Here is a 221,419-nt window from a genome sequence, read left to right as displayed (position 1 = left end):
ACCTGGCTTTCAAGCCTACAAACAAAATGGCAAAGGAGGTGGTTACTAGATAGAGGGCAGACCTGCTGATGGCAACAAAGGCTGGCTGGAACCCGGACAGGAAGGCGGGGAGAGTGAAGACTACTCCAGGCATCGCAAGTCCCAGACGATCTGTTTCCCAGAGGACGCTCTCGTTGACCCAGAAATTATCTGTACAACATACGGCCCGCAGACTAATTGTCATAATGATGAGCCTGAGTTTCTTTAAAAAGATAAATTAATCCAGAATATTCTATAAAAGACTAGGAAAAATACATTTTTTTAGGATTTTCATCCAAAATAGTTGGAGTAGAAGTTGTGGGTGACCCATGTTTTAACAGTAACTGAAATGAAACTTGGCTTCATAATTTTAGATTGTGTGAAAAAAGTTTAGAAAAAAAGAATTTAAGTATTTTTGTTACTTCATTCTACAAATGCATTTTTAAAATATTTTTATAATTTCTAAAATCAAATAGCTTTGGTATGAGTGTCAGCTTACCTAAATGAAGACATGTTGAATGGAATACCGTCTCCGCTGGCTTTATGCAGAGTCAGTGTTTGAACAGTCCTGCTCAGGTAGCTGTGCTCTGCTTTCAATGAGTTCTGTTTCATTTTGAGTTTCCCTGCGCTGGGCGCTAAGCTTTGTTTTTGAAGAGAGAATTTGCAGGGGGAGAAGATGAGTGACCTCATTGTGCACATGGGAAGACAACTAACATCTGGTTAGTGCTTACTACGTGCTGGGTTTTTTATGTCTTATCTCATGTAACCTCATCACATCTCATGTTAGAGATTATCTATAGAAAGCTAAGTTACCCAACATCCCACAGCAAATAAGAGTCCAACTCGAGCCGGCCTGACTCCCAGTACCTCTCCTTCCCCTTCACCACCCTGACGACCTGGGTCCTCGTGCCTCCTTATGACTCTGGAATGCTGGGAGAGGGGTAATTCTCAAGCCATTTTAAGCAATAACTATTTCAGCAGAACCAGTTTAAAGAACTTTAAGCAGGGAGGTGACCTGGAGTTGAACTGTGAGTGGAAAACTTGCTCAGTCAGTACTAGATTTCAAACAAGGACCTGGAATCCTTTAGATCGGAGACCAGGGCTACAGGCTCCCCCAGACGTCTCCTGGCAACTGTGGCCTGCAGTGGGGATAATGATAATACGTTGGCCAAGGGCACTCTGCAGGCCCCTGTGTCCACATCCCTCCTGACCATTGAAACGGTATGGAGGAATGTGTCCTAAAATAAGGCACTTGAGCTGCTGCTTTAGAGTAACAATCAACATACACTTGGGGCCCTTTCACACACCCAGTGGTCCTAGGAGGGGGGCAGGACAGACGTTACCATCCCTCCTTTATAAATGAGGATACGGGCTGAGGCAGTACAAGTATTAAATATCCCCTTTCTACCGCCTCAGTCTTGCCACCTCCCAGTACTAGGTGTCACATGTATGACTTTCTTGCCCCCCCCCCATTACAAAAGTAATATATGTTCATTGTGGAAAGTTTGGAAAATGCAGAAAATAATAATTCACCCCAAATCCCACCACTCTGAGATAAATACTGTTAATGTTTTAGTGTATTTCTGTCCTGTATTTTTTCTATGCATATATAATTTATTTTACTACAAGATTGGGATCATGCTGTATTTACAGATTTGTATCCTGCTTTCTTCTTTAACATTGTGAGCCTCTTCCCATGTCAATAAATATTCTTCAAAAATTAATGGCTATTTGATACTCCATTATATGAATTATGGTAAACACTGCTAATTGCCTACCCAATATTCTTCTTGCTTACTGACAGGAGACATCATGACCTACATCTCCCACTCAAAACAGGTGCCTGCTGCCTTTCTGGGAGGCAGCATGAGCCTTGTCAGCGCTGAAGAGCAACAGGAACTAGGAATGGCACTAGGAGGAGGAGACTGGCTCTGCCATACAGCACCAGTCTTGCAGAAGCCTCGGCAGCACAAATCATGATACAGTTAGATTAAATGCCTGGATAATTCTATAGTTTTTGTCAAGGAGAGGCATTTGAAAATAGCAAGAGATCCGGATGACTTTAAATAAAGTCTGCATGTGAAGAAAAAAATGATGTCAATCATGTTTACCGCCTCGTAGTCCAGTTATTGGCATGAATTTTCTTGGAGATGTTCTTCCCTGCAATTCCAGGAGTGGAGTGTGGTACATAAGGATGGGGAGAGACGTGTTATTCTTTCAAGAAAAGCAAGGTGTTGCCTGTCAGAACTATTGGGTGAACACAATATGAAGAAGGAACAAATGAATGGGGTTCTAGGAACAAATATGGGTGAGGGAGGGAGACATTTTTAATAACTGCCATAAGTGAGACGATTCAAGGAGCAGGAGGGTTTCTAGAGAGGACTTAGGAGAGTGTGATTCCGATGCACTATGCTGAACCCCTGCACCAGTCTTCAAGAAGCCCAGAGCAGCCTTTCTTAAAGGGCAAGGGGTGGGGAGATGATTAAGCCTCAGTGCCCTAAATCATGCAATGTATATAGTGAATCAACTTCTCTCCTGTGCATCTAGAATAGTGTTAGTTATGCAGCATCCGCGGGGGAGAGAAAACAGTCACTTCAGTCATTTTCTGAGTTCTGTGGTTCAGACAAATACTAGTTGAGAAAAGCCTGTCCTAAAGAAAAGATCAAGATTATTCTCCAAGGCTTCTGGAGTCAGATTTATGTTTTCTTTTAATGCAGCACAGTGGAGATCCTGGGCCATAGTCTCCAGCTATATTCAGGTCTCACTGACCTTCACCTTTTCTCCATTGAACATAACAGTTACAGCTGTGTACATTTACTGAGCAATTAGATACTGTGCTGAGCACTTTACAGGCACTTTCTAATTTCATCTTCATGACAATCTTATGAAGTACTGTTATAATAATTCCCACTTTTCAGATGAGAAAACTAAGGCCTAAAGATGTTAAGTACTGGGGCCAGCCGGTGGCGCAAGCGGTTAAGTGTGGGCGTTCCACTGCAGCGGCCTGGGTTTCGCTGGTTCGGATCCCAGGCATGCACCGACGCACTGCCTGGCAAGCCGTGCTGTGGCAGCATCCCATATAAAGTGGAGGAAGATGGGCATGGATGTTAGCCCACGGCCAGTCTTCCTCAGCAAAAAGAGGAGGATTGGCATGAATGTTAGCTCAGGGCCGATGTTCCACACACACACACACACACACACACACACACACACACACACACACACAAGATGTTAAGTACTGTGTACAAGCACACAGCCTCTGAGTAGCAAAATTTGAACTCAAGCCTGTCTGATGTCCATGTAAATACATGTCCATGTCTATGTGTTGCTTTTGCAGTTAGAGAAAAACAGTAAAGTCTTATTTATTTGGGAGTAAAAAAGAAGAGACTGAAATGAGAAAAAACAATAGAGAAAATAATTTTTAACACATTTTTCTTGCTCCATTTCCATATCTCTACAATACATAGAATCCCATTCAGGAGCTAGTCTCAAAGCGAGGCCCATACAAGCACGCCAATCCACATCAATTTGTTCAGCAAACATTTATTGAGCATCTACTATGTAGCAGGCACTGCTCAAGGTACTTGGAGATATAAACATGACCAAAAGTTCCTATTCCCAGAGTGCCCACAGTGTGAAAAGTCCATAACTAAAGCCTGCACAAAGCACTACAGGATGCCAGGAAAAGATGTGGCTAACACCGGCCAGGAGGATTGAAGGGGATGAATAACAAAGTCTCATAGATGACAGCTGAGCTGAGCATGAGCTTGCCCTGTATAGGAGAAAGACTGTTCCCACCAAAAGAACTGGCTCAAATGAAAGCTCATGGGCAAAAGGTACATGACATGTTTATAGAACACAAGCAGTTGAGTATGACTGAAACAAAGATATCCTGTCTTATGATGGAACATGTGACTAGCAGCATTTCAGGCAAGGAAAGGACACAACCAGAAAGATCACACTGGTTGCAATACAGAGAATGGGCTGGAGGAGGGACAGACAGTAAGAAAAGAGACCAGATAGAAGGCAGCTGCATCAGTACACATGAGGCTTAAGGGGCCTGGACTGGAGCGGTGGTGGTAGGCATAGAAGAGACAGGATGGATTCCGGAAACACTTAGAAACTGCAATAAACACAACTGGTGTTGGAGAAAGGCAAGAAAGAGCTCATTTAGACTCAGATGAGACTGACTTTGGGGAAAAGGTAATCTAGAACACTGGCTCTCAACCTGTGAACTAAGCAACTTTGGGTTTGGGAGCAGGAGGGTGGAGTTAAGAGTTATTTCAAAGAATCTGCACATTTGTATGGTCACCAAGCATCATTGATACACTGAATAAACAGTGTCTTGGACATGAAGTCTTGTCATATTACACAGGGAGATAAAGGAATTTATAAAATCCTTTTTTCCCAATAAATTATGACTATTATTCAAGCCTATTATTTTGTCTTCAGTTAAAAAAATTTTTGTTTCTTACCTTTTTTTCTTTCCTGCTGTAACAATTCCCTCCTCCACCCCTCTACCTCAAGACAGATGATAAGTTCACTAGGTGAAGTCATGAATTCAGGAAAGAAAAATACACATTAATAGATTTTAAAAAACAGTACCTCATTTTACCCAAAACAAAGACCCTTGAAATTAAAAATTTTACTATGGTTTAATGTCTGATATCTATGTGGTTAAAAGAAAAGAGTTACTATCATAGTATTAAACAAAACAATTTTCATACCAAAAGCACATTAAGCAATGGAAATTAATGAAGTAAATTTCATACTAAAAGTTTATGTGCGCCATACATGGTTACCAACTATTCAACAGTGAAAACAGAAAAAAATAAATAAAAGAATCTACATGGGCCAAAGAATATAGTCATAAAGTACATTTTTAAGGATGTATATGCAGAAGTTAACATTCTAATTGGAGACACTTCTGGTTAAACAAAGCTTTTGTTGTTGTTGTTTTGGGGTTTTTTTGTTTTTTGTTTTTGTTTTGAGGAAGATTGGCCCTGAGCTAACATCTGTTGCCAATCTTCCTCTTTTTCTTTTTTCTCCCCACAGCCCCAGTACATAGTTGTATGTCCTAGATGTAGGTCCTTCTAGTTCTTCTATGTGGCTTGATGAGTGGTGAGTAGGTCTGTGCCCAGGATCTGAACTGGCAAACCCTGGGCCGCTGAACTGGAATGCGCAAACTTAACCACTATGCCACTGGGCGGGCCCCTAAACATTTTGAACACATGCATTTACCTTGACCACCTCCTGAAAACTCATTAAAATGGCAGTGAAAGGATGTTTTTCAGTAAGGCTTAAGCCCAACAGGATATTGAGAAAGGAGATGACAGCAGAAAAGAGCAATCAACAAAATTTTGGAAACTGGAAATTAGATGAGCAAAGGATAATTGACGTAGAAAGAAGACACAAGATATCAAAAAGTTAAAGCCTACAAGAGCAAGGGAATCCAAAGGCAAGATGACACATGCTGGAACCAGCTTATCACGAGAGCTGATTGTAAAATTTCTTAGGAATTTTACAAGCTGGTTGAAACTAACCATTATTAAAAATTAAATTATGTAAACCAATTAAATTATATTAAAAACAAAGGTAATGCTCAAAATTCCTCACTTCCTAATTATTTTACTAGGTTTTATTATCTATGCTCTTGAAGTTATTAGCATCTATTATGTCTGTAAGATGGAAATACTGGTGTACTCCTGCTCATCCCTTCCCAACTCTGTGTTCAGCGACATAATGATGGTAGCTTAAATTCACCTATGGTGGGAGTATTTAAACCATGGGAATGAGCAAACACTACAAATCAGGGCTTTTTTCCCTGGAGTGCCAATATTTATCAGCACATCAGGGTGATATACCCTGTAGAACCCCAGAATGGTTTAGGAATCAGAGATACCACGTACATCTGAGAATAAGGGTAGGGGTGGGGTTTAAAATGGGCACTCAAGTTCCCCTCCCCTACTTGCACCCACACATGCAAGGTAGAATAGACTCCTATTCTACCTCCCCAGTATAAGCCGGGAATTTCCCTTAGAAGTGTTTAATTCAAAAGGTTCTTGACCTAAGGACTCAGGCACAGAAGACGACAGCGGTACCTTACTGAAAACAGGAGGATCAGGTAAAAGACCTTAAATTATTGGACTTTCAGCCTCCTTCCCCTGGTCAACTCCAAGAGCACTGGCAGCTAGAACGCTTCTGGTTGGGAAAACTGGATCAAAAGAAGGATCTAAAGAGGATGAAAGTTAGGGATCTTCCAATGAAATGGCCAAATCCCAGCCCTTTCACGTTCAGTGAAGCCACCATTCATTCATCCTTTCATTCATTCATTCAAAAAATACGCATTGAATACATGCTAATGTGCCAAACACTGCTTCAGGTGCAGTAGAACATTGGTGAACAAAATAAAGACCCTGACCTTATGGCACTTTAATTCTGCTGGATAAAGATAGACAGCAACAAATAAAGACAGCATATTGGTAAATCTAATATAGCATACTATACCTGATGCCACATCAGGTGGCAATAACACCTTTGGAAACTAAAGCAGAGTAAGTAAGGCCCAGGTAGAATTATAAAGGCCGTCAGGGAAGGCCTCTCTGATAAAGCATTATTTGAGCAGAGACCTGAAAGAAGCCAAGTGAACATCTAGGGCATATTCTCTCTAGGCAGAGGGAACAGAAGTGCAAAGGTCTTGAAGCAATAACAAAGCTGGTGTGACTGGGGAACTGCAAGGTCTCCGGTGTGGCTGCAGGGAGACCTGGGGAGAGTAGTAGGAGATGTGATCAGCGAGAGATAATGAGGCCAGATCATCCAGGCCTCGGAGGATACACAATAAGCCCACACAGAGAGCTTGCAGTTAGGTTTTCAGTGTCTCACTCTTAAATATGAAGGGACAGTCAGGGTCAATGGATATTTGGGGAAACCCGCTCACATGAAAAACAGAGACCAAAACAAACAGAAAGGCAGGGAGCCAAAGAAAACTTCTACAAAACTATGATTAATTATAATTATAGACTTCAACTCCATTATCAGAATAGAGCAGATTAAGTAAGCAATAACCAAAAATAAGTAGATCTGGAGCTGAACGATACAATTAAATAAAGTAGAATTAACTGATAAGCAGTAAGCCTGGTAGTTGGACACTTTGTTTTAAAGTATACTTGGGTTACTTGGAAAAATTCAAGACATAGTGGTACTAGACCCAGAGCATAAACATTACAACTATTGTGTGAAATATAACTGGCAGCAAGCCAGCTACAGGAGGGTCAGAAAACTGAAGCCACAGAGTTTCAGGCTTCTTGCACATTCTGTGTTTGTTTCCACTTCGTTTTCCCTTATTTTTTTAATAAGGTTTTGTTTTGTTTTGTTTTGTTTTAAGTTCCTGCCAGTCTTAGCTATATTTAGGGGAACCAAGTGAGGGGAATTTTTTCTAGCTTGCATAAAAATGCTTGTGAGTAGAAAAATCCAGTCACAACACTTCTGACACCAGATTGGGGGAGGGGGTGTCCCCACAACAAGCAGTTCTCTGAGACCAGCTGGGTTCCTTCAGTTCAATTCAATTCTGACACCTGGAGATAGTGTCTGATCCCACAGGCTAAGGGCTCAGTCCCACAAGATTGACTCCTCCAATTCAGATGCCAATCACAGTCCAGGTTGTCACCAGTGCTCCTGATGGAAGGGATGCATAGGGCAAGATATGGGGAAAGGACGCAGAGCTTCCATGCTTCCTGAGCACACCACTCTCCCTGAATCTCCACGTGTTCACCAACCTAGAAGTTCTCCAAACTGTCCTTTTGGGTTTTTATGGAGGCTTCATGACACAGGCATGATTGATTAAATCATTGGCTGTTGGCGATTGATTCAACCGGACACCACCCCCCACCCGCAGAGATGGGGGGCGGGGGGTTGGAACTTTCAGTTCCAACCTTCTAATCACCTGATTGGTCCCCCTGGCAACCAGCCCCCATCTCCAAGTGTTTTCTTAAAAGTCGCCTTGTTAACAAAGACACCTTTATCGCTCTCATCACTTAGGAAATTCCAAGGGTTTTAGGAGCTCTGTGCCAGGAGTGGAAGGAAGACCAAATATATATTTATTATCATTAATCACAACATCACAGCTTGCTTTCATCACCATCATCATCAAGCAAAATGGTAACAGGAGAAACGGAATTGTGAGAACCACGGTGAAGGTAAAACTCAGCAGGACCTTGTTCTAAGTTACTTTAGCAGTAACTCCTTTCCCTGGAAAATCTTCCAGAGTTAAATCGTAGAGATCTTCATTTATATTTTATTAAAGAAGCCCAGCCTTCCTGTTCATTACCCTCCCCATATCGATAGCCTATCATGTTGTACACTGTTGCTTTCTGCAATGCAAAAACAAGATAGGTAGACCCTCAGGAAAGAAGACAGAAGTAAATATTACATGCATTATCTCACTTAATACACCAACAGGTAAGGATTCTTATACCTTTTCACTGATGAGAAAATTAAGGCTCAGAAAGATAAAGTAACTTGTCCACAGTCACAAAGCCAGAACTCTTAGAGCAGGGATTTCGTGCCTTCTATATGACCCCAAAACTATGTTTTACATTACTATACCACACTGTCTTATGAACTGATTTTCAGTTGATTCTTAAGAAACGTGTGCTAAATAATTGCTCTCTTTTACGTATCAGGCAGGCAGGAAGGAAGGAAGGAAAGAAGGGAGGGAGGGGAATTCATCATCAACCAGCCTGCATTTCTCACCTCTAAGTTCTCAGGCATAAGAATAACTAAATGTAATAAGTACTTTGTCTATGATACTAAGGGCTTTGTATGATTAATCTCATTTTAGTCCTCACAACAACCTTATGGCATAGCCACTGTTTTGATTCCTAATTTACAGATGGGAAATGGAGGCCAAAAGTTTAGGTCACTTAACTAGTTAGTAGTAGAGCTAGGCTCAGACGCAGATCAGCAGATCCTAAGCCATGCCCTCTACCCTTCAAAGGCAGCTGTATTCAGCTCTGCAGCCTGATCCAACATGCTTCTGTGCATCTCATCTAAGGAGGCTTTCTGAGCATCCCTGGATGCCACTTCTAGTTTCAAGTCTAAATGTCTTGGAAAACAGTCTAGCCGTCTGTACAGCCCAGATACCCTATTCTGGGTTCCACTTCCTGGTTCAGAATCAGTTTCATCAAACATCTTCATTGGCCATATTATGCCTGCCAGAGACATCCTACACATGAGCTCATGTGCTGCTCCCAGCAACGCTGTGTGGTGGGAGCTTTTCCACCACCACCACCCTCAGTGCACCGACAGGGGGCGCCTGTGGCTGGGAGAGGTGTGTCAACAGAGCTGGGACGTGGCACAGCCAGGATGTGAGCTTGGATCTTTGCATTCCATGTCTGGTTGTTTGTACCACGGAGACAACTGGGTCTCAGCAGTGGATACGCCAGCCATCATTCCAGTTGCATTAGAAAACTTGGTCCTATTTCCTACAGCCCAATCCTGAAGTCCTACTCCCTTCCCCGGAGGCAGAGTCAGGTTCAGATCTGAAGAGGAGGGAACTGCCCAGGAGCGGGCAGCAAGGGGACACCTTCCGGCCATCTGCCCTGAACATGGTGTGTTTCATTCTGTACCTCTAATCGCTCATAATAATCCTAACAATCATCACATCAATATCGTACCTTTAAGATTGCTGAGAGGACACCATTCTCCCACAAGCAACCACTTCTACCCTCTACACACCCCTCTGCCCTCCGCACTCTCGCCCTGCTCCTGGTCAGACCCAGCCATCCAGACACACACAGGGAGCCTCCAGGCAGCCCTCCACCTTGTGTGTCTTCAACAAACAGACTAAGAGTTTCTCCTCCATCAGAGCTGAGAAAAGCACCGTATCTTAAAACCAGACCACAAGCCTCCTAGTCTTAACACCTTGGAGGCCGCCGTTCCCGGCCTGGCAAACTTATTTTCCACGCTCTCCACCATAAGGAGAGGAGGGAGTAGGAGATACCCGTCCCTGTTTTCCTTGGTGTTGATTAGCATAATTTAAAAGGCGAGGGGGAAAAACTGGTTATCTGTGCTACTGCTTTCAAGCTTTGAACTTTTCTGTCCTGTCGGGCTGATTACGGCCAAGTGACCCACATTTAAAAAGCATTTACAATAAAATGGTGCACTTTCTTTTGTACCATCAGCTTCCCTGATGAAAAGCAAAAATGTTTTAAAATTGTCCCTTTTTGTCAGGGTAATGGCTGTGCTATATTTCAGCTCATCCCCCTTGTGGGCACAGAAAGGGCCACATAATAAAGGCACAGCTGTAGACACTATGGCTTGGGGGGTGGGGTGGGGAGAGGGGAGTGGAGGCAAGAAGCAGATTGACTGTGTGTCAACAAATGCATCTGGGAAAAGAGACAGCTCTTAAAGACCTCTGCAACTTAAAAGTCCACGATAAATGATGTTCCTATTTGGAGAGGAAAAAAAAATGGAGGTGAAATTCAATAAAGCCTCACTGAAAAGAGAAGAGTTCCAAAGGCCTTTCTCTGCAGCTAGGCAGCTCCCAAGAGAAATGAGCAAAAGTAGCCATAGGCGAGGGGATGTACAGCCTGGAGAGACAATAAAGACCCATCCAGGCCAACGCGTTACAACGCCAGGCCTGGCAAAGCTGGGATCAAGGGAGCGGCGCCAGGTTGGGGGTGGGGATGATCTGGTTGCAGGAAACGCCTCAGGAAACTCTGACACAGTTCTACTTCAGGGCCCCCTGAGGCCTTGCATTTGAGGAAAAGGCAGAAAAAGCATAAGATGACCCCTCAAGGGAGAGGCTGAGTCATGTTATGATAAAGAAAACATTGCATTGGGGGTCAGGAGAACAGATCCAGTCCCAGCTCTGGCATTGACGAGCTTTGAGAGGGGAGCGTGTCTATGAGGAGTGCCAGCCCTGCCATCTCTGCAGCCCCTGATGGTTTATGAAAACTTTCCTTTCCATCACCTCACTGGAATCTCACAATACCCTGTGAGGCAAGTTTGGATCCTTGGCCCCTAATTTACAGATAAGAAAACTAAGGTTCGAGAAGGTGAAGTGCTTGCCAAGGGTCACACTCTAACAAGTGGAAGAGGCAGGATTCATCTCCAGGAGCGTCTGCTTCTGAAGCTCACGCTCTTCCTTTATGTCCCATCGGCCTTCAGGAGGCAGTTTGCCTGTGTGAATGGGAAGAGAAAATTTCCCCCATGGGGAACCCACAGGGAGAGCCTCCTGGAAGAAGTATCTGAGTTTTCCGGGCACAAGAGCTCCCCAGAGATGATGGTGGGCACCAACTTTAAAGCAAGTTGTATTCATTAGGATGCAAGGAACAGAAGCCTCTGCTCAATCTGGCTTAGATTGGATTAGATTCTTTTTAGATTAGAAGGGAATGTATTATCTCACAAAAACTAGAAGTCCAGCGTGGTTGATTCAGCAGCTCCATGATGTTAAGAGAACATCACTTCACCTCAAAGCTAGTCGCAAGATGGCAGAAGTTTCAGACATAACATCACATCCAGACATGACACTGTATAAGAAGATCATCTTTCCCTGTGGCTCCCTCTTGAGAGTAAGGAAACTTTTCCCAAATCTTTCCAATAGACCTTCTAAAGATTCTTTGGACAGAATTGGGTCACCTGCCCATTTCTGAACCAATCATTATTAAGGAGAGGAGGATTACCCTCAGTTAAATAAAGCCTATACATGGAGCCAGGGCTAAGGGCAGCTTCCCCTGAAGCCCATAGTAAGGAGTGGAAACATGAGAAAAAATAGGATTCTGTTGGAAAGAAAGGATGGAAATGAATTCTGGATAGTAAACCAACAGTGGCCACTAAACTAATAGCATCCACTAAAAAGGAGTAAGAAATATACGGGCTTTAACTACGCACCCACTAGAATGGCTAAAATGAAAAAGATGAAATGTGCCAAAAGATAAAATAAGTTGGCAAGGAAGTGAAGCAACCAGACCTCCCATACATAGCTGATGTAAGTGTAAATGGTACATCCACTTTAATATTTACTAAAGCTGAATATATGTGTACTCTGTGACCCAGCAATTCTGCTCCTTGAACTACACCAGAAGAAATCCCTCCATACGTTCACCATAAGACATGTACTAGAATGTTCATGTATTCATAAGAGCCTAAAGTGGGAAGCCACCCAAATGTCCATCAACAGTAGATAAGGTAAATAACTGTGGTATATTCACACAGCAAGGAGAATAAAAAATCTACACCACATACAACAATACACAAGAATCTTACAAACATACTGTGGAACAAAAGAAGCCAGGGAGTTTATCACCTCACAAAAACTGGAAGTCCAAGGTGGTTGATTCCGCGGTTCCACGATGACAAAAGAGAAGATCCTGTAGTATTATTCCATTTATATAAAATACAAAAACAGGCAACTAATCTATACAGGTAGAAGTCAGTGCAGAAATTACCCTTGGAAGGTTAGTGCCTGGAAGGGAGCGTGAAGAGGGCTGGAGGGGCATCTGCACATTATGAGATAGGTGCTTGCCTGTATGTATATTTTGACATTTTAAAAATCCAGACTCTGGAGTCCTACAAGCTTGGATTTGAACCCTTGATGCATCAGTAACTTGCAGTGTGACTTTGGGCAAGTGACTTCACTTCCTTGAACCTCATTTTTTCATCTCTTATATGGGGATAATTATAATACTTATGCAATAGACACTTTTGTGAGCATGAAATGAGATAATTGCTTAGCACAATACCAGGCATGTAGGAAGTGATCAATAAATAGTATCTATCATTATTATTATTATTATTAACAATACTGACAGTGATACCGGCTCAAGAAAAGGTTGACATAAGGGAAGCCATATTGTAGAAAAGAAAAACTCTATTGTAACTTTGAATGACCTCTGACAAACTAACCCAGCTGGATATGCACCCTCCAGGAGATCTAACTGCTCCTTAGATTTTACGACCCCTGCTTGTGCATGTAACTCCCAGCTGCAATAAGATGATAACTTTGTTTTTTTGAGTTCCTTAGGAATGTGATGACCCCTGGACAGAGAATCTATGCTGAGAGCCATCATCAATGAAAACTGAAAGATCTGGTGTAGCACTCCAGTGCTGGTGTAACACCAGAAGGTCAACATTCCTAACCTCCCCATAACCACCCCCTCCCCTATAACCCAATGGCCTATATAACTGCTATAAGATTTTGTGCCCCCTTAAGATGGTCCTTTTGGACATGAGTCAGCCATCTTCTCTTTTGCTAGCAAGCTGTGATAAAAAGTCCTTTTTCTCCTACCACCTTGCCTCTTGACTATTGGCATGTCTTGCGGCGAGCAGAAGGCCCCACGTTGGGAGGTAACAGCAGTACCTTCTCAGGCGTTGATGGTGTTGGCTCTGAAGAGCCCCAGGGGGCAAGTCAGCAGTTTTAGGGTCATTGGTGACAGGATACTTCACTGCAATGAGCTGGAGCAGGCTAGGAGGAAAACGGCAGAATCCACAGGAGAACCCAGACCAGTGCTTCTCAAACTTTGCTAAACACACAAATGCCCTGGGAACCTGGCTAAAATGTGGATTCCAATTCAGTGCAGCCAGGCGGACCAAGATTCTGCATATCTAACAAAGTCCCAGGTGAAGCCCATGATGCTGGTCTGCAGGCCACACTTTGAGTAAGCAAAGCTCAAAGTCTTGGATAATGCAGGAGTCAGAGGAATTTGAGAGAAATTGGGGGGGGCTAGTTTTTCCATACTTGGTGGAGACAGATGTAGAGATATATAATGTAGTGTAGCTCCTATAATAAGTCCCATCTCCCAGAACACGCACGGTGGCTCTGCTCCCTGATTAAACCCTGACTGCCATACCTGCCACGAGGAAGAGTTTTCTTTTTAAATTGAAAATATGAGACAGGCAAATTGTATAAGAAACAAAAGAAGAAGAAGAAAGGCGATTAGAAACATCAGGAAATAAAAAGCCATGCACACAAGGAAATGTAATCAAAGGCAATAACTGACTCTGCGACGAAGAATAGTTATTGACTTTAAATTTTTAGAATCAACGAATAAAAGTACAGAAGCTTGAGCATCGTTACCCAACAGAATTTAAATGCATCAATCGTGACAATACGAAAATAAAAGTTCAAAAAGTGGAAGTGAGGAGAAAAGAGCTGAACGGAAGGCGGGGGCACTTAAAAACTCATTTTAGGAAGTGATAAGTCAAAAAATACAGATAAAATTCTATCATCGTTTACAGAGTTTACTAGACAGCGGATGGACCTTTGCCTTGTTGCCTATTTATTCCTAGTGTCTGGAATAGTGCCTGGCACAGAGAAAGTGTTCAACGAATACTTGTTAAATGAAAGGAGACCAGAGAATGTGGAAGCCTGGAGGCACCCCTTAGAGATCATCTAGTCCACTCCCCATACTTTACAGATGAGGAAACCGAGGTGCAGAGAGGTATGAGAACTTGCCCAAAGTCACGCCACTGTTTTGTGGCCAAGCCAGGGGTTGAACTTGGATTCTCCAGCTCTCGAGTCCTGCGCCCTTTCCCCCACGCTGCCATCCTCAGTGAGAACCTTCTGCTCGAATCCACTCATAGAATTGAAGAGCCACACCGAGGTTTGGCAGAAGACCCTTCCAGTCTCAAGAGTGCATCCCAGTGCTATCGCTCAGGGCATCTTCATGGCGCCCATGGAGGAGGGCAGCCTTTGAAGCCATGGTGGCTGAACCGCACCAAGGAGCTAAGACCAGTGATGGGAACATCAGTGGGCAGACCCAAGTGCCACTGATCTACCGATCAAAGATAATCACAGCTAATAGTTTAGTGTGTCTTTTCTTTAAAACATATTTTACAGTTGTGATCATATTGTATAAAATTTTATATTTTCTTTTATCATTATAACATGAACAGTTTCCCCTGTGATATTGTACTGTGAAACACCTGGTTTGAGTAACTTACATATTATTGCTGCACATGGCTGTACTGTCCCTAGCTTCGGCATTCCCCCATAGCTGGAGGATTAGGTTGCTTACTACTTATGTTTTTATTATTCAGGCCTTACGATAATAGCATCAGTGAATGGCTCTGTAAGTAAATCTTTGTATCTCTTATCACTCGCTTAGTGTAGTTTCCTAGAGGTGGGATTACTGGACAACAAGGAATAAACATTCTTAAGGCTTTTGTTACAACCAGCCAAACTGCTTCCCAGTAAGTAATCCTACATTTTCTACGCGACAGTTTAGGGCATCAAATTTCTATGTGACTAATTACATCTGAGGCTCTAACAATTTGTTTCATCAAAGAATATTAGTCTTTTTATTCCATGGCCATTTCCTCATGCTGTGTCTCTACATGGTAAATCAGGTCATTAATTCAATCAATTAACATTGAATAAAAGCTCTCTATACGGTATCTGCACTATGTAGTGTATAGTCTATGTCCATATAGTCTATGTACTAGTTCTTAATATACGTGTATTTACATACATTATATTCTTTAATCCAACTAACAACTCTAAGAAATGGTGTAGTTATTTTCCTCCTTTTACAGCTGAGGAAACTAAATACTTAGGGAAGTTGAGTAACTTATCTAAGGTAAGTGGTGGGACTGGAATTCACAGCCAGGTGCACCTGACTCAAAGAGCACTGGCTTTCCACCACTAGCCAACAGTTACTGACCACGTGGGCGGGCCCACGGGCGCTAAGCGCTCAGAGAGGCCTTCAAGGCCCTTCACGAACCCCTCTTTCTGTCTCCCACTATCTGTTTAGCCTGATCTGTCATTATCCGCAGTGTGGGACACGATCCCCTCCCCCAACCATTTATTGAGCAAATACATTTTGAGCGCCTATTGTGTGCCAGGCCCCAGGCATACAGTGGTGAACAAAAAGACACGGTGCTGTCTCCATGGAGTGTGCAGCCCCGTTGTTGGGAGAGAGAGACAAGAAGCAATGAGCAATTGTGTCACCCCAAATTGGAAAAGCACTAGAGAGAGAATCATTGGGTGAGGGGGCAGAAGGAGGACAGAGAAAGGCTGGAATGGGACGGCCTGTCACATGCAGAAGTATGATTTAAGCTGTGAGTTTCAGTCCCTCCCCTCTTGGCCCAAGACTTCCTTTCTTCAAGAAAACTAAGGACCGAGAAGATCTCTTCTAATCTTGAGATTGTTTAAGTTCTAAGACATCTCTGACTAATCCCCCAGGGCTACCCCATGTCTGCAATTTTCAATACTTTCGTTCCAGCTCTATAATTTTAATTTTGGTCTCTGGACCAGTGGCCTGCAAACATTTTCGATTGCAAATACCATCAGTAACAACCTGAGCTGCACATATATGCTTTTTCATTCATGTATTAATTTATACACATAAACTACAGTGTAAATGGACAGCCTAAACTGTGCTGTCCCATATAGTAGTCACCAGTCACAGGTGGCTATTTAAATTTAAATTAATTTAAATTTTAAAAAGTTAAAAATTCAGTTCCTCAGTTGTACAAGCCACATTTCAAGTGCTGATGTAAAACATTTCCATCATCACAAAAGGTTCTATTGGACAGTACTGTTCTACACTTTATACCAAAATAGAAATATTTAAAAGGTAAGATAAAAGATTAAAATAGAAATTCTAATATTTTCTCCCTACACTTCCTGAAGATCATCTAGCACATCCCTGGGAGGCACACACCCACCGCCTTCTTTAGAGATCATGGCTTTAGATGTCCCATGCATATGGTGGATTAAGAAACAAAACAAAAAGGGGCCATCCTGGTGGCGTAGTGGTTAAGTTCGGTGCGCTTTGCTTCAGTGGCCGGGGGTTCACGGGTTCGGATTCTTGGTAGGGACACATACCACTCATCAAACCAAGCTGTTGGGGCAGCCCACATACAAAACAGAGGAAGACTGGCACAGATGTTAGCTCAGGGCCAATCTTCCTCACCAAAACAAACAAAAAAAACTGCCTTCTTAACAAGTATGCCTGAAGTTATATATCCAAGGAAGTGTTGTTCCAATCCTCATATTCTCTACCCCTCTCCTCACCCCCTGTACCCAACATCCAGCCACACTTACCTAATTACCATTCCCTGAACGCCTGATGTGCTCCTTCATACCTGCCCAAGCTACTCTGGAATGACGAATCCCCACTTCTCAGCTTGGTGAACTTGGCTTTCAAAATCCACCTCAAAGTCACTTCCTCTGTGAAGTTTTCCAAGAGCTCCTAGAAAAAAAATTAGTGATTTTTCTCCTTCCATTGTGCTTATTTATTCACTCAACACTTTTTTTATAAAGTAGCTACAATGAGCCAGCGTATGAAGATTGAAATGAATGACTATATGTAAAGAAGTGAAAACAGTGCAGAGCACACTGAAAGCACGGCCTAAGTGTTGGCTATGATGATGATGATGATGATGATGGTGGTGACGATGATGATGATGGTGGTGACGATGATGATGGCAATGATGATAAAGATGCTGCTGGATGTCACAGAGGGAGATGACTAAAACACAATCCATGATTCAAGAAGCCTAGAGCTGCTGAGAAAGGCCCACAAGAAATTAAAGACAGTGCAACAAATACTTTGTAATGAAGCACAGGGCGCTGTGGGATCACCTAGACCATATTGTAATCCAGTTTAGGTTCTGGACAAGGTCAGAAAAGTTCCTCCAAGGAGGGTGTCTTAGTCCATTTGGGCTGCTATAACAAAATACCACAGACTAGCTGGTTTATAAACAACTGAAATGTATTTCTCACAGTTCTGGGGGCTGGAAGTCTGAGATCAGGGTGCCGGGAAGTGCGAGTGAGGGCCCTCTTCCTGGTTGCAGACTTCTCCTTGTATCCTCACCTGGTGGAAGGGGCAAGGAAGCTCTCTCAGGCCTCTTTCCTAAGGGCAATCGTCTCATTTGGGAGAGCTCCACTCTCATGACCTAATCACCTCCCAAAGGCCCTACCTCCTACCACGACCACATTGGGCATTAGGATTTCAACATAGGAATTTTGGGGGAGACACAAACATTCACCCCATAGCAGAGGGGGCATAGAATGGAGCTGTATAAATAAACATAAATACATATTCCAAGAAACTGCCAAGGCTCCCACCTTTCTGGACTACTCTTTGGAAGTCCCTGAGAGCCAGTTTATCCAAGGCTTTAGAGTCAAGCTCTGTTTCTGACCCAAAAGTCCATGGCCCAGCCTGACCACCCATCTGGTCCAGCACACTCAGCCTGTCTAAGTGGCAGTGCCAGGATTGGTATCTAGATCTGACTAGGAAGCTTCCGGAGTGAAGTCTACCCAGGTCCCCAGGAGACTCAACTCTTCTCACAACTTGTAATTACATGATTATATATTTGTGACTATGTGTTTACTGTCTGTCTCCCGAATTGGCTGTCCGCCTTTTGCTCACCACTGCATTCTCAGGGCCCAGCCCTCTGGAAAGGTCCAGGAGAAGTACACTGTTCAGTTTCCCGGGACCAACACGCCCCCTACATAGGCCCCGCCCCTCCATGCAAGCCCCACCCACTCACCACAGGGCCCCAGCCTTCAACACACAGCCCCGCCCACTCCTCAAGAGGCCCCGCCGCTCCCCGGGGTGCCCAGAGTGGAAGCAAGAGTGCCGGTGGCCTGTCAGACAGGAGGGACAGGAGAGCAGCTTCCTGCTTATTGATCGCCCTCGGAAATAGCCCGGGGAGGAAGGCGAGCCCTGACGTCGGAGTTTGCCAGCTTTCTTAACTACAGATGGTCCCGAGTTACGATGGTTCCACTTTAGGATAGTGCGAACGCCGTAAGAATTCAGTAGAAACCGTACTTCGAGTTTTGAATTGGGATCTTTTCCTGAGCTAGTGATATGCCATTGGATACTCTCTGGTGATGCTGGGCGGCGGCAGCGAACCGCAGCTCCCGGCCAGCCACGCCATCAGGAGGGTAAACAGCCGATGCACTTAGCACCATTCTGCACCCATCCAACCATCCTATTTTCACTTTTAGTACAGTATTTCAATAAATTATATGAGATATTCAACGCTTTATTATAAAATAGGCTTTGTGTTAGACGATTTGGCCCAACGGTAGGCTAATGTAAGTGTTCTGAGCATATTGAAGGTAGGCTAGGCTAGGATATGATGCTCGGTAGGTTAGGTGTATTGAATGCACTTTCGACTTAGGATATTTTCAACTCACTATGGGTTTATCAGATGTAACGCCATCCTAAGTTGAGGAAGACTGTACTCAGGTCTTGCTGCTTTCCACATACCTGCCAAGTTTGGTGTGCCCAGGGCCTAGCGAGGAGCACAGAGTGGCCCAGGAGTGGGCGGGGCCTGTGGGCGGGGCCTGAGTGATGGGGCAGGGCCTTGGGCCAGAGTACAGGGTCTGGATGAGGAGAGGGCGGTGCTTGATGGTAGGTGGGCGGGGCCATGGGAGACACGGGGGGGGGGGGGGGGGGGGGCTAGTGTGGTGCTGGCTTGGGCAGGCTCTCCCAGCAGTGCTCTGCCCAGATTCCGTGACAGACTAAGATACTGCTGGGTGAACAGTCCCTGTCTGACCGGTAGCCCCCGCCAACCAATCCATCCTCTACCATATGGACGCTGAGCTTTCAAAAACGTACATTCTAGGGGCCAGCCCCGTGGCTTAGCAGTTAAGTGCGCGCGCTCCGCTGCCACGGCCTGGGGTTCGGATCCCGGGCGTGCACCGACACATCGCTTGTCAAGCCATGCTGTGGCGGCTCCCATATAAAGTGGAGGAAGATGGGCACGGATGTTAGCCCAGGGCCAATCTTCCTCGAGAACAAAGGGGAGGTTTGGCAGATGTTAGCTCAGGACCCATCTTCCTCACAAAAAAAAAAGTACATTGTGACCATTGTAGTGGCTCTTTCTTGCCTTCAGAGTAAAATCTGAATCTTAAATGCAAGATATAAGCACCTTTATTCAGCACTATTTCAAATCAACTCTTATTATCACTTTATAGTATTTTCTAAAAATATTTAAGCATTAAGATACTTTAAAAAGCAACTTCTATAGGGGCCGGCCTGGTGGCGCAAGGGGTTAAGTGCGCGCGCTCCACTGCGGCGGTCCAGGGTTCACAGGGGTTAAGTGCGCGTGCTCCACTGTGGCGGCCCGGGGTTCACACGTTCGGATCCCAGGCACCATCGACGCACCGCTTGTGAAGCCATGCTGTGGCGGCGTCCCATATAAAGTAGAGGAAGATGGGCATGGATGTTAGCCCAGGGCCAGTCTTCCTCAGCAAAAAAAGAGGAGGATTGGCAGATGTTAGCCCAGGGCCGATCTTCCTCACAAAAAAAAAAAAAAGCAACTCCTATATATGTGATGAAATTGCCTAGAACTACATACACACACGTGAGTGTATGTAAAACTGGTGAAATCTGTATAAATTCAGTGAATTGTATCAATATCGATTTCCTGATTGTGATATTGTACTATAGTAATGCAAGATGTTTTATTTCTTACAACTACATGCAAATCTATAGTTGCCTCAAAATAAGTTTTTTTTTTTAAAGCAACTCAGATTGGTTATATAACAGAAAATAGTTTCTATTTTTAAAGCATATTTTTATGTATACCTTGTGTCCCCTGAAAGGTGCTTGAGGGCAAAAATCAGGCCTGGTTAATTTTTGTAATAGTAATAGTAGCCAGTAATTAGGCCAGGGCTTAGTACACAGTACAAATGAATTTCAATGAATTCCCAGGTCACAGTACAGCACCTAACTTAATAAATACACTCGCCAGTGTTAGGCTCTGGGAAGGCAAGGGTCCTTGCCTTCAAGGAGCTGGCAAGAGGACACAGAGGATAAACCCACAAATACAATATCACGTGATCAGTGCAGTAAGGGAGGGAAACAATGGGTTCACTGGGAGCATTCGGAGACGGCTTCCTGGAGGAGATGGAGATATAGCTGATACCTGACAGAGGCAGGCTTACCTTGAACTCAATGAAGATTAAGCTTCTGGGCCCCTTCAAGGCCCTAGCAAAGGGTCACATGATCATATATTTTTGTAAAATTTGAGAAATTAAGGTATTTTAATGGCCATCTATCAGAATCACTGTTTCTTTTCACTCCATCTTTCCTTTATCACACTTCCTTTCCATCAAGTGGCGTTGTCCTGGCTGAGGGCATTTTGGGGTCTTGCTAAGGGATAATTGAGTTGGGAATACTTTGTTTAACTACAATTTGGAAAGATGCTTTGAGAACTTTTAAATAAAACAAGTGATAAATTTCCAGACTCCTGATGTGGATATTTAAGAAGAGTAATTTCTTTTGCATCTTTAAATATATTTATGAAATCCTCTGGAGAAAATTCATATAATAAAAAAAAAATGGCATGTGAAACAAAAAATAAAGATGAGCAATGAAATCAAAGGAAATTATTGTGATATTGAAAAGAATAACAAAATCAATTTCGGATAATACCCCAAAACAGTAATTCCTTGAGAAGTAGAGACACATTTCAAATAGAAATAACAATTAGGCTTTTGGATTAATAATCTAATTAATGAAGAGGAGTGAATCACAGGAATATATTGGGAATAGATTTGAATTTCTTACTGATTTGTTAAGAAATACTGACAATTGTGAAGATAATTTAATCATCTGTTACATACCACCACGAGAACATTAAGGACATGCTGGTTAATGGGCATCATAACTTCAATGAGTATTTAATAGAAGCCACTGTTCAAGAAAACTTTAAAATGCCCTGAAATCTTACAGTTCGTTCATGATGGGAACTTGATATTTCCACAAATTTGACAACAATCTTAAAAAACTTATATGACATTGCTGGCATATGACTTTTGTTGTGGGGTTGAAGTAACTATTTCCAAACTATATAAAAAACAAATTTGGGGGGGCTGGCCCGGTGGTGCAAGTGGTTAAGTGCGCACGCTCCGCTGCGGTGGCCTGGGGTTCACTGGTTCGGATCCCAGGCGCACATCAACGCACTGCTTGGCGAGCCATGCTGTGGCAAAATCCCATATAAAGTGGAGGAAGGTGGGCACAGATGTTAGCCTAGGGCCAGTCTTCCTCAGCAAAAAAAGAGGAGGATTGGCAGATGTTAGCACAGGGCTGATCTCCTCACCAAAAAAAGAAAAAAAAATTTTTTTTGATCAACCACACTAGAAGAGAGTCTGAATTATCTTTCTCGTCTCTCTACAGAAAATATAACCAAATCGTTGTCAATATGAAGGGATGATCAAAGAGTATGCAGCTAAACAATGCAGGAAAATAATTACAATAGAGGACAATCAAGTAACTAAGAAAAAATATTGCACAGTTTTCTGAATTTTATGATGTTTGCAGTACTGGACAACTTTAAAAATTTTGTATTTGTTGGATTCAATGCAATCGCTATCAAAGTCCAATGACATTTTTCACGAAAATAAAACAAAGAATCCTAAAATTTATATGGAAAAACAAATGACCCCGAATAGCTAAAGCAATCCTGAAAAAAAAGAACAAAGCTGGAGGTATCACAATCCCTGATTTCAAAATATACTACAAAGCTATAACAATCAAAATAGCATGGTACTGGCAAAAAAACAGACAAAGATCAATGGAACAGAATTGAGAGCCCAGAAATAAAACCACACATCTATGGACAGATAATTTTTGACAAGGGAGCCAAGAACATAAAATGGAGAAAGGAAAGTCTCTTCAATGAATGGTGTTGGGAAAACTGGACAGCCATATGCAAAAGAATGAAAGTAGACCATTATCTTACAACATATACAAAAATTAACTAAAAATGGATTAAAGCCTTGAATGTAAGGCCTGAAACCATAAAATGTCTAGAAGAAAACATAGGCAGTACGCTCTTCAACATCGGTCTCAGCATATCTTTTTCAATACCATGTCTCACCAGGCAAGGGAAACAAAAGAAAAAATAAACAAATGAGACTACATCATACTAAAAAGCTTCTGCACAGCAAAGAAAACCATCAACAAAATGAAAAGAAAACCTAACAACTAGGAGAAGATATTTGCAAACCATATATCTGATAATGGGTTAATATCCAAAACATATAAAGAACTCATACAGCTCAACAACAAAAAACAAACAACTCAATTAAAAAATGGACAAAGGATCTGAACAGACATTTTTCCAAAGAAGATATACAGATGGCCAACAGGCACATGAAAAGATGTTCAACATCACTAATTATTAGGGAAATGCAAATCAAAACTACAATGAGATATCACCTCATGCCTGTCAGAATGGCTATAATTAACAAGACAAGAAATAACAAGTGTTGGAGAGGATGTGGAGAGAAGGGAACTCTCATACACTGCTGGTGGGAGTGCAAACTGGTGCAGCCACTATAGAAAACAGTATGGAGATTCCTCAAAAAATCAAGGATAGAACTGCCATATGATCCAGCTATTCCACTGCTGGGTATTTATCCAAAGAATATGAAAATACAAATGCAAAAAGATATTTGTACCCCTGTGCTCATTGCAGCATTATTCACAACAGCCAAGATTTGGAAACAACCTAAGTGCCCCAAATGGATGAATGGATAAAGAAGATGTGGTATACATACACAATAGAATATTACTCAGTGGTAAAAAAAAAAAAAAGAAAAAGAGAAAATCTTGCCATTTGCAACAACATGGATGGACTTTGAGGGTATTATGCTATGCAAAATCAGTCAGATGGATAAAGTAAAATATGATCTCTCTCATAAGTGGAAGATAACAACAAGAACAACAAACAAACATATAGATACAGAAATTAGATTGGTGGTTACCAGAAGGGAAGGGGGAAGGGAGGAGGGCGAAAGGAGTAATAGGGCACATATGTACAGTGACAGATGGTACTTAGTCTTTGGATGGTGAACATGATGTGGTCTACACAGAAATCGAAATATAATTATGTGTACCTAAAATTTATATAATGTTATAAACCAACGTTACCTCAATAAAAAAAAATTTGTATTTGTTGTGATTCTTTTCATCCTTCTGATCAAACATTCACTTTCATCCCTACCTTTGTATTCATAATTTTGCATACTTTTATTAGAAAGAGCGATAAGAACTGTCTAAGTATCAGGCCTCACAAACTTGGGCCTGTCTTTATGTCTAACCTAAGGGCATGTGTTGGCCCCTGCTGATCTCTTCCATCCACCAGTCACCTGATCGCAACCACACCGACATACCCAGAGTGTTCCAAGCACCATAACTGCACATGTGTTACCTCCCCTCATCTTCACACAAACCCTTTGAGCTGGGTACTGTCTTTATTCCTACACCAAGGGATTAATGGCAGAGCAGGAATTTGAACCTAGGTAATCAGGTTCCAGCATCCACGCTCTTACCCACGACACTTGATTGCCTCTCAACATTGATCGTATCTGTAACATTTATCAAGAGTTTATGACTAACAGCACTAGAGACATTATACTGGCATTGTCATTGCATCCTCATAACAAACTGGGGAGCCAGGTACTATCACTGTCCCTAATTCACAGACGAGGAAGCTGAGACTTGTCCAAGAGCACACATCCCATCAGCAGAGGGCCTGGGGAAGCCTCAATGAATTGTTTCCCCTCCCTAGGATGTTCCATGTCTGTCTTGCATGCAAAGCTTTACAGGGGCCTTTTCCTTTACCTGCACCAGGACCCTTTCTCCCTACTTCCAACTTGCTCATTTCTGCTTTATTCTAAAGCTCAGTTCGAGCATCAGCTCCTCTAAGAAAGTGTTCTTGTCACTCTCTTCTCACTCTCCAAGGCTGACGTGGGTGCCGTTTTTCCCCTCAGCATCGTGCTCATCTCCATCTGAGCAGTCCCAGTCAGGTGAGGTTGCGAGAGCAGGCTCCCTCACTGGGCCATCTCTGCCTCTTGACTGAAGCGTCATGAAAGACATGGAACAGGTGTTGTGAAACAAACCTCGTTGTTTTAAGGCTCTGAAATTGTGGAAGATGTTTGTTTCTGCAGCATATCCTACCTTATCCTAACTGATACACCCCTAAATTTCTTGAGTGGAAGTGGGGAGAGAGATTCAATCTTTTTCTGGCAGAAAAGATATGAGACACCTAGACTGCTAACAGCCATGCTTCCAGCCCAGTGCAGAAAGCTGACCTGAGAAAAGAGAAGCAGGGATGGGGAGAGGGTGGTGATAAGCAGCGATGCCAAGTCCTGGGTGTCGGTGAGGCCCATCTAGACCTGTTTCCTACCCACACGTGAACCTATAACACCCTGGGCTGTCTCAGGTAGTACTACAAAACATGTTAAACCACCGTGTGACTGAGTTCCAAGAAAAAGCCCTAAAGCCACAGAGAATCAGAACTGGAGTAAACAAACCTCAAAGACCCAATTCTCTGAGAAACGAGTGACCTGGCCACAGTCACTTAAGAGCATTATCAAAAGAATGTAACCGAGAAGCACCCGGAAATCCCGATTTCCAGAGACCCAAGCCACAGCACCGGCTCTGCCTGAAAACCTCATGCTGGGAAGGGAGCTGGTAGAGACTCCGTTTCTAACGGCCTAGTTCAGGGTCTCCTATTATGAGGGTCTCGGCAGAGTGAGTGTGAACAAACCAGAAAGCCATTTTTAAGTTGAAAAAAGGAGCGGCGCGGGGGAGAGCGGTGGAAACGCGGGCTCTGCGTGCCGGGAAGGCAGCCCCAGCCCCCGCGAGGGGGGACACAGGCGAGAAGGAGCTGCGGTGCTGATGCAGATGAGCCCGGGGCGGGGGGCGCGCGCGCGCGCGCGGGAACCGGCCTGCGAGCTCGTGGGTGTGAGCCCTGGAACAGCCACCCTGGGCTTCCAGGCCCTCATTTGAATCTTTAAAAACCTGGAATGAGCTGAGAAAGAGGCATGGGAGAACCCCAGCTCAAAGGACAATCTGCTCAAATCCCAGGCTTTCTGGACTCCTCCGCTTGTAGCTGTGGCAGACACTGTTCCCGGCGCCTGCCCAGTCTCCGCGGCTTCCCTGCGCGCTGCTCCCACCCCGCCCACACTCAGAGCCTTCTCGGTCCCACCTGCGCCCGCCAGCCCCGGTCCCAGCCGAGGTGGGACAGATAGGGATGAAGCGCTGTCACCGCATTTGGCTCTGGAGTGCCACAACGAGGCACCGCAGCGCTGGGCTTTCCAGCACCTTGTTCAAGGCCGGGTGTACTTTGATCCGTTTGCTTGCTTGCTTGTTTATGCCAGTTGAGTGGGTTCTAGCAATGGTTCTTAACCTTTTCCGGGCCACGGATCACTCTAGGAATCCTAAGAGGACGTAGGAACCACGCCCCAGAAAAAGGCACATGTGCACACAATTTGACAAATAGCATCAGGGGAGTTGCAGGCTCCTGAAACGGATCTAAGGACCCCAGGTTAAGAACCCCCAGCCTAGAGGCTGAGGAAATTTAGGTAAAGAAGGCTGGACAGAGGGTCCCAAGACTGTGGCTGAGAGCCGATGTGGTGGAAGGACCAGCGAGATCCAGATTCAAATTCTAGTCCTGGTAATAGCCATGTATGAGAATGTGTGTGTACTGGAAGAGGGGAGGATAACACACATAGAGTCATAAGACATGTCATTAAGTAAAACTTAATGAATTATCATCAAGTGCATGCCTGTGTAACTCCAAGTCAAAAGATTAGAACATTGCCAGCACTCCAGAAACCTCCCCCATACTTCTTTCCAATTGTCAAACATCCCAATTCCAGCCCCTACCCAAGGATGATCACTGATTGTTACTGTAATCATCGCCATGTTTTTCTTTATGATTTTACCATCCCAGTGTGCATCCCTAAACAGAGAGCGCATTACTTTTACTTATTTTTGAACATTGTATAAATGGAAGCCTACAATAGGAATTCTTTTGGGTCTGGCTTCTTTCTTTTAACATTGTGTCTGTAAGATTTATTCTTGCTGTTGCATGTATCTGTGGTGTGTTCATTTCCATTGTCCTGTAGTATTCCTTTCCGTGACTACTATAATTTAGTTATCCCTTCCACAGTTGAGTGGGGCTATTACAAATAACGTTCCTATGAACATTCTTGTACACGTCTCCTGATGGTTTGGGGCTCACTTTTGGAGACTCTACGTCCATGAGTGGAAATGCTGAACCATATGATATGGTTGTTTGCAACAGAGTAGATAACAGCAAATGGTTTTCCAAAGTGGATGTATCCATTTACACTGTCTACAGCAGTGTATACAAGTTCTTGTTGTTCCCATCCTCTCTCTCTCCCTCATCTGTTTTCCAGAGGCTTCTAGTTTTGGTCATTGAGGCACTTGGACCCCATCTCAGTTGAAGCAAAAAGCAGAGTCCTTGGTGGCAGCTCTTGCGCTAAACCCTTTTGCTCCCGACAGCTCCTGTAGGGCCCACAAGGTGGTAAGCTCTGTAACTCGGATCCTGACTAGCATCAGGCCCTTCCTAGCACTGAGAGTGAAAGGGAGAGCCCAGGCTGACCCGCTCATGGAGGAAGTGAGGGCAGGGGAAGGCAAAATGGGCAGACTCAGGAAACTGGACCAGCATTTAGGACATCCGTATCCTCTCTCTGCATGGCCATTAATTAGCTCTGTTCTTGGGCGAACCCCTTAGCCTCTCTGTGCACCTATTTCTTCCTCTGGGGGGAAAATAACACTAATAAATGCCTGCCTACCTCCTAGGTGGGGGCACTTCTGGGCATCACAAAATGATAGGTAAGAAGGGCAGCAGAAAAGAATTTTAAAATTCAAATCACCTTGTGGTTTGTATTACTTCCTGATTTTGCTAATCAGAGTAATATACAAAACCACCCCTTCCCTTTTTTTCCTGCTATCTATAAAAATTCTGTAATTGATATTTTACTTCTTAGTTCTTCAAAAAGCCTAGCCAGAGCCTCTGGGGCTTCAAGCAGGGGAAGAAAGCCGTTCTTGTGAAGAGAGGATAGCATATATTCCTACTCTGGTCAAGTGTTAATACCCGAAGAGAAGTTCGCTTCACCACTCTCAAGTGACAGTTGGAATCCCCTAGTTCCAGCCTGAGGGTTGGGCCCGCAGTGTCACACATTGAGAACTCTTGGGTGATGATAACCCCGTGGGGGCTCTCTAGCAGATGCCACTTTCATCTCAGGAGATGATAGGGGGAGGAAGCTAAATACATTTGACACAGTAAATGCCAGGCACCATGTCTCTTTGGCACATTTGAAACAGGCTTTATTATCCTCATTTTCCAATGGGGGAAAATGAGTTTCAGGGCAACAAAGCTTTCCCAAGGTAACTTAGCTGGTTGGCTGTAGACTTTGCCTATTTTTTTCCAAACCATTTTGGAACTACACTTTTAGAACTACACTTTCTTGATTCCATACTGCCAGATCAGGAGTCTCTACAAATGGGAAATTTCACCAAGTCGTCAGTCAACAGCAAATTGGAGAATCTCCCCATAAAAGCACTGAGCAGCTGTCAAATGCAGGATAGGAGAGGGGCCAACAGTTTTTAGTTCTGGTCCTTTCTGAGGCTTGACTGTATTTCCTGCCCTTGGAGGCCATGAGACGCCCCCATATCCTTCCCATACATTGACTTTTTTGATTAAGCAGGGAGAATAGGTTTTGTTTTTGGCAATCAGATGTACCATGATTAGGACAGAAGCAAATCGATCTAGTTCTTTTCTCTCTCACCCTTCTAAACCCTTCCTGGAAGCCTCGGCGATGATATTTATGAAGTCTCAGACACCAAAAATGTCTCCATAGCTGGTCAAGTTGAGGAGCACCAACAAGTTCCTTCACCCTTGTCTTCCTATAGTAACCAGCTCTGCCGGGTACACACCGCACTTTCTCCCAGCTGCTTCCTGGATTTACAGGAAGCACAGCCTAGTGGGAGAAGCTTGGGTTTTGGTATTAGAGTGGAGTTCAAATCATGGCTCTACAGACTTGAGCAAGCAGCTTCACTTCCCCGAACTTCAGCGTTTCCTCAGCTGTAAAATGGAAATAATAATCTGTAACAGTCTGCTAGGGCTGCCATAACAAATACTGCAGGCTAGGTGATTTAAACAACAGAAATTTATTTTCTCATAGTTCTGGAGGCTAGAAGTCCAAGATCAAGGTGTTGACAGGATGGTTTCTTCTGAGGCCTCTCTCCTTGGTTTGCAGATGGCCACCTTCTCTCGGTGTCTTCACATGGTCGTCTCTCTGTGTGTGTCTCTGTCCTAATCTCCTCTTCTTAGAACGACACCAGTGATATTGGGTTAGGGCCCACTCTGGTGACTTCCTTTTAATTTAATTACCTCTTCAAAGGTCTTATCTCCAAATGCAGTCACATCCTGAGGTCCTAGGGGTTAGGACTTCAACATTAAAATTTGGGGGGCGGTACCGTTCGGCCCATAATACCATCACAAGTTGTTTTTTAAGGATCTTAGAAGGTGAAGTCTGTAAAACGGCCAGCACAGAGAAGGTGTAAATAAGGGGTAAAGGCCTCGAGGCTCGGCTCAGCCCACTCACCTGCCCAGGGATTCCAGCGCCACCGCCATGTTTCCCTGGGGCCAGCGACGAGAAAGACCTGAAGCACCTGGCAGAGCAGCTCAAGCTGGAGGCGGGGGTGAAGGTCAAGGTCTCGGGCAGCTGCAGAGCTGCAGCAGCACAGCATGCAGAATGCCTGCATGAGTGGCTTGCTGGTCTGCATGCCAGGGGGTAGCAGTCCCTTCTGCGACCCCAGATCTTGGGCCTTGCTCTGAAGACTGTGGGGAAGAAGTTTGGTGAGGAATACCTTCAAGCCTGGAGTGATAAATGACTGCTTCCACGTCACAAGAAAACACTTTTCTCTGGTAAATGACTTTTAGATATTTCAGACCTTTCCTGTGCCCAGGCACTGTAGCCAAAACTCTGCAGAAACTGATGAGTCAATTCAAATAAAGAAACTGGGTAAAGGAGTAGATTTTTAAATAATAATGTCTTGGTTCTTTTGGTGAAGTGCTTTACACTTAAGATAAACAAAAACCTTACCGCCAAATATATCAAAATACTTTTTTTTTTGGTGAGGAAGATTGGCCCTGGGCTAACATCCGTGCCCATCTTCCTCCACTTTATATGGGATGCCACCACAGCATGGCTTGACAAGCAGTGTGTGGGTGCGCTCCTGGGATCCGAACCTGTGAACCCTGGGCCGCCAAAGCGGAGCATGAGAACTTAACCACTAAGCCACCATGCTGGCCCCCAAAATACATCATTTATAAGTGAATTACTGATGTTTCTATATCTGGAATATCATGTATGTTTTAATTACTTTATGTTTACATCTGAAGAAGGAAAACATTTTTGTTTATTTTAAAATTTTTAAATATTTGTAAGTTGTTGATCCTAAGATTTTTATACTATAACAAAACTTGTTCTTTTCTCATGAATTTACAATTTGTAAATGAAGACAAGCAAGTATAAAATTGAGGGAAAGAATAGACTTTACTAACAAATGATGTCTTGACTTTTCTAAATGGGAAGGTTGTTTTATTTTTAACACTAAACATGGGAGCTGTTTCTTAGCAAACTTGGAAAGGTTAATGCTGTGTTGTGTATTAGATTCCTCCATCTGGTGTATGAAGCAGATTTGATTTTTGTCTTTTTTAGTTCCTCTACTGTATAGTTGTGGTTGTACTTTTTAAAAAATACTACATTATTTCATACCTTTAAAAAATGTTTGGGGCAGGCCGGGTGGCGTAGTGGTTAAGTTTGTGCAGTCCACTTTGGCGGCCCAGGGTTCGCAGGCCCAGATCCCAGGCATGGACCGCCACATCGCTTGTCAAGCCATGCTGTGGCGGCGTCCCATATAAAGTAAAGGAAGATGGGCACGGATGTTAGCCCAGGGCGGATCTTCCTCAGCAAAAAGAGGATTGGCAACAGATGTTAGCTCAGGGCTAATCTTCCTCACACACACACACACACAAATGTTTAAAATCTGACCTACAGAACATTGCAAATGGTTAAAAACAAAGTAATGTGAAATATTACAACCTAAAAGAAGTCTTAATGTCACAAATGTTTTACTTCGATGATATGCCTTTGATTTAATTTGGGGCACTTTTAACAGGAATATTTACGTTTGTAATAATCTTTGAGGAGCTTGGAAATAAAATTTCTGCTTAATTCATCCAAAAAAAAGTGGTAAATATTACTTTTATTTGAAGCTCAGATTTTCAGGGACAACCTTATTACAGTATTCTTTCCGGTTGTTCCTATAAATGGTGGGATTATCTGGACAGTCCAATATTTTGGTATCCAGTCTCCAGAACTGAGGCCTCAGGTCTCAGAGTCTGGTGTGGAATCTGCGGTCCTTGCACTCGAGACCTGGCCTCCAGGAAGGGTGCATGGTGGCAGAGGCAGCTCGCCGGTCCCTAACAGAGGAACTTCATTCCCTCCAGGCTTGAGAACCCTGCTCTCCTGTGCGGACTTCTCGGAGCCGTGGCATTGTCCCTGCTGCCCCACAGAGCTGCGATTCAGGCTGCCCGCTCGGCCCTGCCAAGCTCCCGGAGAGTTCTGGATCTTGCCCGGGCGGTCATCGGCCTCCAGCGCCAGCCGTGTGAAAAGAGGCCACTTTACATTTGATACAAAGCATCAGCCGGTCTCATTCACAGTGCGCGGAACATGCTAAGCTCCGGACGTAGGGCTGGAAAGTGGCGCCTCAACACGAACTCCCTCTCCTGCCCCGCCATCCACAAGGCTTTCACAGGCCCCGAGGAACACGCAGTGGCTTGTCTTTTCCACCCCTCCTCTCCCCAGATGTCGAGAGATGTTGTTGTGGGGAACAGCTCGAGAAAAGCCCTATTCTCCTCACTCCTCCTCACCTGCCAAGAAGCCCCGGCCCGCAGGTGCCTGGCGAGGCCAAGGAGCTGCCAGGGAGCGTCAGGCCATTCGTGCTGGCTGAGGAGTGGCCTCCTCTGTGCCAAGTCCCAACCTTGGCAGCTCCGTCTGCAAGGCCTGGTTCTCATGCAGCACCTGTCTGCTCAGACCTCAAACCCCAGCTCCCACCCCACGCTTCACACAAACGCAGGTGACCCCGTGACCAGGGCCTCCCTTGGAGCCATGGTTCCTCCTCTAACAAAGCCCGGCTTGTTTGATTCACTGAGTCTCAGGGAGGTCTCGAGTCCCAGAAATAAGTGAAGCTGAGAGACTGATGAACTTATCCAAAGTGCTCTTTTTATAGATGGAGACACTCAGGCGGAGGCAGGAGCAGGACCTCGGAGAGCATCGTCCGATCCAGGGGTTCTCAGCCCCGGCTGCAGTTAGAGGCACCTGGGGGAAACCGTAAAAAATAAGATTCTGATTTAAATGGTCTGGCAAGGCTCTCCCCTCAGTGGAGCCTGTGTTGAGAATCCCTGATCCCGTTCAACCCACTTGTTTCACAGACAAGAAAAACTGAGGTCCTGACAGAGGGGACTTTTGAGATTGTTAATCTTGTCCAATCTACCTGTTTTACAGATGGAAAAACTGAGGCCCAGAGAGGTTAAATAGAATCACACAAGGCTCCATAGCTAGTAGGTGATATCTTTTAGAATTTTGGGCAGTTTGACTTTGTCTCAAAATGGTTCTACTTCTATCATATCTAGTTTTATTACCATAAAGCCCTGCTCTAAACCCATCGTGTTCCCTATTGCTCAAGAAATAGAGTCTACATTCCTTAACATGGCATCCAAGGCCCCATCACAACCTGGCCCCCACTTACCTTTCTAGAAGTACCACCTTCACATCCAGGCAAGAGGGATCTCTGCCCTGGGCCCCTCCCTTTAGAGGCCTTCTTCTGGCTGTGTCCCTCCTCATGGGACAAAAAGTCCATAGGGTCTAGGAGACATGCTCACCCGGACCAGTGCACAGTCCTTAGGTCTGTGTTTCTGAAAAAATTAGTGCTTATGATGCAACCCCCTAGACCTTTCTGATTTTTGACAGATCACTGGTATAAAAGTTATATCTCATTGTTGCTCTTAATTTGAAATTTTTTTTTATTAGAACTGTCTTAGTCCATTCAGGCTGCTATAACAGAATGCTTATAAACAACAGAAATTTATTTCTCACACTTCTGGAGGCTGGATGTCCCAGATCAGGGTGCTGGTACGGTGGGGTTCTGGTGAAAGTCCTCTTCTGGGTTGCAGATGGACTTTTCTCGTTATGTCCTCACATGGCAGACAGAGCAAGAAAGCTCTCTGGGGTCCCTTTGATAAGAACACTAATCCCATTCATGGAGGCTCTACCCTCATGACCTCCTAATATCATCACCTTGGGGGTTAGGATTTCAACATATGGATTTTAGGGGAGACACATTCAGTCCATAACAATTACTAGTGATTTTGAGCAGTTCATCCTATGCCTGTTAGCTTCAGTCAGCTCCACATCCTCCCACTGACCTACATCCAGCCCACCTTTCTCTAGGGTTCTCCACGAGGACAGCTTGAGAGACCGGGAACCAGTCTGCTGATACCCAGATGCGCTATGATGCTGAATAGTGGAGACATCTATAATGCCCCAGTGTTGGCCATTCCTGTCTATTCTCATCTCTTTGGGACACCATCACCTTCCTTCTTGCCCCCCTGGCTCCCTGCTCTCCAGCTGCACTGGCCACGAACACGCAGAGCCATTCCGACCTCAGGGACTTTTGCCCCTACTCTTCCCTCTGCCTGCACCACTGACATTCTCAAGGCTCTTTCCCTCCCTCGAGTTTGTGCAAATGTCGCCTCATTGGTGACATCTTCTCTGTCCTTTGTATCTAAAGTAGCTCTTTGACTACTTTCTCACCTTAATTTTTCCTCTTAGCACCTCCCCCACCCAATCTGGCCAGTTACGGTACGTATTTACTTGTCTGTTTATTTAGGTGCCACACATGTCACTGCTACATTCCAAGAGCCTGGAAGGGTGCCTGGTACATAGTAGGCACTCGATAGTCACATGGGGAGTTGAATAAATTCTTATCAGTTCCTCCTACCTAGATACATTGACACAACACTTAATTGCAAACATTTATCAGTTCTCTCAGAATAGTTTTTAGATTAAATAAATAAGTCAACGTGGGGAGAGGCACTACAGATTGACAAAACCCACAAACAGTTGAATGAGCCATGGACTGAGTGGATTTCCTGTAGAGATTCAATTAGTTCCCTGGGGTCTCTGGTGCATTCCCCAAACTGACCAGATGGATATATTTCCAGATCTGGCTTTGAAAAAGATGGAAGTTTCTTCTAAACATGAGATTATTTCCTACAGTTTATATAGCACAAATTACTTTGGTTGTCTTGTATTGCTTCTACTGTTTTTAGTCCTAAACAATATTTTCTTATTTAGCAAAAATATATATTTCCATAAAAAGTGATCAGTTTTTAGGCTTAAAATTTTAGTCCAACACAGTGACAGACAATTAGAAAAGCACCCAGTCACAGTTGCACAAACTCTTTCTAAAAAACTCAGCTCCATTTGCTTTCTCTGAAACTTGCAAAAGAAAAAAAAAAGTGGTTAGGAAACAGTAGGGCTAGAATTCAGCCACGGCCATGTCTTTCTTAAAAAAAAAAAAAAAAGTCAGTTGGAGTGCCAGTTGTATAGGCACTGTCCATTGTTTAAAAAAAAAAAAAGTTTAAACCCCAGGGTGGAAAAACTAACATTGTCACTAGGATATGAAGAAACCATGGTGAAGAACTAGCAACAGCGAGGCCCCGCAGAATGGCCGGCTGCGTCTGCTCCGAGAGCCTTTATCAGCAGCCTTGTATGTTCTATTCAAGACTCTCAGAACGATTGTTGGCATGATGTAGACAAATTGACGCAAATTAGTTTAGCACAGGCTATGCAAAGTTTAAGCTTGTTGAGCAACACACGTGGACCACATAGCAACAGCTCCCAACGTTATGCAAAAGGTGTTGGATGCAAAGCACCAACTGCCAAGCCTCTCCTCTTCCAGATTGGAAGCAGAATTTGCAAATCACTGGTGGAGGCTGGGGGAGGGAGTAGGGGGGGAAGGAAGCTGGCAACAGAGGCCGGGGCCCCCACACTGACCCTGAAGGCCGGTGATAGTTGACAAAAATATCTCCTGAAAGTGCCGCTCGCGCTGTCTAAAATCGGCCGCCTGTTATTTCATGGCCACAAATCCTCAAAGGATTGGCCCCCAAAGATTAAGGGGATTCCGCTACTTTGCTCTTTACTTTTGGTTCAAATATCTCAAGACAATTCCTCGGGGGCTAGTGTCACACAGACCCCCTGGAGGGACCTTCTAATTGTATTTACAGTAATTTAATTACAGCAGGGAGAGCTTCAGAAGGCAGGATTTACCAAGATCGATGCTATAGGTGCCGCCGGCAGAGTTTTAATCTGTTAAATCAACAGAGAAATGGTAAAAATAAAGCCACTCCAGAGTTTGGAAAGCACTTCATGGACTTTTTTTCCTTTTTTTTTTTTCGGGTAGGTTGGGAGGGTGAAGGAGACATTTTCCTGAGGTCCGCAGCTTTCCCACTTCTGTTCATATTATTTTATACTCCATGCACACATTATATCTATCTGATCACACACGCACGCACACACACACACACATGAGTTTGGATATTATAAATGCACCACAGCCGTGTGTGTGTGTGTGTGTGTGTGTGTGTGTGTGTAGTTAAATATATCTCTGGTTAGTTATTCAAGAACTTGGTAGCTCGTTTTTTTTTCCAAAACATTTTTACACCAAACATTTAAAACAGTTTTTCAATGAATCCATAAGGAAATTTTTCCTGCAAATATTAAATCACAAAAGTCAGTAACCTGTATACAATTCAGTCCATTTACATCGTTTGGCTAACTAGCTACCTAGCCTCAGCCGGTGTCTTTCCCTTTGGGGGCCTCAGCTTTCCTATCTGTAAAATGGGAGGAAATGGACCAGCTACTCCTGAAGGCCCCTTCCCCTCTGTGAGAGTAATTGACCAAAGTCTGAACACAGCGTGTACTGCTACTGCCATCTAGCAGTCCAACTGGGGCTGTGTGGGTCCACCTTTTCTTGGGCATTTTGAAAGAGGTCTGGGGGCGATTAATCAGAATACAGAATAATCATTGGATATGTGGACAAACTGCAGCCCCCTAAGTGCTTTCTGGAGCAGGAAAGAGTATAAATACGTAAATAAATTTAATAGAATAGTTCTGACTCTGTAATATTTGACTAACAGTAAAAACCCTCATCACAATTCAGTGGCCCCAGGAGACTTTGGGGATGCCCTCAGGCTGCTCCAAGTGATAGGTATTTGTTGGGTACCCACTATGTGTGCAGAGCACTGTGCAGATGTGTGTGTGGTGGAATGAGGCAGGAATTCGGTGTCATGCAGCTCAGACACTGCAGCCTTGCAAGGGCAGAGACCAAGGCATTTTGGAGGTGTACTTCCCACTAGCCTATGCATCTCCAGCAGCTAGCATAGTACTGGCACATAACAGAAACCTCATAAATGCTTGTTTTCGATGAATGAACAGAAGAATGAACAAATGACCTGGATTTTAATCCGTGTTTCCTGCTTATGAGGGCTTTCTCTTCTCTGAGCCTCCGTTTCCTAGTCTGTAAGATAGAAATGATAACCCTTGCCCCGATTGTGAGCATCCAGTCATATAACAAAGGACAATGGCTCTATCAACTGGAAAATAATTAAAAAAGGAGATGAGGTAGGAGAACCTCCATATTTTGAGGCTTATCAACCATTTACTTTGTATGACTAAGAAACATATTCTTTTCTCTCGAAATTTATATTTCCATTTGAGAACTAGAAAATGTTTTCTGCAAGAGAAAGACAAACAGGGCATGATTTCGCTCATATGTGGAAGATAAACCAATACACGGACAGATAGAACTGTTTGGTGGTTACCAGGGGCTAGGGGGGTGGGGGGTGGGCACAAGCGGTGGAGGGATGCACTTATATGGTGACTGACTGACAATAATGTACAACAAAAATTTCACAATTAAAAAAAAGAAATTGAAAAAAAAAGAAAATGTTTTCTGCTATTTATTCTAAGTTTACTTGACTAGCTAAAAGGGATATTGTGGAAATAACCCAAATTCAGTGTGAAGTACACACAGATTGTTCTCCCTACCTCCTCCCCCAACCCTGCTGTTTCCTGGCAAATGAATAGGTTGTGCTCCTTGTTTTTACTTCATCTGCAGGTTTCCATATATGTAAATTGAAGGAGTCAAATTAGAGAAACTCTCAAGTTCCTCCCTTTGAAAACATTCTAACAAGGAAAGTTATCCGGCAAGGACACCAACGCCGGCCCAATATTGTGAAGAAACCGTGAGATGCTGCCACCTGTTGGTGGTGCGTTAAATTATTTTAAATTTTAAGCCAAGCATAAGTTTAGTACTTAAATATTAACTACAGCCTAATGAATGTACACACATATTTCAGTAGAAACTCATTACAGTGCCAAGGGAGGAGGTATATTCCCCCAAAGCAATAATAGCACTTAAGAAGCATTCATTCAGTGCTGAGTGCTTCCTGTATTCTCCCACGGAAATCCTCAGTCACTTTACGCCGAGGTTCTTTGATGATCCGCACTTCTCGAATGAGGAAACTGATAGTCAATGAGGTAATAACTTGCCCCAGGTCACACGGGTGGTAAGTAGCAGAGACAGAAGTCAAGCCTAGTCCCTTCTTTTTTTTTTTTTCAGTTTTTTTTTTTGTGTGTGTGTGTAAGGAAGATCAGCCCTGAGCTAACATCCATGCTAATCCTCCTTTTTTTGCAGAGGAAGACCGGCTCTGAGCTAACATCTATTGCCAATCCTCCTCCTTTTTTTCCCCAAAGCCCCAGTAGATAGTTGTATGCCATAGTTGCACAACCTTATAGTTGCTGTATATGGGACACGGCCTCAGCATGGCCGGAGAAGCAGTGCGTCGGTGCCCACCCGGGATCCCAACCTGGGCTGCCAGCAGCAGAGCGCGCGCACTTAACTGCTAAGCCACGGGGCCGGCCCAAGCCTAGTCCCTTCTAACCCCAGGGCCCAAATATTGGCTTGAACACTAACATATGCCCCCAGCAGGTGTATTCTACAGTGTTGATTTCCTCGCTTCTGACTAGAAAAGTACTTAACATTTTTGTGAAAATTTTATAAATTACAAAGAAGCAAATAAAAAAACTTGAAATCTTACAACTGAAGTGAAATCAGTGTTAAGATTTTGTGCATCTCTATCCAATATTTTTAATGCTTATACTGTGTGCATATTTGTACTTTTATATATAATTTTTTGTCAAAACAAAAGATCTTTTCTCTTTAAATTGATTCATTTATCCAATTAAATTTGGCAAATGCTTACTTTGTGTCAGGTAGAAATAAATGGATGAGATCAAACAACAAAAACAAAAAACGACATGATCACCACCCTTGTGAAGCTAACAGTCTAGAAGAAGAAACAGACAAATAATCACAACGAGATAAATACTCAAAAGGAAGATAGCTCCAGGAGGACAGGTGACAAGGGAAGCTACTCTACACTGGGGGATCACAGAAGGCTTCCTTGAGAAGGTGATGCTTAAAAGATATGGACAGGGGCCAGCCCGATGGCACAGTGGTTAAGTTCGTGTGTTCTACTTTGGTGGCCCAGGGTTCACTTTCGGATCCTGGGCGCGGACCTACTCACTGCTCATCAAGCCATGCTGAGGCAGCGTCCCGCATAGAAGAGCTACAACTCTACAACTATGATATACAACTATGTACTGGGGCTTTGGGGAGAAAAAAGAGGAAGATTGGCAACAGATGTTAGCACAGGGCCAATCTTCCTCAAAAATAAGTAAAAAAAAAAAAAAGATATGGACAGGGGCCAGCCCCCTGGCATAGTGGTTAAGTTCGTGCATTCTGCTTTGGTGGCCCGGGGTTTGTGGGTTCGGATCCTGGGTGCGGACCTATTCACCACTCATCAAGCCATGCTGAGGCATATAGAAGAGCTACAACTCTACAGCTATGATATACAACTATGTACTGGGGCTTTGGCGAGAAAAAAGAAAACGAGGAAGATTGGCAACAGATGTTAGTGCAGGGCCACGCTCCCTCAAAAAAAAAAAAAAAAAAGATATGGACAACTCATGTATCTCTTTCCCCCACCCCCACAACCAACTTTCCAAGCAGTTCTTGGCTCCACGGAGGGGAAAGCCTACCTTCTCCATTCTCTTCCCACTGCTCAGGTAGGCATGGGGACAGATTGTCAAGCCCTTCCCTAAGCAGATGAAAGAATGGGAATAAGATGCTATTCTTCTCTTATTGGAAGCATCCTGATATTTACGAATGATTCTTTTGGGATCTCCCCTCTCTTGGCTTCAGGTAGAGGAAAGCTTCTCCCCACAAACACTGTATTTCCACTCCTACCACTAAAGGGTGGGTGTCCAGCCACAACTGTTGGTGCCTCTCTTGGGGAGAGCCAGAGTCTACAGTTTTCAGCCGAGGTCCTAGTGTCAATTCCTGAGTCATAGGTAAAGGCCCACTCAACAATTGCACCCCCAGTTCTCAATCCTATCTGCACATTAAAATCACCTGAGCTTTGGTCCTCAGCCTCCGAGATTCTAATTTAAGTGGTGTGGGCCAGTGCCTAGGACTTGGTTTAAAAAAATTTTTTTAAAGCTACCACTGTACAAAGCAAGCTGACAACAACCATGTCATTTTTGGTATTTCTGTAGCATTTAAAACTGTTATCTGCTTCCTTCTCCCATGCTCTTAAAATTTCTTTCCTTGGTTTCTGATGTGGTATGGTTCTGATTACCTGACACCTCTCTGACCACTGCATCTCTTTGTATGTCGATGGATCTCCTTCCTCCTCTTCGCCCCTACATTAGGGGCGTTCACTGTGGTTTTTCTTCACCTTCTCTGTTTTTATACTTGTTTCTTTGGCATCACATAAACTTCCAGAGCTTTAGCTATCTCTTTATAGTTCCAATCTCTTTCCCCAAATCCAGACTCACATTTTATTTTCCTCCTGGACATCAATACCTGGACATCCAGTAAGGCCTCTAGAATTGTTACTTCTGACAATAAGATGTCTTTGTCTTGTATTAGTTTCCCAGCACTGTTATAACAAATCACTACAAACTCAGTTGCCTAAAACAGCACAAATTTATTATCTTACGGTTCTAGAGGGCAGAAGTCTAAAACTGGTCTCACTGAGTTAAAGTCAGGGTGTCAGCAGGGCTGTGTTCCTTCTGGAGGCTCTAGAGGAAAATTCATTTTCTTACCATTTCCAGCTGCTAGAGGCTGTTGCCTTTTTGGCTTCTGGCTCCCTTCCATGTAAAAGCCAGCGATGGTCTGTTGAGTCTCTTCTGACTTCCTCTTCCCCATTTAAAGATCCTTGTGACTACATTGGGCCACCCACATAATCCAGAATAATCTTCCTATTTTAAGATCAGCTGATTAGCACCTGAATTCCATCTGCAACCTTAACTCCCCCTTGTCATGTAACAGAACATATTCACAGTTTCTGGGGATTAGGATGTGGATGTCTTTGGAGGCCATTATTCTGCCTGCCATAGTCATCTCTTCTCTCCTTCCCAACTTCATTGCTTTCATTCTAGTGCAGTCCTTCATTATTTCTTGGCTAAATTAATGATACTAGCTTCCTAATTGGTCCCTCTTCTTTCAGTTTCTCCTCACTTATCTATCCTACAATGGGCTATAAAATCAGTCTTCCCAATGACAGTTTAAATAATGCTATTAGCTTGCTCAAAAACTTTCAGCATATCCCTAGATAATTGCTTCAGTAATATTTTGTAAAATAATTAACATTTACTGATACTTTCCCTTTGTTTTATTCTCCAATTCCAACTTCTTCCCTTCTTTCCCAGGCATAGCCACACCAAGAATTTTGTTCGACCTTTTGAGTGCATGAATTTATGTATTTCCTACATATATACACATCTATACAATATATAGAATGATTTGGATATGTTTAAATTGTTTTACATAAAAGATATCCCACTGTTTGTATCTTTCTGCAAGTCGCTTTTTTCACTCCACATTGCTTTTGAGATCTCCACTTGTTCATACATATAGATCTAGTTCATTCTTTTAACTGCTGTATAGGTTCAATTGGATTAATATGCTACGTTTTAACTTTTGAAAAATTTTTGAATGAATAATTCATTTACATGGTTTGGAAATGAAAATTATATAAAATGGTACACATTGAGGTTTTGTTCCACCTTTGCTCCTATCTAACCCACGTCCACCCCATCAATCATAAATGAATTTCTTGTATATCATTCCAGCATTTCCTTATGGAAATACAAGTGTATATTCTTATTTTCAACTCTTTATTTTACAAAAACTAGCACATTATACTCACCCTTCTGCATTTTGCTTTTCACTTAACAGTATATCCTGAAATCACTATGAAGCTGTGTGTTTTCAGTTCCATGGGAGATGCAGGAATCCAAGCCTCTTCAAATATGGAGCCTCTGGGGCAGCAGGACCTCCACTGGGAATGGTTGTGTGCACACCTTAGGAGCCTTGACAGCGGTCCTTATGGCTAATCTTGTCATGGTGAGAGAGGAGCTGCCTGTTTTCAAATGGAGCAATGGCAGTGGTGGCCCCCATGGACCAGGCACCTTCTACATTTCCCTAGACTGTTGAGTTTGAGAAACATTGTCCAAGAGCAAGGAGAAGGACATGGAACAACAGCAAGCAAAGGTCACATGTAGATATCAACAATGTTCACACTTACCAATAGATGGGAGCAGTTCTGACAGCAGGCCTTCAAAGCTCACCCCATGAGCACAGAAATAACATCCAGAAGATTGTCCTATGTCAAAGACTAGAACCCCCAGAAAGAAGATGTTTACATGAATCAACCAGTTGCTCAACAAGCAAAGAATCCAAATCATGTTTGAGAACTGGAAAAGAGTTATCTATGGACTTATGTTGAACGAGCAGGAAAGATTTAATTCTGAGTCAATGATTTGGCAATATCTAGTTTTGCTTCCCAGATAAACTTAGATTAACTGCAGACAATCTTACTAAGTTCATATTTCTGTGAATGTCATCTAACAGCACGTACTGTTAACAACAAAACAAAAAGAAGCCCAACTATGGATAGTATAAAAACTTCTCCAGTGAATAGCTGGTGCTATCGCCTCACATCAGCTTGTTAGAGCTTTATGATTTCTAGTTGCTTTTCTTGTTTTTTTTACCTTAACTGTAATTCAGTGGTTTTCTATTTTTTTCTTCTTTCCTTATGTCACCCTGCAGCAACAGATTTGATGTATTGCGCTAGAATAGTCAAGAACTCTAAACAAAGTTTAAATTCTATATAACTAACTCTGTGTAAGTCTAAAGTCAACATTAAATCTAATGAAACAAAACTATCAAAAAACCCAAAAACATATCTTGGAGAGCTTTCCAAATGAGTTCATAGAGTTTGCTCATTCTTTTTTTTTTTTTTAAACAACTGCATAGTATTCCATTGTGTGGATGTACCATAGTTTGTTTAATCATTTCCTGGTTGAAATAATGCTGTAATGAATAACCGTGTACATTCATCGTTTCCTACATTTGATAATGGATCTTTAGGATAAATTCCCAAAAGTGGGATTGCTGAGTCAAAGGGTAAATGTGTTTGTAATTGTGTTAGAAATTGCCAAAAGTCTCTCTGAAAGAGTTTGTCGTCTGGCATTCCATTTGTACAGGGCAAGACAGTACATATTTCCATGAGCCTCTCCAAGAGAACGTGTTGTTGAACAAGTGGATCTTTGCCAGTGTGATGGAGAGGAAGTGTCTCAGTATAGTTTACATTTGCGTTTCTCTTAGTATGAATGAGGAGTGAAGGTCAACATCTTTTCACATTTGAGAGCCATTTGTTTCCTTCCTTTCTTTGTCTCTTTCTTTCTTTTGGAACTCTGTTCTTGTACTTTGTCCATTTTTCCTATCGTGTTGTTGTTTCATTTCATTTTAATTTCTAGCATCTTTTTGCATAATAAGTTGATTAATCGATTGATTAACCCCTTCTGTCGATATGGGTTGCAAATATTTTTCCCCGTTTACTATTTGTCCTTGATTATGGTTTCCTTTACTTGAAGAGGTTTTAGACTTTTATATAGCCAAATTTATCAATTTTTTATGGAATCTGAATTTTGAGTCATAGTGAGAAAGACCTTCCCAAACCCAAGGCTAGAAAAATTTCACCCATGTTTTCTTCTGGTACTTTTGCGAAAAAAGGATTCATTTTTCCCCCAAATGACTACCCAGTTGTCACAGCACTATTTATTTTAAAAAGCATTTTTACTCCACTAAATGGAGATGCCACCTTTATCATACAAAAATTCTCATACATATTTGGATCTTCTTCTGAATTTTCCATTATATTCCATCAGTCTCTTAGCCATTAATGCACACTGTTTTAATTACTGATACTTCATAGCATGTTTAATATTTGATAGAATGAGTTTCCTCTCATTGTTTTCTTTTTCAGAGTTTTCTTGGCAACTTTTGCTTGGTTATTTTTTCATAATAATTTCAGATTCAGCTTGCCTTGATTTTAAAAAATGGTTGGTATTTTTATTGGAATCAAGTTAAATGAATATATGAATAGATACAATCTTTTGGATGTTCAAATTGTCCTATCTTTGCCGGTGAGAATCACTTTAAGTCGGCTTCAAGTTCTTTTTAAGTTAAAAAAATTGTTATAGAGCCAGCCCTGATGTTCTAGTGGTTAAAGTTCGGAGCTCTCACTGCTTTGGCGGCCCAGGTTCCTTTCTCAGTCATGGAACCACACCACCTGTCGGTCAGTTGCCATGCTGTGGTGGTGGCTCATGTAGAAGAACGAGAAGGACTTACAACTAGGATCTATAACCATGCACTGGGGCTTTTCGAAGAAGGAAAAAAAAGAGGAAGATTGGCAACAGATGTTAGCTCAGGGCGAATACTTCTCTGCAAACAAACAAAAAATTGTTATAAAAAATTTCAAACACACACAAAAGTGGAGAGGATAGAATAACAAATACCCTCACGTATACATCACCCAGTTTTACTCATTATCAACTAATGCCCAATCTTGTATCACCTACACCCCCACCCACTCCACCCACCCACAGATTACTTTTAGGCAAATCTCAGATGTTCTATATATATGATTTAATTCATAAATATTATAGTAGGTACTAAATTATAAGGACATTTTTCCCAGCTGCATTGAGACATCATATAACATTGTGTAAGTTTAAGGTGTACAATGTGACGATTTGATATATGTATATATTGTGAAATGATTAAGGACTCTTTCTTTTAAACATCCACATTATCACTATCACAACTAAAATAGTTAACGATAATTCCTTAGTATTATGAAATATCCAGTCAGTATTCAAATTTCCCTTAGTGTCTTAAAATTTTTTTAACAGCAGTTTGTTTAAAGTGGGACTCAAACAAGGTTCATAACTTCATTTGGTTGATATGATTCTAAAGTCTCTTTTAATGTATTGGTTCCTCCTTGGTTTCTTTTTTCCCTTGCAATTTATTTACTGACAAAATGAGTAATTTTTCCTGTAGAACTTCTCACAGTCTGGATTTGTTGATTGCATCCATGTGCTGTCGTTTCACATGTTTCTCTGTCCCTGTTCTTGAAAATCTCTGGTAAGACCTGGAGGTTGGTCAGATTCTGGTTTGATTATGCGGCAAAAATCCTTCATAGGTGGAGGTGTATACTTCCAAGAGGAGGCATTTAACGCTTGCTTGTGTTTTTTTGTAACGTTAGTGGCCGTTGATGATCATCATCGGTAGATCCATTATTTTATGAATGGCTTGCAGAAAGGTGATATTCTAATTTTATCAATGCTTCTTTTGTTAGCCAGGAACTTCTATAAAGAGAAGCCTTCTTTCATCAACTATTTGGTTGTCCCGAGCTACAGTTCCTATAATAAAGGCAGGTCAAATACATGATTCTTTCCCCTTATTTACTAATTTTCAGAAAGATTAGCTTGCTCTCTAGCAACCTCCAAAAATGATTATGAGGTTTTTGGTGTGAATAACATCATAAGCTCATGGATTTAGTGATATTTGATTTGTTTCACTCCACTGCAGCTGTCATTTTTATTGATGCTCAAAATGTCCCATCTTTGGTCAGTGGGCGCCTCTTCAGCCTGGCTCATGAGTTCTTTTGACAGGACTCTATCAGTCTTTGGTAAATGTTTAATCTTACTCCTCTTTTAAACAGTCATATATTAAAGTGCACACTTTTCCCTACCTCGCTTTTTCACACAATGGTATATTTTAGAAATCTCTCCATGGTAGTATACAGAGATCTTCCTCATTCCCTGCACAGGTGCCTATGATTCTATTGTGTGGATGTACCAAAGTTTATTCAATCAGTCTCCTATTGGTGGAGATTTGGATTGTTTCCAGTCTTTTCCTACTACTAATAGTGCTGCAATGTACAACCTTGTGTGTACATTTTTTCATATTTTTGCCAGTGAATCCTTGGGATAAATTCCTAGAAGTTGGATTTCTGGGTCAAAGAGCATTTGCATATATAATTTTACTAGATATTGCTAAATTTCTCTCCATGAGGCTTGTGCCATTTTTGCATTCCTATCAGCAATGTATGGAAGTCTGTTAAACAGAGTTTAATAACATAGTCTATTTGTCAAACTCTTGGATTTTTGCCAATATGATAGGTGGAAAATAAGATTTTTTTATGAGCCAGGGGAGATATTTTCCAATGTTTTTGTATTTCTTTTTCTGTGAACTATCTACTCAATATCTCTTGCTCATTTTTCTATATGATTCTTGGTCTTCATCTTTTCTATTTTTAGAAATTCTTTATATATTAAAGACATTAACCCTTTATGATATAAAGTGCAAAAATTTTTCTCAGTTTGCTATTTGTATTTTCACTTATGGTGTTTTTTGTCATACAAGTTGCTATGGGCTGAATGGTTTTCCCCCTAAATTCCTATGATGAAGTCCTAACCCCAGGTACCTCAGAATGTGACTGTATTTGGAGATAGGGCCTTTAAAGAGGTAATTAAGGTAAAATTAGGTCATATTGATGGGCCCTAATTCAATATGACTGATGTCCTTATAAGAAGAGGAGATTAGATCACAGACACAGTGGGAAGGCCATGTGAAGACAAAGAGAAGACGACCATCTACAAACCAAGGAGAGAGGCCTGAGGAGAAACCAATCCTGCTGACATTCTGATCTCAGACTTCTAGCCACAGAATTGTGAGAAAATTAGTTTCTGTTGAACTTTGTTATGGCAGCCCTAGCAAACTATTATGCAAATTTTTAAAAATTCTTTCTAGATTTACCAATTTTTCCCTCATTGTTTCTAGGTTTTGAGGCATAGTTAGGAAACATCTCCCACTCCCAACAGAGAAATTCACCCTTGTTTTTTTCTGGTATTTGCATCATTTTCTTTTTTTCCCTATAAACGTTTAATTTTAGAATAGTTTTAGATTTACAGAAAAGTTGCAAAATAGCAGAGAGCATTCTTGTATAGCCCTCACCCAGCTTACCCTACTGTTAACATCTTATATTACTGTGGTGCATTTGTCAAAACTAAAGAACCAGCATTGATACATTGCTATTAACTAAACTCCACACCTATTTGGATTTCACTAGGTTTTTTTTAATGTTCTTTTTCTGTTCCAGGAGCCCATTCAGAACACCACATGACATTTACTTGTTGTGTCTCCTTAGGTACTTCCAGCTTATGACAGTTTCTCAGACTTTCCTTGGTTTTGATGACCTTGACAATTTACAGAAGTACTGGTCAGGTATTATGTAGAATATCCCTCCACTGGGGTTTGTCTGGTGTTTTCTCATGTATAGACTAGGGTTATGGGCTATTGGAAGACGATAGAAGTAGAGGGCCATTCTCGTCACATCATATCAAGGGTACATGATGTCAACATGCCTTATCATTGATGACATTAACCTTGATCATCTGGCTGAGGTAGAGTTTGCCAGGTTTCCCCACCATAAAGTTACATTTTTCCTCCCGTTTCAACACCCTACTCTTTAGAAACCTAACACACACTCAAGGGTGAGAGAGGAATTAAGATCTTGCTAAGAAAATGTCTGATGAATTTTCAATGGCAAATGCTCTACCTGAACATTCCACTGCCCAAGCCTCTGCTGTGAGCAATAGAAAGCCTGGTCAACCTCCTCCAGGCTGGCCAGATTCCCAAACCGTAAATGTAAATCATTCAAATATGATATTTGGTTTTCACGGAAACTTAAAGCAATTATTTTAATTAATTATATTGCATTGCTCTTTGATGGAATCTGTTTAATTTATGAAACTACATACTTAAAATCTAAGATGATGTGGATTATTGTCAGAATCTGCAACTTCATTGGCAAATTATTTCAAGTATTTTCCTAGAGTCACTATTTCCCTAAGTAAACACATTTTCGAAAACAATCACATTGCCACAATTTAAATAAATGATTGCTCTGTGAATAGGAAATAAATGTGGTCCTCTTGAGGTTCTATTTAGGAGTATACATTTAAAAATTGTCGGTAACGGTTCTTAGGTGTTGAGTTCATTAGCCAGTGTTCATTTTTACACTTGAGCTTTGATTAGTAGGTGTTGAGTTCATTAGCCAGTGTTCATTTTTACACTTGAGCTTTGATTAGTAAACTCTTTTTGAGTTCTACCTGATGTATTTTGTTTTTAGCCAAATGGGTCACATAGCTCTAAAACCTACTATTTATGGAAACTACATTAAAAAAAAATCCAGGCCAATACATATGTAAATCATGGTTATCCTACATCGGGATAAGTTGCCAATTCTGCCTTTAGATGCAATACGTAATACTGTCCCATCAAGTTTACTTACTGGCAAAAATCAGTATCTGCTCCTCAGTGACAGCCAGCGACAATGCCTTCATCCAGTGAAAAAGTGAGAGGAAAACATCTTATCACTTTGTACACTTAAATATTTTCAGTGATAAATACACTTTGAATAAAATAAATTTCTTACAAGTGAACTTGACTTCTAATGTGTCTATAAAGATTTTTGTATTTTTCTTGAAATTGTGATTTTTTTTTTTTTTTTTTTTGCTGAGGAAGATTCACCCTGAGCTAACATCTATGCCAATCTTCCTCTATTTTGTATGTGGGTTGCTGCCACAGCATGGCTGACGAGTGGTGTAGGTCCGCATCTGGGACCCAAATCTGAGAACCCAGGCTGCCAAAGCAGAGCGCACTGAACTTAACCACTATGCCACAGGGCTGGCCCCTTGAAATTGTGATTTTTAATTAACTTTTTAATGGCACATTTAATGTATGTGATTGTCTATGCATTTTAAGTTAAACTGCCTAAAATGTGATTTCAGACATACCCATTTGTTTGTACTATGAACAGTAAGCAATCTGTTTGAGATGTTAGATTTTATCACCCGCTGCTGTATTTGTAAACAAAGACAAATGTTGTTTCAAGATATAATTGTAATTCAGAACTAGGCTATGGATGTGATACTTGATTTTTTAAAGATAAACTTGTTTGCTTTTATGTTATACTGAAAAAGTTTTTTTTAAATGTATTTTCAAAGGCTAAAAAGAAAAAGTTCGGTAAGTTCCCCCTTCCTTGTTCTCTGCCCCTTCTCCCTATTCTTTCCCTTTTTCTTCCTTTTGTGACAATTCAGTCCATGGCCATTAGAAGGAACTGGGGAGGTGAGCTTCCACAGCAGGGTGGGGCGACAGGGTTGGAGGAAGATGTCCATGTGGGACGGGAGCGGTATGGGATTTCAGAGACAAAGGGAAGTGAAGAGGATGTCATTGCAGGAGGGTGGCTGCTCCTGTGGTGCTGAAGCCCAAGTGAGAGAGGAAGTCATCCACATGGAAGATGGAGCCATGCTGGCGATGAGATTTTGATTATATAGAATGGGATTAATCAAATAAGTAAATACATTAAAGATAATGGGAACCAGGTGTCTCACTTTCAGAAAAAGGACAAACAAATATGAAAAGGGAGAAAGCAAAAATGAACCCTGTGGCATTAATTTAGAATTAGAGGTATTGGTGTGAACTCCTGGTTGTTAATATGTAGATATATAGAAATAAATATAGATATAAATGTGTTGGTACAACCTAATAGCAGTGGGTCTACCCAGCGCCAGATCTTGGTTTCTAGGTACCATTCTCCACTAAAAAGTACCAGGACTCTCCTTCATGAAATGGAGAGTTCATGGCTGGGGCAGGGAAAGTGCAAGATAAAGTTGGAACATCTTCTTGTGCCAGAAAATTAGAAACTGCTCAAAGAGTTATGGGGACATGTCAAAAGCACATGGAAGCCAACTTAAAAGGGGCTCCCACTAGCCAAATCTAGGCCAATTTGAGCATCAAAATAAATAATGATAGTAATGGATTGTAACCTATTGAATAAAGTAGAACTTCATGAGTCCATATTGATTTAAATAAACAAATTAATTGAACGTTTGACAAGGAATAGGAATATTTACAAGGTCTCACAACACCTCTGCACAAAATGCTTACTAATTAGATAGGGAAAAGAGTAATGTTATAGTAGAGGAGATATCACCTTAAACAAGTGATTAAAATGAACATCGTCAGTAATGAGACAGATTGAAATCATGAACCACATGATTGTTTGAATTGAGAAGAACACAGTATCGCTTCTGTCCTACTCCTGCTGTTCTGGTTATCTCTTGCTGCTTAACAAAGCAACCGAACCTCAGTGGTGGAAAATAAAACCACCTGAAATGCTCACAGATTCTGTGGGTCAGGATTTGCATGAGGTGCAGCAGAAATGAGTTGTCTCGGTCTACGATGTCTGGGGCCTCAGCTGGGAAAAAGACTATTACTTCTGGGGCTGCCTGAAGCAGCTGGGGGCTGAAATCGTCTGAAGACGTCTTTACTCAGTTTGGCACCTCGGCTGGGCTGATCTGAAAGCTGGGCTCAGCTGGGGCTGTCAACAAGAGCATCTCCATGTGGCCTCTCCATGTGGTTTGGCTTCTCACAGTCTGATACCTGAGTTCTCAGAGGGAGTGTCCTGAGAGAGAGTCTAGGGAGTGATTGTTTCAAGACACCTACAGGGAAGCTGCAAGACTTCTTTTAACCTAGACTTGGAAGTCACCCAGCATCACTTCCACCTAATTCTATTGGTTACAAAAGAGTCATGAAGGCCTACCCTCATTCAGAGGGAGGGATATTAGACTCCACCTCTCGATGGGAGAGCGGCAAAGTCATGTTGCAGAAGATCATGGGAGATGGGAGAAAGACTGCTTGATATGGAAATTTTGACTACACTTTCTTTCCTGTGTGTTTTGTAGGTACTGCCTCATTGTCTTCTGGTGTTGAATGTTTCTGTGACAAGTCACTGCATGTTTCTGAGGAGAATCTAATTTTCTTTCCTTATAAGTGACTTTATACTTTCACCTGGCTGCCCAAATAATTCCTTATTTCTCTCTCTGGAGTAATTTACATACCATAATATTTGCCAATTTTAGGCATACAACACAATGATTTTTAGTAAATTTACATAGTTATGTAAACATTACCACACTCCAGTATTAGAAAATTTTCATCACCCCAAAAAGATCCCTCGTGCCCATTTGCAATTAATCTCTATTCCCACCCCCAGTCCCAGGCAACCACTGATCTGCTTTCTATCTCTATAAGATTCGCCTTTTCTCTATTCAACATAGTACTGGAAGTCCTAGTCAGAGGAATTAGGAAAGAAAAAGAAATAAAAGGCATGCAAATTGGAGAGGAAGAAGTAAAACTGTCTCTATTTGCAGATAGCATGATATTATACATAGAAAACCCTAGAGACTCCACCAAAAACCTGTTAGAACAAGATGGCCAATAGGCACATGAAAAGATGTTCAACATCACTAATCATCAGGGAAATGCAAATCAAAACAACACTAAGATATCACCTCACGCCCGTTAGAATGGCTGTAATCACCAAGACAAAAAACAACAAATGTTGGAGAGGATGTGGAGAAACAGGAACCCTCATACACAGCTGGTGGGAATGCAAACTGGTGCAGCCTCTATGGAAAATGGTATGGAGATTCCTCAAAAAATTAAAAATAGAAATACCCTATGATCCAGCTATCCCACTACTGGGAATCTATCCAACGAACCTGAAATCAACAATCCAAAGAGGCTTATGCACCCCTATGTTCATTGCAGCATTATTCACTATAGCCAAGAAGTGGAAGCAACCTAAGTGTCCCTCGACTGATGACTGGATCAAGAAAATGTGGTATATATATACAATGGAATACTACTCAGCCATAAAAAAGACAAAATCATCCCAATTGCAACAACATGGATGGGCCTGGAGGGTATTATGTTAAGTGAAGTAAGCCAGAAAGAGAAAGACAAACACTGTATGATCTCACTCATACGTGGAATATAAACCAACACATGGACAGAGAAAACTGTATTGTGGTTACCAGGGGCAATGGGGGTGGGAGGTGGGCACAAGGGGTGAAGGGAGACAAACAATGGTGATGGACAAACAAAAATGTACAACCCAAAATTTCACAATGTTAAAAACTATTAAAACATCAATTAAAAACAACAACAACAGTGAATTGACATGAGAAGATGGAAATTTACTCATCAAATTTCAACAAGAACTTCTGCAAAATTGGTGGATGAGACTGAAAAGAAAGATTGTGATTTAATAAATGCATGATGTGCTTCTTTCATTTGAATCTAAAAAAAACAGAACAATAAATGAACACACATGCACCACATATACAATGGCGGTCTCATAATATTAGTACCATATAGCCTAGGTGTGTAGTAGGCTATGCTGTCTCAGTTTGTTTAAGTACTGTGGGGGATGAAGAAATTTTCCTCTATCCTTCTAGGTTCTTCTCACTGGTCTAAGAATTAAAGTGATATGAGACAGATTAACAGGAGAAAAACAAGCAAAAGTTTAATAACACAAATACCTGAGAGAAACCCAGGAAAATCAAGTAACTTACCAAAATGGTAGAAGCTCTCACGTTAAATACCATCCTCAGCTAAAGACCAAAAATTGAAGTTGGGGGTGGGGAGACTCAGGGACTTCAAAGGGAAGGAAGGTAATTCACAGGTAGGTGAAAAGGAGCAAATGTCTGGAAACAAGTGGTTGGCCACACAGAAACAGAAGAACACAGAGGGGAGCCCAACAAAAAGGCTTTTCTAGGTTCCTCCCTGTCTATCACCTAGTTCATGTTATGCTAAGGTGATAGCTTGCTTCCTGAGACAGGTTTTTTAATCTGAATTCTTTAAGGCAGTTAAGGGGAGGTAACAAGAAAAACTTTCTGAGTCTTTTGTTTCTTAAAAATAATCAGCCTAGGGGCTGGCCCGGTGGCATAGTGGTTAAATTCACGTGCTCCGCTTTGGCGGCCTGGAGTTGGCAGGTTCAGATCCCGGGCATGGACCTATGCACCGCTCATCAAGCCATGCTGTGGTGGCGTCCCATATAAAGTTGAGGAAGATGGGCACAGATGTTAGCCCAGAGCCAGTCTTCCTCAGCAAAAAAGAGGAGGATAGGCAACAGATGTTAGCTCAGGGCTAATCTTCCTCAAACAAACAAACAAACAATAATAATAATAATCAGCCTAAAATAATCCTCATGTTAAAGAGACACATTTTGGGGTGGCAAATTTTGTTCCCCTTCAGTATACTCTCTGATGTTCACACAACGATGAAATTGCCTAATGACGCATTTCTCAGAATGTATCCCTGTTGTTAAGCTATGCATGACTGCATAGTTAACAATACTGTATAGTATATTGGAAAGTTGCTAAGAGAGTAGATCTTAAAAATTCCCATCACAAGAAAAAATACATAACTACCTGTGGTGTTGGATGTTAACTAAACTTATTGTAGTAATCATTCTGCAATATATACATATATAGAATCATTATGTAGTACACCTAAATCTAATACAATGTTATTTGTCAATTGTATCTCAACTGAAGAAAAAAGATTTGCCTTTTCTGGAAATTTCACATAAATGAAATCATCCAGTATGTAGTCTTTTGCATCTGGCTTCTTTCACAAGTGGGAAACACTACCGAGGAATGTTGAACCATGTGACTAATCATATGTACTAGATGCACTGGCAGAGGTATTGATAAAGCACATATTGATAAACAATTATGAAGAAGAGAATATCAGAATAAGCCTGAAGAATTATGAAAATCAGGACATCAGAGTAAGCCTGATAAAGAACTATGAAAAAGATGATGTCCGAGTAAGCTCAATGTAACTACTAACACAAACTGAAAAACTGCTTCTGTTTATTAAAAGTAGGATGATGTACAACTGTAGCTTTAATCCCAGATAAATGGAACTGAAACTCCACTATAGCTTTGTAGCCACTTGTGAGTAACTTGCATGCATTCTGACATTTTTTTGCTCAATAATAAAATTATCTAATTCTGTATTTATAAATTGGCATGTTCCTTTGGGCCTCAATTTCTCATTTCTCCTACATACATAGCATAATGTTTTTGAGGTTCCTGTATGTTGTAGCATGTATTAATAGTTTGGTCCTTTTTACTGCTGAATAGTACCCCATTGTATGGATATACAGTCTATTCTTATTATTCCTGGTAGTTATGTTCTATAAAGTTGCTTCAAACACTGAATTAGTGAATATTGAATTATTGCCCCTAGGGGAAACACAGGGTTAGGTTCCTGCAAAATGTCATTTTCTTCAACTAATCAATACATAAACTTGTTTTAGGTGTGCTTCTGTTTAAAGACACCTTACTTAATATATACTGTTGATTCGTTAACACTGCACTCATGGCAAGCAGCACTATAATTTGTGCCTGAATGAAGCTTACCTAATACATGTATTTTCTGCACAAGGCACATCACAGCCTTCTTGTACCTAGGAACACTAGACAGCACTTCAGCCCTAGCCTTGGATGTTATTTTAAACAAAAAGCACAAAAATGGGAAAAACATGGCACTAAATAGACTCAAAAAGGACACTAGTGTGCAGTAAGAGATCTGAAACAAGAAGGCAGAGTGTCGCCTTGTTTGACCTCAACTGGGAACAGTTTTGCTGGGTGACTGAAATTTTCTGCTGCTCTGCACATGTGCATGTCCAAGGATGACAAGAACAGTGTTGTATTGATTTTGGGATTACAAATAAGTTTTAGCAAGTAGGCAAATTTGCAAATATGGAATCCATGAATAATGAGAATTGTCTGTACTATATTTTTTCTATTCACCGGTTGATGGACATTTGGTTTCTATGTTTAGGCTACTATGAATAATGCTGCTATGAACATTTGCATACAAGCCTTTGTATATATACTTTCATTTATTTTGGGCAGATACCTAGGAGTGGAATTGCTAGGTCATATGGTAAGTTTACGTTTTTAAGAAACTGCCAAACTGTTTTCTAAAGTGGTTGTACCATTTTATACTCCCACCAGCAATGTCTGAGGGTTCCAGTTTCTCCACATCCTCACTAACACTTGTTGTAGCCTATCTTTTGATTATAGCCATTTTACTGGGTGTGAAGCGGTATCTCATTGTGGTTTTGATTTACACTTCCCTAATGATTAATGATTTTGAGCATCTTTTTACGTGCTTATTAGTCATTCATATATCTTTTATGGTGAAATGTTTACTAAAATATTCTGCTCATTTTTTAAATTGGGCTGTTTGTCTTATTATTGAGTTCTTTATATATTCTGGATACAAGTCGTTTATCAGATACATGATTTGCAGATACTTTCTCTGTGGTTTGTCTTTTTATTTTCTTTTTTTTGTTTTTGATGGGAAAGATTCACCCTCAGCTAACATCTGTTGCCAATCTTCCTCTCTCTTTTTTTTCCCCTCCGTAAAGCCCCAGTACATAGTTGTACATTCTAGTTGTAAGTCCTTCTAGTTCTTCTAGGTGAGCTGCCACCACAGAATGGCTACCGACAGATGAGTGGTATGGTTCCACGCCTGGGAACCAAACCCGGCCTGCTGAAGCAGAGCACGCTGAACTTTAACCACTAGGCCATCAGGGCTGGCTCTTCATTTTCTTACCAGTGTTTTATGAAGTGCAAAAATTTCAGATTTTTATTACGTCTAGTTTATCAATTTTATCTTTTCTGGAATGTGATTTTGGTGTTGTATCACTTTGCCTAGCCCCAGGTCATGAGAATTTTCTCCTGTTTTCTTCTAGAAGTTATACTCTTTGTCTTTTAAAGTCCAATGATTTTAGTAGGATATTTTATTGGCCATTTTTTGAGCAAATTTTCCCCTAGATTATGATGTACCAGTCAAAATGTAGACTTTTAATTTTTTTTAGGAAAACTATATTTTAAAATTTTGCTTATAAACATCTGTATGTTCTGTTGTTTTCCTTTTCTCCTTAGGAAACTTCAATTGAGTATTTTGCCTATCTTCTATTATCTGTCATTTTGTCTATAATCCTTTTTATATCTTTCTTTTATTCTGTTTCATCTTTTCTAATTTCTAATCTCTATGCCCCTGTGTTTTCAGGAGTTTAGCCTTCCTTGTGCTTCTTATAATTTAGTCTTTAATTTTTGAAATGGTTTTATTTCTTTCTTCTATTTCTTCTTCAATACCTATCACTTACTGCTTCACCCACTCCTGTGGTCTATCACTTCCTATGATCTGGCCACTTCTTTCTTGAGCTCTTTTACTTCTGCTGTGTGTTTTTCCTTCTTAGATTCAATTGAAGCATTGAGTTTCTGAAAGTTCATATTGAGATGTTGGGTTATCATTTTCTTTTGCTTTGGGTCAACATTTTTCTGTTGAATTTCTTTGTCTGTAGGGAAATTTTGTTGCTCTTTTTCATCATTTTCTTACAATATCATTGTAAGGATGTTTTTTAAAAATTGTATTTGATTTTTTTAAAAAGATCTATTAGCTATAGATTCCTAAGGAGGGTAGAGGAGGGCAACGTCTAGGTTTTACATTACAAAATAGGTTTGTCACAAAAGACCTCCCCACTAAAGTGACATCTGAGCAGACCTGAAGGAAGTGAGGTGCAAGCCAGAAACCCCAAGCATTCTTTAGGAGAGGAAATAGCAAGTATGAAGGCCCTCTGGAAGGAGAATACTTGACATGTTTGAAGCAAAGCAGGGGCCAATCTGGCTGGAGCAGAGCATTTAAGGGTGAAAGAACAGAAGAGGAAGTCAAGATGTAGGGAAAGGGGAATGAGCACAGGTTTCATAAGGCCTTTGTAGGCAGTGAAAGGATTTTGGCTTTTACTCTGAATAAGATGGGAAGCCATTGGAGATTTTGAGCAGAGGAATTGACATAATCTAATTTAAGTTTTAAAAGGATCACTCTGAATACTTTGCTGAGAACTGACTAGAAGGGTGCAAGGGCGAGAGTGAGGAGACTGGTTAGGAGGCTACTGCAATAATTCAGTTGAGAAATGATGGAAGCCTGGACCACAGTGGTAGCAGTGGAAGTGGTGAGAAATGACTGGATTCAGAATGTCTTTTGAAGGTAGAAGTAACTGGATTTCTCCCCAGATTGGATGTGGGATATGGGCAAAAGTGGGAGCTCAAGATGACTCCAAGGTTTTTGAGCTGAGCAACTAGAAGGATGCAGTTTCTCACTAAGTTTAGAAAGACCGCTGGAGGATGAGGTTTGAGAGGCATGATCAGGAATTAGGTTTTGGACGTCAAGTTTGAAATGCCTGTTACACATCTTAGTGGAGACTTCCAGTAGACAATTGACTATATATATGTGTCTGGAGTTCAAGGGAGCGGTCTGAACTAGAGATATATATTTAGGAGTAGTCAGCACATAGTATTTAAAGCCATGATACTAGAACTAGATGAGTAACTGAAGTTATTCAATCTAGGGAGTCACTTTCGATTAAGACGTCTGAAGCCTGAGCCCTGGGGCTCAATGTTTAGAAGTCAGGACGAGAAGGCACTGAAACATGAGATTCAGGTGCAACTTGAAACACCAGTGAGGACCCAGCTGAGAGCCCAAGAACGCATTCACAGAGCAACTACTTCTTCTACATTGCCGTGAGGTCATGCACAACAAATAGGCAGCCTCTTGAGAAGGGGAAAGGTGGGGAAGATCACCCTGAAAGACTAAGTATTTACCCCTAAAGAGGCTAAGTTAACTCTAAAAAGACTCTTTATAGTGGAAAGAGACTGAGTTAGCTTTAAAAACTGGCAAATTTGTGATTTTCCCCCTGCCATCAAAGGGAATGGGAGCATCAAGGCAAGTTATAGAAAATAGAGTGCTATATGTTTTTACACATTTGGGTATAGTGTGCAAAATTTAGATTCTGCTACACTGAACAACAATTTGACCACAGACATCCATGTTCTCTGCCCCTATGAAGCTTTGACAGCCCTAGCAGATCCAATTTACTCCCAGGCCTCAACAGCTTGAAGGGATAAGATGTTGTGCCTTCAATTGTCTATCACAATACAAATAGCTACCATGTACTGAGTACTTACTTTGTGGGTGAACAGTTTTTAATACATTATGTTACTCGATCATCACTACAATCTTAGGAGATGAGGACTGTTATTAGTCCACATTTTAGAGATCAGGGAAAAGCAGCCCAGACAAGTAACCTGACCAAAATAGCAGAATCATGATTAAAACCCAAGTCAGGTTACAGCACTTGAACTTTGATTCACCACATCATATTGCCTAGTTACATCACCTTGAAACTCAGGTTTAGTCTACTAAAGGCACCAGGAATCTTGAGGGAAGGGGGGAGGGGCATAATTAAAGCAACCCATCAGAGACCAACTGAGCTAAGGGGGTTGGAGGTCACATCTTTCATAAGCATAAAGGCACTGACAGATATATCTTGCTCAAATTTTGTCACTCTTATAATCTGTTCTCCTAAGAAGCAATGGGCAGTGGGACTAGCGGTCTATTTCAGGACTATTAACTAGCACAGAAGCTCTGAAAAGCTAATTAATCTCTTGGCAAATAAATGATTAGACCCCATGTAAGGATGTGCCCTCAAAGCAAGGAAAGAAAGTAGGTCAAGCAGTCACTGATAACTTTTAGCTTGGCAGTTTTAGATCTAGGGAGAGATTAATGTTGGCTCCTTCACGCTTTGGTGAAGGATTTGTGGCTGTTTCCCTCACATTCAATGTGAGTACAAAGGACAGATTTCAAAAGGTGCCTTAAGACAGCTTTTCCCTTCCTAGAATGCATTTGCCTTTGCATACTATTTGATATCAGTGTTTCCACGTTAGGAGAAATCCATCTACCCTGGTTACAGAGGACTTGATTTAAGATGCTAGATAGCATCAGGCTTTTTCTTCACCTATAAAAGAGGGACTATACCCCTCAGAATGCATACACCACTGCCTAAATCATAGGTGGGCAATTGTTCCAAACACAGGTCAAACTGAGAGGCTCTCTTACCATAGTTCACACAAATCCCAGACCGACCATATTGTGTTGTGAGGTCTTGTGGAAAACATTAACTCAGGAAGTCTCCCATTTCATAGTAAACATAAATGTTCTTTCGACTTGACTATTACAGATGACACTAAAGTCCCTATGGTTCAACTTTGGGCTGCTCTACTTTTAATTTTTTTAAAGTTCCACCTTGCCTATCTTCACCATTTAACTCTTTACCATTGAAAAGGCTTATGCCAGGTGAGCTCTGGTACCATTTTGGGTACTTTGCCCCAAGGTGAAGTAGGTTAAGTTTATTACTAGTCCCCTCCATGGGTCTAACATCTATACTGGGTGTGGGTGGAAAACAGTAATCATTCCACTCTGCCTGTTTATAAGTATCCAGCCCAAGGCCTTATAAAAGTAGGCACTTAATACTTATTAAAAGATAACTTCCTCCCCACTCCCTGTCCCAGAAGCTCTCTGCAGCCTACATCCATATCTATCTTTTCTGCTTTCATTCAGTCCTCATTTTCTGATCACTCATTTTGGCCTTTATTTGCACTCTCTTTTAAGGATTTATAAATGCTTAACGTGCATATGTCTTGCCTTTCTCAAGAGTGCAAATTTCTTAAGGATAAGATTCATGTCATCTATCTTCTAGTGCTAGACACATGGACAGTATATAAGAAATACCCAATGTTTTCGTTAGATTCTCTTGGCTACAAGAATCAAAGGCTACAGTTTCCACAAGTAATGAGGGAGACTACTGAAAGAGAAACCAGACAAAGCCAAACATAGGAAGGGCAGGGCCTGTAGCAGAATCAGGCTATAGGGTATTTAGTGTCCTACCACACTAGAAGGTAGAACCAGGGGGAGAAACCAGATTCAAACTGGGGTACTTAGGTTATTTTCCCCAGGCATACAGACTTGGGTCCCAATGATTCTAGTAGGAAAGGTGGTTTGAAGCTGATCTGGTAAGGGATATGGAGAGAATGAGCGGCAATGAGAGAGAATTCTCAAAAGAGAAGCTAGGGGTGACAGTGAGAAAAACAGAGCGTAGCTTCCTTGATCATGGAGAGCCTACCAGTTCATGGTTATAGGTTCTCATGAGATCTGGTTGCACTTAGTGTCCTTGCCTTCCACGAGATGTCTACACAATCATCTTCCCAATTCCACCTGGTTTTTGACTCTAGCTCAAGTGGGTTTCTCTTTCTTACAACAAAATGATCTCTTTCTATAAACCAACTTCCTACTATAAAATGGTTCCTTACTAAGATCACAACATAGCAGTAGTCTATTAAAGCACTCACATTATTTCAACCCAACCATGAATTTTTTTTTTTTTTTGTGAGGAAGATCAGCCCTGAGCTAACATCCATGCTAATCCTCTTCTTTTTGCTGAGGAAGACCGGCTCTGAGCTAACATCCACCGTCAATCCTCCTCCTTTTTTCCCCCAAAGCCCCAGTAGATAGTTGTATGTCATAGCTGCACATCCTTCTAGTTGCTGTATGTGGGACGCGGCCTCAGCATGGCCGGAGAAGCAGTGCATCGGTGCGCGCCCGGGATCCGAACCCGGGCCGCCAGTAGCGGAGTGTGCGCACTTAACCGCTAAGCCACAGGGCTGGCCCCAACCATGAATTTTATTAAAATTGGTTGTTTACCTTTCACAATTGAAGTCCCTCCCTTTCGGAACTATTGGGAAGAGAGAACACCCCCTTCAGTGTACACATTGTAGCCTGCACTGTCTCTTCTGATCATAGCGGGGTTAGGGGAGGGAATGCAAAAAATGCAGACTACACTGGCCTTGAGAAAATTCTGAGTCATAGGGAGAGATGAGCCAGACAAACCTTCAGTGGCTGAAAGAAGAAAAGGAGACCAAAGTTAGCAATTGACAGAAAGAATAAGAGAGCATCTTTCAACAATTATAGACTCTCTGTCCCAGGTCCAGGTTAGGAGACTTGGAGAGAATTACAGAGCTGGAAGCAGAAATGACTAATGGAAAGAGGAACTTGAACTCACAGCTAAAAAATAGGGGGTAAGTCAGACGGAGTTTCTTCTTTACAACTCGCTGTAACTGAGCAGGAGGAAGAGGTGCCAGGGAAGTCTGGTGATATGGAGTCCCTGACTAGGAACATAGAAATCAAAGATGACTTTATGAGGGGCCAGCCCGGTGGCGCAGCAGTTAAGTGCACGCCCCCCCATGGCAGTGGCCCAGGGTCGCAGGTTTGGATCCTGGGCGCGCACTGACACACCGCTTGTCAAGCCATGCTGTGGTGGCGTCCCATATAAAGCGGAGGAAGATGTTAGCCCAGGGCCAATCTTCCTCAGCAAAAAGGAGGAGGATTGGCATCAGATGTTAGCTCAGGGCTGATCTTCCTCACCAAAAAAAAAAAAAAAAGACTTTATGAAAGATCTGAAAGTACAATTGGTTGACCCCAAAGACGTATCAGAAATGAAATGCCTGACCCAAAACTTTTACTCCTTCAGGAAAAAACTTACCTTGGCAGAGTCCCTAAGTCAAGAAACTTCAGGAAAACAAAGAAACAAAGACAACAGTAGCTACTGATGCTGGAAGAGCTGGTAGATAAACTAACCTGGCTCACTGAGACCCTTTAAGAAGAAAGACAGCTCTACGGCCATCTGATGAAGTTTCATACTCACCCAGGGAACTATGAGTGAGACTGAATTCTATAAATGAAACTGGAAGGTTTCCAGGTACTATGCAGTTTTCTCTAACAGCCTATTAGAGGGAGCCTGGAGCACTTAAGCAGAATTAAGACTCTGGCCACCACTGCCACTGGAGAAATGGGAAATTAGAAAAGTCGATCAAAAGCAGTCCTTCTGAGCACTGGTGGGTGAGGCCCAGGATGTATGTTTGTTTCCACTGGCCAGAGAGAACTTTGTCTACTGTGGCAGAGATTATTCGTGATTTCTAACAATAAAACTATTAACATGAACTGTGAAATTAACCCCAAATTAATCCACCTGTATCTCTGCTAGATCTCTAAATCACGCTACAAAATGTATTTGCACATTTTAAATCATTCTAGTTTATTCCCTCTCATCTTCACGCTCTTTCCCCAGGTCTAAAGGAGAACAGCCACTTACGTACCTAAAGGGCAGCACTTCACGGTAATTTCAGTAATACAATTTGAGTTTGAAGATACTCAATTTGCTCTTTGTTTTTGCCTCATAGCTCACCACACTTGACCACTGTTGGCTACTTTCTGCTCTCAAATGCCCTTACCTCTACAGTACAGCATCAGGAACTTCATTTGTGCAATAAACATGTTCCTGAAAAACTGTAAATGAGTTTTTGAAATCCAATTATATTTCCCCACAGTTCCCACAGATAGTTTCGGAGATGCTTTATCTTCATCTGTATTGATCTTCAGTTGGCAGTGACTTTCAACTTCACTTTTAAGTTACTCCACTATAAACCAAGTAATTCCTCATTTGTTAAAAAAAAAAAAATTTCAATGTACTATGAACTCTGGTACTCTACAAGAAGGAAAAGATAAATTCTTTCATAATGTGGATTATCTACTAATAATTTATCTTCTTTCTTTTTTTTAGATTTAGAATTTAATATCAGCTACTGTTTAATTTAAAATGAGCTACTGTTATTGTCTTCACATTCATGGTGTCCGGTGGCCCTACATCATCCCAACTTTTTTTTTCCATTTCAACATCTTTCAAGTCAAGCTTAGTGAGATATAATTTACACACAATAAAATTGCTCTTTTCAGTGTATAGTTCTAGTGTACACTGAGTTTTGAAAGGTGCATACATTGTATAACCCACATCATACTAAGATATAGAACAGTTTCATCATCCCCCAAGGTTCGCTCAAGCCCCTTTGTAGTCAACCCCTCCCAACTCATAGGCAACCACTGATGTGTTTTCTTTCCCTATAGTTTTGCCTTTTCCAGAATGTCATAATAAAGGAAGCATCAGTATGTGGACTTACGAGCTTGCATCTTTCACTTAGAATAATACAGCTGAGATTCATTTATGTTGTTGTATCAGCAGTTTGTTCTTTTATTGCTGAGTAGATTCCATTGTATATATGTACCACCATTTGCTTATCCATTCACCAGTGAAAGGGCACTTAGACTGTTTCCAGTTTCTGGCTATTATAAAATGTGTGTCCGGGTTTTTGTGTGAACATGTTTTCATTTCTCTTAAGTAAATATCTAGGAGTCAGGTTGCTGGGTCATATGGTAAGTGTATGTTTAATTTTATAAGAAACTGTCCAACTGTTTTCCCAAGTGTTTCTACCATTCTGCATTCCCACCAACAATGTCTGGGAGTTCTAGTTGCTCTACATTGTCAATAGCATTTGGAATTATTTTTATTTTAACCAAGCAGTGGTACTTCATTGTGGTTTTGATTTGCATTTCCCTAATGACTAATGATGTTGAGCATCATTTCTTGTGTCATCCATATACCTTCTATGGTAATTGTTCACTTATGCTGACGTTTTAAAAACTGGTTTTTTCTTCTTATTGAGTTGTAGTTCTTCATATACTCCGGATACAATCATTTATCCGATATGTGTTTTGCAAATATTTTCTCCCACTCTGTTGCTTGTCCTTTCATTTTCTTAGCAGTGTTGTCTAAAGAGTAGAAGTTTTTATAAATATTTTTTTCTTTCATGAATTGTGCCTTGGGTGTTGTATCTAAGAAATACCTTGGGTTTTGCCTAACCCAAGATCACAGAGATTTTTCCCCTATGTTTTCTCCTAAAATTTTTATAATTTTACACTTAGGTCTATGATCCATTTTTGAGTTATTTTGCAAGAGGTGCAACGTATGGGTTGACAAGTTGAAGCTGTTTTTTTTCTTGCAAAATGATGTCCAATAATTCCAGCATCATTTGTTTTTTGTCTCTATCTTTTGATAAGGTTCCATTTAGCACACACTCTACATAGAATCCACAAAAACTAAGGTAACCCTTTAGCTTTGCTGTGATAATCCTACGGCTGGAGATGGGAGGGCAGTTCCAAGTTTCTTTGGCAAAAAATGCCTAAGTAGTATGCTTTCCAGTCTATAGACATGCATGGTACAGGACAGGCCAGAAAGAACTGTCAATGCTCTCTAGCCAAAGATCACCAGAAACACACCTGTGGCTGCACAAGTTGAGCATATTGCTCATTGCAGCAAGGGAGAACACATACTGTAGGGAATCGTGAGGCATCTCAGTAGGAAGGTGTTAGAAAAGACTTAGATATTAAGATTCGAGTTTGTATTAGGTGATTTGGGGGACTTTGCTCCCAGTTTGATGCTGTCACGAAGCAGGGGTAAGTCTATGATTTGGTAGCTTAATAAATCTTATGTAGAAAGAGGGAAGACTAGAATGAGGCTAAAGCTGTAACTGGTAAAGAAATAATAGCCACTCATATTAGTTTGATATTTTAAGTTTGTGTATTCCATTTGGTGGCTTGGATAAAGTTCATGTTTTTGTCTGTGTTCAGACATGATTATGGAGCAGTCTTATTTTCGTCCGGATCCACCACGGTCAGGACAATGTAAATTATTTTGCTTTTATTTTACATAATTTACATGGCCTTTTCTGATGTTGATGTTCTCTGAAACTGTTTATGTTCAACAGGAGACACCAAGGCCTAGCTGTGCCAGGCCAGCTCCTAGCAACACCAAGACCTAGCTGACAGCACCAGCCCAGCTACTCTATGGCAGGGACTGCTTTTCTCTCAGAATATAGAGATTAAAATCTTAGGTCCTAGAGTCAGACAAAATTATGTTTGAATCCAAGGTCTGCTCTTAGTTAGCTGTGGGCCCTTGGGCAAATCATCTAACCTCTCTACGCCTCAGTCTCCTCATATGAATGTGGGGATAATAATAATACTTGCCTCATTGGATTGTTGGGAGAAATGAGATGATACATGCTAAAAACTTGTGTCAAATAAATCTTAGTTATTGTAATATCACAGAAAAGATTAAGAAGGATAATGGGGCAAAGAAAGGAAGACCAAAAATAGTCCAGGTAATCATGCCAGGGAAGTAAAAGAGTAGTAAAAAAGTGAGGATAGAAAAGCAAATTTACATTGGGTGGTAATCTATATAAAGCTATTAATTGTCCAGTTCATTTCAAAATGCCAGGATAATGCATTACATTCATAAAAACAAGGTGAAACATAGGAAAACACGTGGACCTTATACTAAGTGATTTGTCATTTAAATGATTTCACATAGAAACAGTGAGAAGAGTGATTGACAACAATGAAAGCTATCATTGTGCATCTGCCAGAAGGTAGATTCATGTGATGGATAGAAGGTTGGATGGGGATCCCTTTCAACTTCAATGTACTATCAGCCTAAAAATAATTTATTTCTTGCTTTCATGTTTCTAGTTTCCAGCTTGCTTCTTTCTGGACCTTATTTTCTGAACTATCCCGCCTTGCTGAGTATGCAATGTCACATCTAATTTCTCTAGTTTTTCAATAATGCAAAAGTCTCTGTGTGTGTAACTCCCCAAAAGAAAACTCAGCCATTTAAGAGACTTGATAATCGAGACAGGTTGTACTAAGAATTTGTTCCACTAAAACAAAGTTACTGCCTGAAGTCACTATTTTAAGACATTATACAATCTTTCAAAATAACATCCAGAAATAAAAAGTTTTATTTCAATAATTTAATAATGGGATTTCACAGGACAGGAATCAAGAACTGAGTGGATTCAACCTATAAAATGAATATGGCCAGACTTCAAGGCTCCTTCTGCTGCACCAAGGTACCCCCAAAATCAAGATAGCATCCCTCTGTAGAAACCATCCCATCAAGATTATAATATTTATTTTCATTTTAGATCTAGGAGTGGGTGTGCACTGAGTGGTTCTATTCATTTTTCTAGGTAAGAAAATTGAGGCAATAAGATAAGAAATGACTAGTGTCAGACTTACAAGAAATACCTGACTACCTATACTTCCAGTTTCAGAAGGTTCTGGTGAACTCACAACCTCCCCAAAAAGCTACCCTACATCTTGGTTGGTTTATGAGATGGTTTCCACCACTGCTGTGGATTACGGCTTTAATAACTGTAAAATGCAAAATCTCCCAGGAGTGGCTACAGTTTTATCAGTCATTATATTTTAATAATGATTAAATTCTCTTATAGAGAGAAAGAAGGGCAAGGGGAAGAAGAAACGGCGTAACTGTGCACTTCATAATTTTGCCTAGCGTTCATGCTGCAAATGTCACATATTAACGACAGAGGCTTTTGTGATAAGAAAACAGAGTAGGTATCCACCTCTTCACATGCTGGGTAAACATAACAATTCATAGATCCTGCTAATCATCCAAATCATATTTTCAAACGACAAAATTACTTAATTTTCCCTTTAAGTTCTGGAAAACTAAAATATCTTGATAGCCTCAGCACAATGGCCTAAGTGGATCTGACTCGCTGCTTTGATGAATCAATGATTAGGCTGAAACCGTCAACTATATTTAGTCCACGCCATAAGACCTCGGTCCAAGTGAGCTTCTTCCAGGATGCTTTCCTTGGTTAGTGTGTCTTTTCCGAGCCTTGTCAACAGCTATTATTCAGTATCACCCTGCTCACTTCGCTTTCGAAAAAACATTTTGTGACGTTATTTACTGGTTGCTTCGCGTGTCTGTTCTGTCTTGCTAACTGTATCTTGAAGGAAGATCTCACATTTGTGTAAGAATTCACAGGTTACAAAGTCCTTTCACACTCGCCATCTTTTTTGATTCTCTCAAAGAACCTACGACGGACTTAGTCATCTTCGTTTCACAGGTGTGGAAAGAGAGGCAGAGCCGAGCTAACAGATGCCATTTAGCTGGTTCAGCAGCCTTTGCGCAACTTGCGTCGTTTAGTCCTCACAGCCAGCTGCGAGGTGGAAAGGACGACTCCTCCTGGGAAGCGCCGAGATGCCTCACAGCAGCCGGAGCTGGGGTCCAGGCGGTCTCCTCTTACCGCTGCCCTCTCCTCCGCACCTTCCAGACAGGCGGGCAGACGTGGAGAGGCGCCGAGCCCGAGGCAGGGGGCGAGGGCGGGGCGCAAAGCCGGGTTTCTCGTTCCCGATCCGCTGCTCCTCACTACTGACACCCACTCTCTCCTGGAAATTTCGGGCGCGTGGCGAGCCCTCGGCACTGCTGGACACGTTGGGGGACGACGACGACCCAGAGGGGTTCTCACTCTCCAGAAGCTCGGTTCCAGGGCAGGCGAGATTTAAAATAACAACAATAAGTGAGCAATGTCTCTCTCGTCAGCCCCGTCACCTGGAGCCCCAAAGTGAAGTGCTGAGAGAAGGCCCAGCCCGTGACTCCCTTGACGGGAAGCAGATAAGGGAAGAAGGCTGGGGCCCCTGGGCGAAGAAAGAGCCCCAGAAATCGGCGACCGCCCCAGCCTCCCTAGGGCGAAGGTTCTGAATTCCCAGGGACCGTTACTCGCGGCGGAACGAAGGCTTCGGACGCCTGCCAGGCTTTCTGCTGCGGCACTAGACGCCAGCGCCGACGCGTTCCCCGAGCCCCTCGCCCGATCTGATTGGACGGCGGAGAAAAGGGGGCGGGGAGACCCCGGGAGGAGGCGCGCGCGCAGCCGGCCAGGGGTTCCCGCGGAGGCGCTCAGGGGACGAAGGGGCGGGAGCAAGCCTCGGTCCGGGGTAGGGGATCGTCGCGCGTGCGCACGTCGGGAGGCGGCAGGCAGGGGGCTGCTGGGAGCGCTGGGCAGTTCGAGAAACCGGTGGGCGTGTGCCCGGTGGGCGCGGGAGGGGCCCGGGTGCGCGTGCGCTTCTGAGTCCGAGCCGCGGGAGGAGGCGGGAGCTGAGGAGGCGGCGGAGGGGGCGGGTCGCGTCGGGCGCCACGTCCGCAGCCAGAGGCCGCCGCCAACCGAGTCTTCTGGCTCCGCAGCTTGAGGAGGCGCCTGCGGGGCCCGCAACCGTCCGGGTCTGTGCCAGCTGCGTAGGCCGCCTCGGTCCGCCTCCGTGCTGCCCGCTCCCTCCGCCAGGCCCTGGCCCGGGCCTCAGGCGCCGGCCCCCGACCCCGGCAGTGAGTGAGTCGACCTGGGAGGCTGGGGGGCGCCGTCCCAGCTTCCTGCCCTCCTCTCAGCCGCCTTCTTCCGTTAGCTCTCCTGCACCTCATCGCCTCCCTCCCCGGGCCTGGCGGCCCCGAGCGGGGCTTTTTGTGGGGGACTGAACGGGAAAGGGGGGAGGGGTGGGACGCTGTTGGGGGCGGATGGAGGTTCGCCAGCGGGGTTACTCCTCTTTACGTGTCCCTGTCTCCCCCGCCGCGGTTTAAAACTGGGGACTCCCCTTGGAAGCCTCCGCCTGACTTCGGAGCTCCTTGGGTGTCAGGCTGGGGGATGGGGGTGGGAGGGCGTCAGGAGCCTGGGAGAGGAGGGGGATGCGGCACAGGGGCTCTGTGCTGGGCTTCTTCGCCCCACTAACTCCAGCCTGTTGACAAAGCGCTCTCTTGGGTTCAGGCACACAAGCCTTGGTCCCCAGTGGACATTCCCAGTGCTCTTCCCAGGTAGGAAAGCTCTACCCTCACGGCCAACCTAAAGGTGAAAGTGGGAATGGAGCGAGGCGCTGGCGGCGCCAGGGAGTGAGTGGGGACCGCTGGAGCACCCATCAGTGCCATCACTGCCTCTCGAGTCTAAATAAAAACCGTGCCTGCTATGCACACGTAGCTTCAAGACTGCTCCCAAGCTCCCACTGCCAATCAGATCCCCTCTCCTAAAAACAGATCGCCTCTTCTATGTAAGAAGACACAGAAATTCTGGAACCCTGTGGGAATCGGGGTGTGCTGGGTGTACAACGTGGAGCGGAGGGAGGAGGTGCTAGCTCAGCCCTAGCCACGGCTCCTCCAGGGTCATTTTCTGCCTCTCCTGCCACGTCACTCTCTCTGCTAAAGAAAGAAAAAAAAAAAAAAAAACGACTTGCTAGTGCCTAAAGCGATCGGTGGGGGGAGAAGAGGGGCCCGGGAAAGGTTTAGAAACACCTAGAGAAAAAGGAGAGTTCTTATTTATTATGCCCTTCTTATTATTATAAGACTTGTGCTACTTCCAAATGAAAAATACTTTATTTACTATCTGTTATTATTTGCTACATGCTATTGTTTAACCTTTAAAACTTGCACTGTGTGGGTGCTCTAAAGGGCTCCCCAGGAATATGGATTTTACGTCAACAGGTATATGTGTGCGTGTATGTTTTCATGCCTGCTTTTTTAAAAAAAGAAGAAAGTAACCTTTAATAAACCTATATGCATCCTGTTTTTATTTTTTTCTCCCTTTCATCTCTTTAGTCTGTGTTAGAACAGATGTACCAGAAACTAAGTTCAGTAAAAATGTAGAGAACATCGTTAGAAAAGTTTAAGTGGTTCTTGTGTATGTGATTTTTTTGAGTCTAGGAAAATTTTTACCTTGCTTTGTTTCAGTCACTGAGTATTTCCTGTTTTGCTGCTTCCTGAAGATATCTCACTGGATTTTATACAAACACCTTCAGAGTAGGGCCTTTACCTGCTTGTTCAGGCTGAAACCTCAGTGCCTAACCCAGTGTCTGACTTATAGTAGGGACACAAATATCTGTTGAACTAATGAGGTATAATTTAGTGAAGATAACTGGTGTACTGGTTATCTGGTTTGATAGCTTACTGTAATTCTCCTTAATGTTTCATTTAAGGGCAACACTTAAAAATTGCCATTTTGATGTTGTTGGTTGTTGCTTGTCACTAGGTGGTCACTTACAAGTTTCACTGGCAGATTATTTTTCTTCCCTGTCAGGTTCAGTGCATTTTCTGCAGTCTATTTACTGTTGATTTAATGGGCAGGGGCCCTCTTTAAAAGCAGCCTGTTCAGGATAGTTGGTTAACTAGAGAAGCCTAAAAACAGTAAGCTGGTGTTTTAATATACACTGTTCGTTGGTGTATGTGTGTTAAAGCTCTGTATAAACATATTTTTGAAACTCCTTGTAGTTATTTGGCAAAGAAGCTAAAACATGAGAGTAAGGATGTGGCAAAGTTCCTATATACAGAATATGTAGAAGAATTTAGCTAATTCATTTATAGTCTTTCTTATAGGGAAATTGGAACTTACTGTTTAATAAGTTTTTGAAGTGGCTTTGGAGGTAAACTGTCATGCACTGCATTTTGTAGTTAGGCTTTATATAGGGTGTTAGTGCTGTGTAACTTCCTTTGGTACACAGAGCATGTTTAGCTATAGGCAAATTTGTGTGCCTTTGTTTTCAGACTTTGTTTTCATTATTAACGAAAACTTGATAAAATGTTACAGATATCCACAAACAGCCGTGATTCATCTGTTTTCTTTTAAAAAACAAGGTTCCTAAGAGGCATTTGTTTACTTATTTCTATTATTGGAAGAAATTATCCTCTAGGGAATAGTGTTGTTATTAATCCTTGCTCAATATATTTGCCAGCTGCTAGATCTATGATATTATTTTGCTGGACAGGAATTATTTCTCCCTGGCCTAAAATGCTTAAAGTAACTGCTGATGAGTTGCAATCTACAGCAAAGAAATCTTTCACATTTCATAATTTCTTAAAATAACACACTTACAACCAGTTTTAGTTGGTACTGTTGACATGTCAGGACCAAATGGTACAACTGATTTATATTCACAGAATAAGTTCAATTATTTGTCCTGATCTAAAGGCTGTTTTCTGTCTTTATTGCCCTCCTTAGGAAAGTACGTTTTTTAAAAGAAATGTGTGTGCATTATGAGTTACTAGAGAGCAGATTTTTTTTTGTTTTTGTATGAAACTAAATTGATAAAGTGCTGAGGATGTGTATCCCCACTGGATTGTAAACTCTGGCTTGGAGTAGTCCTGTGTGTGCTTAATCACACTGAAATCTTCAGTGCCTTAACAGGGTGCTTGGCACATAGGAGGGACCTAAGTATATGTTGAACTAATGACTCAGTGACTTTAGGGCAGATGGTTTGCATAGAATTAAATAAATTTGTTTAATGGTGACATTTAAAAATAGTCATTTTGACACTTTTATTGTCAGTTGTTACTTATCTCCACATGTATACTTTTAAATTTTACTAGCAGATTTACCTTTCCCAGTTTTAGGAGATTAGGGGTGTGTTTGTCTTCACAATTTCCAATTTAAAAGAAACAGGTCCCCTGTAATGATAATGCACAGGGATGGTAATATAAAAAGTATTTCTCCTTAGTGATAAAGTGATAATATCCATAAAGAGGTAAAATCACTAAAAGTTTGGCACATATATATGTGTAGAGATTGGGAATGGTTTATGTGAGTAAAAAGTACAGATAGCATTACAGATAAAGATTTTAGCAAAAAAAAGGTAACTTGGTATTTTATGATCACATTAGGAATTCAGAAAAAAAATATATATTCCAAATACTTGGCTGCTTTTACACAATTTTTATTACCCTAAGAATTCTAGAGGAATTTTAATACTATATATTTGCTGTTAATACCAGTGATGTACAAGAAACTCAAACACTAAAAAAATATATACAAAACAAAAATCAATCTCTGTGGCCTCTTAGAACTTTCATAGCCCTCTAATAGCAAGTTCCTCTGGTCTAGGTAGCCAGGCTTCTGGCCTGGCAGGACTCCAGATTTTCTATTTTATTGTTTATTGATAATCCTGTTGGTAATTATTGCTAACAATATTAAATGTAATTCTGTTTCTGTATAGTAGTATCTAGATTCCTACATTTCAAAGTCTTCTACCAAAAATACTTCTAACTTAAGAGCAGAGTAAATTCATGGGGGAGGTGGGAGTGTGGTTGGGCTGGGAAGAGAGAGCTGGTAAATCAGAGAGTATATCCTGAAGAAGCTCCAGGCAAGAATGAAATTTCTTGAAAGTCTAATTATCTTAAAAAATTCCCAAGCACTTTTTATTTGACTTTTTAATTAGTGTATATTTAAAAACAAAACAGTATTTTTAAATTACTCTGTAGTAAAATGCATGCATCATGTCTCTCTTGTGGTTCTTGAAGCCTCTGGCATACCACTGCCTGCTCTTAAAAAAAGAACATTTGAAAAGAAAAGCACGATTCTAGCTTCAAGTCTTCTTTTTTTTTCTTTAACCAAAAATTTGGACCATATATTGGTATGCATCATTTCTTGTGATGCTTAAAGTTAATGTGGATACAAATGATATTTTTATCCCACTTATTCCACAAATACTATTTGTCAGCTTACAACAAAAACATGTACTAACAAAATGGCAAGAATATAAATAAGATATTCAAATTGCAAACCCGGGAAAATAGCAATAAGAGTGGAGGTCTTGAGGAGGTGTGGAGTGTGTGTGGGTGTGTGTATGTATGTGTAGCGGGGGATAGGATACAACTATGCAGGCCATAGGAGCCTACCTAGTTGAGCTGGGATTTTAGCCTTAAGCTTCTTGGAAGCCAAAGGGAAAAGGGAGACATATCTTTGTATCTTTTAAATAGAAAGGTAGATAGATCTCAAAGAGAAGAAAACATGCTAAATATTCTGGGGAAACAAAGGTTTTCTGAATACCTCTAAAGAAATTTCTTAGGTGGAGCTCTATATCAAAGTTATCGAGTGATGTCGTGGGTAATTGCTTAACACTGTGGTACAGTCAATGTAGTAATAGCCTGCATAAGGCTCTTTGTCTGAGTTTCCTTATCAAGAACATATTGCTGAATGAAACTATGATGTCATTTTCTTCAAGTCAACATTTTGTGATTCGAGTACATTGTTTTTTAGATGATCAACTTGATTTGAGAATAAAAACCTAGAATAACTAGGTAGATGAACTACATATTCTTTAAAAATATCCTTTATGAATATCACTGATTTCCAAGACTTAGGAATATGTTTTTCTTTACAAAAGCAGTACATATTTATGGTAGAAAATCTCTCTCTCTCTATATATATATAAATAATATATATATTTACTCCCTGGTGGCAGTCTTTGTCAACACTTTGATATACTTCATTCAGTCTTTTTATATGCATTACAAAAAATGGATCATATGATATATGCCTTTTATGTTCTCTAAATATAACATTAGCATTTCCCAGTAGTATCTGATCTTCATAAATTATTTTAATGTCTGCATTTTGTGTGTCTTTAGGAAGCTTATAAATTCATCTCTTGACTTCCATGAGGCTTCACTCATTTGACTATTCATTTTCAGGTGTATTTTGTTTGTTTTTGCTGCTTTCTCTTTCACTCACCTCTTAAATTTGAGCAGTCCTAATTAAGGTTATCAGTCTACTTCTCTCATCACTCTTTTCCTTGATCATATCAGCCACCCCCCCAGACCGCTTCAGCTATCAAGTACTTCAGACCACTTTCAGGACCTCAACTCTAACTCATACTTAATGCTGAGTTTCAGGCCTCTTAAATCCAGTTGCTTGGTAAACATCTCTGTGGATGCCCTGAAGCTATCTCAAATATAGCTGTTCAAAGACAAGTCATTTCATTGTACCTATAGTCAACAATAATGTAGTGTATACTTGCATGTTAGAGGGAGATCTCATGTTAAGTGTTCTTACCACACACACACACACAAAAAGTCCTTCATCTTCTCTCAGAAGTGGTTTCTCCTCTCTTGCCTCTGTTTTCATCATCTGTCTACTTAGTTGCTCACACTAGAAATTTTATATCTTTTATCTCTTATTAATACCCAAGTTATATTCTACTTCATATAAAAAATTCACGTATCTGAGTGTCCACCATGCATCAGGCATTGATTAAGGCTCTGGAGATGGAGCAGTGAACAAAACCAAGCCTTGTTCTCATGGAGCTTACATTCTAACTGGGAGAGACACAAAGTAAACAGATACATATATCAAGTGACAATAAGAGCAATGAAGAAAATAGAGCAGGGTTAGGTGAAAATGATGGGGGAAGAGAGGAGTAGGAGGGTGCTAATCTATTGCAGGTGGTCAGAGAAGACCTCTGATAAGGGGACATTTGCACAAAGACCTCAAGGAAGTAAGGAAGAGAGCCAGATACATATCTTGGGGAAGAGCCTTTCAGGAGAGGATGAGCAAGGAAGCCTGAGTTGCTAGACTGGAATGAGCAAGAGGCAAAATGGTAGATGTCAGGAGAGTGTCAGATGTTGGGACTCAAAGGCAAAGGGAAGGACTCTTGAGATTTTATTCTGAGCAAAACAGGAAGGAGTTGGAGGGTTTTAAGCAGAGTATGACATGGCTGGACTGAAGGATGAGCAAGGTGGAAGCTCAGAGACCAGTTAAGAGATTTTGTAGTAGTACGAGAGATTATGATGGCTTAGTTGCAAGTGGTAGCAGTAGAGGTGATGAGAAGTGGTCGTATTCTGGATGTTTTTAGGCAACAGAATTTACTGATTAGACAGAAATGTAAAAAAAGAGGAAACCAAGGGTGACTCCTAGGTTTTGGCCGAAACATTTATTTAGACAGGAAAAACTGGCAGAGTTCGGATTCTTTCATCTCACTGGACTACTAAAGTAGCCACTTACTGTATTTAATGTCTCTGTCCTGCCTGTTCTTGCTTTAGTTAGCTTGTTAAAGCACAGACCTGACAATGTTACTCTGCTCATGGCTTCTCATTGCCTATCCATAGGAGGATAAAGTCAATTCATATTATTTAGATGAATTTACATTGTCTTTTATGCTGTCATAGTATAAAGCAGCTCTAATCTTTTAAAATGGTGGTCTTTTTCTTTTTTAAATTACAAGATAGATATATGTGGAAAAATTAAGAATTTTGTTAAGGGATTCTGTATTAGAAGGAGAAGTCAAGACTTTTAGTAGGGATTTGTGGGATATATACAGAAAGGCCGTTTTGAAATACATACAGTTACTATCATACCTGTTTTTTTTTTTGAAGTCATTGGTTTATAACATTATATAAATTTCAGGTGTACATCATTATATTTCGATTTCTTTATAAACTGCATCGTGTTCACCACCAAAAGTCTAGTTGCCAGCGATCATACCTGTTTTTAAACTCCAGCTAAAATATGTAAGATGTATGTACGTATGTATATAATTTCCCCATAATTCTGCACAGGGTATGGTAGCATCTATTGATTGATCAGCCCAATAATCCCCTGGATTTATATGTGTACAGTATACAGATACTGGGATCACAGTGATGAACAAGCTAGACAGAGTGTCTCTCCTATTGGAATTAACAGTCCAGTGGGGAAGAAAGTGGCTCCAAAATAATTATATTCTTCAGGAAGGGACACATATTCTGCCAGGAATTTCTGCATGTTTTGTTTGAATTTGTTAGAGAGTATTCTCATCTTAGAGTTAGGGCTAGAATATCTTTAATTTCTATTTTATATCTCCTGAACAGCAAGGATCTGATGAAGTTATTCATCCTCAGGCACACAGTTTATGGTCAAGTTGGGATTCAAACTCAGGCTCTCTGATCCCAGAGCCTTACCACAATGATAAAGAAATATAAATATGAATGGAAATAAATTTAACTTTCTGGTTTAAGGGAGTTTTAAAATTAAGGCAAATCAGCCAAGAACGCCTCCCAGTAATGCATCACCTGATATTCTTTCATTTTTTTGTCAGAGATTACATATTTTCACTATTACTTTTTAAATTCTAAGTGTGTATGGGATGATGTGCTAAATTCACAAACTAGACCAGCATCAAGATTAGGTGCTCTTGATAAGTGGCCTAAATCAGGGTTTTCATTAGAGCAACTAAAAGATACCTATTTAAGCACATGACACGTGCTGCTGGACTCGGGGGTGAAGTCCCATCTTACACAGGATTTAGGTTTTAAAGTCACTGCAAGATGAACTGCATGAAATTAGAATTACCTTTGAAAAATCCCACTTCTCACAACCACTAGTTCTACCACCTTCATTCAAGCCATCAACATTTTTTGCCTGGATTACTGAAATACAGAAGGAAATATGAATGAATTTTTAACTGGTCATCTGGTGCTTAAAAGCAGTAGGAATCATAAAGGGAAACTTCCCTGACCTTCCTTTAACCACTTAAAATTAACCACTTTGTTCTGATACCTCCTACACTATTTGTGAACCTTGAGAACATTATGCTACATCTCCTAATGGTCTTTCTGCCTTTGTTCTTGCTTTCCTATTGCTTGTTCTCCCCACAACAGCCAGAATGATCATTTGAAAGTGTGAATCAGAACACATCACCCAATGCCTTTCACTGCTCCCCATCTTATTCCGAGTTAAAAGTTAATTACCACAATGGCTTGTAAGGGCCTTCGCCATCCAGACCTCACTCTGACCTCCTCCCCTACTGCTTTTTGACACGGCCCATGCCACACTTTTCTGGCTGTTCCTTCTTGCTGCTCCTGGTAAACTCCCAACTCAGGACCTTTGCTCTTGCTGTTTTTTGTGCCTTGAGGACTCTTCACCCAAATACCCTTTGGGACGTCACCACAACAAGGCCTTCACAGACTTTCCTATTTAAAATATCACATTCTCTCCCCCTCCATCCCTTCTTCTCCATAGCATTTAACACCATCTGACATAATAGTATATTCTTCCTATATTTATTTATTGTCTTCCCCCACTAGAGTGTCCATTTCATGGTGGCAGACATTTTATGGTCTGTATTGATCACTGCTATATCTCATGCACCTAAAACATTGCCTGGCCCATAATAGGTGCCTCAATCAGTATTTGTCAATCAGTGTATTCAAGTACGTTGTTAATTTTCACAATATTCTTTTCTCCTCAGCTTTATTAAGATATAATTGACATTTAGCATTGTGTAAGTTTAAGGTGTACAATGTGATGATTTGATTCACATATATATTGTGAAATGTTTACCACAATAAGGTTTAACATATCCTTCACCTCACGTAATTACCATTTTTTTTGTCATTGTTATGGTGAGAACATTTTAACATCTGTTCTTTTAGCAACTGTTCAAGTATACAATACAGTATTAACTATATCACTGTGCTGTACTTTAGATTCCCAGAACTTACTCCCCTTGTAACTGGAAGTTTGTATGCTTTGACCAACATCTCTTCGTTTCTCTCACCGCCCACCCACCCCGCGCCCAGCCCCGGCAACCACCAATCTACTCTGTTTCTGAGTTCAGCTTTTTTAGATTTTACATATAAATGAGATCATACTTTGCCTTTCTCTGTCTGACTTATTTCACTTAACATAATGCCCTCAGAGTTCATCCGTGTTGTCACAAATGGCACGATTTCACAATATCCTTTTAAATCTATATTGTATATGTACAGATAAAATAATTTAGGCTCCATGGTTTTATGACTAGGAAATACTTATTTGACTGCTAGGATCACAAACCTTGTTTTCTGGCCAGGCAAGAAATTTTTTAGACCAATCTTGACTTGTTTTAATCTTTAGTCAAGTGAATATAAAAGCAAATATTTTAAGATAGTAAAGGAAATTGGGAAAAGAAAGTTTAACTATGTTTTATTCATCCCAGCACAGCTTATTTTATTTCTTAGGTTCCCTTACTACTTGTACTTAGAGGTAATTATAGTATGTGTACATTTTTTTTGTAGTAGATTTTGAATTCTCTGTTTATAAGAGCTCTGAAAACAACAAAAAAGTAATCAAAATCCATTTCTTTGTGATTCAGATTGGTGGTGTCATCTTTATAAGAGGAGGATGTCATGTTTTTTAGAAATTATTTAGATAGAACACATTTTTTAGTCATAACATAGTTTTTTCTTTGTCTGTTATGAAATAAATTACAGTTAAGTTAACCAATATTCTGTAGGAGGAAGCACTTAACATTTTTATCTGCTGACCCTCACCTTCCAACTCTCTTTCAATTGGTAATTTTCACTTTAAGTTGAAGCAGCAGTAACAACAGAGGAAAGCTTATACAGTACTGTGCCTGCCAATCTTTGGTTGGTGTTTGAGATAAGATTTCTGTTGTTCGCTAATGTCATTTAAAAATATTTCTTAAGGGGCCGATCCGGTGGTGCAAGCGGTTAAGTGCACGCACTCTGCTGCGGCAGCCCAGGGTTCGCAGGTTCGGATCCTGGGTGCGCACCGACGCACCACTTGTCATGCTATGCTGTGGTGGCGTTCCATATAAAGTGGAGGAAGATGGGCACGGATGTTAGCCCAGGGCCAATCTTCCTCAGCAAAAAAAGAGGAGAACTGGTATCGGATGGTAGCTCAGGGCTGATCTTCCTCACAAAAAAAAAAAAAAGTGTATTTCTTAAACACTACAAAGTACGAGAGAAACAAGATGAAGTAGTCTTGTGATGGGTATTTTAAAATGTTTGTCTGAATAAAGTTGATTGTCTTAATTGAACATGTGATAAGAGGTAGTATCACATGTTGAAATTAAAATGAAATATGTGTGTGTGTTTTTTAGGAGATCATGAATCAGGCAGATAAAAATCAACAAGAAATCCCATCATACCTTAGTGATGAACCACCAGAAGGTAAGTATGCTTCTGTAATACTAAGAACGGAAAAAAATATCCTAGTGAATTAAAGCTCTGGTTGTTTTTATTAAATTTCAAGTAACATAACCTGTTTACCTTGTCAGTAAATATGTTCCAAAAATAATTGAAGATAAACATTTTTAGCCTCTAATAAGAAAACACAGATATTGGTGAATGGAGACACAATGTAACTGTTTTATTATATAAGATCTATTTTTCTGTTACTCTTTTTATTCTTTTAAGGCCATTTCACAAATAAGTATCCTTTCATTTGTAAAGAGTTGGGGTGGGGTGCAGAGGAAGAATGGATAATGTTTAGTTTTCATGTCACGCATACAAAAACTCAATTCAAGAGGTACTTGAGATTTGTTGTTAAACTCCTGTTATTCATTACATTATAACTGGTAGCTCTCTCTTCCTTTATTAATACATAGTCTCAGGGTCTGCTTAATTTAAATTCCCTTTTAGTTTGAAAATCGTGACATCATGAATCATTTTCTTCTTAGTTTTACTTCAAAAATCCTTGGAAACACTAACTGCATACCTGAACGTCCTGACTATATACAGAAAATGACTAGAGGCATTTTTTTATTTATGGTTTTGGTGTAGAATATTATTAAACTTAATCCAAATAATGATTACCTTGGACAACTGCATGTTGGTACAGGACAGTCATAATAGGTAAGAAAGAGAATCAAATTGAAGAATAAGGGATGAAGTGGCTGACAGACCAGACTGGAGTAGCACAGACTAGGGTGTCTCTGGGAAGAGGCTAGGGCTTGAAGTTGTGACTCTAGGTATTGGATTTTCTTCCCAGTTCTGTTACCCACTGTCTAAAATTTTCTTCCTATATTTCTTATGTTGGTAGACAAAAATGAAATTGCTAGGAAAATAAACACAATGAAAAGTTCATACTTAAGCCTAAAAGAAGATGGAGGTAACTGGCTGATTAGTTTTAGTTTAGTTTAATTTGTTGGAGAAATAGCCTGGAAAATTATTAGCTTAGCTGTTTTCCTTGTTTTATTTTTTAGGACTATAACTCCAGAGTTTTGAAAAGAAAAGTTAGGGCTCAATGAGAAAGTGAATAAGGACTCTGTGAGAAAGAAGTCAGGAAAGAGATAAAGGCCATCCAGGAGCATGGTTGTAAAGGAAGAGAACGAGCCTCAGGAATTTCATGTCTTTATAGGGCACCTTGCTAAACAAGAGTAGTCTGTAAAGCAGCTAATGTATATGGTGGTAATTAAGAGCACACTATAATTAAAGAGACCAACAGCATTAATATTTATCTGATTTGACTAAGAAAACTGTCTTCATTAAATGCATGTGCACCAAATTTGGCATAGCAGGATAATACTAATGAACTATTCAGCATGAGGCAGTGATCTATCTTACCCTCAAATCAGGATTTTCCCCTTTTTCCTAGTGTTACTGACGTAGATTATGAAAGAATTACCAATTATGTAAATCCTTTCCATCATAATTTTATAATTCATATATTCAAATACATATCTTGTCTTTTATTTCAGCTATTAAAAATATATATATTAACTATGCCTAGTACTCAAATAGTTGCAATAAAAGATTTGATTGTTTTTTATAAATTTAGCCATTGTTATATCTTTGTGAGCTATTTTGACTAATCAGCGAGATGTTCCTACTTGAGATAGGATGAAAACCCCCAAACAATGAAAAGAAAACCTATCTCAGAGTAAATTTGTACCTTGTGTATTAGAAAAGCCCAATTTTCAAAATTTTTTCTCCATCAAATATTGTTGGTTTCCCAGTGTTATCTTCTCTGATAATCACATTCTGTTAGGATTTATTCTTTTGTTGTATTAGTTGGAGTTATGTACCCAAGAATTTACCTTTCTTTATGTGAGATTGTACCTTTTCAGTGATTAAAGCCTGAATTGTATAGTTACCAAGTATTTTTCCATGAAGTTTAGAAAAATAAAAATACCATTGCTATGTGTTGTTGCTGCCTAAATCATTAGATTACAAAGGAGAAAAGACCTGGGTGTTCATTTGAGGCTGGCATAAGCAAATTTTTGTGAAATCTTACTGCTAGTCATTTTATGCCTGAGTTTGAGGTTTCATGCTAATTTGAGTGGCTCTATTAGAAAACAAACCAAAGAGAACAAGCTCATGACTTAAGTAAATCTGACTACCTTTTCTGGTAGTATTTGAAGAATTTTTTACACAGTAGATGCTTAAATCACATACTTGTCTATAAGAATTACTGAGGCAGTGATTTAAGTATTAACTATAGCTATAGTATCTCAACAATACAAAAATGATTTTAGATAGGTAACATGATTTTAAGTGAATAATTTTCTATTTTTACATAGCATTAGCTCTTTAAATACATTCTTAAGGAGCACATAGAGCAGAAACTCAAGTATATTTAAATTAGTAGTTCTCAGACTTTTTGGTCTCAGGATGCTTTTCTACTTTAAAAAATTGAGGACCCCAAAGAGCTTATGTCTTTGTTGATATTTACTGTATTAACAATAAAAACTGAGAAATTTAATGTTTTATTCATTAAAAGAACCCAATAGACCCATTACATATTAACAAGATTAGCATATTTTTTTTGGAAAGCAACTGTTTTCCCAAACAAAAAAAAATTGTGAGCAGGGTGACATTGTTTTTAAATTTTTGCAAGCTTCTTTAATGTTTTGATTAACAGAAGACAGCTAGATTCTCACAGCTGCTTCTCCTTTAGTCTGTGTTACTGCATATCATTTAGCTTCTAGAAAATTCTGCTGAAGACACATGACAGAATGAAAAGTGAAAAGACAAATGACATGTTGGTAGTAGTATTATGAAAATAGTTTTCACCCCACAGACCCCCTGAAATGGTCTTGGGGATACCCAGAGGTCCTGGACCAGGCCTTGAGAACCACTGCTTTAAATGAAGAAGGTTGTTTCAGTAATGACTGACTGAATTCTGTCAAGGAAATGAGGGCTAAATATGTTTGTCTTTTTATTTTTTATGCTCCTTTTAGGATATAAAATAAAGATTTTTTATTAACAGCAACAAAACAATAAACCAAGGAAACACTGAAAATAGGATTCTATTTTATGAAAGCTGTCTAGTGTCTAAAGCATTTCTTCTCAAAGATGACTTAGCATTGGACCAGGATATTTTAAAAACATGTACACCTATAACCTTGCACTTCATTGTCTTCATTAGATTTGTATTTATATGGCCTTATCAAAACAACCTCTTGATTGTTGGGAAGTCTTAGGTAACTTAATGATTTGTACTGTTCTTTTAAAGACTTATATTTGATCATCTCATGATATTTTCTCTCATTAGGTTCAGTGAAAGATCACCCACAGCAGCAACCAGGCATGTTGTCCCGTGTGACTGGGGGTATCTTCAGTGTTACAAAGGGAGCTGTTGGTGCCACCATTGGTGGTGTGGCTTGGATTGGTGGAAAGAGCCTGGAGGTGACCAAAACAGCTGTTACAACTGTGCCTTCCATGGGAATAGGGCTGGTGAAAGGGGGTGTGTCTGCTGTGGCTGGAGGTGTTACAGCTGTTGGGTCTGCTGTTGTAAACAAAGTGCCCTTAACAGGAAAGAAGAAAGACAAATCTGACTAAAATATGGAGATAGACTTGCTCTCCACAGCATTATGATGCCAGTGGCATTGAATTGCTAAATTATGGACTACAACCAAGTCACCTGTTTTGGACGTTTATCTTCTAAATTGCTGTGTTGAAAGTATTGATGACTGGCTTTCGTCTAAAAAGAAGAGACCAATACTAGCACAGTGTATGAAGGTTTCTCATACTTCAATTCCAGCTTTTTATCTGGTAAACTGTTACTTATTCAGTTGTAACTGAAGATATGGTATATTTGAATATTTACTATAAGTCTTTCAGTTTAACTAAAAATGTGAAAGTTGAATTTAGTGGATAATCTTTACAGTTCCATATGTACAATGTGCCAGGTAACTCATCTGCCCCTTAAGAAGGGAAGCTTGAACTACATAAACTGTACCTTTGATGTGCCTAATAGTTTCAGATGTCTTAGTTTTTTTATAACCATAGTTGATTAGGCCAAGAGGCATTCTTTTTGTTATTTAAGCTGGTAAAAGTAGCAGGAATTAGAGAAGTTTAAAAGAAAAGATAAATTTTATGATACTAAGTGTTAACCATCTTTCATTAGATATGCATTATATTAATTTAATCATTGATGCCTTACAAAAGAAAACATCTTTTCTAATACCCTAAATATGTGCAGTTCTTAGAACTATATATGAATTCTTTTAAAAGTTGTGAATTAGTTTTCCCTTTTAAGGATCTCAGGAGTAGTGGGATAAAGGCATTTCTTGCTCTCAGCAGGTAAGATAATGCTCGTTAACTTTTTGTTAACTATTAGTAGTTATAACCAAATCGTACGCTTCAACCTGGGTTCATGCTCCATCACTAATACACCTCACAGTGCCTAAGGAACATTTCTTTGCTGGTCAGAAGCTATGTTGGAAGAGTTTCATATTAAGGAGGAATAAATAAATAATTTTAAGTTCTTAAGAATTATCTAAAGCATCCAAGATATAAAAAGAATTCTTCATACCTATTTTATTTCTAGGATGGCTTAAATTACTAGCAGTACCCCTTTTCAAAAACACAGTAAAAGCAACCACAAATATGTGAGGGCTGACTTTTAAATTGAATGAAATGGGCTCCATAGATTAGTTTTGAAGGTAAAATATATATAAGTGCTTTCAATGGTTTATAGGCTTTTAAAATCTGTTATCTTGCAGCCCTTTAAAGTAGCTGTAGAATTTATATCATTTTCCAAGTCACCTTCAGGCGGGGGATTGAAGTTTCTGATTATGGACGATAAGTGTCATGTCTTATTAACAGGTCTCATCATGTCTCATTCATTCTCAAAGAATATAACTTAGCTGGAATTCATCTGTTTTTTGTTTCATGGTCAGTTTCATAAAAATTTAAAAAGTGGCATATATATTTGGCATTCCTCTTAACTAAGGGTTATAATCCAAGTCTGAAAAATCTTAGTTTTCTATAATTAAGTCTGGAAATTTGCCTCCATTCCACAGGTTTTTTTTTTTTTTTTTTTTTTTGCGCGAGGGAAGGGAGGAAAGGAGGTGATGCTGTGGAGTAAATAAATCAATATAGCATCCCTGAGAACTTAAAACAGATCACTAATACCCAAGGTTTAAATGAAATGTTTGTAAACCACTGTGAGTTTTACATTAATAATGTGGATCAGCAAATGGATAAGAATATAACTTAACTTTTAAAAGCTTTCATGAATACCAGCAGGGATTTTAAGCAAATCTACAAAGGTTCTTGAACCTCTCTACTGTACACACAACTTCAAAGTCGTTAAGGAGATTATCAGAAATAAATGGTCGTTTATTTCATGCAGTATGATTTAAGGTATATTTGTTGGTATATCTGGTCAAATGTCATAATTAGCAAAGGGGATTTTATTTTAAAAACTTCAAAAGTAGTAGATGAACACTAAATAATGAACTAAATAATGGAATTGGAGAACTTGTTTCCTGCTATTTGAAAGAAATTGCTTCATTGCTAGTTTACATTTCTAAATTTATCTTCTGTAGTGATAGGCTCTGCTGTGCTTTGTACCTGAATTTCTAAATATAGACTTCACTGTGTGCTTGCATATTTATTTTCAAGTTAGCTTGTCTTTAAAATCGCTTGAGGAAAAATGGTTGTAATTAATTTCTGCTACATAAAAGCCACCTGGAACATTTTATCTGATAAAGTTTGTTTTAAATTCTAAACTATAACTTTGTTCAGGAGAGGCTTTTGCAGTGGTAGCAGAGAACTGTACAAATGATCAGTTAGTTATAGAGGTTCTTGTTGAAATGAACTTGCCATTTGATGATATCTACAGCTATATACTTGAGTCTTTTCCAGTTTATTTTCATAGACTAGTAGTTAGACCTGTAAAACAATACTAGTTCACTTCAAGAAACTAAGGTTGTTTGTACACCTGGAGGCACCTGTTATTCATTTTATCTTTTGAGTGGGTGTTTGGCACAATGAAGATAACCCTGTGTGACCCACTTGAATGACTGACGTAATGTTGACATTATGACTCCTGTACTTAGTGAAATGTCAGATGAAAATAACTGATGATTGAATAAATTTTTTTGTATTAAAGTAATGGGAAAAGAATACATGAATCTGTTAATAAAGCACTATGATCTGCAAAAGATGAAATGTTTCATAAAGATCTAAGGAAATAAAGGAAATTTTAAAATAGGGTATAGTCTTAAAATTTTTAGTTACGTAGCAGTTCAGAAAGTACTGTATCTAATTTTTAAATTTTTTTGATACTAATGCACAAACATGAAAAAACATCTCTGAATATGTATTTTGATGCCAACAAAACGTTTAATGAAGTACAAATATATTTTAAACAACTCTAATACAGATAAAAATGCAGATTTCTAGGTTTTACTCCAACTTGCTGAATTCCTGCAAGGTGGAGCCCAGGACTGCAGTTTAGCAACCTCTGCAGATGATTCTTGTGCACTCTGAGATTTGGGAACTGACAGAGGAGTTAAAGTAGGGAAGGAGCACTTCCTTCTGTCCTAAGTAGCTGTGGAACCAACTTAGGCCTCTCCCTGGACAGAAGTGACTCAAAGGGATGGGGACCAGTTGGAGGAAGGTAGAAAATTGATATTTACTGGGCACCTGCTTACCCACTAGGCTCTATCCATACATTATCTGATTTAATCAGTCTGAGGACCTTATGAAGGCAGTGTCTTTATTCCCTTTTTATAAATACAGAGCAGGCTAACTAACTTTCAATGTTAGTTGAATTTCCCATATTACTTTTGAATTGGTGTAAGTCACAACTTCTTCCGCTTATATCCAGAGACAGAAATGGGGCTACTCAAGAACTAGTCCTTCCTTCTGCTGTTGGCATTCGGTGCTGCCTGTATGCTGGATGCACCAGGCTGTCTAACTTGAGCTCACTGGAAGTCTTCCAGGTGATCACATTTACTTTGGCAGCTAATTACATTTTGCCACAGAAATGAATTTAGTGTAATTATACATAAATAGTTTAAAGGAAATAATTTAATTTTGTTATTAGAGCCTTTTCTTCACAGAGGAAATAAAATTTGACTCTCGTGTTTTATGTAAGGATTTCTCCCCTTGCTATGTTGCTGATTTTGAATATTTTAAATTTTATTTATAGGAAGATCTGAGTAAGAATGCAAGAATGAAAAAAGGCAGAGGTTCAAGGGCTAAAAAATAATGGAATACGATTTGGTCTAAGGGAAAACAGAGTCAGTATACTGCTTGTTTGACCCTGAATGTAGATTTTTTTTTTTAATCTATTCAAGTTAGAGTAAGCTACAAATGTATTTCTGTAACTGTAATTGCCTTTGGTTCTCTGTGCCTGAGCACCCGAAGTTTTCTGCTGTACTGACTAGGCTCTTTTTAAATTACTGGCCACAGAGCACACATGGCCACTCAACTCTGCCGAACTTTCTTATATACCCTCTTGTATGTACACTCTCTTACTCCTCAGCAGGATTATTTCATACCTCCTCTTTCCAGCCCTCCTGTATACTCCCCTCCTCCCATTCTACTGTGCTTCTCTGTAAAAAGAGGCAACCAGACAGCAACTCTCCTGCCCCTCACAGTGCCCATTCCATCTACCTGCTTGCATCTGTTCCCATCCTCTGTGGACCAGGACTAATATCTCTGCCCTTAGCCAAAGTCAGCCCACCTTCACTTCCTCAAAGATATTAATCCTGCAGTTTTCCCAGACCTCATCTATCTCTCTCCTGTGTCATACCTATCAGCATATAAACATGTTCCAGTATTTGCTTTCCTTAAAGAAAAATTACTCCATCTCACAACCTCCATTTTTCTGCTACCCTTCACAACAAAATTTCTTGGAAAAATTTGTAGTCCTTGCCTCTTCCTCATCTCCTATTCTCTCAACCCACTCCAGTTCCCTTCTACCTTTGGCATTTCACCAGAATCACTCTTGATAGGGTCAACCAATGATTTCCTTTTTGCCAAGTGCATTGGTCACTTCTCTATATCTTAGTTGACCTCTCCATGGCAGTCAATATTATTGACCATGCCCTCTTTTCTTGGCAGACTTCTTCCTCTGGTCAATCCTTTCCAGGTTTGGCCAGCCACTACTACAGATCTATACTCTGTTTCTGGGCAATCTCATCTAGAGCCATAGCTTTGAATACCATACTTACGCAGATGATCCCCGAATATCTATCTCCAGCCCTGATTTCTTAACAACACCAGACTTCACCATTGCCTGTTTGACATCTCTGTTCAGATACCTAGTAGGCATCTCAAAATTAACATCTAAAATAAAGCTACCAAGGTGACCATAATGTATAATCTGTTCTAAACTGAGACGCTTTTGAGAGTGAAAGAGAGCAGCACTGATAATCATGTCAGGACAACAAGCATAAACTGAAATCTCTCCAAGGGTTTCCCATCAGGCCTAAAATGAGATCATGTTCCACAGAAGGACTGTGATGCTCATCTCTTGTGCCACTCTCCCTGTCACTCAACCCTGCCCCATCTGTACTGGCTACCATTCCTTTTCTTGAACAAACATTCCCATGTGACTTGGTGTAAGTGTACCCTCCCTGTGCCTGAGTCTCCTCATCTGCAGAACAGTAAACAATGGTACTCAACTCCTAGGGTTATAAAGCACAACGTGCCTGGCACTGGGTAGGCGCTGCATAGATAGAGATATCTTGCACTACCCTAACGAAGGAACTAAACAGATTTGGATAGTGAGGGTTACTTGCATTTGCTGAGCGAATGAACAGAGTGCGGATGTGGCCTGCGTTTTCCGTAATTTTTTCATTACTTAAGAAAAGGCCATGCACACATAGTGCACAGATGTCTGAGTGTCACAGTCACTTGTTTAGTTCTGTGTTACCAAGTTTAAACTCCATAGCTGAAAGTAAGCCATTCTTTATCTGGGTAATGTTTATATTGAACAAGGTATAGAAATAGAAACTTGAAATGCTACTAAAATCAGTACCAACCATCACACACTTTCCCTTTTATAGGCCTGGATTTTTAGAAAGTTTTCTAAAAAGCTGCATTTACTTCAAATGTATATAAAAATTAGATCATTTCAAATTTGAGGAATTTTACAGAGAAGTTTGCATAAAAATCCCTAAATCTGTAGTTGGTACTCACTCTTTTGGCATGTCAGGTAGGGGAGACTTTTCTTATGTCAACTCATAAGCAATCCTTTTTCTATTCACAAGGTTTGACGAGAAGTCAGATCTTAGTAAATCTTGGCTGTGTCACTCGGCAGCTGAGTGGCCTCTCTAAGCTTCAGTTTCCTCACCTAAAAAATGGGGAAAGTAATGAGTGCACATAAAAATGTTTCATGAGAGATAAAATAGTCCCTTTTAAACAAACTGACTACACAAATAAGCTCTAATTATTCTTTTTGGATGAGTAATACTTGGTTCTCAAAGATACTCATTTATTCCAACCAGGAGATGATATCAGCTTTCCCTAAAAAAATGTATTAGAAGTTTGCTAATGTTTTGCTTAACACTAAGCTACAGAATTCAGACCACAGTAGAGTGATGTTTCAGAGCTGGTGGGGAGAAAGAAGGCTGGGTCTGCATCCCAGATGAAATGTGCTATACAAATAAAATGTATCCATACTTTGAATTAAAGTAATGTACTTGTCAGTTTCTTAGAACTGATTCACTCATTAATATAAAATATCACACTGATGTGCCATTTTATAGTATAGGAGTTTTTTAAAATAATATCTCAAGGTCAAAATTACCAACTTTATTTAAAATAATTACAATTTATATTTTAAAATAGAGCAAATGAGTCCAATTATCTACTTAGAGGTAACTTAAACACAACTCTGAAGTTAAGTAGGTTCTTAAAATTACTGGTGCCTACAAACTGCCTGAATCACTTAAGTCTTTGCTACTCAGTTTCACTCTGCACTGCTAGAAAGAAGCAACATCAGTCAGCAAGCTACTCTTCAACATTTAATGGTGCCACAGGGTTAAATAATGGCCTTCCTTTTTTGGCCTGAATTTTATCCAAGTTAGCTTCAAACTCTTTTTTCGTTCCACTTAGATTTGCTAGATGTCCATCCTTTATTCTAAAGCCTAAGGAATTCAGTTTCCTTATCCTGTACTGTACTATCTGCGGCGTTAATTCAAGAACCATTGGCATCTCTCTTATCTGAGCTATGGAAATTCCTTCTTTCAATAATCCCTGAATTCTCTCTTCCAAAACTGGAACAGAATAATATAAAAGGGCAGGACATTTCAAAACTAATTGCTTCAGGTCATGATTAGTGCATTTAAAAGCATTTTTAGAGAAGGAAATACTATTCTGTATACTTCTTGGGCAAAGCTGAAAAAGAAATCCTTTGAGTTTGGACAGAAGTTGGAGAATTTCAAAGTTTGTGAAACCTTGCTCCTGGAGAAATTCTAGTGTTTCCTTTATAGCTGCAGAAGAATTTAACAAAATGAAGGGGTTTTGGCTTAATAATTTTAGTAGCCAAACTTTCATGTTGGCCTCAGAGCCACCTAAATTTAGATAACTCTCTTGGAGAATCCTTATCATTTGTTTATTCTTTTCAACAGGATTATGAAAAATATTAGATGCAGTTGTCAAAAATCTGCTAATGACCACATTTTTGAGTCCCAACTCTTGAAAGAACTGAATGTTCAGCTTCCGGTTTTCCTGGTCTTTAACAATAAAGAAAGATTCTGGAAACTGTTCTATTAACTTGACTAATTCTTCTTCATTTTTGCAGACCAACTGCCAGATCACTCTCTGGGTGTTAACAGTGGTTGGGCTGCAGACAATTGCTTCTGGACAGCGTTCCAAAATACTGGCTATAGCAGTCTCATCGGCACCTAGTTGTTGTAAAATATTTGCAATTTCTTCAACATAGGTTTCATCCTCCAAAAGCACCCATCCTTTTAATCTGCGAATTTTCCCGATATCAACTGAAAATTTATAGAGCTTTTCCACTGTTCTTTTATTTTCTTTCTTTGACTGATTATCAGTTGTATAGGGGAAGCATGCTAAAAATGGTCTGTATTGTGGAACTGATGGCATCTTTCTGAAAGAACGCAACCTGCAGGGCTGGAATCTCACCAGCAACTTCCACAACATGCCTGTAATCCACTGGTTAATTCCCACCGTCCTGGGACTCAGAATGTACTAATCAGACCTGTAAGAAAGAAAACATAAGAGGTGTTGACTTTTAGAACAAACACACGAATTTAAGAAGTAGTAAGCATGGAAATAAAATGGATTTAAATTATATAGGAAAACTACTCATGTGGAATATTAAATATATCATCTTAAATAACTTATGAAGTAATTGTAATACATCTTTTTATAACTTAGACATCTTATATTTTATAAATACATTGTCTATTTGAGCTTTGTGACAACCTCGTGAAGTAGTTATTTCCATTTTATAGATCAGTAGCAAGCTAGACTTCAAAGAATTCAAAGATTCACAGACCTCAAATGTTATTTTGACACCAATTCCCTTTCCTACAACTCTGATGTGTTTGTTTAGGAGACATATATTACTTACACACACAAGTACACACATAGGTTTTGTTTTTGTTTTTGGTGAGGAAGATTGGTCGTGGGCTAACATCTGCTGCCAATCCTCCCCTTTTTGCTTGAGGAAGATTGGCCCTGAGCTAACATCTGTGCCAGTCTTCCTCTATTTTGTATGTGGGACATGGCTAGAGCATGGCTTGAGAAGTAGTGTGTAGGTCCGTGCCCAGGATCTGAACCTGAGAACCCCAGGCCACCGAAGCAGAGCATGTGAATTCAACCACTAAACACCAGGCCAGCCCCAGGGTTTTTTTTTTGGTGAGGAAGATCGGCCCTGAGCTAACACCCATTGCCAATCCTCCTCTTTTTGCTTGAGGAATATTGTCCCTGAGCTAACATCTGTGCCAGTCTTCCTCTATTTTGTAAGTGGGAGGTCGCCACAGCATGGCTTGATGAGTGGTGTGCAGGTGCACAACCGGGATCTGAACCCGTGAACCCCAGGCTACCAAAGCGGAGTACACAAACCCAACCACTACACCACGGGGCCGCCCCCCCCCCCCGGTTTGTTTTATTTTAATGTTTTACATTTTCAAGTTCATGTTTAGCTTAAACAGATACTTATTAAGAAAGCTGGGGGAGGGGGCCGGCCCGGTGGCGCAAGTGGTTAAGTGCGCGTTCTCGGCTGTGGCAGCCCAGGGTTCACCAGTTCAGATCCTGGCGTGCACAGATGCACTGCTTGGCAAGCCATGCTGTGGCGGCACCCCATATAAAGTGGAGCAGGATGGGCATGGATGTTAGCCCAGGGCCAGCCTTCCTCAGCAAAAAGAGGAGGATTGGCAGATGTTAGCACAGGGCTGATCTCCTCACAATAAAAAAACAAAAAACAAAAAAGAAAGCGGGGGGAGTCATCTCTAATTTTAGAGTAACTATTTTTGCTGAACTATTATCCAAAATAAGTCAGAGAATTTGTTTTATTTAAAATGAGTTAATAAATGTATACTTGTTTTATGAGAATTATGTGAAAATCATTTTTTAAATCCAGACTTAAACTAAGTCTTAGCCAAGCAAAATGAGAAATGCCATGTGACTACCCTAGTGGAGCCATGGGAAATCATGTTAGCTGTGGAATGGTGACCATCCTTTTAGAACAGTCTAACCAGCTGTCCCCACTTGACATCTTTAGGTACCTAGAGATGACTCTACTGTACCTGATGCATTACAGCCTTTGGCACTATTTTACTATATCTCTGGCAGTGAAAACATGCCTAGTTTGTTGTTTTAACTTTCGGTATCTGAGAGTGTTAAGTGTCTCAGCCTTGCCATCAAGTGTGTAGTACTGAGCTATTTAGCTAGTTAACAGCCTTCCCTTATTATTTGTAGGTCTGAAGGAAAGTCGAAAAAAGCCATTTCCAATCCCTGCCCCTAATAATGCCCTTGCCATATATGCCAAGGACTCTTCACTTTCAAGACTGTCCTAACTAATCCAAATAAATGATTATTCTCTAAGAAAAGATAAGTAACAGTGTTCTCGTTTTGGTTTACCATTTGTAATAACAGCTCATTGTTAGTGCCTGTAGGGTCCAAGATAATTGTAGGCATAGCTTCTGTTTTACTTCTAGTGCTTCAACCAGAGTTTTCTTCAGATAATTCCTAATACCAGTTTCTTTCAGGTAATTACTAATAGCTAAGATGTAAATATTAAAGTATTTAAAAAAATTTCTAAGATGACCATGGATTTTAATAGAAAGGAGGAGGTACAGCATAATGAGACGGGTACAGGCAGAGATAGGTTGGAGCCCCACAATCCACTTTTCATGGGACCCCACAAGCTCAGGTCTCACATCTGTACCACATGCTGGAAGGAACATGGGCTCTGCAGCAAAACTGCCCATGCCCATTCCTGGCTCTAATTTATGGGGTCATCTCGGGAAAGTTATTTAGCCTCAGATTAAACAAGTAAACAAGCAATGATGAGAACAGTGTCTCATGGTAAATGTTCAATAAGCATTAATAACAATAGCACCATCTGTAAAATGGAGAGGAGCACGTAAACCTCACAGGGATAGTGTGAGGGTTAAAATGCACGTCAAATACTTCACACAAAGTCGGGTACAAAAGAAGTACTCAATAAATGGTAGCAATTACTAGGAAATATCTAGAGCTCAAGTCTTGTAGTAATATGACTTTAAATTGTATTTTAGACAGAAGTACATTATTTACAAAGAGAAAGTGAAAATTGTGAAAATTGTATTTTATATGCCTTGGTTGTCCAAAACGATAACTACTTATAAAAGCAATACATGGTCACTACAAAGAATTTGCCAAATTCTGAAAAGTATAAGGAAGTGGAAAAAGTCTTTCACTATCTCTCCACGTATAGACAACTATTCATATTTGACGTATATGTCCAGTTTTTTCTGTTTCTTGCCCCCTTTATTCTAAGCTTTTAAATATATAACATGCCTTGTACATGCAAGTTAGGTTCTAAAATCAGCCTATAGCATGAAAAATTGCAAAGATTCAGAATTTTCCTTGAAAATCTTTTAAGCAGGTACCACACTGGATACAAACATAATGTCTTTCAGTAAGTCCAGTGCAGCCCAGGGTTCCACCAGAGTAGGAACAGATTCCAGTGCTTTGGCTAAGCACAAGGTGAAGTAGTTGGCTTAGTGTGGGGGTTATGTTATGCAAAATGACAGATCATTAAACGTTTGAAGCACAGTGACCATGGCAAGATGCTCCTGCCCAGAGAGGCTAAGGGAAAAGCAGGCTGTCTCCCATTTCCTGCTTACTCCAGGGTGAATGATCAGTGCTCAAGTGACTCATCTGAACAATTAAAGCTGTCTGTCTTGCTCTGTCTCACTCTCTCTCTGATGAGCAAACACAGTCAACTGCAAAAGTGAAAAGCATGAATGTTGTGACTTCTCTGTAATCAAGGCACATTATATATACACTTTCTTTTCTTCTTTTATTTTAGCCACTGTAAGTATCTAACCGTGGCACCAAAAACGCTCTAAATGTTTCAAATGAGTGCATGATATATGGGATGGATATACTATAATTTTGTAATTCATTCCCTAATATCAAGCATTTGGGCTCTTTGTAAGTTTTGCTATATGCTGAACATCTGTCCACTTTCTTCCCTTGAGGATGAATTCCTAGGAGGAGAATTACTGAAGAGGAGATGTGTGAAGATTTGAAAAACTAAGTTGTTAATTTACCATCCAGAACAACTATCTCAGCTGACATTCTCACAAGCAGTATAAGTGATTCTCTCATCAGTTTTAATTGTGATATGTAAAAAATGAATACAACATTAATTTAACTTCATTTTCTGTTACTACCACTGAGGCTGAGCTTTTCTTAGTAAATTATTTTGACCATCCTTATTTCCTTAATTCACAAATTCCTCTTGTGAATTAACTATTCCTGCCCTTTGCCTTTTTAAATAGCAATCTTTCTGCTTTTTAAAAGTTGTCTTGTATAAACTATATATTAAGAAAAACAATCTTCTCATTTTTAGAAATATTTTCTCCAGTTTATTTTCAGTTGTTAATGGTATATTTTAGCATACCAAAGTGGTTACCTTTTTTTATTGTGGCAAGATATACATAACATAAAATTTACCATTTTAACCATTTTTAAATATACAATTCAGTGGCATTAAGTAAATTCAAAATGTTGTACAACCACTACCACTATTTCCAGAACTTTCTCACCATCCCAAACATAACTCTGTACCCATAAAACAATAACTCCCCACTCCCTCTTCCTCTCAGCACCTAGTAACTTCTAGTTTACATTCTGTTTCTATGAATTTGCCTTTCTTGGTACTTCATGTAAGTGGAATCATACAATATTTGTCCTGTTGTGTCTGGCTTATTTCACTTAGCACAATGTCTTCAAGGTTCACACATAGCATGTGTCAGAACGAAGTAGTTAATTTTAAGTGGTCAAACGGTCAGGGAAGTTTCCCTTTCCTTTATGATTCCTACTGCTTTTATGTACCAGATGATCAAGTAAAAATTCATATTTCCTTCTATATTTTTGTTTGAATTTTAAAAGTTAGCTCCTTTAATGCATTTGAAATTTCTGGTTGTGAGCTGAGACTCTAAATAGATTTTATCAATAGTTTAGCTAACTCCAAGCACCTTTTATTTTTTTTTTGGTGAGGAAGATTATAAAAGAAATACATCTTGCTGGCCCTGAGCTAACATCTGTTGCCAATCTTCCTCTTTTTGCTTGAGGAAGATTGTTGCTGAGCTAACATCTGTGCCAGTCTTCCTCTATTTTGTATGTGGGACGCCACCACAGCATGGCTTGATGAGCAGTGTGTAGGTCCACGCATGGGATCCGTGCCCACGAACGCCAGGCCGCAGAAGCAGAGTGCCTGAACTTAACCACTACGCCACTGGGCCGGGCCCCCAAGCACCATTTCTGAACAATCCTTTCCTTCCCTATGATTTGTGATGCCTCCTTTATTATATATTAAATGTAGTTTTTGTTTCTAGCTAGCCTCCATCCTCACTCCCCTACTATTCTGCAACTCCCCGAGGGAGTCAGGAGACTAATTCCCGGCCTTTGCTACATACTTGGCTGCCCCTGCCAGACCATCCTAAAACAATCTCTAGTCAACTCACTCTTCAACATTGCCTGCCAACTATGTCAAATCTTCTCAACTCAGAGTTCCAGCTTGCCCCCAACCCCATGCCCTCCACTCTCAACCAGCGCCCTTGCCTCTAAGAAAGGAGAGCAACTCATCACACCAAACAAACTTTCTGCTATCTCCCCTTCCCTACAGCGACTCCTTTCCTTATCCAGGGTAATCCCTGCTCCTGTGCTGATCCCAGCCCCCCGGCCTGAGATCTGTAGAGCCCCTCCTTCTCCCATATTCCCTCCTTCGGCTGTGTCCTCCTCTCTGAGGCTCCCATCCTTCACCCCAATGGCTCTTCCTCTTGCTGCTCTCCAGCTAAAACACCATTTTTCTCGTCCCCTCAGTGAATCCTTGCAGATCCTTCTTTCTCTCCATTTTCTCTCCGCCTTCCCATATAGCTCCCAATAAAGACAACTTAGAGCCAATGAGTAGTTTTAGTTCCTCTCTCTTTTGACCTCTGCAGCTTTCAGCAGTTGACCCTTCTCTCTGTGAAATACTCACTTGACTTCCAGGACTTGCCACTCTCCCGGTTCTCCTCCTTTCTTCCTACACTCCTGAGCTCCCTTCATCTGTCTCCTCCGCAAGCGCCTCCTCAAGGCCTGGGTCTAGACCTTCTCCTCTTCTTACCTTACGGTTTCTCCCAGAGATCCTGTTCTCATCCAGGGCTTCCATTAATCCACTTGGGCTTCTCTCCAGCTTCTTCTCAAAATGTGAGCTCGTCACCTCCCTGCAATCAATCTTTCAATGGCACTTGAGGATAAAGACATAACATAAAGATGCCTTACCATGGCCTACAAGGCCTCTTTGGGCTGCTGCCACCCACATCCCCCATCCCCCATCCCCCTCTCCCACACCAGCTGCATCCACTTCCTTTCAGTCCCTCGTGGTCCACCTGTTCTCATCAGAGGGTCTTTGAAGACTGAGGGCTGTTGCCCACGCCTGAAATACCACTAACTCCTAGGTCTAAGTGTCACTTTCGCAGGGAAACTTCCCTGACCTTCACGAATAGATGAAGCCTCCTATCTCCATTACAGGCTCTCATGGCACCATGGACCACTTCCCTGTGCCACTTGTCTGGCTGCAGCTGTTTATGTGTTGTTTCTGTCTCACCCTCCATGAGGGCAGAGACTGTTTACCACCATGATTCAATGAATTGCTTCCCTACCCTTTACCTGGCTGGCATCACTGACTCCAGAAGGCACTCCTGGGCAGGTGACCTCCCTGTGTGCTTTTCCATAGCACCCTGCTCTTGACCTTCTGTAGCACTTATACTCCTATTAACTTCTTCATCCATTCAACCAGGATTTTTTTGGCTTACGCTGTGTGTCAGGCATTATGCTAGACACTAGCTCTTCTACTAAAACGTTTCTTCATACCTTTGGATCACAGACCCATCAGAGAAGCTGGTGAGAGCCACACACTTACCAAAAAAAACACCCATATTCACTACATTTTGCAAAAGATTTTAGCAGGATTCATGGGTACCTTGTAGTCCAACTATGAACAACCTGTACTTGATTCTAAGCACCGGAAAGGCAGGGTCTTAGTGCTGTTCTGCCTTATCCCCTGTACCCGACAAAGAATTTTGTCCACAGAGGAACAAAATGAGTATTTGTCAACTGAAATCGAATGAACAAATCAAGTTTATGAGGCAACTTAATGTAGTGGGTAAAATTGTGAGGTTGCCTGGGCTTAATTTCTAGTCATTAGTTGTGTTGTGACTTGAGGAAGTCACCTCACCTCTCTGTGCCTCAATTTGAGCATCAGGAAAATGGGGACACTACATCCTGGGTGATAGTGAAGATTAAATGAGCTAATACCATAAATCACAGAGTATTCAGAAAACTCATTAAATCCTCACAGCAACCCATTTTAAAGACGGGGAAACAGACGCAGGTAAAGTAACTTGCCCAAAGTTGCTCAACTATTAAAGGGCAGACCTTGGATTCAAACCCAACAGCTTGGTTGGAGTCCTGCTCTTAGCCCTGTTCTCTACACACAGTAATGCTCTTGGTAAATGTTTGTTAAATCACAATGTGCGCTATTTTCTGTTGCTTCATGTTTCTTAAACATTTTTGAGGCGTGAAATGCACTTCTGTAATATGCACAATTTTCATACTCAATACGGTCCCCTCAACAACATCTGTAATTTCAATTAAGTTGTACTTTTATAGCCTGTACGATCTGCTGACAGTTTCACATTAACCCCAATGTTTATAAGAAAGGAAATACGAGGACCCAAGGAAGGGATCTCGGGAGCGATCGAAAGCCGCCCACCGATCGTGTGGGGCCTGCGCTTTTCCAGAGAAACTTCCGACCCGCGGCGCCGGCGCCGGCCAGGCAGGCGGAGCAGAGCGGCTGGCGGGGAGCCGGGTGTCCCGGCGCGCGGCCCCGACCCCGCCTCTCGGCCGCCGCTCGGCGCTGACGATCACCGCCAGGGGCGGAGGAAGGGCGCGACTCACTTGTCGGCGTCCGCTCCGTGGAAGGCGCAGTGAGTCCTGGGTCCCTGGCTCCGTCCTTCCTCCCGCCCCCGGCCGAGGCTCCCCGCCGTCCTCCCGAGGCTTGGGAACAGGGTCCGCGGTTCCCGGACCCCGGTCCGATGCCGCCCGGCAACTTCCCTCAGCACCGCAGACCGGGCGACCTGCCCCCGTGCCCACATCCAATCAGGGCCCGGGAGATCCGTGCGCGCAGACACGCCCCCGCGGCCCAACGCAGCCAATCAGGGCGCGGGACACAGGCTCCGTGACGCTCCCCGCTCCGCGGGGCCGAACGGCGAAGGCGGGTCGCGTGGGACGCAGCTTTCCAGGGAAGAGCGCGTCGTGCCAGTGATTGCTGCCTCTCGCGTTTTCACCTCCTTTCCTTCCCAGCATTTTGGAACACTTGGAGTTTCAGTCGTTTTGTCACTTAGGGAATGTCACTAGCCCGTAAGTAAAAAAGGTAGAAGTAACTCAGACATCGATATATCTTGAAGCTATAGCCATTCAGAATTCCCGAAGTCAGTCAGTGAAGATCTAATTTACAATGTAGCTTTAAAAAACTCAAAACTTCTTTGGAACATTTCTGGCCTTCCTGCTCTCCCCCAACCACCCCCATCCCCCAGCAGTCAGCGATAGCGTCTGATTGGTTTTTAAAAGCCTCCCTCCTCGCCACCTTCACCTAAATACTCGCCTTTTCTGATACACTGCTAAGTGGTTTACATTCTAATTATGAGCTATGTCCAACCTCATAAACAAATTAATTTTTCCTTGAAGCCAGGCTCAATGTCTGTCCTATTTATTCTCACATTTATCATCCAATCAACTAATATTTATGGCATGCCTATTAAGTGCCAAGCATGTGAAACAGCAACGAGAAGACAGCGGTGGACAAGACAACAGGGAATGAAGTATATTCCCTGTTCTGATGGAGTTTACATTCTAGTGGAGGACAAAGACATTAACAAGCAATAACATGATTAATCGCAGCTAGAGTTAAATGTTTGCAAGGACCGGGTACCCTGACCCTGCCGAGTTGCCCTATGCTTGTGTGTGGAGTCTGAATCAGGAAAACGCTGATTTTCCCAGGCTGGAGGACCCTCCCTTCCTGTGTTTCACAGCACATTGTGCATAGTTGTAACACTGCCTTAACACACAGCACTGTAATTCTTCTAGACAGCCCTGGCACCTTGTGGAGTGAACTTGTGGATACCGAGATTTTCCTATGAACAATGCTTGGCACATGGTAGGGACTCAGGAAATGCTAACCATATCTTTGAGTCTAGCCTAAGTACCCAGTTGGTGCTCAATAAACTTTGTTGAGAGGGACTGACACTTAACACTTTAATTCTACAGAGTAGCAGCAAGAATTGTGGCTCCTTGTCTGAAGATAAACTTTGATATCCAAGATATTCTAGAGTTAACTGTGTAGCTAATGTATGCGAGGCAGGAGAGTGTTTGTCCAGTAACCCTTCTCTCTCTGAGTTACCCTTCTACAAAAGCCCTATTATTCATGGAATTACTGCACATTCTTTCCTGAAATACAAAGATTTGGGGTCCAGACTAACCAAAGTGTGTCACCTACGTTTAGGAAAAGGGAACTAGAGTGGGATAGACAAAAGAGAAGGAAGTTAAGGAGTGTAAACTCAGGCCTTAGGACTGCATACTGCAACCACCGGACCCTAGGGTGCTGGCAGCTTGTACCAGGGCTCCACATAATTGTGTGAGGAATGACAATACATATGACCCTGTGCATTGTAATCAAAACTTGAAACTGACCAACCCAGCTATGCCAACTGTATTAAATAAATGCTACCCAAAGTTTTTTCCATCCCAAATATTTAAACAGTGCATTTCTAGGACCATATAATCAGAAAAGACAACTGGATGGAAAAATGGGAGAAAGAACCTAGAATCCTGCATATTATCTCCAAGAAAATTATGCATATTATCTCCAAGAAAATTACAAACATATGTTTGAAATTGTGGGAAGATCCTGAACTTATATGTAAGATGCATTAAAAATAAGTTATCAGTCTTTTATATCCCAAATTTATTAATCTATTTTAAGTGAATGTGAAAAACATAATGACTTTGCACAGGTTCATTCAAAAGCTTGGTTCCCACAACTTAGTTTTTCCAAGTTGCCAGCACAGATTTTTGGCAATAAGAGTTCAAGAGGTTTTTGCTGAGTGAATAAACAGTCTTAAGTCCCTCAACCACTGGTGGGGTTTTTACACTAACCCTTCTAGTTAGGGGGAGACACTGTTCAAACACAGTGCATCTGCTTAATTGCAGCACATTGAATGATACCTCTCTCTCTTTCAGTGATTCTTTTTAGTCACAATTTAGACCAAACTGAAAAAGCTTTCCCTAAAAGCCTAAAAACCCCACAAAATCCCCCTATATTTAAAAGTAAAACATCAGTGCCTATGCTGAAGGTATTCTTTTATTAAAATATTTATTCACATTAAAACTGCATCTTTTATTCCCCTAGATGGTGATGGTAAATCCCACGTCTATGAATTTCTTAATTCTGTACAATAAAATCAGGTCTAAAGACTAGCATGTGAAGTACAGGTATCATGAAAAACAATTAAAATATTATTCCTTATTAACAGTGGTGATAAAAGATAAAACCACATTTTTTTCTTTTCTCAGTAATAGAATTTATTGATCACTATTAACTCATTATCTAAGATACTTTAAAAAATGCATATTATCTAAAAACATGTTTCTGAATTTTTGACTCAAATTTATCTTGAGTTACCTTTAAATATAATTATCACACTAAACATCTATCACTACTCAAGATGGGAAAACAAAAAACCACTGATGATAATTCCAAGTGGCAAGACCTAGCCTACTAGAGGTCAGTAAAGGAATAATAATAACAATAGTAGTAATAACAGTCATGGCAGCTAACCAGAGATGCAGCGTACAGCTATGCAGACTGTGCGCTGTACAATTCAGGGAGCTACACAGCATGGCAGCCCTGTAGCTGCCATGTGTCCTACCACATGCCAGGACCTGTTATGAGCATTTCATATGTAGTATGAAGCAGACACAACTCTCATCCCCATTTTAAAGATGAGAAAAAAGAAGGCACAGAAGATTAATAACTCTTCTAAGATCTCAAAACTACTCAGTGGCAGAGCCAGGCATTTGACTCCAGAGCCCACACTCTCACCTGTTTATCCCATACTGACTAACTCATAGTTACAAGCCTCATTATTTGAAAAAAATCTCTTTGGTTTTAAATCTTTCTTACAGATAACTTCATTTTAAAAAGCATAAAGCATTTGGAAGACAGTATTCTTATTTGGAATAATTTTGAAAAGTACTGTTTTACTAAACACATGGTCGCTGTTCCTTCACTCAAAATGGTGACATGTGGTTTATAGAATCTGTCACTAATTTGTAATCACATCTCACATACCAATGCTCTCCCCATTACCTAAAACAAACAACAAATTTAAGAAAGAAGAAGAAAAAAAAAACAACCACCAAGTACACAAGATTCCATATATGAATATACTTTAATAACAAGGTCACTTTAGCTGTAAATGAACAAACAAAAGGAGACAGAGAACTTAACACACAATACTTCCACAAGTTTGGGTCAAAAGAGGCATACATGAAGCTTTAAAACATATATTTTCTGCGTTAACAGAGGCTATAACTACCAATTTTGATTACATACATTTTCAAAAACATTATTATCAAAGAGTGAAAAGTTAGATCAACAATGATGTCAAGAAAATTTTGTTCTAAAATTTTAACAAAGTCTCTTAAGAAAATCTAAAAACCTCCTATTTTCCCACATTGACTCTCAAAACTTTGATTTTTATATCAGAATATCAGCTTGCCACTTTAACTTTACCGTACATGAAAAATTATCAAAAATATATTGATGGGTCTATACTAATTGTGACTGACTATATTTACATTAAGCAAATTCTTTTACCAAGTTCTTTATATACAAATTACTGTTTGTCCTACGTGAAATTCATTAAAAAGTTAAAAACCACAGAAATGTCAATAGAAACAATGCATTTCAAAATGTAACTGCTTTCCATCAATGAAGAGTATTTTAAAATAATTTAACTGAAAAAGTATTGAACTCCCCACCAATTTCAGCTGCAACAGTATTCCTCCTGAATGTTTTCTGTGATTTAAGGGAAAAAAAAAACTGAGTAAAGCTTGATTGAAAGGAATTAATTGATAAAAATTTGATGAGTGTTTACTGATCTTCAAGAAATTTACAGTCTAATTAGGTTGGCATTAGAAAACTAAGTGATAACTTTTAAAAAAGTCTTTAAAAACTGGCAAATACACTGTATAAATACTTTTAGTATAAATGTAAATCACGAAATAGTATCCCATATCCAAATGAACTGAATATAGGAATGGCTTTTTGATATTTCCAAAAAGGGCCAACATTAAAAAAAATTCCCAAACTGGAAAGAATTTAGATTTTAGACGTATCATGATAGATAAAGAAACTTATAAACACTTAAGAGGCAAAGATTTGGGGAAAAGTTCATAAAGGAATTATATTAATACCACTAAAATTAAAAGGTCACTTTAATTGTTTTAGATTCATGGTCACCTAATAAGGAAATATATCTTTTATATATTTCCTTCCTATATATTTCCTTTATATTATATATTATAAATAAGGAAATAAGGAAAGATATCTTTTTCTGAGAAAAAACTTGAGTACAACATCATAAGCTTTTCAAATTTAAAGATCATTGATTCAGACAACCACAAAACTGAGTGCAGCACTTTGTCCAGTACAGATGCATTTCTCTTGTCTAAGAATTAACTGATTTTGTAACAATCACTGAAAAATTTATGCCTCATATTCTCTGATTTGAAAATAGAGATTAGCTCTATTTTGGAAATTATCATAATTTATGTTGATTACACACTCCACTAAAGCAAGAAGTAAAGCTCTAAAATATTCACCTAATTAGTGCTCTGTCGCTGGACTTTAGGACCGATACTCTGTGTGTCCTCTTCCTGACTAGGACGTTTCCCACTGCTGAGACCAGTGCCCATGGAGCTTCTTCCTACCATTTAAAAAATGTACGTTTAAGATAGGAAAGGTGAAAAGAACAGCATGCTTGAATGCTTCATGCTTACCTTGCTTTAACAGGTGAGTTTGCTGACTGTCTCCATGAGCATAATGTAAAATACCACTCCCTTGAGAGCAACCTGTTAGTATTTAAAACACAGTAAAATTAATTAAAATAAATTCCAAGTTGTATGTATCAAGACTACAATTTTTAGTATTTGTATTTAGTATAGTATTTGTATTATTATGCTTTTTAGGACTAAACCTCAATTCTTCATATGAACCAAAAATCACATGCCCAAATCAGGAAAACTTAAATTTAGGCTGACAGAAATGTTGACTGCTCAAAGGCAAAATCACTGATAATCATTTTCTAAAAAACATTTTTTTTTCATGTTTCTTCAGTCTTCTTTAATCTGGAACGTTTCCACAGTTTTCCCTTGTCCTTTATTACACTGACAGTTTTAAAAATATACAGTTTTTTAAATAAGACTTTCCTTATTTTGGATTGGTCTGATGTTTCTTCATGATTAGATTCATGTTATGGATTCTCAACCAGAAAACTGCATAGGGATGTTGTGTCCTTGTCAGGACATCACAGCTGGAGACACATGATGTCTGTCTACCCATCATTGGTGATATGCATCTTTTTTTTATTGAGGTAACATTGGTTTATAACATTATATACATTTCAGGTGTACATCATTATATTTCCACATCTGTATAGACTACATCATGTTCACCAGCAAAAGTCTAGTTGCTATCTATCATCATACAATGTGCCCCTTTACCCCTTTCGCCTTCCCCCCGCCCCCTTCCCCTCTGGTAACCACCAATCTGTTCTCCGTATCTCTGTTTGCTTGTTTGCTCCCGTACCAACAAAATCATAACGGTATTTGTCTTTCTCTGTCTGACTTATTTTGTTTAGCATTATACCCTCAAGGTCCATCCATGTTGTTGCAAATGGCAAGATTTCATTTTTAAAAAACATTTCTTTACTGGATGACAGCAATTAGACCATGAAGGCAAAACATAGGGCAACAGTGAGACAGACGTTCTTCCTTCACCTCTTGTCTCTCTATTCCACACTCCTCCCTCAGCGCCCATCCAAAACATATGTCCCTGGAGATAAGGGAATACAGGCCTGCCAGATGCGAGTTAAACAATTCACATCAGACAACAAGGAGGAGACACAGACAATGTGGCAGTTACCTAGCCTGACAATTATATCAACCCTTCAAAAAAGAAACAATGTTACAGGGGAATGCAGTGGCACAGAAAAGTAGGTTTTAGGGAAACATTTTTATCACTACTGTGTCCAGATTGTGGAAAAATATGAGCCCCTAGAGAGGTCACCTCATGGCCTGAACAAGACATTCTACTTATTTTTATTATAATTTCATGCTCATCAAGTTCCTCTGGATAAAGAATTCAGTTTTTCAGGTACTCAAAATTGAGAAAGCAAATGCCCTGATCAGGGATGAGGCCTTCTATTGCTGGAAAGGGGTAACTCCACCATAAATTAACAAACTAGTGTTCCCTGTAGATATTTTAATTTATATGATTTTTAAATTTCTAGTCTGTCATTCACAGAATGGCCATCTCTAATTATACTGAAAACATTCAGTTCTTGGACTTGTAAGGCTGATGGTCCGACTCTGGATTATGGGAAATTCACCGCTGAATGCTGCTAGTCTTGGTCTCACCATCAGCAGGGCTTCCCCTAATAGTGATACTTGTCACCATGCACTATTATACAACACTATTTAAAACCTCACACAACAATGTGAATGTACTTGATTCCACTGAATTGTACATTTAAAATGGTTAAAATGCTAAGTTTTATGTTATATATATTTTACCACTATGAACAAATACATTTTCAATTATCATATTTATTCATATCTTACATATTTGGTGAGCGCTCATTTATGTTAGAGACTTTACCAGGTACTGGGGATAGAAATATTACGAAGACATAAAGTCTGTTTTCAAGGGGCTCACAGTCAAGTGGGAGGAGAGAAACATGTAAAAATCAGTAAATACAAAGGTGCTGGAATGGAAGTTGGCACAGGATGCAGTGGGGACACTGAAGAAGGAAAGGTCAATTTTACTGGAAGATTCACAGAGGTGGCCCTTAGCCCAAGTCACAACTAGTCACCTTAGTTTTCATTTTCCCAATTTCATCAATTATATTTCTCTTCCACTTCTAAGATAAATAAGAATAATCTTATAAACAAAATATTGAGTGAAAGCAGCCTACACAAAGAAGAATACAAATCATACGATTATATGAAGTTCAAAAACGGGCAAAATTATAGTATTAGAAATCAGGAGAGAGATTACCTTTGGGGAGGAGGGGGGAAATTAATAAGCTTAATAAACATATTAGGAATTTCCTCAAAATGGTGTTTTATTTCTATAGAGAGCTACATGATAAGCAGGCACTTAAGATCTTCCTGAGTCCCTATGAATACCTCTATAGCCTATAACTTCACCATACAATGTATTAAATGATGTTTTCACGAGAATAACAGTGTAAGAGACAAATAGAGAACAGAGCTTTGCTGATCCACTGATTTATGACTAGCTTAGTCACTCACAAAAATCACAACTCTCCATATTCATGTCTTCAGGGTCATTACAGCAGTTAAATATCAAAGACAGGAATCTTAGTGTGAAAGCAACTTTTAAAAAAAAGTATTTCTTGTTTAAAAAAACCTCAAGTTTTATAAGGGCAAAAAGTTTATACGATCACTTTCCCCTAGTGTTATGCTGTCAATAGCACCAAAAGGATTTTTCATTTATAAAACTCTAACTTGAAGATACTGTGGAGGGAAAATTGCATAGAAATACACCAAAGTTTTAATAGTGACTTGTCTCTATTGGATGGAATTGTGGGAACTGTGGGTGATTTTTGTTCTTCTTTTCTATTTCTCTGAATTTTCTAAATTCTCTAGAGTGAATAGTTTTGTTTTGAGCAGTTTTGAGGTATAATTTACATATCATAAAATTCACTTGTTTTAAGTATACAGTTTAACGATTTTTAGTAAATTTACAGAGATGTGTAACTATCACCACAATCCAGTTTTAAAACCTTTTTATCACCCCCAAAAGAGCCCTCATGCCCATCTGCATTCATTCACCATTCCTACCCCTAAGCCTAAGGTAACCACTAATCTACTTTGTCTCTTTTAAAGACATGTCTTTTCTGGATAGTTCATATAAATGGAATCATGCAGTATGTGGTCTTTTGTGTCTGGCTTCTTTAACATATTTTTGAGGTTTATCCATGTTGTAGCATGTATCAGCATTTTGTTCCTTTTTATGAATACTATTCCCTTGTATGGGTATACCATATTTTGACTATTATGAATAAAGCTATCATACACATTCATATATAAGTCTCTGTGTTTTTATTTCTTTTTGATAGATACTTAGGAATGGAATTTCTGGGTGGTATGGTAAATTTATGTTTGGCTTTTTAAGAAACTGCCAAACTGTTTTCCAAAGTGGCTGTACCATTTTACATCCCACCACTCAGCAATGTATGAGGGTTCTAGTCTCTTTACATCTTCCACAACACTTGTTATTGTCTGTCTTTTTTTCTTGCTGAGGAAGACTCACCCTAAGCTAACACCTGTTGCCAATCTTTCTCTTTTTGCTTGAGGAAGATTTGCCCTGAGCTAACATCTGTCCCAATCTTCCTCTATTTTGTACGTGGGTCACCACAGCATGGCTGCTGCCGAGTGGTGTAAGTCCGCACCTGGGATCTGAACCCAGGCTGCTGAAGCAGAGCACACTGAACTTAACCATTAGGCCATGGGGCTGGTCCAATAGTCTCTCTTTTTTAATAAAGCCACTCTAGTGGCTATAGGGTGACCAACTTGCCCCAGTTTGTCTGGGACTCTTCAGGTGTTAGCACTGAAAGTCCTGTGTCCCAGGAAACCTCTGAATCCCAGACAATCAGTGATTGCCACCCTAAGTAGGTGTGAAGAACTATCTCATAGTGGTTTTAATTTGCATTTCCTTAATGACCAATAATGCTGATGAATAGGTATTTTATAATAGAAAAAAATAAAAAACAAAAACACATTACTGTAGTAAACAGATTGTGGTCTGTTTTATTACAATAACAAAAATCCTTCAAGACATTTATATATAGTTTATTCCTTTCCTGGCACAAAAAAATGTATAAAAACAAGAGGAGCAAAATGCAGTTTGTGTTGCAGAGATTAAGAATTTTCCACACTCAACTAAAAACCTAAGAGAAATCATAAAGAATCTTGCCCTTTGATATGCCTTGTAAGACACTATAAAATAGAAGCCTACAAACACCGTAAGGATAGGGCAGAAAGGGATATGCTTCAAAAGCTCGTAAGTCCTTTCAAATGGAGCAGAAAACTGAGGGGAGAAATGCTTAACAGCACAGTCTAAAATCCTAAGGATCTTTCCACAATCACTCCCATTTCCAGGTCTACAACGCTCTCTCCTTCATTTGCCTACCCAGATGCTACCCACCCCACCATCGTCCAAGAAAGCTTCCCTAGTTCCTTCAGTTCTCAGTGATCTCTCCCTTTTTTCCTATCGCACGTGGAAGCAGCATCTTACAATTGATCACTTTTTTCATTTGTTTTTGTTTCCCTTCCACACCCCCATTTAGACTGTAAGCTTTATGTAACTTGCATGTCTTTTTGAAAGTCTCACAGCACCCAGCTACAAAGTGTATTACAGGCAAAATTTTACATGATTAGAGTTACTGTCAAGATTTATTAATTCTATTATATCATAAAATACCACGTTTATAAATTTGTGAAGCAAAATTATTCCAATTTAACTTGCTACCATGACTAGTTTTTGCCGATAACTCCAAATAATAGGTACCGATTTGAGCAGACTAAGATGCAGTATGTACCGTTGTTATCCCCAAGCCAGGCACCTGGAGCCTGTTGCTTTCCACCTCTCTGTTCCCTGCCTGTTATCTTAGTGCTTCACAGAGCTTCTGTTCCTCACACTCATGTGTGAGTAGAAAAGGCAGCCTGTGAACTGAACAAAAGATCTGACAGAACTTTTGAAATGATACTTCAAAATTGTAGGAGTTTACTCCAAATTGTAGAAAACTCCGAGAAAGAACGTTTCTGAAGTATACTGCCAATAATGACAACTATTTGATTGCTGGATGAAACATATTCCAGTAATAAAATGTTTTATCTTATAAACACTACATATGGCTTTACATATGCAGGGGAGGCCCAATGATACAGGAAAGAGTATGAACTTTAGGACTAGTCAGACTTGGATCTGAATCTTAGTTCAAATACTTACTAACTGTGGGATCTTGGTTAAGTTACCTAACTTTTTAGGCTTATTTCCCCAACCATAAAATGAGAATCCCGCTACTATCTCCTCAGGTTATTGTGAGAATGTGGCAAAAATCCCCATGTACTGGGCACAAAGTAGGCAGTCAAAAGGTGAATGCCTTTGTTCTTTTCTCCCTAAGCTAATTCTTGGAGGATAAAATACATGTTCTCAAAAGGATGCAGGATATTTCTGAATTCAAAAAGGTTCAATTTTTTAAAGGTTTTATTCTTAATATCAATTTTGAACATCTGAATTAAAAAAAAGTATTCCTCAAATGCTGCCTTGTTTGTAATCAAGTTAATTAGCCTCCTGCTATTTTTGGTTAGAGCCTTTGAAAACTGGTATAATGATTTAAATTTCCAACACATACTGACTTCTTGACATTATTAATATCACATGTGTTAAGAATTTATGTGGCAACTAAATACACATATCATACAGAAAACCATCATAGACCAGATTTTGTGAAGAAAAATTCATTTGCAAAAGGACTAGAGGCCCTATGCATCTGTATGGTAAATCTTTCGGCCATGTTCACAGGGCCAGTGACCTTCTTAACTAAATACCTTATAGCTGATATGTACCTGAAGAGAATAAAAAATAATGAGAACTCTGAAAATATATTTGAGTTTCACTTTATCCTTAAAATTGCTCTCCTCATTCATTTTGCAAGATCTTTACCTTGACCACGTAATGATGCTTTCCATCTCTAAAATGTCACTAATGGAAAGAGGGGATGTGTGTGTTTACGCATGTGTACAAAGAACTTATTACACAAATTTTAAAGATAGATATTTTAAAAACATACTAGAGTGAGGTTCAATAAACAATATATTCGATTATTAATCTCTTTATGTTACTCAGTGCAGAAATTTCCTTTTTACTTACTTCCGCTGCTGCTACAACCTGGGATATTTTCTCCAGGAGAATACCCCATGAGGCCTCCATTCCCATTAGGATTAGAAGGCACTGATGCAAGAAGACCTAAAGGGAAAAAATTTCCTATTAAATTATGATCAAGATCAAATTCAAGGATACGTACATAAACAGCTGCCAAAGAAACAAATCAAAGGCAGTTACTGGCATACCTAATCCTCTATATCGTGAAAGCTGTTGATAGATCTGTTTCATCCTCTCAATATTCAAACGACTTGCCTCAGCATGGTTCACCATTGGTTTAGGATAATTAACTCCTATCAAACATTTGGCTACCTTTTGGATACCTTCTGGTGCATTCCAGGGATCATAGATATATTTTGCAGGAAAGCCTCTTAGGACAGGCAAATAACGCCTTTTGGGAGAAGGAAGAAAAATTATTAATGAAATGAACTATGAGCAAATTATAACAAACTATTTATTAGCTATGAATGACCAAAATCAAATCAATACCATTTAAATGATTTGTTTACCCTTCTCCTCATCTCTGCTGCCCATAATGAATGGGGTATACTTTAAGTGTTGCTTAAACACGAAAAGCTCTTCCTGGATTTAGCTATTCCAAACTGAATAATAACCGCCCTTGATTTACCTGATATAGTCTCCATTGGGATCTGTTCTCCTACCAAAACCAACAGGGCAATAGCAGTGAAAAAACTGCTGGAAAAAGGAACTACAAGACAGCCACATCCAACTTCCAGCATTTATGCTCCAATCTGCATCAAGTAATAATTCTTCAAATACCTTCAGAAGTAACAGTAACCAATTAGTTTGCACACACATAATTCTCAAAGCAAGCATTTTCCAGGTCTCTGTAGATCAAAAGTCATGGCAAAGAAAATCTAGAACGTAACTGTAAAAGTAAATATTCCAAAGTTAGCTTGCTGGCTCACATTGCTCTACAATGAGTTGTTTCAGGGAAAGAAACATATCAGTAATATAAGTGGATTTCTGAAGAGAATTTACCTTTCTAATCTTTGCAGTGTTATGGGGGGGGTAAAAAAATTACTCAAGTCACTGATTTAAAACAATCAGATGGAATATGAGGAGATTAAAAAATGGAAGGAAAAAAAGCAGTAAGCACTTTCAAAAACGCTACCAAACAAATCACCAACAAAAACTTGGAAGCTTGTTACACTGGCCTACATAGAGGGAGTACCCAAACATAAATGACCTTTAAACATGCACTAGCACTATAGAGTTTAAATTTGGAATTCTTTGATCTAAAAGGGAAACAGAATTAAAATAAATTATTTTTAATAAATTCATTAAGTGTGTGCTATACATCTACCTCATGTACAACTGCATACTAGGAAATATAGGAGAGATGCAAAAAAACACAGGATCAGAAATGGTCCTTGGATAGGAGAAATTTATGATATAGGCAGGAAGGTAAAGCACATACGTGTAAAGTTCTGTTATGTATAACCATAAGATGATGTCACAAAATGTAGTATGCTTCACTTTACAGAACAGTATTACTCAAAAGCTGTGATGTTTAAGTTAGGTGAAATAATTTATATTTTAAATTTATAATACAAACCCACTATTTCTAAGAACTCTTGGGTGAATCCTTTTTGTGACAGAAATGATCACTATAAACATTGATCCAGTAAGTCCAGAGTGTTAAATTTTACAGTTCTCTTGATGGTTAGGCTGGTTTAGCCATTGAAATGACTTTAGGTTAATCACACCTGTTTTCATCATTTCTCCTGTCTGACTACACCATTCTGCTCTCCAAAAGTGTGCCTGTACTCTTGGAATTAAATGCTTTACCTGCTGAAAATTTAGACTATAAATGAATCTACATAACAGACAACTTCTAGGAATTGTTTTAATAAGGTACAGAGTCCTTCAAAATAAGACCATGTTACATTACTTAGAACACCACCTACCTTCATTCCTTCCTCCCAACTAATCCACAGGTCACCTCGTGTCAGGAAGCAGGCAACTGCATGTCTGGCTAAATGGTGAATCCAACCCTCCTGCCGAAGCTGTGTCATGATGGCATCAATCCATGGAAAGCCTGTCCGGCCTTCTGCCCATTTCGCTAAAGCCTCAGGATTCTTATCCCAAGGAATCTGAACACAGATGGGGTTTCCTTCCATTTTATCAAAGCGTGGATTGTTTGTTGCTGCTGTATAGAAAAATTCACGCCATAATAGTTGCCCATAAAGGGAAAGGGGGGGGGAACTGTTCTTCTTTACCTAAGATTAAAAAGCAAAGAAGTTTTATCAGCAATTTTAAAAAAAAGTATTTTGAAAAATAAGCTCCAGTTTTAGATAATACCTTTTTGTAGAGATCTGTTAGTTTGAAGTAAAACAGTCGACATGACAAACAACCAAATCGGAGATAAGGACTGAGTCCAGTAGGACTTGCAAGGAGGGAATTTGCATTCATTCGAGGTCTTTCAAAGTTTGCCACCCAAGCCTGAAAATACACAAAGAGAATTACTCTAACTAATCGCTTTTTCCATTTTAAAAGAGTGTTTAAAACTGAGATTTTTTTAAAAAGTTACATAGTTCTTGGGGGAATAAAATCTTACTATCCCAACCACAAACGACATGTTTTAATAAAAAACAAGAAAGGATAAAAGTGAGAATTCTTTTGTTTCAGCCATCCTCATGCAGCACATACCCATGTGAAATAAATTACCTTCAAATTCTTAACACAAGGCTGAGAGCACTTTCAACCTGTCTCTTTGACACTGAGGTAAAGATGAAATAGAGGAACTCTATCCTAGTTTCAAAGTTATGGTCATCAGATACTAGCTTAGATAGAAAGAACAGAAGAGGTAGTATTGGTAGTAGCTACAGGGGAAATAATCAGACGAGGAGGAGAAAAGCTATTTAAATGAAGAGATAGTTGTTAATTTTCAAACAATTAGGTTTGTGTTATTTTAACTATTGCTCTCAATCCTTTATTTCAACAGTCTATTTTTTGTTTTCAACAAAAAGTGAATTTTTCTTTTTGGTGAGGAGGATTACCCCTGAGCTAACACCTGTTGCCAATCCTCCTCTTTTTGCTGAGGAAGACCGGCACTGGGCTAACATCCGTACCCATCTTCCTCTACTTTATATGGGACGCCACCACACCATGGCTTGACAAGCAGCGCGTCAGTGCGCGCCAGGGATCCAAATTCATGAACCCCGGGCCGCTGAAGCAGAGCGCAAGCACCTAACCACTACACCACCGAGCCGGCCCCAAGAGTGAAATTATTTTTAAAATGCCAGTTTGGAAATATGAGCATGATCTATATTATCATACTTTTCTTTCCAAATGCCTTTCCAAACGTGTAAGGGCTTCAGTTTCTCCGCCTGGCCATACTGCAGAGGGTAAGCCATCTGTATCAAAACCTAGAGAAAAAAATAGAAAAGAAAAAATATCATTCTTATGGAACTAAAATAATTTTTATTTAAACACAATAATTGGGAGAAAAAAATTACTTCGCAGAAAAATTATGACAGTAGCATAAAAATGAATTGAGGGCCCTAGATATGTCCTCACATATAGAGGATATAACATGGTCTCTGTTCTTTAGGGCATACATCTTAAGGTGATAACAGATCACATATTTATAGAACACAAAAATAATACACAGATTTATCATTTCTTAGTTTAAGAGTTTCTTTTCTTTTTTCTTCTTTTTCTTTCCCTCTTAATGCAAAATACTTTACATGTCAAATTAGAAGTGGGATTTTCTGAGGGATTTATTAACTCTTCAGCTCCACATTTATCACCACTGACACCCACCTAGTTCTTCCAGTGAAGGGACTCCATATTTCTCATCATGGTCATCAGACAGAGGAGTTGTGCACTTTTCCATCACTTCTGAAGTAATAGTCTCTACTGGTATCTCCAGTGGTTCCATTTTGCTGATGAGAGTCTGGAATCTTTTATAAGTAAGAGGTGGCTGTCCACCATTGAGTTCTATGATCCTATTACAAAAGTTAGTAAAATGCAGTTAGTATAAAAAAATGACAATATATTTTGATTGATAAGCTCTGAAAAGGCTTAAAGGTAGAAAATAAAATTAATCATTTAAGACTTCTAGGAGGGGCCGGCTCCGTGGCTTAGCGGTTAAGTGCACGCGCTCTGATGCTGGCGGCCCGGGTTCGGATCCCGGGCACGCCCCAAGGCACCACTTCTCCGTCTAACGCGAGGCCGAGTCCCACGTACAGCAACTAGAAGGATGTGAACCTATGACATACAACTATCTACTGGGGCTTTGGGGGGAAAAAAATGAATAAATAAAATCTTTAAAAAAAAAAAAAAAGACTTCTAGGAGAATGTTAGCTTCTTATATGACCAGGACACTTGTTAAAATGGCTAATGAATCTAAAAATTATTCTCTTTATTTTCTAGACATCTGCTAGGTGTCAAAAATATACAGTATGCAAATACTAAAACCTTTAAGACAAAGGGTATTAAGCAACTATGAGTGAAAAAAACAAGTGGCTAAATTAGCCTAAAGGCATTAACAAAAAAATAATATATATGGAAATGTGAAAACATATTATCACTCAGCTCAAAGAATCTCTTAATCATCAATAAAAACTAAAGGAGGCGAATATTATATCAAGGAGCAATTAGCAAGTCTCATTAATTAGGATTCTATATTACTGCAGTGATAAATCACTTGCTATTTTCTACTGTGCTCATGCCTTTGTTAAAAATGTCAGCATATGTATCTTATGTACATATTTTGTATTTACATCTGATCACTAATTGCCTCAATTAAGTCATACCAAAAAGAAAAGATTAGCTTTGCCAGCGGTAATTTGAATTAGACACTATTTGGGAATAACTAATTATTCTTTTTCACTATGGCTATTCGCTTAGCATTTAGTCTTAATAAAGAATTACTGGCAAAATCCAACTCCATCACTTTACAGACCAGAAACTGAAGCCTACCAAGAGAGTTAAGTAAATCAGTCAAGGTCACATAACTAATAAATAGCAAATCAAGGTTTTCTTAATCCAAATATAGTACATTTTTCATTACACCACATATTATTATGTAACAATTGTATGTACAGAAAGTAAACATAAAAGCTATGCTCTCTGCTTTTAGTAATTTTGCTTTGAAATACTGTGAGTTTATACTTACGGTCGCAATGAAATTTGTCAATTGTAACGATACTGCAATGATACTATTGAGGACACTGCTAATTACATAACAGAAGCAAAATAAAAACCTTAGAAAAAATGTTTTCTGTATGTTACATTTTCATATGATGAATACATGGTAAATATTCACATTCTATCCAATAAATAATACAATTTTATGCATAACACTCAGTCTCTCACTTAGAAGCAATTGTTCTTATCCTGTTTTGCCTCTTCCTTGCTATCAGCTCCCTGAAATTAAGAAAACTAGTATACTAGAAGGCAAGTTTATCATCAAAGGATATATATAACTTCTGGCTTAATATCAAGTAAGACCCTTGCCTGAATCAAATTATGATTTTTTGATACACTTGGAAAAGTGGAATAAAATTAACTAGTTTGTCATGTTATTTACAGAATTAGCTTTACTAACATGATAAAATGTGTAAATAACTAATAAAGTAAAATAACTTAAAAGGTACATAAATCATGAGATATCAGCACTTGTAAGGATGTCTATATGCCAAAAGTTAATGTTAATGAATCTTATGAATCTTCAAAACTCAACAACATATAATACTTCCTAAATTTAAATTTGACCACAGAATCTTTGTTAGACAAAGCATCACCAAGGACTGGTATTTCAAGAAATACACTTTGAGAAATAAGATATGATGCCATTGTTCAGAGGACTACAGTTATGCAAAAAAATATTACATACAATTTGCATCTGGACTGAAAACCCAGACAGACGAGACATACACACATGAAATAAAATAACTTAAGGCAATCACACGAAATATGTCAAGGTAGTTTATGGCTATGTATCATATACACTATAAAATTAATATTGCTAAGAGCCCAGAAAGGCAAGACCACAGTAGTCTGAGTTAGAATAGTCAAGGGAAATTTCATGATACTCTTAATAGTTCTGAAACTGAAATTCTGAGGAGTTTTATCTTACGCATTATGTCTATAATTTTGGTATCTGTCACTGGGTAAACAAAAATCACAAGAGGTAAGTAAAATGCTAAGGGTGTGATATATATTCTTTTAATTCTCTGTACATATTCTATGATGTATATGTTGCTATTTCCATTTTACAAACTTAAGTCCCATAAGTTAAAACTTACTTATCTATGTACTTAATACTACTGAATTGTACACTTAAAAATGGTTAAGATGACAAATATCATGTTATATGTATTTTACATAATAAAAAAAGAAAAAAAAGCTTACTTGTCTAGGTCATATAATGTATGTGAAATGCGTACAATCACTTCAACTCCAGCTTCAGTAGCCAGTTTCTTAATAGCTGCATCTCGTTCCTTTCCAAAGGGCTCAGAATCATACTCAATTGAAAGTTTAGTGATGTTCCACTCCTAAAATAAGAGAAAGGGGCAAAAATGTACACAAATTTTAATAATTATGTTTTCCTATTATAACAACACAGGTTGGAAAAAAGTGAAAAGCTCAAAATCTACATATCAAATGATTATACAGAAATCAAACCTTGAATATGCAGGAAGAAGTACACAATTTATAAATTCAAAATATGTAAATATGAAATGTATACTCACTAGATTTTACCCACTGTGCTAGGAATTAGACAATCTACCAATATGCTTAAAACCAACTTGCTGTACTAACTGTGTTTGTACAGCACTTTACTTTTTCAAATAAGTTACACATATCATTTGCGTCTCAAAACAACCCTCAGAGTTTGGCACTTTGGTTGATATCTCCATTTTTCAGATAAGGTTATTTTAAAAATTTAGGGACTTGCCCAAATTTACAGAGAGCTAGAATATCTGAACTTATGTCTGCTGATTCTAAGAAGTGGTCTTTAACAAACCTTTGATAGCTAATATGGTGTAAGCTGCTTTGCTGAGGTACTCTGATTTATGCTTTATTTCTGATTACCAAAAAACATTAACTGGAAAATATGGAGACAGTAACAATAATAGCAGCTATTTATTGAGTGTCAGGTGCTATATTAATAAGTTCTGTACATCTCCTTATAGTGATTTTCAATGAGGAGACTGTGACTTAAGGGAATTAAGTAATTTCCCAGGGGGGTAGTGAAGTTTTTTTTAATTCTCAAATCTACAGGTGATATATCTCACCTATGAGTCTACCATTATTTAACTGACTATATAGTAACACTGATATATCTCACTATAATTCTACTGTACAAAAACTGACTAGATAGTAGTTCTCCAAACTCCTACAGATTGGACAAGGGCTGTTCTCAATGATGGGTTTTTAAAAAATTGCTATTATAAACCTTACAGTGTACATCTTTATGCATACAGCTTAAACATTTTTTGGCATTTGTCCTATTTTTCCTAGAAATAATTCCTCGAAAAACAATGGATAATATAAGCACATTTAAAATTTTGATAGACACTGCCAAATTTTCCACCAGATATACTGTACCAATTTACACTCTCATCAATAGTACACCAAAATGCTTGCTCCCCATACGTTTGCCAATATCATTAATACAGGGGTTGGCCCCATGGCGTAATGGTTAAGTCTGGTGTGCTCTGCTTCAGTAGCCCACCAGAGGCAAGGGTGAGTGCGTTCGGACCCCGGGCGTGGACATACGCCACTCGTCACGCCACGCTGTGGTGGCGACCCACATACAAAATAGAGGAAGACTGGCACAGATGTTAGCTCAGGGCAAATCTTCCTCAAGAAAAAAAGAAGAAGAATGGCAACAGATGTTAGCTCAGAGTGAATCTTCCTCACAAAACAAACAAACAAACCACTAATACATACAGAAAGTATACACAGAAAAACAGTATCTCAATTTTAAAATTTTCCTTTCTTGAAAGTCTTGAAGAATGCATATCAAGCTGTCACCAGCTGTTACCTTTGAAGAGTAGAATTTAGGAGTGTAAATAAGATAATTATTCTTTATTTTACACACTGTTGCATTGTTCAGAATTATTAGTACAATCACGTACTGCTTTGAAATTTAAAATTCAAATGACAATAGGAAAGCATTACATTTCTTTATTTTATAGTGAGGCAGTATAGCGTAGTAGTTAAAAAACATAGGATCTGGGCCGGCCCCGTGGCTTAGTGGTTAAGTGCATGCGCTCCGCTGCTGGCGGCCCAGGTTCGGATCCTGGGCGCACACCGACGTACCGCTTCTCCGGCCATGCTGAGGCCGCGTCCCACATACAGCAACTAGAAGGATATGCAACTATGACATACAACTATCTACTGGGGCTTTGGGGGAAAAAATAAATAAATAAAATTATAAAAAAAAAACAACAACATAGGATCTAAAGTCAGATTTCCTCCGTGCAAAGACTGGCTCAATTATCTGTGCAAATTGCTAAACTCTCCATGCCAGATTTCTAAGCTACAAAATGGGTAAAATGTAAGTAAAATGCTTTGAGAGTACCTAGCACATAATAAACACTATGTAAGTGTTTGCTACAGTAAAATGAAAAAAATAACGTTATGTTATTGGGTTGCTGAAAGATTAAATGAGCTAATGCATGTAAATTGTCTAGGACATAGCGCATAGTAAGCCCTCAATGAATCACAGCTAATATTATTACTAGCTATTTGTATATTTCTTCTTTTCTGAGTTGCAGCTTATGTTTGCTTGGTTTTCTTTTTTTTGTGTGTGAGGAAGATCAGCCCTGAGCTAACATTCATGCTAATCCTTCTCTTTTTGCTGAGGAAGACCGGCTCTGAGTTAACATCTATTGCCAATCCTCCTCCTTTTTTTTCCCCCAAAGCCCCAGTAGATAGTTGTATGTCATAGTTGCACATCCTTCTAGTTGCTGTATGTGGGACACGGCCTCAGCATGGCTGGAGAAGCGGTGCATCGGTGCGCGTCTAGGGTCCGAACCCAGGCCGCCAGTAGCGGAGCGCGTGCACTTAACCACTAAGCCACAGGGCTGGCCCCTGCTTGGTTTTCTACAGTTAATTTTTCTCTTATGGATTTGTAAGAGCTCCTTATATTTTAATGATAGCAACCCTTTCTCTGTCATAAATGTTACAAAATTTTTTCTTAGTAGCTTGCAATTTAATTCTATGATTTTTTTTTGTGTGTGAGATCAGCCCTGTGCTAACATCTGCCAATCCTCCCCTTTTTTTTGCTGAGGAAGACTAGCCCTGGGCTAACATCCATGCCCATCTTCCTCAGCATGGCCTGACACGCGGTGCGTTGGTGTGCGCCCGGGATCCGAACCAGCGAACCCCAGGCCACTGTAGTGGAGCACGTGCACTTAACTGCTTGCGCCACCGGGCCAGCCCCTCTATGATTTTTTTTGACAAATAATTTTTTAGTTTTTAGAAAGTAAATGTTAGAGTTTGAGATGAGTCAATAACACTCCCTCCCCTTTTCTCTTTTTGAAAAGGAAGGGAACATAAATCACAGAGCTAAAAATCAAAATATATACCATATTACTAGCAAAGTTGAACTGGAGAAAATATATTAGGTTTAAGGGCAGGTAAGCTTGCTAATATTTCACCCTTGAATTAAGCAGTTTCATTATTAAGTAAGATGTTAGCTATTTTTTTTATAGACTACCTTTATCAAATTGATACTTAGCAATTTTCTATTCCTAGTTTGCTTAAAGTTTTTTTAAATCATAAATAGGTGTTGAATTCTGTCAAAAGCTTTTTCTTCATCTATTGAGATAATCGTTATATCTTTTCCTTTATTCTATTTATGTTAATTGATTTTTATAATATTGAACCAACTTTTTATTCCTGGGATAAACCTCACCGATGACGATGTAGTATTATTTTAAAATATTGCTAAATTCAATTTGTTATGATATTGTTAAGGATATCTGAGTCTATGTTTATGGGGGACACTGGCTATACTTTTTTTTTCCTTAAAATTTCTTCACTAAGTTTTGGTATCAGAGTTATGCTTGCCTCATAAAACAAGTTTGGAAGTGTTCCTCACATTCTCCTCTGTTTTCTGCAAGAGTGTTATAAGACTGTTATTATCTCTTTCTTAAATACGTGATAGAATTCACAAGTAAAGCCATCTTGAGCCTGGAGTTTTATTTATGGGAAGGTTTTTGATTACAAATTCAATTTCTGTAAGAGATATAGGGCTACTCAGTTTTTTTTTCTTCTGAGAATTTTAGTAATTTGTACTTTTCAAGAAATTTTTTCATTTCATCTTAGTTGTAGAATTTATTGGCATTACGATGTTTACAATATCCTTCATCATTCTTTTAAAGTTTAGAGAATCTCTAGTGATGTCTCCTTTTTTATTCTTGATAAAGGTAATTTGTGTTTTCTTCCTTTTTTGCCCTGATCAGTATTGCTAAGAGTTTATCAATTTTATTAATCTTTTGAAAGAACTAGCTTTTGGCTTTGTTGACTGAATCAATCAGGGTTCAGTCAGAAGACAGAAACCATATCAGCAATTTGAACAAGGAAAATTTAATATAAAGAATTGTTATCAAGTAAAAGGGGGTCAACAATGACAAGGAGTAAAACAGCAGTTAAGGCTACACTGTCCAATATGGTAGACAGCCACCAGCCACAGAAGTGGCTTCTGAGCACTTGAAACGTGGCTAGTTGGAATGGAGATGTGCTGTAAGCATAAAATACACACTGGATTTCAAAGACTTCATATGAAAAGAAAGTTAAAATAGCTTAATAATTTTAAAATGATTTTATATTGAAAGGATAATATTTTAGATATACTGGGTTAAATAAAATACACTATTAAAATTAATTTCACCTGTTTCTTTTTTACTTTTTTAAATGTGGCTATTAGAAAATTTTAAATTACCTATATGGCTTCTGTTGGACTGTATTGCTCTAAGATGTCCAAAAGCAGCAATTGCAAAAAGAAGCTACCACCTCTAAATGTAGGAAAAACAAGTAGTGATGAAATAAGAACTAAAACAGCTCCCTTCCTCCCCACTGAGATTCAATCCGCATTGTATGGGGTGTGCCACCACAGGAACACATAACCTTCCCTGTAGGGAAGACAACTGCCAGAGGGCAAGGGTCAGACCTGGTTCTTAGGAACAGCCCACCAGGTGGCTGAGAAACTTCCTGCAGGGTGTGGGCTAACTGGAGCTGATCTGTACAAGCAGTCTGCTGGGTGGCAGAGAAATTTACCAAAGGGTGTGGGTGAGCTGTAGCTGGTCTGGGGAAGTGGCCTATCAGGCGGCAGGGAAACTTGCCAGAAGATGCGTGTAGGCTGGGGCTGGTCCAGAAGAGTGGCTGAGGTGAGTTCTACTGGGCCTCCCATATGCTTATCTGCTGGCTAATGTGCCAGGAAAAGAGGCCCAAGGATACCAAGAAGGAAAGTCCCTTCTCTCCTGCTATGACCTTGCAGAGAACCACCAGCAATGTCTACTGACAAAGCCTAATATCAAGGCAGCTGGCAAAGGAGAAATACTGACAGTGTCAAGCTTCAGTATCACAAAGCAGGGCAAAGAAGGGTGGATTTGGAACTGAGACAATAAATTGATTATTGCACATTTATTTTCTCTGTCTGCTTTCTGTTTCATTCATTGCCATTCTTTTCTTTATTATTTCCCTTCTTCTACCTATTACTGGTTTAATTTTTTATTCTTTTTCTATTGTTTAAGGTGGAAGCTCAGTTCTTTGATTTCTTTTCTAATAGAGTATTGAAAGCTATTCATTTTCCTCTAAGCACTGCTGTAGCTGAATCCCACAAATTTTGATATACTGTGTTTCTATTATCATTCAGTCATAAATATTTGCTATTCTCTTGCTATTCATTTTTAATTTAATTCTATTGAAGTCAGAGAATATATTCTGTAAGATTTCAGTCTTTTGAAATCTATTGATACCTGTTTTGTGGCTGAACATATGGTCTATCTTGGTGAATGTTTCATATGTGCTAGAAAAGAATGTGTATTCTGTAGTTCTTGGGTGTAGTGTTCTACAAATATCAGTTACATCAAAGTGGTTGATAGTGTTATCCATATAATCTATATTTTTATTAATTTTTGTATATTCTAACAATAACTGAGAGGTGTAAAAGTCACCCACTATGATTGTGATTTTATCTATGTCTCCCTTTAGTTTTATCGGTTTGAGATTCACGTATTTTTATGCTGTTAGTAGGTACATATACATTTATGATGCTTATATCCTCTTGATGTGAAACTTTATCTCTGGTAATTTTCTGTTGAATTCTACTTTCTTATGCTTAACTGTTTGCAAAGTACATCTTTTTTAGTCTTTTTTATTTCAACCTATCTGTTTCTTCATATTTTTAATGTCTCCTCTACTCAGCACATAGTTGGTTCTTGCTTATTTTTTATCCAGTTTGACAACCTGTGCTTTTAAATGGAGAGTTTAAAGTAGATCATTTACATTTAATGTAATTATTGATATTGTTGGGTTTAAATGTACCATCCTGGTAAGTTTTCTTTTTGCCCATCTCTTCTTTTGCTCCTCCTTGCCCCCATCTGCCTTCATTTGAATGAGTCAAACATTTTTTGTATTCCATTTTAAACTGCTCTATTAACTTTTTAGAACTAGCTCGTTGTGTTATTTTAAATAACTATATGCATTCTTATCATAGTTTACCTTCAAATCATATATTACTATTGAATAATCTTCCTTCTACCTTATGTGATCTTGTTACAGATTTTATTTCTATCTGTGTTACAAGCCCCACAATATTGGCATTATCCCCTAAAATTCATTGCTATTAACTGGTTTTAACTTGTCAATAGTCCTTTAAAGAAAATAGGATATATAAATATACATAACTAAAAATAATGAAAAAGATGGTCTTTTATATTTACCCATATATCTAGTACTCTTCCTTCTTTCCTGCAGACCCTGTCTTTCATCTAGAATTACTTCCTTTCACCCAACAGAACTTCCTTTAGTATTTCCTATAGTATAGATCTGCTGTACATGAATTATCTCTGCTTTTGTCTGCCTAAAAATGCCTTCATTTTACCTTCTTCTTTTTAAAATGAATATTTTTGCTAATTTAACATGGTTGTTTGTAGTTCTTTAAAGATGTCATTTCATTGTTTCCTGGACTCTATTGTTTCTCATAAGAAACCACCCAACATTCTAATTGTGATTCCCTGAATATGTCTTTTCTTCTCTGGCTGCTTATAAAATTTTCTATCTTTGGTTTACAGTGAATTGACTATGATATGGCAAGATGTGGTCTTCTTTGTATTTATGCTGTTTGGGGTTTGCTGAGCTTCTTGGTAATGTGAGTTGATATCTTTCATCAATTTTGGAAAATTCTCAATCATTAGCTCTGCAAATAATTTTTGTTTCTGGCCCAATCTCTCTCTCCTCTTTTGCTATTGTTCTACAAGTCTCAAACACTCTGTTTCCTTAAAAAAAAAAATTCCCTCTCTTTGATCTTCAGTTGGGATAATTTCTATTGACTGCCTTCAAGTTCACTGATCTTTTGTTCTAATCTGTCCAGTTTAGAAAAGCTCATTGAATGAATTCTTCTTTTCTGTTTCAGTTCTAGAATTTTCATTTGGTTCTTTTTAATACTTACCATTTTTTCTGAAATTACCATCTATCCACATATATTTTTCACCTTTTGATTAGATCTTTTAATATCTATAGCATAATTATTATAAAGTCCTTTATTCTAATCCCAGCATCTGCATCAACTGTGGGTCTGTTTCTACTGACTGCCTTTTTTTTTTTTTACTTGATTGCAAGTCACTTTTTCTTGCTTCTTCATGTCACTCATAATTTTTTACTGTATGCAAGGCAATGGTATAAAATAATAGAGATGGAATAAATAATATTTATCTCTAGAAAAGTGCATGGTCTTTGCTCTGACTGCTACAAGTTGAATTAATGTAGTCTGTAATTGAGCTGGACCTAGGCTTTGTTGCTGCTTTAGTTAAATTCCAATCACCACTGGCTTCAAATATTTTCAGGGCAGGATCCAAATGTTTCTTCTTGAGATTTGGGCACTGACAGAACTCCAGATGTCTCTCTCTGCTTTACAGCCCACTCACTAGCTTTACAACCTGTAGGACATGTCTCTCTGCTTTGCTGTCTACCCACCAGCTTTATGGTTGCTGGGAGAGTTCTCTTTGTTTTCCAGCCTTGTCCCCTATTTTTATGCACCTCTGGAGACGTGTTTCTACCCTGCTGTCCTGTCCCCAGCTTCAGTGGACTGCTACTTTGCACTAAGTGAATACCCAGTGCACTTCAATGAGGGGTCTCTCTCAGCTCTTCTGCCTTGCCCCAGCCTTTCACACATTGCCACTGATATTCCATGAAGGCACTGTAGGAAAGAATTAGAGAGTGAGTGTAAACTTGCTCTGTAACTAGGGCTTCTTGGGATTCTACTCTGCCATGTCAGCCCTCATCAGACCATGAAAAGCTTGATAAAATTTCTTCTGGTTTCTCCTCACTCTCAATTATAGTGGATTCCCTTCTCTTCCTGCTGTGCCTCCAGGGATGCAGCCATAGGTCTCTTCTTTTTTATGAAAGGATCATCCCTTTCTGGAATTTAGTTTATTTAGTTTTGTGTCCTTAACTCTTCAACAGGTTAAAAAAAACGACCTGTGATTTTGTGGCATATTCACTTTCTTCTCTCATTGTTAAGATGGGAATGATGTCTATGGTGACTTTCTACATCTTAACCAGAGGTAGAAGTCTCTATCTATTCTTTAGTGTAGGTCTTTATTTTAAGCAACATGTGGTTACCTTTGAATTTCAATACTTGAATATAACAATGAGGTTGCATGTAGTATTAAAATATTTTCATGTGAATAAGTGAATATTCATTTTACAGTTTTAAACACTAATATCTGTATCCATTTTTGTGTACCACAATTACTTGTTAACCATTCAGAAGGCATAAATAATATGAACAACTAAATGAATGTAAAGTTCATAAACAGTTATGATTAATACCATGAAAATAATTAAGAAATGTAAAATTTGATAGAAACCCTAAAAGATAAACCACAAAATTCCTGGGAGAAAGCATTTAAAGTAGTACAATTACATTTAAAAAATGTTATCTCACAAAACAATCCAAATATAAAAAAGGTGAAGCCCTAAAAATTTCCACCCGTCCATCTACTACCCCTTCCTTTATTCCATAAATCTAGTCTCAGGGTTTAAAATACTATTTATATACTGAAGATTCTTTATATATATACATATGTGTGTATATATATATATATATATATGTGTTTTCTTTTTTGGTGAGGAAGATTGGCCATGAGCTAACATGTTCTGCTAATCTTCCTCTATTTTGTATGTGGGACACCACCACAGCATGGCTTGATGAGTGGTGCATAGGTCAGCTCCAGGGATCCAAGCCTACAAACCCTGGGCCGCTGAAGCAGAGAGTGCAAACTTAACCATTATGCCACTGGGCCAGCCCCTGAAGATTCTTAAATTTAGTCCAGACTTCTCCCCTGAGCATCGGACTTGAACGCCTACTCAATAAGAATACTTAGATATCTAAAAGGCATCTCAAACTTAAAATGTTAAAAAATGAACTCCTGATTTTTCCCTAAATTTGTTCCTCCCATAGTCTTCATTTCACTAAATGGCAATCCATCGTGTCATTGACCCAGGCTAAAAACCTAAGAGTCATCCTTGACTCTCATATACCACATATACACAAACCCTATGGACTCTATTTTAAAAACATATCCAAGGGCCAGCCCCAGTGGCCTAGAGGTTAAGTTCAGCATGCTCTGCTTCAGTGGCCTGGGTTTGGTTCCCAGGCACGGACCTACACCACTCATCAGTGGCCATGCTGTGGTGGCAGCTCACATACAAAAAAGGAGGAAGATTGGCAACAGATGTTAGCTCAGGGCAAATCTTCCTCAGCAAAAAATTAAAAATAAATAAAAATAAAAATAAAAACATATAAAATCATATCACTTCTCAACACCTCTACCGCTCTTGTAGTCCTAGTCACCATCATTTTGTTCCTGAATAACCGCCATGGCCTCCTAATTGATCTTTCTGCTTCTGCCTTTACAACACTTCCACTCTCGTATGTCTATTCTCTACAAACAGCCAGCGTGATTCTTTGAAAACATAAGTGAAATCATGTCACTTCTCTACTCAAAAATCTCCCATGGCATCCCATTTCACTCAGAGTAAAACTCAGAGTCCTTAGTATGGTCTATAAAGCCCCATGATCTGGCTCCTTTCAACCTCTCTGACCTTATCTCTTCTTTTCACTCACTGTGCTCCAGCCACACTGGCCTTCTTGCTGTTCCTAAACAAGTCATGGCACACTTCCACATCAGAGCCTTTGTAACTGCTATTCCCTCTGCCCATAACACTCTTTCCTCATGCTGCAGTTATCTGAGCAGCTTAAAACCACTTATTAATTCTCACAAGTCTATCAGTTAACTAGATGGTTGGTTCTTCTGTTGGTTTCACCTGGGCTTACTCATGAGCCTGTAATCAGTAAGCAGCGTGGCTGGAGCTGGAGGACCTAGATGATCTCTCTCACACATCTCAGATTTTGTGCAGGCTGTTGGTTAGCCCTTTCTTTCTACACGTGGTCTCCCATAATGTGATATTCTAGTCCAGGTTTCCTTACATGGTACAAGGAGCATGCCAAGAGGACAAAGGTAGAAGTTGCAAGGTCGCTTGAGGCCTAAGATTTGGAACTCAACGTCTCCTTTGGCACTTGGTCAAAACAAGTTATAATGTCAACCCGGATTTAAGGGAGTGAAACAAAAGCTTCACCGTTTGATGGAATGAGCTGCAAAATATTGTGGATTCAATATATCACACCCCAGATATCTGTGTGGCTCACTCCATTCATAAGTTTGCTCAAATGTCACCTTATCAGTGAGGCCTTCCATGATTCCATGTATGGTTAACTACTCTTCCCTCACCTTGGCACTTACTATCCCACACTTTATTTTAGCAGCTATTACCACCTGACATTGCATATTTACTTGTTTGTTTATTATCTGTCTCCTTCCCACTATAGTGTAAGCTCCATGAAGGTAAGAACTTTTTCTGTTTGGTTCACTACTATATTCCCAGCACCCTGAACACCGCCTTGGACATAGCAGGCACTCAATCAATATCTGTTGAACGAATTCTCTTACTCAAATGAGCATGTGCCATGAATAATAAAGAACCCAAAATAGTTCATAAAAGCATAATATAAATTTTTACACATGTGAAATATTAGTGGCTTCATATCTTCTTATTTTATTTATTCTGTGATTTTGAACAAAACATTTTATTATGCTTCAGTGTCCATCTATAAAGACTTTAGCCATATATCTCTCTTCCTTGGATATAATGATAATGTTTTTTGTTTTTTTTTTTAAAGATTTTATTTATTTACTTTTCCCCCAATGCCCCATTAGATAGTTGTCTGTCATAGCTGCACATCCTTCTAGTTGCTGTATGTGGGACGTGGCCTCAGTATGGCTGGAGAATTGGTGCTTTGGCGCACGCCTGGGATCCGAACCCGGGCCGCCAGCAGCAGAGCGTGCGCACTTAATCGCTAAGCCACGGGGCCGGCCCATAATGATAATGTTTTAAACCAATACTTTAAACTCTTCATGAAAAGTTTCTGCAGGGCCTAGAATGTGCATTGTCTTGGTAGCTTACCAGATTTAACTGAATGCAAGATTTAACTGAATAATAAGAATAATTTATGTAAGACACCAATGATTAAGAGTGTCATCCAAGTTTTGCCTAGGCTAGTATCTGCTAAGTTTCTTTATTTCTTCAGTAGAATATGAAAAATAGAAGACATTTTAAAAAGAGCCATCTTGTCAGCCTATATTAAATCAGAATTTAAGTGAGAAAAATTCTAAGTAGAAAACATGTCAGAAAAAACAACAGTTTATCAGACATATGAGGGTGTAAATATGTGTGTAAAACAATGCTCTGACCCATTCCTAAATCTACTCAATATAAACAGAATAAAATGAGTGAATGCTATAGAGAGGAGGAGATGCATACTAACTAGAGGAGCTATCAGTACTAGAACCACTGTCACCATTCCAATAAACTAAAGGCACTGTTACCAGGTCTAAACCAGTTTTACCTCCAATGTGGGAAACAGGATTACGCACCTATCAAAAATTCTCACTATTTGCTGTACTAGAATAACAAAACCAGAGACAATAATGTAAATGAGTCAGCTAGTTACCAACAAAAGAATCTTCTCCCTCAGAGAAAGTGAGGGTGTGAGGGTTAGGAGTGGGAAGGAGACCTGCTTTTTATTGTATATCCTTTTAGGCTCTTTTTTTTTTTTTTTTGACATATGCATATAATAGCTCTAGACAAAAAGTAAAAATAAAAACAGCAATATAAGAAAAGGAATTGATTAAGAGTCCTTTATGGCTCTAGATACATAGTAAATAAATCTGAAAGGAAGTTTTCATAAGTGGCATTTTATAAAGACTACTGTAGGTAGACCAAATAAAAATCAGAATAAAATAATAAGGACTCTATGTGTGTTCATATATCTGTATATTATGGCCCATATGAAAACCACTGCCTCTCTGCCAAACTGACAAGACAGGACATCATCAAAATTCAGAAGATAGTTTGATCCACTAATATGCTATTTTAGGCAGAAGCAGCTCAAAACAAAGAACAAGAAAGACTTGTTGGCTTAAAGCAAGTTTTTTAGAAACAAGTAAATAAAAGTTTTGTCATTTTAAAGCAATGAAAATCCTCTTAGGATTCATTTTACTTACAGCACATGGATCTAGAGATGTGAAGCAATTATCCACATATACTTTTACACTCATGAGCTGCTGATAAACAATTACCATTGTTTCTTACATGCTTTCTACTCAGGACTCTTCCACGTATCTAGGTTAAATTCTGACTCTATCTACAGTAGCGAATAAACTTCAATAAAATAAATTTTCACTAGCCAACACTGTTGCTTTAGCCAAACCTTAAATATTAAAAAGGTTTCTTTAATACCAATGAGAAAAGGCTAGGTAGGGGGCTGGCCCCGTGGCTTAGTGGTTAAGTGCGCACACTCCACTACTGGCAGCCCGGGCGCACACCGACACACTGCTTCTCCGGCCATGCTGAGGCTGCATCCCACGTACAGCAACTAGAAGGATGTGCAGCTATGACATACAACTATCTACTGGGGCCTTGGGGAGAAAAACGGAAAAAAAACGAGGAGGATTGGCAATAGATGTTAGCTTAGGGTCAGTCTTCCTCAGGAAAAAGAGGAGGATTGGCATGGATGTCAGCTCAGGGCTGATCTTCCTCACAAAAAAAAAAAGGAAAAGAAAAGGCTAGGTAGTAGTTGATTCCCAGCACTGGGGACACTCTCATTTAGGGAAAGGAACTGTTCTCTACTGCATTAGAAACAGAAACATTGCTATTACAAAAATTTTATGAATCAAACAGTTGCAAGAAAAAGCAGATACACATTAGGAATTCTAATGGAAGTAAATAGGAAGGGATGAATAAAAAAAGCACAGCTGGGAAACTCAGCTTCTGCTCTGGGCACTTCCATGAGCTAGTTCTATGACCTTGGTCAACTCATTTAATCTCTCCAGGACTAAGTTTTTCATTTGGAAAACAAGGCAGGAAACAAGACTAGGAGATTTTTAAGATTGTACTGAGTTTAAAAAAAAAAAAAAAAACCTACATTTTTGTGTAATTGGTACCATGTTGATTGTTATAGCCCTTTGACCCGGAAAATCCTCTTCTAAGAATTATCCCACAAATGAACTGGCACATGTGAGCAAAGAAATGTATATGTGGATAAGGATGTTCACTGAAAGCATTATTTCTATTAGCAAAAGGCCTGTGGAAAAATAACGTTCAGTAGAAAACCAGATAAGAAATTATAGCATACCTACACATGGAATACTACGAAGCCATTTAAAAGACTGATGAAGTACTATGGAACAACCTCTCAAATACACAGTTATGTGAATAAAGCATGGCACAGAATAGTGTGTTCTCATCTTGGTTTTAAAAAGGGGGGATGGTAACATATACATAAACACACAGATATATATATATATCTATAAACACATACACATACATTCTTACTTATGCAAAGAGTATTTCTAATTAACACACAAGAAACTGGGTGCAGTTGTTGCTTCTGGGAGTTTAAGGTAAAAGAAAGATTTAAAACTTCATTGTAAACCATTTCTTTCACTGTCTGATTTTGCCACCTACAACTTTTTTATTAAACAAAGAAAAAAACTCACAAAACTTTTACTTATATTTCCCACACTTTACTCAAAATGCCTTATTTACCAAATATGTGTCTTCTCTGACAAAAGATTATTTTATGCGAATATTTTTCAAATTACCTTGAAAAGCCTGGGAAACACATCTGCTGGCTGTCCACGAATCACAAACAGGCGAGAGTTTAATTTTCGCAGGTTGGCATCAAGGTCTTCGAGACATTGAAGCAAAAATCTAGAGAGGAAAATATTATTAAAATTATTAAAAAAATATATTTAGAAGGTATAAAGTATTACAAAATCATGTTATTCTAAAAGTTGAAATGCAAACCCCATCATCTTATTACCTCTAACTGATACGTAAATTACTGTTTCCAGAAACGATACTTATAATTTTTTTGAAATTACAGCACAAGTTTCTTAGTATTTTAATGAAGTTCCTAAATGAAATCACTAACTTTTATTAATTTATAGTGACTGTTAGCAAAAGTTTAATTTGTAAACATGAAAATTATATCAAGTAGGGCCAGCCCCGTGGCTTAGCGGTTAAGTGTGCGTGCTCCGCTACTGGCGGCCCGGGTTCGGATCCTGGGCGTGCACCGACACACCGCTTCTCTGGCCATGCTGAGGCCGCGTCCCACATACAGCAACTAGAAGGCTGTGCAACTATGACATACAACTATTTACTGGGGCTTTGGGGGAAAAAAAAAAGAGGAGGAGGAGGATTGGCAATAGATGTTAGCTCAAAGCCAGTCTTCCTCAGCAAAAAGAGGAGGATTAGCATGGATGTTAGCTCAGGGCTGATCTTCCTCACACACACACAAAAAATTATATCAAGTAATTAAATAAATTGAGCTCATTGTTTAACCTTGATGTAACAAACTCAAGTTCCTATAGAAAAGCCACTTTGAAAAATCTAGATGGAGCCAGTCCGGTGGCATAGTGGTTAAGTCCACATGCTCCGCTTTGGCAGCCCGGGATTCATGGGCCCAGATCCTGGGCACAGACCTACACACTTCTCATCAAGCCATGCTGTGGAGGCGTCCCACATACAAAATAGAGGAAGATTGGCACGGATGTTATCTACTGGAAAAAAAAGAGAAACATCCTACTTAATCACCCCGAGCAAGTGAATAATTTAAGAATTTGAGCCCTTTATTAGGGGATAATTATAATCATCTAAGAGAGAGAAAACATAACGCCTATTTTCAAGTTTCTAATCCAATTAATGAAAAAGACACTGAAAATAAACAGATGCTAAATTAAATGCTGTTAACTCTCTCATCGTAGAGAATGTCAGATTAATTTTTTTAAAAAAAGGTTTCATGAAGCAGCTGGGGATACAGATTTTTTTCAGTGAAATAAGTTCCAACAATTCTTACACATATTAGATATCTGGGGAAATTCTGGGGCAATACCAGAAGACTGTTTACTGTGCATCTTTTTTTTTTTTTTTTTTTGTGAGGATATTGGCCCTAAGCTAACATCTGCCAATGCTCCTCTCTTTTTGCTGAGGAAGACTGGCCCTGGGCTAACATCCGTGCCCATCTTCCTCCACTTTATATGGGACGCCGCCACAGCATGGCCTGACAAGCGGTGCATTGGTGCGCGCCCGAGATCCGAACTGCATCGGTGTGCGCCCGGGATCTGAACTGGCGAACCCCGGGCCACCGCAGCAGAGCGCGCACACTTAACTGCTTGTGCCACTGTGGCTTGTGCCACAGTACGGGTCGGCCCCTACTGTGCATCTTTTATTGTGAAGAAATGGAACAGTCCCTAAGAGCAAATCCAAAAGAGATGTCACTCCTGCAAGGTTCAACCTCATTGTTTGCCGCATGTTAATTTTCTCTTAACATTTCATCTAGATTCTGTTCTTCTCAGCTGGACATATCTTATTTCCTCTTTTATGTTTATGTAATCCTTTTATGTTTTTGATTTTAAGGTTAAATATTTGTCTACCTTTTCCAAAGGCCATGGTGCTCTTTGAGAAGTGATTATGTCTTACTTGTGAGAAGGAATGGTTAAGACAAATGGAAAGGCGTATTTCAGAACTGCATTGTCCAAAACGTTAGCCACTAGGCACATGTAGCCACTTAAATTTAAATTAATTAAAATTTAAAATTCAGTTGGACAGCACAGGTGAATAACATCTCCATCATTCCAGAAAGTTCACTGGACAGCATTGTTCTAGAAGGTTGTTCAATCTAGATGATCTTGTTCTCTTTGCCTATTCTAATCTCATCATTTCACCAAGAAAGTCTTAATTTTTTACAGCTGTAGTTATGAGCGATATTGGTATACATAGTCGGGTCTGATACTCTTTCCCCTTTAGGAGTCACCATCCCTATGGCTTGGGGAGTCCCAGTGCTATATTCACAAGGATGTTAAAGGCATTCCACCATTTCACCTTAGGAAGTCTCACAGTGGTCCTTAAACAAATAGAAAACAAACTTTTCTGTCCTCACATTTATATTTCACCACATCCCCTTTCCGTCTTGGTTTGGAGTCACCTACCTAATATGCCATCCCCACCTCAACACACCACTACCAATGTGCAAGTACTTTGGGAAAGAAGATTGTTGTTGCTATTAAAACAATATGAAAGCACCTGAGTTTTGTAAAGTTATCCATAACTATGAATAACACGTTTGGTGATAAATGTTTATTGGGAAGCATCTAGTTTTATGTATTTGTTTAGCAAGAGTTTTTAGACACTAGGAGTCAGATCAAAAATTAAGAAGCTGGGGGCCGGCCCGGTGGCTTAGTGGTTAAGTTTGCACACTCCGCTTCTTTGGTGGCCCAGCATTCACAGATTCAGATCCCAGGCGCGGACCTACGCGCTGCTTATCAAGCCATGCTCTGGTGGCATCCCATATAAAGTAGAGAAAGATGGGCATGGATATTAGCCCAGAGCCAATCTTCCTCAGCAAAAAGAGGGGGATTGGCAACAGATGTTAGTTCAGGGCTAATCTTCCTCTTACACACACACACAATTAAGAAGCTGGAGGCTGGCCCGGTGGTATAGTGGTTAAATTCTTGCGCTCCGCTCAGTGGCCCAGAGTTCATGGGTTTGGATCCTGGGCATGGACCTACACACCACTCATCAACCCATGCTGTGGCAGCATCCCACATATAAAATAGAGGAGGACTGGCACAAATGTTAGCTTAGGGACAATCTTCCTCAAGCAAAAAGAGGAAGATTGGCCACAGATGTTAGTTCAGGGCCAATCTTCTTAACAACAACAACAACAAAATTAAGAAGCTGAATGAACTAGCAATTTTAAGTTTTCTTAAATTTAAACAGTACAAAATTAAAATGCCCTGGAAGGATAATCCAAGGCAGAGATGATCCTCAAATCTATTTTATACCATCAGTTTCAGTATCTTCTCTACCAGAGTAGCAAGAGTTCTCCACATTCAACTTTTTGGCAGAAATGTTTCCATGTGGTACAAGCAGGTCAATGACAGACAGTAAGATGGGGAAAGTAAAAATAAAAAAGACCTGATTAATTCATAAAATGAATAAGCAAGCTTGTATTAATTAATAATTGGCCCTTTTATTTTTCCTTTTCTTGTTCATAAGTTGAATATATATTCTTACTGCTTTTGAATAAACACTCTATGAACCAAACACACGTTGTACAGAATGATATGGACTGAAGCAATATGTTACAATGGAAAAAGTTTTGCAACCAAAGAATTAATTTTGTTTTGGCACTTCATTAAACAAAGAAAGAGAAATTGTATTTAGGTATGGTGTTTTTCTTTCATAGATGTTATTGATGTTTTTCTTCCATAGTATGATGTTTTTCTGCCATAGATGTTATCACTTACATCACTGTAATTTCACATAAAAATTACAAGAGGTACAGTGGACTCAAATATAAGTATTTTTAAAAAGAATATAGTAGTTTATACTCAAATATTTTAAGTAGAAAAGATTTGTGAAGAAAAGAAAAAGGGCAAGATGAAGGAGAACCTACAGTGATGCACTTCTGTTACAAGGCTTTTTCACTATGACTTTTAAAACTACATGCATATATTAGTTTGATAAAATAAAATTTACTTTGCATGTATCCACTTATAAGTGTACGAGAAAATAACTTAGTAAGCTATTAATATTATTAACCCCAGGGGAGTGGGAGTTTGGGGTGGGGGTGAGGAAGAGATTAACATGTACACTCCTTCAAAGTAGAATAAAACTGAGAAATACTATATCTACTCTAAACCTGGTTTAATAAATAGTGAACATCTTTTCAAAGCAACAGACACTCCTATGGCATCAATTTTCAGGGTTTCACAGTATTCCATTGCACAGATGTCCCATAATTTAACAAGTCTAGCAACAAATTACCATCTTTCGATCCTGAAAAGTTCTAATTTCCTCATCCGTAAAATTGAGATAGCAATAGGACCTATCTCATAGCACTGTTGTGAGAATTAAATAAATATATGAGAAGCTCTAAGAACGTGCCTGTCCCAAAAAGTAAGCACAATTATATAAGTGCTATCTATTAATTTTTAGTCCCTTCCTTCCTAGTACTTCTATTCTTGCTACAATAATTCTAGTCTGTTATCTCTTGCTAGTATTATTTACTGCAATGCCTTAAAATAGATCTGCCTACCAACAATCTCTTTCCACTATAATCCATTTTATACACAATACCAAATCTTCCTGAGGCACACTTTCCCGTACAAAGGTCTTCAAAGACTTATTCCCTATAGAATGAAGGACAAATTATTTTGCCTGGCCACTAACTTAGGGTTCCAGGTCCATTTCCTACCACACCCCTTTCCTTCCCACCAAAAACTAGTTCTTTTTTCCCCCTACATTCAACCTCCTGGAATTTGCTCCATGCTTTTCCCTCAGCCTGGAATACTTTTCTCAATTCCCATCTCTTCAAGTTCATATCCTACTAATCTTCAGTCTTCTGGCTGAAAGTAAGCTCTCCATCCAATGAACTGTCAAAGGACACAAGATACCTCATCCTAGAAAAACTTTCAGATTGTACCTTATATTATAGCTATCACATATATATTACCTCCTCCACCTGATGGATTTCAAATTAAATATGTGTCTAATTCCTAACTACACAGTTTTCTTAACCTGTGTTTTGGTTTCTACATTTGGCAAACAAATCTCATCATGTGCCTCATACAGTTTGTTGAAAAGATTAGAAATAAGATAAAATAACCTAGTAAGGTTGTCTTGTACAACTGTTGAAAGGATCAGAAACAGCATAAAATCTAGTAGAATCACTAGCACTTGGTAGATATTAAGCAGAGTTATAATTATTCTCCCTTGGGAATAATGCATGTTTTTGAAAAAAGTAACATGTATTTCTATATGTAAATACCTGGGCATGACAACAGAAGACAATGAATTAGTTGGATGCCTACATCTATATAGAGAATCATCTTGAACTCATAACTTCCTCTAGACGTGACTTTGAAAAAAGGTTCGAGAAAAATCTTTCCCAGTAACATAGCAAGCGTGGATATGAATATGTATAAACAACAAGATACAGTGCAATTAAGACCCTGAATCAGCTAATCTCTAAGCATATAATTTTTCCTTGATAATACCATAAAATAAAACCTCCAATACCCCAGGCTCAAAGTATCAACTCATTGACAGGTAAGATTTCTCTTTAGTGCTGAACGAATAATGATACCTGAAAGGGTGCTACATAAAGTCTAACCTTTCATCCTTTACCCTCAACTGGGAGGAGAGTGAGTTCTGTCAGAGTTCAGATTCAATGTCTCACAGAGAACACACCAATTTCAACCTTTATATATTATAAGTACATACGCCTTAGATCCAATATTGAATGGAATAATTTAATATAATATTACACTGAAAATACACAGGGTATGCTTTTTTTTGTTTTTTGGTGAGGAAGACTAGCCCTGAGCTAACATCTGTTGCCAATCCTCCTCTTGTTGCTGAGGAAGATTAGCCCTGGGCTAACATCCAGCCCGTCTTCCTCCACTTTATATGTGTGACGCCTGCCACAGCATGGCCTGACAAGTGGTGCATAGGTCCGTACCCGGGATCTGAACCTGCGAACCCCAGGCCACCAAAGTGGAGCACGCAAACCCAACCACTGTGCCACTGGGCCGGCCCCCACAAGGTACACTTTTAACAAGAACATATTTTCAGACGTTCCCCAATATGGCATATTTACTGTTTTCTTGAAATGATACCCACTTGAAGGCTCAGTTAATAATGCTATTACCTACATGCAACAGGATGGGCCAAATGGTAGTACAACTCACTACATCCCTTTGCATAATTGTATTGCCTACACAGAACCACAGTTTTCATGTTATTTAATTACAATACTAATTGTACCAATTCAAAATAAATTGAAGAAGTGTTATGTGAGAAAATATATTTCTTCACTTTAAACATTTTAAGGATTTTTTTTACCTCCAGAGATCACTACCTTATTGCTATTTGGAAAAATTACACATAGTGAGCTTCCTTATATGATTTCAAAAGATGATTTCAACATGAATCAACAGAAATAGTTTCTTAAAGTAGGTCATTGCTACAGCAACCAGTGGGTGGTTTGGTATACTCCCTTCACAATGACCTACTTTCCATCCTGTGCTAGAACAGCTTTATATAACTAGAATTTCTAGTTCTGTCTACAAAATAGTCTAAAAAAGGCAATGGTAAGACACAACATAATCCTATTGCTGCTGAACACAAGGCATTATGAATTAACATGTATCAAACCAGAATAAAGTCATCTAGTTCTGCACTTTAGTTTATAAAATACAGCTTATCATATGCTAAACAATGAAAAGTACATGTAGAATATCTAAATCAAAACAATTCACTGCTGGCCCCAGAGAACTGATTTATCTTCTCTTCTCTTACCCTCTGCATGAAACAACAGAGTTAAATTTTTAAAAATTAAATTCTAGATATACTAACTATAATAAAGAAAACAAAGTGGAGAGTCTCCATCATTAATCAAAGTCTATGGTGTTTTATTAGAAATTTAAAAATTATAAATAACAATTTGTCTCTATAAATTTAATAAAGTTTACATATGCTTTTTTCTGCTTTGTAACAAATTTTTAGTGCTTTCATCTAACTTAATTATTATTCAAATTGTCAGAATATTTGTAATACATGTTTTCCCTGAAGAGAATAATTTAACGTTCAATAAAGCTTAAATACGGGCCGGCCCCGTGGCTTAGCGATTAAGCACGCGCGCTTGGCTGCTGGCAGCCCGGGTTCGGATCCCAGGCACGCACCAACGCACGGCTTGTCTGGCCATGCTGAGGCGGCATCCCACATACAGCAACTAGAAGGATGTGCAACTACGACGTACAACTATCTACTTGGGCTATGGGGAGAAAAAGAGGAAAAAAAAAAAGGAGGAGGACTGGCAATAGATGTTAGCTCAGAGCCAGTCTTCCTCTGCAAAAGAAAGGGAGAGGAAGATTGGCATGGATGTTAGCTCAGGGCTGATCTTCCTCACAAAAAAAATAAATAAATAAAACTTAAATATATATTTTAAAAGCAAATTTTGTATTTTGTGAGGCCCTAATGGTTAGAAATCAGTGGACCTATAACACGACACAATGTCACTTTTTCTAACAAATATTTTGCAATGTCCCCTTTTAAATTCTGAAATAAAATTCATGATAATATATCTATATACACAATTTTAAAGCATTAATATAATGCTCTAACATAATCTACAGGAGAAATTAAAAGTTATTTATAATTTAAAAATAGGTAACACTTACTTCTCTGTGTATATATCTGGGCATGACACAAGAACACAATCAACTGGCTGGATGCCTATACATACATCCAGAATCATTTTAAATTCAACAGCTACAAAAACATAGTGTTGTGATAGTGATAGTGTTGTATTATTGGTGACTCAAACACCATGAGTGGTACTGCCTTTGGTGACGCAATTTTCTGAAATGTTGAGCAAGACTTAGCAAAGTTATGGACAAAACAAAGTACAGTCTTTCCTTGATTTACACAGGTGATAAGTATATTCCAGGAAAACTCAGTATATATTAAAATTGCATAAGAAATAGCTAGTGTTTATAATAAAAATGGATTTAGGCTTGAGATTCAGAAAATTATGAATAAGTTTTTCACTTACATGAAACATCTAGTAGAATATTTGAAAGTTATGTGGGACTCAGGACAACTATTTATTTTGAGAGACTATCTTGAGCATTGCAAGAAGACTTCCATTGTTGGCCTCGCCTCACTAACTCCACTAGCACCCTCCAATCATTGTGACGACCAAAAATGCCCCCACAAATTCCTAAAACACCTTTAAGGAATGATATTATTCATTATTCACATAATTTCATTCATTGATTTGAGGGATACAAGATAAATGAGATGAGATTCCAATACTCAGGGAGCTTAAAATCTAGAAAACAAACTTAAAGTTTATATGATGTACCTGACGATAACAGAACCTGTTATGGCAAAACACAACATACATTATTAGAGACACATATGGATACCACTAATAAGCTTTGAAAAATCAGGAGGGACAAATCACTTTTGCATATTTTTCTTTTTTTGAGGTGGCAAAAATTTCAAGGATGTAGTGACGGTAGAGAGAGGCCTTGCAGTATTAATAGGATTTTAAAAGTTGGAGATAGGGAGGGAGAATTATTGGCCACTGGACTGTAACCTCTTTAAAGACCTAGGCTAGGCCTTGTTCACCACTTCCTCGTGCCTAGACAATGCCTGACATACAGTAGAAGTTCAAAAAATATTTATCTAATGACTAACCAAATAAATAAATTAACAAAAGCAGGAGAAAAGGATTTTTAACGACTTGATTCAATAGTCAATGGAGAATTAAGAAACATGAAAAGGAAAGAACATTCCCTGAATGTCTATTGTGCTAGGTTCTTTACATACATTATATTCCCAACAACTTTACAAGGTATCTCATTTTAAAAATGATGAATCTAAAACTCATCAATGACATTTTCCAAAGTAACTCAGCTAAGCAATGATGTAAAAATTTTAATTTAGATGCATTTGATTCCAAATCCATGCTCTTTGCACTATGTAGTGCTACTTTCCTAAAGGATTTATAACAATCTAAAATGTTTTAGGAAAATCAGTGTGACACCCTTAAGGACATAAAGATGACTTGAACATAGTTTTTGCCTTCAAGATAGGGGATAAGCATGTGTGTCAATTAAGACAGAATACGTTAGGATTACACTGAGGTAACAAACAACCCCCAAAGCTCAGCGTCTTAAAATAACTCAAGTTTATTTCTCACTCACACTATATATCTATCGCAGATCAGCCAAGGCATTTCTGCTCACATTCAATTGGCCAAAGGAGGTCACACGGCCACGCCAGACTTCAAGAAGGCAGAAAGCATAAAGGGACAGGGAAGGGACATGAATAATGTTGAACATAATAACATCTACCATAATATCTAAACCAACATTGATATATATGTACCATATGGTGAGTTTCTTAATGAAGGGTATATTATGGCAGCACAGAAGAAACCTAATTCTTGGGAGGGGGGCAAGCAAAAGCGGAGAGGAGAGGGCATGAGGAAGAAAACATCAGAGCAGTTTGGAATCAATAAGTGTTGATCAAGAGTACACAGTAGGAAAGGGCAATCAAAGCAGAGAAAACAGTATCCTTAAATCAAAGAATTCATAAGAACTGTGTGTGTCCTGGGGGAAGAGCAACTGGGAGAATGACTACAAGTCATCTTACTTTCCAATACTAAGATCTTTATTCCCCCCAACCCAAATGTTAATTTTTCAGAATATATTCAAAATCAATGTCAAAAGAAACTTACAACTTCTGTTGCTGACAGTACACTGGATTAAGATACTCTAACAGAAATAACTCCAACTAACATGAAAACATTTAAACATAATTCACTGGACTGCCCCCAAAGTAAGAAGTCATAAGGTTAAGCAGCTTTCGCCCTGTGGGATTTCCACAGAGCCCTGGAAACCTGGAACTTAATCTAGGTTGAGGAGGACAGGAGATAAAGTCCAAGGCCCATTCAAAGTGAGGAAGCTAATAACAGACCCTCAGCATAAAGGCTGGGCTTCAAAAAGCTCCACCCACAGACCAAGTGTAAATAAGACATAAATCTTAAGTCACAGAAGAGGACAGCTCGGAAACTTGCCTGCCTCTGCTCAGTTTGGGTTAAAAGAAAATAAAAACTCCCATTCCTGAATGGAAAGAGAAAAATCTGTAACTTTACAGTGGAAAAACCTGGCAAACACTACCTAAATCACACGATCAAAGTATACACCACCAGAGATAAGTCAATCACGTTGATATCACGTACATCCTGATATGATGTAATGAGAAGAACATTTCACCTCTGTGGTATTTTCCACAAAACCATAATCCCAGTCTAAACATGAGAAAAACATGAGACAAACCTAAAATGAGGGCCATTCTACAAAACAGATAACCATTACTTAAAATCATAAAGGTCATAAAAAACAAGAAAACTTTGAGAAACTGTCACAGACAGAGGAGACTAAGGAGACATATGACTAAATATAATGTGGTATCCTGGATGGGATCCTGGAACTTTCAGAAAAAGAACATTAGTGGAAATCTGAATAAAGTCTGGAGTTTAGTTAGTACCATAGTTTCTTAGTTCTGACAAAAGTACGGTGGTAATGTAAGATGTTAATATTAGGGGAAATTGGGCAGAGAATACACAGGAATTCTCTGCACTATCTTTGCATGTTTTCTATAAATCTAAAATTACTTTTTAAATTAAAAAAAAAAAAAAAATCCGGGGCCGGCCCGGTGGCGCAAGCGGTTAAGTGCGCGCGCTCCGCTGCGGCGGCCCGGGGTTCGCTGGTTCGGATCCCGGGCGCGCACCGACGCACTGCTTGGTAGGCCATGCTGTGGCGGCGTCCCATATAAAGTGGAGGAAGATGGGCACCGATGTTAGCCCAGGGCCGTCTTCCTCAGCAAAAAAAAAAAAAAAAAAAAAAAAGAGGAGGATTGGCGGATGTTAGCTCAGGGCTGATCTCCTCACAAAAAAAAAAAAAAAAAAAAAAATCCTTGGGGGCTGGCCCAGTGGCGCAAGCAGTTAAGTGCACGCGCTCTGCTGCGGTGGCCCAGGGTACGTGGGTTAGGATCCCAGGCATGCACCGACGCACTGCTTGGCAAGCCATGCCGTGGCAGCGTCCCATATAAAGTGGAGGAAGATGGGCACAGATGTTAGCCCAGGGCCAGTCTTCCTCAGCAAAAAGAGGAGGATTGGCAGATGTTAGCTCAGGGCCGATCTTCCTCACAAAAAAAAAAAAAACTCCTTGTACTGCCGCCCCCCAACAAATGCATAATCTCAATGCAAATTCATGGAATTTAAGTGGTCCCAAACACCTCAAGCATATCATTGTATTTAAAGTGGTCCCAGGGGCCGGCCCCATGGCATAGCAGTTAAATGTGCGTGCTCTGCTGCTGGCAGCCCAGCTTCAGATCCCGGGCACACAACAATGCACAGCTTGTCAGGCCATGTTGTGGTGGCATTCCATATAAAGTGGAGGAAGATGGGCACAGATGTTAGCCCAGAGCCAGTCTTTCTCAGCAAAAAAAGAGGAGGATTGGCACGGATGTTAGCTCAGGGCTATCTTCCTCACAAAAAAAAAAAAATAAAATAAATAAAAAAATAGAAAATAAAAAATAAAGTGGTCCCAGGTTGGTTGTGATTTGAGATAACTGTTAAAAGAAATTACAAATCCTCTCTGGATTCTTAACTTCAACCCATGCCTCAATTTCCACAAAAAAAGTTTCATCAAAAATCAATCCATCACAAAATACTCAAGGAAACAAGAACTTAACCTGAGTTGCAGAATGAGAGGCCTGAAAATGACTGAGAATTTTTTGGAACTACTGAAAGATACCAATTCAAGAAGCTCATGAATTCTGAGCAGGGTAAGAAAGGTAGGGACACGGGGTAGGCGATGGGCAGTGGGATGGAGAGGGGGGAAGAGGTATAGAGAAGGAGAGACTAGAGACAGAGACAGAGAGAGAGAGGATCCACATCCTCTCTCTGGAAATGGGCAGAGGTATAGAGAAGGAGAGACTAGAGACAGAGACAGAGAGAGAGAGGATCCACATCTAGACACATCATATTGAAACTACACAAAACCAAAGACAAAGATATAATATATAAAGCAGCCGGAGAACATTATACCCAACAAGTGGAGAATAATTATTCAAGTACACACGGAATATTTATGAAAATTAACCCTATACTACATCATAACACTATATTCAACAAATGTAAAAGAATTTGTATTGTTCATATATTGTGAAATTAAAAAAATACTTTTCTAAACAATTTATGGGACAAAGAACATCATCGTGGATTTTGGCAAATACCTAAAACTGAATGATAATGAAGAAAACATATCTAAAACTTGCAGAATGCAAAACAAAAAAAAATGTTATTAGAAGGAAATGTATAGGCTTAAATGCTAATATTAGAAAAGAAGACTTAAAATTGAGTTAAGAAAACAGCAGAATGAATCCTAAAAAAATAGAAAGAAAGTGGCCAATAGACACATGAAAAGATGTTCAACATCACTAATCATCAGAGAAATGCAAATCAAAACATCACTAAGATATCACCTCACACCCGTGAGAATGGCTATAATCACCAAGACAAAAAATAACATGTTGGAGAGGATGTGGAGAAACAGGAACCCTCATTCACTGCTGGTGGGAATGCAAACTGGTGCAGCCTCTATGGAAAACGGTATGGAGATTCCTCAAAAAATTAAAAATAGAAATACCGTATGATCCAGCTATCCCACTACTGGGTATTTATCCAAAGAACTTGAAATCAACAATCTAAAGAGGCTTATGCACCCCTATGCTCATTGCAGCATTATTCACTATAGCCAAGACGTGGAAGCAACCCAAGTGTCCCTCAACAGACGACTGGATAAAGAAGATGTGGTATATACATACAATGGAATACTACTCAGCCATAAAAAAGACAAAATGGTCCCAATTACAACAACATGGATGGACCTGGAGGGTATTATGTTAAGTGAAATAGGCCAGACAGAGAAAGATCAACACTGCATGACCTCTCTCATATGTGGAATATAAACTAACACATGGATAGAGAGAACAGTTTGGTGGTTCCCAGGGGGAAGGGAGTTGGGGGGTGGGCACAAGGGGTGAAAGGGCACATTTATATGGTGACTGACAAGTAATAATGTACAACTGGAATCTCACAGTGTTATAAACTATTATGATATCAATAAAAAAAGTAATAAAAGTAATGAAGTACTGATACATATTCTACATGGATAAACCTTGAAAACATTATACTATGTGAAAGCCAGTCACGAAAGACCACATATTCTATGAGTCTATTTATATGAAATATCCAGAATAGGGCAAATTCAGAGACAGAAAGTAGATTAGTGGTTGCTTTGGGTTGATGGGAGGGAATGGAGAATGACCACCAATGGATATAGGATTTCTTTTTGTGGTGATGAAAATGTTTTAAATTTAGATATGGTGATAGTTACACAATCCTGTGAATATACTAAAATACCATTGAATTGTATACTTTGAATAGGTGAATTGCATGGCATGTGATTTTTATCTCAATACAATTGTTAAAATAAAAAAAAAAGGAAGAAGGACATTATAAAGTTCAGGAATTAGTGAAGATAGAATACAAATACATAATAGAAACAACAAAGCCAAAATTTATTATTTGAAGAGACCATAGGGCCGGCCTTGTGGCTTAGCGGTTAAGTGCACGTGCTCCGCTACTGGCAGCCTGGGTTTGGATCCCAGACGTGCGCCGACGCACCGCTTGTCCAGCCATGCTGAGGCTGCGTCCCACATACAGCAACTAGAAGGATGTGCAACTACGACATCCAACTATCTACTGGGGCTTTGGGGATAAAAAAGGAGGAGGATTGGCAATAGACGTTAGCTCAGAGCCGGTCTTCCTCAGCAAAAGGAGGATTAGCACGGATGTTAGCTCAGGGCTGATCTTCCTCACAAAAAAAAAAAAAAAATGAAGAGACCATAATATAAACCTCTGATAAGATAAATTAAGGAAAAAAAATGGGAGAAGGAAAAATAAGCAATATTAAGAATAAAACAGGGGCTATAATCTCAGATACTGCAGAAAATAAGAAAATAAATAATTAAAATAAGATCGTATGAACAATTTTACACAAATAAATTCGAAAACTTAGATGAAATGGATAAATTCCTTACCAAAACTGACTCAAGAAGAAATTTAAAATTTACCAAGACTGACTCAAGGGCAAAAACAGAACATGAATGGTCCTATAGCCATTAAGGAAAATAAATCAATAGCTAAAAATTTTACAAGGAAAATAGAAGAGCCAGTTAGCTTTACAGATGAATTCTACCAAACATGAAGGAATAGACGATTCTAATTTTATAGAGGATTCTAATCTCATACAGAGGACAGACAAAAAAGGAACACTCCTCAACTCATTTTATGAGGTCAGATTTACCTTAACAACAAAAGTAGACAAGGATAGTACAAAAGGAAAATTACAAGCTAATCTCACTCACAAGCATATCATATTAGCAAAACCAAATCCAGCAATATATAAAAAATATTATACATCACGATGAAGTTGGGCTTACCCTTAGAAGGTTGATTAGTTTAGTATTTAAAAATTGGTTAACATAATTCACCTCATTCATAGAATAAAGGAAAAAATCGTATGACCAATGGAACAGATGCAGAAAGAGTAGCCACTAAAATTCAATTTCCATTTAGCCTCAACCAAGTAGGACATGAAGGTAACTTCCTTAATGTGAAAAGGGGCATCCACAAAAATACTTGCAGAAAACATCAGATTTAATGCCAAAATGTTGAAAGCACTTCTTTTAGGATTGGTAAGACGACTAGGATGCCTGCCATCATCGCTTCCTTTCAACCTGGTACTAGTAGGCCTAACCAGCGTAATAACAGAACAAGAGGATGGGCAAAGAAGAAACAAAGGCATGATTATTTATAGATGATATGAGTATCGATACTATCAATATATAAAAAAAGAAATATACAGAAAAATTATCAGAATTAATAGGGTTTAATGGGTTAAAATCACTTAATTTCTGGCATCAATTTACAATAATATAATCTATGTAACTTATGCCTCTCTGATCTCAAAAATCACACAAAGCTATTTATAATCTAGAACTTTTATTAGTCCTTGTCTAATTTTAGAAACCACTGCATTGTAACTCCACCAGGTTAGGCCAAAATCAAGTGTGAGATGTACTTCTAGGCTTCAAAGGATTTACATACAACTAAATAAAATCTGTCCAACATGTGTTCAAAAGCCTGCTGTCCCAGATCTATGTGTAATGCTTTTTTGTAGTCTAATAGTCCTATTTGAAATTTCTCTCCTTTAGAAAAAGACTAGTTACATGTCAATTATATCTCAATAAAGCTGAAAAAAAAAGATTTAATAAAATTTCAATTTTCATCTGTGGGGAAAAAACGACCAATAATGCTGAACAATTATTCTTTTTTTTTTTTTTTTTTAATCTATGATCTAGCACATGTAACTATTCAGGTCTGTCTGAGGTTTGGCCAATGGTCAAGATCTTTTCCCACAACGACATTACTGCAAAGAGTGATAGTCACGTAATGCAATCTATCCATCAAAAATTTACTGAGATCCTACTGACATTGTTGTGGTCCCTGGGGTAAAGAAGAGAACAAAATTAAGTGCCTGGTGTCGTGAAGTTTGCATGTTAGATGATGATGATGATGATGACAATGACAATAACAGCTGCAAAATTTAGAAAGTGTGTATCAAACACTGCTCTAAGCACTTTACATGCATACATCCCACAACCCTTTGATACGGGTACTTCCTTCAATTACAAATGAGGAAATTGAGACAGAGAGGATAAGTAATTTTCCCAAGGAAAAGTAGCAAAGCCAGGATTTTAAACCCACTCAGCCCATTTGGCTCCAGATTCTAAGCTCTCGAACCACTATACTGTATTTCAGTTGTGATCATTTCCATGGAGAAAACTAAAATAGGGTAGAGGGACATTGGAAGAGAGCATAATTTTATATAGAGTGGTCACAGAAATATTTTTTGATATCCTTCTGCCTATTCAACATCTCCCTTTGACAGTTCCCTCTAAGCTTCTCCTCCCACAGTGTCCAATCTTTTAACCGATTCCATCCTTCAAGTTACTCAGGCCAAAGTGTCACCTGTTTGGTCAGAACAGGATAGGCTTATCCTTTGATCTTGTGACTGCATAATTTCAACACAAGGCCTCCTTCACAGTAGGGGAAGAACCGGAGAATCATATAGGGGCTTTAAACTGCCTCAGCCAAGCAGTTCCTCACACAGTTCATTCGCCATAACTAGTTATGTGGTCTCACCAAACTCCAAAGGGAGATAAGAAGTGAAATATCTCATATGCCCAGGTAGGAAAGGAGCACTGGATACTGGTAAGCACCACCGTATCATCTCTGACCTCACTTTCTTTCATAGCCTACATGTAAAACTTTGGCAAATCTTATCAGTTCTACCTTCCAAATATATCCAGAATCTGACTACTTTTCACTACCTTTACCTTGACCACTCTGGTTCAATCCCCCATCATTTCTCATCTAGATTATTACACTGGCCTTCTATCCGATCTCACTGCTTTCATACTTGCCCCCACTGCCCTCAGTCTAGTCTTGACCCAGACACCAAGTGGTCATGAATAAACCCTCCAATTGCAATGACTTCCCACCCCATTTGAAGTAAAAACAAAATAAAGTCCTTAAAGTGACCTTCTAGGCCCTACAGAATGAACCTGGGCAACCATTATCGCTCTGACTCCATCTCCTACTACTCTCCCTCTCCTTCACTTTGTTCTAGACACAAACCTTCTTTGGTATCTCTTGAATATGACAGAAATGCTCCTACCTCAGTGCCTTTGCACTGGCTGTTCTTTCCATCTAGAACACACTTCCCTCATATATCCACATGGTTCAATTTCTCACTTTCTTCAGGTCTTTGCTCAAATGTTATCTTTGAAGTGAGGCTCTCTTTGACCATCCTATTTAAAATTGACATCCCCTCACTTCTGGCCCCTAGCAATCCTGACCCCCCTTCCTTGCTATATTTTTCTCTTTAACATGTGCCATCATCTTACATACTATATATATTATTTATATATTTATTATTTATCTTCCATTCCCACCTAGATATAAGCTCCACAAGAGTGGAGTTTTTGCCTCTTTTGCTCACTGCATTCAATAAATATATATACTTTTAAATGAAAGAATGAAGATGGCATGTGTGCAGAGAGAAACACTTGAGAGTAAACAACCTATACAGATATCCGAGAAAAGAAAATATCCACAGAGGGTAAAGGCTGAGACAGATGAGATCTTGTGCTTGTTTGAGAAATAAAATATAAATCAACATGATTGGAGGCAAATCAGCGAGGGAAAAGAATAATAAGAAAATGATGTTAAGGATCTACTAGGCGTCAAATTACATGTGACTATGTGAACCATTGTAGAGACTTTGACTTTTACTTGGAATAAGATGGAAATGCTTTGAAAGGATCTGAGCAGCGATTGGGACATGATATGATGTAGCTTTTAAAATAATCACTTGGGGGCTGGCCCGGTGGCACAAGTGGTTAAGTGCGTGCGTTCTGCTGTGTCGGCCTGGGGTTTGCTGGTTCAGATCCCAGGCGCGCACCGACGCACTGCTTGGCAAGCCACGCTGTGGTGGTGTCCTATATAAAGTGGAGGAAGATGGGCACGGATGTTAGCCCAGGGCCAGTCTTCCTCAGCAAAAAAAAAAAAAAAAGAGGATTGGCAGATGTTAGCAGAGGGCTGATCTTCCTCACAAAAAATAAATAAATAAAAATAATATAAAATAATCACTTAGACTTCCGGGTAGAAAATAGTATTAGGCAAAAGGTAGAAACAGGAAGACCACTTAGGAGGCTACTATAATTCTCCAGAGGAGAGATGATGGTGACATGGATAAGAGTGGTAATGGTGAAAATGGTAAGAATAATTGGAATGTGGAGAGAAATTAGAGGTAATATAGCAAAGGAAGTGGGATTACTAAGTCTGAAGTCCAAGGCAGAAATGTGGACTGAAGACAAGTCAAGTGATCAGCACATAGATGATAGTCGTAAGACTAGATAAAGGAAAAGAAGGACTAACGGAAGGAAGGACTGTCACTTTGAGTGAACAGAAGGAATGACAGACAGAAGGACAGAAAGAAGGCTGGAGAGAGAGAAAAAGAAAAGGAAGGATGAAACGAAGTCTGTATAGATAGAAGCAAAGGATAGATGTATATATTCCTAGAAGGAAAAATGGATAGAATGACTGATGGAAGGAAGGGAGGGAAGGATGACAAATAAATGGGATAAAGATGCAATGACACATACGAGAGAGAAGTTAAGGACACGTGATAGATAGAAGCAAGAATATATGGGACAGAAAAACAAAGACTGATGGGATATGGAAGCAAGAATGGACAAAGAGAGATGGAGCGGGGGGTGAGATGGTAAGAGGGTCCAAAAAAAGGGGGACAGAAGCAGGTAGGAAGGAACAATCAAACTGACATTTGAGAATCCTCTCTGATGCAGTTTTCAGTAACAATAAAGGGTCAATTTGATTTCGTTACTAATAAATGAGTTACAAACCAGTGATGGATCTCAAACACATCCCATATACACTTGATTTCATAGTTGAAAATAAGAAATGTCTCTTGACTTCATGAATGCTTTATAACTCTACAGAACTTATTCTGTGCTTAGAGAGAGAAATATAAAAGAAGTGAACTAAATGGACCCAAAGTATTACCACACCAATTCTTATTTGGTAAAGAGACTCATTTAGATTCACATTAACTTTTACTCTCTTTATAGACATTTGAGAGTTAATTATTAGTAATCTAAGAAAATGTAGAATCGCATATTCTGAGGCACATTCTCTCATTTATACAATAACCAACATTTGGGCATCTACATAGGATACAAAAAACAAATCCAGAATTCTAGTTCTTGAAGCCTCCAAGTTTAATGATATTAAGATGTACAAATTTATTATTATAGTAATTAATACACTGTATTAAGTCCCTGTTATTAAAGGACATATAAAAGGAAGGCAATTACACTGAAGAAGATCTCTAAGGTTTTACAAAGACATGACTGATTTGGGTCTTTTAATATCTATAGCAGCACTTTGTGACAGCAGCTTAAGTTTTACTTGAAGTATCTTTAACTTCTGAGGTTGATTTACACATCTACAGGCCTCCCTAATCCCCAAATCGCATAAAGGTATTTGAAATCTAGGACTTTTACTATTCCCTGTGTATTTTTAGAAACCATTGCATTGTGACACTATGAGGATAGGCCAAAAATCACATTTAAAATCTACTTCTAGGCTTTAGAGGATTAAAATGGAACTAAATAAAATCTGTTCAACATGTGTACAAGAGCAAATGACCGAGCTACATATAATGGTTTTCTGATATTTCTACCAGAAAATTCTCTTCTCCCAATAATGCTAATTTTACTCTAGCATAATTCAAGTTTTTCAGAAGTTTTCACAGAGGTAGGACTGGGGCGGGGGGAAGGAGTGTCAGGAAAGAAAAAGGACTACTAAAGATGAAACAAGCACCCAGATCTTGGTTTCTAAATATCCTTCTCCAATAAGAAGAACCAGGGTTTCACAGAGCAGTGGCTGATTCCAGCGCTGGGTGAGCAAGGAAAATACAAGATGATCTGGAGCATCTCATGATGTCAGAAAGTAAGAAAGTGCTCAAGAAAAATAAGATGGGTGGCATGTTAAAAAATAGGATGGGAGCCAAAGCTGGAACAATTTAAACAACAAAATAAACAATGATGGTAACAGATTTTAACCCAAAGAATAAAACAAATACTCATGAGTCTATACTATTATAAATAAATGATTGAATAATTAAATAAGTGGGGGAGAAGGAATAACTCTTCATTCCAGAAGAATTCCAACTAATAAATATAGAAGGAACGAAAAAAACCATGATTAGAATAACACATAAGAATAGCTTCAGGCAAGATCTACTGATGAATACTAAAATTAATGGCCGAAAGCATAAGGAGAAAGAGGATGTTTACATAGTCCCCAAGTATCTCTTCCAAAATATTTATTAATGACAAAGAAAAAAATTGTAATTTTACAGTGGAGAAATCTGGCAGACACTATCTTAACCAAGTGATCAACGTAATACCACCAGTAATAGGACATATTCATACTATGTCCCCCCAATATGAGAAGGCCACATCACCTCTGTGGTATTTTTCAGAAATGCATGACCTCAACCTAATCATTAGGAAATACCAGATAAATTCAAATTGAGGGACATCCTACAAAATGCCTGACCAGTACTTTTAAAAGTCTCAAGGTCATGAAAGAAAAGGAAAGACTGAGAAATTGTCACCAGCCAGAAGAAACTAAGGAGACACAACAACTAAATGCAATATGGAATTCTGGATTGGACTCTGGGCCAGAAAAACACATTAGTGGAGAAACTGGTGAAATCCAAATAAAGTCTGTAGTTTAGTTAACAGTATTGCACCAATGCTAATTTCTTAATTTTGATAAATATTCTATGGTTATATAAGGTATTAACGTTAAGAGATGTTGGGTGAATGGTATATGGGAACTCTCTGTATTATTTTTACAACTCTTCTGTAAGTCTAAAATTATTTCAAAATAAAAACAAAACAGGAGCCAGCCCGGTGGCGTAGGGGTTAAGTTCACGTGCTCTGCTTTGGCAGCCCGGGGTTCACTGGTTCAGATCCTGGCGTGGACCTACGCACCGCTCATCAAGCCATGCTGAGGCGGTGTCCCACATAGAGCAACTAGAAGGATGTACAACTACAACATACAACTATCTACTGGGGCTTTGGGGAGAAAAAAGGGAAAAAAAGGAGAAAGACTGGCAACAGATGTTAGCTCAGGGCCAGTCTTCAAAAAAAGGAAAAAAAAAACATTAAAAAAAAACAAAACAAAAATAGATGAATCAGAGCATCTCATGCTGAAATAAATAGGTTTGGGAAGTTCTATCCCACATCAATATTATTTCCAAATCTCCCACCATGGTAGTAACCACTTGGATAGTTTCAACCATGCATTTATTCATTTAACAAATAAATACCTGAGTGCCTATTATGTGCCAGGCATGTATTACAGAGAAAAAGTAGGGAGTGCCAAGTATGGGGGAAGGAGATTACTGTTTTAGGGGCTGATTAAAGAAGATTTCATTAATAAAGTGATACTTAACAGAGGTTCTGAAGTGAGGTAGTAAGCCATGTGGATATTTGGGAAAAGGAACAGCAAGAGCAGAGGCTGATATTCAACGGCATGTTTGAGAAACAGCAGGAGGGCCAGCGTGGTTGCAGCGCAGTGAGGGACAGGAAGAGGGCAAAAAGTAAGATGAACTAAGCAAATTATTTAGGGTCTCCTTGGCCATTGTAACAGCAATCTTTGGCTTTTATGCTAAGAGAAATGGAAAGTGACTGGAAGGTTATGAGCAGAAGAGTGATACGAAGGTTTTACAGGATAATTTTGACTATTGTGCGAAGAACTGGGCTAAGAGTGGGGAGAGAGACATCAATGAAGAAATTACAGCAATTATCCAGGTAAGAGATGATGATGGTGGCTTAGGCTAGGCTGTAATCAATGAAGGGGATTGGATTCTGGATATATTTTTAAGGCAAAACCCAGGATCACCTGATAGATAAATGTGAGGTATGAGAGAAAGAGAGGAGTCAAGGTTGACTCCCAATTCAGAGCACATGAGATGACGGAATTTCTATTTATTGAGATGGGGAAATACAGGATGAAGAGCTTTTGGGATTTTGTTATTTTATTCTGTTTGTTGCAAGGGGAAGAAATAAAAGTGTTCAGTTTTAATTTTTGTTCATTTTTATTATTTCCCTTCAGTTTCTTTTTTCGGATTTTTTTTTCAATTTCTTGGATATGAATGCTTAGGACACAGATTTTTAGCTTTTAGGGCTATCAGTGTCTATCTACACCCTGCTTTAGCTGTATTCCACAAATTTTGATATGTCATTTTTATTATCATTTAGCTCAAAATATTTTCAAATTTCCACTGTAATTTCTTCTTTGGCCCATAAGCTATTTATAAGAATATTGCTTAATTATCAGCATTTGGGGATTTTCTAATTATCTTTTGTTATTAATTACTAGCTTATTTCATTGTGGTCAGAGAACATAGTCTGTGTTATTTCAATGTTTTGAAATACAAGACTTGTTTTATGACCCAGTACAATTAATTTTGTTAAATTTTCGACGTGCACTTGAAAAGAATGTGTATCCCACAAGTGTTGGATAAAATGCTCTATTTATGTGAACTAAGTCAAGATTGTTAATTGTATTGCTCCAATCCTTTATAACTCTACTGAATTTTGGTCTACTTGTTCTGTTAGTTACCAAAAGAAATGTGTTAATATTTCATTCTGTGCTTATTAATTTGTCTATTTCTCCTTTTAGTTCTATCAGTTTTGGCTTTCCGTATTCTGAGGCTACATTTTATACATACAAATTTAGAATGGTTATATCTTCCTGGAGGATTGTCTATTTCAACGACTGAAACATCCCTCTTTATCTCTAATAATGCTTCTTGCTTTAAACTCTACTTTATCTAACAGTAGAGCCATACCAGCTTTCTTTCTATTAGTGTTTGCATGGTATACCTTTTTCCATGCTCTTTACTTCAGCCTATCTTAATACTCTATTTAAGGTATATTTCTTATAAGCAGCATATTTTAGGTTGAACTACACGAAATTGCTAATATTATACTGCTTTTGATCTACAAAAACAGAAATTTCACATAGCTCAATCTAATAGTTCGTTTTATTTTTTACTTCAGTCTAACAATCTTTGTTAACTGGAGAATGCGGTCTAATTATAATTAACAGAATTGCTGACATAATAGGTTTAAATTTACCATCTTAATATTTGTTCCACTTTTCAATGTCTCCTTTCTCGTCTTCTTTTAAATTAAGTATTCTTTATTATGTCATTTTCTCCCATTCTTAGATTGTTAGTTATAGCGTTTTTTAGTGTTTAGAGGTCACCTAGAAACCAAAACATACATCCCTAACTTCTTAAAGTCCAATATAAATTAGTACTTTTTCTGCTTCTCTAACAATGCAAAGACCTTAGAATATACTGACTCCATTTAACCTACATATATTATTGTTGCTTTGAACAGTTAGTATTCATTCAGATTTATCCGTTTCTATTTATAGTTTATACTGTTTCTATTGCTCTTCATATCTTTTTATATCTCTGTGTTTCTATCTAGAATCATTTTCCTTTTGCCTGACAACCCCCTTTTAGAATATCTTTCATGTTTGATCTGCTATTCCTATATGATTTTCTCCCTTCTCCTTCTGAGATTTCAATACAAATAGGCTAGATTTCTTTGCTATGTCCCAGATGCCTCTCACATTCTTTTCTGTATTTTCCATCCTAATGTCTCTCTGTGCTTCAGCATCTGGTTACTTTCTTCTGAACTATCCTCCAAATCACTAGTACCTTCCTCAGTCACATCTAATCTTCTGTTAAACCTATTCATTGACTTATCAATTTCAGCTACTGTATTTTTCATTTCTAATATTCTCATTTGATTATTTTCATAGCTCTTTGCCAAAATTCTCTCTTATGCAACTTCTTGAAAATATTAATCACACTTGTTTTAAAGTCCATGATTGATAACTCTAATATCTAGATCTCTTATGGGTCTGCTTATAATTGTTTTCTTTTCCTCTTGGTTTCAGTCATTTCTTGTCTTTTAGTATGCGTGGTTATTTTTGACTGCACGTGAGACATTATGTATTTAAAAACTATAGATAACCTCTTTTAGAGAATTATTAACTTTTGCTTGTGGCAGGCTTCTAAATTACTAGCTGATACAATTAATCAATCAATGATTGAGCTGATTTAATGCTGGACTTCAGTGCTTGAACAGTCTGTTTTATCAAACCCTACTCCTAGGATATTGCCCTTCAAGGGTCCCAACCAAAAGTTGAGAGTATTTTCCAGGGTTCTTCTTCCTTGGTGGGCTTTGAACTCCACTTTTCCCTTTCAGCTCCAGGAGACTGTTGAAAATTCTGCTCAGCTTCTTAGCCACCATTTTAATTTTCAAAATTGACTTCTGCATTAAGGAAAAAGCATCAAATGCCACCAGGTTCAATTCTCTTGGTTTTCCTTTTCTTCTAGATCTTAGCCCCACCAGTTCTTCCTGTCTTTGTAACTCTCTGATAAGTTCAAAGAGATTTTCTTAAAATATTTTTTCAGCTTTTCTAAGCATTTTTACCACTTAAATTGGTCTAAGACAACTAAGCACCCATTTCCAGAAGCAGAAATATTTAGGAGTTCAGTTTTACATATATTTAGTTTAAGGTGTCTATTAGATATCCAAGTGGACCTGTTAATTATCAAATGATGTATGTAATTCTGGAATTCAGGAAAGACATCTTGATATTTAGATATAAACTTGGGATTCATTGTATAAATAGTATTAATAGCTATAAGACTAGATGTATGGATGGAAGGACAGATGGATGGAAGAAAAAAGAAAAGGAATTGTAGAAGGAAAGCACTCAAGGAAGTGAGGAGACAAGAAAAAAGAGGTCGACTCAAGAGAGGGAGAGGGGGAGACACACAGTGGCAGCAAAAGCAGAGAAAGGATACACTTTCTAAAAGAAAATAGTAAGAATGGAAAGAGAAGAAGCTGGAAAAAACGGGAGGATATAGGAGAGACTATGAGGAGGGCTGGGCAGAAAGATGGCAAGGGAAGGGAGGATGTGAAAGAAGAAAGGTACAAAGCAGATGGCACAAAAAAGGAAAAGGGAGACAGAGTCAGGAAGAAACGTTGGCAGAAAGGATAGATTTTTGTAGACAGACCTTTGGAAGGATGACATGGATGGAGCAACCAGTCTTGGGAAGGATAAACTAACCAATCTTAGAAAGGAAAGATAGATGTCTGGATGTCAATTAGGAAGGAAGGAGGGAGGAAGAATGAAAGAAAGGAAGGGTGGGATGGAGGAGAAAGTAAGGGGAAGACAGACATTTGAATGAAGAAGGCCAACAGGAGGTCAATGTGAGGGCTCTAAAGAAAAAGAGAAAAATGGAAGAATGAAAAAAATACAATTAAGACAGCTATTAATATGGTGTAGTTTTCAATGATTGAGAGAGAGAAACATTTCTTAAATTCCAAGTAAGAGGGTCTGGACCTGTCATGGACTGCAAACAAATTCCACTTGCATGTGTCTGCACCTCTGAAAATAAGAAACATTCCCTGACCATACAGATGTTACATAATCATATTCAAAAACATATTCTAAGTAGAGAAAAAAAGTAGCAACAACAGAAGTGTACTTAATGAACAAATTGTGTGAACTACATTATCTTATTTAGGTAAAAAGTCACATTTAGGCTTGTATTAACTTCTACTATCTTTATGGTCCACTGGTGATATAGTCCATACCACTTTTATGATTTTTTATAGTAAATTACTAGTGACTAATAAAATGTAGAAAAGCATACCTGAAGCATTTTCATTCATTCATTCTTTAAATCAACATTTGGGCATTTTCTTGAGATACAAAAATAAATAAAGAATTCTCATCCCTAAAGCCTCCCAAATTTAATGAAAATAAGGTATAAAAACATTATATTACTTAATAACTGTATTATTAAAGTTCATGGCAGCAAGGACACACAGAGGAGTCAAATATGTCAAGAGAGGGCCATAAAGTTTCACAAAGATGGTGTTTGATATGGGTCTTTTACTATTACAGCATTTCACTGTGACAGCAGTGTAAGATGATCTTCAACAGAAGTATCATATATCTTCAGGAACTGAATTACACTAGTACAAGTATATGTAACTTATGCTGCCCTCATTTCAAAAATCACATAGAAGTGTCTATAACCTAGGCCTCCTACTAATCTCTGTCTATTTTTAGAGAGCACCGTATCGTGACCTCAAAAGGACAGGGTAAAACCAGGTAGGAAATCTATTTTGGGGCTTTAGGGGACTTACATGGAATTAAATAAAATCTGTTAAACATTTGTAAAAGGCAAACTGTCTTAGAGAGCTATATATAATGGTTTTCTGTAGTCAGATAGCCTAAAAGAAATTTCTTTTCTTAAAAATACTTATCCAAAAATGCTGAAAATTATACTTATTTTCCTAATCTATGACCTACATTATACACAATTATCTCATTTGCCAGAGGTTTTTCCAATAGTAACCAAATAAGAATGCCCCCCTGCCCTCCCAAAAAAGAAGAAAAAATCAAGGAGTTCATAGAAAGTGAACCACAGTATTCTAATGTAATTAGATGTGTGGCTCTTTCCAAAAATGACAGTACCTACTCACCACAATGGCAGTCCCTTGAACAATGCTAAGTATTCGTTTATTCAACAAATATTTATTGGAAACCTATTATGCACTACAGATTGTACTAGATGTTAGGGACACAGCTGTGACATTTTTTAAAAAAGACATTCCTGCCATTGTGTAGCTTACATTCTGGTGGGGGAGGGATGGAGACAGAATAATAAAAAAACCAAAAAGGAAATCAGTCAGATGGTAATAAGTGAACAATGCAAGGTTAATGGGGGAATAGGGATTTTAGGGAATAAAGGAATGCAGATTGCTCTTTTATATGAGACTGTCAGGAAAATCCTCAGTGATAAGGAAACATTTGTGCAGAGACCTGAAGAAAAGTGAGGGAGCAAGCCATGCTGGAGAAAATATTCTGTGCAGATTGAACAGCAAATGTACAGTCCAGATAAAGAATATGCATGATATTTTGAAAAGAATACTCAAGAGGCCAGTATGGCTGCAGCACAGAGTAAAAGGCAGAGTGGTAAGAGATTAGGTTAGAAAGTTATCAAGTTCCAGTTCACACAATATCTTATAAACTATTGTAAGGATGTTACCTTTTACTCAGATGTAAGTTACTAGAGGATTGATCTTACTTGTGATTATGAAGGATCATAATAGGTTAAAGGGGAGGAAAGGCAGAACCAGGGAAATCTAAAAGGAGACTATTGCAATATTCTATGTGGTTGTTTGGGCCAAGGTAGTTAATAGGGAGGTATGAGACATGGCCTGCATTTGGATACATTTTGAAAGCAGAGCCAACACAATTAACATGTTTAGAGTAAAAAAATATATATAAACAAAAGCAAGCAAACAAGCAAAAAACAAAACAAAAAGTTTAGGGAATAAGAAATGGCATAGTTGAAAAAGAACCAAAGAAAGAAAACCTCTTTATATAAAAATATATAATTGAAATAAAACATAACGATACAGTTAAGAAGAGAATTTATGAAATAGAAAGTTCCATATAAAGAAATTTTACAAATTTGAAGTACAGAGAGACAAAAAGATGGAAAATTATGGAGAAGTAAGACATTAAGAATGCAGTGAAGGGGCCAGCTTTGTGGGGTGCGGGTTAAGTTCATATGCTCTCCTTTGGCAGCCCAGCATTTGCAGGTTCAGATCCTGGGCACAGACCTATGCACCGCTTATCAAAGCCATGCTGTGGTGGTGTCCACGTAGAGTAGAGGAAGATGGGCACAGATCTTAGCCCAGGGCCAATCTTTCTCAGCAAAAAAGAGGAGGATTGGCAACAGATGTTAGCTCAGGGCTAATCTTCCTTAAAAAAAAAATGCAGTGAAAACATCTAACACATGTATAAATGAAGTTCCAAAAGGAGAAAGGAGAATGAGGCAGGGGCAATATGTGAAAAGGTAACAGCTGAAAAAATTTCAGAACTGATGAAAGATCTTACAAATCCACGAGAAAAAAATGTAAAGAAACTTAAACCTAGATTCATCATTGAAAAACTAAAGAACATATCAGAGAAAGAGAAGACTTAAAATTAGACAAAAAGAAACAACACATTATCCTCAAAAAAGTAACAGTAGAAATGGCAGCTGACTATAACTATTATCTCCAATGTGCTAAGACAAAATAATTGTCAACTTAGAATTCTACACCCAGTGTAAATAAGGACAGAAAGACAGTCTTTTCAGATTAACAAAACTTGAGTTTGCCACTAGCATTCCTTCACTATAGAGAATTCTAAAAGATGTATCTGAGATAAAAGATGTGACGGCCCGGCCCGGTGGCGTAGCGGTTAAGTTTGCACGCTCTGCTTCAACTTCAACAGTCTGGGGTTCGCAGGTTCGGATCCCGGGCAGGGACCAATGCATCACCTGTCAAGGCATGCTGTGGCAGCGTACCATATAAAGTAGAGGAAGATGGGCACAGATGTTAGCCCTGGGCCAATCTTCCTCAGCAAAAAGAGGAGGATTGGCAACAGATGTTAGCTCAGGGCTAATCTTCCCCCCCCCCCAAAAAAAAGAAGAACATCTGAGATGCTAGGAGGAATAAAGAACACAGGAGTAAATATGTAGGTAATTAAACATTAGCCTTATAAAACAGCAAGAATAATGTATTTTCACTTTTTTAAAAGCAAAAAAAAAAAACGAGACAGAATTAGAATATATGTCAGGAGGAAACTAATCAGAGTTTAAGTGTTTTAAGGGCCTTGTATTATCCAGTAAAGGGGAAAAATTACTGCTTAACTTTAGACGTTGATCAGTGTGCCTGCAGTAATTTCTAGGGTAAATACTAAAAAAACAGCTAAAATAATGTATAATTTCCCAGCAAGTAGAAAGAAATGAACGAAATTTAAAACAATTAATTAAATTTAAAAGAAGAGAAGATAAAGAAAGAAAACAGGCAGGATAAAAAGAAACCACAAAATAAGATAGTAGATACAAATCCAAATATATTGGTAATCACGACAAATGTAAATAAGCTTCAATTAAAAAATAAAAACTATCAGACCAATTAACCAAAAAACCAAATATATGCTGTTTACAAGAGACATCTACAACAAAGTTTCCAGAATGATTGAAAACAAAAGGATACAAAGAGTTCACCATAAAAATATCAAAGAAAGCAGCTGTAGCTATATTAATTACAAACATAATGGACTTTCAGGAAAAATATTATAAATAAAGGCGGCACCATTCATAATGATAAACACTTCAATTCACCAGGAAAATATAATTATCTAATAATATATATATAAAATTTACACATACACCCAACACACTTCATAATGATAAAAACTAAAAGCATCAATTCACCAGGAGTTCATATATCTATTGTAATAATCTCACAATGTACAAAGTAAAAAGTGACAAAACTTCAAAGAGGGACTCATGATTAAATTGGGGAGATTTTAACAGTCTTCTCACAATAATTGAGATAACAAGCAGACCAAAAATGATTATAGAAGATTTGGCCAACACATTAACAACACTGACCTAATGGAGAAAAAAAAGAATATTCCATCTAATAACGGTAGTAGACACTGTTGGAGGAGTAGAATATACATGGAATATTTTTAAAAAACTGATCATATACTGGGACATAAAAAAAGCCTAAACAAATTTCAAGGAATTTAAATAATACAGAGCATATTCTCTGATATATTTAAGCTAAATATTAATACTAAGAAGATAATTAGAAAAACTTTATATGTTTGGAATATAAAAAGTGTTATAAATAAATATTATAAATAAATAATTAAAAATACTTCTAAATAACTCATGAGCCAAAGAAACAAATCATAAAAAATTTTAGAAAATACTTTTTTTTTTAAAGATTTTATTTATTTATTTATATATACCCCCGAAAGCCCCAGTAGATAGTTGTATGTCATAGCTGCACATCCTTCTAGTTGCTGTATGTGGGACACAGCCTCAGCATGGCCGGAGAAGCAGTGCGACGGTGTGCACCCGGGATCCCAACCCGGGCCGCCAGCAGCGGAGCGCGTGCACTTAACCGCTAAGCCTTGGGGCCTGCCCTAGAAAATATTTTGAACTGAATGATAATGAACATACCACATTAAAGAGACTTGTGGGCTACAACTATGGTAGCAATTAAAGGTACATTTACATACTTAAATGCTTGTATCAGGGAAAAAAGGCTAAAAACTAATAGGCTAAGCATATATCTCAAGAAGTTAGAGTAAGAAAAAGATAGTAGAAAAAAGGAATGAATAAAAGTTACAGAAGATATTAATGAAACTGAAAACAAACCTACAATAGAAATCAATAACAACAAAAGTTGGTTCTCTGAAAAGATATAAAATTAGCCAACCTCTGATGAAATTCATCACAACAAAAAGGGAGAAGACACAAATAAGCAATTTCAACAATGAAAAGGACAAAGTAAGTACAAATGCTACATACATTTAAATCACACAGACTAAAATAAGTGTTTCAATTTCAAGTAATAGTCTAGATTATTTAGATCAACTTTCCACCAGAAACAAATAAAAATATTGGTTAATATATATAAAACATCTTCCTAAAAGCAGCTAAGAGCTGATAAGACAATAAAGAATCACCAAAGCAAAAGCTAAGTAGAACACATAATCAGCTTTTGTCCTAAAAGCATTTGCTAATCCCAAAGTATCTGAACAGTGGTTTTGATCAACTCATGACGCAAGAGGGACAGAAGTCAAAGCCTAGGATCAGCCCCAGAGAGAAAACCTAAATCATTAACCCAAGATGTCAAAATGCTACACAAATCCTTAGGGAATGAGTGAACCAGAAATAAAATCCTCCTCTGCACCACATCTTGTGGTGAGGTTGCCTTGGCATTCAGCAGAAAAGGAGGGAAAAAAATAAACAAAAAGAAAACAATCTTTTAAGTTGTAAGCACTAACCAGCCCTGAGGCAGATTTGTGGCCCAAATTCAAATTATCAGGGTGGTCCAAGAAACTTCAAACTATAAATTTAAAGTGTCTCAAGTGACAGTGACTCTAATGCCACTAAGAAGTTCAAATTCTCTCTGGAGAAAGGCACCCTTATCCCGGGCCTCATAAGTTCCCATAAATAATTTTTCAAAGACAATGAGAAAAACCTTCAAAGCAGCTTGAGGGTAGGGGCAGATGACAGATTATCTTCAAAGGAGCAACAGTTCTCAATAGCAACAATGGAAACTAGAAGATAGTACAATTGCATGTCACTTAACAATGGGGATATGTTCTGAGAAATGCATCATTAGGCAGTTTTGTTCTGTGAACATCATAGAGTGTACTTACACAAACCTAGATGGTATAGCCTACTACACACCTAGGCTAGGTATAGCGTATCCTCCTAGGCTACAGATGCGTACAGCATGTTACTGTAGTGAATACTGTAGGCAATTGTAAAACAATGGTAAGTATTTGTGTATCTAAACATAGAAAAGATACAGTAAAAACACAGCATAAAAGATAAAAAACGGTACACCTGTATAGGGCACTTACCATGAATGGAGCTTGCAGAATTGGAAGTTGTCTGGGTGAGTCAGTGAGTGAGTGGTGAATGTGAAGGCCTAGGACATTACTGTACACTACTGTAGACTTTATGAACACTTAGGTTACACTAAATTTATTAAAAAAATATTTTTCTTTCTTCAATAAATTAACCTTAGCTGACTGTAACTGTTTTAGTTTATGAACTTCTAATTTTTTTTAACTTTCTGACTTTTGTAATAACACTTAGCTTAAAACACACATTGTACAGCAGTAGAAAAATATTTTTTATATCCTTATTCTTTTTCCCTATTTTTAAATTTTTTTTTTTTACTTTTTAAACTTTTTTGTTAAAAACTAAGACACAAACACACACGTTAGTCTAGGCCTACAAAGGGTCAGGATCATCAATATCACTGTCTTTCACCTCTATATCTTGTCCCACTGGAAATTCTTTAAGGGCAATAACACAGATGGAGCTGTCACTTCCTGATAAAAATGCTTTCTTCTAGAACACCTCCTGAAGGGCCTGCCTGAGGCTCTTCTTGAGGAGGTGTCACTCTTTTCAGAAATATGTCCATGGCCGTTTGCTTGGTTTTTTTCTTTGTTTCCATCACAGATTTGCTTGTAAGCAGATAACGCACCATGAACATTCCTCTCTATTAACGAAAACCTTTCGGTGTTGGGGTCCACGTTTTCAAACTTTTTAAGGAGCTTGCTGAGGTCTGCAAAAGCTTCTTTTAAATCCTTTATCGTGAATTTTCTTGGGGATTCTTCTTTTTCTTCTCTTGCAGCTTTTTCTTTTGCCTCTTCAGCTATGCGTTCCTGTTCCACTTCCAACAATTCATTAGTCAATTCCTCAAGAACCACCTCTAGGAGTTCCTCAATGCCATCCTCACCCACATCCAGGTTAAAGCTGTTTGCAACCACAGCTTTGATTTTTGCAACCTCCTCATCCTTGACAAATCCTATGAGGTCATGGATGAACCACTTGAGTGTCTTCTTCCAGATGCCATTCATACACTCCTTGGTGACATCACCACAAGCCCAAACAATGTGCTTGATGCAGTCATAGATGTTGTAATCCTTCCAAAATCCTTTTCAGTGTGATCCTCAGCTGCAGCAATAACCTGGGCAAAGGTCCTCCTCATACAGTAGGCCTTAAAAGCTGCTATAAATCCTTGATCCATTCATTGGATCAAAGAGGTAGTGTCTAGAAGGAGAAGCACTGCTTTGATATTAAGATGAAGATCACCAATAAAAGAAGGATATCCAGGACTATGATCAACAATAAACAAAATCTTGAAAGGTGTGTTATTCTCCAAACAGCACTTCTCCATTTCACTAGCAAAGCAATTGAGGAGGGCATCTTGGAAAAGGAGCTGCGCCATCCATAACTTTTTATTGCTCTTGTAGTACAGTGGCAGTGTGTGCTTATGGATATGCTTGAAGGCCCGGGGGTTCTCACTGTGCCAGGTCACAAATGGTTTCAATTAGCAGTCTGCAACACCGCCCCCAAGCAAGACCGTTATCCTGTCCTTAAACACCTTGATACTTGGCATTGACTTGGCCTCCTTATGGATGCAAGTCCTTTCAGGCGTTCATTTCCAGAATAGGGAGGTTTTATCTGTATTGAATATTTGCTCTGGCAAGCAATTTTCCTCCACAATCAGCTTTTCTAGAGTTTCCAAAAATCCTTCAGCTGCCTTCACATCAGCACTCGCCGACTCACCACTCACTTTCACATTATGTAATAAATAATCATCCTTGAATCATTTAAACCATCCAGAGCTAGCAGCAAATTCAACATCATAGTCAGGTCCAGGCTTTTCTTTCAACACTGCAAACAAACTTTTTGCTTTGGCCGTGATCATCATGGTGCTGAGAGGGATATACTTCTGTGTCTGGTCTTCAATCTACGTCATCAGAAGTTTCTCCGTGTCTGATATAGGCCCTTCTTGAATTTTTGTTAGTCTCATTGCCTTCGATGAAGCAGATCCTTTAACAGCTTCCGTCACTTTGTTCTTGTTCTTCAAGATCGTAGCTATCGTGGAATGGGACATGCCTGACTGGGGAGCAATAACCATCACTGATTTTCCACCTTCGTAGTCCGTAACCATTTTTAATTTCATTTCCAGATCAATCATTCGATGTGGCCTCTTACTGGCAAAATTAGCAGTGGGTTTTGTACACTTAGGGGCCATGATGAGCAAAACAACATGAGATTAAATCAAGCACAAGACAAAATGATGCAGTCAAAAGACAATAAACGTGAGATGTATAAGGCTGCTGCTGGTGTAACATGGCATACTGTTTTACAGTAAACTTTTTTTTATAAGTAGAAAGAGTACACTCTAAAATAATGATAAAAAGTATAGCTCAGTAAATACATAAACCAGTAACAGTTGTTTATTATCATTATGTACTGTACATAATTTTATGTGGTATACTTTTTTTTTTAATTGATGTTTTAATGGTTTTTAACATTGTGAAATTTTGGGTTGTGCATTTTTGTTTGTCCATCACCATATATATGACTCCCTTCACCCCTTGTGCCCACCCCCCACCCCCACCCCCACTGCCCCTGGTAACCACAGTACAGTTTCTCTGTCCATCTGTTGGTTTATATTCCACATATGAGTGAGATCATACCATGTTTGTCTTTCTCTTTCTGGCTTATTTCACTTAACATAATACGCTCCAGGCCCATCCATCTTGTTGCAAATGGGACGATTTTGTCTTTTTTTATGGCTGAGTAGTATTCCATTGTATATATAACATGTGGTATACTTTTATATGATGGCAGTACAGTAGGTTTGTTTACATAAGCATCACCACAAACATGTGAGTACTGCATTGCACTACAATGTTACGATGTCACTAGGTGATAGGAATTTTTCAGCTCCATTACAATCTAAAGGGACCACCATTGCATATGTGATCCATCATTGACCAAAATGTCATTATGCAGCACATGACTGTAGTATATTTTTGATAAGCCGGCAAAACAGAAAACAAGCAAAAACACAGCAATCAAAAATTCTGTATCCATGAAGATATCTTTCAAGAACTGAGATAAACATATAGACATATTTTTATAAAACATGAAAGAGTTTGTCTCTAAAAAATCTCACCAAAGTAAATCTAAATAATATGTTTCAGAATTCTAAATGATATGTTTCAGGTAGAAGTAATTCCAGATGATTGTCTAGTATGCAAGAAAAATAAAGAGAAAAGGAAGTAGCAAATATGTGGGTAAATATAAATGAACTCTAACTTGACAAAATAATATTGTAATAATACCTTGAAGAATTTTTTTAAAAAGTATAGAACTAAAACACAGAGCATAGGCCAGCCTGGTGGCACAGTGGTTAAGTTCGCACCCTCCATGCGGGTGGCCCAGGGTTCGTGGGTTCAGATCCCAGGCGTGGACCTGCCCACCGCTTGTTGAGCCATGCTGCGGCAGGTGTCCCACAAATAGGGTAGAGGAGGATGGGTGGGGATGTTGGCCCAGGGCCAATCTTCCTCAGCAAAAGGAGGAAGATTGGCAACAGATGTTAGCTCGGGGCTAATCCACCTCACACACAAAGAAATAGCAATAAATTAAAAAACAAAACAAAACAACAGAGAAAAGTTTAATTATAGAAGGGAGTAAACAAGATTTAAATGTTCCAGGCCCCCTGTACTATGCAGAACGAAGGCAAAAGGTATGAATTTACCTTAGATTTTGAAAAATTAAGTACGCATCTTTTTTTTCACTTTAAAAGTTGTGGAATATATTGTATTTATGGATTTGATAAAATTTAACCACATATACGAAGAAACTCTTAGAAAACTAGAAACCATTTTTCTTAACTTTCTTACTCTGACAAAAAGATATCTAATGAAAACCTAAGAGAAGCATACTTGCTGGAGAAATGTTAAAATATTCCCTTTAAAAATTGGAACAAGACAAGGAAAGCTACTATGACCATTTCTATTCAACACTTCTTAGAGGTCCTAGTTAATGTAGTAAGACAAACAGCAATCAGCTAAGCAAACAAATACCAAATAAATAAACAGAAAGTATATGGATTTGAAGGGAAGAAATAAAATTGCCCTTATTCACAGATAATATAATATATATATAGAAAATTCAAGAGATGTTACAGATAAATTAGAATTAATAAGACAATGATAGATACAAAATCATCTCTATATTCTCCTAACAAATACATTTTTATTTTTTTAAGATACCATGTCCAAGAGCAATAGAAAACATGAAGGACCTAGGAATAAATGTAACAAAAGTACAAAAGCTGTGTATGGAGAAAAATGTCTTTCAATAAAATTTCAGCTAGACCAAAATAAATGAAGAAATATACTATAGAATGGATTGGTAGACACGATAGGGTAAAGATGTATTAAAAAACAAAATTCAATTGAGTAAATTTGAAAGTCTAATTGGCTTTATTAAAGGATTATGAATTAGGCAACACCTCATGTGGCAGGCAGAGAGAGACTCTGAGGGGTTACACAACATAGAAGCCTTTTATAGTAAGGAGGGCAAGACAAGAAAAGAAGTCATTAGCAAGGAAAAAATGAAAAGTTCATTGGAAGAAATTAAAAGTTCAGGTGATGAGTGCTTCTCACTGGCTAAGCTACAGCATTTTCCATTGGCTAGGCTTGTTGCTGAGTAAGAAGGACGTCTTCCTTCCTTCTGCTGGCGCAGTAAAGTAGTTGCACGTCCTTTTCGGGAGTGGAAGGTACTCTCTTCCTGTTGGGGTCTGTAACTGCAGCTGTAATTACTGACACTGTAACTGACATCTTTCTGATTGGGGTAACTGACATCTTCTTGATGGGGTCATTGAGGATAGTGGTAGGGCATGAGAGCTCCCTCTACAGGCCTTTCTGACTCCAATTTTAGTTGAGGTTTCCTCATTAATTTTCACAGCGTTAATCTCCTCTAATTCATATATAGATTTAATACAATGCAATTCCAATAAAAATTCAAACAGGTGGTTTGTGGGAGTAGGGAAGAGGATGGTTGGAGAAGGGACAGCAGGGACTATTTTCTGCTTTTTCTCAAGAGCCTTAATATTTTCTGATACTAATAAACTATAAGTACATTTAACTTTAATAAAAATAAACATAGCAAAGAAAAAATATTAATAATGAATGAAAATATGCCAAATTTTAAGCAACTGTTGCTTCTGGATGAAGGGATTTAGAGTCCCTCACCCTCTTAAAAAAATAATTTTCCTTTCTTTCCAATCTTTCTTCAATGAATCCTATTGTTTGCCCCCCTCAATACTACTTCTTTTGGCTTTTAAAACTGAAATATAACAAGCATACAAATAAACACACCAAGCATAAGTTATTTCACAATGAATTATTACGAAGCAAACATCCTTGATTAATCACTTTCGTGTCACGAAACAGGACATAACCAGCACTCCAGAAACAACTCTTCCATTCATTCCCATATCGCAAAGGAAACCACTCTCCTGATTTCTAATTCCTGATTTCTAATTCTATAAATCAGTTCTGTCGTTTCTGAACTTTAGTTCATGGAATCATATAGTATATATATTCTTTTGTTTCTGGTTTTTTTCATTAAACATATTTGTGGGTTTTATCCATGTCATTGCATATAGCTGCAGTTAGTTCCTTTTTTACAGTGTTCTAATATATGAATATACCAATTTATTTATCCATTTTACTGTTAATGGCCATTTGGGTTGATTCTAGTTTGGAGCTACTACAAATAATGCTGTTATGAATACAATGTGCATTCATCTACACATGTGCATGAATTTCTACTGAGTGTATACTCAGGAGTGAAACATCTAGGTTATTGGTAATGTAAATACTCAACACAGAGCCCTATAGTTTCCCAAAGTGTTAACTACTGTTCATACTCCTAATGGCAGTGCATGAAAGTTCCAGCTGTTCCACATCTTCATCAATACTTTGTACTACCAGATTTTTTCATTTTAGCCAATCAATCCAGAAGGTATGTAGCGGCGTTTCACTGTGATTTAACTTATATTTTCCAAATATTTAATGTGGCTGGGCAACTTTTACCATGTCTTCAGGCTATTTGGATATCCTCTTTTGTGAGACGCCTGTTCAAATTCTTGCTTATTTTTCTATTGAGTTATCTATATTTTTCCTACAGATTTTTAGTTTTTTTTCTTTTTTTTTTTTTTTTTGTGAGGAGATCAGCCCTGCACTAACATCTGCCAATCCTCCTCTTTTTTTTTTTGCCGAGGAAGACTGGCCCTGGGCTAACATCTGTGCCCATCTTCCTCCACTTTACATGGGACATCGCCACAGCATGGCCCAACAAGCAGTGCGTCGGTGCGTGCCCGGGATCCCAACTGGCGAACCCCGGGGCTGCCGCAGCGGAGTGCGCGTACCCAACCACTTGAGCCACCGGGCCAGCCCCCAGATTTTTAGTTCTTTATACATTCTTATAGTACTTGTCAGTTATATGTGCTTCAAATGTCTCCTTCTGCTGTCTTCTCATTGGCTTGCCGTTTTACTATCTCATTGACATTACTGACAAACAGAAGTTCTTAATTTTAATGAAATTCAATTTATCAAATTTTCCCTATAGTTAATGCTTGTGTGTGTGGGCGCACGCATGTGCGTGCACGAGAACACATCTCGTTTAAGAAATCTTTGCCTCCTCTAAACTCATGGAGATTCCTTCCCACATTTTATTCTTTAAAAGTATTATTGATTTACCTTTCACATTTGGATCTACAATTGATTTTTGTTACAGTGCAAGCTGGGGATCCAGTTTTACTTTTTTTCCACACGGCTACCAAGTTACTCCTATTTTAGGGGGAGGAATATTTGATAATCAGAAGATTGGGTTCTAGTTCCAACTCTTTAAAATAAAGTGCAAACCACTGATCTCTCTGATTATAAATTTCCTAATCCAACTCATACACACATTTAGAGCCAATGGATTAGGTGCCCTCCAAGTGTTTACAATATAGCAGGGGAAATAGTTATATAAGTACCATAATACTGTAAAAAAGTATTTTACAATACTTAGTGATGCTTTTGTAGACAAGACCGAAAAATCGGAACTGACTGGACAAGCTTGAAAATGGTATAAAGAAAGACCAAAAAATGCCAAGTGGAAAGAATTACAAAGTACCTGTCACATAGTAAGTATAAAAGATAACCGGTAAATGCCAAGTAGAAAAGATTTACAAAGTACCTGTTACATACTAGGCATAAATGATAACTGGTACATGATGGGTTGGTAAATTAAGAAGCAATATAGCACAGGAATTGAAAAAGATAAAAGTCCTGCCTACCCTATTATGAATGAATCCAATGAGAAAGAAAACTAAGATTGGGGGTGGGGGGATAAAAGAATGTCTCTTTCTTTCTCTAAAGGAGTTTTTTCATAAGCCCAAACTTTAAAAGTGACAAGACTGGCACATAATCAAGTAAAACTGCAAAAACAAAAACCTTCAAGACAAGCTTCTAGAATGTTAAAGCTGAAGTTTAAAAAAATGCTAAAGATGACAACACAACCCTTTAAAAAATCATGCTCATGGCAAGAAAATTAACAAAGAGAATTCAAGTCTATACTCAGGATAATAATACAGTATTAATAGATGACAGAGAGAATGCATAATGTCCTATTCCACTAGCCCCTGGTAAACACATACACACACATAACACCCCAACAATATGAAAGTACAAATCTAAAGAGAGAACAGAAGTCCAAGAGATAAATCTTGGCAAGAATAACAGAACACCAAAGACATTACAAACAAGCTCAAATTAAGAAAAGAGTCAGAGGACTGGAGATGAGAAAATAAGTGACTTTTAAAGGTGTGTATGTGTAGGGAAGATTCCAAAAGTTTGATTATTCACCCCTGGAAAATCATAGAAAGGGTTACTAAACAAAGTTTAGAAGTACTTTGAAAACAAAGCTTGTTCTAAAGACAATCACTAAGTTCAATGTCAAGATCTTTTTTCACTTTCTGACAGGATTATTAGACCGACAGATACATGACAAAGTTAATGATGCTTTTTGTATACAAGACTGAAAGTTCTGAACCGATAAGATTTTTAACTGTATGACTGTATCCAATAGAGTACTATCGAATGAGTTAACGTTAACCCGGAGTGAGGACGCTAAATGAAACATATGGTGAGGCTTTCTGTTTGTACTGATATATCTCTTGACAATTTCATCATTATTTTCAATTACACAAAGATGCTAGAAGGATTTTGAATATAATAATCATGTTTTATATTAAGACACTATTAACATAAACATGGCTTGGGCAAGTGGTTTAATCCCACTGGACCTATTTCTTCATCTGATAAGTAGACTAAATCAGAAGACTTTCAAACTTTTTGACAGTGATCCACAGTTAAGAACAACTACTAATTAGCACAGGCACTGACTGAGTACAACTAATCATTTTTGTGTGTGTGTAACTAAAACAAAAGTTTCATAAAATAACTTACCCTTATAACATAATGCCCCCTATATTTTCTATTCTAGACCACTATTTTTAATGTAGATTACAACCCGTAAAATTGATTTCATAACTAAAAATGGGACACAAACTGTGGTTTGAAAAAACGGACTAGATGACTTCCAAAGTCATCTACAACTCTAAAATTGTATAAATATTTCTCTAATTTAGATACTGACGTATAATATATGATATCAAATCAGTAGATGACATATATCTGACATAAACAGTGACAATGATGGAATTCAGAATTATACCAAATAGATGAACACTGTGTTGATAACAAGATGAATCTACAGAGATAAGGGTCTACATTTAGGTTCAGAAATGCCCTCAACAAGTAAACAACGCCTGGCAACAAGTCAGATGAAAAAGACCTGGAGGCTTTATTAACTAGAAGCTTATAAGATCTCAGTGGAATCTGCCAGTTACCCAGTCTTGATCTATAAATAAAACAGTAAGTTTTAAATAAATATGTGTGGTAGAAATAAATATTTTGGTGTCATGCAGACTAACGATAATCTGAGATCAAGTTTAATCTGGATCAGCTACTAGTTCTAGACCCCATCCTTTTTTATCACATGTAACATATAAGAACAAACTATTATTAATATTATATGCATTTATAATATTTAAATAAATAGTACTTCTTTTTATTGAGTATAATTTCCCATACATAGTACTAAGTATTTTCCTTTATCTAATTTAATCCTCAAACAATTCTAGGAGATGGGTAGTCTTATCTCCATAAAAAATATAAAGAAACAATCTCAGAAAAGTTAAATAGCCTACCCAGGTCACACATATTGTTAACATAAATGGTGAACCCAGGAGTTGAACGTACAAGAGTTGTATTCTGAATACTCAGGAGTTGTATTCTGTCTGAATACAAACCATGCTCTTTTAATTTTTTATCAGTGTTTATTAAACGATCTGCACCCCTGCCTTTACTGACTATTCAGCATAGACATGGACTACTAATTTCAGGTAAATTAATGGAAAATTTATTAAAATATTTAAACATTCCAATTAATAATAATAATAATGACAGTTTCCTACCACTAAGAGGGATGCTATTGTTTGCAATATTTTATCAAGATCTCTTTACCTTACTTCGTGATGGGTAACTACTTTAAGCACTCAGAAACTAATTCAAGGAACCTCCAAAACAGCTAATAGCTGAATGCTTCAATTTGGGAATGGATTCCTAATTCACCTTTTAGTTACATTTGGACTTAGAAAATATTTCTTTAAATTCTATTGCTATACAAAAACATACACATATTTTGTTAATATATCCACTAGTCTGTCATTAATTTCTTTCTCTAAACAAATGAACAAAATTAAGTGCTGGGAAAGAGTCAAACTTGACCATCAAGCCATCTGTACTATAATTCAATCTTTAGAAATCCTCTTATCTTATCTTCAACATTAAAAATCATTATTTTGGCCCTATTCAAGAAACAGTAACATGTCATTAAGACACAGCACTTAGTAAGTATACCACTAGCAGTCACAGAAATAACATTTTATTAGCATCAGTGTTGCAAAGAAATGTACACAACTACTGAGACTAGAAACCCATATACCTACCACTGTAGGACTGCAAGATTTCTGCAGAAGAGCGAGGAATTATCAGGGCTTGCCATTTTGGTACCTCTAGGCTAGAAGAAAAGCCAAAAGGAACTCAATGGTTATAACTATAATTACATAGAACTATTTACTTCTATCACCAAAGTCTTAGCAGAACTGAAAATAAAAGAGAAAATAATTAAGGGGCCGGTCCAGTGGCACAGTGGTTAAGTTCAGCACACTCCGCTTCGGCGGCCTGGGGTTCATGGGTTCAGGTCCCAGTACAGACCCACACCACTCGTCAAGCCTTGCTGTGGCGGTGACCCACATACAAAATAGAGGAAGACTGCCATGGATATTAGCTCAGGGCCAGTCTTCCTCAAGCAAAAAGAGGAAGATTGGCAACAGATGTTAGTTCAGGGCCAATCTTCCTCACCCAAGGGAAAAAGAGAGAGAAATAATTAAGATCCTGAAAGGTGCACTAAAAATCCCAGGGTGAATCTCTCCTTCTTAATTTACCATTCCCATTTCCACCAACTATCAATAATGGGGCCAAAACCTAGAGGAACCCTTATCATTTTTTACCTGGGGAGAACAATTGCCCCTGGGAAAAAACACATAATTTTTTTTAAAAGACTCAAACCACCATGACAGACTTTCAATGTTGGAAATATAGCTCCAGGGCTCCACACTGAAGAAGCTTCACAATTTAAAACCTGCGAGTATGCCCCTACTAGAAAAGGGTATTTCCCAATCTAGATGCAAAGAACCCTCATACAGAACACAAGCTAACACACAGCAGAGTCCAGCTCCTAAAGCAAATGCTACAGTTGAATGGAGCTATCCTATAAACACACACCCCCCCCCACCCACCCAATGCCTTAAAGTAAAGAGATACAGATTAAATGCAATGTTTTAGCTCCAAGTACAGTTTCTAGGGAAAAATTTTAAAGGTTTCAGATAGAAAAGGAGTTAAGGAGAACACATGCATAGTATCAGAGGGCTTCAAAACAGTTCCAAGGCTCTGGCATGCTGAAACCAAAAAACAGATGAAAAAATCAAAGACTTAAATAGATGGAGAGCTACACTATCTTCAGGGATTGGAAGACTTAATGCTGTTAAGATGTCAATTCTTTCCAAATTGAGCTACAAATCCAGTGCAATTTTAATCAAAATTCCAGCAGAATTTTTCTGTAAATACCCACAAGTTAACTGTAAAATTTACATAGAAAGACAAAGGAACAAGAAAAGACAAAATAATTTTGAAAAAGAACAAATTTGCAGGATTCACACTACCTGATTTCAAGACATTATGGTGTTGATGAAAGGTCAGATACCTAGACCAATGGAACAAAGAGAGAGACCACAAATAAACTCATATATATATGAATATACACACACACTCACTTGACAAAAGTGCAAAAGCAATTCAATGGAGAAAGGATAGTCTTTTGAACAAATGGTGCTGTGGAACCACTTGAGATCCATATGCAACAAAATGAACCTTGACACATACCACACCATACATCTTATACAAAAATTAACTTAAAACCAATCATAGACCTAAATGTACGTAAAACTACGAAAGTTTTAGGAAAAAACACAAGAGAAATCTTTGTGACTTTGAACTAGGCAAAGGGTTATTAATTACATATGGCACCAAAACCACAATCCATACAACAAAACATTAATAAACAGATTATAAAAAATTTTTTAAATTGTTCTTTGAAAGACACCATTAAGAGAATGAAAAGACAAGCTACTGACTGGGAGAAAATACTTGCAGATCACTTATCACATTTGACAACTTGTACCCAGAATATATAAATAACTCTCAAAACTCAAAAAAATAAACAACCCAATAAAAAATGAGCAAAAGATTAGAATACACACTTCAGCAAAGATGATACACAGATGGAAAATAAGTACCTAAAACACAAATTAACGCCACAATGAGATGCCACTACATACTTAATAGAATGGGGAAAAAAATATGATAATACCAAATGCTGATAAGGATGAGGAGCAACTTGAACTCTCATACATTGCCAGTGGGAATGCAAAAATGGTACAACCACTTTGGAAAACTGTTTGGCAGTTTTTAATAAAGTTAAAACATACACTTACCATAAGACCCAGCAAGCTCAGTCCCAGATATTTGCCCAAGTAAAATGAGAACCCATGTTCACACCAAAACCTGTACGTGAATGTTTATAGGAGTTGCATTGGAGGTCCTCAAGAAAACTTCTAGGTTCAGTGATTCACTTGAAGAATTCACAGGACTCAGCATATAGTGCTACTTACAGCTAAGATTTATTATAAAGAAAAGATACAAATCAAAATCAGCAAAGGAAAAAGATACATGGGGTAAAGTTGGAAACCTGGAGTAAGCTTCCAAGAGTTCTCTCCGAGCAGGATGCACTTAATCCTTCCACAATCCTGTCACAATAAATTGTGACAGCATGTTTGAAACACTATCTACCAGGAAAACTCACCTGAGCCTAGGAGTACAAGGTTTTATTGAGGGCTGGTCACCCAGTCACCGTAGCTTAGCACATGCCAAAATTCCATACTTCCAGAAGGAAAGAAGGTGTTCAGTGTAAACAGTTTAGTCACATAAACCACCCTTATCAGTTAGAGAATGGTGGGAGTACTCTCAAAATCCAAGTTCCAGACAATAACCAAGAGCCAAACCTTGAAGCAGGCCTTTCTAAGGACAGCAATCTCAGGTCTGGTATATTAACTCTTTAACTGGACAGTGGTTTTATTCGTAACTACCAAAAACTGGAAATAATCCGAACATTCCTTGAACTGAGGAATGGATAAACAAACTGTAGTACATCCATACAATGGAATATTACTCAGCAATGACAAGAAATGAACTATTGCTATATATAACAACATGGATGAATATCAAATGTATTATATTAGGTAAAAGAAGCCAAATTCAAAAGGCAACACACTATGATATTCTGGAAAATGCAAAACACGTTAGTGGTTGCCAGAGGGTTAAGGCTAGGGGAGAGAGTTTCAATACAAAGGGATAGCATGAGGGGATTTTTCTGGAATGATGGAACCATTCTATATCTTGATTTTAGTGGTGGTTATAATGCTCTGTGCATTCATCAAAACTCATAGAGCCATATACCAAAAAGAGTGAATTTTACTGTATGTTCATTAAATTTTTTAAAAAGTAAAATACAGTTCCCCACACTAAACATGAGTAATATGAAAAGAAATAACATGGCAACATTAATGTAAGTAAGAGACAAAAATAATTCCACAGCAAGCAAAAAGACAAATAATCCAGTATAGAAGAAAACAGAACACAAGAAAAAGACGAAAAATCTGCCAAAAAGATCTGCGGCTTCAGGTGAACTTAAAAAGAACGTCAAATCAATTAAACAAGTGCTCAAACACAAAAATGATAAAATAGTAGAATGAAATAAAAAGATCTCAGGGCTAAAAAAAATAAAAACCAAAAGGCCACCAGCATAGAATAATTAAATTGGAAATAGAGAAGGGTGGAACCCACACAATATAACCAAATGACTATGACATGTAGGAACTGTAGGAGACGACAAATAGATCACAACAATTTGAGAGAAAAACAATGAAATGATTGAAACCATAAAAAGATAGGAAAGTCAAAGCCAATCCAATTTAATTAGTTCAAGCAGTGAACACAATAAATGGAAGAGAAAAAGTAAGCAAAATTATGTTAGAAGAAAATGTCCCTGAAATAGAGAACTGAATCTGCCAAATTTGAATGGATCATATTTCACTACTGAAGGTTAAAAATTCAAATCAGGTTAAAATAGTCAGCTACATACTGTTTAAAAGAGACATACAAAAAAATAAAAGCAAAGCTATAGCAGACAAATCAAAACAAAGAGAAAGCAAGCATGAAAACATTAACATCATATAAAGGCAAAAGTGTTCGATAAAAGAAAGGATTAGTCTACTATAGGGGTCAGCAAACTATGGCACATGTCACAAATTTGACCCATGGCCTGCTTTTGAATGGCCCACAAGCTAAGAATGGCTTTTAGGGCCGGCCAGGTGGCACAAGCGATTAAGTGTGCGTGCTCTCCTGCGGCAGCCCGGGGTTTGCCGGTTCGGATCTCGGGTGCGCACCGACGCACTGCTTGTCAAGCCATGCTGTGGCGGCATCCCATATAAAGTAGAGGAAGATGGGCATGGATGCTAGCCCAGGGCCAGTCTTCCTTAGCAAAAAGAGGAAGATTGGCAGATGTTAGCTCAGGGCCAATCTTCCTCACAAAAAAAAAAAAAAGGAAAAAAAAAAGTGAGGAATGGCTTTCATATTTTTAAAGAGTTGTATAAAAAAAAGAAAAAGAAGAATATAAGACAGAGACTACATGTGTGGCTCACAAAGCCTAAAACATTTACTACCTAGCCCTTTAAATTGCTGACCCTAGGTACACACCATAACTCATAATTCACTAATACATAGGAGGCCTTTATATATTAAGGAAAGCAGACTTTTATCACATAAACTGACTTTTTTTCCTTAGCATGCTGTCTTCAGACTTTCTTTACGGTGATATTAGCATGTAAAACTTTTATACGATTATCTAACTGAATTTACCAATCTTTTCCTTTTGGTTTCTGGATTACATGTTAGAAAGACATACCCTACTTCACAGATATTTTTAAAGATTCCTCCAAAGTTTTCTTCTACAAGTTTACAGTTTTGTTTTTTATATTTTAAATCACTGAGATGCCTGGAATTTATTGTAGCTTAGCCTTTCTGGGAGAAAAGGAGGAGAGTCTATACAGCAGGACACCAGACTGCAGATTAACGGGGAGAGGTGTTGGACAAGTTTAGGGAAGAGGAGGAGGAGGTTGAGCAGGAGTTTGTATTAAGGCTGAAACCTTGAAATCAACTGAATGATAACTAATGTCATAGGTTTGCTGCCTCTTCTTACTGGAAAGCTTCAAACTATACTCCTTGTTGAGTCTTGAAAGAATGTTCTCAACTGAAGAAGTCTCATGGGTCATGAGTCATGAAGCAATAACTTTCTAACTATTCCACACCTGTCATCCTTTATTTGAGAACAAGAGTCTAGGCAGAGAATAAGACCAATCTCTTTGTATCTGAATTCAAGTTATCACTGAGTGTTGTTATCTCTCTTTGTTGCTACCATAAATAGGATTTTTCTTTCTATGATACTTTCTAACTGGTTGCTTATATATAGCAGAGGGTCAGCAAACTATGGCCCATGGGCCAATCCAGCCCACTATCTGCTTTGTAAATAAAGTTTTATTGGAACACAGACATGTTCACTTGTTGACGTATTGTCTATGGCTGCTTTCATGCCACAACAGGAGAGCTGAGTAGCTGTGACAGAGATTGTATGGCCCACAAAATCTAAAATATTTATCATCTGGCCCTTTATATGAAAAGTTTGCCTATCTCTGATATATAAGAAAGCTATTTGTAATTTTGTGGGGGAAAATTCACATAACATAATATTAATCATTTTAAGGTGTACAATTCAGTGGTATTTAGTTCAATTCATAATGTTGCATAATCATTACCTCTCTTTAGTTCCAAAACATTTTCATCACCAGAAATGGAAACACAGCACTCATTAAGCAATCACTTTCCATCTCTCCCTCCCCTGGCTACTACTAAATTTACTTTCTGTCTCTATGGATTTATATATTTTGGATTTTGCATATAAATGGAATCATATAATATGTGATCTTTTGTGTGTGGCTTCTTTCACTTGGCATGTTTTGTATATTCATCCACATTGTAGTATCTCATTCCTTTTTATGGCTGAATAATATTCCACTGTATGAATATACTGTATTTTGTTTATCCTTTCATCAGTTGATAGACATTTGAGTTGTTACTATCTTTTGGTGATTGTAAATAATGCTGCTATCGACATTGATGTACAAACGTTTGTTTCAATACCTGTTTTCAATATTTTTGGAATTCTTAAAGTGGAATTGCTGGGTTATATGGTAGTTTATTTTTTAATTTTTATTTATTTATTTTTTGTGAGGAAGATCAGCCCTGAGCTAACATCCATGCCAATCCTCCTCTTTTTGCCGAGCAAGACTGGCCCTGAGCTAACATCCATGCCCATCTTCCTCCACTTTATGTGGGATGCCGCCACAGCATGGCCTGACAAGGGGTGTGTCAGTGTGGGCCCGAGATCTGAACCCAGGCCGCCAGCAGTGGAGCGCACACACTTAACTGCTATGCCATGGGGCCAGCCCTATATGGTAGTTCTATGTTTAAGTTTTTGTGGTACTATCAAACTGTTTTCCACATTGGCTGCACTATTTTACACTCCAACCAGCAATGTATGAGGGTTCAGATTTCTCCATATGCTCACCAACACTTATTTTCCTTTAAAAAAATTTTTTTATTATAGCTATCCTAGTGGGTGTGAAGTGGTATTACACTGGCTTGGCTTTGCATTTCTCTAATGACTAATGATGTTGAATATCTTTTCATGTGTTTCTTAGTCATTGTTTGTATTTTTAAATATATATTTACTTAAAAACGCCTACAAAAAAATAGAAAAAGACAGCAATGTCAACAGAAAAACAGGCAAGACTATTAAAAGGCAATTTACAGAAGGAAAAAAACCTCCAAAGCTAATATAACAAGAAATGTTCAAACCTATTAGTAAGTAGAAAAGCACAAATTAAAACAATCATATCTCACTTTATACATACACTGGTAAAATTTAGAAATTTGGATAATTTTTAAATGTTGGAACATAAAAATATAGGAACACTCATGCACTGCTAGAGGGAATACAGACTGGTTCGGCTATTGTTGATAGTAGCAATCTGGCATTTCTTAGTCAAACCAAGTATAGGGCTATCTTACAACCCAGCAATTCTATTCACCTGTATATATGTTCCAAAGAAATCCTCACATAGAGTCATGTACAAGGATGTTCACTGCAACATAACTTGTGGTATCAGGAAATTGGAAATAAATAGGTAGGTATCACTAAGATGACAGGTAGGAAAATGAGGTAGATGTCCCACAGAGTATTACACAACTATTAGAAGCAATGAATTAGAAGTACCAACATAAGCAGATCTTAAAATTTTAGTGTCTACGGAAAAAAACAGAATAAGATATATAACACAATAACTTTTATGTAAATTAAAAAATAAATGCACACAAAACAACAATGTCCATTTTGCAAGAAAACATAGTTACAAAAAGATAAACAAATATATTAGAATATAAACAATATAAAATATACTATAAACAAATATTAGGATATTTATTTATGGGGGAAGGGAAATTCAAATAGATAGATACAAAATAAACTAAAAGAGAGAGAGAAAACAAGTGAGTGACCTTATATATACCAATGACAATAATGTGTCTTGAACTAAGGATTAGTTTAACTCTGCACTCAAGGTTAAGAGAAATTTTACTCAGCCACATCATTGAATTCTTTCATTATTAATAACTTTTTCAGTTGATTCTCCTAGATATTTCAGGTGTACAACGATATCATTTGAAAATAGCAATAATTTACCTTCTCTTCCATTTTTATACCTCTTAGATTGCATTAGTAAGCACCTCTAGCACAATGATAGTAATAGTGATGATAGCAAGCATTTGTATCTTGTTCTCAACTTTACAGAAATTCTTCTAAAATTTACCCATTAAGCATCAGGCTGGCTTTTGAGCCTTTTTTTTTTTTTTTTTTTGAGGAAGATTCGTCCTGAGCTAACATTGGTGCCAATCTTCCTCTATTTTGTATGTGGGTCATTGTCACCGCATCGACGCCTGGGAACCAAACCTGGGCCGCCAAAGCGGAGCACACCGAACTTAACCAGTAGGCCACAGGAGCTGATTTTTTATATATCCATATTAAGGAGGCAGCCTTCTATTTCTGGTTTAGCACTAGTTTTTATTAAGAATGGATGTTGAACTTTATCAAAAGTCTTTTCAGCATCTGTGAAGATGATCTTATGATTTTTTTTGATCTATTAATACAAAGATTTATATTAATATATTTCTAGCGTTGAATTACCCTTGCATTTTTCAATATGCATGTGGAGTATACTTTTAAAATATGATTCTGTATTCTATTTGATAAATCTGTACATTTTATTCCTAAATAATATTGGACTATAGTTTCCTCCTCCTCTTTTACTATGCTCTGGAACAGTGCTTTTTATAGCACTGAAGTTACAAGTTCCTTGAAAGTTTTGTAGAACCCCTATCAAACTATCTGGGTCTGATACTTTTTGTGGAGGTAACTCTTTGACAAAATTCTTTATTCCTTCTGTAAGAACTATGCTTTCAAAAGTTCAATAAAATCGAAAAGCATCTGGCAAAGTCTAACTAAGAAACAAAAAGAGAGAAAAATACAAATACCTATTAGTAATGTGAGAAAGGGACTATAACAGCAATTGTGGTGATTATTAAATAAAAGAATATGGTATACAACTTTGGCACTACATATGAAAATGTAACACTAGATTAAATGGTAGACATTTTAGGAAAATCTGAATTAATATCAAATTCAATTATCAGACTGACTGAAAAGAAAACTGGTAAGCACCAATGGAACTGAAAAGTATAACAAAGATGATCTAAGTCAAGAATTATTTCACTGCAATAAAAAGAAATCTACTCAAAAAAAAAAGAGAGAGAGAGAAAGTATTGGAAGAATACTGATGTATCTCATGGAACCTGTGCTCAGGAAGTATAGTCAAGTTCAAGGATTCTGGAATATTAGGAACCCAGGATACCTGCTCCTTCTTGGAAATGAATAGTCTTGTTTGTTCCTTTCTACACAAGTGCTCATTTTTTTTTTATCTTTAAGATACCTAGCTTCTTATAACTGCTCAGTGCCAAGACCTAATATCAACCAACTAGAGTCTCTGTATCCCTTTTCCAAAATTCCAAACTGGCACAGCTTAGGCCAGGTATGGACTCTAGAACCAATAAACTGTGAACAGGAAAAAGAAGAAAAGTAGACTACAGAGTCAGGAGCTACTAAAATGGAAGCTAATTCATCCTTTCAAGTAAGGGTTTTGATATGGGCAGTTTAACGTGTGAACTGCACAGGTACCCTGAGGTATCTACAAAAAGAATCTGCCTCCTCCCAAAAGCCCCCAACCCAAAAGACTTTGTGGTTGAATGCTAGCAAACCTTTATGGAACACAGAATTCCTATGTTATTTATAGCACTGTTAGGGAGCATAAAAAGGACATAAAGTTACCGATTGTTTTACAAGGCTAACATGATCCCATTATCAAGATATAATGGGGTGACGTCAGCATCATGGCACAGTGAGCTACTCCTGTAGCTGCTCTCCCCTAAGATACAACCAAAATGACATTCATTAGCCAAAAGAGGACACCCACAAAGCACAATAGGACGTCCGAGAGATCCACGCAGCCATACGTCTGAAGGTGGGGGTGCTGGACCCCAGGAAGCAGCTGAAGGAGGTAAGGAGATCTTCTCCCACTCCCCAGAGGCAGCGATCTGCAGCTTGGGATCTCACACAGCGGCCAGTGGGCAACTCTGGGAGGAGAGGGGGGAGCAGGCAGACCTCCTCAGGAACGCTTTAGCTTTTGGAGTTGCATCCCAGCCTGCGGGGATGCTCCACATTGAGGTCGCTAGGCCACCACGTGTGTGCTCCCACCAAGTCCAGTGGCCGAGGTGGGCTGCCAGTGAGTACAGAGCGGGCACATGCACACAAAAGAAAGTGCCTCTCCCCGCCCCTCCTGCCTGGTGCACCAGCTCAGCTACTTAGTCAGGGCAGCGAACCCATACCAGAGCACCTATGCCTGCATATGGGACCTGCCAAGTGGCAGCAGCCAGCAAACGTGGACAAGCTCTACTGGCATAACATCCAGCGGACACAGCGGATTCAGAAAACACAGCTCCTGCCCCCCCACCTCCAGTGGTGGCAGGTGGAATCTGCGACCAGACACTACCACTATGTGCCAGCAAAAGTCCATCTCATCAAACACCATGAAGAAAGATATTAACATTCCAGATCAGAAAGAAAATGAAAAGACAGAAACCAATCATGAAGACACAGAAATATACAATCTAAATGACAGAGAATTCAAAATAGTTATCATAAAGAAACTCAATGAATTACAAGAAAACTCAGCAAGTTCAATGAACTCAGGAATAAAACTAAAGAGCACAAGGAGTTCTTCACAAAAGAGACTGAAACTAAATAAAAAACCAAACAGAAGTGCTGCAGATGAAGAACACAATGAATGAGATAAAAAGAGATCTAGAATCCTTAAAAAACAGAGCTGACATTATGGAGGACAGAATTAGCAATTTAGAGGACAGAAATATACAAATGCTTCAGGTGGAGGAGGAGAGAGAACACCAAGAAAATCAAGAAATTCTCTGAGAAATATCCGACTCAATTAGGAAATGCCACATAAGGATTTTAGGTATTCCAGAGGGAGAATAAAGGGAGAAAGAAGCAGAGAGCTTGTTCAAAGATGTAATAGCTGAGAACTTCCCAAAGCTGGGGAAGGAACGGGAATTACAAATAAATGAAGCCATTAGAACTCCTAATTACACCAATGCAAAAACACCTTCTCCAACACATATGTTAGTAAAACTGGCAAAAGTCAACAACAAAGAAAAAATATTAAGGGCAGCAAGGCAGAAGAGAATAATCTACAAAGGAACCCTATCAGGTTTTCAGCAGACTTCTCAGAAGAAACCTTACAGGCCAGGAGAGAGTGGAATGATATATTCAAAATACTGAAAGACAAAAACTTTCAGCCAAAAATACTCTATTCAGTGAAACTATCCTTCAGATACAATGGAAAAATAAAAACTTTTCCAGAAAAATAAAAGCTGAGGGAGTTCATCACCACAAGACCCTCCCTACAAGAAATGATCAAGAATGCCCTCATACCTGAAACAAAAAAGAAAAGGTTTACAAAGCCTTGAGCAAGGAGATAAACAAACAGACAAAATCAGAAAATTGCAGCTCTCTATCAGAATAGGTTAGCAAACAATTACAACATTAAAAATAAAGGGAAGGAAAGCACCAAAAATAACTATAAACACTTCATTTTAATCACAAACTCACAACACAAAATGGAATAATTTGTGACAACAACTTAGGGAAGAGGAAAGAGGTGGAAACTGATTAGGCTAATGGTGATAACAGGCTATCAGAAAATGGACTATCTCATCTACAAGATCTTTTATACAAACCTCATGGTAACCACTAAACAAAAAATCAGAACAGAGACGCAAGTGATAAATAAAGAGAAAACTGAGAAAATCATCACAGAAAATCACCAAACTGAAATGGCAGTCAGAAATAAACGGGAAAAGAAACAAGGGAAATATAGAACAACCAAAAACAGGAGATAAAATGGCAGTGTTAAGCCCTCATATATAAATAATCACCCTAAATGTAAATGGATTGAATTCTGCAATCAAGACACAGAGTAGCTGGATGGATTAACAAACAAGACCCAATAATATGCTGCCTCCAGGAAACACATCTCAGCTCTAAAGACAAACACAGGCTCAGAGTGAAGGGATGGAAGACAATACTCCAAGCTAATGGCAAACAAAACAAAGCAAGTGTTGCCATACTTATATCAGACAAAGCAGATTTCAAGATAAAAAAGACAATGAGAAACAAAGAGGGGCAGTATATAATGATAAAAGGGACATTCCACCAAGAGGACATAACACTTATGAATATACATGCACCTAACACAGGAGCACCAAAGTACCTAAAGCAACTATTAACAGACTTAAAGGGAGAAATTAACAGCAACACCATAATAGTAGGGGACCTCAACATCCCACTTACATCAATGGATAGATCATCCAGACAGAAAGTCAACAAGGAAATAATGGAATTAAATGAAAAACTAGACCAAATGGACTAAACAGATATATATAAAACACTCCATCCAAAAACAGCAAAATACACATTCTTCTCCAGTGCACATGGGACATTCTCAAAGACAGACAATATGTTGGTAAACAAGGCAAGCTCAATAAATTTAAGAAGATTGAAATCATATCAAGCATCTTTTCTGACCATAGTGCTGTAAAACTGGAAATCAACTACAAGAAGAAAGCTGGGAAAGTGACAAATATATGGGGACTAAACAACATACTACTGAACAACCACTGGATCAATGGAGAAATCAAAAAATATCTGGAGACAAATGAAAATGAAAATACATCATACCAACTCTTATGGGATGCAGTGAAAGCAGTTCTAAGAGGGAAATTCATAGCAACATAGGCCCACCTCAACAAACAAGAAAAATCTCAAACAAGTAATCTTAAACTACACCTAACAGAACTAGAAAAAGAAGAACAAACAAAGCCCCAAGTCAGCAGAAGGAGGGAAATAATAAAAATTAGAGCAGAAATAAATGAAATAGAAACCAAGAAAACAGTAGAAAGGATCAATGAAATTAAGAGCTGGTTCTTTGAGAAGATAAATAAAATTGATAAACCCTTACCCAGACTCACTAAGAAAAAAAGAGAGAAGTTTCAAATAAATAAAATTAGAAATGAAAGAGGAGAACTTACAATGGATACCACAGAAATACAAAGGATTATTAAGAGAATACTATGAAAAACTATATGCCAACAAACTGGATAACCTAGAAGAAATGGATAAATTCTTAGATTCATACAACCTTCCAAAATAGAATCAAGAAGAAACAAAGAATCTGAATAGACCAATCACAAGTAAAGAGACTGAAACAATAATCGAAAACCTCCCCAAAAAACAAAAGTCCAGGACCAGATGGCTTCTCTGGAGAATTCTACCAAACATTCAAAGAAGATTTCATACCTATCCTTCTCAAATTATTCCAAAAAATTGAAGAATATGGAACACTTCCTAACTCATTCTATTTGGCCAACATCACCCCGATCCCAAAACCAGACAAGGACAACACAAAGAAGGAAAATTACAGGCCAATATCGCTGATGAACACAGATGTAAAAATCCTCAAAAAATATTGGCAAGTCAAACACAGCAATACATTAAAAGGATCATACACCATGATCAAGTGGGTTTTATATCAGGGATGCAGGGATGGTTCAACATCTGCAAATCAATCAATGTGATAAACCACATTAACAAAATGAGGAATAAAAATCACATGATCATCTCAACAGATGCAAAGAAAGCATTTGACAAGATCCAACATCCATTTATGCTAAAAGCCCTCAATAAAATAGGTATAGAGGGAAAGTACCTAAACATAATAAAGGCCATATATGACAAATGTTGGCCATAGCCAACATCATATTTAACGGTGAAAAACTGAAAGCCATCCCTCTGAGAACAGGAACAAGACAAGGGTACCCACTCTTGTCACTCTTATTCAACATAGTACTGGAGGTTTGGGCCAGAGCAATTAGGCAAGAAAAAGAAATAAAAGGGATCCAAATTGGAAAAGAAGACGGTAAACTTTCACTGTTTGCAGATGACATGATTCTATATATAGAAAACCCTAAAGAATCCATCAGAAAACTATTAGAAATAATCAACAACTACAGCAAAGTTTCAGGGTACAAAATCAACTTACAAAAATAGTTGCATTTCTATACTTTAATAATGAACTAGCAGAAAGAGAACTCAAGAATAAATCCCATTTACAATCACAACAAAAAGAATAAAATATCCAGGAATAAATTTAACCAAGGAGGTGAAAGACCTATACACTTAAAACTGTAAGACATTATTGAGTGAAATCAATGATAACAAAGAAATGGAAAGATATTTCATGCCCATGGATTGGAAGAATAAACATAGTTAAAATGTCCATATTACCTAAAACATTCTACCAATTCAATGCAATCCCAATCAGAATCCCAATGACATTCTTCATGGAAATTGAACAAAGAATCCTAACATTTATATGGAACAAGAAAAGACCCCAAGTAGTGAAGGCAATCCTGAGAAAAAAGAACAAAGCTGGAGGCATCACAATCCCTGACTTCAAAATATACTACAAAGCTATAGTAATCAAATAGCATGGTACTGGCACAAAAACAGACACACAGATCAACGGAACAGCACTGAAAGCCCAGAAATAAAACCACACATCTATGGACAGATAATCTTCGACAAAGGAGCCAAGAACATACAAGGAAGAAAGGAAAGTCTCTTCAATAAATGGAGTTGGGAAAACTGGACAGCCACATGCAAAAGAATGAAAGTAGACCATTATCTTACACCATACACAAAAATTAACTCAAAATGGATTAAAGACTTGAATGTAAGACCTGAAATCATAAAACTCCTAGAAGAAAATACAGGCAGTACACTCTTTGACATTGGTCTTAGCAGCATCTTTTCAAATACCATGTCTACTCAGGCATAGGAAACAGAAGAAAAAATAAACAAATGGGACTACATCAGACTAAAAAGCTTCTGCAAGGCGAACGAAACCATGAACAAAATGAAAAGACAACCCACCAACTGGGATAAAATATCTGCAAATCATGTATCTGACAAGCAGTTAATTTCCAAAACATATCAAGAACTCACAGAACTCAACAACAAAAAAACAAACAACCCGATCAAAAAATGGGCAGAGGATATGAACAGACATTTTTCCAAAGAAGATATACAGATGGCCAACAGGCACATGAAAAGATGTTCAACATCACTAATTATTAGGGAAATGCAAATCAAAACTACAATAAGATATCACCTTGCACCTGTCAGAATGGCTGTATATAACAAGACAAAAAATAACAAATCTTGGAGAAGATATGGAAAAAAGGAACCCTCATACACTGCTGGTGGGAATGCAAACTGGTGCAGCCTCTATGGAAAACAGTATGGAGATTTCTCAAAAAATTAAAAATAGAAATACCGTATGATCCAGCTATCCCACTACTGGGTATTTATCCAAAGAACTTGAAGTCAAGAATTCAGAGAGACTTATGCACCCTTATATTCAATGCAGCATTATTCACTATAGCCAAGACGTGGAAGCACCCCAAGTGCCCATCAACTGATGAATGGATAAAGAAGATGTGGTATATATATACAATGGAATACTACTCAGCCATAAAAAAAGACAAAATCGTCCCATTTGCAACAACATGAATGTATCTTGAGGGTATTATATTAGCGAAATAAGCTAGACAGAGAAAGACAAACACCGCATGATTTCATTCCTATGTGGAAGATAAATGCATGGACAAAGAGAACAGATTAGGGGTTACCAGAGGGGAAGAGGGTTGGGGTTGGGCAAAAGGGGTAAAGGGGCACATATACATAGTTACGGACAAAAATTGAGACTATTGGTGGTGAGCACGATGCAGTGTATACAGAGTACTGATAAATAATAATGAACATGCACCTGAAATTTCACTATGTCATAAACCATTATGACCTCAATAATATTAAAAAAAAAACAGACCTAACAAAATTAACTCCCAAAGGAACACTCAATGAATTACTCATATTTTTGAAGAGATGCCAAAGTTTACATATAAATATGCATACATATTCATATACATATGCATTCATGTTTTCATATTTTTAAACTATTACCAATGATATACTTCTTAGGAATGACATTGTCGAGGCACTTTCTTTGCATTGTTTGAATTATTTATAATTATTATATTTTTCACCAGAAAAAAATCACATTTTGAAAATTAGCCTAGAAACAGACCTCAAAATATAAAAAAACTTAGTGTTTGGTTAAAGTAACATTTCAGTGGGGATATTATTCAATAAATAGTGTTGGAATAATTGACCATCATTTTGGGGAAACTGACCATCATTTGGGGAAAAAAATGTTAGAGCTCAACCTCAGTGTCAATATAAATTCTAGATAGAACAAAGATTTTTATGTATAAGTGAAAATATAAATATATTAGAAAAACATATAGATTAAGTATTTATGTCATCTTTGGGTGGGAAAGGCCCTTTGAAGCGTATCATTAATGATATAAACCATAAAAGTTTGAGTACAAAAAGTTTAACACGTATATTTTTTTAAAAATCACAAAGACGGCCATTCCTTTTTGTCTTCCCATATGTCTCCCTTTCCGTATTTTCATACTTTTAATTATCACCTCACAAAGGATCATTTCCCATTATAAACACACATCTAGTCCCAACTTCCCTTCCTAGCTTCAGTCCCTGCTAACCAGTTGTACCTGGGATATACTACCTTGTTGTTACCTTAACTTACACACCTTAAACCAAGCTTATCATCCTAAATCCCAAGCTAGCTCCTTCTGACTTTATGTCTCCCCTCCTGGGATCTCCAAACTTGGAGTCATCACTGAATCCTCGTTTTCTAAAACCTCCCATATTCGTCACAAATCCTTTTTAGTATTTCTCTTTCATTCAATCATTCCTTTCTATTCCCATTATATTACCCAAAATTATGGCTCATTATAAAAAATGGTAACACTAAACCCTATAACAAAGGTATTTTAACCTCAAAATTAGAATCTGACCACCCATCATACGTTAATACCAATAAAAGGACTAGCCAGCACATTCTCCAGTACACATACACTGTAGCACAGTAATTTAGTATTAAATCATTCTATTGATAGCCTTTTAACTCCTGCTGGCCTTTATCACTTATAATAGCTAAACCAAAAGAAGTCTAAAAATCTCATTAAGATATTTAGCTTGTTGTTGTTGTTGTTACCAAGGAGATAGAGCTGGGATAAGATAAAAATGGCAAAAGTAACTAAAATCAATAGAATTCCATTTTTAAAACAGCATTTTTCTTTCTTTCATCTCTGGGAAACCCTAATATCCAATTAAAACAAATATGTAATCCAAACCAAATAAAAATACGTGAGAATTAATTTTAAAATGTCAAATTCTAAAAACCTGTAGTTACATCTTTTATATTACTAGTAATTATTCTTACTGTTATCACAGAACTCATACACTCTCTCTATATCCTCTGTAAAACATACAGAGGCCATGTTGACTGATGGCCACGGCTAATTTCAGCTTGAGAAAAGCAGACTATTGCTTTCTAGTACATCTCATTCCTGTTCTAAATCAGTGCAAGTTCTAGGCATATCAAGAGGCAATTGTGTTACTCAAACCTGTGCATGCCAGCTGAACTTCTTATTGTAATCACATAAATTAATTAAATTTGATATAAACGGATTAAGTGAGTAAAAAAAGAAGGCTGTTTTATTGAAAACTAAATTGAATGCTTTATAAAGGCATGATAAAAGGTGAATCACCAAAAAAGTTTCTAATTACCTATGAATAAAATAGTTTTATAATAGACCACAAAAAATAATGTACTAAAGGAATTCTGTACACAACTTTGCTCCACAAGGGTCTTTAAGGTTTTACTCAACTTTAAGAAAATGATAGGCAATATCAGACTATGGGTGTAATTTATGCATGAAAGCAAACATGCAACTCCATCGACAAAATCAGCAGAACAATACTCATTTAAACATTCAATTCACAAGTACATATTGAACACCTACCCTACGCCAGGTGTGGCTCTAGGGCAGCAGTTCTCAAACTTTTTGGTCTCAAGACCCTTTACATTCTTAAAAATTACTGAGTAATCCCAAAGAGTTTTGTCTTATAGGTAATATCTATCAATATTTCACAAGAAATTAAAGCTGAACAAATTTTAAAACACAAGAATATACCAGCACACATTTCATTAGCTGTCATAGCAATAACGTCATCACTTATCACGTAGCTTCTGCAAAACTCCACTGTACACGTGTGAGAGAATGACAGTGAGAAAGTCAAGTAATGTTTTAGTGTTATGAAAATAGTTTTGACTTCGCAAATACCCTGAAAGAGTCTCAGGAACACACAGACATCCTTGGACCAACCACGGAGAACTGCTGTTTTAGAGCTGAAGAACCAATAATGAATAATGAGGAACCAATAACGAATCAATCCCACTCCTGTGTAAGTTGGTGAAGGAGTAAGACAATAAAAAAGTAAATCAATAAATATATAATTTCAGGTAGTGATAAATGCCATGAAAAATAAAACAGGGCAAGGAGACAGAAAGTGAAAAGTGAGAGGTTGGGGGAAGGAGGAGGGGCGATTACTTTACATAGGAAGGTCAGAAAAGGCCTCTGAGGAGGGATATTGAAGGAATGAGCCCTGCTAAGGTCTGAGGGAGTAATGTTCTGGGTAGAGAAGCAGAAAATGCAAACACCCTGGAAGCCACTGGAGGATTCTGAGCATAGGAATGACCTGATCTGATTAAGGTTTTTAAAATGTTACTCCGGCTTCCATATGGAAGAGACAGGGAAGGCAGGTATAAAAATGGAAGTAGAGAAGTTAGGAGGCTATTGCAGTAGTTCTGCAAGAAATGCTGGTGACTCGCATAGTATGACAGTAGTGGAAGGGTGAGATTTAAATGGATATGGGAGTTATTTTGAAGGAAAAGCCATAATAATTGCTGAAGGACTAGACATGGGATTGTGAGGAAAAAAAGAAACGTAGGAAAGATAGCTCTTAGGTTTTTGCAGAGCAACAAGGTGAATGTTGCCATTTTTGTGATATAGAAAAACCATGAGAGGTGGGGGAGATGGGGGCAAAACCCAGCTTAAGATGCTTATTTGGAATCCAAGTAAAAATACTGGATATTCGAGTCTGGAACTCAAGATAGAGGCCAGGGCAGGAGACGCTCGATAGCAAATCATGAGGTATTCAAGTATGTGACTAGATGAGACCATCTAAGGAGTAAATGTCCATAAAGAAGTGAGCAGGAGAATTGAGACCTGGAATTTCACCCTACATCAAAAGCTGTTAAATTAACGTACACTTATATATGTGTTATTTTTTATGCTTGCCTTTTTCAAATAACTGCTGGACCGAACGGCATCAATAAGAGGGCTTTTTCAGTACCTCTTTTTTTCATATTAGGACACTGACTCAAGAATCTCCTTCATCAAGAAGTATTCCGGAACTTTCTGGAACTCCTCCTCTCTCAAACCAGTATCTCACTCCCACTCCCCCCCCCCCCCCCCGACCCTTATCCAAACACTCACCACACCTCTACTCCTAATACCTCCCTCTCCTCCCCCAGGATTGCCTCTCCTCTGTACTCCCATGATTGATTACCTTTGCATATTTCTACAGAGGTCCTAGTTAACATTCTGTATTCTAATTACTTATCCTTTAGTCGTGTGAAAGTTTCCTTATGGGCAGGAACCATGACCTTCATCTTTGTATCTCCAATGCCTTGCAAAGTGCCTGGCAGATAACAGGCTCTTAATGAATGTTTCCTGAATGAATAAAATGAAGGGCAAGTGACTTACCCAAGGTCAGTCCCACTGCTACCTAGTAGAAAAGCAGGGATTAGAATCTAGGTTTTAGGATAGCCAGACGTTCTAAACTCACTTTAGTCTATGATTCAAAGAACTCCACATTCAGGCCTCACCTTATCTACATATTTTACTTTCTATTTATCATCCTGTCTTGACTATAAGTCCGGTGATTTTATAGTCTTAACTATAAGTCAAGGGATCTGCCCCAAATTCACTTTTCCTCAGCCTGTCCAGCCTCTGCATCCAGTTTATGTCTTACCTCTCCCATAAAAACCCTCTTCATCAATCCATCAATCATCTCCCTCCTCCATCAGCCGCACACACACACTTTCAGTAACACCCTATACAATCTGATTTCTGTCCTTACAACTACACTGAAGCTGCTCTCTCCAAGTTTACCAAAGCCCTTTGTAACAGTTAATTTTCAAAATGGTAAAATCATGACTCTCATACAAACATAACATGAATATATGGCAAAGATTTTAACTCATTAATGACGGAATCAGTAAGACACTGAAACTAGTTCAAATGAGATCTGACTTAGAGATTTATAGTGCCCACTCTACAAAATTAATTTGCACGGCATGACCAGGAATCATTTGCATTGATATGGGCAGCAAACATTTGTTCTGATACCAGTTTTCTACAACTTAACTTTTACCCTGTTTACAGAGTTGTAAAACAGTCTAGTCAATCAAGGACAAAGATGCATATCCCTAAATCAGAATAATATAATTCCTGGAGAGTCCTCTAGACAATGCCCAGCATTTCAGATGCCATACACAGAAATTTCTTCTGTCCATTTCCAAGCCTTTGACAATTTTTCCTCCAAAACTGTCACAACTCATCCTAATTTGCCTTCTCTAGCACAATGAAGAAAAATTCTTGCCACCTGTGGTTTCCATGATACAGCACTCTCCTGGCTCCTCTCTTACCTCTCTGATTGGTTCTCCTCAGTCTTCTTCACCAGTTGCTATTCATCTTAAATACAGTATTGACCACGGTTTTGATGGATCTTATTCTATCTAATATCATCAGTCATGCTTCACCTATTAATTATACAGGAATTATTCTCATATCCACAGCTCTAATATCTATAATCCCCAAACTTCAACTTCTATTTTCTCCATTTCCCATGTTGCTATCTTCGCAATACCTCAAATTCATCAAGGAGCTAAACTAAATTCATTCTTTTCCTCATCTGAATAGGGTCCATTCCTGTGTTCTCTAACTTAGTTAACGCAAAGAGGCACGAAGTATGAGAATTTTACATTCTACTCTCCCTCACCTTGCTCTATGAAACTGCCTTTTCCACAGTCACCCAAACTGTCCACTGCCCCTCTACAATCACTCTCTTGCATCTTCCCCTTCCTCATAGCCCCTTCCCTAATTCAAGCCTACATTATCTTTCAACTGAACTGTTGATAAAGCCTCTACACTGCTAGACTGTCTCTTTCCTTTATCATTCACTCAGCTGCCAAAGTTGTGTTTCCCCAAACAGGGGTTAAAGTTTTTCTGACTTGGTCCCAATTTCTGATCTGAGTTCTTACATAATAGGCATCTGTTGTTTTAGGGCATCTATCTACTTCCTACTCATTCTACTTCAGTTATTTCAGTCCAGTCAAGCTGATTCCACCCACGAGGCACACAACTCCAGCTGAGACAATCAGAGGCTCACAATGATTGGTTCAGAAATTGGCCCCAAACAGAGCCACAGAAGTGCCATGAGACTTCCGGGGCAGAGGCATATGCTTTTTACTGCTGTAACTGCTATTGCTATTGCTATAATTTACCACCAGAGGACAGCCTGTCTGAGAAGCCAACCCCAAAGAAGTGAAGTTTGAAGCAAAGAGAAATTTAGTGCTGAAGACATCTTCTGAGCCTTAGCATCAACTCATGTCTGAGGCCAATTTCCCTTGGACTGTTCAGTGACCCCTGCCAATTAACTCTCCGCTTAAGCCTGTTTGAGTCAGGCAACAGTCTAGAGGACTAAGACAGAAAAGTACTAAACAACACATCCTACCTTTTTATGCACCTTATGATTAAGTTACACCAGCCTCCTCACCCGTTATCAGAATACTGTGCCCTCCCTCATGTTATTTTCTCAGTCTGGAATTTTCTTCCCTCTGCCTGGAATTCCCTTCCCTCCATTCTCTATTTATTAACATCCACCTCATACTTCAAGGCTCAGCTCAAATGCCTCAGTAAAGCAATCCTCCAAGGCCGGAAAAAGCAGCAGAGGACCAGATTACACAAAGATTTTAAACCATACTATGGTTTTTTGAACTTTAACCTAAGGGTAAAGAAATGTCATTGAATGATTTTAAAGAGTAAAGGACATGATCAGATTTGCAATTTTAAAAGATCACTGCAGTTGCTGTGTAGAGAATGAATTAGAGAAGGGCAAGGGGGACAATGATTTGCAAACTACTCACATAATCTAGGCAAAAAGGATGGTGGTATGGGATCAAGTGGCAAAGCAGACAGAAGAATGTGTTTCTGCGATTATTTTATTTCTGAGTAAATCCTTCTCTATACTGTAAACTCCCTGACGACAGAGAAATTATCTGCTGACTACCATTTTACCCACAGAAATTAGCAAAGTGATTGGCACACAGTAGGGACTCAAATATTTGTTGAATAAATTATATAATTTGCACTCTAATCTGTAAATTATTTGAGCAGCTGGGCAAATGGTAGTATTATTTATGAAGACAAGAAACAAAGGAAAAGTCAGTTTGGGTTTGTTTGTTTTTGAGAGAGAAGTAAGGGAGAAGATGAACTCTGTTTTGAACAATTGGAGTGTAAGGTAATACAACACATTCAAATTGGCGGGGAATCTATATATACTGGATACCTTTCTGGGGATCAGGAGAGAGATATGGGCTGAAGACACTGATTTGTGAAATCTGGGCATACAGATGGTAACATTTTACAAAGAGAGATGAGATTGCCGAGAAAGGATGCAAAATGAAAAGAGGGTAGAGATTACAGACCTAAGGGGCATTTAAGAGCTGAACAGAAAAAGAGAAGTCAAGGAAGAACACTAACAGCTCTGGCAGAAAAACATACGAGGGTCCTCTAACTAAAGCAGAGGGAAGAGGAAGGTGTGGTCAAATGTGTCAGAGCAAAAAGTCAAGGAATGAAAAGTTGAAAAGCATCCTCTGGATGAAAACAGTTTCGGTGGAGTAGGTGGAGGTGGAACCAGACTAGTTTGGAGTGGGTTTGAGGGTGAACAGAAGAGAAAGAAACAAAGTCAGCCAGTATTAGACATCTTGTTCCTAAAGTCTGGCTATAAAGCCACTGAGAAACATAGTTGCAGGAGACGAACACAGTCAAGGGGAGGTTTTGTTCCTCTGTTGGTTTTTTCATTTTTACAGAGCTTGGATTTAAGCCTGTTTAAATGTTGATTGCAAGCAACCTAAAAAGAGGTTAAAAGAAAAGGTGAGAGAAAATACTCAAAAATGAGCTCACAATGTATACATATATCAAAACATCATGTTGTACACCTTAAATATTACAATTTTTATTTGTCAATTATACCTCAATAAAGCTGGAAAAAATACAAGCAAAGTTTTTAAAATGGGGTATAGATGAAGAGATTGGTTTTGAATAGGGAAAGCAATATCTCTTGCACTTAAATTATATAATAGAAGGAAAGACTGGGTAAGGATGTAGGTACATGTATAGATTTGGTTACTGAAAATTCAGACTCTACATGTGATAGCATCAACTGTGAAATAAACATATTGAAGTTTAGATATTAAAAATAATCCATTCATTGAGAATTATTTTTCTTTTTCTTTTTTTTGTGAGGAAGAGTGGCCCTAAGCTAACACCTGTTGCCAATCCTCCTCTTTTTGCTGAGAAAGATTGGCCCTGACCTAACATCTGTGGCCATCTTCCTTCATTTTATATGTGGGATGCCACCACAGCATGGCTTGATGAGCCGTGCATTGGTCTGCACTGGGGATTCGAACCTGCAAACCCCTGGCTGCCGAAGCGGAGAGTGTGAACTTAACCACTACACCATCAGGCCAGCCCAGAGAATTATTTTTCTGAATTATGAGTTTAATATACACAGGGGGCTGGCCTGGTGATGCTGTGGTTAAAATTTGAGCGCTCCCCTTTGGCTGTCCAGGTTAGTGGCTTCAGATCCTGAGTGTAGACCTATACACCATTTATCAAGCCATGCTGTGGCGGTGTCCCATATACAAAATAGAGGAAGAATGGCACAGATGTTAGCTCAGGGACAATCTTCCTCAACAAAAAGGGGAAGATTGGCAATAGATGTTAGCTCAGGGCCAATCTTCCTCACCAAAAAAAAAGATACACATAAGCATCTAGTTAAATGAAGTAACTGCCCCACTCCTAAACCCTAGACTTACAAAGAAAATTAAAAAGATATTTATTAAATGCCTACGTTGTACAAGACATAATGCTAGACATTGTGGAGAATACAAAGAGGGCTCTTCCCCAGATATGTGCCTAGTCTGTTTCCTCCCTCCCTTTTGGTCTTTGTTCTCACATTCTCCTTTATTTCTCTCCATTACACTTACCACCTTACCACCACCTGACATATTATGTTTATGTATTTGTCTGTTTCTCTTCCTAGACTAGAAGCTCCTCAAGGACAGGGACTTTTTCTGTGTTATTCATTGTTGTATCCCCAGTAACAAAAATAGTGCCTGCCATGACAGGAACACAAAATAAATTTTTAATGGACTGAAATGGTACCTTCTCTTCAGGAAGAAAAGGTACAATCTGTTAAATGGGGGAGAAATAAATATATGAGGACCATATCAATTATACAAATAAAAGAAGTAAATACTAACGGTGATGTGAAAAGCAATCTCGAAAAATGGTATAAGAGTTCAAAAGACTGTTAATCACCCCAGACAAGGTGATAAAGAAAGGTATTATAGGAAAGATGGCATTTAGACTGGGCCTTACAGGGGTAAGCAGATTTTTTTTTTCATGTGTGCCATTCAATGGTTTTTAGTATATTGACAGAGTTGTGCAACCACCACCTTCTAAATGTTCTACAAACATTTTCATTAACTCATAAAGAAGCTTTGTGCCCCTTAGCTACCACTGCCCAACTCCCCCAACCTCCCCAGCCCTTAGAAGCCACTAATATACTTTCTGTCTCTACGTATTTGCCCATTCTGGACATTTCATATAAACAGAATCAAATAATATGTGGGATTTTGTGACTGGCTTCTTCATTTAGCATAATGTTTTCAAGGTTCATCCATGTTGTAGCATGTATCAGTACTTTATTCCTTTTTATGATTGAATAATATTCCATTGTATGGATATACCATGTTTTGTTTAGCCATTTGGGTTGTTTCCACCTTTTGGCTATTATGAATAATAAAAATTCTATGAACATTCGTGTATAAATTTTTGTGTGGTATAATTTTAATAAGAAGTAAGTGAAGGAATATTTTAAATCATTCAATCCCAAAGATGACAAATCCAAGATAAAGTTTCACTGGTCTCAGATCAAATGAGGCAAAGTCAGTTTTCATTACACTTACTTTATTCAAATCAAAGGACCATCCTTTACTTTGCATCAATGTCCTTCAAACTTTTTTTTTTAATGTTAACGCATCCTTTTTAAATGAAATGATGGCAATATCAAAAGGCAGTTTTGTTAATTTACTTAGCTAAAATAATTTTTTTTTAATTTGCTTTTCACTTAAATCCAAAAATTTAGGAAATGTTGTTGATTAAAGGAAACAGCATGAAGGAAAGAAGACAGAAACCCACGACAGCCTGAATGCCAAGCTAAGGATTCAACAAACAATAACTGAGCTACTACTATATGAAAAGCACAAAAATAAAATTCTGCTCCTGACTTTTTATAACAGTCTTCAGTGGAAGAAAACAGTCTGTCTCTACTCATCATTTATATCTTTATCTATCTTTTAGAAAAGGCAATATTTAGTAGTTAAAAAAAATCCTTTATTTTTTGTTTTGTGAGGAAGATCAGCCCTGAGCTAACACCTGTGCCCATCTTCCTCTACTTTATATGGGATGCTGTCACAGCATGGCGTGACAAGCAGAGCACTGGTGCGCGGCTGGGATCTGAACCCGCAAACCCTGGGCCACTGAAGCGAAGCACGCACTTAACCGCTTGCGCCACCAGGCCGGCCCCAAAATATCCTCTAAAAGAAGAAAAAAATGGGACTATTCCTATTGTGCTTACCAGTTTTATTTCACCCGTTATTTGACAATGTGAGTTGCTGGGTGTATAAAGTTAAGCAATATATAGCCCCTATCCTACAGAAGCTTACAGTCTAAATTTTATAAACTTATAAACTGCTCTAGAAGACACTGACTGCAGACATTTAACTAGATATTATTTACCTAGGGCTTCCAATTTAACAGCAAATAGCAAACAAGCACTTACTACCCACTACTCACATTTTAAGCATTTTACATTTGTCAACTAATTTAATCCTCCGAATAGTCTTATGACAAGGGAATTATTATATTATTTTAAGATATTAATACATTAAAATATATTACATTTATCATCTTTTTCCAAAATCAACGTTAATGACACTAATTCTGCTAATGAAAGAGTGTTGTGTTTTTTTGTGTGTGAGGAAGATCAGCCCTGAGCTAACATCTGTTGCTAATCCTCCTCTTTTTGCTGAGGAAGACTGGCCCTGGGCTCACGTCTGTGCCCATCTTCCTCTACTTTATATGTGAAATGCCTGCCACAGCATGGCTTGATAAGCAGTGTATAGGTCTGCGCCCGGGATCCAACTCTGCGAACCTCCGGTCACTGAAGCTGAGCCCGGGAACTTAACCACTACACCACCAGGCAGGCCCCAAAAGAGTGTTTTATATATAGTTGCTGTATCATTCCCATCATCATACAAATATACTAAAATTTTTCCCATCTTAAAAAAAAATCCTCTCTTGACTTCACATCCCACTCCAGGTACCAGACCATTTCTCTGATCCCCTTACAGCAAAACTCCCTAAAAAAGCTGTCTATCCGAGCTCTCTCCCAACTGCTCTCCTCTCAGACTCTCTTAAGCCATGCCAAAAGGCTTTTGCTTCTGACACTACTGAAACCACTCTAGTCAAGGCTATGAATGACCTCAAAATGCTAAATATAATTTTTAATTTTCAGTCCTCATCTCACTTCACCCATCTGCAGCACTTGATGTAGGTAAAACATTCTCTTTGAAATACTTTCTCTACTTGGCTTCCAAGACACCACACTCTTATGGGTTTTCTTCTTCTCTTACTAGATGTTCCTTCTCAATCTCCTATGCTGGTTCTTCCACAGTGCCACAATTTCTACACATTAGAGTACTCAAGGCTCAGTCCTTGGACCTCCTCTCCTTTCTATTTACACTCACTTTCTTAATGTTCTCACACAGTCTCACGGCTCTGCTAGAATGCAGCTTCAACAGGGTAGGAATTTTTCAGCAATTTTGTTTATGCTAAATGCCTTGAACCTAAAACAGTGCCTGGCATGTAGTAGGTGCATGACAAATATTTGTTCAATGAATAAATAGATGAATAAATGGCTTTAAATATTATCTATAAACTGATGACTCTCCAATTTATACCTTCTGCCTGGATCTCTGTCTCGAACTCCAGATACATTCAACTGTCTATCTGCTATCTCCACTTGGATGTGTCATCAACATCTCAAAGTTAACCAAGTTCAAACGAGAGTTCCAATCACCCTCCCAATGGCTTCTCTGACAGACTTCACTTTCTTAACAAAGAGCAGCTCCATCCTTCTACTTCCTGAAGCCAAAAACTTTTGAAATCATTCCTGATTCCTTCTCTGACACCACATATCCAATCTGCCAATAAATACTGTGGATTCTGCCTTCAAAATATACTCAGAATTTGACTACTTCGCACCAAGTCCACCACTATCACTACGGTCCACGTCATTACCATCTCTCGTCTGGATGCATGCAACAGCCTCCTAACTGGTCTCCCTGCTTCTTGTCCCCCTCCACCCCCAATTCACTCTGTTCTCAGAACCAAAGCCAGAGAAATTTTTTTCAAACTTAAGTCAGATCAAGTCACTTCTCTGCTCATAATCCTACAATTATTCCCACTTTGCTCTGAGTAAAAGCCCAAATCTTGACAATTGCCTATAAAGCTCTACCCGTTCTGGGCCTATTAAATCTCTGAGCTCATCTACTACTTTTCCTCTCACTTATTCTGCTCCAGTCATATTGGCTTCTTCTGCTGTTTCCTCCAAAGGTTATAAGCACACTTCTACCTCAGGGCCTTTTCCCTTACTGTTCCCTCTGCCTGGAATGCTTTTCCCCCAGATACCCACAACCTATTACCTGCTTCATCACCTTGTTCAATTGCCACCTTCTTTGAGTTTTTCCTGATCACCATATTTAAAATCGCAACTCTAATCCCACTCCCTCGTATTCTTTATCCCCTTTCTCTGCTCTGTATTTCTCCACAGCATTTATCACCACCAAATACTATATATTTCACTTCCTGGGACACGTGCTCGAAAAGGACAAGAATTTTTGCTTGTTTCATTCCACTCTATATCCCTGGTGTTTAAAGCAGTGCCTGGTATACAGCAGGTGATCAATAATCTACCCACTGAAGGAATGCTTTCATTTCCACCAGGGGGCCTAACAATCATCTAGCCTGATATTTCAGGAAAAGATCATAAAGCTTCTCCAAGATTTCTCCCAGGGCTCTGATCCGTAGAAGGATTATACTTTGCCTGGAAAGAAAAACTGTGCTTTGTCTAATCAACCACAAGGAGGAGTTGAGAGGAAGAGCTAGGCAGAGAGAAATCAGACAATGCCGTTTCCCTTGCTTTTCCTACAGCAACCTCAAGGTGGGAGAAATACGGATTTGGAGGCAACTGTACTGAATGAATGATTTTCTCCCTACTATGAGTTACCTAGACACACACAAACGTAAACATTAAAACCCGCAATCCTTTCGAATGCCACAACGAGGCCAAGGAAATCAATCCACGGGCCACTGAGGACTGGGAGGGAGTTTCTTTCACTCCACCACTAATAAGTCTCCATAAATCCAGGGGAAGAGTTGCCATTAGCGCAGAGACACGTAACTCACACACGAAGGCCTGGGTGCTCCAGGCTGCCAGCACGCTCGGGCCAGGGAGCTAGTAAGTCTGTTCTATTTAATACTTAAAGCACCCACACTCTTAAAACAGCATAAGCAAGGCGGTCCCAGGTCTAAACTCGCAGATGGGGCGGATCGCGTGTCAAGTCCCGATTCAGTGAACACCGAAATCAATTTCCCACGGGATTCTGACTCACCGCCACCTGTTGATGCCCACATTGGAGGAGCCCGCGAACCAGGGGTCGAGGATGTAGACGCAGCGGATGGTGTCGGCGCCCTGGATGCACTCCTTCAGGGCGGGGTTGTCGTGGAGCCGGAGCCCCTTTCGGAACCAGTGCACGGCGTTCACCCCCATCCCGGGGCGCGGCGGACGCCGAGTTCCTCCCGGAGAAATTCAGGGGAGGAGGGTCCGGCTCATGACCGACACCTCCGCCGCCAGGAGAATCGCCGCACCCAGGGAGGGAGGGGAGGGCGGCAGAGCGGGGAGAGGAAAAAATGAGTCCGAGGAGGGGACCCGAGAGGGAGAGGGCGCTGGAGGCGCTGCTGGAAGATGAATGGAGGCTACCCAGGCGGCGGAGTCCGGTGTGACGCCCTTTAGGAGCCGGCGCCGGCCGCAACCGCGCGGACCAGACGCATAACTTCGAGGGCCTCGGACCTCCGGCGGCTGAGCAAGTTCCACGAGCCCGAGCCGCCACGACGGCCTGAGCCGGCACCCGCGGCCCCTGCGGGTTCGTCACGGAAGCCTCGCCCCACCGAGGCGGCGCCTGAAGAGAAAACGGGCCGCCGGAGGCGAGCCTCCGAGAGGGACGAGAGACGGTTGAGCAGCTGTCGGCCACGCTGCCTCTCGGGCCGGGAAAGAGGAGTGAGAACGCAGCACGGAGCACGAAGGCGGTGGTCGAGGCCGCTGGACGGCTGCCGGCCGGTGACCGGTCCCGAGGCTGCCCGGGTGACTCCGCCGCCGCCGCCGCGTCAGCGGCCTCGGCCCCGCCCCCGGATCCTCATTGGAGGGCGCGGTCCCCACGTGACCCCCGGCACCTCACGTTTCTGAAATGTGTTTACTACAGCCGCTCTGACTGGGGAATGTGCTCATGATTCAGTCGCTTCTAGGGGGCGGCAGCCGCTTGATCTCAGAGCCGTCGATCCTCGCCCAGACGCTGGGCTCTCTGCCACTGCTCCTTTTCTCGGCCGACAGGTCGCCGTGGCCTGGAAGCCCCCGCGGTAACCACACGGCCCCTGTGAGGGGAGGCTTAGCTCCGCCTCTGGGGGCCGTGAGCATCCACCATTGGCTGAGGCCCGCTGAGACCCGGATGAGCACGGGGATGCGGGGAGCTCGCGGACGCGCGCTTGGCTCGGGAGGGCGCGCGTGCGCTCTCACTCTGTTCCAGAGGGAGAGAGGCAGAGAGGGAGGCAGGGAGGCAGGGCGGCAGGGCGGCAGGGCGGCAGGGCGGCAGGGCGGCAGGGCGGGGCCGGCGGGCCGGAGTGCGCTGGGGGATTCCTACCATGGGGTTCGCGGAAGGGCTGGAGACAACGTGGTGTCGTCCAAGCGGCGGCGGGGAAGCTGGGGGAGGGGAGTGAGGCAGGATGGGGTGGAAGGAGGAGAGTAGGAAGCTCCATTAGACTTCGAGCCCAGCCGTGTGCTTCAATCCAGCTTTAGCCAGAGAACCCTACTTTTGAGTGTGTGGAGCTGGTGCCCCTGCCATTCTTCTGGCCCTCGCGGCGCGACACCCTTGGACATGCTTTGGGGAAGAGGGGTAATTGGCAGGGTGGGTGCCAGGCATCCCTGGAATTCCTTTATACTGTCTGTGTATCATCAACATGTCAGCCCTAATTTCTTGCACTAAGTGCGATTTACAGGGCTCTTCGTGATGAGGCCTTTGCCTACCTTTCTAGCGACAATGAACTTCAGTCCATGCCATGCCTTAGACATGTGATGCCCGTATATTAATTCAACAATTACTTATTGAACCAGGCACTGTTCAAAGTGTTGGAGATACAAGAGGGAAATAGACAAAAATCCCAGCCCTCTTGGAGTTTACAGTCTGTCTCTTAACCTTTACACATGCTGATTTTTCCTCCATAAAATGCTCTTCTTTAGAATCACTACAATCACCTTTGAGCTACCTGGTATATTGCTACACATCCCTTTAGATTCAGATGAAGTGCTACCAATTTGTGGAAATATTCCTGTCCTCCAAAGCGGGTTTAGGACCACCCCCATCTCGCCAGGCATGTCTCTGATGCATCACTTATCACACTATGGTGAAGATTAAATGAAAAATGCCTACTTTAATACCTAACACAAAATATGTGCTAAATATCAGTTTTTATTATCATAATAGTTATCATAATAGCATTATGATAACTTGAGAAGTGTGACTTCTCAAGGACAGAGTTTTTGTCCAATTTGTTTTTTGCATCATCAATACCTAGTGTGAAATGAATAAGAGAAACCTTAACTAAATTAAAGTTGGGAAGGTCTGTAGGGGGAGCTCTCAGGCTCTATCATACATGGTTAGTTACTCAGGAAGAGACATAGCTTGCATCTCTGGCAGTAAGTACAACTATTTTACTACTGAAGGAAGATTTCTCTCCCCACCTGGCTACAGCCCCTGAACTGTCACTTTTCTCCAATGGACTTTGTTTAGAACAGCCCCTCCCTGCTCCCCCTTTTTGTCTATGAAAGCAAGCTCTCCTCCTTTGTTCTCGGAATTTGCCTATGGTTTGCCATTGCATGCACATCCTGAATTGCAATTCTTTTGGCTATTCTCAAATAAACTTATTTTGAGGGTAAAATAACTGGCAAATTTGCTTTTTAAGTTGACACTGGTATAGAGCCTGACACATGTATTCAAATATTGAGTGAATGAATGAATCTGTTTGCCACCAGTGTGTTTGGCAAGGTTACAAGGAGGAAGGATATGGCAATTGTTACAGGTTGACTTGTGTCCCTCTAAAATTCATATAACCCCTAGTACCTGTGACTGTGACCTTATTTGGAAGTAAAGACTTTACAGATGATCAAGTTAGGATGAGGTCATTAGGGTGGGCCAATCCAATATGACTAGTGTCTTTATAAAAAGGGGGAATTTGGACACAGAGACAGACCCACACACAGGGAGAATGCCATGTGAAGATTGGAGTTATGCTACCACAAGCCAAGGAACTACTTGAAGCAGCATGGAACAGATCCTTCCCTAGCACCTTCAGAGGGAGCATGGCCCTGCCAATAGTTGGACTTCTGGCCTCCAAAACTGTGAGACAATAAATTCCTGTGGTGCCTTCACTTGGATTGCCTCATATTCCCAGGCCTATTGTAGTTTTAAAAATACAGTGTTTCAGGGCTGGCCCAGTGGCATAGTGGTTAAGTTTGCATGCTCCACTTTGGCAGCCTGGGGTTCTCGGGTTTGGATCCCAGGCGTGGACGTACGCACCGCTCATCAAGCCATGCTGTGGCGGCATCCCACATATAAACTAGAGGAAGATTGGCACAGATGTTAGCTCAGGGCCAATCTTCCTCACAAAAACAAAAATACATTGTTTCATGTTTCATTTTAGGCAGTTTGAAAGTAAGCAGATTGTGTCTAAAGACATAAGAATTGTTTTCAAACATCCAAATGAAACAGTGGGAGGTAGAGAGACAATATTGATTGGTGTAGAGTTGACTTATGTTTGCTGATTGTTCATTCAATAAAGATGAATTTTTTTGACAGCTGTATGTGGGTGTGTGTGTAAGTTTCATTTACACATAAAAGTACTAATTTATTATAAAAGCATCAGTACTGTCAACTGTGCATTCCTCAAAGACTGAAGGGTTTTTATGGCATACAGATGGTTACTTTAATATATCTTTGTTATGGGGGTGTAGTAACCATTTAATAATAGCACCTACTATGTGCCAGGCACTTTATATAGGTTATTCTTAACCCTAATAATAATCTTTTGAGGCAGCTTATTATTATTTAATAATAACTTATGCCCACATTGCTGATAAAGACACTAAAGCTCAGAAATACAAATAAGTAGTAAAACTAGGTGAAAAACCAAGACTGTTTCTGAATCCAAGCTCTTTCTTTATCATATACTATTCCTCACTCACACTACCACTCCCCTTGTTTTTCAGAGTGAGTATTTATGTATGAAGGGAGAAGGAAAAGATGGGGAGTGTTGTCAGGAATCTCTTGTGATATTCTGGTTGACTTCAACATCATGGTGGTAGAAAGAGTATGGGACTAAGAGAAAGAGAATGAATTTTCTCTCGGCTCACCATTTAGTTGATGATCCTGAACAAATCACCTGGGCTTTCTTGGCCTGATTAATTTATCTATAAAAGGAGGCGATTGAACTAGATGATTTCTAAATTTTCTATACTATTTTAAAATTCTAGGATTCTATGAACACAACCCTGTCATGGGCTCAAAAATATCTATGAAGAGTCCTGTTAAACATTCTTTCAACTGCCAACTATGTTAGAAAAATCAATATCTCTTTGATTTCATGAGCGCCCTTGATAAAAATGTGTTACCTCTAAATTGAAAGCCTGTGTTCTCTCTTGACCCCATCTTGCAGAGGTGATTTTTGACATGTTATTAACAAACACATAATGAAGGGGTAGACAGTGCAATCAGCTCATTCAGTCTTTTTTTTTTTTTATAATTTTATTTATTTTTCCTCCAAAGCCCCAGTAGATAGTTGTATGTCATAGTTGCACATCCTTCTAGTTGCTGTACATGGGACGCAGCCAGACAAGCGGTGCGTCAGTGCGCGCCGGTGATCCAAACCCGGGCTGCCAGCAGCGGAGCGTGAGCACTTAACCGCTAAGCCATGGGGCCGGCCCAGCTCATTCAGTCTTGATGTGATGTGTATATTAGGCTGGTAGCCCTTGGCTGAGTGATCCCCAACACTAGAGTCTTTGGGGGATTGAATTTATATGATGTGTTAAAGGATCATTATTTTTTTAAAAAGGTAAATTATGACTCTCATATGAATATAAAATGAACACATGTCAAAGATTTCACTTAACTTGTTAATTAATGAGGGAACCAGTAAGATGTTACAATGGAATAAAAGGAGATTCCAAAGAGCAGTTACATATATAGGCCATGAGGAATGTTAAAAATGAATTTTCTTATTATATGCAAAACTAACTTCTTCTACAAAGGGGTGAGGGTAGGGAAATCAATTGCACTTTCAGAGGACAATATCCATGTGCGTGTCCATGGACAAGATTCGTTTGCATTGCTATCAATAATCTACGATTTAAAGAGTTGTAAAATAGTTTAAAGATAATGACAGGCAGAGAATAACTTGAAGAGACCTAGTAATTTTTTTGCCCATTTCAGTCATTCATAATTTTTCTCACCTTCTTGGAGTGATACTGGCTTAACACAAGGTTGACACAAGGGAAGCCATATTGTAGAAAAGAAACCATATTGTAACTTGGAATGACCTCTGATAACTAACCCAGATATGCTCTGCAGATTTTGTGGCCCCTCTCAGCTGCTATAAGTTGATAACTTTGTTCTTTTGAGTTCCTTAGGAACGTGATGACTCCCAGGCAGAGAGTCTATGCTGATAGCCATCATCAACGACAGCTGAAAGATCAGGGTGTAGGGCGTTGCTCCGGTCTCTGATACATATCCAGTAAAACAAAAGACCATCAGTAACTAAGGCCAGATGTCTGCCCCTACCCAGAGATCAGATGGATGCGCCCACTGGGAGGCCAGCCCCCTATATAACTGGCCTGTAGTCTTTGTTCTGGAAGACGGTTCTTTCGGACATCAGTCGGCCATCTTCCCCCTTGCTAGCAAGCTGTAATAAAAAACCTCTTCTCTCCTACCACCTTGCCTCTTGACTACCGGCATGTCTTGGGATGGGCGGATGACCCGCCCATCCCCACCCTTGGGTGGTAACAGGAGAGGTCTTCCCTGTCTGCTCATTCTAGAAAAGGGGCCCTTCTTAGTCTTTATCATAGCTCCCTATTTACTTTCATCATAGCACCAATTGTGATCTGTATTTTTTGGTTGTTTGCTTACTTATTATTGGGCAATCCAGGTCTGCCCCCTCCCCATATGCAAGCTCCAGGAGGGTAGAGAGTTGAGTCTATTTGTGTTCTTTATTATATCATTAACACGTGCCACAGTGCCTGGTACTCAACAGACTCTCAATAAATGTTCTTCCAGAGACCATGGTAACACCCAGTTGATCACATAAACACTGTACTTCATCCACATGTCAGTTATCAATTTATTGCCTCTCAGCTCCAAATTCACTTTTCATGCCTATTCTATGTTAATGGAACTAGACCCTAGGGATAAGGATTTCTCTATCACCGCTGGCACCGTGTTAAACATTGTCAGTAGAGGGCGCTGGAGGAAAACCGCAGGAGGAAGGGGCTTGTCTTCTTGGTTCTGGAATGCTTGTTTTCTTTTTCTGCTCCTACTCCACCACTGTCAGAGGTGCTTGGGGGAGGGACATGTTGTGGAGCTCACTTCTACCAAGTTTCAGTGGCATCCCTGCTGGTTGACGCCCAGTGAGTCTTGCAGGCATCCCAGTAGGTACTACTCTGCCTCAGCCCACCTGCATTCTGGCCAGGTGTTGCCTGTGGCCATTCCCAACCACGGTTTTCTTCCCACTAGCCTTGGCCTGGTGAGGGTAGACCAGCTGTGGCCCAGGGCAACCCAGTCAACTTCTTCACTATCCAGTTGCTACAACCACACCTTCTCCGATGAGCTCTGAATCCCACCTTTGGGGAAGACCCTTGGTCCTCTCCCTTCCAAGTTTGTCCTTCCTTGGGTACTCTCCCTCAGTCCTGGGGTATTTTCTTTCTTTCTTTCTTTCTTTTTTTTTTTTTTAAGGAAGATTGGCCCTGCCCTAGCATCTGTTGCCAATCTCCCTCTTCTTTTTTTTTTTTCCCCCAAAGCCCCGGTACATAGTTGTATATCATAGTTGTAGAGTTGTAGCTCTTCTGTGCGGGATGCCACCTCAGCATGGCTTGATGACCAGTGAGTAGGTCCGCGCCCAGGATCCAAACCAGCAAACCTCAGACCGCCAAAGCGGAACACGTGAACTTAACCACTACGCCACTGGGCCAGCCCCTGGGGTATTCTTCATAGTTCTCTTTCCGACTCTATAATTAATCTCCTGTGATAATTAATAATTCTTTTCATGAAACATTCCCTGTTGGATTTACTGTGTGGTTTCTGTCTCCTCATTGGGCACTGACTGATAGAATCCGTTAACTGATCGAGTCCAGAAAGATGTACTTGCGAACAGTTTTCTTGCTTGTTCTTATCCTTTTTCTTGACCAAGTGCATTTAGAAAATGTAAATAGTCACAAATGTGGCAACATGATATTGTGAAATATTAGCCAATGTTTTTTTCCCCACACATCTTTTTTTTGTCCTGTGACCATCCCTATGCAGGTCACTGGATGTGGGTCTTTTGTTGCCTCGGGGGTAGAATTGGAGGACAAAGGTAGTCCAACACTTTTGTTGCGAATTCAAGAGCCTTGATCCAGATATAAATCAGGAAAGATTTGCCGTTACCCATCCCTTCCCTCAACACTATATAAAAGTTCTCTAAGCTGGGGTGGGATATGAGTGCAAGGAAAATGAAATAGATAAATTTTCTGAAATAAGAAGATAGTGTCTCATCTATCCTTATTCAGGCTTAGTTCCAGATCCTACATTAGTTTAGGGTGATCTGTGAGTAGAAAAGACTTGTGCCCAACTTCCCATCTGAAATCTGGAGGCTGACCCTCATAGAAGTCCCCATATTACTTTACTGTGGCCCAGCACAGCCTATGAGGGATTCGTTGGACAGAGAGGACCTGGGAAACCCTGCTAAGCCTCCTGCTGGCTAAGAGAACAGCTGGATTTTTCTAGATGTCCCCTCTTCCTTAGAGGGCTGTGAAAATTAGCTGAAAAAGAAAGCCAGCTAACCAAGAGATTTTGCCAAGGGAGACAGTGTGGTGCAAAATGTCACAAGAGGTTGTGACCAAGGACTGGATGGGAACATCGGCATCTCAACAGATGCTGTCTTGGAAAGATAACACATCTGAGGACCTGACAGGATTGTACATTCAGCAGATGTCAGTGTAGGCAAGTGAGGAATGACAGCCAGATCAACTCCCTTCCTTCTAAAGATGCATTGTTCCCTAAACATCTGGGGACTTAAATGCTACCCTGGAGAGAAGCAGAGGAAAGGAGATATTTTTCAGAATTGGTTGAGTTTAAACTTAAGATGACAAGAAATTCCTGAAATGACCAAGAAAACCTGGAATCAACTAGACCAGTTTTCAACCAGTGAGCAGACTGAGACTTCAAGACAAAAACTAAGTTTAGCGATAGGAAAATAAAGACAACTGCTTTTGGGCTCTGATTTGTAGACTAAGAAATACTGTACTTGAAAATCAATATTACCTTAATTTAAAAAAATTGTGTTTGCCACAAAATCCAGCCAAATATTATAGAAACTCCAAAGACCTTACACAAGCTATCTGGCCCTGGGATCTGGCCTGCCTTCCTACCCTTCCCACTCTCTACTTCTGGCTGTTCCTTAAGCAGGCCAAGAATGCTCCCACTTCAAAGACTCTGCACTTGCTGTTGCCTCTGCCTGGAACATTCTTTCTTAAGATGTTCTCATAGCTCCTGCCTCATTTCCTTCAAGTGTCTGCCCCAGTGTCATCTCCTTTGGGAGGTCTTCCCTGTCCACTGTGTCTATACTCCTCATCATTCTATAATCCCTTTGCCCAGCTTTCTTTTTCTTCATAGTACTCAAGATTACCTGAATTATGTATTTATCTATTTGGTTACAAGTGTGTATTACTTAACTCAGGCTGCCATAACAAAAAACCCCAGACTGGGTGGCTTATAGACAACGTAAATTTATTTTCTCACAGTTATAGAAGCTGGAAGTTTGAGATCAGGGTGCCAATATGATCAGGTTCTGGTGAGGGCCCTCTTCCTGGCTGGCGGATTGCCTTCTGGTTGTGTCCTCATATGGCAGAGAGAGACAGAGGAGAGAGAAAGATAGAGAGAGTGAGAGAGAGAGCACACAAGCGCTCTCTGGTACCTCTTCTTATAAGGACACTAATTCTATTGGATTAGATCTCTACCCTATGACCTCATTTAACCTTAGTTACTTCCCTAATGGCCCTATTTCCAAATACAGTCACATCGAGGGTTAGGGCTCCGACATTTGAAATGGGGTGGGGGGCACAATTCCGTCCATAGTAATATGTCTTTCCCTACTCTATAGAGTAAGCTCCATGCTATGGCCTGAATGTTTGTGTCCCTTCAAAATTCATACGTTGAAATCCTAACCCCCAAAGGTGATGGTATTCGTAGGTGAGGCCCTTGGGAGATGCATAAGTCTTGAGGGTGGAACCCTCGTAATGGGATTAGTGCCTTATAAAAGAGGCTCCAGAGAGATCCCTAGCCCCTTCTACCATGTGAGGACACAGTGAGAAGTTGGCAACCTAGAAGAAGGCCTTCACCAGAACCTGACCATGTTGGCACCCTGATCTCAAACTTCCAGCTTCTAGAACTGTGAGGAATGAATTTTTGTTGTCTATAAGTTGCTCAGTCTGTGGCATTTTGTTATAGCAGCCTGAATGGACTCTAAGACATCCCACAATATATATTAAATGAATGAGTGGATAAATACCCAAAATACTATTAATAATATCTGAGATCAGTTGAGTCCTTAATATGCACCAAACAGAATGACTATGTTAGGCACTCTGCTAGGTACCTTAGATACATGATTTTATTTAATTTTCACAACAGCCATTTCAGATAGGTATTACTATTCCCATGTTATAGATAAGAAAACTGGGATCTAGAGTAGTTAAGTCCTCATAACTTACTCTCATAACTTACCCTCAAAAGTGGAAAAGGCAGGAAATAGACCCAGGCTTTCCCGACTCGGGAGGCTGTGGGCTGCCCAGCACACTCCATTGCTTTCACAGCACTGGGATTTAGGTGTTTTTATATGGGTGCAAAACAAGGACTGTCAGAACATGGGGGGGCCAAGTAATTCTAGTTAAGATGAATCTGGGTAGGCTTTTTGTAGAAAGTAGCATTTGCATTGGGAAAATTTTTAAAAAATTTTTTAAAGGAATGAAAGAAGAGATTCCAAAGGAGTAGATGATTGTGCAACATAAGGCAATAGATTTATTTAAAATGTTCAGGGCCGGCCCCGTGGCTTAGCAGTTAAGTGTGCGCGCTCCGCTACTGGCAGCTCGGGTTCGGATCCCAGGCGGGCACAAACGCACTGCTTCTCCGGCCATGCTGAGGCCGCGTCCCACATACAGCAACTAGAAGGATGTGCAGCTATGACATACAACTATCTACTTGGGCTTCGGGGAAAAAAGATAAATAAATGAATAAAAATTAAAAAAAAAAGTTCATGTAGTGGAGTAAGTATATGGAAGAAAAAATTGCCAAGTATAGATTGAAAACCTAGTGAACAGTGCCAGAAACCTGGAGGGGTATTTGTTTTAACTGCAGCATCAGCATCAACAAGAAGGAGGGCAGTGATGGAAAGAAAGGGCGGAAAGATGGCTCTGAATGGTGCTGCGTATACTCAGAGCTATCGACGTGCTTCTAAAGGGCTCATCTCAGAGTACTTGAGCATTCAGTGAGGGATAAACCGGCCACTCCTGGGGTTCTTGTATTGAGATGGTAGCACTTGGAGAGGGGTCAGGGTAGAGAAGTGGATTTAGGACTTTCTTCATAACTTAACTAAGGCTCAAAAGGGCTGCTAGGAGCCCTCTAAAGAAAATGCACATAAATGCCAAGTATTATGAGCTCAAGGCAGAAGAAGAATTCTTCCGTCCTTAAAACTAAATTTTTAAGAATAGTTAGCAGACAAGACTGAGGCAAGTTAGAGGAGACAGGTATATATGCTGATGTGAGACCAGGCACTACTCACCCTGCCACTTTCATGGCCCCAACCTCTTAGAATTCCCGGGAAGCAAGTTGCCTGGGACTGGTGATGCCACCTGGTGGCTAGTGCAAGAAGCACAAGCAGTTCTGCAAGAATCCACACCTACGTTCGGAAAAGTGTCCATTCTGCAGGGAAGCACGGTTAAACCAGTAAGGCTCAAGGAAAACATTTGGTTGAGACAGACCACTTAAAATGTATGCAACTTAATAACCACAGCTCTAACAAAAAAATAACAATCCTAATAAAATAACAGTGCAATTAAAAAGACAAGTTTAATCCCTAACAAAGAAATAAGTAATTAAATGTAGGGCTTTACTTTAAAAAAGTGAAGCTAGCTTGATGTAAAGGGTATAAGAACAGATTGAGGCTATTGATCTGTGGAGACAAGAATTCAATAAACAAAGATCAGGTAGAATTCTACCTTTAAGACAGAGAAAATGGCTAAGTCAAGACAAGAGAATAATGTGGGATGAATCATGGGTATTCTACGCAGTTCTATATTCCTCTGTGGCTTGCTGTGTGTGTCTACTTTGCCATTAAGCTGTTGTTATTTAGTAGAACAAACTGGAACAAATTTCATGGAACAAAACATTAACTTATTGGGTAAAATTGCATATGAATCAATACAACCTTTATCTTTTACTGACTTCAGTTCTCTATTAACCAATCATCCATAGACCAATTTGCAAATCAGAAACATTTGTAGTAGAAGAGCTTGTAAGTCACGTTCCCTTCCCCAACACTCAAGGGGATCCTGACCTGCTTTCCATTGTGCATCCGATCCCCACCAATCCCACCCCCCCGACCACTACCACGCTCACATTTGCTCCAGTCTTCGAAACTCAATTCCACCTCAGGCAAGCTCTTTCCCACTCTTAGTTAGCTGATAGGAATCTCAGTCCACAAAGCCAGGTGTAGAGAAAAATGATTTTCTATAAATCAACTTAATTTCTCAAGTCACGCTTGTACTCTGCCTGCTTGGCAGGAAACCTATTGCAGTCATCCTTGGAGCTTTCCTCTCCCTTGCTGAGAGTTGTGCCAAGGTTATGTGGCCTCGTGCAGAGCCACATTTTGGGGCCCCCAGTCATCTGTCAATACTGGCCTCTGCAGAGATGGCTATTTTCTCTCTCATGTGGTCCTTTCGGATCTGGGTGCCTTCAGCTGATTTCTGTGCCTCATTTACAGAATGATGGTTACAGCAAATGTCAGCTTCTGGGGTCTCCCCCGACACCAGCCAGGCTGCCACCTTCCTAGGTCACCACTCCACCCCCCTGGGGTCTTGTTATCTTCTTGGGTCACTGCCACCAAGAGGCATGTGGGACCCCTGCTCCTCCCCCATTGCTGGGACATCTCTTCTTAGTCCCTGGTAATCTGAACCCTTCTTCTTGCTTCTCTGAGATACTTTATTTCTGCCTTCACACCCTAATCTCCCTCTTATCAGTTAGGAATCTTTTAATTTAAACCAACAGAAAATACAGCTCAAACTGACTTAAAAGAAAATACATTGGCTCAAATGACTGAAAATCTAGACCTAGGGCTGGTTTCAGGCTGGGATTGATTTGGTAAGTCAAAAAAATTGATTGAAATATACTCCTATATTCCAGGCCCTGTTCTAAGCACTGGGGATATGGGGTGAGCAAGTGGTTCCTCTCCCCCTAGTTGAGCTGCCACATGGTACAGAGACAACTGGCCCTCCAAACCCTGCTCAAATTGCATACTTGTGATCAAATTAATGATTATCGCTGTTTTAAGCCACTAAGTTTTGGAGTGGTTTGTTACACAGAAAGTGCTGGTAACAGCACTTGTGAGCCCAAAAGAAATTCTAGTATTTATTCATGAATGTAAGATTAATGCTAATGAAACACTTCAATCAAGAATAAGGAGGTGCCAGCCCGGTGGCCTAGCGGTTAAGTGCGCACGCTGCGCTGCACTGGCCCAGGGTTCGGATCCCCGGCGCGCTCTGACGCACCGCTTGTCAAGCCATGCTGTGGTGGCGTCCCATATAAAATGGAGGAAGATGGTCACAGATGTTAGCCCAGGGCCAGTCTTCCTCAGCAAAAAAAATAAAAAAAACAGAATAAGGAAAAGTATACATTTTGAAATTAGAAAATAGTAATAATAACAACAGTGATAATGTCTGTACCAATCAACTGCCTATTTCCTCTCAGATCCATGTTTGCTCTGTCTGCCCTGCTCTGAATTCCAGTGAACCACCTTCCCAGGCTCCTTGCCCTCTGGCTTCCACGTAGGTTTGGCCAGTGGGAGGCACTGGCATTGGACTGGAAGGTAAGAGGAGGGGAGAAGCAGGGTTTATCTCCACCCCTCCCCCACCTCTCCTGCCACCCCTATTTCTTGTTACATCGTTTCTGACAGTGGCTGGGATTCCTCCATCATTCCACTACCACATGGACAGCCCCTCTCTCAGGGGTGCCGGTTTCTGTCTGGTAACCCCCATGTGGTTCTCGCTCCCCTGAGAGCCTGTTTTCTGGGCTCTGACAAGACTATTTCTTCCATTTCTCCTCCAGGTCGAGGGACAGTAGCCACTTGCTGTTGTCAGGGACTCTGGGTTGTCTCACCAGACTGTTTGGCTTCTTAGCTCTTCCAACACCAGTCCCCTTTGTTATTTTCCCTTTGTTTGAAAGACTTCAAGTGGTTCCTATTTCCTGGCTGGACCCTGATTGATTCAATTACTAACATTTAGTGGAATATTCTAGGAACAACCCTATTTGGAAGATACCATCATCTCCATTTTCCAGATGAGGCGACTAAGGCACAGACAGATTAAACTGCCCAACACCACACATTCCTACTCAATGCTATTAATGTCTACAAGCAATGAAGTACCATCAGAATTTCTGTTTAATTAAAGTTGAATAAACATGGAAGTCACTATTAGGGGACACAAGAGGGCCTTCTGGGTGTTGGAAATGTTCTGTTATTTGATCTGGAGCTGGTCACATGAGAATGCTTGACACCAAACCTCTTAATCTCAAATTCATGTGCCCAGTGCACAGTAAGCCAAACACTGAGACATTGGTGCTTGGAGATGGAGAAAGTTTTATTCAAATTGGATAAAACGAGAAGGTAGGAGCATAGGCTCTCTCAAACCTGTCTTAACAAAAAAAGAAAGGGAGGGAGGGGTTTTATAGAGCTACAGGGTGTGGCAGGAGGAGCTGCAGAGAAACAGAGAGGTAGTCCATGTTTCTTTCACTCTCAATAAGCCCCTGGGCAATCTGACTTCTGGGCATCAACGGCAGCTGGGGGCTGGTAATCTGATGATCCTTGAAGCCATTCTCTTTCTTCTGTAAAACAGCTCAGAAATCCTTGTGACCCTTGAGTTACCCCTCACGTTAAACAGGAAAACAGCAAATTGACAAGATAAACTTCTTTTCATAACAAGGTCAAAAGGTAATCTTATTGAATATTTACAGTGACCCTCGGGTACTTGGCTTCATGCTCACTTTGTGAACACTCCCCAAGCTGTACACTGAGTTGGGCACTTTTCTCTAAGTTATACTTCAAGAAAAGTTTACTCTCTCTACATATGTCAATATTGAAATCTTCAGAAATCTTCGTTTAACTTCTCATTAAACTTGTTTTCCTCAAATGCTAAATTTCAAGATATATTATTTCTTCTTTAATTTTAGAGATTAGAGTTCCAATTTCAATTCAAATCTACATTATAAATAGTTTTTGTGGAACAATTAATTATGTGCCAGACATGTGCTAGACGTTGGGAATATAACAACACAAACACAGTCCTTGTCCCTGTGGAGCCCAGTAGGGAAGACCAGATTGAAAAGGTATCACTTGGGGCCGGCCCGGTGGCATAGCGGTTAAGTTCGTGCACTCTGCTTCACTGGCCTGGGGTTCGCAGGCTCGGATCCAAGCCACAAACCTACACACTGCTCATCAAGCCATGCTGTGGTGGCATACCATATACAGATTAGAGGAAGGTTGGTACAGATGTTAGGTCAGGGCCAATCTTCCTCAAGCAAAAAGAGGAGGATTGGCAAAAGATGTTAGTTCAGGGCAAAAAAAAAAAGGTATCACAATTCAGATGTGGGTCCTCTCCAAGAGAAAGTTCATTAGAATACAGGAGTTTATAAAGAAAAGAGTTAACCTAAGTGGAATTGAAACTAAGATCTGAAGGTTAAAGGTGGAGGGCAGGGGAGGGAGATAGGCAGAAGAAATGCCAAGGGTAAGGGTCCTGCATTGAGAGAAGGCAGAAGTGAAAGCTTACTGAGGAGTGGAGAGAGAAGGCAGGGAATGGTAGAAAGGAAGGCTAGAGGCTAGACAGATACAGCAGGCCTGCAAAGGCCACATTTCAGAAATGAATGTTCTGGTAGGAAAATGTTATCAACGGCTCTTAAGTCTGCCTGCAAAGAAGTACTAGGGAACAAAATCTACATGCAGGGGTTCCCCTTGGGATAACAGGATGTCAGAAATACATCTTTCCACGTAGCTGCGAGATGAGAGTGTACCAATTCCCCCACTACTGCCAGCACCTCATGGGAGCAGGGGCTAGGGCAGAGGTTATAACAAATCTAGGACAGGGCTCGGAAGTGGGCAGGTGAGGAGTTATGGAGTAGAGCTTCCATGCTTTGTGCCATTGTTACCATTATGCCTCTCCTCCCAAGCACGTGCTTCTTGATGTCCAGTCAGCTCCTTTCCTCTCCTGTTTCACACAAAGGGCCACCATCTTCCCTTCCTAGCCTGGTTCTCTTTCCTTCCCCATTGCTGCTTTAAACAGAGTGCTGTTTCACAGCGTTCCTGGGACTCACTCCTTCTCTGAAGCAAACACATGTCATCAATAAGACTTGGAGATTGTACAGAGAGCAGAACAAAAATTTGAAAATAATGCCCAATTCAATTAAGCAGTAAAGAGACCAGTTGAATCCAATTGAAGTCGTGAAGCAGCTTGGGGGATGGTGCGGATTGCAGACTCAAGAGGAGCAAGGAATTAGATAATGCTGTAACATAAACCCAGAAGGCAGGTCGGAAAAACCAACCATTTCCATTGGAAAGGTTTGAACTTAAAGGCCCCAGTTGGAATAAGTGACTAATTTTTTAAAAGGCGAATGCGTCTATTTTTGGTGCTGAAAAAATAACCCTGGAATTCAGATCTTGCCTTGGGCCAAAAATCTCTGGCAAGAAATCAATGCAACTTGCTTGGGATGGGAACATCAACTCATTTTGAGATGCTATAACTGTTCCCTTAATCGTAGTGTGTACATGTATTTGAGCCTTGGGAAGATTTAGAATTAAATATAGAAAAAGCAAGAGACCAAATCCACGGTATTAACACTTTTGTATTAAATTTAGGAACAACAATCTGGTATTATTTTTGGTATTCACAGTATTTATAATGTTTAAAATAATTGGGTATATGAGAATATCTAAGAGATTAGCTTTCTGATTCCAACTTGAAATGTGTAATGGAGTAATTGACTTTAGATTTGTAATTTATTGCTGAAAAGTATAAGAGGATTTTATGATTTGCAAATAGTATAGTATTAGACTGTTTAAGAGATTTGTTATATTTATAAATTTAATTTAGTCTGTAAGTACTTGAGAATGTATTGCCTGTCAGGGTAGGTGATTAATGCGCTTAAAAAAAGAAAATTGAATATGTTAAAATTTATTAATGCAGTTTAAAATGTTTAAGGGGAATTTAATTAAACTAAGGTTATAAACGTAACTGGTTGAAGGGAGTTCAGTTTGCTCGACTTGAGAATATTAATCAAAGCCCCCTTATTAAATGTACTAGACGTTAATAGAATAATAAGATTTGTATGTTGAACTTAAAGGCTTAAGGGAAACTAGGCTTTAAATTTTTATCATCAAAAAAATTGAATATAAGTTTAAAAATAGTCTTTTCCGTACATAGATCCAACCTTCCACCTCTCCTCCTCCATGAACACCAAGCTAAAAGAAGAGTCTTTTAATTTTTTCTCTAAGAGCTTTTACTGTTAAAAACATTGGTGAAAAGGAAAAAAGAGGGCTGTGATGAAATCCCAAGAGTTTAAGAGAAGAAAAGTGGGAGAAAGGAGCGGGAAGGAGAGCTTCTGAGACCATGAGGCCAATTTAGGTAGATCAGCTTTCCCTATAGGGCCATTTATGTATAAAAACACACACATTTGTCGTAGCTCTCCAGGTTGAGGACTCCCTTAAATAATGTAACAATATTGTTCCCTACAACTTTCAGTTCAAATGTAATTTATTTCAGCTACAATATGAATGAAATAGACTTGAGTAACTAGCCTGGAAACTAACTCTTGACAAAATTGTTTTGATTGAAATGGAATCCATAACATTTTAGAACTTTTAAAACAGCAAACATAAGTTTGAAGTCAAATGTTGACTTCCACGAATGAGAGAAAAATGAAAGAATATCCAGGGGAAGTATTGTGAATTAGCTACAAATGACTTTCCCTGAAAGACAATAATGCACAGTTTTGTATATGGCCCACATTTGAGTCTATGAGAGTGAGCGTATGTTAATGTTGCTTTTCTCGTTATAGCTTTTAAAGGACTACAACTAATTTTAAGGGTTATTAATGAGTGTGGCAAAGCGATATGGTGAAGTATTAACTAAAGTTTTCTTTTTCCTCACTCCCTCCAAAAAATCCTTTGAATTTCTTCATCTTTACCAGGAAGTTCAGCCTCTCAACCAGGCTGGACCACTTCAATTGCCCCAAAGGGAAGGAGGCTTGGCAGGACCCACGAATACAGCCTTCAAATTCTTGGGTTTTAGGTAAAAACAAAACAAACAAGTAGACAACAAATAAATAAACCAAAAACCCAAACAGGGTTTCAGATGTAAGGTTAAAAGATTTGGATAATTTCTACTGAGCCACTTGTGATACCTGCCCCCTCCCCCAATTATGCAGAGATCCTGTGGGCAGGAGGGAAAGGGGCTGCGTACAGAGAGAGGAAAAAGTTGGTTAAGAAACTAGAGTGTTAACCTCTGCTAAGATCTCTGAGATTAGCTAAGAACATGTGTGTATGTGGGGGACATATGATTGAACCCCTAGATGTGTTTGGGGAATTCAAGGAAAAGGAACTAACATCCCCTTCCTGTCTAAAACCTTGGGAGGCAGAAGCCTCTTAGAAGTGCACTAATTGGGCAGCCATTAGCACTTGCAGCTACTGAGCCCTGGAACTGTGCCCAACCCAAATTGAGATATGTGTAAGTGTAAAACATATCAGATTTTACTGTCTTAGTATAAAAAAGAATGTAAAATATCTCACTAATAACTTTTATATTAATTGCATGCTGAAATGATAATATTTTGGATATATTGGATCAAATAAAATATATCATTAGAATTAATTTCACCTTCAGTCAGGTGGTCAAGGTCAACATCAACAGTCATCAATCATGTTGATAATATGTACCCTTGATATGATGTGATGAAAATGGCCCTTTACCTCTGTGACTTTCCTCACAAATACTCAGAACCCCAATATAATCATGAGAAAAACATCAGACAAATTCCAGTAGAGGGACATCCTACAATATACCTGATGAACAATCCTCAAAACTGTCAAGGTCATCAAAAACAAGAAAAGTCGGCGCCACCCTGGTGGCGTAGTGGTGAAGTTTGCATGCTCCGCTTCGGCGGCCCAGGGTTTGCAGGTTCAGATCCCCAGAGTGGACCCACGCACTGCTTATCAAGCCACGCTGTGGCAGGCGTCCCACATATAAAGTCGAGGAAGATGGGCACGGATGTTAGCCCAGGGCCGTTCTTCCTCAGCAAAAATAGGAGGATTGGCAATAGATGTTAGCTCACGGCTAATCTTCCTCACCAAAAAAAACCCCAAAAAACAAACAAAAAAACCAAGAAAAGTCTGATAAACTGTCACAGCCAAGAGGAGCCCAAGCAGACGTGACAACTAAATGTAACATTGTATTCTGCATCAGATTCTGGAAGAAAAGGGACATGAGGTAAAAACCAAGGAAACTGAATAAATTTTGGACTTCAGTTGACAACAATGTATCAATATTGGTTCATTATTTGTAGCAAACATACCCTACTTATGTAAGACGTTAATAATAGGGGGAACTGGGTGTGTCTGTGGAGGCATACGGGATTTCTCTGTACTCTCTGCTCATTTTTTTCTGTAAATCTAAAACTGTTCTAAAAATGTCTATAAATTAAAAAAAAAAAGTCAGGAGGCTGGTAACATGTAGAAGCAGGATTGGGTTGAGATTGGGCCAGAACACATGAAAAGGCTATGAGGTAACCAGCAAAGTCCCATTTCTTACGGGTAGTAGTTACATGGGCACTTACCTTAAAATAACTCATTAGGCTATGCATTTGTTCCGTGAGGTTTTCAGTATCTACGGTCTTATTTTTCTCACAATATAAAAGTTAAAAACAAATAAACCAACCATTAATTTCACCCGTTCCTTTTTCCCTTAAAAAAATGTGGCTACTAGAAAATTTTTAATTACATATGTGACTCGCGTTATATTCTTATTGGAGAGCTCTCCCTTAGAAGCTTTCAGCATCAGAATATTGTTGCATTTTGCCTTTGGATGAACCTTTCACGTAAGATGCTTGTCAGGTTCTAAAGGGGCAGAGAGCAGGGACTTCACTGCAAATATATAGTGACTGGTTGTGTGATTTTTCACAGCTGCTTGGTAATAAACGCTTGTACATGTTGTTTTTATCGTATGACGCCATCTGAATGTGAGGGTGTGCAGGGAGACGTATTAGTCCCTCTAATCATGGGACTCTTGATCCTTGCCAAAAAAACCTGACAATTATAGGACAGATAAATTAACTCAGGTCAGTGTTCAAGAGAGAAGAAGCACAATTTCCCAAGTCCTCCCAAAAGGCTTAGAAAAGAGCTGAGAGAGAGAGCTTACAGAAAAATTCTCAGTTCCAGTGAGGGCTTGCTGCAGAAAGCAGAGAAGATGCTGCTGCCTGGGACATGGCTGCCTCAATAGCAGCCAGCCTGGAGGAATGCCCATGCCCAAGTTCAGCTGAGATTTACCCTTGTAACCAAGGTCAGTGTAGGACGGAAGACAGCTGCAAATCAGACATTTCTCTGCTTCCAAGCTGCCTGGAATTTAGATCAGTCCTGGGAAATAAGGAATGAAGAGAGAAGAGGGGAAAGTTCGAAATCAACTGAGTTTAAACCTAAGGAAGCTAGGGCCAGCCTGGTGGCGTAGTGGTTAAGTTCACGTGCTCCACTTCAGTGGGCCGGGGTTCGCAGGCCCGGATCCCGGGCACAGACATACTCGCTGCTTATCAAGCCGTGCTGTGGCAGGTGTCACACATATAAAGTAGAGGAGGATGGGCATGGATGTTAGCCCAGGGCCGGTCTTCCTCAGCAAAAAGAGGAGGATTGGCAACAGATGTTAGCTCAGGGCTAATCTTCCTCACCAAAAATAAATAAATAAACAAACCTAAGGAGGCTGAGAAAATCCTGAACTGATTGAGAAAACCTGAACCCTTCCAGACTAAGTTTTCTGCCCTCTGGCAGATTGGGAGCTCAGCTAGAAACAAAGTTTGGGTATTGAGAAATATGCTTGATATCTGTTTGTTTGTTTTTTAAATATCTGAGTTTTGTGGCTTAAGAAACTTATGCCTAATACATAGGCCAATAAGCCACAGCTTCTGGCTTATCTAAAAGATACAAAATGCTTATTGTTCCTGTTGGTAGAAGTGTACCAAATATACATTTTGGCCAAATACTCAAGGGCTGAGTGTTATAATCATGCCCAAAACGGAATATTACCATCACAGAATGAATTTCTGGCTTTCAAAAATGTGGTGGATTATTGGAAAAAATGGCCTTAATTATACCCCTCCCTGTATTCATGCCCCCTCTTTAATGGTGAGAATACAGTTTCTTACAATTCCATGCAAGTAAAAGCTCTGTGCACTATCTGAAGAAGATGCTCTCTATTTTCTGAAGCAGTCATAAAATTATTGCCATCATTTCCGTTTTTTATTCCTAATATTTCTGCATGTACTTGCTGCCTCACACCATCACTTGGGAAAAAATTTGTTCTTAAATCTTGAGTCCAGAAATGTGGCAATGGACCAATTTAACTGGCTTCCGAGGCAACACAATTCCCTGCCTTCCCATCTGCAATTCGGCTTTTGTGGCATGCATACCAATTTTAGCATCTTCCCTGGCTTATTTACGGATAAGAAATACTTGCTCTCTTAAGGAGCATTGCTTTGGCTACTTCTTCGGCAGGTTCTGGCATATGAACCACTTTCTCTGCAGGCAGTCTTTGGTGGTTAGTAAGCCCTGCTATATTGGTATTTTAATCTGCAAAGTATTCCGTTAAAGGCTTTCTTTTGCTCAAACAGCCTTTTAAGAATGTAATAGCTGCTATTTCGTCTTGTTTGAACATCTCGTATAAGTACACGACAAAGCAGTTCCAGAATCCTTTGTCTGCCTTGTGGTTTGTCTTTGCTTGAAGAAAAATGATGAAAGTAGCCTATCTTTCCGTTTACAGTCAGTAATTCTGCTTCATTAGGCTGCATGCTAATTACTTTCAGAAAACACAACTCAAGATTCATGGCCTAAATGGAATTAAATAACTAAAAGCCAAATACAGTTTTAGAGGTTATTTTATTTAACGTTATGAACCCTGCAACACCACACAGTTCTACAAAGATTAGAATTATAATATAATCAAATCTCTATAATTCTGCCTTGTGTTAGTTATATTTTTGTAAAGCTTTGTTGATTCAAAGAAGATATGTTCTTCCTAAAGTTTTCTAGTGAATGCTGTCTTGATTTGTATATTAGAAATTTCTTGATAATATTTTTTTCATTACATGAAGAGCTTTTACAATCCTCATTAATTATTCTAACATTTTACTCTTGCAAACTAAAAATATGTATTGAGACTTGAACTGAGTGATAGGAATTCAAAATCCAAAGCATACAAATATTTTTTTTGCTCTGTTACATCTAAAATGCTTACCTGTATTTGAAAGTACATATTCAGCTATTAATAATGACTCTGAACGATATGTCTTATTCTGTTATTGGCATTGTTATGCTGATTAAATTTAATGGTAACTATTCAGTCACTTGCATATTGATCTTATGCAAGTTTAGGGAGGCCAGAACTGACATTAAAGTCGGCATTCTGCTACTCAGAATGCCAGAAGGCTTTTGACCTTCCAAAGACCAAGGCCAATGCCAAAAACAGATTTTGGCCAACTATTGTGGCTAAAGCCAAGCTTTGATACAACCCTCATTCCTAGGAAACAGTGATTGAAAGGAAGTTCAGGCATTTAGGCAGGAAGCAAAGGGTCACTACACGGGAGACAGCAGCTACAAAAGGCAGAAATGATTTATTGCTCAAATTAACAGGGAATAGAGTTAGACCAGGAATAGGGTTTGATGATCAGGGTTATAGGATGTTCTCGTCGATTAAGGAGAAGCTTAGATTAGAACTATCCTTTATGAAAAGCCTGCTAAATATCACACCAATGCTAAGTATGTTCCATGTGCAGCCCAGATGTCTGCTAGGTTGATGGGTCCTGCTAGTTAGTAGGTGTATCACAACCTGCCCCCACCCCTGTCAGTAACCCCACTTCTTTCCAGAAGACGCCCCAAGGTGTGATTCACATCTTTCTTGTGTCAATCGTTACCGTGTGTCCCTGGACACTGTGAAGCTGCTGGGAGAAGACCCACCACCCAGCATGGGTGTGTCCAGACCCTGCCAAGGACACTGCCTCTGGGTTTGCTCAGATTCCAAGCCCTGGGGTGCCTAAGTTGTGTTTGCTAAGGGTTTGGCAGACTGATGGAGTAGGTGGGTGGACGTGGTTTCTTCCAAAGCAGCTTTGCTTGTGCCCAGAGCCCTTCAAATTCACCTTAATAGCCTCATCTACCTCTAAACTCCCCTCTTCCCGGGAGCTGAAAACTAGACACTATTCTAGCATCTTTCACCTTTCTGCTTTTTTTCTCTTCCACTACTCAGCCCTTCATAAAACACCCCTCCACCTTCTTCCAGTTTAAAAAACAAACAAACAAATAAAAAAACTCACCTCCAAATGTAGACACAGATAAATCAACACTAGCGTGTGTAGGGGGTAGGCGGATGAGAATAGGATGTTGTTTCTAGCCATTCCCAAGTTTGGATGTGGTTCTAGTTTTCTATTGCTGCATAACAAATTGCCACAGCTTGGTGTCTTTAAACAACACACATTTTGTTATCTCACAGTTCTGAAGGTCAGAGTCCAGGCAGGTCCACTGGATTCTCTCTTTAGAGTTTCACAGATTTTTTTTTTTCTTTTTTGTGAGGAAGATCTGCCCTGAGCTAACGTCCATGCCAATCCTCCTCTTTTTGCTGAGGAAGACTGGCCCTGGGCTAACATCCATGCCGATCTTCCTCCACTTTACTGGGACACCGCCACAGCATGGCCTGACAAGCGGTGTCTCGGCGCGCGCCCAGGATCCAAACCCGGGCCTCCAGCAGTGGAGCGTGTGCATTTAACTGCTATGCCATGGGGCCGGCCCCTCACAGAATTTTTCTTCTGCTTCCAGAGGGAGAAAATTCTCTGCTTTTAAAGGGCTCA

At 39.2% G+C, this 221,419-nt stretch overlaps 3 protein-coding genes across 9 annotated transcripts; 1 reads left to right on the top strand and 2 right to left on the bottom strand.

The window, feature by feature from the left end:
* Window positions 1-66,848: 66,848 nt before the first annotated feature.
* Window positions 66,849-83,882, top strand: TMEM263 (transmembrane protein 263). 3 transcript variants are annotated; one of them, XM_058568502.1, is made up of 3 exons: window positions 66,849-66,866; window positions 77,538-77,607; window positions 80,933-83,882. In XM_058568502.1, the coding sequence occupies exons 2-3, from the start codon at window positions 77,544-77,546 to the stop codon at window positions 81,217-81,219; spliced, it is 351 nt and encodes a 116-aa protein (XP_058424485.1). In that variant the 5' UTR covers window positions 66,849-66,866; window positions 77,538-77,543; the 3' UTR covers window positions 81,220-83,882. The 3 variants fall into 3 exon arrangements, with proteins under 3 accessions (XP_058424485.1, XP_058424483.1, XP_058424484.1); XM_058568500.1 differs by lacking the exon at window positions 66,849-66,866 and adding an exon at window positions 67,173-67,255; XM_058568501.1 differs by lacking the exon at window positions 66,849-66,866 and adding an exon at window positions 67,194-67,251.
* MTERF2 (mitochondrial transcription termination factor 2) lies at window positions 83,819-96,470 on the bottom strand. Of its 4 annotated transcripts, XR_009223934.1 has the most exons (4): window positions 96,310-96,470; window positions 94,475-94,597; window positions 88,774-88,849; window positions 83,819-86,974 (listed from the first exon to the last, which is right to left on the bottom strand). XR_009223934.1 is itself a non-coding variant. In XM_058568497.1 (3 exons), exon 3 carries the CDS (start codon window positions 88,789-88,791, stop codon window positions 87,634-87,636), a length of 1,158 nt encoding a protein of 385 aa, XP_058424480.1. In that variant the 5' UTR covers window positions 88,792-88,849; window positions 94,475-94,597; window positions 96,310-96,470; the 3' UTR covers window positions 87,421-87,633. The 4 variants fall into 4 exon arrangements, 3 of the variants coding, with proteins under 3 accessions (XP_058424480.1, XP_058424481.1, XP_058424482.1); XM_058568497.1 differs by lacking the exon at window positions 83,819-86,974 and having other exon boundaries at window positions 87,421-88,849; XM_058568498.1 differs by lacking the exon at window positions 83,819-86,974 and having other exon boundaries at window positions 87,421-88,849; window positions 94,475-94,574.
* A 3,371-nt stretch (window positions 96,471-99,841) lies between these two features.
* On the bottom strand, window positions 99,842-199,095 carry CRY1 (cryptochrome circadian regulator 1). Of its 2 annotated transcripts, none has more exons than XM_058568496.1 (13): window positions 198,104-199,095; window positions 128,101-128,209; window positions 114,050-114,192; window positions 111,455-111,639; window positions 110,969-111,057; window positions 109,991-110,131; window positions 109,597-109,908; window positions 108,294-108,445; window positions 107,854-108,056; window positions 107,654-107,749; window positions 101,473-101,544; window positions 101,296-101,395; window positions 99,842-100,489 (listed from the first exon to the last, which is right to left on the bottom strand). In XM_058568496.1, the coding sequence occupies exons 1-13, from the start codon at window positions 198,259-198,261 to the stop codon at window positions 100,360-100,362; spliced, it is 1,890 nt and encodes a 629-aa protein (XP_058424479.1). In that variant the 5' UTR covers window positions 198,262-199,095; the 3' UTR covers window positions 99,842-100,359. The 2 variants fall into 2 exon arrangements, with proteins under 2 accessions (XP_058424479.1, XP_058424478.1); XM_058568495.1 differs by having other exon boundaries at window positions 101,296-101,399; window positions 198,104-199,093.
* Between the last annotated feature and the right edge of the window lie 22,324 nt (window positions 199,096-221,419).

This window comes from Diceros bicornis, chromosome 25 (assembly GCF_020826845.1).
Source record: "Diceros bicornis minor isolate mBicDic1 chromosome 25, mDicBic1.mat.cur, whole genome shotgun sequence".
Classification (NCBI taxonomy): domain Eukaryota; kingdom Metazoa; phylum Chordata; class Mammalia; order Perissodactyla; family Rhinocerotidae; genus Diceros; species Diceros bicornis.
This window is presented reverse-complemented; position numbering and strand designations above follow the sequence as displayed.

What these genes read in the sequence shown, in the direction of transcription:
- TMEM263 (XM_058568502.1), top strand. Translation starts at nt 77,544, where the DNA reads ATGAATCAGGCAGATAAAAATCAACAAGAAATCCCATCATACCTTAGT. An exon ending in TAGTGATGAACCACCAGAAG is followed by an intron (nt 77,608 to 80,932) that starts GTAAGTATGCTT and finishes TTCTCTCATTAG; the next exon opens with GTTCAGTGAAAGATCACCCA.
- MTERF2 (XM_058568497.1), bottom strand. Translation starts at nt 88,791, where the DNA reads ATGTTGTGGAAGTTGCTGGTGAGATTCCAGCCCTGCAGGTTGCGTTCT.
- CRY1 (XM_058568496.1), bottom strand. Translation starts at nt 198,261, where the DNA reads ATGGGGGTGAACGCCGTGCACTGGTTCCGAAAGGGGCTCCGGCTCCAC. An exon ending in CCCAATGGAGACTATATCAG is followed by an intron (nt 108,057 to 108,293) that starts GTAAATCAAGGG and finishes TTCTCCCAAAAG; the next exon opens with GCGTTATTTGCCTGTCCTAA. An exon ending in AGCGACAGAGCACTAATTAG is followed by an intron (nt 100,490 to 101,295) that starts GTGAATATTTTA and finishes CTTAAATCACAG; the next exon opens with AAAACATTCAGGAGGAATAC.